Source organism: Heterodontus francisci, chromosome 20 (genome assembly GCF_036365525.1).
Source record: "Heterodontus francisci isolate sHetFra1 chromosome 20, sHetFra1.hap1, whole genome shotgun sequence".
NCBI classification, from domain to species: Eukaryota; Metazoa; Chordata; class Chondrichthyes; order Heterodontiformes; family Heterodontidae; genus Heterodontus; species Heterodontus francisci.
Genome location: NC_090390.1, coordinates 53,782,991 through 53,990,718, shown reverse-complemented (window position 1 = coordinate 53,990,718; position 207,728 = coordinate 53,782,991). Strand labels below are relative to the sequence as shown.

Here is a 207,728-nt window from a genome sequence, read left to right as displayed (position 1 = left end):
GAAGCACTTTTGAACTTCAAATTAAGTTGATTGCTGTGAACTGACCACTGAGCTAAAGCTAAAGCTGATAGGGTCAGCAGTTTTCTCACATTTTAGGCCATATATGAGCAACCAAGGCAAACCTGTCAGGCAAATCTATCGGTCACTATTATTCTGTGATTCTGTGATCTCCTTCACTTGCTATCCTGTCATAATAGAGAAGCTGAGCTGGGAACTCAGTGTGTGACGGATGATCAATGCAAACTCACTTTATCCCATTACACAGCTGGTGCTCCAGCAAATGGTGCCATCATATCATTCTCCAGCTGCATTTGTTTAATGACTGAATGTTATCCGTAAGGATAGTTATGACCCTGACTGTGGGATTCCATAAGATTGAATCTCAGACGTTAAATTATCTTTGTTTAGATGATATTCAAATTCAGAACAATCCTTTGAGTCATATGGCCTCCTTTTTGTGTTAAGAGGTAATCTTAATTACAAGTGTGACCCAAATCAAACCAATTAATAGCTTTTGTTCTTATTCTGCCACTTACCTCGATGGCATTGATTTAAAAGAGGCTGGGTACTAGTATTCACCATGTCCTTTTGGTGTAAACTATATGAATATAATTTCTGTACAGTCCCTGAGTTCACTACCATGGTAATCAGACTGTACTTTGAACAGATTAGATCCTATTTGAGTCATATCACTTCAATTCACCATGTAAATAGGTGATCTATAAACTTGCTGAATTTACACATGCAATTCAGACTTTCACTACCTTACAATCTTCTCCTCCAACTCGAGTTTTGAGTGTTTGTGGCCCAACAAAATTCTTTGCCTAAGAAAGAACATTATTACTTCAGAGTCAGGCCCCAGTCAGTAGTCTTGACACAAAACAAATGCTGTTTTACTCAAACAGTGAATCTGCAAATGCCTATTGGAATGTAGAATTATGTATAATATGGCTGCTTACATTTCACAATCTCACTGCCAATCCACTCCAGGCATTGGAAATCCCTGTTACTCCTGTATTCAGAGGACGTGAAACAAGCATGGAAGCCTAATGAATGTGTTGGTCTATCTTGTAAGTTTCCAAGTTCAGCCAAGCTACTCAGAATAATCATTAAGCAGAGGAGAACTGCTTTTCTGGAGGAAAGTAAGGGGAGAAAACTAAAGGGCGGAATCTTCCCAGTCTTGTGGAAGCGGGTTTGAACCAGGAGCAAACTTGGAGATTATGGCATCGGATCGGCAGCTCCATCCTTTCCCTCCTCCAGGTGACCAGCGGCAGGGACTACCCGCCCAACAGCAGCCGGTAGCCAATTAAGCTAATTAAGTGCTTAATGGGGTGGGGGGGGGGGGAAACAGTGAAGACTCCGCCAGGATCTTCGCAGCATCGGAGTGGATCCCCACTGAGTGCGGAGCTCAGCAGCTCCATGGAGGTGGCCTCCTAGCGGCAGCCAGGGGGCCTTCGGAGCTGGAGGTTCCATACCCCAATGACGGGGCCTGGAGGATGGAAGGCTGCCTAAGTCATCGAAATGAATCCTTCAGAGGGATTTCCCCTCCACTCCAATGGCCCTACTGGTTTCGGGCCTCTTCGTTTTCGGAAGCGCCTTCATTTTGAGGCGGCCTCGCAGTCCTATAACAGCCCAGCAGTGCCAACCTCTCCCAGTGGGGCTGCCAGTCATACAAAGCTGCGGGCCCCCGACTGGGTCTGCAGCTTCAGAAACCTGCCCACTGTCCTAATTTGACGGTGGACGCGGAAGTGGCCAATTAGTCCGTTGCCTCCCGGAAGATTGCGTCAAAGGGTGCACTGCCGACCCATACGGTGTCGGGACGTGAAAATGGTTCCAACACATGAAAATAACCTATCAGAAGAAGATTCTGCCCTAATAAAGCAGCTGAGAAATTCCTGGGAACAAATCATCTGCTCACTGTCTGGTTGAGAAATAATCTGATATATGTAGGGCCTAAAGTGAAGGACAACAATAACTTAATAACTTATTATTACAGAGGGTATATTTAAAATGCAGTTCACACTGCATGAAATTAGCATATATTTGCATGTTTAGTGGTACCTCTGAAACATATTTCTAAAATATTTATGATGCATATTTTCTCCCCTGCAAGAGTGACACAACTTTGATACTTCGACCCACTGTACTGTGATGTAGATGCTGAGATGAAAGTACCAGTTACACATCAAATACATGTGCATTGAAGATAGCAAATGTTCTTGTGTCAGAAACAAAGGCTTTGATAATTTCTTTATGCTTACAGAAAACATAACTTCTGAATTCCCATGAACTGGCTGTTTCAATGTAACCAGGAAGGGACTGGTTGTTTAAGGACTAGCACATAATCTACATGTTCAAAATCTTTTGTATATGCTTACTTCCTGTATATGGCACACTTACATAGGAAGGGTGCGGTAACAATGTTGGGGCTGTACTACAGGCCTCCCAACAGCGAGCGTGAGATAGAGGTACAAATATGTAAACAGATTATGGAAAGCTGTAGGAGCAACAGGGTGGTGGTGATAGGAGATTTTAATTTTCCCAACATTGACTGGGATTCACTTAATGTTAGAGGTCTAGATGGAGCAGAATTTGTAAGGAGCATCCAGGAGGGTTTTCTAGAGCAGTATGTAAATAGTCCAACTCTGGAAGGGGCCATACTGGACCTGGTGTTGGGAAATGAGCCAGGCCAGGTGGTTGACATTTCAGTAGGGGACTACTTTGGGAATAGTGATCACAATTCCGTAAGTTTTAGAATACTCATGGACAAAGACGAGAGTGGTCCTAAAGGAAGAGTGCTAAATTGGGGGAAGGCCAACTATACCAAAATTCGGCAGGAGCTGGGAAATGTAGATTGGGAGCAGCTGTTTGAAGGTAAATCCACATTTGATATGTGGGAGGCTTTTAAAGAGAGGTTGATTAGCGTGCAGGAGAGACATGTTCCTGTGAAAATGAAGGGTAGAAATGGCAAGATCAGGGAACCATGGATGACAGGTGAAATTGTGAGACTGGCTAAGAGGAAAAAGGAAGCATACATAAGGTCTAGGCGGCTGAAGAAAGACGAAGCTTTGAAAGAATATCGGGATTGTAGGCACAATCTGAAACGAGGAATTAAGAGGGCTAAAAGGGGTCATGAAATATCTTTAGCAAACAGGGTTAAGGAAAATCCCAAAGCCTTTTATTCATATATAAGGAGCAAGAGGGTAACTAGAGAAAGGATTGGCCCACTCAAGGTCAAAGGAGGAAAGTTATGCGTGGAGTCAGAGAAAATGGGTGAGATTCTAAATGAGTGCTTTGCATCGGTATTCACCGAGGAGAGGGACATGACGGATGTTGAGGTTAGGGACAGATGTTTGATTACTCTAGGTCAAGTCGGCATAAGGAGGGAGGAAGTGTTGGGTATTCTAAAAGGCATTAAGGTGGACAGGTCCCCAGGTCCGGATGGAATCTATCCCAGGTTACTGTGGGAAGCGAGAGAGGAATTAGTTGGGGCCTTAACAGATATCTTTGCAACATCCTTAAACACGGGTGAGGTCGCGGAGGAATGGAGAATTGTTAATGTTGTCCCCTTGTTTAAGAAGGGTAGCAGGGATAATCCAGGTAATTATAGACCGGTGAGCCTGACGTCAGTGGTAGGGAAGCTGCTGGAGAAGATACTGAGGGATAGGATCTATTCCCATCTGGAAGAAAATGGGCTTATCAGTGATAGGCAACATGGTTTTGTGCAGGGAAGGTCATGTCTTACCAACTTAATAGAATTCTTTGAGGAAGTGACAAAGTTGATTGATGAGGGAAGGGCTGTAGATGTCATATACATGGACTTCAGTAAGGCGTTTGATAAGGTTCCCCATGGTAGGCTGATGGAGAAAGTGAAGGCGCATGGGGTCCAAGGTGTACTAGCTGGATGGATAAAGAACTGGCTGGGCAACAGGAGACAGAGAGTAGTAGTGGAAGGGAGTTTCTCAAAATGGAGACGTGTGACCAGTGGTGTTACACAGGGATCCGTGCTGGGACCACTGTTGTTTGTGATATACATAAATGATTTGGAGGAAAGTATAGGTGGTCTGATTAGCAAGTTTGCAGACGACACTAAGATTGGTGGAGTAGCAGATACTGAAGGGGACTGTCAGAGAATACAGCAGAATATAGATAGACTGGAGAGTTGGGCAGAGAAATGGCAGATGGAGTTCAATCAGGGCAAATGCGAGGTGATGCATTTTGGAAGATCCAATTCAAGAGTGAACTATACAGTCAATGGAAAAGTCCTGGGGAAAATTGATGTCCAGAGAGATTTGGGTGTTCAGGACCATTGTTCCCTGAAGGTGGCAACGCAGGTCAATAGAGTGGTCAAGAAGGCATACGGCATGCTTTCCTTCATCGGACGGGGTATTGAGTACAAGAGTTGGCAGGTCATGTTACAGTTGTATAGGACTTTGGTTCGGCCATATTTGGAATACTGCGTGCAGTTCTGGTCGCCGCATTACCAAAAGGATGTGGATGCTTTGGAGAGGGTGCAGAGGAGATTCACCAGGATGTTGCCTGGTATGGAGGGCGCTAGCTATGAAGAGAGGTTGAGTAGATTAGGATTATTTTCATTAGAAAGACGGAGGTTGAGGGGGGACCTGATTGAGGTGTACAAAATCATGAGAGGTATAGACAGAGTGGATAGCAAGAAGCTTTTTCCCAGAATGGGGGATTCAATTACAAGGGGACACGAGTTCAAAGTGAAAGGGGAAAAGTTTAGGGGGCATATGCGTGGAAATTTCTTTACGCAGAGGGTGGTGGGTGCATGGAACGCATTGCCAGCGGAGGTGGTAGACGCGGGCACGATAGCGTCTTTTAAGATGTATCTAGACAGATACATGAATGGGCAGGAAGTAAAGAGATACAGACCCTTAGAAAATAGGCGACAAGTTTAGATAGAGGATTTGGATCGGCGTAGGCTTGGAGGGCCGAAGGGCCTGTTCCTGTGCTGTAATTTTCTTTGTTCTTTGTTCTTTGTACATCCTACAACACCTTCCTGCCACATCTATTTCCATCATTTCTTTCTATTATGCTATTTCTGTCATGCTTCTTCCATCTCCAATGCCTACCAGTCAAGTCTAAACAACTTACCTGTGATTTTAAACCTCCCAGATCCTGATTTACACTTCCATAATGTTCTAGTGTCACTGATGTGCATCCCTGGCCTAATCCCCTCACTTATAATTGCTCCTGTGGTCTGCAATGCCCAACTTCCAGCCCTAGCCAAATCCATTCCACCCTCTGTGGCCCAAAGAGGATGGAGAAAGGTAAGAAAGAAAAGAGAACAGAGATGCAGAAGAGGATGAAGAGAAAATTCAGTGCCCCATGACAATGCTGCCATATTCCTGCACCTATTTCTATTCTTTCAGACATTTGGACCTCTTTCACACTGATCCCAAATCTTGGGATCCAACTCCCAGTGTGACCAGAACTTTTGATGCTTCCCACCAATGTTCTCAAACCCTTGTATTTTCTACTAATGCTCCCACATCTTTCAACTTGGATGAAGGGACTGATTGTACTGTAACCATAAAAATGTAGGAAAGCAAGTTGTGAGCAGGATACAGAGTCTACATAGGGATAAAGATAGGTTAAGTGAGTGGGCAGAAATTTGGCAGATAGGGTATGATGTGGGAAAATGTGAGGTTATCCACTTTGGCGGGAAGAATAGAAAAGCAAAATATTATTTAAATGAACAGTACAAAATGCTGCGGTACAGAAGGATCTGGGTGTCTTGTACATGAATCATAAAACATTAGCATGCAGGTATAGAAGATAATTAGGAAGGCAATTGGAATGTTGGCCTTTATTGCAAGGGGGATGGAGTATAAAAATAGGGAAGTCGTGCTACAACTGTACAGGGCATTGCTGACACCACATCTAGAGTACTGTGTACAGTATTGGTTTCCTTACTTAAGGAGGGATATACCTACATTGGAGGCAGTTCAGAGAAGCTTCACTAGACTCATTCCTGGGATGAAGGGGTTCTCCTATGAGGAAAGGTTGAACAGGTTGGGCCTATACTCATTAGAGTTTAGAAGAATGAGAGGTGAACCTATTAAAACATAAGATTCTGAGGGGTCTTGACAGGGTAGATACTGAAAGGATGCATCCCCTTGTGGGGGAATCTAGAACTGGGGGCATAGATTAAAAATAAGGGCCCTCCCATTTAAGACAGAGATGAAGAGGAATTTCTTCTCTCAGAGGGTCATTAATTTTTGGTATTCTCTTCCCAGAGAGCAGTGGAGGCTGGGTCATTGAATATATTCAAAGCTGTGTTAGACAGATTTTTGATATACAGGGAAGCAGAGTGATATACTTGGATTTCAAAAGGCCTTTGATAAAATCCTCCAGAGGAGGTTGGTTAGCAAAATTAAAGCACATGGGATAGGAGGTAATATACTGGCATTGATTAAGGATTGGTTAACAGGCAGAAAACAGAGAGTAGGAATAAACGGGTCATTCTCACATTGGCAGGCTGTGACTGGTGGGGTACCACAGGAATCAGTGCTTGGGCCTTCGCTGTTCACAATATATATCAATGATTTGGATGTGGGGACCAAATGTAGTATTTCCAAGTTCGCGGATGACGCAAAACTAAGTGGGAATGTGTGTTATGATGAGATGCAAAGTAGCTTCAAGGGGATTCGGAAAGACTTGGTGAGTGGGCAAGAATGTGGCAGATGGAATATAATGTGGAAAAATGTGAGGTTATCCACTTTGGTAGGAGGAATAGATGTGCAAAGTATTTCTTAAATGGTAAGAGATTAAAAAGTGTAGATGTACAAAGGGACCTGGGTGTCCTTGTCAAGAAGTCACTGAAAGCTAACATGCAGGTGTAGCAAGCAATTAAGAAGGCTAATGGTATGTTAGTCTTTATTGCAAGAGGATTTGAGTACAGGAGTAGTGAAGTCTTGCTTCAATTGTATAGAACCTTGGTTAGACCACACCTGGAGTATTGTGTGCAGTTTTGGTCCCCTTACCTTAGGAAGGATATTATTGCCATAGAGGGAGTGCAACAAAGGTTCACAATACTTGTTCCCGGGATGGCGGGACTGTCCTATGAAGAGAGATTGGGGAAACTGGGCCTGTATTCTCTAGCGTTTCGAAGAATGAGAGGTGATCTCATTGAAAGCTACAAAGTACTTAAAGGGATAGACAGGGTAGAGGCATCCAAGATGTTTCCCCTGGTTGGGGAGTCTAGAACCAGGGGACACAATTTCAAAATAAGGGGGAAGCCACTTAGGACAGAGATGATGAGAAATTTCTTTACTTAGAGGATTGTGAATCTTTGGAATTCTCTACCAACAGCGCTGTGGAAGCTCAGTCATTGAGTATGTTTAAAGCAGAGATTGACAGATTTCTAAATACAAATGATATAAGGGGATATGAGGTTAGTATGGGAAAAAGGCATTGAAGTGGAAGATCAGCCATGATCATATTGAATGGTGGGGCAGGCTCGATAGGCTGAATGGCCTCCTCCTGCTCTTATTTCTTATGATTCTTATCAGCTACACTTTTCAATCAAGTCAGTGGGAATCCGCTGGTTGGAATCATACCGAGCACAAAAGAAGATGGCTGTGGTTGTTGGAGGTCAATCATCTCAGTCCCAAGACATCACTGCAGGAGTTCCTCAGGGTAGTGTCCGAGGCCCAACCATTTTCAGCTGCATCCTCAATGACCTGCCCTCCATCGTAAGGTCAGAAGTGGGGATGTTCACTGATGATTACACAGTGTTCAGTTCCATTCGCACCTCCTCAGATAATGAAATCCCAGCAGAAAATGCTGGAAATACTGAGCAGGTCAGGCAGCATCTTAACATCAAATTTGAACCGTGGTCAGGGATAGGAGGGTGTGACTGTGAGTGAGGCAGGTATGGGGATCCAGAATTTAGCTTTGGAGGAGCCTCAGCCAGTGATCTTATCCAATAGGTACGAGGTTCTTGCTCCAAGTGTGGACGAGGGCACAGACTGCAGGGAGGATGAGCAAACTGACCACTGCACCGTGGTTCAGAGTGCCATTCAAGTGAGGGTTGAAAAGAGAAATGCAGTAGTAATAGGGGATAGCATAGTTAGGGGAATAGATGCTGTTCTCTGCAGAAAAGACAGAGTTCCGAAGGCTGTGTTGCCTAACTGGTGCCAAGGTTAAGGACATCTCTTCTGGGCTGGAGACATGGTAGGAATATGGGATTAGTGTAGGATTAGTATAAATGGGTGGTTGATGGTCGGCACAGACTCGGTGGGCCGAAGGGCCTGTTTCAGTGCTGTATCTCTAACTAACTAGCTAAAAAAAATTGTGGAACGTGCGACCTTGAAGCATAATGAATATAGGATTGTTAATTATGTGAAAAAAGGCTCTCTTCTGTTTTTGGTTATAAAAGAAATTTAACTCCTTCCCCAACTCCAATCACATATCGTAGAAAGGGCCTGCCTGCTGATGTTATGATGCATGACACGAAAGAAACATTGATTTGCATTTATGTGGCACCTTTCACAACCTCAGGACCTTCTGAAGTGCTTTACAGCCAATTAAATAGTTTGAACTGTAGTCACTGCTGTAATGTAGGAACTATGGCAGCCAATTTGCACACAAGCTACCATAAATTTGCTTGCTACTGATCAGATTATCTGTTTTAGTGATGATATTTGGGGGTTAAATATTGGCTAGGACATTGGGGATGATTTTCCAACTCTTCTACAAAATAGCACCATGGGAGATTTGACACCCACCTGAGACATGTGTGATCCAGTCTGCAGTAAGTGCTTGCGGCTCGTGGAACTTCGGCTCAGATTTATTGAGCTGGAACCCAAACTGCAGACACTGCGATACATCAGGGAGGGGGAAAGTTACCTGGACACTTTGTACTAGGAGGTGGTCACAACCCTTAGGATAGGGTCTTCTGATTTGGTCAGTGGTCAGGGACAGGAGAGTGTGGCTGCAGTTGAGGTAGGTAAGGGGACCCAGAGGTCAGGAGTGCAGGAGCCTCAGCCTTTGCGATTGTCCAATAGGTTTGAGGTTCTTTCAACTTGTTTGGATGAGAGTGGGGGCTGCAGGGTGGATGAGCAAACTGAGCATGGCATCATCGTACAAGAAGCCATTCAAGTGGGGGGAGCAAAAAAGAATTTACTGGTAGTAGAGGACAGTATAGCTCAGGGGATTGACACTGTTCTCTGCAGCAAACAGTGAGAGTCCAGACGGCTGTGTTGCCTGCCAGGGTTCGGGGACATCTGCTCAGGGCTGGAGAGGAACTTACAGTGGGAGGGGGAGGATCCAGTCATCGTGGTCCCTGTTGGTATCAATGACATGGGCAGGACAAGGAAAGACATTCTGCATAGAAAGTTTGAGGAACTAGGCGCCAAATTAAGAAGCAGAACCTCAAAGGTAAAAATCTATGAATTATTACCTGAGCCATGTGCTAATTAACATAGGGTAAATAAGATTAGAGAAAGGAATGCATGGCTCAAAGACTGGTGTGGTAGAAGTGGGTTCTGGTTCGTGGGGCACTGGGACCAGTACTGGGGAAAGTGGGGGCTGTACTGTTGGGATGGTCTACACCTGAACCATGCTGGGGCCAGTGTTCTATCGAGCTGCATAACTAGGGAAGTAGACAGGGTTTTAAACTAAATAGTTTAATAGTTAGGGGGCAAGGGATCAAATTTGGGAAGATATGGTAAATCAAAGAGTAGAAACAAGGCAAGAGAGAAAGGTATTAATATGGGAAATAATAAACAGACTGTGACAGGAAGGAACAGTGTGTACAAATCTAAGAGTAAATCAACAGATAAGGCTGGAGGTTACAAAAATAATAAACAAAACTAAAGGCTCTTTAGCTGAATGCATGTAGCATTCAAAGCAAAACGGATAAACAGTGCAAATAGAAATAAATAAGTACGATCTGATAGCCATTACAGAGACATGGCTGCAGGATGACATACATTGGGACCACAATATTGAAGGGTACATGACATTTAGGAAGTTAGGAAGCTATGAAAAGGTGGAGGGCTTGTATGGTTGTATGGTTGCTAAATTTGCTGATGCCACAAAGATAGGGAGGACAGTAACTTGTGAAGAGGACATAAGGAGACTGCAAAGCGATATAGGTAGGTTAAGTGAGTTGGCAAAAATTTGGCAGATGGGTATAATGTGGAAAAATGTGAAATTGTCCATTTTGGCAGCAAGAATAAAAAAGCAGATTATCTAAATGGCGAGAGATTGCAGAGCTCTGAGATGCAGAGGGATCTGGGTGTCCTCATGCAGGATCATAAGCGCTTAGTGTGCAGGTACAGCAAGTAATTAGGAAAGCTAACAGATTGTCATCATTTATTGCAACGGGAACAGAGTACAAGAGTAGGGAGGTTATGCTTCAGTTACACAAAGCATTGCTGAAACTAAATCTGGAGTACTGTGTACAGTATTGGTCTCCTTATTTAAGGATGTATATGCATTGGAAGCAGTTCAGAGAAGGTTTACTAGACTAATAACTGGAATGGATGAGTTGTCTTACGAGGAAAGGTTGGACAGGCTAGGCTTGTATCTGCTGGAGTTTAGATGCATAAGAGGCGACTTGATTGAAACATACAAGAACCTGAGGGTTTTTGACAGGGTGGATGTGAAAAGGATATTTCCTCTTGTGGGAGAACCTAGAACTAGGGGTCACTATTTAAAAATAAGGGGTTGTCCATTTAAGACAGATGAGGAGAAATTTTTCTCACAGAGGGTCGTGAGTCTTTGGAACTCTTTTCTTCAAAAGGTAGTGGAAGCAGAGTCTTTGAATGTTTTTAAGGCAGAGGTAGATAGGTTATCGGGAATGTGGAGTAACCAGTTCCGCCTGATCTTATTTGAATGGCGGAGCAGGCTCGAAGGGCCGAGTGACCTACTTCTGCTCCTAATTTGTATGTTTGTATGAGACAGCAGAAGGAGCCTCAGTCTAAGACCTCTTCTTAACGTCTCACCCAGAATCGCTGTGGGGTATCAGCCTAGATTTTGTGCTCAGGTTTCTGGACTGGGACTTGAACACAACCTTTTGATTCAGGCAAAAACACTACCGACTGCACCACAGATGAAGAGGAGCATAAATCAGAGAGAAAATGCTCTGATAAAAGGTCATCGACATGAAACATTAACTCAATTTCTCTCTCTCTACAGATGCTACCAAACCTGGTTCATTTCCAGCATTTTCTGTTTTTATATCAAACTGTTGTGCAGTTCCCTCCTTTTTGATCAGTGCTAAACTATCACCAGCAGGTGATATGGCTGATCCTAATCTGTATTCAATGTATTTATTAAAATTGACACATGGAAAGCTGGTCATTTTCCAAGTTGTTGACGTTGTAGTCAACTCGTGAATATATTCATAGTTGCACTTTACTCAGACTTAAGGTGAAAGCAGCAGTTCCTTCAGCCTATTCGTTCTAATATTGGCAATTGAGAAATAAATCTTGCCAATTATTCCAGTTGGAGAAACACCAACTAGACTCAAGGCTACAGAAATTCACAAATGCACCTGTGCTATCAGAGTTTTATTGATCTAGAAAAATATAATTGAATGAAGTCTTGTAGCTTTGAAGACGGGCAAAGACATTAGATGTGAGCAGAGTACCATCTGATTACATCTCGTCAGGTCCATAAAAGGTTAAGAACAGCCAGAAAGTAGCTAATTTTAAAAAAGCACAAAGACATAATTTAATTCTCTACGTCTCTTAAATTGAAATAAAACAGCAAGTTATTCAGATTCCTGAAAAAAAAAATCAAAAGAAAATTGCTTGCTGTAAATCCAATAAAGTTTCTCACTTGGTGAGATGGAGTTAGTTCACTTTGCTGGGTATCATTAGTTGCATTGGGCATGAATAGGATAGTTACTGCAGTTGCAATCCTATTGAACGTGATATATAACCAGTGATATAGCCAGTCTCACCGTGTAAACTCAAGTAAGTTGATGAATAATTGTGGTGATAAGGATAGCAAGAGAGGTCCAAACCCTACCTCCTTCCTCCCAGTTTGAGAGAGGGGAATGGGAAATGTACACATGTTGGAGAATACAATAGCAGCAAAATAAGGAAGGGAAAAAAAATTAAGCTTTTTGCTTCACTTTTTATTGAAAGTTGAGAACAGCCTATGTAAAACAACAGGAAGTGATACAGTTTTGCTGAAGACAGTCTCTTCATAGGAATCAGCTTTATTGATTCAGAACACATCTTGGATCTTTAAAGACTTCTTTGTGTCTACTTAACAACTGCATTACACATATTCTGAAATACAATAGTGTTCTCCAGTTCATTTCAGCAATTGTAGCCTATGTTTTCACCGCATGTAAGCAGTCTTTCATAGAGTATGCACCCAGATTTGCTAGCATAAGTTTCCTTAATATCAAGTTGAAATGTCCAGACTAGCCACATATAACTGTAGCGTTTACTGTGTAAGCTTTTGAAGTAAGGCAAACAGGTTACGCAGTGCTGCGTTATTGCTGCTACTCATGGTTGGAAAAACTACATTTAGCCACTGGCTTTTGTGGCTCAACTCTGAGTCATCCCATACTCGATAGCATTCCATGAGTTGCAAGGCCTTCAACATTAAACAATGCATTGTGCTACCATCAGTTTCCCAAGCACATGCAGGTAGTACTGTATAGGCATAAATATTGCTTGGCCTACATTTGGAAAAAAAAGTTTAAAATATTCAATACTTTCACAGACTTCCTTGCTTTTTTCCTTCGAATTCCTGATATTCCAGAAATTGTAATACCTAAACAATGAAAGTCACACTTAAAAGAGCAACCTTTCCTTACACTGCCTCATTCCCAGCTCACTTACAATAATCATTCCTCTCAAGTTCTACCTGAAACCAGCAGCACTGGTTTTTATCTGTTGAACACCCTGTGTAACTAATTCCCGTTTAAGCTTATTGCAAAGAATGAGATTGTAGATAATTTGTTACACGCAAGTAGAAGAAAATAATCCTTGCAGTAGAAAACATGTTTGTCCTTACTGAACAATTTTAATATAAATTTTAAAAAAAGTTGTTTCTTTTTTTAAATGTTCATATTACAAGTCCATTTGTGGACACCCTGAGACTACAGTAGACACACACACTGATAATTGGAAATCTGGTGATGTCTAAAGCCAGAGATGCCAATTCTCCTGATTTTGGTAGGATTCCTGGATAGTTTCCTTTACAACTAGATTTTCAATCTGTATAAGTTTCTGTATGGTTTACCTGAAGTTAATGAACTTCCTCTGCATTTGTGGTTCGAAGACAGTATTCTTATATTTTGAACCACAATTAATAAGTTAATACGTGATTTCCCATCTCTCCCTGTCTGTCATACATGTCACCATCTCCCATGTCAAGCTGCTAAGAGCCCAGCAATAGGCCTTTTAAAGATACCAGTGGGAATATATCCTCAGAATTTTACAGCATGGAAGGAGGCCACTCCACTCATTGCATCTTTGGTTACTCACTGAAAGAGCTATTCACTGAGTCACACTGCAAACAAATGTGAACATAACACAGGGAAACCCATGTTTTGCTCCTTTTTCACTCACTGAAAATGGATATATATTAATGACATAGACCTTGGTGTACAGGGCACAACTTCAAAGTTTGCAGATGATACAAAACTTGGAAGCATTGTGAACTGTGAAGAGGATAGTGTAGAACTCCAAAAGGACATAGACAAATTGGTGCAATGGGCAGGCAAGTGGCAGATGAAATTCAATGCAGAGAAATGTGAACTGATTCATTTTTGGTAGGAAGAACATGGAGAGACATTATAGAATAAAGGGTACAATTCTAGAGGGGGTGCAGGAACAGAGGGACCTGGGTGTATATGTGCATAAGTCACTGAAGGTGGCAGGACAGGTTGAGTGTAGTTAATAAAGCATACAGTATCCTGGGCTTCATAAATAGGGGCATAGAGTACAAGAGCAAGGAAGTTATGTTGAACTTGTATAAGACATTAGTTTGGCCTCAGTTGGAGTATTGCATCCAGTTCTGGGTGCCGCACTTTAGGAAAGATGTGAGGGCATTGGAGAGAGCACAGAAAATATTCACAAGAATGGTTCCAAGGATGAGGAATTTCAGTTATGAAAATAGATTGGAGAAGTTTGGATTGTTTTCCTTGGAGAAGAGAAGGCCGAGAGGTGACTTGATAGAGGTATTCAAAATCATGAGGGGTCTGGACAGAGTAGATAGAGAGAAAGTGTTCCCACTCGTGAAAGGATCGAGAACGAGAGGGCACAGATTTAAAGTATTTGATAAGAGAAGCAAAAGTGACGTGAGGAAAAACTTTTTCACGCAGAGAGTGGTTAAGGTCTGGAATTAACCTGCCTCCACCACACACTCAGGCTGTGTAATTGAAGCATTCAAAAGAGAATTAGACAGTTATCTGAAAAGGAAGAATGTGCAGGTTTACAGGGAGAAGGCAGAGGAATGGAACTGAGTGAACTGCTCTTTCGGAGAGCCGGTATGGACACGATGGGCCAAATGGCCGCCTCCTACACTGTAACGATTCTGGGAATAAAGTATCTGCAGCAATGCAGTACAGAAATTAGCAGCACAAACATGCTGGAAAACACTGACAGCAGTCAAAACTAGAGCTGCACTAGCCAAGGTGGGACAATACCAAAGTTTAGTTGCAAGAAGAAAAGAAGCAAATTAAACATTAAGGCAGATTTTTAAAAAAGTATGTCAGTATAAGAAAACAAAAATCAAACAAAAAAGAATGCAAGTGCACAGCATGTGACAGATTGCTTTTGTGGCTCCAATCCATTGAGATCACAGTTCTGGGTTGGAAAGTTGGCATCTCTGTTAGGATTTGGAGGGGGGGCGGGGGGAGGTGAGTGAGGAAAGTGTCAATTACTGGATCAGAATTACAAACATCATTCGCACTGCATTGAAACAGCTTATATATATTAAAAAAACTACTGCGATCAAGCTTGTATAAAAACATGTGAAGAGGGGCCACTCTTGAGCATAGCTTTAAACTCAATGCCTTGGACAATTATATCAGGAGTACAATGAGTAGGTTAAAAACTAGTAATTATGTCCGATCCCCTTTGGGTTTGCCCCCACAGAACCATGACTGTCTGACTCTCATTTGGCAAATTCAACTTTCAGGTATAGACATGTTAAGATTTGAAGTTGTTTGACATAACGTGCTTTTGCAGCACTGTTAAAAACACTAAAGAAAATGCAACAAACTGCAGAATTTTATAGATCTCTTCTGCTCATGCATCCTAGAACTTGATAGTCTAGTTGTTTTCTATTTGTTCAATGTCTAGTTCACCATCCAGCTGAAATACATCCTGTCCAACTAGCCCCCTCCTCCATGAGTCTTTATCATTCGCGTCACTTTGACAGCTTTGCTTCACAATTCCAAACACTTTTGTTTTCTCCCTATTGGTTTCCCCTTTGCTGGTAGAGGGCTTTTCCGAGTCCCCATGATGCTGTGGTTCTGGACTACAGGTGGGTGTGGTGCCTGGCATGGGAGCTGAAACGTAAAGGTGGGGCATCCATGTCTTCGCTGTGGTTGAGTTCGGTGAGATGGTCTGTTCCCATTGGCAGCAGTCATTCCCAGTGGTGCCCACAGAGCTGGGGCTGTGAAAATTCCTGAGATTCTGCAAAGAGAAATCACAAAACAACAGATGAAAAGCAATTCTTTCAAAATTCAAAGAGGCTGTAGTAAACTCCCAGCTTTACCAAAAGGCACATCGTGACATTTTTCTCCATTCCCAACACAATTTGTTAGCATTAAACAGAAATCATACCAGTTAGTAAAATAACACAAAAGAGAATCCCTCCCTGAAAGCAGAATTGCCAGGCACCTGTAAAATTCTGGAGATAAAGCCTTGGTGATGAAGAAAGGTAAAACTGGATTTACACAAACAAAACTTTTTTCCTTCATGCCACATTGTGGCCAGAGTGCAAAATGGAATGATATATGTGGGGACTGAATTCAACATTTTGAATTACCATAAAATGTAAATTGAACCAGTTACCCATATTAGCCCACAGTATAAAATGTACTGCACTGCAATCTAAAATGTACACCAATAGGGAATTGCTTCAGTTTAAAGTATTTATTTTCTCCACATAACAACATCGACATTAAAGTTGTGATTTACCAGAGGACTTGTGCCTACCTCTTACCCCATCATACCAGCCAGGTGATTTCTCCAGTTATAATATCAGAACTTACTTTACAATGGAAAGTGCCCTTTAGTGTTAAAAATATAACTGGGCTAATATATTGATTAATAAGTATTACGACACCATTAAAACAAATCTAAGTAAATAAGATGCTTGGATAATTATAATAAACATTATGTCCAATGTTGTTCATTTATATTTTTCATATAGAATAATAGAATCATAGAATGGTTATGGCACAGAAGGAGACCATTCAGCCCATCATGTCCATGCTAGCCATCTGCAAGAGCAATTTAGTCATAGTCATAGAGTTATACAGCACAGAAACAGGCCCTTGGGCCCATCGTGTCTGTGCCAGCCATCAAGCACCAATCTATTCTAATCCATTTTCCAGCCTTGTATGCTATGGCGTTTCAAGTGCTCATCTAAATACTTAAATGTTGTGAGGGTTCCTGCCTCTACCACCCCTTCAAGTAGTGTTCCAGATTCCAACCACCCTCTGGGTGAAATTGTTTTTCCTCAAATCCCCTCTAAACCTCCTGCCCCTTACCTTAAATCTATGCCCCCGGTTACTGATCCCTCTACTAAGAGCAAAAGTTTCTTCCTATCTTTCCTATTAATGCCCCTCATAATTTTGTATACCTCAATCATGTCCCCCCTCAGCCTTCTCTGCTCTAAGGAAAACAACCCTAGCCTATCCAGTCTCTCTTCATAGCTGAAATTCTGCAGCCTAGGCAACATCTTGGTAAATCTCCTCTTCAACCTCTCCAATGCAATCACATCCTTCCTATAGTGCAGTGACCACAACTGTACACAGTACTCCAGCTGTGGCCTAACTAGCATTTTATACAGCTCCATCATAACCTCCCTGCTCTTATATTCAATGCCTTGGCTAATAAAGGAAATATCCCATATGCCTTCCTAACCACCTTATCTACCTGTGCTGCTGCATATGGACAAGTACGCCAAGGTCCCTCTGACCCTACTTCCTCGGGTCCTATCACCCACTGTATATTCCCTTGCCTTGTTAATCCTTCCAAACTGTATCACCTCACACTTCTCAGGATTAAATTCCATTTGTCACTGCTCCACCTATCTTACCAGCCCATCTATATTGTCCTGTAATCAAAGGCTTTCCTCCTCACTATTTACGACACCACCAATTTTCGTGACATCTGCGAACTTATTGATCATACCTCCTATATTCACGTCTAAATCATGAATGTACACTACAAACAGCAAGGGTTCCAGCACCGATCCCTGTGGTGCACCACTGGTCACAGGCTTCCACTTGCAAAAACAACCCTCGACCATCACCCTCTGCCTCCTGCCACTAAGCCAATTTTGGATCCAATTTACCAAATTGCCCTGGATCCCATAGCTCTTACCTTCTTAACCAATCTCCCATTATCAAAAGCCTTACTGAAGTCCATGTAGACTACATCAACTGCTTTACCCTCATCTACACATCTGGTCACTTCCTCGAAAAATTCAATCAAGTTTGTTAGACATGATCTCCCCCTGATATAGCCATGCTGACTATCCCGGATTAATTCCTGCCTCTCCAAGTGGAGATTAATCCTGTCCCTCAGAATTTTTTCCAATAGTTTCCCTACCACTGATGTTAGACTCACTGGCCTGTAATTACCTGGTTTATCCCTGCTACCCTTATTGAATAATTTAGCGAGTCCCACTGCCCCACGCCCTTTCCCCATGGCCCTGCAAATTGTTTCTCTTCGGGTGCTTGTCCCTTTTGAATGCCACGAATAAATCTCCCTCCCTCACACTCTCAGGCAGTCCATTCCAGATGCTAACCACTCGCTGCATAAAAAAGCTTTTCCTGTCGTCATTGATTCTTTTGCCATTCACCTTAAATCACTGTCCTTTGGTTCTCAACACTTCCGTCAATGAGAACAATTTCTCCCTATTTACACAGTCTCGACCCCTCATGATTTTGAACACCCCTATCAAATCTCCTCTCAGCTTTCTCTTTAAGGAGGAGAACAACCCCAGCTTCTCGAGTCTATCCATGTAACTGAAGTCCCTCATCCCTGGAACCATTCTTGTAAAGCTTTTCTGCAACCTCTCTAAAGCCTTCACATCCTTCCAAAACTGCAATGCCCAGAATTAGAAACAATGGATGGAATCTTATGCACCTAGGAAATGAACGTGAGTCGGGAGCCTCAGAAAGACAGCAGTCTCACCGCCAGGGGTGGGTGCTGCTGCAGGAGGGGACTGCGAGGGCACCTCCATCTTGAAGAGGTTAGAGTTCAATTAAATAAATGATGGCGACAGCTGAAAGGCCACCCCTGTGAGGGGGAACCCCTCTAAAGGATGGCTGGCAGCTGCAGTTGTGGCTTGCTGGTCCATGCTGCTCTGGTAGGGGAACGGTACAAATAGGAGGCCAGCAGCTGGCAAATCACCCTCCAGGCACCCACCGGGCTTGGCCCTCAGTGGGGTGCCCGAACGCCATCAGCAACTCCAATCAGCCCACAAACGGGCAGTTAGTTATGCAGATTGGCTACCAGCCACTGTTGGGCGGATAGTCTCTACAGGTGATGTCTCACCTCTGGGAAAGTCGCCCGGAGGCAGGAACACGTGGCCTGCTGACCCGACACTTGTGTCTCTGAAATTCCTTCCAATCTTGGCTTCAAACCTGCCCCCGCCCCGGGACCAGTTGAGGCTGAACCAGTGTTTCATAAAAGTTCACCGTAACGTCTTTGCTTTTGTACTCTATGCCTCTGTTTATAAAACCCAGGACCCTGTATGCCTTGTTAACCACTTTCTCAACCTGCCCTGCCAGCTTCAACGATTTGTGCGCATATACCCCAAGGTATATTCCTGCACCCCCTTTAGAATTGTACTCTCCAGTTTATATTGTCTGTCTTCATTCTTCCTACCAAAACAGATCACTTTGCACTTCTTTCCATTAAATTTCATGTGTCCTTTCCACCAGCCTGACATAGAGAAAATTCTATAATCTATTGTTAAGGAGGTAATAGCATTATAGCAGGGCACTTAGAAAATCTTAATGCAATCAAGCAGAGTCAACATGGTTTTGTGAAAGGGAAATCATCTTTGACTAATTTATTAGAGTTCTTTGAGGAAGTAACAAGCAATGTGAACAAAGGGGAATTGTAGATGTGGTGTACTTGGATTTCCAAAAAGCATCTGATAAGGTGCCACATCAAAGGTTACTGCACAAAATAAGAGCAAATGGTGTAGTGGTGACACATTAGATTGGATAAAAGATTGGTTAGCTAACAGAGAATAGGGATAAATTGGTCATTTTCAGATTGGCAAGCTGTAACTAGTGAAGTGCCACAGGGATCAGTGCTGGGGCCTCAACTATTTACAATCTATATAAATGACTTGGATGAAGGTACCGAATATATGGTTGCTAAATTTGCTGATGACACAAAGATAGGTAGGATAGTAAGTTGCGAGAATAATATAAGGAGCCTGCAAAAGGATTTAGATAGGTTAAGTTGAGTCGGCAAAAAATTGGCAAATGGAGTATAATGTGGGAAATTGTGAACTTGTCCACTTTAGTGGGAAAAATAGAAAAGCAGTATATTATATAAATGGAGAGAGATTGCAGAACTCTGAAGTACAGAGGAATCTGGGTGACCTGGTACATGAATCACAAAACGTTAATATGCAAGTAATTAGGAAGGCAAATGGAATGTTGTCATTTATTGCAAGGAGACTAGAATATAAAAGTAAGGAAGTTTTGCTACAATTGTACAGGGCGTTGATGAGACCACATCAGGAGTACTGTTACAGTTTTGGTCTCCTTACTTAAGAAAGGATATAATTGCATTCGAAGCGGTTCAGAGAAGGTTCACTCGACTGATTCCTGGGATGACGGGGTTATCTTATAAGGAAAGGTTGTTACCGTAACAGGGTTTCATTTTTAAACACACCGTGTTTTTAGCTCCCCCTTGGTGAATGCTTGTTCACGGCTTTTCAATTATAAAGCAAAGAAACCAGCACAAACAGATTTTTTTCTTGGGTTTAAAGAAGAAAAGTTGAAATTTATTAAACTTGAACTTAAACTCTAATTCGGTTGATGCCTACGGATACACGACGTGCCCAGGCTAGCATGCATATGCAATACACACATGCAAATAGAGACAGTAAAGAGCAGAAGAAAACTAAAGTGGAAAAGTTTGAATCAATATCTAAAGAGTTTTTGTTACGGTTCGTTGCGTTCACTGTAGAGTCCTTGATTATAGGTAGATCTTGCTTTTCGTTGGGCCCCAGTATTCTTCTTAAACCTTGTTCACTGTAGGAGACTTTTCTCTCTTGGGGTTCATGTGTCTTCAGTGGATTCAGAGGCTTGTGAGAAAGAGATGGGAGCAGACAGGAGAGATCTTCTCAGTCCAGGAGCAAACAGTCTTTCTCAGTTCAAATTCTCTGTGGCTAGTTCAAAAGGTCCTGGAACAGCCAGTTAGTCATGTGACCATGACCCCTCCCAGTCCTGGACCCGATGGATTGCATCATCCCAGCAGGCCCTGGAATGCGCTTCCACACCCCCTCACATCCATTGTGTGTTGAATGTGTCAAGGAATGGTCCTTTGTCTACACAAGCACCGTCTGTTAATAAGCAAATGTTTTTTTCCAGCCATGGCTGATCTGTTCAACAAGTCATTTTCTCACTCCAGCCAGTTCAAAATTAATTTTATATGACAAAACCAATGTGACTCATTCTTGTCAGGTGGGGGCCTGCATGACAGCCTGTATCCATTGGTGTTTAGAAAAATGAGTGGTGATATTATTGAAACATATAAGATCTTGAGGGTATGTTTCCCCTTACGGGAGAGACTAGAACCAGGCAACATGGTTTAAAAATAAGTGATCTCCCATTTAAGACGGAGATGAGGAGCAATATTTTCTTTCAGGGGGTCTTTAGGCTGTGGAATTCTCTTCCCCAGAGAGCAGTGGAGGCTGGTTCATTGGATATTGTTAAGGCTGAGTTAGATAGATTCCTGATTGACAAGGGAGTCAAAGGGTATAGGGGGTAGAGTTGAGGCCATAATCAGATCAGCCATGATCTTATCAAATGGCGGAGCAGGCTTGAGGGGCCAAATGGCCTACTCATGCTCCCAATTTTTATGTTCTTATGTATGTCTTCTTGAAGGCCATCACTGTCCTCCTTACAGTTCACAATGCTTCCAAGTTTTGTGTCATCTGCAAATTTTGAAATTGTGCCCTGCACACCCAAGTCTAGGTCATTAATATAGATCAAGAAAAGCAGTGGTCCTAGTACTGACCCTTGGGGAACCCCACTGAATATCTTCCTCCATTCCGAAGAACAACCACTCACCTCTACTGTTTCCTGTCACTCAGCCAACCTTGTATCGATGCTGCCACTGTCCCTTTTATTCCATGGGATTCAACTTTGCTGGCAAGCCTATTATGTGGCACTTTATCAAATGCCTTTTCTTTCAAATTTAAGACTATCTTTGGAAGATTGGTTGGATGAAATATTTGCTTCAGCTGTGGTGAATTAACATTAGTCATTAACCCAAAATTCTACTCATTCCACTATTTTGGGAACTGCCAAAATACAGACCAGGCTCCTCCAAAGGCCTTGTGACCTTATCATAGATTAAATCTCATTTGAACTACCTCCAAAAAAAACCAAATCAGATCCCTAATCCTTTAAATGCAAAGACCCAAACAGACACAACATCCTCTTACTTCATTCTTAGTGTATGTGGCTAGGTTGTATGTGGCTGGATTGAATCACTGAGCATGACATTAGCACAAGACCCATGTGGCATCTATTTATTGGCACAGATATTTTTCCAAGATTACAATGATTAACAATAAACATAATAATTCTTGCAGATACAACAGAAAATTTTGATTTTAAAAACTAGTAATTGTATGTTATACTCCAAAATTAAAAAAGTTCTTACAGAACACAATGAGGAAGATTAAGATTCAGGTTGGTAACTTGACCTTTCTAGTTTCATGCTTCTGCCAAGGAGTCTCTCCCGCTGAGCTGAGAATGGAAATTTGGGCACACACTGCCCTTGGTTTTCTAGTCATTTAAATTAATGGTTGGAAAATCATGTACCATGCACAACTGAATTTCAGGGATGTGCTCACAGCAAGTGAGGGAGCACAAAATCAAAAAATGTCCATTCTATAGGCCCAGCAACATGGAACTTGCCATTAAATTTGTATCTGCGAGGATGATGGTCATGTCAGCTCTGTCTAGATTAGGCAAATTCTTGGTGTGAGATGTTTAATCAAGAGCAGTATACTCCAGGCACTACTTTGCACCAAAAACAAAACATGGTTAAAGATGTCCTGGTCTTGTTCTCACTAATGCAGACCTCTGTGGCACTAATTTTTTTTTTTACAGTTACCATTAGAGTGACCAAATTACAACTGCAGTGAAAAACACACATTGGTCTCTAGCTGGGCTGAATGGGTTTCACTAACACAGAGAAATTGTACTGTCACGCCTCAGACCCCTTGCTGAATGCAGAATTCCAGTTGGAAAACCTGGATCTGGGCAAGATTCCTATTGTCATTCAGCAAGTGCATCATCCTCAAGGTTACGTCTATTCTCCTGACTCAATGGTGCAATCTTATCCATTTTCCCTTCCTCTCCCTTACCCTTTAATGATAGAGAGTAAAAGAACAGTATGGAGAAACAGTTTTTAACCTCACCAGAACAGGTGAAAACTCTTTATTAAAACTAGTTCGAATCTAGTGTTATGGATGTTGGTGTTCCCATTCGATAGTATTTTCCTGCTGTCTCTGAATCTCCATCAAAGGAAAAGGAAAAGAAATAAAAGCTGAATACTGACAATAGGAAATCCTACAGACAAATGAGACTTGAAGCCAGGAGGGTAAGATAAAGGGATGAGAAAAAGAGAAAGAGCAAAATATAAAAGAGGATGTAGAGAGAGGATGGATGTTTTAATACAATTTTTTTTTTTTAAACTGCACTGAAAAATACAGGGTCAGCTTTCTCTCACAGCAGTGCAAATGAGGGCCATATTTTTATTGTTTGTTCACAGCATTGTGAAGTTTGGAAGGGTAGAGTTCCACCTACTGTATCTGTGTTTACATAGATACATAATTTGATGAAATACACGTTCCTTGCAAAAGTACTCATTCTGAGAGCTGGTACAGTTCGTTCTTGGCAAAGGTAAGCCTAGTGACATTAATCTTATTTCAAAATCAAAACAGGTGAAACATTAATATTGCTGAGGAATTGGGACTGGATTGGTTGGCCTTCCCTCCTAGCTGAAGGGACCTTACTTTGTATAGCAAGCAGAACAATGGAGCCGTAACGTACAGAATAACAAAATACACTGTTACTGTACACCCTCACTTATTATTCTTACCAGACTTCTTCTAAAACTGAGTAGCCCTCAGTTCAGCACTTAAATGAATCCCAAGCAAGAAGGCTGTAGCGTTAATGTCTAAAACCTGCCTTTTAGAATATGTTGCCTTTAAGAGTGATGTCCCTTTAAGAGCTTACTATGCCAATGAGCCAAGTACTGGGATGCAGTCATGTGACTCAGAGCCAGAGTCACTCTGCAACTGTAACACCCAGAGTAAGATTCTGTAAATAGTTAGCTCTGTACTGTGTATGATATTTTAGCTGTAAATAAACCTGTTTGAGCACTTCAACCAACTGCACTCCATGCATCTCATTTATGTTGCATCGGACAACATAAAAGCTCATTATATGGTGGCAGCTGTGGTGAGAAAAAAAAGTCTAAGTTGAAGACCATGGGTAAAACAGCCTTAAAAATGACTCTTCCTACAGCCACTTAGAGAAAAAGTAAAAAAAATACTGGCTCAAATAGTAAAAAAAAACTTCAAGCTGTAGAAGACAGAGCTGAGAACCTCAGGCTGTAAGTTAATTGGGCGAGTCATTGTGCCAATGGGTAAGAGATGCGGGTTTAAAAAATAGCTTTGAAGTCCTTCAAAAGATTTTTTTTTCAAAAGCTCCCTTTAGAGAAATAAAAATGGGAAGACCTGACTCCCTTCCCTAGCTGTTCGAGGTTGGTGCCATGGCAGGAGGCGTCCATTAGGAAAAAAACACAAAAAAACCCCGATTACAGCAAAGCCTTCATCCGCGCAGCCAAAGTTTTAAAAAAAACTACTCAAGCATAAATAAGAGCTTCCATTCATGAAGCCACAGTAAAATAAAACCATTAATACCAATTAAGTGTGAAGAACATAAACAAAACAAAACAAAACATTGAACTGCCTATTGAACAGCTGTGTAAACAGAACAGGCTTAAGTGATGGAAGCAAGATAAACACACAGCACTAGCAAACACCTGCTACTATTAATCAAAGCAGCTAGTCTAAATAACAGAGAGTCTCAAAGGGGAAACACGGCAGAGTCATAGAACAAGTCTTAAAGCAAGTTTTAAAGCAAAAGAACAGCAGAAATATGGATACCAAATTTACCAGCATAAACTTGGATATCCTATCAGCATTCCAACTCTTCAAGTAAGGAATGCAGTTATTCTTCACAGACCAAATAAATGTAGAACCAGAAAAACTGGCTGTAAAAATACTAATATCAGTTGGAAATGAGGAATTACACAGAATCAACACCTCTGGACTATCTGACGAGGACCAGAAAGATCCCGCAAATATATGGAAAGTGCTAGAAGGTCAGCTCCGATTACAAGTGAATTTTAGAATTCACCGCCTGGAATTGATGTTCTACAGGCAACAGCCACAGGAATCAATAGACCAGTTCGTCAATAGATGCTGTAGTAAGGGCAACAAATGTGAATTCTCAGAAACTGAGCCATCAGACCGAATAATGGAGCTAGTGATTGTATCAACACCCACTGAAGCGTTTCAGAAACACCTCTTGGGGAAAAGAAAGGTCACAGCATTGATGCACTGCTGGAAGATGGCAGGAAATAAAAAGCCACTGTAGCTGGACAACAGCACCTGCAAACGCTTGGTGCAGCCAACAGTATCAGCACCATAGTCAGGTCAAAAAGAGCAAACAAGCTCTGTGGTTAGTGTGGTCTGTCCTACTCACAGTAAAATTTCCCAGCAATTCATGGCCTATAAAAGGCGTGCAATGCAAAAGAACACTGGGGCCGCCTATGCAAGAAATCAGGCTCCAAAGACACTGCCAGAAGCCGCAGCAGGATACAGACGCAACAACAGGGCAACAACAGCAAGGAGAGTGCCAAAGACCTGCGTAAATGATAGCCAACACACCAAGTCCACAGTGAAACAGATTTCAGAGAAGACTCAATGAGGAGTAATTCTGAGCCAGAAGATGAACAGACGTTCCACATTGTGAACCTGATACACCATGTTGATGGAGTCAAACAACTGGAAGCTTTCGCCACTGTTAACATCACGTGCCCAAAGAAAGCTGGCAAACATACTCTCAGGGGCAAGATCGACACCGGCACTTGTGCAAATATCCTACCAGTCCGAATACTCAAAGATATGTACCAGAGTCATTGGAAATCAATGATACAACTGACAATTGCCAAGTTATCTGCATACAATGGGTCACCCATCCCTTGCATTGGCACACTAACAATGCAATGCAGATATGACAAGTTGGCATGGAAACCACAAATATTCTACCTAGCAGACACGAGCGGACCAGCAGTGGCAGGATTACCAGCATGTAAGGACCTCAACATCATAACTATCCACAAAAGCATTGCCAAGGGGAAATCTCCAAGGATGGGAACCCGCTCGCAGGCTCTGGCCAGCATCAAATGGTACAGTCTAGAAATCCAGCAACAACACAACTTCCGCTCTCTAGAGAACTGCCTGCACCACAATGAGCCAGAACGGACAGGTGCCTCCATGAGACCAAGTATTCCTCCCCCAACAAGTCCTCGACCTTGACCCCCAGGCCTTCAGACGTGGAGAATGAGGAGAGGCAAAGGACATGCAATGTCCTGAGGAAGCAGAGGATGAATGAGTTGAAGCACTGTCTGTTGGCTCTTCGAGATGAGGTGCCGGAACTCTCCAAGAATGACAAGGCCTCAAAAGTGATCAGAAAAGGGGCGGCACAGTGGCTAGCACCATAGCCTCACAGCTCCAACAACCCGGGTTCAATTCTGGGTACTGCCTGTGTGGAGTTTGCAAGTTCTCCCTGTGTCTGTGTGGGTTTCCTCCGGGTGCTCCGGTTTCCTCCCACATGCCAAAGACTTGCTGGTTGATTGGTTAATTGGCCATTATAAATTGCCCCTAGTATAGATAGGTGGTAGGGAAATATGGGGACAGGTGGGGATGTGGTAGGAATATGGAATTAATGTAGGATTAGTATAATATGGGTGGTTGATAGTCGGCACAGACTCGGTGGGCCGAAGGGCCTGTTTCAGTGCTGTATCTCTAAACTAAACTAAACTAAAAAGCAACAGAGTATGTTAGCAAGCTAAAGGCAGAGCAACAGAAACTGAAACTGAATGGAGAGAGGGAGAAACTTCAGAAAGAGCAGCAACAGATGAGAGACAAACTTCCCGAGCAAGAATTGACAAAACACCAAAATGATATATGGACTTTTCACAATATCTATGTACCTGTGTAAATAATTTTGGTATTATCCAATTTTGTGTTTTATTTTTAGCTTACGAGACTTATCTTTGGAAAGAAGGGGGAATGTTGTATGATTGCCTTTAAGAGTGATGTCTCCTTAAGATCTTAGTATGCTAATAAGCCAAGTACCAGGTCACAGTCATGTGACTCAGAGTCAGAGTCACTCTGCAACTGTAACACCCAGAGTAAGATTCTGTAAATAGTTAGCTCTGTACTGTGTACGATAGTTTAGATGTAAATAAACCTGTTTGAGATCTTCAACCAACTGGATCCACACATCTCATTTATGTTACATCAGACATCTCATTTATGTAGCACCAGACAACATAAAATAATTCATTACAGTTGGCTCCAGGCTCAACAAGGTAATTTTCAATTTCCCAAAGCACGTTATTAAATTCTGGGTTAGAAATTGGTTTGCCCCTATTTCTGGGTGAGGGGTTTGCGACTTGTGCCTTCCCCGCATCCATTCAGATTGAGGTAGGTAATACACAAATTTAGTGTACCCATTTCATTGGAATGATTGCAACATTAGCCCAAGTGTCTCCAGTGCTGACTTCTCTGTCCTCCATGTGCCTACAGCCTCTGTGCTCTGCAGGGAGCCCTGGTAGTGTTGTTTGCAGATCATGTGGTAAAGCCAGCCTATTCTGCCTAAAGGCAGGCTGCACCTTAAAAGGAAAGCTGCACTCAACAATATTGTTGCAATGTAAATTATTGCAAAGTGAACACCTGGGCAGACAGAGGGTTCCATTGACGGATGCGACATATGTAGTGTAGCTAGGCAGAAGACACCATATTTCCACGGGGGCCAAGAGACCCTCAAAGAGTGGGGGAAGGTGGCCAGGAAGGTCAACTCCTGAAGTGTGAACTTAAGGACCTGGCAGCAGTGCCACAGGAGGTCTAATGACCCCCAAGTGGGTGTCAAGGTCAATGAATGCATCTTCACATAGCATGTCCCACCACAATAGCCTCTCACACCGCACCATCCCAATCAATCACTCACCCAGCAGCACTCCCTGGAACTCAGGACTCTCAACTAACATCCAGATACTCCACTTCACCCTCACCCACCTACCAATGCTGACACCTCTTACAGCCTCCACATACCTCCAGCTATTCTTCTACAGCAGGCACATCACCCAAACATAGTGCTACACAGCTACTGACATTCTGCCCTTTCTCTTGCAGGACAAGGTGGCACACAATAGAAAGCAGAGCAGAGCCAGTGTGGGACAAGGATGCCTGTATCTCATGAGCCCTACAGAGACAGCTTTCAGCATCATGGGACCGACTGCAATGCAGCCTGTGGTATTACTGAGAACATTGAGGATGACGGCATGTTCCTGTCTCATGCTCCTTCTCAATCCCAGCACACCCTCATGCTGCTGTCTGACATGACCAGCAAGCTACTGATGGGGTGACCATGAAGCTCTGACTTCCCATCCTACCCCTCTGTCCTCACACCAACCTTCCCCTTCTGAGTTCCTGCTTTCAGGCACCTGAGAACTGCCACCTGACTGGGGACAGGAGCCCCAGGAGGAGGAAAGAGAATAACACAGCTTTCTTGAAGAGGCTCCATCACTTAATCTGACACTCGCAGCCACCAGCTCAGATACTGGCACTGCATGTACCTTGGAGGTTAGTATAGAGTTGGGATCAGCATACAGTAAGTCACTGGGCACAAGTGGGCTGCAGCCACAACAGGGTAAAGAATAGTTTGTTTGCCAACTCACCTGAAGGAGAAGTGGCAGATAAGTTCTGCTGTCGGGTACTCAGATGAGGACATTGATGGGGTGCCATACAGGAGAATACTGATGGGTATGCACACCAAGATGCTAGGTGCATTGGCTGGTCTGACAGACAGCGGCCTGTCACGATCAAGGAGCATAGAGTAGTCCAGTTTCAGCTTGACAGAGAGCATGGTGCAGAGCTTGCCCTCTCCGCAGTCCCTGCTCCATCATGCTGCAGACCCAGAGGCACTGCAACTGCAGCCCCCATTGCAGCCTTTATGCGGACAAATCACCTACTCATCTGACCCCTGCCCTGAGGATGCAGCAGCACTCTGTCAAAACCACAAACTCAACCAAACACCTCCAAAAACGCCCAAAGAGTACTTCCAGGCACTTTGTAAGAGAAAAAGTTCCAAAAAAATGACCTTACCTGCAAGTTGGTTGCCTGTCATTTTAAATAATGCTAGTGCAGGCCCATCTTGCTGCTTTATGCTCACTGTTTGCAGAGTGAACAGCAAAGAGGCTGCCTGCATATTCATTGTCCAAATTTGGGATCCTGGTATCACATCAGCCAGTTGGACTGTGTAACGTCAGGATAGCATCCATTCAAGGTCTTCCAGCGCGTACACCGGGGTGGGTGGGTGGGGGGGGGGGCACCATTGTGCGCCATTCTTGCCCAGTAACATCACATAGGAAGTGGCCAGCTGGGCATTGTGCCCCCAGGAAGCAGAGGTAGGCCTCCGTAGTGCTGCTCAAGGCGGCGCTACAGCAACGAATTTCTAGTCTTCAGCCTTTAAATGGGCGCATACTCAATCTAGAAAATAATTATTAGTAACAGGGTGTTGCTCTCTTTATTTATGCATTGCTCCACAACAGTGGTTTCAGACTTTTGTATGAGGAACCACCTGCAAATATTGATACTCTACTTGTTCTAACTTTGAACAATGTCAGATGACTGAAAGAAAATGGTGCTATCATCACAAAAAGGTCATATGCAGCGACAGAACATACTAGTAAGTCAACAAATGGGAGAAATCCAACAAATGTCAGGACCCGATTTGAAAATGTACACTCAGGAAAAAATGAGTAACTCTCCTTTTAACTTGGTCACTGTCAGGTTTTATTAAATACACAGAGTGGGAATGAAGTTCAAATATTATCACAGCAGATGGATAGCCTCCAGGGATCTGTGGAGGAGTACTTAAAATCTGAATTTTAAACACCACACAAACTCTAAATATACAGAATGAAAACAGGAAACGTGGAGAATGCACAGCAGGTCAGGAGCATCTGAAAGCAAAATGTTTTGGGCAAGATCCTTTGCCACAACAGTGCCTCAGAATTCTCTGTTTTAATTGCAGCATTCATGTATTTTCCTTCGGTCTATAAACATATTTATTAAAATTCAAAGTACTCATCCATTGCGTACCCTGTCCCCTTTTGAGGAATATTCGACGGAATGGTTTAAAAAAAAGTCCTTTATGAGCATCCCCCAAGTTTCTCAGGTAAAAATGAAACAGCCGCTTGTGTTTCATACTTTTTAATTCATCGACTGTTCCACGCTCACTTTGAAGCTTGATGTTTGAAAATAATGCATATGACACTGCAATATCATGTCCAGAGGCCCTCAGCTTCAGTGCCAGAAAGGGTCAAGCAAAAATATAATTTTATTGTACAACTATACCACCTCTCCAACAAGCAATCTAAGAGGACTGCCTGTGGGGAAGAAAGAATATTTATGCAATAAAATTTTTATTTCATTTCAGCTTTTGGCCATTTTGAAATGGTGTCTTGACATGGCATCAAGCACTCTCAAACCACTTGTGAGCATTAGTAATTTTTCCATGTTCAAACTAATGGCTGTAAGGATCTTAAAGCAGAGGAGACTTGCTTGTAGGTTAAAAAGTAAAATATCAAACACAAGTTTTAAATTCTTTTCAAATCTGAAGAACTGGTGAATACGGAGGTGAGATTCTCAAAAATAGCTTTTATATGGGATTTCTTTCCTCTCCTTTTCTCTCTTGGAGGCAGTGTAAGGTTCCATCATAGAAACATCAATAGCCTTTAGTATCTTGCCCAAGTAGACATACTTTATTTTACAAATCTGACGATCAACAAGGTATTCCACCATTGAGGGCACTAGAGTCAACCACAGCCCATAGACAGACCAGAGATATTTGGGCCCATTCTGGTTTACTCCCACCCTAACTTCAGTGAGAGTTCACCTAAAGGGCTAAAGCCAGGATCTCCCTCTGCTGACAACCGTTCCCATGCCTCCCATCCCCACCCCAACCCTCTGACAAGTCCCCTACAAAATCTGGCACTCTTCAACTGGACTTTGCTGCCTCTTTCATAGGCAGGCACTCTACACGCAGCCTACTGGTATGGACAGCCACTATTGGGAGCCAATTGTCCCCATACATCAAAATCCACCAGGGTCAGCAGTGGAGGTTCCCAGCAGGCACAGTTACACCAAGATGTGTCCTAATGCAAATGTGCACAACATGAGTCACTAAATAATCTTAGGAATGACACAGATCAATAGAGATGCAGTGGCAGACATTCAAGGGGATATTTCAGAATACTCAGGATAAGTATATTCCTTCTATAAAGAAAAATTCTAAGGGGAGACCCACCATCCTTGGTTAACTAAAGAAGTGAAAGAAAGTATAAAACTTAGGGAAAAGGCATATAATTGCGCAAAGATGGGTGGCAGTTCAGATGATTGGTCAGAATATAAAGAACCGCAGAGAATGACTAAATGGTTAATCAGGAGAAAGAAATTAGAGTTTGAGAGGAAGCTAGCATGAAATGTTAAAACGGATAGCAAGAGTTTCTACAGGTATTTAAAAAGGAAAAGAGTAAGTAAAGAGAGTGTTGGTCCTCTAGAGAGTGTGAATGGAGAATTAGTAGTAGATAATAAGGAAACGACGGTTGAAATGAACAAATATTTTGCTTCTGTCTTTACTGTAGAGGATACAAAAAACATTTGGGTAATAGCTGTAAATCAGGAGATGAAAGGGAGAGAGGAATTTGCTGAAATTACAATCACCAGGGAGGCAGTACTGAGCAAACTGATGGAGCTGCAGGCTGACAAGTCCTGGGTCCTGATAGGCTTCATGCTAGCGCCTTAAAAGAGGTGGCTATTGCGATAATAGATAAGTTGGTGTTAATTTTTCAAAATTCAGTAGATTCTGGAAAGGTTCCATCTGACTGGAAAATAGCAAATAGAACCCCTCGATTCAAGGAGCTGGGAGAGTGGGGAGGCAGCAAACAGGTAACTATAGGCCAGTTAGCTTGATGACTATTGTAGGGAAGGTGTTAGAATCGATCATTAAGAAGGCTATAGCAGGGCACTTAGAAAAACTCGAGGTAATAGGGAATAGTCAGCATGGTTTTGTGAAAGGGAAATCATGTTTAACCAATTTATTGGAGTTTTTTGAGGAATAACATGTGCCGTGGATAAAGGGGAGCCTGTTGACATACTGTCCTTGGATTTCCAGAAGGCATTTGACAAGGTGCCACATAAAAGGTTACTGCGCAAAGTAGGAGTTCATGGTATAGCGTGTAACATATTAGCATGGATAGAAGATTGGCTGGCTGACAGAAAACAGAGTATATGCATAAATGGGTCATTTTCTGAATGGCAGTGGCGTCCTGCAGGGGTCAGTGCTGGGGCCTTGACTTTTTACAATTTATATCAAAGACTTAGATGAGGGGAGCGATGGCATGATAGCTAAACTTGCAGATGGCACAAAGATTGGTAGGAAAGGATGTTGCGAAGAGGACATAAGGAGCTTGCAGAACAATATAGATAAGTTGAGTGAGTAGGCAAAAATTTGGCAGATGGAGTATAATGTGGGAAAATATGAAGTTGTTCACTTTGGCAGGAAGAATAAAAAAGCAGAGTATTACTTAAACAGAGAACGACTACAGAACTCCAAGGTGCAGAGGGATCTAGGTGTTCTAGTGCATGAGACACAACAAGTTAGTATACAGGTGCAACAAGTCATAAAGAAGGATAATGGAATGCTATGCTTTATTACGAGAAGAATTGAAAATAAAAGTAAGGATGTTATGCTTCAGTTATACACTGCATTAGTGAGACCGCATCTCGAATATTGTGTGCAGTTTTGGTCTCCTTATTTAAGGAAGGATGTAAATGCGTTGGAGGCAGTTCAGAGGAGGTTTACTAGATTGATACCTGGAATGAGCAGGTTGTCTTATGAGGAAAGGATGGACAGACTGGACTTGTTTTCACTGGAGTTTAGAGGAGTGAGGGGAGACTTGATTGAAGTATACAAGATCCTGAATAGTCTTGACAAGGTGGATGTGGAAAGGATGTTTCCTCTTGTGGGGGAGTCCAGAACTAGGGGGCACAGTTTTAAAATTAGGGGTTGCCCTTTTAGGACAGAAATGAGGAGAAATCTTTTCTCTCAGGGGTTGTGCGACTTTGGAACACTCTGCCTCAGCAGGTGGTGGAGGCAGGGTCATTGAATAATTTTAAGGCGGTGGTAGATAGATTCTTGTTAGGCAAGGGAATCAAAGATTATTGGGAGTAGATTGGAGTGTGGAATTTGAGACACAAACAGATCAGCCATGCTCTTATTGAATGGTAGAGCAGGCTAGAGGGGCCGAATGGCCTACTTCTGCTCCTAATTCGTATCTTCGTATGTTCGTAAATCTGTGTGAATGTTCCCTCCCCCACCTTGCTAGTCCAGGAACACTAAGGCGAATTGTAGGATCCCAAATGCTCTCCTGGCCCATCAGCTAATTCAACACAGGATGCAAATCAAGTCTGAGATGTTCAATAACACACTTCATAGTCCAATTTACTTACTAAACCGCAATTTGACTTGATTTTAAACGTACATTTGAAATATTCAAGACAATTCCTCACCATTAATAACACCACAGTAGGAGACAAAAGTTCTGGGAATGACTCACAGAACAGCTGGCTCTTTGACCTCAGCCATACATTCAAATACTGTACACACTGCTCTCACTAGGGCTCGAAAACAGACTAAAACTGTCTAGCTCTTCATCTGTCTAGCACTAGCATTTTAAAAGAAGAGATTTATCCCAAGTTAATTGTAATAGTGGTATATGATGAGACCTCCTACTGAAACCTCACCCCTCCCCCACACCCAGACAGAGCACAATTTTAAACTGTACAGTAGAACACCACAGTTCAACTTATTGTTTGCTAGCTCACCAAGTTCTGATTTGCTTGGCTCAACTGTTTGTAATCACGCAATAATCTAGACTGATTTAGAACCCTTCCATTGCAAAACACCACAAATATGTCAGAGTAGCATGAATTTATTAACGCAATTAAGATTATTCGACCTATAGCCAACAACAATCTCGCCGTTTATTTTCGACTAGAATGAGGTATTACTAAGCTGATCAAGATGTGGATTACAGTCTGGTTCTGCTTGCTGGAAGGACAAATATTGGAAATTGGGCAGTTGATTTCTACTGGTGTGCAATTAGTTCCATTCTTCACTCTTTATTCTCCCAAAGGAAATGGCCTGTCAATATAATTGTCATCGCTATAGGATTCACTCTACATTTAGTCTGCTACAGCTCCTTTCACTTTACTGCCAACATGCTGAACATAAACAAACAGACTGTTTGTGCTGACAAACAGAAAAAGGAATTTAATACTTTGCTCTTTTCAAAGCTGCAAGATTTAGGAGGACTGTTGATATTTTAATGTCATTGGTTTTTGCCGATAATCACAGTTACACAGTTCTTGGACTGAGGGTGAAGCCTGACCATAAAAAAAGACATTCTTGCAATCAATTTGGAAAGAGTATAGGCCGGAATTTTACGCCCCCATAGGAGCAGTCTGGAGGCAAGGGGGGGTGTAACATTGAGTGGGAGGTGGAGGTTGGGGGGAGGGGCGCCGTTCCTGTTGTCTTCCCACCCCTGCTGCAATGTTACAAGCAGCGGTGGTGAGAAGTGGCCCGCCCGTCCCAGGCCAATTAAGGTCTTTAAGTGGCCAATTAACTGGCACTTAAGGGCTTCCTCCCACCGCCACTGGGATATTACCCAGGATGGGTGGCTCAGGACCTCAGGAGGCCACCCAGTAAAACCAGGCAGCCTCCCTGTGGGCTTGAGGATGGGGGTCTCCTGATCAGGCCCCCCCACGGCACAAGCTGCATGTATTGCAGCATAACCTCCGCCCCCTCCACCCCCAAAGTGAATAAATGGTCAGTTTTCAAGACTCACTGACATTCCTCTTTAAGAAGGTAGAGTTAAAAATTTCAAGGTCTTTCAAGGTCCCTGTTATGAACCAGAAACAAGTTGGGAAATCCATTTGTGTCTCTGTTTCCAGGGACTTGGAAGATAAACGCACACATTGAAATATCCTGTGTGACATCAGTAAGAGGTAGCAATAAACTTAATTAGTTTGAGGTTGTTGATGCAGACAGATCAGCTCAAAATATTGCTTTAAGGTACCATAAAAAAGGCAATTATAGATAATAAAACAATCAATGGAATTACAGGAACAAGAGGTCAAGTAAACACAATTATAAACATTTTGACCAGATAAATGCTCAACTTCAAGAACAGGGGATAGATGCTAAGAGGTCATATGACACCTTAGCAACAGTATAACCATGAGAGTTTTGAAGCAAAGATTAGAAGTGAATTCTTCAAACAATACTTCTCACCCTATGCCTTACTTGGAAATTTAAGGTAAAAGTTTACTTTAAATCTTGATGGATATTCGAAGATATTTTGCTGTAACATTAGCAAGGTTAAATTTTTGGATTCTATGTTAGAAATAAGATTACGTGTTGCATCTCTTCGTAATATTTGATATTGTGATATACTTATCCACTTAGCAGTATATTGCATGTTAAATTCTTAATGTATAAACGTTAATAAATCGTCTCATGCAGTATTCTGTATACAACTACCTCTCTGTGTCTCCAAGTGGATAGATACATATTGTAGAGAGTTTCCCAGACCTTATAATATCTGAGATATTTATGACTTAGCCATAATTATTAAAAATAGGCTATCCGAAAGATGGTAATATTATCTATTAGTTTTCTTTCTTTGAGGGAAAGCTAGTTCAATTCTTTGAAGCCAAATAAGTGTCTATAAGAATGTGTCTTGTTTGAACTTAAAAGGAGATTCATAGAGATGTACTCCTGATTTGGTTTAGTCCCGATAAAGGGGTTAAAGTCATAACTCACTTCAAGACAAGGTTGTGCAGCAGATGAAATTAGTTTCATATTAGTTTTGGTTTCAGCTTCAAAAATATGTAGCCACAGGTACAAGAAGATGCAACTGAGGTTGATGAAAATTAAAATCGGGAGAGGTGTACAACAGGTGCTTTAATGTTGCCATCACCAATCACATCATTTGTTGCTCTGATTTTTTTGGTATGATACATACCAGGTAATAAGGTTTCTTTATAAGTTCCACAAGATTATAAGTGCTCAGATCTTGGATCAGTTACACATGGCAAGTATGGTGCAATTTAACCAACCCTCAACCTCATGCTTCCCTACTGAATTTTCACAGAATTTCAAATAAAAGTCACTGAGACTAAGGTTTTGATGAAGGGTATACACCAGAAATGCTAACCTGTACTTTATTTTACTATTTTGCTGTGTATTTCCAGAATTTTTTATTTTAATTCAAATTTTCCACATTTGCAAGTTTATTTACTTTCAGAACTGCATCAAAAATCCCATCCTCAACCCCGTCACTGTAAACTGCCCTATGTCTCCAACCTCCTTTACATCTCCAATGTGCTTAAAAATGTTGTCACCTCCCAATTCATGCCATCTTTCTCACAACTCCCTCTTTGAATCCCTCAAATCAGGTTTCCACACATTCAATAGAACAGAAATTCATGAATGACATTCTGCGTGACTATGACCGAGGGCAACATTTCCGCCCCATGTTGTCAAGGACATCGCAGCAGCCTTTGATAGTTGACTACACTATCTTCCTCCAGCACACCTTCTGCAGCTTGGTGTAACTGCCCTCATTTGGTGCCACTCTTATCTTCCCAGTTATAGACAAAGCATCTTGAGCAATGGCTTCTCTACTTACTCCTCTACTATCAGCTCCAGAGTCCCCAAGGGCCTATCCTTGGCCCTCTCCTCTTCAGTGGCATGCTACCCCTTGGTGACATCATCCATAATCACCTTCTATATGTATGAAGATGGTGACAACCAGCTCTAGCTTTCCACTACCTTTCTTAATCCCTCCACTATCATTGCACTATCAGATTGCTTGTCTGACATCCAGCTTTGGATGAACCACAATTTCCTCGAGCTAAGCATTTCGAAAACTGAAGCTATTATCTTTAACTTTTGCTACCAACTCTATCAACCTCCACAGCCACCGTCAGACTGGTCTAGATCATTCATAACCTCACCATCCAATTTGACCCCAATCTGAACTTCTAATCCCACGTCCTCTCCATCACAAAGACTTGTTACTTCCACCATTGTCTGCCTTTATCTCTGCTTTAGCCCATTTGCCGTTAAAACCTTTATCCGTACATTTGTTGCCTCCAGATTTGATTACTTCAGTACTCTCCTGGACAGCCGCTCATCCTCCAAAAATTTAAGTTCATCCAAAGCTCTGCTGTCCATATCCTATCACACGCCAAGTTTTGCTCACCCATCAACGCTTGATGATCTACATTGGACCCTATCTCCCGCTGCCTCATAATTTAAAATTTCAAGCATGGCCTTGCCCCTTCTAATTAACTTCAAGTATTAACGTTGCCTATAAAATCCATAGGAATAGTACAGTCAACACTCTAACAAGGCTAACGTTCAAAGAATTCTATTTATTTTTCATACAACATCTGCAATAATTACAAAAGCAAAATATTGCAGATGCTGAAAATCTGGCATAAAAACAGAAAATGCTGGAATTACTCAGCAGGTCTGGCAGTATCTGTTTAGTTTAGTTTAGAAATACAGCACTGAAACAGGCCCTTCGGCCCACCGAGTCTGTGCCGACCATCAACCACCCATTTATACTAATCCTACACTAATTCCATATTCCTACCACATCCCCACCTGTCCCTATATTTCCCTACCACCGACCTATACTAGGGGCAATTTATAATGGCCAATTTACCTATCAACCTGCAAGTCTTTTGGCTTGTGGGAGGAAACCAGAGCATCTGTGGAGAGAGAAACCTGAAACATTAAGCTGAATTTTATGAGCGTGCCGTAAATTGCGGCGGCGTGCTCAGATCTTGGCGGTCTGCCCGTGCGGATCCGTCGCTGCTGAGCTTCCGCGATATTACGTGCGGGGGCTCAGTTAAATGGAGGGGCAGAACAGCCACCCCCGATAACATAGAGGGGGCGGCCGCTCCGCCCCCAGCGATCGTGCAGGCACCGGGGCCATTTTTAAAGGATTTTAAGCCCTTCACTAGCATTTGCATTTTTAAAGGGAACAAACGTCCAAACTTAAAGTTACACATGTAATAACATTTTCACTCCCCTCACACACCCCCAAGGAAGAATTGATTCATTAATTTCCCATTCCCCCCCAAAAAAACTTCTATGCAGATTCCGACCTCCCTCCCCATCCCCAACCTTATTAACTTAAAACCTGAGCCCCTTCCCACCACCCCCCTCCCCCACTAATCAAAACACTGTTCCCCGCTCTCACCACCCCCACCGCCCTGCGAATTTCACTGCTCCCCCCACTCCCCACCGATATCACGCCTTGGATGTCCATGTAGACATTCGAAAGCACGGGAGTTCCGATCAGCAGCCGGAATATCAGCGCGGGACGGCTGTCAGGACCTGGTAGGTTTATTTGCATGTTTTTAAATTAATTTTAATATTAACATGAAGGCCCTGCCGCTCGTAAAATGCGGCAGCGCCTTCTTGGTGTCAGGGGACGAGGCGGGCCTCTCCCGGAAGAATTTTCTGGGGCCCCCCGCCACAACCCCCGATGTCAGAGGGCTGGTAAAATTCAGCCCATTAACTCAGTTTCTCTCTCAGTGACATCATCCGAAAATATAGCATTAGTTTCACATGTATGCTGGACACTCAGCTCCACCGCTCCACCAGCTCTCTAAACTCGTCAACTGTTGTTAACTTTTCAGATTGCTTGGCTGACATCCAGTACTGGATGAGCAGAAACCTCCTCCAATTAAATACTGGGAAGATTGAAGCCATTGTCTTCAGTCCCTGCTCTAAACTCCATTCCCCAGCTAACGACTCCATCCCTCTCCCTGGCAACACTCTGAGATTAAGCCAGTCTGTTCGCAACCTTAGTGTCACATTTGACTCAGAGATGAGCTTCTGACCTCATATTTGCAACATCACCAGGACCACCTATTTCCACCTCACTCATGCCTTCATTACCTCTAGGCTTGACTATTCCAATGTACTCCTGGCTGGTGTCCCACATACTACTCTCCGTAAACTTGAGGTCATCCAAAATTCTGCTGCCCATGTCTTAACTTGACCAAGTCCCTTTCACCCATCACCCCTGTGCTCACTGAGCTACATTGGCTCCCAGTCAAGCAACATCTTGATTTTAAAATGCTCCTCCTTGTTTTCAAATCTCTCCATGGCCTTCCTATCTCTGTAATCTCCTCCAACCCCACAATCCTCCAAGACATCATCTGCACTCTTCTTATTCTGGCCTCTTGAGCATCCCTGATTTTAATCACTCCACCATTGGTGGCTGCGTCTTCAATTGCCTCGACCCCAAGCTCTGGAATTCCCTCCCTACACCTCTTCGCCTTGCTTTCCTCCTTTAAAACTGTCCTTAAAACCTACCTCTTTGACCAAGCGTTTGGTCATCTGAGCTAACATCTCTTGTGGCTCAGTGTCATATTTTGTTTTATAATGTTCCTATGAAGCACATTGGGATGTTTTATTATGTTAATGGCACTATAGAAATATAAGCTGGTCTTGTAATTTTTATTACATTATAATTACTAGGAGCTCACAGCTTAATGTCAATTTGCTCAGGATTTTGCCCATTTCAAATAACTAAATGTAGAATCAGCCAGACAGTGAGCTGAACATCTCCAACCACACAAATTTCTCTATATTGTCAGTAACATAGCTATAATTAGCAGTAAAAATCAAGCAGATAGGCAGAGAGCCAAAGAATATTGGCCAACTCATATTCTAGCAGGGAAATCAATGAAATGTACACCAGGTGAGTGCTATACAAAAAGATGGCAATCCACTCACCAGATTACAGCCCAGGTGGTGGAGACAAAAATTTACCCCAAGAAGTTATAGAATAGAATCATAGAATGGTTACAGCACAGGAGGAGGCCATTCGGCCCATTGTGTCCATGCTGGCTCTCTGCAAGAGCAATGCACCTAGTCCCACTCCCCAGCCTTTTCCCCATAACCCTGCAAATTGTCTCTCTTCAGATAATTATCCATTTCTCTTTTGAAGTCCTCGATTGAATCTGCCTCCACCACACACTCAGGCAGAGCATTCCAGATCCTAAACACTCGGTGTGTAAAATAGCTTTTCCTCATGTCATCATTGCTTCTTTTGCCAATCACCTTAAATCAGTGTCCTCTGGTTCTGGAACCTTCCACCAATGAGAACAATTTCTCCCCATCTACTTTGTTCAGGCCCTCATGGTTTTGAATACCTCTATCAAATCTCCATTAATCTTCTCTTCTCCAAGCATCACAGCCCCAGCTTCAACCTATCTACATAACTGAAGTTCCTCATCCCTGGAACCATTGTTGTGAATCTTTTCTGTACCCTCTCTAATGCTTTCACATCCTTCCTAAAGTGTGGTGCCCAGAATTGGACACAATACTCCAGTCGAGGCCAAACCAATGTTTTATCATAATTTTTTGTACTCTATGCCCTTATTTATAAAGCCCAGGATCCCATATGCTTTATTAACTGCTTTCTGAACCTGCCCTGCCACCTTCAATAATTTGTGCACGTATATCCCAAGGTCCCTCTGCTCCTGCATCCCCTTTAGAATTGTATTCTTGAATTTATATTGCCTCTCCTCATTCTTCCTACCAATATGAATCCCTTCACACTTTTCTGCATTAAATTTCATCTGCCCATTCCAGCCTATGTCCTCTTGAAGTTTATCACTATCCTCCTCACAGTTCACAATATTTCCAAGTTTTGCATCATCTGCAAATTTTGAAATTGTGCCCTGTACACCAATGTGCAGATCATTTATATATGTTGCTAAATTAGAGGACATTTAATTTTTTGAAGCGTTAAAATGAAGTTAAGGTGCATAAAAGGATATTCTTTGGCCTCCTTGTCTCGAGAGACAATGGGCAAGCGCCTAGAGGTGGTCAGTGGTTTGTGGAGCAGCGCTTGGAGCGGCTATAAAGGCCAATTCTAGAGTGACAGACTCTTCCACAGGTGCTGCAGATAAAATTGGTTGTCGGGGCTGTTACACAGTTGGCTCTCTCTTTGCACTTCTGTCTTTTTCCTGCCAACTGCGAAGTCTCTTCAACTCGCCATTCTTTAGCCCCGCCTTTATGGCTGTCCGCCAGCTCTGGCAATCACTGGCAACTGACTCCCACGACTTATGAGGCGCACTTGTAGACGTCTTTAAAGTGGAGACATGGACACCCGGGGGTCTGATACCAGTGACGAGCTCGCTGTACAATGCGTCCTTGGGGATCCTACCATCTTCCATGCGGCTCACATGCCCAAGCCATCTCGAGCGCCGCTGGCTCAGTAGGGTGTATATGCTGGGGATGTTGGCCGCCTCGAGGATTTTTGCGTTGGAGATACGGTCCTGCTACCTGATGCCAAGGATTCTCCGGAGGCAGCGAATGAGTTGAGACGTCGCTCTTGGCTGACATACGTTGTCCAGGCCTCGCTGCCGTAGAGCAAGATACTGAGGACACAGGCTTGAAACACTCGGACTTTTGTGTTCCGCGTCAGTGCGCCATTTTCCCAAACTCTCTTGGTGAGTCTGGACATAGCAGCGGATGCCTTTCCCATTGGCTTGTTGATTTCTGCATCGAGAAACAGGTTACTGGTGATAGTTGAGCCTACCTAGGCTCAACTCTTGAACCACTTCTAGAGCGTGGTCGCCGATATTGATGGATGGACCATTTCGGACGTCCTGTCCCATGATGTTCGTTTTCTTGAGGCTGATGGTTAGGCCAAATTCATTGCAGGCAGCCGCAAACCTGTTGATGAGCCTCTGCAGACACTCTTCAGTGTGAGATGTTAATGCAGCATCGTCAGCAAAGAGGAGTTCTCTGATGAGGACTTTCCGTACTTTGGTCTTCGCTCTTAGACGGGAAAGGTTGAACAACCTGCCATCTGATCTTGTGTGGAGGGAAATTCCTTCTTCTGACGGCTTGAATGCATGTGAGAGCAGCAGGGAGAAGAAGATCCCAAACAGCTCTGTTGGCAACATAGTAAAATACAACCTGCTGTATGTCAGCAACAAATCTGTTTCTCTCATGTTCCTTTTGGGCTGTAACTTAAATTCTGATGATCTTGATCCTCAATTTATAAAAAGAATCATGCTTTGCTTTCTGATAGACTTTTAAGTTGTCCATGATCAAGTATTAACATCAATGTGCCTGTCAAGCATAAAGGAAAGCAGAGCATTTTTGACATACTATTTAACAGTGAAAAATGTCACCTCAGAGAGAGGTTTATGATAAAGTATATCAAGAGCAATATTTTCAGATAAATCAGGTCAGCATAGCAAAAAGGCACAGGATCAAGATTTGAAGAGCAAGCTTTTTTAAAGAATGTTTTCACTCAAGGGACGTGGACTGCCGCTAGTAAGGCCAGCATTTATTGCCCAAGTTAAGGACAGCTACCAGTAAGTTTATTTCTTTACATAGGCGACCAACAGCCGGAACAGGTTCCCAAGGAGGGTGTTTGAGGTCAGCACACTGGACTCATTTAAGATAGAGCTAGTTGCTGTAATGGAAAGCTGGTGCTACTGGTACCCTGGATAAAGGAGACCAAACACTTTCTTCTGAAGCATTCTTGTGACTCCATTACAATCAAAAGCATTCAGACTTAGGAGAAGGGAGATATTTTACAGAGATATACTTTTTCTAATCATACTGAAATTTTTTTATTCATTCATGGGATGTGGGCATCACTGGCTAGGCCAGCATTTTTGCCCATCCTTAATTGTCCTCAAGAAAGTGGTAGTGATCTGCCTTCTTGAACTACTGTAGTCCTTGAGGTGTGGGTACACCCACAGTGCTGTTAGGAAGGGAGTTCCAGGATTTTAACCCAACAAAAGTAAAGGAATGATGATATATTTCCAAGTTAGGATGGTCTGTGGCTTGGAGGGGAACTTGGTCATGTTCCCATGCGTCTGGTGCCCTAGGTGATAGAGGTCGCGGCCTTGGAAGGTGCTTTCGAAGGAGCCTTGATGAGATGCTGCAGGGCATCTTGTAGATGGTACACACTGCTGCCATTGAGAGTCAGTGGTGAAGGGAGTGAATGTTGAAGGTAATGGACGGGGTGCCTCTCAAGCGGGCCTGGATGGTGTCAAGCTTCTTGAGTGTTGTTGGAGCTGCACCCATCCAGGCAAGTGGAAAGTATTCCATCACACTCCTGACTTGTACCTTGAAGATGGTGGACAAGTATTGGAGAGACAGGAGGTGAGTTATTCGCCACATAATTCCTAACCTCTGTAGCCACAGCATTTATGTGTCCAGTTCAGTTTCTGATCAAAGGTAACCCCCGGAATGTTGATACCGAGAGATTCAGCGATCGTAATGCCATTGAATGTCAAGGGGAGATGGTTAGATTCTTTCTTGTTGGAGATGGTCATTGCCTGGCACGTGTTTGACGTAAATGTTACTTGCCACTTATCAGCCCAAGCCTGGATATTGTCCAGGTCTTGTTGCATATGGACACAGGTTGCTTCAGTATCTGAGGAGTTGCGAATGATGCTGAACATTGTGCAATCATCAGCAAACATCCACACTTCTGACCTTATGATTGAAGGAAGGTCATTGATAAAGCAGCTGAAGATGGTTGGGCCTAGGACACTACCCTGAGGAACTCCTGCAGTGATGTCCTGGGACTGAGATGATTGACCAACAACCACAACCATCTTCCTTTGTGCTAGGTGCAACCAACCAGTGGAGACTCTGACGACCACGACCGCCCCCGCCCCCCCCCCCACCGTACTGAAAAACCTACCTGCTCCCCCCTCCCCACCAGTGTTCTGCCTCAGATCTCTGGATGGGGATTTGAAGGCGCGGGAGTGCCATCCACTGTCACCAATATCCCTCCAAAACGGACAGCGGGAGCGAGTAGGTAATTTATGCATTCATTTAAATTATTTTACATATTAAATTTGACTTCCATCACTGAGCAGCGGGGGGGCCACCAGGGGGCCTCACCTGCAATATCGGGCCGGGCCTTTCCAGCGTCAAGGTCCGTGACAGGCCTCTGCCGGAGGCATTTTCTGCCCCCACACCTCAACCCCCGACATTAGGAGGGGGGGTGGGGGCGGGGGGGGGGGGGGGGGCGCGGTGGGGTGGGTGGGTCTGTAAAATTTAGCCCATAGAGTTTTAGTGCAGGATCTGTGAAGGGATTGTCTTTGGCAGCATCTCTACTATGTATTTTGACTTGGATGATATTGTGTTTTGTTGGCATACGACGAACATATATTGATTGGGGATAACAGGAGAAAAGTATTATTGTCTATCGACCGAATATCAGAACTTGCAGCTTTAATCTAACCTGCATAACAGCTGCTTTTTACAAATAAAAAAAAAATTAATACTAGAAATCAAACAAAAATAGAAAAAGCTGGAACTCAAAGAAAGGTACACATCCAAAATATTAGCCACCCTTCTCTTTACAGATGCTGACTGACCAGCATATTTATTTTCAAATTTTTCTGTTCCTGTTTCAAATTTCCAGCATCTGCATTTTTAAATACATTTGTTACTGCTTTAAACAATCCTAGCAAATAAAGGTTATTATTTTAGTAACACATCTAATCAAGCCATCAACTTTCATAATGTGCTGTCACCTGTCCACATTACAAGCTCTAGATGATAGGTTACTGAACATTGTAGTTGCTATTAACACAGCACAACAGAACAGAAAACACCAGGAACTAATTCATCATCTGTTGTACAAGTAAATGATTAAAGTAACTGATATGTATAGTGCAAAGACTCCAATATCCAGCCCTTTGTACCCTCAGGAGAAGGAGAAGGAAGAGGCATCCTGAAAAAACCTCTCATGGCTAATTTATATCATATAACTAAAAGATGCTCTAAGATACAACAATCACAAACCAGTGTATGCTACAACTTCACTTATTCACTTCACCATTCTCACTTTACAGAACTACGTGTATAAACCATCACAATTCATGCAACATGTTCAGACTGTGAACAATAACTGGGCTAATCTAGGCTGAGTTTAAACTATCCATAGATAGTTGGCAATCTTTTTTCAGGAAGGTTGTTTTAGAAGCCTTGTGGCTATTCCATGAAAAATGGTCAAACCACCCGAGTAAAACCAGGGAATAGATATATTTGGATCAAAACATTTTTAAAAATTCAAAATAAAACCACGGAGCAAACAATTAAAGAAAAGATTAGTGTTACTGAAAACTTGTTTTATACTTTTGTCTCTTGGCCTACTCCAGAGTATGAATCCCACCACAGGAAGTTAGGTAAAAGGAGTTTTCGCTTTCAGAACAGCTCTAAATTTCAGCCCATGCATTTGAATGGACTGCCCAGAGCACACCACTCTGCACTGTGTTTTACCACACTGGCTCTCCAATCCTAATTAGGAAAGTTTATCAAGTGAGCAACAGCCAGGACATTCCGGACACTAATAATACTAAACAAATCCTCAGCCGGTTACTTAGTTACAGATACATTGGCCGGAATTTTACGCCATCCCAGCGAGCCAGATGTCGTCTGGGGAGTAGCGTAAAATTGCGCAGGAGGCCTTCCCAACCCATTCCCACCTCTGCCCCACTTTACATGGGCCAAGGGAGGTGGCTGGGGGGGTGAGAAATGGGCCGCCCGTCCCAGGCCAAGCAAGACTCTTAAGTAGCCACCTAACGGCCACTTAAGGGTCTTCGCCCACCTCCACAGGGATTTTACCCATGGCAAGCGGGCGTCCGGGAGACATGAAAGGCCACCCAGTGAAACCTGGCAGTCTCTCAGCACACCGGCTTGGTGGGGGGGGGGGGACAAACGAGCACAGGGTGCCCGATTGAGGTCCGCCCCCACTTCCCCAACCACCCCCAGGACCAGAGACGCCCCCCCCACCTTCCCCCCCAAACGACCATCCTTGCCTCGCCGGGGCGTGACCAATTACCCCGGTGAGGCAACCCTAACTTACCTGCACTCCTGGTTCCATGTCCTCGGCTGGGCTGCAGTCCCAGCAGTGGCTACCGCTCCCAGTGGCGTTGCTGCAACTAAGAACTGCCGACCCGATGATTGGCCGGCAGCTCAATGAGGCGGGACTTCCTCCCTCTAGCGGGTGGAAGTCCCACCTCGGGAACAATTAAAGCCCAGGGACCTGTAAAATGCGGGAAGGATCCTCGGGCTGGACGGAAGCAGGTTCGCCACCGACTATTACGTCGGTTGCCAGCTCCCATCCACCCAACGTAAAATCCAGCCCATTAACTGAATAGAACCACCAATCTTTATTAATTAGTTAGCAATAACTGATATAAAAATGTCAGCTCCAAACCAGAGAGAAAAGTAAATTTCCTCTGCTGTGTTTATTTTGCAATCACGTTTGCTACATGGCTTAATATTTTCTGATATAAGTGCAGAAAATGTATCTCTCTATGATGGCAGCACAGCACATAGAGCCTTGCTTTCTTAAATATTTACCAAATAACAGTCATGACAGAGTCGAGGGAGCTTTACTGTACATCTGGCTGTGCTGCACCTGACTGGGGAATGATTCATTGGTAGTCAAAAGTGGGAAAATGTTCCCTTCCTCAGCAATGAGATCCTTCAGCTTGAGCATAAAATATACAAAAAATAAATGAAAGCATAGCGAGACCAGAGCTAGAGATTACAGAAAGCAATTCAAGCATAGGAATATTGACTGAATGCCAGGCAGAATCGACAGAAATCCCAATAAAATACACTGTCACTGCAGTGCTCTAGCCATAATCCCAAAGGACCATAGGCATCTCTCCCCATTAGAGAGACAGTTGGTGATGTATAGCTTGAGGATCACCACTTCTCAAGCGTGGGGCACGGCAAGGAGGCAGGCCTCCATGAACTACCAAAGCCGGTACGGGGATTGAACCCGCACTGTTCACATCTTTCTGCATCATACACTAGCCATCTAGCCAACTGAACTAACCAACCAGTGAGCACCTAATTAAAGTATGAGCTCAACCCATATTTTACTAGCCATATTTTCACATTTAATAACCCAAGTACATTCCTATTCAACCATACCCAGATGCAGCTTGGTTCCCTGCTGGACCTTCTGATAGCTACAATGTATGAATTGTCATGCAGACCCCCAGCTGCCAAGACTGAGGCATATTAATTTTGTCATATGAACATTGATTTTAAACTCTAAAATAAAAGCAAAATACTGCAGATGCTGGAAATCTGAAATAAAAACAAGAAATGCTGGAAATACTCAGCAGGTCCGGCAGCATCTATGGAGAGAGAAGCTTGCTTCTCCCTCCACAGATGCCGCCAGACCTGCTGAGTATTTCCAGCATTTTCTTGTTTTTATTATTATTGATTTTAAACTGTTGGCTGAGTGAAGAAAAGACTTGTTAAAAAAAAAATCACCAGACACTTGGCTGGAAAAACATTTGCATACTAACAGACAGTGCTTGTGGAGACAAAGGAGCATTTCCTGACACATTCAACCCACAATGGGCTTTCATCACCAGACATTGAAGGTGAGGAAGCTCACATTCCAGGATGACTGCTAAGATAGCCGAATCCACAAACAGACGTGGTCAAACCAGCTAGTCACATGACTAATCTGCTGGGAAACCTGGGGTTTTGTTGAATTGTGCCACAGAGGAAAGGCAGAAGGCTGTTTGATAAGGAACCTGTAACAAGGAAGCCTCTCTCTCTGTCTGGCTTTCCCCCAAGCCACCGGACCCATAGAACCTCAAGAGAGAAAAGACTCAGACATCGAAACAAGTTGAAGCGTGACCTGGGCCCCAAAGAACAGCAAAACTGACCAACAACCAAATAATCCACATTGAACTTAAAGGACTGTAACTACCAGAGATTGCCTCAAACTTTTCCCCATTATTCCTTCTACTTTTTCTGTCTCTATCTGAGTGCGTGTTTATCGCGTTTGCATGCTGGCATTGCGCATCGCATATTCGTAGTCTATAACCGGATTAGAGTTTAAATTTAATAAACTTCTATCTTTCTTGTTTAAAATCTAAGAAAACCTGTCAGAATTGATTTCTTTGCCTTACAATTGGAAAGTAGTGAACAAGGATTTACTAAAGGGAGCTAAAACAGTTTAAAAAAAATTAAACCCTGTTACAGTTAAACCAGGCAAAGGCGGAGAGGAAACCCCCAGACCCCTCTCACCTGATCATAACAGAATCTTCAGGAATCAGTCAGGTAATCTGTCTAGGTAATTGATAACATCACATGATGAGAATGGTTGCTCACATGAGTAAGTGACTATTGAAAAAGCAAGCTTACTTATTTGGAATAATCCAATAACAATTTAAACTCATCTCAGGTGACATAATTAATTGTCTGTTTTTATAAGCAAGAAATCAGAAATGTATCTGATAAATGATCTCCAAGGGATTCTGGGAAAAGCCTTGAGCACCTATTCCCACCAGCAGGAGACCACTACTGAGACCTAACACAAACATAGCTCAGTTACAATGCTTTTGAATTTGCTTCTTAAAGTAAATTAGAAACTTGTGTTGATTTTTATCTTGGGATTTGAGCCTCAGAGGAGAGGCTGTGTTCGAACACTTCTGCAGTTTAGTTAAATTCCCACCCAGTGTGTTTCTTTTGGCCAAAACCTTGCCTTTTTCAGGAATATTCATCAAGCCTAACTGCACGAGCTTATAACGCTTTCAGCACTTTTGTTCTATGATCTGCAAAGAAACATATTTAACAGCAGATGAATACATGCTGTCAAAGGCATTGGATTCTCTATGTAACTTATTGAATAACATAGGGAGTAGGTGAGACAGGGTGTCATGCAGGCCCCCACCAGCCACACATTATTTTGCCACAGCACATTAAAACTTAAAATTGCTGCTGGGGAAAAAAAAAGAGGGCCTATCACAAGGAATTGCCAGGCCCCTCGCCCGAAAGACCTTTTTTGCACACTAGCAGACAGTGTTGGAACAAAGGACCCAGTCCCTGCTTCTCCATTACACAGGGGACCTGGTCCGGCCAGTTTAGTCACATGACTAACTGGCTGTTTGAATTTGAACTTGCCACAAAGTGTTTGAAACTCTTTGCTCCTGGACTGAAAAGACCTCTCTCCAGTCTGCTCCCATCTCTTTCTCACAGAACTGAAGACCCATTGAAGACACATGAACCCCAAGAGAGTCTCCTACAGTGAACAAGGTTTAAGAAGAATACTGGACCCCAACAAAAATACTACTTACAATCAAGGACTATAGCCAGCTCGAAGCACTGTAAAAACCCCTCTTCAGCGATTGCCTCAAACATATCACTTTATTTTTCTTCTGCTCTTTTCTGTCCCTAGTTGCATGTGCCTATCGTGTATGCATGCTAGCGTGGGACGCAGCATGCATCCGTAGATGTTTACCATATTATAGAGTTTTAAGTTTAAGGTTTAATAAATTTCACTTTTCTTCTTTAAACCCAAGAAAACCTGGTGTGCTAATTTCTTTGCCTTATAATTGGAAAGTGGTGAACAAGGATTCACCAAAGGGGTAGCTCAAAAACACTGTGCTAAAAAATATAAACCTTGTTACAATAAGACGAGGTGAAGACTAAAAGGGACCCCTGGACACCTTTCTCACCTGGTCATAACACAGGGATATACACCATCAGCACACCCACTCTGCCAGTTTTTAGACTTCACATCCAGGCAAGGCAACTCAGAGAGGCACGCTCTGTCAAATCATTAAAATGCTGCTTTCACACCCCACCCACCCCCTCATCTTTGTACATTATTAGAAAGCTCCATCTCTAGGTTTTTTGTTTTGTCAATTTCCTCCTTGTCCTATACTCAGGAACTATTCACCTTCTGGGACCTTGCTCGAACAGCCATTGTGCACGTGTGAGCATTTGGCAGAGAGTGTCAACAGATTCAAACAAAGGGGAGGTACTTCTTGTCACATTTGGTGTACACCTAGGCATTATTTCCAGAGGTCACTCGATAGTGACCAGGAGCAAGACGACTAGTTGATTTTTGTTCTCCTTAACTGGTAGCATAAAAGGTGCCCCCAGCTGCATGCCAGTGAAGATCAACTAATTTAGCATAGATCAAAAATGGAAGCTCGCAACTTCCTGGCTTGTATGCAACTCACTGCATAAAGTCACTCAACCATCAGAGGGAGCTAATTTTTTATGCTAAAGAAGAGAAGAGGACTGGCATGTATATAGTGCTTTTCATGATCACTGGACGGCTCAAAGCACTTTACAAAGCCAAAGAAGTACTTTTGAAGTGTAGTCACCGTTGTAATGTAGGAAATGCGGCAGCCAATTTGTGCAGAGCAAACTCCCACAAATAGCAATGTGATAATGACCAGATAATCTGTTATTTTTGTGATGTTGATTGAGGGATAAATATTGACCAGGACACCAGGGATAATTTATTTATTTTTATTTATAGATACAGCACTGAAACAGGCCCTTCAGCCCACCGAGTCTGTGCCGACCAACAACCACCCATTTATACTAACCCTACAGTAATCCCATATTCCCTACCACCTACCTACACTAGGGGCAATTTACAATAGCCAATTTACCCATCACCTGCAAGTCTTTGGCTGTGGGAGGAAACCGGAGCACCCGGCGGAAACCCACACAGTCACAGGGAGAACTTGCAAACTCCGCACAGGCAGTACCCAGAACTGAACCCGGGTCCCTGGAGCTGTGAGGCTGCGGTGCTAACCACTGCGCCACTGTGCCGCCCATACTGCACCACTGTGCCGCCCCTGCTCTCATTCAAAATAGTGCCATGGGATCTTTTACATTCACCCAACAGGCAGATGGGGCCTCAGTTTAACGTCTCATCTGATGGCACCTCCGACAGTGCAACACTCCCTCAGTACTGCACTGGATTGTCAGCCTTGATTTTTGTGCTTAAGTCCTGGAGTAGGACTTTTTCCACAAGCCATTATTGGGGCTCTCAGCTAGGTGAAAAACAGACATTGGAACATTTACCAATTCCAAAAACAATGCTCTCAAAGAAGCAACATGAACCATTAACAAACTGCACAGAGGGTAGAAAACAAATTAATAAAAAAGGAAGAAATGTGCTTCTTATCCAAACCAGCTGACTGGTCTTTTCTTTGCAGTAATCTACATGCACAGCAATAAAAAAGCACTTGGCTTTCTTGACGCTTAGCAAAATATGAACACATTAAAAGAAATATAAGAACTGCATTTTCCAGTAACTCTTCTCAGTTTCATGACTAATTTCAGAAATCAGGCTCTGCCAACTGATGAATAAGTAGACAGAATATTTTATCATGAAGCTATCAGACAATCAAGCTCTGGAAATGAATTGTGCACACAATCATGTTTACTCAGATTTCTCCAAGAGAAGCCAGCTTCTTGTAAAAGGAAGTCTTTCCTGAATCCAGTTTGTTCATTAATTTGTCTGCCTCAGGAGGAGGGGGCAGTAGGACTGCTCACAATTGGCTACTTTGTCTTCCCAGTTTATAGCAAGTACCCTGATCCTGTTAAAACAGATCACAATCTAAAGGGAGTTATTACAGCAACAGCACGTGCAAGAAAGGAGAGGCCAGAAAGGCCAGGGCCCCTAATGTGGAACCATTCTGTTAAACAGCCTCATGTGAACTTCACCAATTGACACTTCATTGTAAGCTGCATGGAATATGTTTGAATAAGATGATTGATGTCCTGACCCCCTGAAATTCTGAATGCGTGCAGGAAGTAATGTTGAATGTACTTCTGTCAATTGTCTGATTTTCCCTAATAGTTTACACGTTTAGCACCGAAGAGTACAGAACAGACCTGCAGACCCAACCTCATCTATTTTGCGCATCCTAATCAACGTTGCCACTAATTTTTTTCCGGAGCGCGTGGGTGATTTATTTAAGTGTGCGGCCCCTTTAAATTTTTTTGCACATGCAGTAACTTAAAGGGGTCGACTTGTCTGCGGCCTGCGCGGGGACTTTGGTTTGCTGTAGAGCTGCGCAGCTTAGAGAGAACACTGATCCTGACTATGTGATGAATTACAGGACAGTTTATGTTGCATGACGAGGTTCCAAGTCTACTGCTCATGTGACCATTAGCATATCATCGCTAGTGAGAGGGATTACTCTCACTGTCTCAACCATTAACCCTTTCAGACCCTTATACTACAATTTAGAGGTACCTTGGGTCATTTACACCAAACAGAGTCCTGACACTGGACCTGCATTTCCTCAGGCTGTCCCTGTGCCACCAGAAATGTAACGAAAACTTCTGATAAAGTTACCGCAGCTCAGCAGCAGAAAGCCCAAGGAAACTCATGTTTATTATTGAAATAAAGTCAATGGGATTAGAAATGATAAGAACTGAGTCATACTATGAGCTATACAGTATGAGTTATAATTATGAAAAAAATCTTTATTATATTGTTGTTTTTGTGAGATACACTTCTGTGGTGCTCTGTGGGACTTTTTTTTTCTATGTTAAAAAATATTTAAAAATGCATGTTGTTTTTGATCATGCTACAGAGTGGTATTCTAAACAGCTGAATACAGGGAAAAATCCTGTGGGATGCTTTACCATGGAGAAACAGGTATCGATCTGCTTCCCTGACCAATCGCCAAATGTTGACTTCATAATCTTAACTGGGCTGCCCATAAATAGTCAAACCAAGGATATGGTGAACAGCTGATAAGAATACACCAGACTGCATATGAATTATTCTGTTTCCCCAATTTAAAAATATATTTTTTTCTTGCTTCCTTTAAAAATCCTGTCCCCCACACCAGGCAGTCGATGTTCTAACCAGCCATCCCACTTCTGATAAAGGGTCATTCTTAAAACACTAACCTTTCATTTCCCCTTTTCTTTCCCCCTAAGGATTCATGATGTTTATTTTCCTCACCAGTCCATGATAGCTGGGAGAATGTGTGCAGGGGACCTGGTCCCAGGCCTCTGTCATGGTTTGGAGTCTTAAAACCAGAATATGTTGCAAACACTCAGCATTATAAAGAGAAAAGACAGGTTAACGTTTAAGGTAAAGAAATCAGAGGTCCTTTAAAGGGCCTTCACCCAACACATTCATCTTATCCTTTTTTCCCTCCAGATGTTGATGGGCCCATACTATATATTTCCAGTATTTACTTTGTTTTAGTTCAGATAACCAGCATTTACATCTTCATTTCCTTTACTCCATGTCTGCTGCTAGGTGTTATTCTGTGGTACCTCACTGTCTAGCTCTTCACCACACCCCTTTCCTTTGTGGGTTGTGAATCTTTGCAATGTGGATCAATATACATTGAGTATATTCAAGGCTGAGATAGACAGATTTTTGATCTCTCAGGGAATCAAGGGATATGGAGAGTGGGTGGGAAAGTGGAGTTGTGCCAGACCAGCCATGATTGTACTGAATGGCGGAGCAAGCTCAAGGGGCCGAAGTTCTAATCTTGCTCCTATTTCTTATCTTATCAATGTCCAGCCTCAACACATTACCAGACAGCACAGCCACAATCAAGAACATTACACTTGGAGAGATCACTGTTACATCTCACCAAGCTGCCGTAAAACATGTCAAGCCACCTTAGCACTACATGACTAGACTGAAATTTTCAGTATAGGCTGACAGATGGCCAGGATAGGGCACTGAATCTTTAGTTCTATTCATGATATTATTATAATGATCTCATTTTAATTACTATTTTATGATCAAGAGTGACTGGTAGTTAATGTAGAATTTTTTTGTGCAGAGTCTTCTTGCAATTTAGTGTCACTGCTTGGAAAATCTGCCCATAAATCTTAAGACTTCTGTTTGTAGGCCTCATTTGTAATTAGTGTTTTATTACTCTGTGTTTTAATTTGTTTTCTAATTTATTTTAGCAGCAATATAAATTGCAATAAAGAAATCTGTCTCTAAATTAAGAGCTTAAAGATTTATGCTTCTGTCATATTGGGATCCAAAAGCAATAGCATGATTGACCTGGGGTTAGTCATGGTGTTCTGAGTTAAAGACAGACAGTCTCATCTTGCTAGTCAGCAGAGTGAACAGTTTACAACTACCTAAGCTATCAATGCACTTGAGTCTGACATTTTGGTTTTCCCACTCCATAGAGTCAAAGAGAGATACAGCACTGAAACAGGCACTTCGGCCCACCGAGTCTGTGCCGACCATCAACCACCCATTTATACTAACCCTACATTAATTCCATATCCCCTACCACATCCCCACTTTCCCTCAATTCTCCTACCACCGACCTACACTAGGGGCAATTTACAATGGCCAATTTACCTATCAAACTGCAAATCTTTGGCTGTGGGAGGAAACCGGAGCACCCAGCGGAAACTCATGCGGTCACAGGGAGAACTTGCAAACTCCACACAGGCAATACCCAGAATTGAAAACTCCAGCTTACTCCCATCTCCTAAACTCTCCATTTCTCTGACACAGGCCTTTGTGTATCCCCCACTTTTGTCCACCACTGAAGGCCAGCCAGATAGGCTCCATACTCGGCAATTCTGTGCCTGGGCTCTTGCACCTCTCTCTCTCACCTCCTTACAACCCACCTCTTTAACTTAACATTTGGCCACCCCTTCAAATATCCCCTTCTTTATATTGGCGTCCATTTGTTTCTGATTATGCTTTTGTAAAGCACCTCAGGATGTTTTTCCAATTTTGAAGAGACTATATAAATGCAACTTGTTATTGTTGTCTTCTAAATGCAGACTCCTCCACTTTTAGAGGAGAATGAGTCACAATTGAGACAGTGGTATAGTGGTAATGTCACTTGACTAGTAATCCAGTTGCTGAGGCTAATCCCCTGGGGACATGGTTCAAATCCACCACAGCAACTGGCAGAATTTAATTCAATTAATTAATAAAAAATATGGAATTGAAAGCTAGGCCAATTAACTGCCAATTAAGGACCTCCTCCCGCCGTTGGTATTTTACCCGCAGCGGGTGGGCGGCAAAGGCCCAAGAGCACCGCCAGGTAAAACCTGCCTGTGCCCCATGGAGGGCCGCCCCCGAAGCCCCAACCGTCCCCAACGCACAACACTCCCCTGCCCCCTCCTCCCCCGCTGGCCCTGCTGGGACTAAGAACAGTCAGCCCGCATCTCTTTTAGGTGGGACATCCTGCCTCAAGGAGGTGGAAGTCACGCCCAAAGACAATTAAGGGTCTGGGAAGCGAAAAATCCCAGCATAGCTCCCCAGGCCCAATGGAGACGAACTCGCCACTGACTTTTCAGCCGGTGGGCAGGACCTCCTGCCCAACATTAAATTCCGGCCCCAGTCTCAGTACTGGTGCCATGAAACTATCATTGATTATTATAAAGACCCATCTGGTTCACTAATGTCCTTTTGGAAAGGAAATCTGCTGTCCTTAACTGGTCTGGCCTACATGTGACTCAAGACTCACAAAAATGTGGTTGACTTTTAACTGTCCTTTGGAATGGCCTAGCAAGCTACTCAGTTGTCAAGGGCACTTAGGGATGGGCAACAAATGCCTTGCCGGTGACACCCACGTTCCATAAAATAGAAGCACACCAAATGTGCAGCACAGCAGGTGGCCATTCGGCCCAACCTGTTCATGCCAGCTGATAAAGAGCTATCCATAGCGATGAGGGTTTCAGGCAGTGAGTTCCAGGCCTCCACCACTGAGTGAAAATATTTCTCAACTCCCCATTAATCCTTCTGCCAATTACTTAAAATCTATGTCCTCTGGTCCTTCATCTCCACTCTATGCCCCTCTCCCTTCCCCCCACCACCCCCTGCATCCAGTTCGGTCCTACTGAGGCCAATTATAGCATCCAACTGCTGCTCCCAAAAGAAATCAGCTAATTCAGCTCAGACTAGGGACTGAACAAGTGCATCTGACCAACAATATGGAATGTCAGGTTCTTCATTTGGGACCAGAATTCTTATAAGATTCTAACCTTTAAAACATTCCATTTTATATCTTGTAAAATAAAGATGTGGGTATGTGTCATAGTGCATGGAACACCCAATCTCCCTCAGATTTTCCTTCTGCCTGCAATTTAGAGGTTTTGCAATCAACACTTTTGTCGTCACCTGATTTAACTTGACTTCCCTTCTATTCATTTCAACCCTGGTGGTGTCCTTCACTATAAGCTTTCATGCTACATGTTTGTTTTCTCATTGAAAAAGGCCCTCCAAGGCAGGTTACAGCCTCTCACTCACCTTTCCCTTGATGTATCTCTTGACAAATATATGAATAGGATGGGAATAGAGGGATATGGGCCCCAGAAGTGCAGAAGGTGTTAGTTTTGACAGGCATCAAGATTGGCGCAGGCTTGGAGGGCCGAATGGCCTGTTCCTGTGCTGTACTGTTCTTTGTTCGTTGTATCACACTCACTGTTTTAATAACAGTGTATTAATTCTTTCTATTCTGTACTTCAGCACCAGTACACACAGTTTCTGTTCAGTGAACAGTCTGTTCACTACAACATTTTATTCACTTACAAAACAAATAAAGTTGTCCTGTTGTCCAATTTTACATTGTAATTGAAAGCCAAATGTAGTATAATCCATTTCTATAATTGTTGCCTTGTGGTAAATTGTAGAAATGCTACACCAGCTGATTCATACAGAAGGTAAATATAGCCTGTATATAATTTGACTGGGTCATATACAATCTGGGCAAAAGAAAAATTAGCCACATAATAGGAACAGCCAACTAGAAGTTTCATTCATCCCAGTAATGTAGATAGAAGCAGATGTGATTTTCAGTTTCTACATAATATAATTTTCAGGTGTTTATGTAAGTGCTACTTTGAATTAAAATTCATGACCAGAAGAGCTTACGGTATCCACAACACCAATGACAGTATCCAACGTCATAAATGACACTAAGTTCATCATAATCTCTGTAAAATACTTAATCAGTATAATCTTCAGATAAGTGTCCATTTAAAGTACTGCACCATTTAAAATAGCACTCAATTGAAGCAATCATGAACAATACAGTCAGCTCTCTCTCCACGTAGTACAACTGCTCTGAAGGGACAGTTCCCTTTCTGAAAGCACCATTATTGAAAGGTTCTTGGCAAACCTTTTGTTGTTGGGGAGGCAGAACAGGCTGCAGAGCCAAATATCAGGAGATGTCACATACAAGTGGTAGGATAAAGTGCTTCAATACTTTTTATACAGTTGCACAGAGTGCATGTGCTTACATACTGGAAGAGGTTTACCAATCACATGTTGCTAAACTGCTGCTGCTTTAAATTACATCAATTTGGGGAAGGAGTGCATTTGGAAAGGGAAAAACTATGAATACTTCCCACCACCTCCCATATAAATAAATAGGTGAACCACTGCCCCGCAGGAAAAAAATACAGTGAATTCATAAAATTAGAAACCAGTCCTAGCAACAATGAAATGGCTGGACCTGTAACTTTGCTGCATATAATGTTTGGGTTCAGGTAGTTACTTTTCATTTTATTGCAGTGCTCAGTTTCCTGGCAGTTCCTCCCTCAGGCCAGCACATATAACAAGAAGCTGCTGTTGAAATGGAATTCATGAAGCTGCCCAAAAACATCAGTAGAAGAGGCATACTGTATCAGTAAGAGGATTATCAAATTTTACAGACCGTACAGATGGACTCTGTGTATATTAGTTGATATTTTACAAATCCTTTCAATTTGCCTATTTTTCCCTACCACGAAGCTGAGTTTATTATAAGTCCCAAATTCCCAAATGCAAATATTGTATAAACCAGGCATTGTTTGTCTACCTGATAGCCCACAAAGTCCATGCTTCCAATGTACAGTGTATCACTACAGTTCCAATCTGGCATTCACCAGCTAGAAATTGCTATTCATACTGACCTTGAGGCAATTCTACATTACGACATATAAATAGCTTAAAATACTGTCTGCTGCCATATGAATGCCATTCAGTTTGCCCCAGGAATGCCAGAATAGTTTTGTTCGAGTGTCCCCAGCCAATATCATAACTCCATTATGAATCTTGGAACCTGGCCAGAGCAAGACCACTGATATCAGAATCGTACACACAACAAAATCTCAGCATTCACACAGATTATTGTTGAATTCTGCAGGATTATTTGGGGACCAGAATTGTAATTTTATAAAGTATGGTTCAGTTTGTCAGTAATGAATCTGACAAGTCTCTCAGAGATGTACATTTTCATTTGGTGCTATTAAAAAAACCCACAGGGATAATCTTCATAAGAACATAAGAAATAGGAGCAGGAGTAGGCCATTCGGCCCATCAAGCCTGCCCCCACTATTCAATAAGGGCATGGCTGATCTGCCCCAGACCTCAACTCCTCTTTCGTGCCAGCTCCTCATAGCCCTCAACTCCCCGATTTTTCAAAAATCTATCCACCGCCTCTTTAAATACTTTCAGTGATCTAGCCACCTCAACTATCTGCGGTAGAAAATTCCAGACATTCACTACCCTCAGAGAAGAAATTCCTTTGCATCTCAGTTTTAAATGAGTGTCCCCTTATTCTGTAACTATGTCCCCTAGTTCGAGAACCTCCCACTAGTGGAAACTACCCGGTCAAGCCCCCTCAGAATCTTGTACTTTTCAATAAGATCACCCCTCATTCTTCTAAACTCTAATATATAAAGGCCTAACCTGTTTAGTCGTTCTTGATAAGACAACCCCTTCATCCCAGAAATCAGCCTAGTGAATCTCTTTTGAACTGCCTCCAATGCCAGTATATCCTTTCTTAAATATAGAAACTAAAACTGTATACAGTACTCCAGGTGTGGCCTCACCAACACCCTGTACAGTTGCAACAGGACTTCCCTATTTTTAAACTCCAATCCCCTAGCAATAAAGGCCAAAATTCCATTTGCCTTCTTAATTACTTGCTGCACCTGCATGCGAACTTCTTGTGTTTCATGCACAAGAACACCCAGATCCCTCTCAGCTGCACTTTTTTTAAGAGTCTCTCTCCTTTTAAATAATAGTCTGCCTTTTGATTCTTCCGACCAAAGTGCATGACCTCACACTTTCCTACATTAAACTCCATCTGCCAAGTTTTTGCCCACTCACTCAACCTATCGATATCCCCTTGCAGACTCCTTATGTCCTCATCACAACATGCCCTCCCACCTATTTTTGTAGCGTCAGCAAATTTGGAAATATTACACTCTGCCCCCTCCTCCAAGTCATTAATATAGATAGTAAATAATTGAGGCCCTTGGACTGATGCTTGTAGCACTCCACTAGTTACGTCTTTCCAACCTGAAAAAGACCCATTAATCCCGACTCTGTCTTCTGTGTGTTAACCAATCCTCAATCCATGCTAATACATTCCCCCCAATACCATGAGCTCCTATCTTGTGCAATAATCTTTATGTGGCACCTTATCGAATGCCTTCTGGAAATCCAAATACTCTACATCTACTGGTTCCCCTTTATCAATTCTGCTTGTTATATCCTCAAAGAACTCTAGCAAATTTGTCAAACATGATGACAAATTCACAAAACCATGTTGACTGTTTGATTGCATTAAGCTTTTCTAAATGTCCTGCTATTTCTTCCTTAATAATGGACTCTAGCATTTTCCCAACAACTGATGTTAAGCTGACTGGCCTATTGTTTCCTGCTTTTTGCCACCCTCCCTTCTTGAACAGGGGCATCACATTAGTGGTTTTCCAATCGCTGGGACCCTCCCAGAACCAAGTGAGTTCTGGAATATTTCGACCAATGCCTTCACTATCTCTGCAGCCACTTCCTTTAAAACCCTTGGATGTAGGCCATCAGGTCCTGGCGACTTGTCTGCCTTGAGTCCCATTAGTTTTTCAAATCCTTTGTCCCTCGTGATAGAGACTGTTACAAGCTCTTTCCTCCCATTAGCTCATTGCTTATCTACCTCCTCCTTAAATACATTTGGTGACCTAGCCTCCACAACTCTGAGGTAGAGAATTCCAGAGATTCACCACTCAGAAGAAATTCCTTTGCATCTCAGTTTTAAATGTGTGCCCCCTTACTCTGTAACTATGTCCCCTAGTTCGAGATTCCCCCACTAGTGGAAACATATTCTCAACATCTACCCTGTCAAACCCCTTTAAAATCTTATATGTTTCAATAAGATCACCTCTCATTCTTCTAAACTCCAATGAATAAAGGCCTAACCTGTTTAGCCGTTCTTGATAAGACAACCCCCTCATCCCAAAAATCAGCCTAGTGAACCTTTTCTGAACTGCCTCCAATGCTAGGATATCCTTTCTTAAATACAGGGACCAAATCTGAACGCAGTACTCCAAGTGTGGCTTCACCAACACCCTATACAGCTGTAACAAGACTTCCCTATTTTTAAACTCTAACCCCCTTGCAATAAAGGCCAAAATTCCATTTGCCTTCCTAATTACTTGCTGCACCTGCATGCTAACTTTTTGTGTTTCATGTACAAGAACACCCAGATCCCTCTGTACATAGTCTTTCTCCATCTAAATAATAATTTGCCTTTTTATTCTTCCTACCAAAGTGGATTACCTCACACTTTCCCACATTGAACTCCATCTGCCATTTTGCCCACTCACTTAACCTATCTGTACCCCTTTACAGATTCTTTATGTTCTCATCACAACATGCCTTCCGCCTATTTTTGTATTGTCAGCAAATTTGGATACACTACACTCTGTCCCTTCCTCTAAGTCATTAATATAGATAGTAAATAGTTGAGGCCCTAGGACTGATCCTTGTAGCACCCCACTAGTTACGGCTTTCCAACCTGAAAAATACCCACTGATCCCGACTCTCTGCCTTCTGTGTGTTAGCCAATCCTCAATCCACGCCAACACATTACCCCCAATACCATGAGCTCCTATTTTGTGCAATAAGCTTTTATGTGGCACTTTATCAAACGCCTTCTGGAAATCCAAATACATTACATCTACCGGTTCCCCTTTATCCACTCTGCTTGTTATATCCTCAAAGAACTCTAGCAAATTTGTCAAACATGATTTCCCTTTCATAAAACCATGTTGACTCTGATTGCATTATGTTTTCCCCCGTTATCAATGCTCCAGTCGCATCCTCCAAGGATCCCATGCTCACTTTAGCTACTCTCTTTTTATATACCCGTAGAAGGTCTTGCTGTTTGTTTTTATATTTCTTGCCAATTTACTTTCATAATCAATTTTCTCCCTCTTTATTAGCTTTTTAGTCATCTGCTTCTGGTTCCTAAAAAATTCCCAATCCTCTGGCCTACCACTAGTTTTCGCCACTTTGTATGCCTTAGTTTTTGATTGGATTCTCTCCTTGACCGCCTTTGTTAATCACAGCTGGTTCATCCTTCTCATTGAGTCCTTCTTTTTGAATGGGATAAATTTTTGCTGAGCGTTATGAAATGTCTCCTTAAATGTCTGCCACTGCTCATCCACTGACCTTCTGCTTAGTCTATTTTCCCAGCCCGCTTTAGACAACTCTTTCTTCATACCTCTGTAATTGCCCTTGTTTAAGTTGAGGACACTGATTTGAGACCCGTGTTTTTCGCCCTCAAACTGAATTTGAAATTCCACCATGTTGTGATCGTTACCCCCTAGAGGATCCTTAACTACGATATCTCTTATTAATCCTACCTCATTACACATTACTATATCTAAAATAGCCTGTTCCTGGGTAGGTTCTGCAACGTATTGCTCCAAGTAACAATCCCTGATGCACTCTACAAATTCGTCTTCCATGTTACCTCTGCCAATCTGATTTGTCCAGTCAATATGCAGATTAAAATCACCTATGACAATTGTAGCGCCCTTCTTACCTGCTGCCATTATTTCCCGATTTATACTTTGTCCTACAGTGAGGCAACTTTTCAGGGGCCTATAGAGCACTCTCACCCATGACTTCTTCTTTTGCTATTCCTTATTTCCACCCTGATTGATACCACATCACGATCTATTGCACCTATATCACTACTCACCACACTGATACCTTCCTTTATTAACAAAGCTACCCCACCTCCTTTTACTTTTTGCCTATTTTTCCAGAACATCGAATACCCTTGAATATCGAGTTCCCAGTCTTGGTCACCCTGCAACTACATCTCTGTAATAGCTATCAAGTCATATTCACTTATTTCTATTTGTGTCGTCAACTCATCTATCATGTTACAAATGCTACGTGTATTCAGATAAAAAGCCTTAAGCTTTGACTTTTTACCATTATTATTCATTCTGGTTCTAATTTCTGCTGCATTCTTCTGCTTATATTTTCGCCCCTTCTGGTCACACTTTGATTACCGTTCGCCTCTTCACTACCCTGCACCTCTTTTTTGTTTTTTTGATTTTTTAAACTTCCCTTCACTTGAACCCTCCCCCCACTAATTAGTTTAAAGTCCTACCTATGACCCTCGTTATACAATTCACCAGGACACTGGTCCCAGCATGGTTCAAATGACGCCCGTCCCAACAGAACAGCTCTCTCCTTCCCCAGTACTTGTGCCAGTGCCCCATGAATCAGAACCCATTTCTCCCACACCAATCTTTGAGCCACGCATTCACCTATCTAATCTTACTGATCCTACGCCAATTTACACGTGGCTCAGGTAGTAATCCAGAGATTATTACCTTTGAGGTTCTGCTTTTTAATTTAGCCCCGAGCTGCTCATAATCTCTCAGCAGAACCTCTTTCCTAGTCCTACCTATGTCATTGGTACCTACGTGGACCACGACAACTGGATCCTTCCCCTCCCACTCCAAAGTCCTCTCCAGCCCAGAAGAGATGTCCTTAGCCTTGGCACCAGGTATGCAGTCTTCGGGACTCCATGTCTTTGCTGCAGAGAACAGTATCTATTCACCTAACTATGCCATCCCCTATTACTACTACATTTCTCTTTTCTCCCCCCACGTAGAATTGTCCAGGGCAATTAGTTTGGAATGCATCAAAGTAGACACTGCATGGGTGCACTTGGGCTTAATATTGATTTCAGGCATGCAGAGAGGAGACGGTCTGCCTACTTCCTGGACCTTAAAGGCACCAGCTCCTATAAAGAGGCAGGCACTTTTAAAGCATCTTGGCAGAGCAAGATGGATTGTAGTTTTTGCATGGTGCAATACTTTGCATTTATATAGCACCCAAACATCGGAAATGTACTCAGTTGCTTCACAGAGATGTAATCAGACAAGAATGGATGCCAATCTAAAGGAGGAAATATCAGGAGGGGAGACCAAAAGCTTAGTTAAACAGGTGGCTTTTAGAGAGGGTTTTAAAAGGAGAATCACAGAATTGTTACAATGCAGGAGGAGGCCATTCGGCCCATCGTGTCTGCATCGGCTTTCTGAAAGAGCAATTCACTCATTTCCATTCCCCGCCTTCTCCCTGTAACCCCGCACATTCTTCCTTTTCATATAACTGTCTAATTCCCTTTTGAATGCTTCAATTGATCCTGCCTCCACCACGTTCTCAGGCAGCACATTCCAGACCTTAACCACTCGCTGCGTGAAAAAATTTTTCCTCATGTCACTTTTGCCAAATACTTGAAATCTGTTCCATCTCGTTCTCGATCCTTTCATGAGTGGGAAACAGTTTCTCTCCATCTCCTCTGTCCAGACCCCTCATGATTTTGAATACCTCCATCAAATCACCTCTCAGCCTTCTCTTCTCCAAGGAAAATAGTCCGAACTTCTCCAATCTATCTACATAACTGAAATTCCTCATCCCTGGGAAAATTCTCGTGAATCTTTTCTGTACTCTGCAATGTCCTCACATCTTTCCTAAAGTGCGGCGCCCAGAACTGGACGCAATACTCCAGCTGAGGCTGAACTAGTGTCTTATACAAGTTCAACATAACTTCCTTGCTCTTGTACTCTATGCCCCTGTTAATAAAGCCCAGGATACTGTATGCTTTATTACCCGCTCTCTTCACCTGTCCTGCCACCTTCAATGACTTTTCCCCTATACATCTAGGTCCCTCTGCTCCTGCACCCCCTTTAGAATTGCACTATTTCTTTTATATTGTTTCTCCATGTTCTTCCTACCAAAATGAATCACTTCACATTTCTCTGCATTGAACTTAGTCTGCCACCTGTCTGCCCATTCCACCAACTCCCCAGAGGCAATGGGGTTTAGGAAGATAATTCCAGAGCATGGGGCCTAGGATCAGCTAACAAAAAGTGGAGCGAAGCGATGTGGTGATGCTCAAGATATGGAGGAAATGAGAATTCTGAGGGGCTTGTAGAACTAGAGGAGGTTACAGGAATAGGAAGGTAAGGGTAAAAAGAGATTTAAGTTTGAGGATGATCATTTTTGGCTGGGTCTGAGGGACCAATGTAGGTCAATATGGACAGGGTGATGGGTGAGTGGGATCTGGTGAAGGATATGATAAGGGCAACAGAGTTTTGGATCAGGCAAAGTTTATGGAGTGTGGCAGATGACAGACCATCAGGAGAATATTGTTATAGTTATACATCAAGTACAAAAGCATAGGTGAGGTTTTTAGCACCAGATGGGCTAAAGTAGGGATGCAGCATGATCTTAGAGGTGAACGTAGGTGGTTTTTGTGACAGATAAGATATGGGGGTCAGAAGCCTAAAAACATGATTGCACACAACGCAGGCCAGAAGCTGTACATTTCATGTCATCATGTTTATTTAAAAAGGAGTCATCCCTTGTGAATGAGTTTGTAATACTGCGCTGTGAATAGGCTGGCAGCAGCATCCCAAGCAGTAATCTGAGGAATCCTGCAGTCTATCTTAGAATGAGCTGGTAGGAGGGCAGCATTGTGATGCCAAGCAATAAGTTGAAGAACAGGGAAAATGAATGTGGGCATCAGGAATGATGGTGCAGGAATAGGAGCAGGGCGCTGGTTTGACTGAGACACTTTATTGTAGACGGCATGAGGCGCGTGTACAATCCAGGTGCATGGGATTCCTATTCTGCGGTGGCAAAACAATTGTTAGCAGCTTAGGAAGGCCCAGGCTAATGATTTCAGTGGCTCTCAAAGGGAGCATGTTGTTCTTTTCCCTCATCTGTCTCCAAGATATAACCAAAAAAAGGGGAGAGGAAGAGGGTTACGCAGTACTGAACACAGTTTCCAATGTAAAATACTAATGGCATTTTGCAACAGGTCCTGGAGCAGCAAACCAATTTTTATTTATTTTAACTTAAAAGTGTAAATAATTTAAATGTAGAACTCCTTTGGCAATGTCAAATCGATTCTTTATGTTTGGTAGTGCACATTCATGAGCTACTGCTCAGGAGCTGTCACATTTTTAGCAGAACACTTTCCCCAACATGTACCCAGTGTTACTACAGGGAATCTGAATGCAAAGTCCTCCGACACTCATTTGCATTTAAACTTGTATTGCTGCACAAGTCAGGCGCCAATAATACAAGCTGTAGTAGAGGTATGGGTGCAATCGTATTCAAGGCAAAATTGAAGCAAAGGATTAGCACCTATTTTCCCTCTATATTGCACCCAATTTTCAGCCACTATGAGAGCCTTAAAAAGGTACACGACATGTAAAGTGTTGTCATCATTAAATCTTTAGAATCCAAATATTGCACTCAAAATATCTCTTAATTGAAATGGCAGTGCCTTAAAATTCATTAACATAATGTGAATAGCAGGAAAAAAAACTACAAAGCTCTGACCCATTCTCAAACAACCATTTTGAATGTACATTTTCAGGTGAGACATACGCTCTGCAACAATACACCACACCTATTAAAAGGGCAATTTTTCTTTATCAAAGAGGAAACTGAATGCAGGCAGTCTTGTGAAAATTGTTTCCATTGTTAACAAGTTCTTTTCAGGTAAACTGTAGCCTTCAGTTTGGGGATGGGAGGCAGAGGTGCGTGTTCTTTTGAAGTGGAGTTGAAATCTAGTTGGTGAGTTTCTGCATTTGGCTCATAGCAACTTGAACTGACTCAAAAGGAAAAATTCCCAAGTTGGCAGACATTCAGTCTCCCACAGATCTAAATATTGCAAAGTGCCTTTTGCCGATTAGGATTCATTTTGAACAAGAATTCAGAGCATATATGCTTGGTGATCAAATGATATCAACATGTTCCATCTATTTACCAATGTAATAAAATGGCTTATGTAACAAATTAAACATGACAATGGCCCTTTAAACATGTGACCATCGTAGGAATAACAAAAATCTTAAGAAAAGTGCTATGATTAAACAGTCTGACTCATACAGATATAGAACATAGATCTGTCAGAATCCACTGGGGTGGTGCAAAATCAAACCATTATCCTGTTTATATTTTTCCCAAATCATATCTCCAGAATTTGCAAGGAAGAAAAGAAAAAAATCTATGTAAAATATAGTTCATTACACAACATATAACACAATAATTGTAAGAACCAGGAATTTATTCATGAAAATAAAGGCCTTGAGGGATTTTTTAAAATAAAAAATTATCAAAGTATATTCATTCACCCTATGCAAATCATGTCAAACTAGAAACGTCCATGTAAAACAATACATATTCAAAAGGGCTTGGCTGCTGATTGCATACCCACTTCATAGTCGTGCTGCTGTGAACTCTGCCAGTTGCTACAGGACAGTTTTCAGAGGTTGGTTGCAGTTTTTGAATCAAGGGAGTAAAAAAAAATGAGATTTAACAAAACCCCTCTACTAATTATCCTTGCATGTGATGGGAAGGGCCACTAATACAGGGTTAGTATCATTGTGAAATATTACTGTGGCTTTCTATATCCATACAGATATTGTGTGAAACTATGTGACAATAAAGAGCTCCGTACACAGACTCTGTGGACTCTGTTGAAAGGGATTGTGGAGAAAATTTGTGGTGTACAAATCATTGCTTTCGAATCCAAAACAACTGGTCTATACTAAACAAAGGAGAAATGAAGCTATGGTGGCTATATTCTAGGTAACCGATTCAAAGATCAAAAGTATTGCAAAAGCTGAAGGAGGAAACAGTGGTTAGTAGTAGACAATGATGGAGGCTGGAAATCACATTTCAGACAATCTTGGGAACTCAAAACAGCTCAACCCTTTTATTGAGATGACAGCTGTGTACGTATAGTTTTGAATAAAACCCTAAAACCCCTCAGACTTGCTCTAGATTTCAGCTTGTATCGATTCTTTTATTTTACCATCAGTCTAATCCATTATCTGTACAGCACTCAGCAAGTAATAAGGGCACATGACAGCAACACAGATACACATCACAGAATGGAACACAAAAATCATTTGAAGAAAACCCATTATACACCTAACAAAAGTGACCTTCAAATAGCACTTCACAGCAACCACAATGTGATGTGACACTAAGTGCTCTTTAGAAACACAATGGGCTGGGGAAGGGGTTAAGCGTTCATGAAATCCTATGCCGAAAGTGGTTTCAGTCGGGTACGTGGTTATGCATGCCAGAATTATCACTTGTGGACCAGAGCAAAGCAAAGGGAGTTCATTGGATTAACCAGAACTGATTAAAACAGGAACCCTGTTAATACCCCCAGGGTTGGTCAGTTCCATGTTCATTGTAATGACGTCTGTGACTAATGACATTTTGCTGCAATTACCTATTTGTAGTTACAAATTCCAGTGACTCTCAGGAAGCCAGAAACTTTTAAAATTACATTTTTTACAGCTACAAGCAGATGTCCATCTGGCAACCAGAACCCCTGAAAGAATCTGGATTAGAGATGTTCCACACAGAAAAACTTGGCAAAAATCAGAACTTTGCATTTAACTCCTGTTAACTTCAACCATGGGTTCAGTCATAAAATAACAAAAACCTTTGCACTCAGTGTTCTGTAGGGTTGGAAATCAGAACTTCCAGTGCCTTAATCATTGCAACTTTTCTCATCCTGACCCTAAGAGCACTTAAAGCTTCTCAAATGTGTATGGCTAAAATATCAAACAATTTTTATTTCCTAAAAAATCTTGGAATTTATCATGGAATGGAGAAATTTAACATTTAACAAATAAATTTATATTTAACAAATATAAAATTAGCCAGAGAGGTTGTTCAGGTGTAAATATGACCTGGTACGCTGCTAAAAATCCAGTTACACCTCATTCAACAAGGCATAACTTTTTCATGGGTTTTTCAGGCGGAAAAAGTGAAATTCACATCAATTCAGTGATTTCCAATTGATTTCCATCTGCAAGGACTTCAACAGAGCACCCTGTGGAGGAATGGGAAAATCAGTGATAGCAACCTCTGATTTTCTGCATTTAATTGCGCATATGCGAATGCCAGCAGTTGCTGTCACTTCCACAGAGTAATGACAGCAAATGCTGACAATTTCAGCATCATTCCAACTGCAAAATCCAGGCCATTGGATTCATATTCTTCACAGCCAGCCAGTTCTAGACCAAATAGATTTTTCTCTTTGAGTCATGGCCAGTGCTCCACAAATGCTTTATGGCTGACTACAGCAATGGAAGAATTTTAGTAAAATACAAGGCAAGCCAAAAGCCAGCATCTTTAGTAAGACTGGGAGAAATTGAAGAAACTTACATTGGCTTAAGAGACAGTTCAAGGCTCATACAACGACACCTCTGATGCCGGAAATCTTATTCTAGTTTCACTTGAAAGGTTTTAAGATGTCACTGCATTGATACTATTCCTATACAATACAATCAGCAAAGCATGTTGGTTCTCTACTTTAATATGATACACAAACTTAACCCTATCCCTTATGCTGTGTGCTTGCTAAAGGTGGTATAGCATATTGGCTTTCCAAAGTAGTACGACAGGGCAGGGCTGCTGTGTTTCCCATTCTGAAAGTTCCTGATCATATTTGGGCTATTGTCAGTGATAATGATCAAAAGCAAGGTAGTTCTGCACATGGAGAATAAAAAGCAGCTCAGTCAGCTTAAGCTACTCTCATGCATCTCCTTGCTGTTAATTGCACAGCGGCATTAGCAGAGACTAATAGCAGGCTGTCTGCCCACAAATGAACAGTGAATGATGTGCGACAGGAGAGGGGGAGGGAAAGAAAATGAAGATGTTCAGATTGAGAGGGATTGGAATATAATGTGAAAATATTTACAAACCCCTAGCAGCATCAATTTAGAGACACCACGAGTTAACCTGCACATGTGTCATCTGAATGAACTCACCAACTATAGGACTAAAGAACAAAGATACTCTCTTCACATCCTTGGTTGCAGCCCAATCATCCGTATACTGAGTCATTTCAGGTCTCAGTCAAGTATCTATGTTGAGATGCCTTATGAATGCAAAGAATTCCATGTCAGAGAGAAAAAAAAGCACGTAAACCTCAGCAAGTGCACTTTATACTAGAAGAACACAGAGGAACACATGTTTCACCACTGGAAAAGCTTCCTGGAGACACATTAGCATGAAAATGTTGCCAAAAAAATGAGGACTGTGAGGTCTCAACAGCTCATTTTCTACCGTAATGCCTCTCTCCCCTCCCCCGTGCTGATTCCAATCCAAATAAGTAAAAAGGGATTATAACAAGGGATTCAAACTGATTGTTGTTGTTCTAGCTGAGTCCCAAAGGACCAGAGGCATCTCCCTCCATTAGAGAGAGACATTGGTAATGTAAAGCTCGAGGGGCACCACTCCTCAAGCATGGGACAAGGTGAGGAGGCAGGACTCAATGAACTATCACAGCCAGCACGGGGATTGTGGCCCACGCTGTTGAAATCTTTCTGCATCACACTCTAGCTGTCCAGCCAACTGAGCTAACCGACCCTCGCCTATTCAAACTGATTAGTTCCTATAAAGCACTCAAAGTAACTAGCACTGCACAGGAAGGTTGCAATGAGAAACAATCGAACTGTAAATAATTTAGTAGATTAGTAGCTCTCACTCTTATGGCCATAGGTCAGAATCATTACACAGCAATAAATCGACCAACAACCCCAGCCCAGCTTGTGGAGTTTATGGAACTGCTGCTTTGCAAAATAAAACACCACAAGTGGAGGGAGAGATGAGGATAGATGATGCCTGCAGCAAGGTCTTAAACCTAGCTTTACTAGCAATCACGCTGGTGATCTATATTATTGTATGAGATGTTTGCAGAATGAGATCTTTATTCCACTCCTATCTGCAGCGATGTTTAATGTCAGTCACTGAAGCTTTTAAAAGTTTGTTGCTTCAAATATCTGTCACAAGTACTGAATTTTATAAAATTCTATTGTGCAATCCACTTTGTCATTAAGAATGGTAGTACAATATTATAATACAGTGTGAGGCATGAAACAGTAATGTTTTTAGTTATGCTAAAATTCCCAGATGGGTTCCAGTTTGCATTAGATTACAGTATTGAATAATTGCATGTTAGCCATATACACAACATTTAGTGTGTTGTCATTGTGCTTCTGCTGCCCTCTGCAAATAGCATTGTCACCCATATTAATCGTTTTATCTAAGCACTGGAGTTAAAGAGACACATACATATTGCTCAGCCAACCCCTTTCAATATGTATTTCTAAGTTTCTATGATCATCATAACAAGCTGACAAGTATTCAGAAATTGCAGAAAGGTCAGCAGACAATTGATTACACGACAATGCTGCCTATTTCTGTTTTCTGTGATAAGATAGCAATATGTTTCCTAAGGGGTTCCACAGGAATCTCCAAGTGCCTTACACCAAAGATATTGATTAAAAGCTGTATTTAGTGTGTGCCTGCAAATCCATTGTGTAACTAACCTTGACTCAATAAAACACATCTGTTGTGAACAAGTCACACACAAAGAGCGAGCTAATTGACTGGTAAGATCTGCACGTAACCATTATGTTTGCTCTATATACAGATAAGGGAACAGCACAAGTATATTTTACTGTAAAACACACCACGATTGCAGAACAATTTTACTCATTTAATTCCACCTTTATTAAATTAATTTAAGAAATATTTCTGTCCAGTGAGAGTTTAGACATCATAAAACCTCTTTGCTATTTCCAAGTGTACTTTGTAATTGTGAAGCATTTGTGATTGTAGTGATCACATTTAAGCTGCAGTGAACGTATACTGGATAGCTTCTCCAGTGGCATAATAAGGAAAGGCACCACTTGGCATAGAACTGAACCATACAAACCCAGAGGGCATGGAGTTTGATCCTTTGCCAAGTGTGGCAGTTGGAGCCCTACAAGCAGCCTTAGTGACCCTGAGCTAGGGGGAAAAACAAACCTGTGTAAAATACCCTCCGACCCCTACACCTTCCCCACTAGCCCCCAACAAACCAGTAGTCAAGTAACCTCCTCACTGGCTATGCCAACAATAAAGAAAGGGTGAGGCACTGATGGTTGGCCAGCAGCTACTGGACCATATTCTAGCAGTATTCAACAAGGAAAGGGGAAAATTGGAGAATGCAAAGTGTGCTAGAAAGCAAAGAGGTCAATATTAAAATCATTTCATGAGTAACAAATAATAACATTTTCTAAACAGCCCTTAATAGTCTAACAATTTAGCAACCCATTCTCCTACCTGACAAAACCCTTCCAACTGCAGCAGTAGCAAATAGGCAGTAAATACCACCAAGTACAGTGAAGGTGTCTTGGATATTAAAAGGACTTTTCAATTCACTTTGCTGTTGCAGACTTTCCAATTTCAAGAATGTTTTATGAAGTTGAAGATTAAAGTCAAGCCCTAAAGACATAAGATGCAATCAAACTGGCTGCAGCTCAGGGGCAGTTCTAGTTCCCCTGAAGCTTCATTTACTCAGTCTGGTGTAAAATATACCAGATGGTAAGTAATAGATGTTCAGACATATTAAAAATGCAAACGATTATTCAGAAATGACAGAGAATTGGAAGGTCTGCTATTACAATAGAGCAAATCTAATTTACAAAATGCTGCTTAGAAACAAAATATGTGGGCAGCAGTCAAAGATGCAAATGTCGCTCCAAGGAGAAACTGCAAATGGAAAAAGCAACTGGAAATATGTAGAATCCCTTCCCCATCACTTTGCAGAACTTTCTACATTACTGACCACCTTTCTTTAGTGACATTTCAACAAAATACACTAAAATAAGACTGACTTTTTTTTTTAAAAAGTGTAATTGGTTTTGACAAGCACTGCTTGCTGTATCTGAGATCAGTTATGGACTTACTGAGCAAATTGATCACTGGCTCAATCCCTCCACTTCCTGCTTAAATCATTACCAGAGCAAAAAGGGTGTTGAGATCTTTGACTTTGGATGATTGGTTGTGTTTTTGTCACCAGACTTTTTGACGGTTTCAAGTTGATGTCAGAAACTCAAGCTAATCCAGAAACTCAAAAGTTCAGCTTCCAGCCAGCTGTATTTCACTGAAGTGACAAAGCGGAGTCAAAGATTTAGGATATTGTAAAAAGAAAGGAGTAAGATTGATACTGAAGAAAGGTAAACAATTCTAATTCTGGGTGAACACAAGGCAGAGAACATAATTTAGAATGCACAGGAAATGGGTTCAGCTATTTGTACAGTGTTTGAGGTAAAAATGAAATTTTTACTGAAGACATTATACAGTTTCTAGACAGCATGGAACGTCAGCTCAAAAATGAAGCAAGGGAATTTTGGCAGCTTATTTAACATTGTTAGATCAGTCTTTTTTTTTAAAATCAGGTCTATTCCTGCCCTACTCAAGGGCTTGAACAAAAATGCTGATCCCCACATGTTGTTCTTTCTGCAATCAGCTTTTTATTTTCCTGTTAAAATGTAATTGCGCACAAGAGTGAATAATATTTCCTTGGAAACGCAATGTAATCTTGTGAAAGTGTCAAGTAATTTCCCACCACAGTGAAAGTGTGCCTCTGTTTTGCAGACTGTAAAATTTGACGAATAAATCACACCCAATGCTCCGGATTTCACAGTCAGCAGCAAAGCAATGGCACCTGCCACTGACTTTGAAGAAAGCTTCGCACAAACATCCAGCAATATTTGTGGCGTGGATTTCCCCTATCCCAATGATAGTTTGAATCAGTTTCCAAGTTAAAGGAATCACCAAGCGTCCAGCAACAGTGATGTCGCCGAGCAAGATAAGTAACAAATCACACTGAAGTATTCTCATGGACAGCAAACCAGGAAGTAAAAATCAATGAAGTCCTTCACTTTTAATTTAAATTTTACAGATAGTAAAATAAATGATTGAGACATGCTGGTGAGATTAAGGCAGAAGTTATATCATAAACAAACTCTATATAAAAATTTAAATATGTAGATTTTGTTTTAATCAATAATGGAGAAACTGGTCATTCCACAAATAAAAATTAATCATTCGGGGCCAGTAATATTGTTGCACAATAATCATGAACTTAGTAGACCATTAAAAACCCAGTTACATCTCATTTAACAAAGCGTAACTTTTTCAAGGGTTTTTATAGCAAAACTAAATGCATAAAAGTGGAACTTCTCATCAGTTCAATCATTTCTACTTGATTGCAGTCTGGGGGAGCCTTCTACAGTGCACCAGATGGAGAAGCATAGAATCACTGACAGCAACTTCTGGATTTCCGAGTTTACTTGCCCATGTGCGGGCGCAGAAATTGCTGTCCGTTTCAGAGGAGTAATGATGGTGGATGTTGACAGTTTTGCTGTCATTATTCATGCAAACTCTAGGCCAATGAGTTTAAACTTGTGTAAACATAGGGCAGTGGAATACACATCAATGTAATTTCTAATCTATTATTACTCCAGTTCATTTTATGTGCATTTAGAGGGAAGGGGAGTTGAAAATGAATGTCAGCCTAAGCCTACAGTCTGCCACACAGTGACACCTCATACCTGAGTCATCTTGGCAAGGTCAAGCGATGGCCTTTGATCTTCTTCCGGTCTGCGACGTTTCATCCCAACCTTCTGATCATTGTGGACACACGGCTGTGATCTGCATCGGAGTAGCTGGCTGGTCTGCCGCACAGACTCTGGGGTTGCAGCAGACGCACCCATTGTGGACGGCGTGCTGAGCTCCAGCACTGATATCTGCTCATGAGATACAGAAAGGGGTCGTAGCAAATCGACCACGGACGCAACTCCTGAGTTGGAATCAGGACGCAGATCATCTTTGAACCTTCCAAAAGAGGGCGAGGTCCAAAAGCCCTTCCCCTGGGAGCACACAGGCCTGTTGCTGGTAGCCAAGGGTTCAAACGAGAAAGAAAAAACATTGGATCTTGAAGGCAGACTAAAACTTGAACTCCTCTGCATTGTTGACACCCCATTTGAACAATGTTGCACACTGCTCCCACTGTGACAGCGTCTTTTATCTACTGGAGTCCACACCTTTGAACCACTAGGTTTCCACGGCGACCGACAGCTTGATAGTTCATCTGAAAAAGACAACGACCTACACTGACGCTTGCTGGGAGGTGCTGAAGGAAAGCCATTTCGATCACTGAGGCTGAGATCTTTGATTAAACTGGTCACAGCAGATGCTGGATTTGAATCACTTGGCCAGGCTGTATTCTCTTGACACCCATCTGAACCGGCCAAACAAGTCCAAGGTGGATCCAGATTATTGGTGTTTTGCTCAAGGTCAATTTGACACTTCCTGCTGATGTCTCTCCACCGATCCCCCTCTTTTTATTTCAAACAAACAAACAAAAAGGTTGTTTTATTAGTCTGTACCCTGATGCCAAAGCATGGATTAGTTCTTAAGGAAAGAAACATTTTAAAATAAATGAAATATCTTAATTTAAATCTATCTTTTAAGCATAATTATTGACTTCAGTCCTTCAAAAAAAACTTTTTTTTAATTAAATAGGAACAGCAGCAGGCCATTTAGCCCCTCCAGCCTGTTCCTCCATTCAGTGAGATCATGGCTGATCTGCCACCTAACCCCATTTACCAGCCTTTTCCCCATATCATTCTCAGTTTTAAATTTAACAATTGATCTCAAATAAATAGCTATTTCTGGAAGAGCGTTTCAATCTTCTACCACCCTGTGTCTGTAGAAGCATTTCTTAATTTCACTCCTGGAAGTCTAACTATTAGACTATGCCCTCTAGTATTAGACTCCCCAACTAGCCGAAATAGGGTAAATAGTGAGTAACTATCTGTTCCCCATAATATCATGAACACGTCGACCAAATCACGCCTTAACCTTCTAAATTTCAGGGAATACAACCCTAGTTTATGTAATGTCTCCTCGTAATTTAACCCTTAGAGTCCAAGTATCGCCCTTCAAGGGCGATATATCCATCCTAAGGTGTGGTGACCAGAGCTGCTCACAACACTCCAGTTGTGGTCTAATCAGAGCTTTGGAGAGCTGAAGCATGACTTTTACCCCCTTCTATTCTAGTCCTCTAGATATAAAGGCCAACATTCCATTAGCCTTTTTGATTATTTTCTGTACCTGTTCATGACATTTTAATTATCTACGTACCTGGACCCTCAAGTCTCTTTGGACCTCCACGGTTTCTAACTTTTCACCATTTAGAAAGTACCCTGTTCTATCCTTTTAAGGTCCATAGTGGATGATCTCACATTTATGTACGTTGAAATCCATTTGCCACAGTTTTAGCCCATTCACTTAATCTATCAATAACTTTTTATAATGTTACAATGTTACACTTATATGTACACTGCTTACAATGAAGCCCATATAAATAAGATCCATACACATTCCCCTGTCCACTACTTTAGTCACCTTTTCAAAAAATTCAATCAATCAGATTCGTCAGGCATGACCGACCCTTTACAAATCCATTTAAATGATTTGGAAATGGGTTAAGATAGCACTCTGCATATTACGTTCCTCCATCAAATTGTGGGTCAAGTATGGGACACATACAATATTAGTTCACTATTCTGACCATCAGCAACATGGTGATAAATGAGGCCAGTTGGGTTGAGGTAAAGCTACCCCAAGCTTTTCCAATCACTTCATCAAAAAATAAATAACCTCAGCCTGCCCATGCTGAAATTGAGTACCAGGACTATTCCTTGATTGAAAACAATTGCTAAGTACGTAATTTTCCTCCTCTAGAAACAGAATCTCAGTGTTAGCAGTTCCCCTACCAATAACACTGCATCAACAAGCATATTGTTCTTAGAAGTATGAGGTTATGTCAATGATTTGGGACAGCATGTCTACAAAGATGTATTTATTCAAAGGGAAAGTACATTCTACAGACATGCCCCACAATCCTAACCCTGATAAAAAGCCAGCTATATACTTATCAACATCTCTCAGTAACCACTTATTGGTCTATTGTAATTTTTAAGCTATGGTTAAACAGGGTCTAAACGTGTGGTGAATTTCTCCTGCCATGAAAGTGCTGGATGTCTAGATGTTCACATTCACATTGCCTTGATTCTAACCAGTTGCTTTAAAGCAGAGGAAAAAGAAGCAACTGAGAGATGCTGTTAACTCTACATGTGTCTCTTTATTGATTTTATGATTATAGGTTAATTCAGTAAAACGCAGCTTTTTTTGGCACTAGGTGATAAACTGAATTTACCACAAATTTAAACAGCCCTGTCCTGCCAAAATGGTTGCTTACCAACTTTTATGACAAGTAATTCTGTGAAGTAAAACATTCCATGCCAAACCCTGCAAATCTCTACACATACTGCATATATCAAACTTTACGATTCAACTCTCGGAAATTTACTTTAAAAGTACCAAAGTATTCTGAACAATACGGTCAGTTTGGATTAGTGGTAGGACTCTCAGTTCCAAGTGGCTTCAAACTGCACCGTAGATTTGAGCATATAATTTAGACTAACATGTCAGTGAAGTACAGCTGGCGTCCTGCATTGTTGAAGGTGCCATCTTTCAGAAGGGATATTAAACCAATGCCTCATTTGTTTGTTCAGTTGGACATAAATGATCCTATGGCTGTCGTCAAAGAAGGGCAGGCCATTCTAATGGAGTCCTCAAGCAAAATCACTAAAAAGTATTAACCTTGCTGTGGGCATTTGCCTACATTACAACAGTGACCACATTTCCATAGGCTGTGGAGCACTTTAGGCTATCCGGAGGATGTGAAAGATGCAACATAAATGTGTCATTTTTCTCCTTTATTTCTTTCAATAATAAAACACAAGGAATGAAGATTGTACCCAGATGATCACTAGTGGTAGTGGTCTGTATTATGAAGAAAGAATGGAGAAATGTGGGCTTTTCAACCTTGAAAGGAGGCATTGGTGAGGTGATCTTACAGGTATACAAGTTAGTAAACAGCATGGAAAAAGCAAGTGCAGAACTTTATTTATTGTATCATATATCATTCATGATATTGTGCCAAAAAATTAATTCCTATTCAAATGAATGAGAAGCAGAGTCTTGTAGGCAATTCTGTTATCCACACGTGACCTGCTATATTACTGTGGTAACAAAAGCCGTGACAGTTGTTCATGAAATCATAAGATAACCACTGATGAGGAAGACCATTGAGCCCATCTTTGTTTATTCCTGCAAATTCATCCCAGCTAACATGAAAGGGAATCCAAAAGTCTTCTATAGGCATATAAATAGTAAAAGGGTAGTAAGAGGAGGGGTGGGGCTGATTAGGATCCATAAAGGAGACTTACGTATAGAGGCAGAGGGCATGACGAAGTACTAATTGAGTACTCTGCATCTGTCCTAATCAAGGAAGATGCTGTCAAAATCATAGTGATCGAGGAGGCAGTTGAGATGCTGGATGACCTAAAAATTTATAAAGAGGAGGTACGATAAAGGCTGGCTGTACTTAAAGTCGATAAGTCACCGTCTGGATGGGATGCATCCAAAAATGCTGAGGGAAAGGTAGAAATTGTGGAGATACTGGCCATAATCATCCACTCCTCCTTAGATACAGGGATAGTGCCAGAGGACTGGAGAATTGCCAATGTTATACCCTTGTCCAAAAAAGAATAAGGATAAACCTAGCAACTGCAGTCAGTTTAACCTCAGTAGTGGAAAAGCTTTAGAACCAATAATCCAGGACAAAATTAACACACAGTCACTAGGGCAAGGGTGGATTAATTAAAGGAAAGCCAGCATGGATTTGTTAAAGGCAAATCATGTTTAAATAACTTTTGATGAGGTAACAGAGAGAGTTGATGAGAGTAATGCAGTTGATATGGTGTACATGGACTTCCAAAAGGCGTTTGATAAAGTGCCATATAATAGGTTTGCCAGCAAAGTTAAAGCCCATGGAATAAAAGGGACAGGGAAGATGGTGAAATTTGAATTCAATTAAGAAATCTGGAATTAAAAAGCTAGTCTAATGGTGACCATGAAACCATTGTCGATTGTTGTAAAAACCCATCTGGTTCACTAATGTCCTTTAGGGAAGGAAATCTGGTCTGGTCTACATGTGACTCCAAACCCACAGCAATGTGGTTGACTCTTAAAATGCATTCTGAAATAGCCAAGCAAGCCACTCAATTCAAGGGCAATTAAGGATTGGCAATAAATGCTGGCCTAGCCAGCGACGCCCACATCCCATAAACAAATTTTAAAAATGGATACAAAAGGTGGCTGAGTGACCGGAAACAGAGAGAAGTGTTGAACGGTTGTTTTTCCGACTGGAGGAAGGTATTCCAGGGTTCCCTAGGGGTTGATACTAGGACCACTGCTTTTCATGATATATATTTATGACTTAGACTTGGGTGTACAGACACAATTTCAAAATTTGCAGATGACACAAAACTTAGAAGTATTGTGAACTGTGAGAGGAAGGGATAGACTTCAAAAGGACGTAGACAGGCTGGTGGAATGGGTGGACGTATAGTAGATGAAATTTAACACAGAAAAGCGTGAAGTGACACATTTTAGTAGAAAGAATGAGGAGAGACAATATAAAATAAAGGATACAATTCTAAAGGGGGCGCAGGAACAGAGACCTGGGGCCATATGTGCACAAATCATTGAAGGTGGCAGGGCAGGTTGAGAAAGTGGTTACAAAGGCATACCGGATCCTGGGCTTTATAAATAGAGGCATAGAGTACTAAAGCAAGGAAGTTATGACGAACATTTACAACACACTGGTTTGGCTTCAAGTGGAGCATTGTGTCCAATTCTGGGCACCGCACTTTAGGAAGAATGTGAAGGCTTTAGAGAGGGTGCAGAAAAGATTTACAAGAATTGTTCCAGGGATGAGGGACTTCAGTTACGTGGATTGATTGGAGAAGCTTCTTAGAGAAGAGAAGCTTGAGAGGAGATTTGACAGAGGTGTTCAAAATTATGAGTGGTCTGGACAGAGTAGATAGAGGGAACTGTTCCAGTTGGTGGAAAGATAAAGAACCAGATCAAGAGGACACAGATTTAAAATGATTAGCAAAAGAATCATGAGGAAAAACCTTTTTATACAGCAAGTGGTTAGGATCTGGAATGCACTGCTTGAAAGGGTGGTGGAGGCAGGTTCAATTGTGGCTTTCAAAAGGGAATTGGACAAGCACCTGAAGGGAAAACATTTGCAGGGTTACGGGGAAAGGGCTGGGAAGTGGGACAACATGATTTGCTTTTGCAGAGAGCTGGCACAGGCTCAACAGGCTGAATGACCTCCTTCTGTGCGGTAACTATGATTCTATCCACCAAGATTCTGGAATCGGTCAATAACAGCTTCCAACCGATTTTTAACTGACTCCAGGGTTTTAATTTGAGAGTAGGATGGGGGAACAACAATGACAATAACAACAACTTGCTTTTATATTGCCATGAGTTCAAATTAATAAAAAGGTAAGGTTAGAGAAGATAGCAGGAAGTTCTTCTTCATGCATAAGCTCTTATTTTTAAGATAACCCATCCAGCAAGAATGGAGTTGGTTCAGATCTGACACCCAATTTACACCCTACCCAATTTTATGCTCCACTGAAATCAGACAAGGTGAAAATTAGGCGTCAACCTGAACACACCCTATTCTTGCCAGGCAGGTTAGGTTAAAATCTGGGCTATAGAGGGATCCATACATGGGATGAATTCCCCGATAAAATACTGGGGACAAGAACCTCAGAATCATCAAAGATTTAGTTGGTTGCTGAAATTGACAGATTTCACAATCTGTTTGGATGGAAGAACTAAGATGGGCTAAATGGTCTTCCTCATCTGTAATTATCTTACGATTTCATGAACAACTCTCACTGTTCTTGTTACCATGGTAAATGTAGCAAGTTAGCCAGTGTCAACAACACTACTATCATTGACAAGGCTCTGCTTCTTGTTATTTGAATAGGAATTAAATTGTAAAACACAGTACGGTGAATGATTGATATATGACACAAAAATTATTGCTTTCAGTGGGTAGGCAGTTCATCACAAGCTATTGTAAGCCAAAGGCAAATTACCAGTTCACAAGTGAGTATATTGATTCATTATTTTGTTAACACTCTAGCTTTATGGATTTAAAACATTAGTACTAATAAATGTTTAATTTAAATATGAATCGTTATGAAGCTCCAAGGGGCTTTTTATCTGCCCTTCATCAGGTACTAATTCAAAAATCTTCCAAATAGTGATTAAATATCCAGCTCAGAAAGCTCTCTCTCCGTCCCTAATGCAATTCAATTTAGCAGCCAAGCACAAAGCTTTTTTGAATTTTCAGCATATCTACATAATTCAAATCAGTAAATGGCTTGAAACAAGTAGATTCTTCCTAAAATTGTACACAATGTATAAAAAATATGAATCAAAAAGTGCAATGTTAAGAAGGAAGGAGCCAAGGATACTGCAAAACAGCATTTGCCATTTGATCCAGAACAGTATTAAAAGGGTGATTAATATGTCAACACAGTCCATTCATGCCATAACATGTCCAAGCCTGTAACTCCATCATCATGTGGCAAACTGACAGTTCTAGTTAAGTCACAGGAGAGGGTACTAAGTAAAAGCCAAGAGAAATTCTTCTGAGAAAATTCAGTCCTAGAACCACCCTGGGTTACTCTTATATACTGGCCACAGAATGGAATGGAAGTGATCTAGGAACAGATTACTTGCCTGCCAATTAAACCAGGGAATAATTCATGAGAAATTACTGAAGTGACAAGGAGAAATGTGAATTATGCAACGGGGGCATAATGAGAAGACCATCCTGCCAATCACCCACAACACGGTTTCAAAGAGAAAGTTGAAGAAATAATTTAGAAAGCAGGCCATCTACTGAGAGTGAAGTTCACATACACACAAGTAATTCCTGAAATAAAAGGGACTTTTTTTTTAAAACGAAAGAGTAGCATACTTTTTAAATACAAAATATATTCATTTTGCAAGTGTTTCTCTTTTTTGGCTATTTTTAATTTAAGGGTTTAGTTTTAAAAAGCAAGAAGCAGGGTGCTGTATTTTAGTTCATTTTATTGCATTAATGTAAATCTTCACATGTGTTACTAAGTAGTGCCAAGTAATAGCTTTGCAATACATCATTTAAAGAAGATTTTGTCCTGTTCCCACGGTTTTCTTCAATTCAGAATTTTATTAAAGCAGCATGGTCAGATGATCTCACACAGTGGAGGAACACCATCAAAATTCTTAAAACAAAACTTTGAAGAAAACAGGTCACTAAAATAACATTGGCCATTGAATAGATTTTGCTTTACTTGTTTAAAACAAATCCTAGTTATACGTCTTATTTCATTCCTGTAGGAAGGATTTCTTTGATTAAAAGGGTCACAATAGTTGCACCATATGAAGTGTGATAACTAGTAGCAGTACCTCATGTGCTACAGGACAACTGCACCTGCATTAATGACACAAGAATATGGTCCAAAACATCCATTCCATTAGAGTCAGTTTGCAATATGAATGTTGAGCAAATAGGTTTTTGCCACCATGGGAATTAATTAAACTTTAAATAATTTTCTTTATTTTACCTCAAGAATACACTCCAGTTCTCAAGGTTTTGATTCCCATCTGGGATATAAGGCTTGATTTTATGGGCCCCCTGGAGGTGAGGTTGGAGGCGGGGGGAGGGGGAGTGGCCCATAGAATCGCAACGGGTGGCAGGGGCAGAGGGCCCGTCATCACTCAGAGGCCAAGCGATTTTGCCAGGGGCAGGATAGGCCAGTGATAGCCTTCCCAACCAGAGTTCAACTGGACTATTAACAGCCTTGTAAAATGAGATGCCTATCTCACCCCTGGCAAAACTTCCACCTCCACGGCACCTTCCCCCCCCCCCCCCCCCCACCCCTAGACTTCATGGACACCCGTCACCCACCCAGGCCTTCTTTTATGGGATATGGGTGTCACTGGCAAGGCCAGCATTTGTTGTCCATCCCTAATTGCCCTCGACAGCTGAGTAGCTTGCTTGGCCATTTCAAAGGGCAGTTAAGTGTCAACCATACTGCTAGGATCTGGAGTCACATGTCGGCCAGACCAGGTAAGGATGGCATATTTCCTTTCCTACAGGACATTAGTGAACCAGATGGGCTTTTACAACAATCGATGATAGTATTAGTGCCATTAGACTTTCAATTCCAGATTATTAACTGAAATTAAATTTCACCAGCTGCCATGGTGGGGCTTGAACCCAAGGCCCCATTAGCCTCAGCCTCTAGATTACTAGTTGTGACATTACCACTGTGCCTCTTCCACCTAACACAGGCTCTGAGGACAATTGTAGGACTCCTATCATATTCTGGCGATATCAATTAACTGAACACAGACTGGGGAATGAGACCTGGTCTCTGTGACTTAGCTATTCACTGGCTCAATGTATGGAGCTAATGGGGGAGCAAGGGGACAGGTTCTCACAGTAACGACCTATTTAACTCTATTGTCACAGCTGTAATTGGATAAATTCTATTCTTGTAATTGTTACAGCATACATTCTAGTAAATGTTATTCAGCTTCACCAACAATTGTGGACAATGAATCTAAGTCTCTCACTGATTGAGATACCTAGACGTTGATATTACAACTGCAGCACATGGGATAAGAAAAACCTGCAGTTCTCAGAACATGGACCTGTTGCAAATGAATTCAGTCAAAATATGAGAAGTTGTCAAATTTGTTGCTTTAGAAAAATAGCCAAATAGATAAACAATGACCATGAACATTTAGGAAAAACTTCTAAAGATTGCTTAAAGTTACAATCTGCTCCTGCAGCCCTATCGAGTTGCAAAGTAAAGGTTGTTGAGTAAAGCCATATATTGCAGAGATCATAGCAAATGCAGGCTAGAAAGGAACACTGCCAACACGAGCAAATGAATGTGTTCATTTACCACTCGTGTTAAATATTTATCCACTGATATCAGCTGTAATAATTTCTAGGCTCCAGTCTTTGGCATCTCATTCATAGGAAATGGGAGTCAAATCAACAAAAAAGCTGAGTGATTTGCCTGTGTAAGCCTGGCAAAGAGACAAAGAAGAAACTCATTGAAATCCACCAGTTTTGTAGGATTTTGAAAATTCAAATGGGATGGTGTGACTTTGACTTCATTTACATATCACTAAAACTGTGGAAAATCTTCAAGAAAATTTGAAGAGGCCAAAAACAAGGCCAGCAGCCGGACTCTTCTGACCTCTGACTCCAGCACTTGTGTAACTGAAGTGATTTTAAAGCATCTTCCCTTTGGGGTGACTCCTGATATACGAGTAAGAAAATGTTCTTTTTCAAACCTGCATATGCATGCAGTACATCACCACTTCCAGTGCTTTAAAAGAAAACCAGGATAGTTTTTCTGACTTATAATGATTAACCACATCCCAACAAGGCATGTCTCATAAGAAACATCTTGTTTGCAGTTGAGGCACAAGCAGGGAGGTTTTGGGCATCTACTGGCCGCAGCGCGACAGACTGCATTAGTCAGGAGATATAAATTTATCTCATTTTCTTGGGTCCTCAGCTAGGGCTACCAACCATGTCGCACTGCAGTATCCACCCCCAAACCCTCCCCAGCCAGCCAAATTTAAAGCAATAATCCTGACCCCAGAAAATTGCTCTGGCTTGGTTGGGGATGCAGCCATGATGTAGGCAGAAGACATGTCCCATCAAAGTTGCTCCACCGTAGGATCCAAGAGGAATATCTGCCCTTTGGCTTTTTTTTTTGCCAATGCCAGCACCATCTTTATTTCTTCCTCGTTAATGAAACCATTCATCAGCATAAACTGGGGGTGCGATCAGCAATGGGAAGAAAATGCTAATTCTCAGTGCAACTTTCCAGTTCTGCCCTGCAGAATAAAACACTGTTGATTGGTGGGACTCATTTGTTCCTCCTATTGCTAAAGTGGGCCACGAATGCCTGAATGGATAAACACAATGCCTGATGGGGTACTCAGGCAAGCAGGCCAGGAAGGTTCACTCCTGTTGTGTTGAGTTAGCTTATTTCAGCTGTGGCAGTGAAAATCATGCTACCATTAGCTTCAGTGTCCCCAGGATCGTGAGGGAGTGAGGAATAAAGCCAAGATTCTGGACAGTGTGCATGCGGACATCAGACAAGAATAGGATTGGGTTCAGCTGGGGTAGCGTTCACTGCCAAATAGGCTGCTGACATCTGTGGTAAGTTCACACATGAATCAGCCACTTGAGAGTGTTACGGTTGGGGAGGTTCTGCTGCCTATGGAACTGTAGCCCCTGGAAGGGAAAGTGCTTTAAGGAGAGGGGGGAGAAAAGAAAATTGACAAAACCATAAAATTGACAGGTGAAATCAGAAAAAAAAAGTAAATTGAAACAAAAGGTCAGCTCACCAAGAACTGACCAAAAATCAACCAGAAATTATGATTCAAATGTGAGAAAAAGAATATTTCAGAATAATATTTAACAGGCAGCACAGAAATTGCACAAGCAGAATTCCACATGCAGAGACTTTCAGCCGTGGCTCAGTTGGTAGCACTCTTGCCTCTGCATCACAAAGATCTAGGTTCAAGTCTCGCTCCAGGGCTTGAACGCAAAAATCAAGGCTGACACTCCAGTGCAGTAATGAGGGAGTGCTGCACTGTCGGAGGTGCTGTCTTTTGGATGAGAGGTTAAATCAAGGCCCGATCTGCCTGCTCAAGTGGATGCAAAAGATCCCATGGTACTATTTTGAAAAGGAGCAGAGGAGTTATCACTGGTGTCCGAGCCAATATTTGTCCCTCAATCAACATTACAAAAAACAGAGATATCTGGTCATGATCACATTGCTGCTTGTGGGAGCTTGCTGTGCGCATATTGACTGCCACATTTCCTACATTACGGTAGTGGCTAGACTTCAAAAGTATTTTTCGTTGCCTGCAAAGCACTTTGAGACGTTCATTGCTTGTGAAAAGTGCTATATAAATGCAAGTCTTTCTCTTAAGGTATAGCGATCGCTCAAGGAATCAAGGGATATGGACAGCGGCTGGGAAAGGGGAGTCGAAGCCAAAGATCAGCCATGATCGTATTGACTAGCGGAACAGGCTCAACAGCCAGATGGTCTACTCCTGCTCCTATTTCTTATATAGAAGAATGGAAAAACATATGTAAAAATCCATGGTGGAAGAAGTGCGCTGGCAAATGATAAACGTTTTTTAGAAGCAGGAAAATAACAAACAGGTTGGAACATTCCAGGAAAGGGTTACAGAGGAGCAGAAGCAAAGCAAAAGATTCAGAAGGGAAAGTAATATTTCACTCTGCTGTGCTGAGGACAAAGGCAATCCTCCAAAATGCTTTTCAGATTTTCCTTGCCCATTCTGTACTTCAAGAACGGGTAAAACAGTTTCAGTGCTGCTGCTGAATTCAGAGGGAAATAGAACAAAAAGGAATAAAATAAAAACAAAGACTGAAAGCTAAAAATACTGGAGCACTATTTCGTTTCACGATCTGTGAAATGTCTTCAGTGTTACTCGACGGAAAATAACCAGCTGGTTTGTGGAACTGACAAATGGTGCAGCAGTGAAATATTTGTTGGCTTTGTACAGCAGAGGATATCAGCTGCACTATTTACTTTTCTTTGAATATTTGCATCATAGATGTTATTTTGCTTAGAGTCAATATATTCTGTGCTATTTAGAAAATCTGTGGTTAGATGCGAAATGATCCAACTGCAAACCAGTGGCCTTCATACTGAAGAACCTGGGATTGAGATTCCTTCTGATGATAATTTTACATCTGATTTTTTCAGGTTTGCCTCTCTGGACACTAGAGTCAATGAATGGAATGAGGAATAGGAAAATAAAGAGCGGGAAAAAGTGAACAAAAAAAAAAAATCACATTTCATTACGTTTTAGGAAAGAAAAGCCTGGCATCCTTTTTAATTTTTACTCCAGCCCATCGATAAGAGCGTGAATAAATTGCATAATTTTGGCAGAAATATCTGAAAGTATTAATAACAATGTCACCAAATATTGTGTCATTACTGCATATTGCAAAATTCACATAGTTCACAAAATTCATATATTAGCATAGTGAAGCATTTCAAGCTTTCATCTATTGTTTCCAGTCTCTTTTTGCAATATTTGGCAATAAAATCAAAAATGATTATTCATAAGCACTGAACAATGTTAAAGACTGGAGAGTGGGACTACTTTTGTAACCTGAGTAGGGTCAAGATGTGTTACATTGTCTAATGCATTTACTACGAAGTAAAAGGCACCAAGTTGGCTAAATATTGCCAGTGAAGAGCTGCATATATAATTATATATATATTTTGGTCAGCCAGGTATCTTGCAGTTAGAGAAACACGTTACCAAGTATAAGAGTCTCCAAACCAAAGCACTGAGAAATCCACAAAGGTGGAGCTCCTGTTTGCCCAGTGTAGACTGCAGTCCCCACTCATCCAAATTAATAGAATCTAGCTTAACTACAGCCATAGCTGTTAGGTGTGTGCAGGGGTACAGCTCGACTTACTCACAGCTTACTAGAGTTGAACAGGGGAAAACTTCCTGCTGATTATCCTGTTAGGATCACCCTACCTATTAGTGTGTTGGTATGCAGGGTCATCTGGACTCAGGTGGGATGAATTGCAGCTCCAGTGACAGGTCTACCCCTTTAATTTGGCTTGTTAGTTGTCAACAGTGCTCTGGAATACTCCAGATATCAGAGCTAACTTCCTTCGGCAGGCATGATTCTCCACTTACTGAAAGTCACTAGTTAATCATTAAACAACTGGCAATATACTTGCCCTGCAGAGGATGCAACAAAGGTTCATTAGATTGATTCCTGGCTGTCCTATGAGGACAGTAGACTAGGCCTATAGTCTCTGGAGTTTAGAAGACAAGAAATGATCTCATTGAAATGAATAAAATTCTTCAAGGACTTGACAGGGTAGATGCTGAGAGGCTATTTCCCCACTGGAGAGTTCACAACTATGGGTCATAGTCTCAATCTAAAGGGTCAGCCATTTAGGACTGAGATGAGAGGATTGTGAATCTTAGGAATTCTTTACCCCAGAGGGTTGTGGATGCTCAGTCAATGAGCGCATTCAAAATATTTGGGCACTAAGGGAATCAAGGTTTATGGGGATAGGGCAGGCCATGATGTTAGTAAATGGTGGCACAGGCTTATGGGCCCATAGGCCCTACTCCTAATCTTATTTCTTATGTTCTTAAGCTACAGTCTGTTCTGGGGGAATAGAAGGTGGCCCAAGCTTCTTACAAGTGGCACGATGACCAACACAACTCACCTTAAAAAATTTATTGCTACATTCCTCAAGATCACAGTATGGCTACCTACCCTACAAACTGAATGATGAATAGCAAGGTTTGAGCAGCAGCTGCTTGCCTTTCTGCCACCCAGTACAGTCAAGACAACGTTTTCCATTAACTGTCAATCTAAACCTCCAACTATCCTCATCAGCTAGACAACAGATAGCTGCATTCAGAGTGAGGGAAGGATCTAAGCAGGACAACATGTGTTGTCCTAGTCAGCTTGATAATCTAGATGTTCAAAGTCTCTTTCTGTGTACCAAGTTTATTCATCACGTGACAAAGAAATATGGCTGCCATATGGCTTGTTTCCCTTCCATGGTACTAAGAAACTGGTCAGCATAGACCAAAACCCTCGCTCTCCTTGCACATCTATCCCCTTCTTGCCATGATTCCTCCTCATAGCTTGCTCCTGAATCTTAAGCAGAAGCCAAAGAAAGCCCTTCTGCCATATGCCTATGAGTTGGCAGACATAAATAGAACTATTTGGAAATGAGACTTGTACATAACAAGCTTAAATGTGCAGTGTGACTTTGTGATTTGCAACACTGTGCACCTCAAATACAGAAGGGAGATTTAATAGTTGTTGCCACTGATCTCCAAAATTATTACTATTCGCTCCTTTTACCTAGAACAGTTTTTAGTGTGGAAGCATACATTCGGATTCAGACAGAGTTCTTGGAGTGGAGAAAGACATCATGGCACACCTATGCATAGTTTTGTGCCTGGACTTTAGTAATCTCAGCTATCATAAGGACCTTAAAAGGGCAGGCTGAGAAAAGGCCAAAGGGCTTACTGAAGCTGCGATTTTAATAAAAAGGTAGTTTTCTCATGGAGGTCAAAGGAGCGGTGAAGATACTAAATGATGTGCCTTATTTTTCACAGAAGTGTATAATTATGGAAATGAAAATATTCAAGAGAAGGTTAGACAGGAAAACTTTAAAAAAAGGATGCCATCAAAAAAAACACAGGTGAAACTCAAAAGTGGAAGAAGCGTCAGGGTGTGAGAGCATAATGAGAGGAGTGGGAATGGAGATAGCAGATACTCTGGCACATTTCCATATGTGAGGATGTTGGAAGGATTGTGGTCAGAGAACTGCAGGGCTGCTAGCAGCACTTTCGCTGAAAAAGGGAAAAATTGGGTAACTCTAAAGCAGCCAGCCTAACATCAGCAGTGGGTAAGTTTCCAGAGGCCACAATGATATGTGATGAAATTAATATTCACTTAGAAAGATATGGGTTAATTAAGGTAAGCAGGACAAACTTATAAAAGGCAATGTGTGTCTAGCAAATCTAATAAAGTTCTTTGAAGAAATAATGTGAAGTGGATTGACAATGGAAATGCAGATGTTGGCATATGGATTTTTGTTAGCAAAATTAAGGTGAATTAAGGTGAAAATTATAGAGAATGTGTCAGCATAGACAGAAAGTTGGCAAGAGCACAGAAAACAAAGAGCAGTTGTTAATGGGTGCTTTTTAGACTTGGGTGATATGGACAGTGGTATTTGTTAAGTTTCAGTTTTAAGAGCATTGTGCTTTTTTTAAAAAAGCTATATTGGGCACTACATCAGGGTTCAGGTGAAGGAATATTTAGAAATCTAAAGAGAAAAGTCAAGGCAATAGAACAGTGTAACAATTTGGGTAAAGACAGAAGAGTGAGACAGGAACAATTTGGGTAAAGACAGAAGAGTGCGACAGGAAGGGACAGAGAGTTTAGAGGTAATAGTGCATCGGTGAATAAGGTCCATGCAAATAACTGCAGTAAAAAAAAATTAAAGGCTCATTATCTGAATACATGAAATATTCACAATATGGATGAAAGAGCAGCACAAATACAGATTTAGATCTAATCGCCATTACAGAGACATGGTTACAAGGTGACCAAGATTGGGAAATAAACATTCCAGGTACACAACATTTTGAAAAGACTGAATAGAAAAGGAGGAGGAGCAGACCCTGATAGCAAAGGATGACAGAAGGACAGTAGTGTGAAAGGATCTTGGCTCAGAAGATCAGGAAGTAAAATCAATATGGGTGGAGATTCAGCACAACATGGGTCAGAAAACACTGGTGGGAGGTGGGAGTAGTTTATAGGCTCCCTGACAGTAGTTATACTGTTAGGTATACTGTTAGATATACTATATACTGTTAGAGCATTAAGCAAGAAATAATTGGAGCTTGTAACTAAGGCAATGTAATAATGGTGGGGGACTTCAATCTTCATACACACTGGACAAATCAATTGGCTAAGCAAGGCTGAAAGATAAGTTTGTCAAATGCTTTTGTGACAATTTTATGGACTAATATGTTGTGGAACCAACTAGAAACACAAAATTATTTTAGATCTAGTATTGTGCGATGAGGTGGAGTTAATTAGTAATCTCATAGTAAAAGATGGGAAAAAATGATCACAATACAATTGAATTCCATATTAAGCTTGAGAACGACATACTCCAGTCCCAAACAAGAATCTTAAACAAAGCCAATTACATAGGTATGAGGGGAGAGCTGGCTGAGGCCGATTAATAGACTAAAGGGTATGACAGTAAATAAACAGTAGGAAACATTTAAAGAAACAATTCAAAATATTCAACAAAAATTAATTCTATTAAAAACGAAAACTCAGAAAGAAAGATCCTTCCATCACTTACTAGGGAAGTTAAGGATAGTATTAGATTAAAAGAGGTTTATAATATTGCAAAGGATTGGGAGTGTTTTAAAAACCAGCAAAAGGCGACCAAAAGGTTGACAAAAAGGGAAATAAAATATGAGTAAACTAGCCAGGAATATAAAAAACAGATTTGTAAGAGCTTTTGCAAGAATATAAAAAGGATATTAACTAAAGTAAATTTTGGTCCCTATATGAAGATTAAAGTCTCCCACTATTATTACATTTCCTTAGTTACAAGCTCTAATTATTTCTTGCTTAATGATCTGTCAGTATAACTACTGTTAGGGGCCTATAAACTACAGGAGAAATTATTATCGGGAATGAGGAAATGGCAGAAATGTTGAACAAATATTTGGTGTCTGTCTTCACAATAGAAGACGCAAATTACATACCAGAAATAGAAGGTAATTAAGGGGCGAGTAAGAGTGAGGAACCTAAGGTAATTAATATCAGCAGAGAAAATGTATTGGAGAAACTTAGAGACTAAAGGACAAATCCCCAGGACCTGAAGGCCTACATCGTAGGGTTCTAAAAGAGATAGCTGCAGAAATAGTAATGCACTGTTTATGATTTTCCAAAATTGTCTAGATTCTAGAACAGTCCCAGCAGATTGGAAGTTAGCAAATGTAAACATATCTATTCAGGAAAGGAGCGAGAGAGAAAACAGGGAACTACCGGCCAGTTAGCCTGACATCAGTTGTTGGGAAAATGCTGATATCTATTAAGGAAATCTTAATAATGCACTTAGAAAATCATAGTATGATCAGACAACCTCAACATGGTTTTACGAAAGGGAAATCATGTTGACAAATTTATTAGAGTTTTTTTGAGGATGTAACTAGTAGGGTAGATAAAGGGGAATCAGTTAATGTAGTATACTTAGATTTCCAAAAGGCATTCGATAAAGGTGCCACACAAAAGTAATATGCAAGATAAGGGCTCGTGGAGTTAGGGGTAATATATTAGCATGGATAGAAGATTGACTAGCGGACAGAATGTGAAGAGCAGGGATAAACGGGTGTTTTCAACTTGGCAGGCTGTAACTAGTGGAGTGCCGCAAGGATTGGTGCTGGGGCCTCAGTTATTTACAATCTGTATTAATGACTTAGACAAAGTAATGCATCTAAGTTTGCTGATGATGCAAAGCTTGATGGGAATGTAAGCTGTGAGGACACAAAGAGACTGCAAAGAGATATAGACAGGCCAAGTGAATGAGCAACAAGGTGGCAGATGGAGTATAATGTGGGAAAGTGTGAGGTTATTCACTATTCACTAGTAAGAATAGAAAAGCAGAATAGTTTTTAAAAAGACATGAAACTTCTAAATGTTGATGTTCAAATGTACTTGGGTGTACTCATACAGGGAACACAGAAAGGTAACACTAAAATAAAAGCAAAATACTGCAGATGCTGGAAATCACAGAAGGTTAACATGTAGGCACAGCAAGCAATTAGGAGGGCAAATGGCATGTTGGTCTTTATTGCAAGAGGATTGGAGTACCAGAATAAGAAAGTCTCGCTACAATTGTACATAGCTTTTGTAAGACCACACATGGAGTATTGTACCCAGTTTTAGTCTCATATCTAAGGAATGGATACACTTGCATTGGAGGCAAGGTTCACTAGATTGATTCCTGGGATGAGAGGGTTGTCCTATGATGAGAGGCTGAGTAAATTGGGCCTATACTCTCTGGCATTTAGAAGAATGAGAGTTGATCTCATTGAAACAAACAAGATTCTGAAGAGGCTGGATAGGGTGGACACTGAGGTTGTTTCTCCTGGCTAGGGAATCTAGAACATGGGGGCAAAGTCTCAAGATAAAGGGACGATTATTTAGGATTGAGGTGAGGAGAAATTTCTTCACTCAAAGGCTTTTGAATCTTTTGAATAGTCTACCCCAGAGGTTTGTAGATGTTCCATCGTTGAGTATATTTAATGCTGAAATAGACAGATTTTTGGTCTCTCAAGGAATCAAGGAATATGAGGAAAGTGGAGTTGAGGCAGATCAGCCATGATTGTATTGAAAAATGAAGCAGGCTCGAGGGGTCATATGATCTACTCCTGCTCCTATTTTTTATGTTATGTTCTTGCAACACAAGACCTGTTTAACCATGAAAAGGACTGCAGGTGACAATTTAGTAAGTTGGGTTAATAGATCCCATATGAAATTTAAAAGGAATGCTGCATTTCCAATGGGGAATGGTACTCACATGGAATTGCACAACCTGTGCTTTAGCACCATGTACCTCCTGTGAGTGTCACTCCACAGGGGGAGCCCAATGCCCAAAAGGCCTTTAATGAAGAGAGATGTGGAACAGGGCAGGACAATGAGACTAAGTTATTGCACCTGTACTGGCTGTCAGAAAGAGCTATCTGCTTAAAGCCTCCGCCTGGTCATAATATTCAAAGATCCCATGTCAGAGACAAACTTAATTCCTCCTTCCCCCACCCAAAATGCAATTTTAACAAAAATGTTAAAATCACAGCTGCTGCTCTATTGGAGCTCCTTGACGTTAACAATATTTATTATTTGGTTATTCCTTTGCGTTTCCAAATTTTGCAGTTATTGCCACAGGAACCATAGCCATGGGCAGGCTCTCTGACTCACCATTTTTTATGTTGGGTTCTTGCTCCGCTATCATTACACTAGAATCACTCCACCTTCTCCCATTTTTATTTATACAATACTAAATAGAAAAGGCTAGGATTCCAGAAGACATTACCACGTGAACCTAATAAAAACACGTCATTCCTGGGAATCCATGTTGTATCATTGCAACAGTACAATGGTATCTGCTGTATGGGAGCACACAGCCCATTTTAAAAGTTGAATATTATTGATGTGATTTATGACTTTAACCCCTTACAGGAACTAAACCAAATCAGGAGTACATCCCTATGAATCTCCTTTAATCAAGTTCAAACCAGACAAATTCTCAGACACTTATTTGGGTCCAAAGAATTGTACTAGCTTTCCCTCAAAGAAAGAAAACCAACAGAGAATATTACCATCTTTCAGATAGCCATAAATATTAAAAATAGGCTATGTCATAAATATCCCAGATATTATAAGGGTCTGGGAAACTCTTTTCAATACTTATCTCTCCATTTAAAGAGACACAGAGAGGGGGTTCTTGTAGTTGTATACAGAATACTACGAGATGATTTATTAACTTTTATAGATTTATTAAAGAATTGAACATGTAATAAACTTAACTAGATAAGTATATCACAGTATCAAATATTACTGAGAGATGTAATACACATTCTTATTTCTAACATAGAATCCAAAAGTTTAATCTTCCTAATGTTACAGCAAAATTATCCTAGAATATCCAACAAAATTTTAAAGTAAACTTTTACCTTAAATCCCCCAAGCCATGCATGGGATGAGAAGTGTTGTTTGAAAATACAACACCTCTAAACTTTGCTTTCAAAACCTCTCATTTTTATACTATTTCTAAGGTGTCATCTGACTTCCAGAATTTATGTGACCTTCCTGTGTTCCTTTTAAAATCCATATTTGATAGCATCATGAACTAATTCTCCACTTAATGTTTTATTGGAAACCCCTAGTTTTTGAAGTTATAAGCCTTTATCTGGTCAAAATGCTTATAATTGTGTTTACTTGACCTCTTATTCCTGTAAATCCATTTTCTATAATTGCAATTTTTATGATACCTTAAAACAACCTCCGGAGCCGATTTGTCTACATCAACAACCCCATAAACTAATTACGTTTATTGCTACCTCTTACTGAGGTCACACAGGATATTTCAATGTGTGGTTTATCTTCCAATTCCCTGGCAACAGAAATTATTCTAACAGGGACCTTGAAATACTTAACTCTACCTTCTCTAAGGGGAATTTCAGTGATGTCTGAAAACTGACCATTTATTCAATCTTTACTTCTAAAAAGCATAATACACTAACTATTTCCAAATTCTACTTAATTAAGCCTATTATACCTATATTCCATCACATTATCAGGATTGTCTGTGTGTATAAAGTGGTTGACTACAGCCTCAAATATTGGGAAAAATGCAGCCCTGGCACAATCCTTAACATGAAGTTCTAATTTTCATGTAAAGGAATTTCTTTTTAAAAAGAACAAGGTTATACTGTTGAAACAATCTAAGCAAGTTGTAAAGATTACAACCAAAAGTAAACTTGCATTTCTGATAATACTGCTTCAGCCCATCCAGTCCCATCACTATGGAAACAGTCTACCTCTTTTAAATTCAACCAATTACAAGCGTTTATCAATTAATAGAGGTTATAAATGCCCCCTTCTTAAAAACTAACAGAAAATTTAAAGGAAACTTCACTCAAGGGGACCATTGTTAGGTCAAACCAATTTCTGAAGTTTTTATGCTAACCATGATTGACAGAGGAAACAGGTGTCAGTTGTCACCATCACGGCACTGCTTCCTCACTCTCAAGGGGTACACTGGCAGATGTTTGTCATTTTCTCTTCCCAGCAGGAATGGTGTAACATGAGGTGGTAGAATAACTTACAAATAGAGAAGAATGCCAACCAATTACTATTTGGGTTGATGGAAAAGAACCTACCAAACAAGGAGGTGCACAAAATTCTTGGCAACCTTTGCTGATGTCCTGATGACGTATAATGCTCAAACGGAGAAAAATCAGCAAAATTCTCACACTGCTAATCCATGCCACAATTTTTTTTTTCAATGGCTTCTTCTCAATATCATGCATCATACTGAAGCCAAGAGGGCAGGTACATGACCTCTGCCAATTATCTCTGCCCCAAAGACATGTCTGGGATTGGGCAGCCTCTACTATTGGTCTGTATAGTACCAGTTCACTGTATAGAGAGTTGGAATATAGTACGGTGTTATGCTACATCCCACCCAAGTTATTTCTCCCCACAAAAAATATTACATTGATTGTTAAATTACATATACTTTTATGTCTCGTCTAAACTTCATTCAGCAAAAGCAAGGTTCAGCTTTCAATGTATCTTTAATCAATGATTTATCTAACTTTTTCAAAAATTTGCTCTGTATTTTCAATCAGCCAAATCATTACTTTTCAGATTAAAATGCTAAATCAACCAAATTCTGATTAGTTAAGACTCAAAATATTGCTCAAAATCCATGTAGCGTTAAAACCTTGCCAGAAACACCAGGTGTAATATTTTAAAATGCTGAAGAAAGCTTTTGCAATTGAAACACTGACCTGTTTTCAGATGTACTCAGATGAAAGGTCACAGACCTGAAAATGTTAACTGTTTTTCTCTCCACAGATGCTGTCTGACCTGCTGAGTATTTCCAGCACTTTTTGTTTTTGTTGTATATGATAGGTTAATAGTTTAGGAATGGTCAGTAGTTTACACATTTACAGCTCATTGGCTTAGTTGTGTGTATCTGGCATTACCTATCATGTACCTGAAGCAATCCCATGATTCAAACTATATAGGGTGGCAATTCCTCTTCCCAGTCAATTAAAGGGATGAGGTAGTTACACCCTTTGTTCTTTTCAACATAGCGGTTTTATATTTGGGTACTGTAGTTCATGCAGTTTCAGGAAAGCAATTGCAATGTGTCTCTTTCCCATTTTTAGACCTGGGTATGGAGCTAGTCTCTGTAGAAATGCTAAGCTCTGATTTTATATGGGACTCTGCAGAAAACAAACTTACATGGCCAACTCCCTGCATTTACATTACTAAAATCAGCTCGCTTATCCTACTGACAGAATTTTAAGCCCATATTTTAATTGGTCTACAATGCCATCGGGATATGGGAGGAAGGTTTGTTTGCACCATGGATTGGTCTCCCTTTGCAACCTACACTCACATAAAGACAAATTCAGTGATCCTGTGCTCCCAATGTGGAACTACATTTGAAGGAAACACAAGTCAGAGGCAGGGCTGCAATACTATAGCACTAATTCAGATCCACATTCCCTCCAAGCACAGCTCAATTCTGGGAGCACACGATTAGCAAATTTGCTCCATAGTTCAATAACACCTTATGATGCTTTCCACATTATCACAGTGGTTTCCAAAACTGTGGTCCATTTAAAGTTTTGTGTCTCTCAATGTATGTGCAATATTGTACTTACTCCATAGGATCATTATCTTTGAAGCTATGTTTCATTTGCTGCAAAAAGGACTCTAATAATTTCCTTTCAGAACTAGAACTCTTCGTGTCCAGAAACTCTGACCAACAACCATGAAAACTAACCAAACTCCAGAGAAAACAACATTAAGTCTGTGGAATTAGCCTCCCTAAATTAATTTTATTATAGGAAGCTTACCCACCTTAGGATTGTATCTTAGAAGATAACTATTGGCACACAATGACCATTTGGTCAAATGTTTTTAATATCAAATAATTTCTACACTTACCCATGATTGCACATGAGAGGAGAGTAGGTCCTTTACTCATCTTCTTTGGATGGTGCTGAAAATAATCAAAAATGTTGTTAAGACAGAATTTATAATAACTTGCAGTTTAAAGAGTATTTAATATAGAAAATGCACTTACAGGAAGCTAACTAAAAAAATACATTAAAAAAACATTACTACAAATAGGTCATGAAAAACAACCAATCACAACTCAGGAGGAAAGACAGGTAATTGACAAAATTACTGATGTAACTTGACATTTTACAGCAAGTAAAATTACCCAATCACAACAAAAGAATTGTGTCATATGACCACATGATATTATGACACCACTAACTGACTGACTTTGAATATCACCAACGTAAGAACTTTTAAAATAAACATTTTTTTTTTTACATGGAGTGCGAAGCAACAAAAATGAAATCCCTCAAAATATATAAATCTTTTTGACTTGGTACATCTGTATAGTTCTGTTTAGAATTTATTTTTGCAATAATAGATGTTAAAATGTCACTTTTTAGCACTTTATTTTTCAAAAATATACTTTATTCATAAAACTTCTAAAATTACATTACATAACAGTCTGAATTTGATATTCAATAAAGTGCAATACAGATAGTTTCATTCAATACATTACATGAGGTGCCTCACTACACGTGCCAACACAGGTTATATTCTCTGGTGCATACAGCCCGAGGGGTTTAACACTGTATAGCGAGGTGCCAGAAACTATGGTGGGAGGGCCTTACATAGTGACCTTTCCCCTGGGAGAATCTCCTTTTTTCCCCAAAAATATACTTTATTGCTTAGATCCTATAAACTGAACCATCTGCACCCAAACCAGCATATTCCCAAGAAGCTGACCATTACTCCACTGAATGTCATCGGTCTATTGGAATTAACATATATTTGTGCTACATTAACAAATTCTCTTTGAAATGGCAAATATTACAACACAGACCAGAAGTTTACCAATTAAAGCAACTAATATCTTCCTTTACAAACAAGCAGCACTATGAAGCATAATAATCAGCATGTGCTATTATATATGCATGCAAGAAGAATATCAGTAATGCGTCAATTATCCAGCATAAGTCTAGCTTCCAACTGAACTCAAGGACTGAACTTTTAGGCCCCAATGGGGTGGGTACAGGGGCAGGCAGGCAGGTACGGAATTTCCTGCTGCTGGCCAGCACGTCAGTCCCCTGTCCTCACCCCGCCCCAGGGCCATTTTCCGCAAGCTGAGGGTAGCCGACTCAACTAATTACAGGCTTATTGAGGCCGACGATTGTTGGAGGCCAACTGAGATTTTCCAATCAGCCTCCAGGTCCCCAGAGGCAACAGAGAACGGTGTAGCTGACTGGAGGCGGCCTCCTGGTGACAGACCCGGGAGCCAGCACTCCAGGCAAGCTCAGAGGCCCTCCCTGCCTACCAGGCTTCAGCTACAGCTGCAGGCCAACCTGTGGAAGTGGGGGGGGGGGGGGGGGTTCCCCCTCCACAATGGTGGCACAGCTGCTTGATCTATTTTTTATTTTACATTTTTTTTTAAATGTTGGAGAGAGGGTGCCTCCATCTTGGGGTGCCTTCTCCCTCACTTACCTTGAATGGCCAGCTTCTTCTTTAACGCTGGAGGGCCTCCTATTGGCTCTCCAGCTTCAAGAGCACGCTTGCCATCCTTAATTGAATTCTGACCATTAATTGGCCAGTTCAGAAAAAAAACACAGGTGAGTGACTGTTCCCCACACAGTGTGGGCTTCTGACCCCCATTTGAACCTGACGGCAGGGTCCGGAAGCCTGCAGGGTAAATCCTGCCCCGGTTCCATTAAATAACAAGCAAATTTCTTGTTACTGTAAAGAGAATTTAACTTCTTTCTGTTCTGTGGTGCTGGAACCTACACTGACCCTTAGGCAGTTTTTGCATCTCCATGGTCTCGAGTTTAGTTCAAACAATTGCAGCTGCAGGAATTCCTGTGCTGTTTTAAACTCCCTGCTTGTACTGCCTTAGGAGTTAAAACCAACACTTCTTTGCTCTGAAGATCAGCAATCAGTAAACTGGAACAGGTAATCCAAGTCAGACCAGACTCCTACGTCTTTCTCCATAGCCTTCATTTTCCACTATAAGCAGCTCCCCACCCTCTCCCCATTAACTGACCACGAGCTTTTATTTAAAATCAAAATTCTGAATTTTAACAGTCTGCCTCATACAAGTATAGAACATCGAGTACCTCTTCAATTTAATCAACTGATACTGTAAAGAAATAAGACCACCAGTTCCATTCCATTTCAGCAAGTGCTGTATTGCAGTCAAAAATCTGTTTGGTCGTGAACCAGTAAACACTGGTTTCACGTCCAAACAGAGCCCAAAACAAACACTGAGCGTAACAAAGGCAAATCTCTCACAAACTTGAGCTCAATAGTCACTGGGAGTGCAAAAGGGGAAACTCTCCTATTAGAGATCTCCCATAAACTTATCACATGCTGCATCAACCCAAGTTTATCAAGTGATAACTGTCTATTTGAACTCCTAGGGCAGGATTTTGCCTTCGGGCTCGGGAAACCGACATCAGAAACATTTTCGGGTCCCAACCCCGCAACGTCTATGGACGTGAAAGAGACTCCAGGATGGTATGTTGCCTCCCTGGTGCCAGGGTCAAGGATGTCTCTGAACTGACAGGGGCATTCTGAAGGGGGAGGGTGAACATCCAGAGGTTGTGGTACACATCGGTACCAACGACATAGGCAGGAAGAGTGACGAGGTCCTGCAGGGGGAGTTTAGGGAGTTAGGTAGAAAATTAAAAGACAGAACCTCTAGGGTTGTAATCTCGGGATTACTCCCTGTGCCACGTGCCAGTGAGGCTAGAAATAGGAAGATAGTGCAGCTAAACACGTGGCTGAACAGCTGGTGTAGGAGGGAGGGTTTCAGATATTTGGATCATTGGGATCTCTTCAGAAACAGGTGGGACCTGTACAAGAAGGACGGGTTGCATCTAAACTGGAGGGGCACAAATATCCTGGCTGCAAGGTTTGCTAGTGTCACTCGGGAGGGTTTAAACTAGTGTGGCGGGGGGTGGGAACCAGGGCAGTAGGACAGCAGGTGAAATAACTGAGTGGGAACCAGTAAATAAGGCCAGTAAGACTAAGAGGAAGAGCAGGCAGGGAGATGTTGCTGAGCACAGCGGGACTGGTGGTCTGAAGTGCATTTGTTTCAATGCAAGAAGTATAACAGGTAAGGCAGATGAACTTAGAGCTTGGATTAGTACTTGGAACTATGATGTTGTTGCTATTACAGAGACTTGGTTGAGGGAAGGACTGGATTGGCAGCTAAATGTTCTGGGATTTAGAAGCTTCAGGCGGGATAGAGGGGGATGTAAAAGGGGTGGGGGAGTTGCATTACTTGTGAAGGAGAATATCACAGCTGTACTGCGGGAGGACACCTCGGAGGGGTCATGCAACGAGGCAATATGGGTGGAGCTCAGGAATTGGAAGGGTGCAGTCACGATGTTGGGGGTTTACTACAGGCCTCCCAACAGTCAGCGGGAGGTAGAGGAGCAGATATGTAGACAGATTTTGGAAAGATGTAAAGGTACCAAGGTTGTAGTGGTGAGTGATTTTAACTTCCCCTATATTGACTGGGACTCACTTAGTGCTAGGGGCTTGGATGGGGCAGAATTTGTAAGGAGCATCCAGGAGAGCTTCTTGAAACAATATGTAGATAGTCCAACTAGAGAAGGGGCCGTACTGGACCTGGTATTGGGGAATGAGCCCGGCCAGGTGGTCGAAGACTCAGTAGGGGAGCATTTCGGGAACAGTGACTATAATTCCCTAAGTTTTAAGGTACTTGTGGATAAGGATAAGAGTAGTCCTCGGGTGAAGGTGCTAAATTGGGGGGAAGGCTAATTATAACAATATTAGGCAGGAACTGGAGAATTTAGATTGGGGGCGGCTGTTTGAGGGTAAATCAACATCTGACATGTGGGAGTTTTTCAAACGTCAGTTGATTGGAATCCAGGACCGGTATGTTCCTGTGAGGAAGAAGGATAAGTTTGGCAAGTTTCGGGAACCTTGGATAACGAGGGATATCGTGAGCCTAGTCAAAAAGAAAAAGGAAGCATTTGTAAGGGCTGGAAGGCTGGGAACAGACCAAGCCCTTGAGGAATATAAAGAAAGTTGGAAGGAACTTAAGCAAGGAGTTAGGAGGGCTAAAAGGCGTCATGAAGAGTCATTGGCAAACAGGATTAAGGAGAATCCCAAGGCTTTTTATACGTATATAAAGAGCAAGAGGGTAACCAGGGAAAGGGTTGGCCCTCTCAAGGACAGAGGAGGGAATCTATGTGTGGAGCCAGAGGAAATGGGCGAGGTATTAAATGAATACTTTGCATCAGTATTCACCAAAGAGAAGGACTTGGTGGATGATGAGTCTAGGGAAGGGAGTGTAGATAGTCTGGGTCATGTCGTTATCAAAAAGGCGGAGGTGTTAGGCGTCTTGCAAAGCATTAAGGTAGGTAAGTACCGAGGGCCTGATGGGATCTACCCCAGAATACTGAGGGAGGCAAGGGAGGAAATTGCTGGGGCCTTGACAGAAATCTTTGTATCCTCATTGGCTACAGGTGAGGTCCCAGAGGACTGGAGAATAGCCAATGTTGTTCCTTTGTTTAAGAGGGGTGGCAAGGATAATCCAGGATTTTATAGGCCAGTGAGCCTTACGTCAGTGGTAGGGAAATTATTAGAGAGGATTCTTCGGGACATGATTTACTCCCATTTGGAAACAAATGAACTTATTAGCGAGAGGCAGCATGGTTTTGTGAAGGGGAGGTCGTGTCTCACTACCTTGATCGAGTTTTTTGAGGAAGTGACGAAGATGATTGATGAAGGAAGGGCAGTGGATGTTATCTATATGGACTTCAGTAAAGCCTTTGACAAGGTCCCTCATGGCAGACTGGTACAAAAGGTGAAGTCACACGGGATCAGAGGTGAGCTGGCAAGATGGATACAGAACTGGCTTGGTCATAGAAGACAGAGGGTGCTTTTCTGAATGGAGGGCTGTGACTAATGGTGTTCCGCAGGGATCAGTGCTGGAACCTTTGCTGTTTGTATTATATATAAATGATTTGGAGGAAAATGTAGCTGGTCTGATTAGTAAGTTTGCGGACGACACAAAGGTTGGTGGAGTTGCGGTTAGTGATGAGGATTGTCAGAGAATACAGCAGGATATAAATCGGTTGGAGACTCGGGCGGAGAAATGGCAGATGGAGTTTAATCTGGACAAAAGTGAGGTAATGCATTTTGGAAGATCTAATACAGGTGGGAAGTATACAGTAAATGGCAGAACCCTTAGGAGTATTGACAGTCAGAGAGATCTGGGCGTACAAGTTCACAGGTCACAAAGTGGCAATGCAGGTGGATAAGGTAGTCAAGAAAGCATACGGCATGCTTGCCTTCATCGGTCGGGGCATAGAGTATAAAAACTGGCAAGTCATGTTGCAGCTGTACAGAACCTTAGTTCGGCCACACTTAGAATATTGCGTGCAATTCTGGTCGCCACACTACCAGAAGGATGTGGAGGCTTTGGAGAGGGTACAGAAGAGGTTTACCAGGATGTTGCCTGGTCTGGAGGGCATTAGCTATGAGGAGAGGTTGGATAAACTCGGATTGTTTTCACTGGAACGACGGAGGTGGAGGGGCGACATGATAGAGGTTTACAAAGTTATAAGCGGCATGGACAGAGTGGATAGTCAGAAGCTTTTTCCCAGGGTGGAAGAGTCAGTTACTAGGGGACATAGGTTTAAGGTGAGAGGGGCAAAGTTTAGAGGGGATGTGCGAGGCAAGTTCTTTACACAGAGGGTGGTGAGTGCCTGGAACTTGCTGCTGGGGGAGATGGTGGAAGTAGGTACGATAGCGACATTTAAGAGGCATCTTGACAAATACCTGAATAGGATGGGAATATAGAGATACGGACCCCAGAAGTGCAGAAGGTTTTATTTTAGACAGGCATCAAGATCGGCGCAGGCTTGGAGGGCCGAATGGCTTGGTCCCGTGCTGTACTGTTCTTTGTTCTTTGTCGGATCCATTTCCGGGTCCTGACCCCACACCGGGGATGAAGTCACAGGCCGCAATTTTCCCCAATGTCTGCTGCTAATTCGATGGATGGCAGGTTTTGCGGCCAATTAGCGGCGGCGGGTGTGGGATGGAGGCAGGACTTGCAAAGTGTAGGCCCAATTTTAAAGGCATCACTGCAGACACTTTGATTCAGCATGCAAGCTGCAGCTCACCAGGAGGACAGGCAAAGGTCAGGCACCCGGGGCAGGGCTGCCCCACCAATGCAATCCCTGAGATTCTGTTGGAGGCTGTGAGAGAGAGGTGAGAGGTCCTGCTTCCAGAGGTTGACAGGAGAAGGCCACCCAGTCAAAGAAAGCAGGCCTGGCTGGAGGTGGCAGCAACAGTGAGCAACTGAAGTGTTGTGCGGAGGAACTGGGTGCAGTGTCACAAAGTTTAATGACCTTCTCATTCTGGCAAGGTGAGTGTAACGCGAGCCCCAGATGACAAACCCCAGGTCTGATGCCACCAGCAGAAACAACAGCTGAGCAGCCGGAGTGTGGATGGTGCTCCTGAACGTGGGAGATGTGTGTGCCCAGAGCAAAATCGCCAACGGTCAGAACAGAGGTGTCAAAACCGGCACAGGCCCGTAGCACTAATTTTCACACCCACCCACCTCTGCACTCACCCCCATCAGGGCCTAAAAATCCTTCCCCTGTTAAACAAGGGACACAATTCCATGTTGTTGCACCTTCTGGGAGGGAGATCCACAGGAAAGCCAGTGTCTGAAGCTTATTTCCTCATATATTCTGTATAGGTTTTTCAAATTGATACAGGATGATGGGGGTGCAGCCACTTTTTCAATGAAGTGAAACTCAGAATGCCATATCCCATCCAAACTTCTATAAATATCATGTCTGCTACTCTGGCTGAGTAGTGATATTAAAAGAAAACTATTTCTAGATGATGACACTTGCAAGCCTAGAAATTACTGTTGCCAAATATTAGCAGGCAAATGGTTAACATTTGTGTTAAAATCCATTGTTTGCAACTTTAATGGAAGAGTTAATTTATTTAAATTAAACAAATTAACGCCTTGATTAAGTACTGGACAAAGGAATGAGCTAAGCTTTTGTTGGTTGATATCACCAAATGTAATTTCTGGGGATGTGTACCTTTAGTAAAATTACTAATCCATTCAGCTTGCTTTGTCAACCAGATCTAAATTCTGTTTCAGAACATGGGGGGAAATCTTACTCTTCAATGTCCAGGCATAGGAGTTTGGCAAAGCAGAAGTGCTTATTGCAAACTAGGACAAAAGTGGCTGATAATTGAATGAATGGAAAATTATGAGGAACTTGTGCCCAAATGTGTGATAAATATTTCCACCTTTCCAAGCTCCCATGCCAAGGCATTGAAGAAGAAAATCTCCCCTTGTTGTCACCATCCAATAGATTCTCCATGATGTGCATGAATGCAGCAGAAATACTGCATCTGTCTGAGTAAGGAATGGCCAACCCCATCAAATCTTCTGGAGCTACTGACCTGAATTACTTATTCATCCTGAGCTACAATCATTCAATCCACCAATCTCTGTGAGCTCACAGATTTGGGGGTGGAATATCTGGGACTGCTGCAACTATTTAAAGGGCTACTATAACCTTTTGAAGAGAAGGGACTTTTGTCAGGCAAAAAGGAATTTCAGGAGTTCTAGGACCATCTGAGCAGCGAACAGATCAGTTAACATTTCAGGTGTAGACCCTCTGTAGGGTCCACAGTCAAAAGATGAACTTATCTATCTGTTCACTCTACAGATGCTGCCTGATCTGCTGAGTTTTCCCAGCATTTTCCGTTTTTGTTTCATATTTCCAGCACCAGCCATTTTTTGCACCCAAGAATATTCAGAACAACAAATACAGCAGTTCAGATGCTCATGGAAGAGAGGGGAAAAGGAGGGTTTGATACTGCAGGGCACCCTCTCACAAGGGAGTGGTGCAGAATGGCTGGAGCATATAAATGTTTTACCCAGAAGGAGTTGAGACAAATTGGAAGCAAAAGGCAGCACAGTGAATTCTTCTACTGTATTTTCCTGTCAGGTGCCTGTTGTACAGTAAACCAATCCTCTGCATTATAGGCACATAACATTAAAGATACAATAGGAGAACTTCCAATACAATCAAAACCAGACAACATGGCAGATGCAGTCAAAACCAAACAACAGACATAGAAGATCCAAAGATCCAGCAGAATTCAGAAGCAGGGGTGCAAGACCACATCTTGAAAGGCAAAGTCCAACGGAAAAGCAAGTTAAAAGTTAAACGCTACAGATATATTGTACCTCGTACTTTGTATTAAGCTGTGTAAGCAGTAATTTTTTTCTGATGCTTTAACAAGCACAAAGCTGCTCTTTAGCACCAAATGTAATGTAAATAATGTTCCTTCCTGGACGCTTAGTACTGAACATCACAAAGGGTTATCAGAAGCGACAACCTACTGAATCGATACAAATGGATGGAGGGCTTGTTAGTCGATCAGTTAATAATAAAATTGCTTTTCAGCATGCAAAACCAGAAGCAACATTTCCATTTAGCGAGATTCACACCGTGATAGTTCAGCGTCAAACTTTACTTCATGATCTTGATTATCAATCTCTCTTCAATTCAATTTGGTAGATTAAAAAGAAAATGTTACAATCAATTATTCCACTTCTAAGATAATGCCATCACCTAGGAATAGAATTCAATTGAAGCCCTGATCTTCATGAAGAAAACAAAAATCTATAGCTCAGTTTTTCTTTTTGAAATATTGGACAGATAAAAAATAATGAACTTTTCACATTCTACACAGGGAATAACTATGTTGTGCCATTATGAATAGGCCTGGCATTGTAAACTTCTATAACATCTTCAGTGCTTTCATACATTATATTCCAGATATATTTTTACCATTGGCTAAAGTTCGGTCCAGCAGTGATTTATTATCTGTAATTGATTTTTATGATACCTTGTACCATCCTCTTGAGTGAGTCTGTCTATATCACTAACACTACCAAATAATTAAGTTTATAGTTATCAGTACTGACCTCACATAGGATATCCCAGTGTGTTTCATCTTCTAATTCTATTGTAGCAGAGACCTTGGAATGGATTTATTTAAACTTAAAAAATGTTTCTGGTTCACATTCTATTGTAACAGGGATGTTTATAGATGTTTTAACTCTGCTGTTAAAAGGGGAGTTCAGTGAGTCTTGAAAACTGACCATTTATTCAATCTTTAATTCTAAATGGTATAATGTATTAATTATATCTAAATTCTACCTAATTAAGCCTATTATACCTATGTTTCATCACAGGATGACATTATAAAGTTGGCCAAATGTCATAGCCTTTTGCACTAAGAGTATCACATGTGTTGCAGCAAATCAATTATTTAAACACACTCATCCTGATTCAAACTGGTGTTTCCAACAAGCATAGTGCCATTTTCTTTCTCTCTTTTTAAGCTTCATCACTATCCTACGACTAGTGGGAAATGCCATTTGCAGTTGTTAAGTGAAGTATACCCTCATACCTCTCAATCTAAATTGAACAACACTAATATTGGAATTAATGAAAACAATCTGGTTTGGCTTGTTTTGTCTTTGAGACTTATTCTTAGAAAGCCTATAAAGAAAGTGGAACTTGGAAGCATTTACACTCAGAATTATGCTTTGCATCACCCTTATGGGATAATAATTAACTCTGTTTATCTATGTAGATCTAACATAAGTACAACACAGCCTAGAATGTACCCTAGAATGCATACAGGACCAAGTAGGTTAACCGCACAGACTCTCCATTTGGAGAACGGGTAAACGCTTCCATATTGTGGGAAAATAGATTCGTTGGCCAACTCACATAAATATTAGTGGCAAAAACTGTCAACATTAAATATTTGCTGTAGATGGAACTTAAACTCTGAACAACATTTTTGCCATTGATATAAACTTATCTGTTAGTTTCAATGGAATATTCCCAGAAAGCTCACACCAAACGCCTTTGTGAGACTTTCCTTAAACATTGGTCGTGTTCCCTCATGTACTGCCAGCTGCAAATATGTGAAATTTAATTTGAACTAACTTCTCTGAACTTATTATTTCAGCAGCTGCCCCGAGTACCAGCCGTGATTATTACATGGCTGCTGTTCTGATTTTTTTTTTATTCATTCACGGGATGTGGGCGTCGCTGGCCAGGTCAGCATTTATTGCCCATCCCTAATTGCCCTTAAGAAGGTGGTGGTGAGCTGCCTTCTTGAACCGCTGCAGTCCATTTGGGGTAGGTATACCCACAGTGCTGTTAGGAAGGGAGTTCCAGGATTTTGACCCAGTGACAGTGAAGGAACGGCGATATAGTTCCAAGTCAGGATGGTGTGTGACTTGGAGGGGAACTTGCAGGTGGTGGTGTTCCCATGCATTTGCTGCCCTTGTTCTTCTAGTTGGTAGAGGTCACGGGTTTGGAAGGTGCTGTCTAAGGAGCCTTGGTGCGTTGCTGCAGTGCATCTTGTAGATGGTACAGATTGCTGCCACTGTGCGTCGTTGGTGGAGGGAGTGAATGTTTGTAGATGGGGTGCCAATCAAGCGGGCTGCTTTGTCCTGGATGGTGTCGAGTTTCTTGAGTGTTGTTGGAGCTGCACCCATCCAGGCAAGTGGAGAGTATTCCATCATACTCCTGACTTGTGCCTTGTAGATGGTGGATAGGCTTTGGGGAGTCAGGAGGTGAGTTACTCAGGAATAATGCAATGCTCTAGGTATCAGTGCAGAATCAGGTAAAAACAGCCATTCCAATGAAATCAAACTAAATTGGCCAGAGAAAGCCAGGTTGAAATTAAATTTACATATTAGTAGTGGCACCAATTAAGAAAAGGCTCACAATACAACTTTTGAGGCTTTCTGAAGAATTCACTTAAGATTGCAAAACTGCACAATATAACCTACCCATAGAAGTTATCTTCTGAAAATATTTACATTAGAAGCTCAAAGTAAATGTTTAAAAATGATCCACACATTAGACTTCATTAAAAACTTACCAGTTCTGCGTTGAAGCTGTTGCATATACCATAATCCAAGCCCTTGTTTTCCAGACCTTTGGTTAAAAGAGTCACCATGGTAACATAGTCATCTCTCTGGGTCCATTACACTGTGGGCAGTAGTTAGTGATCATCATTTTAGGCCACATCTTCCATTTCAAGTCAGCATGAAAGCTAGCTGTGAATATACTACTGCAATGCTCTTCATAACTGTCCAATACCGCAAAGGAGAGAAAAACACAGAGAGGTACAGGTGAGTTGTTTTGTTCAATAAATCACAAACTTGAAGAATTAAACATCTACTGAATATTTATTTCCTCCCCTTGGTGTGCCATGCATCAAGTCCAGGCAAGATTTGTCAAGTGATTTGCATCCAGATTTCTGGCAACTCTGCTCGCTAACCATTTGCAACTTAATAAAATAAGAACTCATAGTAATCTCCCCGTGAAACTTCATTTTCTGTTTGGAGAGGTGACTGGCTTCCATTGTGTCCCCCTAATGTTGTGACTCAGGTCAGGGAATCAACATGTGGGGAATCACATGTATGAACCCAGATCCTAAACTCAGTGCCACATCATTGTACATTTTTAATACGTTGTGTCTTTGAATGCTTGCATAGAATAAACTGAGGGCCAGTTGTTAAACAGAATTGATGGGAAATATGAACATTAAAAAACTGCCACAAATTTCTATATTTGATTTCATAGAAAAGTTCCTTAGTATCTGGATGAAAGAGCAAAAATCCCAAAGGTATTCCATTGAAAAACAGATTGTACATTGCATCCAATTTCTCTCCAAATAAACTAGCACTGCAGTGGTTAGTTTTACTTGCACCCTACTAGTTTACTTCACGTAACAGTGATTTAATATTTTTAAATAGATAAATACCTGTGGTTTCTTGGGCAAGCAGACTTAATACTTTGCACACACAAGATACTTAGCAATCTAAGCGCACACATTTTTCCTACAATGAAACAAGTTAGTTGTACTTCATTTGAATCCTGTAGATGATCCTGTAGAAGAGAGGTTGGATAGGCTTGGGTTGTTTTCGCTGGAGCAGAGAAGACTGAGGGGTGACCTGATCGAGGTGTACAAGATTATGAGGGGCATGGACAGGGTGGATAGGGAGCAACTGTTCCCCTTAGTTGAAGGGTCAGTTACGAGGGGACACACATTTAAGGTGAGGGGCGGGAGGTTTAAGGGGGATTTGAGGAAGAACATTTTTACCCAGAGGGTGGTGATGGTCTGGAATACCCTGCCTGGGAGGGTGGTAGCCTCACATCCTTTAAAAAATACCTGGATGAGCACTTGGCACGTCATAACATTCAAGGCTATGGGCCAAACGCTGGCAAATGGGATTAGGTAGACAGGTCAGGTGTCTTTAATGCATCGGTGCCGACTCGATGGGCTGAAGGGCCTCTTCGGCACTGTATTATTGTGTGATTCTGTGGTCAGCTAAAATGCTGTCCTCCATTGTTAAGTGAGGGCAATGAGTTCAGTTGAATGATGAAGCTGAAGTACTGCAAATCATCTTCTTAAACCCCTCTCCCCTGTCTCCTCCACCCTCACCTCCAACAATAAGTGCAAGGAGCTCACGGACATCTTTGTCACTAAGATCGAGACCATCTGATCAGCTACCTCTGCTGCATTCCTCCTATCCACTAGCTCACTGGGTCAAACTTCCTCTAAACCTCCTCCCAACCCTAGCTCTGAACTCGCATCTTTCTCTAGTTTCTCCTCTATCTCACCTAGTGCCCTCTCAGAGCTCATCTTGTCCATGAGTCCCACCTTCTGCTCCCTCAATCCCATTGAACTGCTGATAACCCAACTTCCCCTCCTGGTCCTCATGTTAGCCAATACAATTAACTTTCTTCAGCTGTTGTCCTTTTCCCCTTTAAATTTGTCATCACCCCTCTCAAAAAAATAACAAACAATCCTTGACCCGACCATTCTTGCAAACTAAAGCCCCATCTCCAACCTCCCTTTCCTATCCAAAGTCCTTGAATGTGCTTTTATCTCCCAAATCCGTGCCCATCTTTCCCAAAATTGCATGTCTGAATCCCTCCAATCAGGTTTTTGCCACTGCCACAGTGCCGAAACAGTTCTCATCGAAGTCACAAATGACATCCTATGTGACTGTGACAAAAGAAAACTTTCCTTCCTTGTCCTTCTCAACCTGTCTGTAGCCTTTGACAATTGACCACCCCATCCTCCTCCAATGCCTTTCCACTGTCACCCAGCTGGGTGGGACTGCTCTCACCTGGTTCCATCGTTTTCTAGCTAAATGTATCACTTGCAATGGCTTCTATTCCTGCTTCCACATCCTTACCTCTGGTGGCCCCCAAGGACCTATCCTTTGGCCCATCCTATTTCTCATCTGCATGCTGCTCCTGAGTGACATCATCTGAAAGCACAGCATTAGTTTTCTCATGTACGCTGCTGATACTCAGCTCTACCTCAACGCCACCTTTCAACTCCTCCACTCTTGCTAAATCAGACTGCTTATCCAGCATCCAGTACTGGATGATCAGAAAATTTCTTTCAACTAAATATTGGGAAGCCTGAAGCCATTGTTTTCCGTCCCTGCTCCAAACTTCATTCCCTAACTACTGACACCATCTCTCTCCCTGGCAACTGTCTGAGACTAAACCAGTCATTTGCAACTTTGGTGTCATATTTTACTCCAAGGTGGGCTTCCAACCTCAGATTCATGCCATCACTAAGACCACCTATTTCCACTTCCATAACATCGACTTCACCCCTGCCTCAGCTCATCTGCTGCTGAAACCCTCATTCATTTCTTTGTTACCTCTATACTTGGCTACTCTCAAGCACTCCTGACTGGTCTCCCACATTCTACCCTCGGTAAATTTGAGGTCATCCAAAACTCTGCTGGTGTCTTAACTCGACAAAATCCCGTTCCCCTATCACCCCTGATTTGCTGACCTATATTGGCTCCCAGTCAAGCAACATCTTGATTTTAAAATTCTCATCCTGGTTTACAAAGCCCTCACCACTCCCCTCCATATCTCTAATCTCCTCCAACCCCACAACCCTCCAAGATATCCACTCTCATCTACTTCTGGCCTCTTGAGCATCCCCAATTTTAATCACTCCTCTATTAGTGGCCACGCTTTCAGTTGCTGAGGCCCTAAGCTCTGGAATACCCTCCCTGTACCTCTCCGCTTCTCTAACTTGTTTTTCTCCTTGAAGACACTCCTTAAAATCTACCTCTTTGACCAAGTTTTTGGTCATCTGACCTAATATCTCCTTATGTGGCTCAATGTCATATTTTGTTTTATAATGCTCCTGTGAAGTGCCTTGGGATGTTTTAGTACATTAAAGATGCTATATAAATATAAGTTGTTGATATAGCTGCTGTGGGATGTCACTGTGAAACAGAGCCCACAAAGTAAAGAGTTGTCTGCTCAGACTGTGATTGAGCCCCGCTAATAGACCTCACACTACTGTCTGGTTAAGCATATAACAAACTTGCCAAGACAGTATGCAGCAAAACCCACAACTGCCTAATAAAGATGCTTTGCTGTCTCTGGATTTTAACAATCAAAAGAAAGACTTTTTAAATTCCTAATATTGAGGATGTTGCTTATTCCAACAATGCTTACACCACATGTAGATACCAGATCACTATTTATCCTTTCAGTAAATGCACAGCATTTGAACTGAAATTCTAAATTATACAGATGATGCATGTTGTATTTTTCATTTTCAGTTATAACTTTGGAAAAAAGGTGGATTTTTCTGGCAGGATATGTTGCCTTTGTCAAATTTAAATTAATTTACATAGCAGGATTACCTTCTACATAAACAGTGCCTTTTTGCGTAGGTTTTGAAGAAAACTTGGACTTCATTAACTTAAATAATTCACCTATCATTGAACTGATGAGCTTTGTTTGAAAATAGAGGTACACACATGACGCTTGTTAACCAAATGCTAACAGAATAATAGAAAAGCTCAAAAACTGGAAGTTTAAAAATTCCTTTTGCCATCATAGCAAAGCACCCAGCTTTCCGCTGGAGGTTGAATCACAGTCTGTTTGTATATTAATGCATATTTGAAAAGTTTCCAGGGAAAGCATGCTTCTTGAAGCTCTACTGGGACTTTGAGCTGTGCTAAAATAAGGTTTGATTTTTCACTTATGAAATACCAGGATTCTTCTCTGCAATATTCACATTGGTTGGATTCATGATATGCTCAACAGATGCCAGAACTGAAGAATCTGTACACAAAGTGCAAAGTGGAGACGAAACAGAAGATTTTGACTTGAGAGTGAGACTCTAGAAGCACTCATTCCTTTTGTGCACTGTTCTTCATGCTAGAAGCCGCCAATGATTTAGGACAGGACTAAGACGACAGCAGCTATTGATGTTACTGATGCACTGATGGATGTAACTGTGGTAATATGTCAGACAAATGACAAAGATCAACAGAAAGAAAAACACTGCAAGAAGTGCAGGAAACGACACCATGAACACCCATGAATTATGCAAGCCAGATGGATGAGGCATTCTGCCACCAGTGCAGAACCAAAGCACCTAATAAAAAGACCTATCTGTTAATGTGCCGCAACAAGTGGAGAGAGACCACTTGCAGCTAATGAACAGTTGATCCACTGGGGAGGATCACATCCACAAAGCAGTCTAGAGACCTGCCTGCATTAGTGGCAGGGTGACAGCTCACATTTCTACAGAATGTCATTCTGTTTCTACTTGAATGGAGATGTTGGGGATCACCTTGCACCATACACTCAAGCACTCTGCTACCAAATTGGCCATTTTGGCTGAGTGGGAAACAGAGATTCAGTTCAGGAGTTTAGAACCCAATATTCCTGGTGGCGGTGACTACATAGTTGACCCAACAACCCCTGACGGGAATACATTTCCTTTACCAACCTAAATATGGATAGACCTCAATAAATACTCCCATTCAGCCATATACATACCTTTTCCCCTTTTGTGCCCTCCCAAATATGGTTCACAAGGTTTCTGTAGTAAGCCAGATCCAGCTAAAATTCCACCCTAAGTTGAGGAGAGTTGGGTGCCAACATGGAGTAAGTCCCTATGCAGGGACGAAGAACTTGCCAAATTCAGGGCACAAGGATTAATCAAATGTTTGCTGCTCATGGTGTTTTTGTTTTACATATTCTCCCACAGACCAAAAATTTATCGTTTGATTTCATTCTAGTGATTAGAATTTTTTTGAAAAGGAGCTGGTGGCATCTGTAATATGTTTATCAGCATTTCAGTATTTGGCAGTTATTAGTTAGTTATCATCACCAGTAGTCTACCCTGTCTGGTGATTGCAATCAAAGTTTGTACAGTTACTGAAAATAAGTGGTTGAACCAGTTATTCAGGTGTGCAAGTAGGAATTCAGAATTTACTCAATTCTATCATAGCTAGGCTGACTTTGATGAAGAGCAATAAAAGATGGTGAAAGTAAGAAAAGAAGGAATAAGAGTCGTAGACCGTCTGGCCCCTCGAACCTGCTCCGCCATTCAATGCGATCATGGCTGACCCTTGGCTTCAACTCCACTTTCCCATCCGCTCCCCATACCCCTTAATTCCAAGAGACCAAAAATCTGTCTATCCCATCCTTAACTATATTCAACGATGAAGCATCCACAAACCTCTGGGGTAGAGAATTCCAAAGATTCACAATTCCTTTGAGTGAAGAATTTTCTCCTCATCTCAGTCCTAAATGATCAGCTCCTTTTCCTGAGCCTGTGCCCTGGTATTCTAGATTCTCCAGCCAGGAGAAACAACATCTCAGTGTCCACCCTGTCGAGCATCTTCAGAATCCTGTATGTTTCAATGAGATCACTTTCCATTCTTCTTAAGTCCAGCAAATATCGACTCAATTTACTCAGCCTCTCACTATAGGACAACCCTCTCATCCCAGTATCTATTCTAGGTGAACCTTCGCTCTACCACCTCCAATGCAAGTATATCATTCTTTAAATATGGAGACCAAAACTGAGCACAGTACTCCAGCTGTTGTCTCACCAAAGCCCTATACAATTGTAGCAAGAGTTCTTTATTCTTGCACTCCAATCCCCTTACAATGAAGGCCAACATGCTATTTTCCTTCCTAATTGTTTGCTTTACCTGCATGTTAACTTTGCGTTTCTTGTACGAGTACACCAAAGTCCCTCTGAATATCAATATTTACAAGTTTCATGCTTTTAAAAAGATATTCTGCTTTTCTATTCTTACCGGTGAATAGCGAATAACCTTACATTTCCCCACATTATACTCCATCTGCCACCTTGTTGCCCATTCATTTAACCTGTCTTTATCTTTTCGCAGCCTCTTTATGTTCTCCTCACAATAAATAAAGAAATAGTTCCTCCTTATCTACTGAGACAGCTTTACTGAGTGAAATAATGAATTTGGCCATGTGGTTGTGACTGGTTAAATTAATATTCATATATGTACTGCTTAGGAAATTGTCTCTTAGATGTCCTTCACCCTGCCTCCAGATAGAGGTATACGTTAGCCCAAAGGGGCGATTCATCGATAATAGAACCATAGAAAAATTACGGCACAGAAGGCCATTCAGCCCATCGTGTCCGTGCCAGCTGAAAAAACTTGCCACCCAATCTAATCCCACTTTCCAGCACCTCGTCCATAGCATTGCCAGTTAGAGCACTTCAGGTGCATGTCCAGATACCTTTTAAAAGAATTGAGGCTTTCTGCCTCCACCACCGTTCCTGGCAGTGAGTTCCAGACACCTCTGAGTGAAAACATTTTTCCTCATGTCCTCTCTAATCCGTCTACCAATCACCTTAAATCTGTGTGTCCTGGTAATTGGCCTCTCCGCTAGGGGAAACAGGTCCTTCCTGTTCCTGTAATGTCCGCAGGTTTCTCTGCTCTATTCCGAAGAAAGATGTAACATACAGGTTTGTACAGATTAAAGAGGTTAGGGTAAAGGATACCAAAGAACATCTCTGCCATAACGATAAAGACAGTGGCCAGGCTGTCTCTTCTCAACTTTGGATCTTGCCATGGGCTCACTGGAAGTAGAATCATTGCATTACAGTAAAGAAGGAGGCAAAGTGGTCCACGTTGCCTATGCTAATGCTAGCTCCACTATAGTTTGTTTACTCTGTTCTTTCTCCATAATCCTTTAATATTTTTCCACAGGTATTTATCTAATTCCTTGTTGAATGCTGTAATATTTATGGCTTCAATAGCCATTTATGATAATGCCTTCGCACATGAACAATTTCTTTCCCTTAATGTCTTTAATGGCTGATATAAAAGGCCTTGATTTTAATCCCCTCCCCACTCATGGTCAGGTGAGAGCTGGGGGTTAAAGTACAAGGACTTGGCAACCCGACCTCACTCCCATCCCTTTAAAAGGATATAATTCAGGGCAGGGAGGAGTTTCCTGCAAAAGGTATGTGGGGGCCTAATCATATCAACGTTGTTGCAACTGAAACTTAACAAAAAGTGGGGAGGCTCATGCTCTGGGGTTCCCAGTAGCTGATCGGAGGAGGGAGCTGCGGCTCCCCAAGATAAGTGGCTCTTTCAGCACTCCTCGTGAGCAAGGAGAAGCAGCAGTGCTCGCCCAGTGCACCTCAGGAAAGCCTTCAGCATCCTGTAGGCAGTCCTCCTGATTGCCGACAACCCCATCCCAATTGTTAAACCCCCCCCCCCCTCCCTCATCTCCCAATTGTTGATCTCCACCCTTCTGAATTGCCAGCCTTCCCCCAACCCCAAGGATCCCCAGCTGCAGCCTGCTGCCACTAGTGATCTCTCCCAGCTGCCAGCCAGGCTTTCCATTTGGCCGGCTATAGGGAGAAAAGCAGAGCTACAATATGTTAATAAGTTCTGTCATTAAGATTGGCATGGCCTCCACATTCCTGGCTTCGCAGAATTCTTAGCAATTTTCAGCTTCCCCTAAATTCTCCCCCCTCCCCATTAATATTGGGACCCAAGTATATGCCTCCTGTTACCAATTTCACCAGTAGAAATCATTTTCACTAGTTACCCTCTCAAAACTTCAAACATCTGTAATGGATGTCCCTTAACATCTTCTGCTCTAGTGAATACAGTTTCAGTCTGTCAAATCTCAATAACATCTCATCCCCGATACCATCTTAGTAAACCTACATTGTACCTTTTCTAGAGCTTCAACATTGTGTGTGCAATGGGGTATCTAAAACTGCATGCATTACTCCAACTATCTCTCTCTCTCTGCAGATTCACCAGCCAACTTTTTTCTCTGGTCTACCTCTCCAGTGTTTAAAGATCAGTGTATCTGGATCCTCTAGATACAAACATATGAATTAGGAGCAGGCGTAGGCCACTCAGACCCTCAAGCCTGCTCTTTTCCTCCATACTATTGAAAATGTTACTGTTTAGATTATAATTCCATTCTCTGTTCCTTCTCCAAAAATGTAGCACTTTCCATTCATCTAAATCGAATTGCATTTGCCACATATTTGCCTACTCCTCTAACTTGTCTATGTCCTCAATCTTTCATGCATCCTAATTTAGTTTGCAAATTGTGATACACCTGCTTCCAAATTGTGTATACACAGAACAAGAGTATTGCAACATAGATCCCTGGGGAAGACCATTAGCTAGATCTTGTCAATTCAAGAATCATCCATTTATCTCTACTTTCTCTCTTTCAGCTTTCCCTATATCCATGCCACCCTGCTACTTTCTAAAACCTTAGACCTTAATCTTTGCAACGAGTCTCATGTTTTCTCTTATAGTTTAAAAGTAGCCTTTGCAGGCAGATCTGAAATGGTCTCCACAACAGGATAAGCTTTGTACAACTTTCTGGTGATGCCTTTTGGCTTCTGTAATGTTTATGGATAAGCTTCATAATGGTGGGATTAAGCTCAACTGTAAAAATTATTTTCTCTTATACCAAGATACAAGTGTTGTAGTTTCTGTGACAAACAGAATTGCCACAAGTCCAGATGAAGGCTGGACCCTTAAATCATAAACCACTCTCCAGATACTGAAGAGTTCCCAAAGTTTGAGCTCCTATTACTACGTTACTGCAGGCTAATGAAATATTTTCACCGATGGCAGTAGTCTACACTGGCAGGTGAAAAAAAAATGGTCATTCATCTGCACTAAAAGCACCTAAGACACAGTGAGTTAGCACAGTACTGTTTGACTTCAGTGATCTGGGTTAAAGTACAGCCTAGACTGAATGAATGGAAGTCTCCTCTATCTGGACGAGTCCTATGTAAAATCAGTTTAGGCAATTTCAACTAAACTTCCAGGAAGCATACATGGCCAACACAAACTGGCATTAACTGGCAATCTCAATCAAGAAAGCCCATAAAACGTCTGGTGCGGTATATGGAAAATGTCACACTGATCCAAAGAGGGCTGCTCTTCAGAGCTTGAGGCTGAGGCACATTGTGAGAGTAGAAAACAGTCACAGAGACCTGGCCTGGTAGTGCTTAATTCTGGCACTGGCTGCAGTCCCAGTATTAGCAACCCTCATCTGGATGACTATAAAAACTAAAAATTTTTTGGAACACAGCTTAGACTATCCAGTATCTCAGCTGGAGGAGGCCACAATGGGAGAAGGAATAAATAATTGCTGCTAAAATATTATGAAAATGATGTACTTGACCACTGTTTGCTTTTGTTTTAGGTTATAAAGTACTTTGCTGACTTTGATTTCAAACAAAAGCTAGAAACCAGTTGAGAATTTACTGTATATCTTTAAGTTAATTTGTTTGTACAGATTGTATGAGACTATTTTGTTTCTGCTTATTAATGTGTCGCTCTTCAAATTTATGAGCAGTATCAATATCCAGCTTCTGATGTGAACCAGAGATTAAGGGCAAAATACTGTCAAGTTATTTTTGTGGCCTAGATTCATGCTGTAGTCAGCCCCGTGTTGGGTGTTGTGACCTCAGAATTTTTCCACTCTGTGTTGTGAAGAACAGCATTTACATTTCAGGACTCTAACAGTCATCTAAAATCTGTTTTCATTTATTTTCTCCTTCAAACCATAACATAATAATGTTTAAAAAATGGTGATCAAATGCTATCAATAGCCCAAAAACTTTATCAATTATCTTTTCCTTACATGATATTTTTTGAGGGCAATAGGGATATAGAGAGTTTGTGGGATTTTTAATAAAAAAATGGAATTCCACCATCAGTTTCCCTTTAAGAAAAATCCCATGTTTGAAATGAATACTTAACTTGGCACAAAGGAGGTCAGGGAGTTTCAATCTAATTTGTTTTATTTTTTTTTTTAAAAAAACAATGTTGGTTAAAACAGTAAATGTTGATTTGCATCATCAGGATCACTGGTTTTGAGTTACCAAGATGGATAGTAGCAAGGAAATTAGCTATATGCACAGACAAAATAAAATTATAGTTACTAGCTTGTGGGTGATGTGGCATTAATTGCATATCCCTACTTGCACTGAGAAGGTGCTGGTGGGTCTTCTCTTCGAATTCCTGCAGTCCTTGTGATGATATTGCTAATGTGGGAACACTAGGTAAAAATAAATTCCAGGATTTTTTAACAGGTGAGCGTGATGGTATATGTCCAAGTCCAGACAGTATGTGAATTGGAGGGGAAAATCCTTTTATTTATAAATCAAGAGATGCTGGTATATCAGAGCACCAGTGTACTGCAAAAGAAGATTGAACTGATCTGTACAAGAATAAAATGGGCCACAACCATACTGCTCAAGTCTAGTGGCAATTTATTACAAAAGTGTTTGTAATGAGTGGTCCTGCCGGAATGCAGACTGAACTTCGGTAAGCAAGTTATTGGTGAATAAGTGTCACTTGATAGCACTGTCGATGACACCTTCCATTACTTTTCTGATGATTGAGAGTAGACTGAAGGGGCAGCAATTGGTTGGTTTGGAGAGTCACTCCAACCACTGTGCAGGGGAGTGGGACTGGGCGAGTTGCTCTTGCAGAGAGCTGGCGCAGACACGATGGGCCAAATGGCCTCCTTCTGCACAGTAGCCATTCTATGGTTCAGTGATATAATCACTGTGACTGTTTGTCAACCTCCTCACAACATGTCCCTAAAAATAAAACTGAGTATTCCGGTCATGAAAAAAAATTCCATAAATCGATCCATAAGCTTATCTATTCCATCAGCAATCAGTTGAACATCTGTTCCCCATCCCTACTTGGCCCTCATCAATAGCTGCAAACCTGCTGATACCCTACTTAATAGCAGAAAGAACCAGATCTGCCAACCCGTCTCTGTAGTTTGAGATCCCACGTTTGAGGCTAGAATAGAGCAATGTATGGACTGGAATCCAAAGGCGCTTGCGCAAAAACCCTACCTGTAGCCCAGCTAAACTTTCTAGACTTTTAAATCTTAGCCCCATCCTGTTTTTGCAGGTGGCCCCTACAGTGTTCTGGCTTTGGGTTTGCCCTTTCCCAGTAATCCCCCTCACTACTCCCCTAGTATTCCAACTAGCTCTATTCCCTCGCTCTGCTTGTGGAGCCATGGGGAAGGAGAGACATAGAGGGCTAGGTTTTCCTTCTGTGGGGGGGAAGGAAACAGAGCTCGGGACTGTTTCTGGGTACCAAACCCGCCTCCGGGGGAGGTGGGTGCTGGGGACAACAACCAATCACTCATTGGGATTTTGAGGATTTTGACCAGGGCAGCCCTTAATTGGCAATGGAGACAGATTCTCTGTCCAATTAAGGGTGGTGAGCAGGCTCTCAAAGCTGGAAGGCCAATCACAGGCCTTCAAAGGAGCAGCAGCCTGCAATAGATGGTAAGCAACTCAGAGGGCACTTCAACATGCAGGTGCCCTTTCACCAACTTTTTTAAAAACTTCAATTAAAAAAAAAACAGATACAGTAGCCAGGTCACTGCTGTGGGGGAAAATCCCTCGATAGGGCAGCCTGTGCTGCACCCACAACCAGGGAGGGAGTCTAGGTCTATCTGAAGCAAGGCCCACTAGCCTGCTGCCACTCAGCCTCCTTTAATTGGCTTTAAAAAGATTTAACGAGTTTAATCGCCTACCCACCATATGGGGGCAGGTAGCTCTGCCAGCTCCAAATCCGCCTCAGCAAAAATGTCCAGTGCCAGGAACACGGTGGGGGAAACCAGCATACGCCGATATTTATGGGCCCCGTCTGCCTCTGATTCCGTCCCCGGTAGTGCTCAAAAATCCTGCACACAGAATTAAGCAAAGAGAAAAAATGAGAAAAGAGCAAAACCAGCAGAAACAACGCATAAGAAAGTTTCTGAGGAATAGAGAGTGTGGGAAAGGAGGGAGACAAGAGTGCGAGACAGCAAGAGTAACAAAGGAACAAAAAGAGGTAAAGACACAGAAAAAAAAAGAGTGCACGACAGGTAATCAGTTACACAGAGAGAAGCATTTTTCTTTACTTTTATCCATTGATCTATTGTGGCACGTTCACTGAAATTGTGAAATCCTTGATTACTTACAGTAAGTATGTATTTTTTTTTTAAATTGTGAAAACTAAAATCGCATTTTCATCACTAGTCTCTATAGAATTATCCGAGAGGATACTTCTGAGGGACTGGGGGATCTCATAGCTGTCAAGAAGATGGGAAAATAACTTCACATGCTCATAAGTAGAGATATTTACCACAGTCCTCTATTTACTGTGCAATATTCTAATTATATTGCATATTTGAAACACTAGCTGATATTCCATAGCCTTGCTAATGGATAGTTTGTTTTCCGGAGCACAGTAGTGAAGTTTAGCTGCCAAGATTGATCAGTGTTTAACCTAGCCTGGTCAGGAATTCCCTGTGGGAAAGCAGTCTACATAGACACATTTATAATGAGGTTCATTGTTCAAAGAAATTGCTGTAGGCTAGTAGCTGCTTCTAAATTCCCAGCTCCTGGCTTTAGGGACAGTCCAAGTTATCACAGTGAGCCTGCAGGAAATGACTGGCTTTTTCACTTTTTGTAATACTTTCAAATGTGACTGACACATAGTAGACACAAGACTATATACGTACAGGTCAGATCTCCCATGGCGTTGATCATGGGCAGTCACATCACATGCTGTTTTCCAACCATAAGGATATCAACAAAGTGCGATACAGCTAAACTTACAGGAAGTGGGACACACACAAAGTACTCAATATATTATAGAAAAGATAAACAGAGAAAAATAGCACTTAAAAATAAATATTTGCTTTTTTAACATCACAAGCACATTATGTTCATAAACCTCATTGGGATCTTATCCATATGCTAGAATATGTATTATTTTTAATTCCTTTTATTTTCTCCTCTCTTCTTCTGAAGATGGTGACTCGTGTGGGATAAGGCAGTTAGTGCTGACAGCCCACCCCAGTAGCTCACCCAAATGGCCATGTTTCTTGTGTGAGCCTAGACAGTAAAGCTTAGATCTTCCAATTGGAGTTATTTTAACATTAGCGTTAACCTGTTTAAATTGAATGCGTTAAACCGACTGGAAAACTGGGCTCGAGTGTCAGCAGGATTTTCAACCATATTCCAACTGGAGCTACTGGTTATCAGGAGTGGAAAAACCCCAACAGAGATGCTGAGGCCAACTGTAGCATCCCTGCCATCACTCGTGTTGAGACCAGCTAATGTGGCGTAGACCAGGACTGAACTTTTTATCTCAATACTACAGTACACATTGGGAGCCCCAAAGTCGCCATTTTTAGAAGTGTTTTATTTTCTCCCACTCTTTGTTTTTTCTTGTGCCTGTACCATTCCCCAACCAAGGAGTAGAAAACCTATTCACAGGAATTCGCTGTTTAGAAGAGTACATGAACAGCACAGCATGATTGAGCAGTAATTTTCCCTCTGTGCATAATCATCTTGCCAGCAACAGCACCACTATTTGCTGCATGCAATGACTGACAGCATAAACTCCTGTTAGAAAAATCACAGGTCAAACTCACATCACTCAGCAAGACAATGTGTTACACTGTGATAAGTTGCTCAACATACAGGAGAATAAACTCGAAAACGTATGGAACTAATTTGAACCCCCAAAACATATCCCTATTCTCCCACGAGGATCTGAAGGTAGACAACATGAAGCCGGAATTGAAAGTGAACATGGGTAATAAAGACGGAAATGATAAAAGAAGTGATTCCAAAAGGTATGGTGCTCCACTGTGACCTTCAACTAAACAGATCTACTCTTGGGGGCCTCCTGCATTAATTTCAATATTAAAAGGTATGAGCCTAGGACTTTCACAGACTCGTTTCAAGAGACCAAATTATGACATGATAAGACTTCTGCCCTCTTCTTAGCTTTGCTGTTGACCCCACACCAAATCCAGGGGATGGGGTCATTATAAATACTCAGGGTGGGCCTGTAGCTGTATCAGTGTAACAGAGGCTCCTGCCTCACTGAGGAGTCAGAGATTGCAGTAGCACCCTGCCACTCTTAAAGATGATGCAGGAGGTTCGGAAAGGGCCAAAGAAAAATAGCTTTACAAATGTCACAAATCCTCTCAGGGAGCAACAGGCAGCCTCCGAGATCAACTAACTGTTTATCTATTCTTGGGGCCTCTCCAAGCTTCAGAAAGGGAACTATGCTTGCTCTCAGTGGGTGCTCACTGGGCCTAGCAGTGGTGAGCTAGGTGGAATTCCCAGGGAAGTCTAGGAAAGTTCCCCAGATATACTCCCAAAGTTGTCCTTGGACATGACGGGAGGCCATTTCAGAAGGACTGCTCGCCCACCCTAGAAATGGTACTGGGGAAGTTGCGAAGGGCTAAATCTGGCAAATGTGGGTCCCGCCTCAAATTGTGACCCCCCACCCCGTGCTGCTGTATCACCCCCTGCAATGGAATTTCCTCCCCTACAAAATGGCAGACCTCACAAAATGTCCCTTGCTGCCATTTTCAATGCTATCCCCACCCACTCCCTGTCTGAGAAGGCCAAGCAAGGAACCTGCTACTCGGTCGCCAAAAATGTTGTTTCTTGTTCTGGCCACTTCAAAGCATCTATGATGTGATTGGCAACAAGCTCCATTTTTCCACCTATCGCTTTGAGCTTCTACACTGCACCTACCTCAAGGGCACAGACCAGTTGATATTTCACGGCGTGAGAAACCATGTGTTCATACCTAAACACTATCACTCTGTAACACATTGCATTATAGAACCAGCGAACTTTTTGGTTAACATGTATCACAGCTTTCAAATATTTTAGATGCCAACAGCTGATAATTATACTAATACTTTATATCCATAATTTATAAGAATGATATATACCCCGAGGAGTCACAGCTGTAATCTTATATCTGGGATTCAATAAGGTGGCACTTGCAAGCTATTTCAGTAATATGAGTTAGGATGCGCCAAAACCTCTAAAGAAATGTAATCAATCCCAGATGTCCAATATTGTAAGGAAAGGTCTCACACCTGCAACATTAATTGATCTTTTTACTGTTGCAGACTGACCTGAAGTGTAATTCCAGTATTTCTGTTCAAGTGTTTGCAGTTTAGTTTTCTTGCTGTTTAGCCATTATTCTCTAAGCACTTAATATTGTGCTAGAATTTTTCTGGAATCAATCTATAAATGAACTGCAGCAGTTTATAAGTAGAACAAACTATCGTGACTGCTTTATTTCAGTAATTCAGGAGGCTACAAGCAATGGGTCATGTACAGTGCTGCGCAATCTTGCCCAACAGCTTGATCATTTGACTAACATGCTTGAAGCAGCTTGTATCATAAAAGCACAGTCCCAGGAAAGCTCTGAAACTCCATTTTAGTCCTGCTATGCTGGCTTCTGCTTAGGTTTTACTGCCTCTATCTCTATACCACCACAAAGTTTTACAATATGGTTTTAATAATTTTAGTTCTCAAAAAAACTAACCTAATATAAAAAAAGAGGTACTGAACTCAATGACATCATACCAGTGATGTCAATGCACTCTCCACCATGTATAAAGAGGACAATGACTCTTGTGAGATAATTTGTAATGGCTGGCACTGACCCTATAGATAAAATTCTAATCCACGTTAAAAATCTCTACAAATGGCATTATCAGTCCCTATAAAAAGTTGCCCATTTACTTTGAAGTGATTGTTTTAAAGCAATTCATCCTGAATGTTTTTCATGAAGAAAACAGCTTTATATGGGAATACAGACCTATTATTATTGTTTCCCATAAATTCTTAGTTTTTGTAGCTGGCAAACTAAAAGTGACAATACAAAATGTTCCATTGTACCATTTGCCTCAATGCCTTGCTAATCGTTTTCACCCAGAGGCCACATGGGTCTGAAATAAATTTCTAACTGGCAGATTGCTCAGATCTGATGACTGGTAAGTCATGTTATTGTAGCGTAAAAACACGGATCCCATGAAATAGCAAATCTCAAGTTACACCAGTAATCAACCATGGATCCTCATAATAAATATAGCTGTCAGCCCTGTTCCATCTCTTTGATCGGAAATAGAGACTATACTTCACACCAACTTCACTACAGAAAAACTGTAGCTTGCAAATACATTTTCCATCAATACATAGTTTCAAACATTGAATGATTTTTGTAGCCAAGGCCCATGCAACACTTACTGATTTATAAAATGTACTCCACGTACATTTTCTGGTAAATCAACTACGTATCATTTAATACTAAAGGCATCTCTAATCAATAATCCTTCTTTGCAAACATTAATAACACAAAGTATGCAGCAAGTTGTCTTCTATGTAACTGCCAAAACACAAACCCAGAATTAAAAACAAACCTTCGCAGCTCTACAGTCGTTTTAATCTATTGATCTGATGGCCATTATGAATGATTCACAATTTGCTCTCCAAGTTTATGATGACGGCATCTAAACTCCTGGATTAAATTACTGCCTTTCAATCACTTCCAAGTATCTATGTCATTACAAGATATGTTTTACACTTGTGCAGGTTATATAGATGGCCAACGAGCTTTGATCTGGGGTCAGGGGAAAGATCCTAGAAAGTCCCAAAAAAATTAAACAGTGCATTCAAACTTAGTGAATAGAGAAGGTTTTTTTAAAAAAAAACTCAAGGGACTGTCAGAAAAAAATGCTAACAGGCACGGCAGGATGTGGTGATGATAACTTCTCAGTTTTGAAGTGATATATATAAAGGCTAATTCAATCCATGTACAATTGAATTATTCAGTCCTATTAGTGTTTCAACAAATGTTTTAAATTTGCTATTAATATCCTGAAAAAATCCTAAATTAAAAAACAATGTTTGCAGGGACTGCCATGAACTCACCCTTTGTCACTGTCAGGTAATCAATTCCAAAGTGACAGTAAGTGTAACATGACCATAACATGTTTTAATCCCACATGAATTTTTTATTCCAGAAAAAGTCAAGCTTTTGCAATGAAAACCTGCAGTTTTCAAATAAATCACTTTTAAAGCAATTGCTACTGTAATGTTCATGAAAACTCTCAAATGGAAACTATTACCATTAAAAAGTGTTTGCAGATGAACAATGTAAATCAAAGCCAAACATATCATAACTTCGCATATGTGTAATGCTTATGAGACAAAAAAGTGTGCAGAGCTCCTCTTCCTAACATCCTCCATCTTGAAGAAAGGTTTGCCAACGATTTTACTGGGAGACGGTGTCTATTTAAATGAGACAAAAACAGAAAATGCTGGAAATACTCAACAGGTCAGGCAGCATCTGAGGAGAGAGAAACAGAGTTAACATTTCAGGTCTGTGACCTTTCAGGAGTTCTGATGAAAGATCACACAGACCTGAAACGTTAACTTAGGTTTTCTCTCCACAGATGCTACCCTGACCTGCTGAGTAGTTCCAGCATTTTCTGTTTTTGTTTCAGATTTCCAGCATCTGCAGTATTTTGCTTTTGTATTATTATCTATTTATATGAAACCTTACTATCCAATTGCATGGAATGGTCAACACTTGAAAAATAAATTCCGCAACAACTGGGAATAGTAGTCTTGGTTGATGCTTCTGCACTTACACTGCAGCTCACCTTCGAAAATTGGCAAGTGTATCTGGAAAGCCAGAAGCAGTGCTGTAGAAATTACCCTTTTTATCCTCTCGCCCCCTTCTTTCTGATACAGATCCACAGATAGGGATTGTTGTTTATCAATTAGGAGTGGGCGTTCCTACCAATTTTCCTTTTCCTATTCCAGGGAAACTGCATGCAACTTTCATGCCCCTACTGCTTCCTAACTGGAATCAACTACCTCAGCACGGACCAGGAATCGATCCTGGTACCTTCCTGCTTTATAGCCATCAGGATGAGGAAATTATATTGTTTATATTGCAAAGCAATTTGTCCAGTATTGGGTCAACATGTAAACACTGTATATATGAATGCAGCATTTAAAGATATTACAACATATGCATTCAAAAATCACAATTCATGATTTTTTTTTTGATTTGCTGCTTTTTTCAATGACTGAGATGGTAATTAATAGGTCACCAAAAGAAATGGCCTAAATGGTGCTTGTCAAGTGCTTTAGCCACTTTGATCAAAAACATGGTGCCTGTGCAGCAGGCGTGATCTTGTCCTTTGAAACAGCAGAGACATGAGCGGTATGGGCTAGTGCCAATTTTGTGGTACTACATCCGATTAAACTGGTCATCAGTTTATTTACTTTACCATTTTATCAATTACTTCACACTATCATCGGTGATGGTAAAGTAAATAAGGTGTGAAAAATATGACTAAATTCCCATCAGCAACCAAAATAACACACACCAGTCCCAATCCCAACATATGCCCATTGTATCACCTGGAGGGAACTCAGGAATTAAATTAAAATGGCTGTCTTTTACTTTTATGGTATTGATGACCAAGGAAACATGACATTTTTTTCTTGTTTTAAAGTTACTAATTTGTAAACATTTGCATCTTTCAAGACAGTTTTCAGCTGATACTCTGATTGCTTTGTGCCTGGGCTATTCACTTTTCTGTCCATTAACACTGCACTAACACCTTGTCTTTCAACACACCATTAACATACTGTTTCCCTTTGCTCCATGACCTCTGGTCAGTTATTCTCTGTGACCCTGTCCTAGCAACACCTTTACTTTTGTTATCTCTTGCCTCACCCCCACTTTATTTGCTTAAAACCTATTACATTTCTAACCTTTGCCAGTTCTGATGAAGGGTCACTGAGCTGAAATGTTAACTCTGCTTCTCTCTCCACAGATGCTGCCAGACCTGCTGAGTATTTCCAGCACTTCTTGTTTTTATTTCAGTTGAAACATCACAGTTCGACAGCAAATGAGGGAGCTTCAAGACTACACTTCAATATTAGGGAATTCCCTCAAAATTGTAAGAGTTATGCAAATGTGCATTGCATCTTGTAGAAAACAAGTGATATGTAGTTGATCAGTTGACAATTTCCACAAGATAGAATCTATTCAGACAATGCTCAAGTCTGTTTAATTGTGTCACACAAGTCCATATCATTGTTCTAACCATGCCTAAACTAAACTGGCACAATTGCACCATTAGCGAAAAGAAAGTACACTCAGCTATTGGTTCTATTGCTACAATAGCAGTACTTCACACTAAATTAAAACCATTCCTTGTTGAAAAATAATCCAGGCTGATACTTCAGCACAGTGCAGAGGGAAATCTGTACTGTCGGAGGTGCCATCTTTAGATGAGATGCTAAACCTCTCCTTTCTCAGGTAGACGTAAATGATCCGATGGCACAATTCGAAGAGGAATAGTTGAGTTCTCGTAGTGTCCTGATCAATATTTATGCATTAAACAACATTTCACTGGTGTTCATAGGACTTCCCTGTGTGCAAATTGGCTATGTTACAATTGTGTCTAAACTTCAAAAACATTTCATTATCTGTGAAGCAGTTTTGACATCCTAAGGTCATGAAAGGCACTATACAAATGCAAGTTCTTTCTTTCTTAAATGTTTCCTGAAGCACCTTGGAACTTATTACTGCATTAAAGGTGCTATATAAATGAAAGTGTTGTTGTTAAAAATTGACCGAGTCTTAATGCTATAAGAAAAAGTAATGCATCAGCTTACTCGGTTGGTGGCACTCTTGCTCCAGAGTCAGAGATTGTGGGTTCAACCCCCACTCAAAAATGTGAGCGTATAAATGAGGTTGATACTTTAATGTAGTGCTGAGGGAATGCTGCAAGGTTGGTGATGCTAGGAGATGTTAAATGACATGTTTTCAACCAAAAGCAGTGAGTTTACCTAGTCTCCTGGTCAACATTCCTCCCGCAACCAAAAACACCAAAATTGTTTCCCCACAAAACAATAGTGATTACACTTCAAATGTAATCCATTCTCTATAAAACATTTCAGCTTGAGCTCAGAATTTCCAAGCTCAAGGGGCAGCTGCAGTCACTGTGAAGCATCAGGGAGCAGGAGAGTTTCCTGAATTATACGTTCCAGGAGGTGATCACCCCATAGGCAGTGAGTTCAGGATAACAGATGGGTGGCCGTCCGGAAGAGGCAGGAAGTGCGGAATCTTCAGGGTGTGTGCCACTCTCAAACTGGTACTCAGCTTTGGAGATTGCTGGGAGTAATGACACATCTTGAAGGACTGCAGTTCAGACCATAGCAGCAATGGGCAAGAGACTGCACAGGAGAGAACAGCAAAGAGTAGAAATGCAGTTGTTATAGTAGATTTCATAGTTAGATGGGCAGAAAGGCGTTTCTGTAACCGTCATCATGAGTCCCGCATGGTGTGTTGCCTCCTAGTGCCAGGGTAAAGGACATCACTAAGAGGGTGCAGAATATTCTGCAGGTGGAAGGAAGTGAGCTAGAAGCTGTGGTACACATCGGTATCAACAAGAAAAAGAGAGCAGATACTGAGGTCCGATGGTCAGATTTTCAGTAGCTAGGGAGGAAGTTAAAAAGTAGGACATCAAAGGTAGTAATTCCAGTGCTGGGCGCTAGTGAGAGTAGAAATAGGAAGATAGTGAGGATCAATGCATGGCTTGAGGCATGGTGCAAGAGGGAGGGCTTCAATTTCTTGGGACCAATTCTGGGGCAGGAGGCACCTATTCAAAAGGGATAGGTCGCACTTCAACAGGACTAGGACCAATGTCCTCATGGTGAGTGTTGCTAATGTGGTTGGCGAGGGTTTAAAATAAATTGGCAGGGAGGTGGGGTAGCAGCATAAAGAAGTAGAAAACAAGAATAAGGTGCACAAAGTGAGAGTGTTGGATAGTGCTAGAGAAGGAAGTAGTACCATATTAGATAGGAGCAGACTAAGAAGGACTACGAGGAATACAAGGACAGGTTTACAATGCATGTATGTAAATGCACAAAGTGTGGTGAATAAGGTTAGAGAGCTACAAGCACAAATAGCCATGTGGGAATATGACGCAGTGGCAATAATGAAAACGTGGCTTAAAAATGGTGAGGACTGGCCGCTTAATATTCAAGTGTTCAGAAAGGATAGGGAAGGAAAAAAGGGTGGGGTGGCAGTACTGATTAGGGAAGACACTGTGGTGTTGGAAAGAGCAGATGTCCTTGGTGGTGGGGGGTGGCAAGGACAGAATCAACTTGGCTAGAGTTGAGAAGCAAAAAAGGGATGATCGCATTTCTGGGGGTATTCAATGAGCCTCCAAATAATGAGGGAGAAATAGAGGAGCAAATCTTCAGGGAAAATCACAGAGATGTGCAAGAACTATAGTGTGCTGATATTGGGGGACTTTAATTACCTAAATATCAATTGGGATAGTATTAGAGTAGAGGAGGCAGAGGAATTTCTGAAATGTGTTCAGGAGAACTTCCTTGATCAGTATATTCTCGATCAACTAGGAAGGAGGCAGTGCTGGATCTGGTGCTCAAGAATGATGTGGACCATGTGGACCAAGTGTCTGTGGGAACATTTGGGCAAGAGTGATCATTGTATCATAAGGTTTAGATTAGTAATGGAGAAGAGCATGGAACAATCTAAAGTAGAACTTGGAAGGGAGCTAACTTCAATGTGATGAGAAGGGATCTAGTCAGGGTAAAATGGAACCAAAGACTGGTAGGAAAAACTGTAACGGAACAATGGGTGATCTTTAAGGAGGGGATGCTTCAGGTACAGGCTAGGTATATCCCTACAAGGAAGAAAGATAAGGGAACCAAAGCCAGGGCTGCTTGGATGACAAGGGAGATAGAGAATGTGATGAAACAAAAAGAAAGTGTGTATGATGCATGTCAGGTGAATGCTTCAAGTGAGAACCAGGTCAGATGCAATAAATTGAGAGGGGAAGTGAACAGGAAAATAAGACTGGCAAGGAGAGAATATGAGAATAGAATGGCAGTCAACATAAAAGGGAACCCAAAAATCTTCTACTGGCATGTAAATGGTAAGCGGGTAGCAAGATGTGGGGTGTTGCATATTCGGGACAAGGAGGGCGATATATCCTTAGAGACACAAGGTAGCACTAGAATACTTAAATGAGTACTTTGTATCGGTGTTTACTAAGGAAGAGGATGCTGATAAATTTTCAGTAGAAGCGAAGATGGGAGAGGTAATGGATGGGCTAACAATTGAGAAGCAGGATGTACTGGAAAGACTGGATACGCTTAGAGTGGATAAGTCACCTGGTCTGAATGGCTTGCATCCAAGGTTGCTAAAGGAAGTGGGGGTGGAGATCGCGGACTTACTATAATTTTCCAATCTTCCCTAGATACGGGGGAGGTGCTAGAGGATTGGGGAGCGATTCAAGAAAAGGTGTAAGGACAGTCCAAGTAACTAATGGCCAGTCAGTTTAACATCAGTGGTGGGTAAGGTTTTAGAAACAATAGTCAGGGACAAAATCAACAGATGCTTGGAAAGCTTTGAGCTAATTACATATGAGCATACAAAATCAGAGCAGAAGTAGGCCATTCGGCCCCTCCAGTCTGCTCTGCCATTCAATAAGATCATACCTGATCTGTTTGTGTCTCACATTTCACACTCCCATCTAGCTAGATTTTCTTTCATTCCCTTGCCTAACAAGAATCTATCTACCTCCGCCTTAAAATTATTCAATGACCCTGCCTCCACCACTTGCTGAAGCAGAGTGTTCCCAAGTCGCACAACCCTGAGAGAAAAAATTTCTCATCACGTTCCTAAAAGGGCGACCCCTAATTTTAAAACAATGCCCCCTTGTTCAGAATTCCCCCACAAGAGGAAACATCCTTTCCACATCCACCCTGTCAAGACCGTTCAGAAACTTATACACCTCAATCAAATTTCCCCTCACTCTTCTAAACTCCAATGAAAACAAGCCCAGTCTGTCCAACCTTTCCTCATAAGATAACCCATTCATTCCAGGTATCAATCTAGTGAACCGCCTCCAACACATTTACATCCTTCCTTAAATAAGGAGACCAAAACTGCACACAGTATTCGAGATGCGGTCTCACCAATGCCCTGTATAACTGAAGCATAACACCCTTACTTTTATTTTCAATTCCTCTCGTAATAAAGGATAGCTTTCCATTAGCCTTCTTTATTACTTGTTGTACCCATATACTAACTTTTTGTGATTCATGCACTAGAACACCTAGATCCCTCTGCACCTTGGAGTTCTGCAGTCGTTCTCCGTTTAAGTAATACTCCGCTTTTTTATTCTTCCTGCCAACTTCACATTTTCCCACATTATACTCCATCTGCCAGATTTCTGTCCACTCACTCAACCTATCTATATCAGTCTGCAAGCTTCTTCTGTCCTCTTCACAACATACTTTGCTACCTACCTTTGTGTCATCTGCAAATTTAGCTACCATGCCATCGCTCCTCTCATCTAAGGCATTGATATAATTGTAAAAAGTTGAGGCCCCAGCACAGACCCCTGTGGGACTCCACTCATCACGTCCTGCCAATCAAAAAACAACTTATTTATGTATATTCTGTTTTTTGCCAGCCAGCTAATCTTCTATCCATGCTAATATGTTACCCCCTACACCATGAGCTCCTACTTTGCAGAATAACCTTTTAAGTGGCACCTTGTCAAATGCCTTCTGGAAATCCAAGTACAGTACGTCCACAGGCTTGCCAATTCACCACAGCGCATGTTACTCCTTCAAAGAACTCCAATAAATTGGTTAAACATGATTTCCCTTTCACAAAACCATGCTGATTATTCCTGATTACCTTGAGTTTTTCTAAGTCCCCAACTATAGCCTCCGTAATGATCGATTCCAACACCTTCTCCGTGACAGACGTCAAGCTAACTGGCCTATAGTTATCTGTTTTCTGTCTCCCCACTTCTTGAATAGAGGGGTTATATTTGCTATTTTCCAGTCTGATGGAACCTTTCCAGAATCTAGCGAATTTTGAAAAATTAACACCAACAGATCTACTACCTCATTTGCCACCTCTTCTAAGACCCCAGGATGAAGTCCATCAGGACCCGGGGACTTGTCAGCCCGGTGCTCCATCAGATTGGTCAGTACTGCTTCCCTGGTGATTGTAATTTCACCAAGTTCCTCTCTTCCTTTCACCTCCTGATTTACAGCTATTACTGAAATGGTTTTTGTATCCTCTATAGTGAAGACTGAAGCAAAATATTTGTTCATTTCATTCGCCATTTCCTTATTATCTACTATTAACTCTCCATTCTCACTCTCTAGAGGACCAACACTCACTTTATTTACTCTTTTCCCTTTTAAATAAGTGTAGAAACTCTTGCTATCCGTTTTTACACTCCTAGCTAGCTTCCTTTCATACTCTTTCTTTCTCCTGATTAAACTTTTAGTCATTCTCTGCCATTTTTTATATTCTGTCCAGAATTAAGGATAGCCAGCGCAGATTGCGTTTCATGGATCTGACTGAATTTTTTTGATGAAGTAACGGAGAAGGTTGGTGAAGGGAATGCAATTGATGTTTTCTATTTAGCTTTTAAGAAAGTGTTTGACAAAGTCCCACATAAAAAGCTGGTTAACAGAATTGAGGCTCATGAAATACAAGGATCTGTGTCCAATGGATAAAAAATTGGCTTAAAACAGCAAGTCATGGTAAATGGTTGGTAGACAGTGGTGTTCCCCAAGGTTCAGTGCAAGGACCACTGTTTTTTATATATATATGAATGACTTAGATATTGGAATAGAGAGTAAACAGAGTAACATTTCAAAATTTGCCAATGATACCAAACTTGGAGAAGTGGAAAAGTGAGGATGGTCCAATCAACTGCAACTGAAGATAGATAGGCTAGCAGAACGGGCAGAGAAGTGGAATTTAATGTAGAAGTGTGAGGTGATGCATTTTGGCAGAAGGATGGTGAAAGATCATATAGACTTAATGGCACAGTTCTAAAGAGTGTGCAGGGACAGAGGGACCTGGGGGTACATGTGCATTGATCTTTGAAGGTGGCAGGACATATTGAGGAGTATGGTTAGCAAAGCAAATGGGATATGGGTTTCATAAATAGAGGTATTGAGTACAAAAGCAGGGAAGTTATGCTGAACCTTTATAAAGCCCTGGTTAGGCCACAACTACAGTATTGCATCCAGTTTTGGCCACCACACTTTAGGAAAGATGTGAAGGTCTTTGAGAGGGTGCAGAGGAGATTTACCAGAATGGTTCCAGGGATGAGGGATTTTAGCTACAAGGTTAGGTTGGCGAAGCTGGGGTTGTTCTCCTTGGAGCAAAGGGGAGATCTGATAGAGGTGCACAAGGTTATCACAGGTTTGGATCAGGTAGACAAAGAAAAACTGTTTCCATTTGCTGATGGTACAAGGACTAGGGGACACATATTTAAGGTTTTGGGCAAGAGAAGCAGGGGATGTGAGGAAGAACTTTTTTTTTACACTAAGTGGTAATGACCTGGAACACTCTGTCTATGAGGGTGGTGGAGGCAGAGACAATGATTTTGAAAGGAAATTGGATGGACACTTCAAGGAAATAAACTTGTATGGTTACGGGATAGAGTGGAGGAATGGGACTGACTGGATTGCTCTATGGAGAGCTGGCATGGGCTCAATGGGCTGAATGGCCTCCTTCTATGCTGTAAATGACTCTATAACACTTAGAACATCATGAAGACATGAAATGTGCAATACAAATACAAGTCAGTTCTATCTAAATGGGAATATTGTTAGAGAATTAAGTACTTACATGTAAAGGATTCATCCTTGGATAATGCGTTTCAAGATCTGATGGTTTAATTATATATCCCTCAGCCCTCTTCCATAAACGTTCATAAAGATAGACTTTTTAAACAGTACTTTCAGTGTGGATCCTCTCTGGGAAGGTAGATACTCAGTGTATCTGCTAACTCAAAAGAATTTAAAGCATTCAAACATAGAATCACAGAATGGTTACAGCACAGAAAGAGGCCATTTGGCCTGTCGTGTCCATGCAGACTCTCTGCAAAAGCAACTCACCTAGTCCCACTCCCCCGCCTTTTCCCCATAGCCCTGCAATTTTTTTCTCTTCAGATAATTATCAAGTCCTCTTCTGAAGGCCTCAATGGAACCTGCCTCCAACACACTCTCAGACAGTGCATTCCAGATCCTAACTACTTGCTGAGTAAAAATGTTTTTCCTCAGCTCACTGTTGCTTCTTTTGCCACTCACCTTAAATCAGTGCCCTCTGGTTCTAGATTCTTCAGCCAATGGGAATAGTTTCTCCCTATCTGCTCTGTCCAGACCCCTCATGATTTTGAACACCTCTATCAAATCTCCTTTTAAGCTCTTCTCCAAGGAGAACAGACGCAGCTTCTCCAACCTATCCACGTAACTGACATTCCTCACTCCTGCAAACATTCTCATGAATATTTTTCGCACCCTCTCTAATGCCTTCACCTCCTTCCGAAAGAGTGGTACCTAGGACTAGACACAAAACTCTAGTTGAAGCCGAACCAGAGTGTTATACAGGTTTATCATAACTTCCTTGTTTTTGTACTCTACCCTGTATTTATAAAGCCCAGAATCTCGTATGCTTTATTAACCACTTTCTCAACCGACTGCCACCTTCAAATGATTTGTGCACATATACCCCAAGGTTCCTCTGCTTCTGCACCACTTTAGAATTGTATTCTTTAATTTATATTACCTCTCCTCATTCTTCCAGACAAAGTGAATCATTTCACAATTTTCTGCATTTCAGCCTTTTTTTTTTTTTTCGGGGGATGTGGGCATCACTGGCTAGGCCAGCATTTATTGCCAATCCCTAATTGCCCTTGTAAAGGTGGTGGTGAGCTGCCTTCTTGAACTACTGCAGTCCATGTGCTGTTAGGAAGGGAGTTCCAGGATCTTGACCCAGCAACAGCGAAGGAACAGCGATATAGTTCCAAGTCAGGATGGTGTGTAGCTTAGAAGGGAACTTGCAGGTGGTGGTGTTCCCATGCATCTGCTGCCCTAATCCTTTTAGATGGTAGAGGTGGCGGGTTTGTAAAAAGCCTTGGTAAGTTGCAGCAGTGCATCTTGTAGAAGGTACACACTGCTGCCACTGTGCATCTGTGGTGGAGGGAGTGAATGTTGTAGGTGATAGATGGGGTGCCAATCAAGCATGCTGCTTGGTGTCGAGCTTCTTGAGTGTTGTTGGAGCTGCACCCATCCAGGCAAGTGGAGAGTATTCCATCATACTCCTGACTTGTGCCTTGTAGATGGTGGACAGGTTTTGGGGAGACAGGAGTTGAGGTACTTGCCACAAAATTCCCAGCCTCTGACCTGCTTTTGTAGCCACAGCATTTCTGTCACTGGTCCAGTTCAATTTCTGGTCAATGGTGACCCACAGGATGTTGATAGTGGAGGATTCAGCGAAGGTAATGCCATTGAATGTCAAAAGGAGATGGTTAGATTCTCTCTTGTTTGAGATACTCATTGCTTGGCACGTCTGTGACGCGAATGTTACTTGACCTTATGATGGATGGTAGATCATTGATAAAGCAGCTGAAGATGATTGGGCCTAGGACACTACCCTAAGGAACTCCTGCAGCAATGTCCTGCGACATTGATAATTGGCCTCCAACAACCACAACCATCTTCCTTTGTGCTAGGTATGACTCCAACCAGCGGAGAGTTTTCCCCGATTCCCGCTGTTTCCAGTTTTGCCAGGGCTCCTTGATACCATACCCGGTCAAATGCTACCTTGATGTCAAGGGCAGTCACTCTCACCTCACCTCTGGAGTTCAGCTCTTTTGTCCATGTTTGGACCAAGGCTGTAATGAGGTCAGGAGCTGAGTGGACCTGGCGGAACCCAAACGGAGCGTCAGTGAGCAGGTTATTGCTGAATAAGTGCTGCTTGATAGCACTGTTGACAACCCCTTCCATCACTTTGCTGATGATTAGGAGTAGACTGATAGGACAGTAATTGGCTGCATTGGATTTGTCCTGCTTTTTGTGCACAGGACATACCTGAGCAATTTTTCACATTGCCAGGAGATGCCAGTGTTGTAGCTGTACAGGAAAAGCTTTGCTAGGGGCACAAGTCTCCAGAACTATTGCTGGAATGTTGTCAGGGCCCATAACCTTTGCAGTATCCAGTGCCTTCAGCCGTTTCTTGATGTGATGTGGAGTGAATTGGATTGGCTGAAGACTGGCATCTGTGATGATGGGAACCTCAAGAGTATGCTGAGATGGATCATCCACTTTTCACTTCTGACTGAAGATGGATGCAAATGCTTCATCCTTGTCTTTTGCACTGATGTGCTCCGCTCCCCCATCGTAGAGGATGGGGATATTTGTGGAGCCTCCTCCTGACAGTTGTTTAATTGTCCACCACCATTCATGACTGGATGTGGCAGGACAGCAGAGTTTAGATCTGATCTGTTGGTTGTGGGATCACTTAGCCCTGTCTATTGCTATGTCCTCTTGAAGTTTATCACTATCTTTCTCACAGTTCACTATACTTCCAAATTTTGTGTCATTTACAAATTTTGAAATTGTGCCCTGTGCACCCAAGTCTAGATCATTCATGTATATCAGGAAAAGCAGGGGTCCTAACACCGACCCCTGCAGAACTTCACTATATAATCTTCCTCCAGTCCGAAAAACAATCGTTCTCTGCTTCCTGTCAGTCAGCCAATTTCATATCCATGCTGCTACTGTTCCATTTATTCCACAAGCTCTAACTTTGCTGTCAAGACTGTATGTAGCACTATATCAAACGCCTTTTGGAAGTCCATGTACACCACATCAAATGCATTACCCTCATCAACCCTCTCTGTTACCTCATCAAAAAACACGTTAGTTAAACACGATTTGCCTTTAACAAATCTGTGCTGGCTTTCCTTAACTAATTCACTTTTGTCCAAGTGACTATTTATTTTGTCCCGAATTATTGTTTCCAAAAGCTTTCCCACCACCGAGGTTAAATTGACTGGCCTGTAGTTGCTAGGCTTGTCTTTACACCCTTTTTTGAACAAGGGTGTAACATTTGCAGCTCTCCAGTCCTCTGGCACCACATCTGTATCTAAGAAGGATTGGAAGATTATGGCCAGTGCCTCCGCAATTACCACCTTCACTTCGTTCAGTATCCTTGGATGCATCTCATCTGGTTCTGGTGACTTATCAACTTTAAGTACAGCCAACCTTTCTAATACCTCCTTTTTTATCAATTTTTAGCCCATCCATTGTCTCAACTACATCCTCTTTCACCATGACTTGTGCAGCATCTTCTTCCTTGTAAAGACAGATGCAAAGTACTCATTTAGTACCTCAGCCATGCCCTCTATCTCCATACGTAAATCCCCTTTTAGGTCCCTAATCAGCCCCACTCCTTTTACCACCTTTTTACTGTTTATATGCCTACAGAAGATTTTTAGATTCCCCTTTATGTTAGCTGCGAGTCTCTTCTCATACTCTCTCTTTGCTTCTCTTATCTGTTCTTTCACTTACCCTCTGAATCTTCTATATTCAACCTGGTTCTCAATTGTGTTATCCAGTTGACATCTGTCATATGCACCCTTTTCCCACTTCATCTTACTCTCTACCATCATCTTACTCACTATTATCATCATCCAGGGATCTCTGGATCTGTTTGCCCTACCTTTCCCCCTTATGGGAATGTACCTGAGCTATCTCCTCTTTAAAAGCAGCCCATTGTACAGTTGCAGTCTTGCCTTCCAATCTTTGATTCCAATTTACTTGGGCCAGATCCATTCTCACTCCACTGAAATTGGTCATCCCCCAATTAATTATCTTTGCTCTGGATTGCTCCTTATCCTTTTCCATTTCCATAGCTAACCTAAACCTTATGATGTTATGGTCACTGTCCCTTAAATATTCCCCTACTGTCACTTGATTCACTTGGCCCACCTTGTTCCCAGAACCAGATTCAGCAATCCCTCCTTCCTCATTGGACAGGAAACACACTGATGTAGAAAATTCTCCTCAACACTCTAGAAACTCTTGCCCCTCTCTACCCTTTACACTATTATATCCCAGTCTATATCAGGATAATTAAAGTCCCCCATTATAACTACTCTATAATTCTTGCACCTCTCTGTAATTGCCTTGCAAATTTGTTCTTCTATATACTTCCCATTAGTTGGTGGCCTATATTTAATCTTTTTACATTTTTCTGCAAAACCTAACAGGAAACAAGTGCAAAACTAATATAATAAGCCATGGTATAATGTTTTCCTTGGAAAACGTCAAACATTCAAAATAATGAGAATCTGGTGGGAAAAATAGAACTTTAACAAATGCACTGTAAGCAGTGAGTGACAACAAAACAGAACAAGTACAACTCGTGTATTAGAAACGACATCATGTATTACAATGTCTCAACTCTATATACATACACTGCTGCCAGCTGCCTGCACAAAGGCATCCAAATTTACTTACTGTACAGAGTTCTCTATGTGACACCAATCTCAAACCTCAAAATACCTTACACATTCCATCCTCCCAACTAGAAACAGTTGCGTATTGTGGCACTAGCCTGTACAGGAGGAATATACTACAGTATCTGATCTTGGCAGCAAGTCATGCCTTCATTTGTCAACACAGTTAAAAGGAGCATAATCTGCACTTTGTCTCATGGCACCAAGAAGCCCCAGTCAACTCTTGAAAAAATCCAAGAGGCATTTCAGATCAGCAAATATGGCAAAGTCTGCATTTTATATGCTTGCAAAAGGTACTCATGCAAAGCACAAATGCATGAAAAATGTTTATAATTACTTCAACTGCCATCTTATTCTTTCTATGGAGCAAAGTAATGTTGATCTATGCACCCAGACAGGGGATGTTACTGTTTCAAACTGGAGATGGCAGCTGAGCAGAGGAATGACCTGTTTACCAGAAACTACTCTTGCTTTCAGAGTGTAAGAAAAATGTCTTTTAAAACTCACCACGACTGCAAACCTCGTTTTCCCCAAAATAAAACTTTAAGGAGTTTCCCTTTAATACAATCGTGGTTGTGCAGAAGTGACAGCGAGAAACAAACACTGGAAGGAAAAGCCCTCGGGATTACTGGCGTTTCCCAAAGCACTGGCGTAATGCTGGGAACGCGACTTTCCTTCAAGGGCAGACCGGTGCACTGAGACCTCACCATGTGCAACCCAGCAGTATCCTGGCAAAGTGCACTAAATGGACTGCAAAGGAATCAAGCAGCCTCCAAAGCAGACACGCCAAGAAAAGCTGAGGCTCCCACTAAAAATGTCACCAATACCTCGTCCCAACAGATAAAGAATTTCCTCCTTCCCCAAACCCACAGCAAAATTTCTTAACAACAAAAATCAAAGCAAAACTATTGAACAATAGGTTCCGATATTACAAAATGTAAATGAGGCTTTACATTCTTTGCTCGTTCTCGGATATATTTATTTAAATATTACTTTTGACACGGGCTGGATATGAAACTATTGTATAGTCACATTAAAATTAATACCCACAGGATCATCCATCCTTTCAGGATGGAGAGGATGCGACGTGCTGGATCTGTATATATATTAAAATATAGATAATAAATATATTTTACTCGAACGTTATTTCTTCAGATCAGGATGTCAGCTCCTTTGGGTGTGTTTTTATTTTCTTTTTCCCTCTCACAATTCCCGATGGTGGTGCGAGGCTGAGGACATGTTCACCCCAGTGAAAAAGGTTTCAGCTGTTGTTCACGCTGCTCCTCGGCTGTCTCAGCGCTGTCACAAACTCTGTATCAGAGCCTGACGCTACACATTGTAACAATATCCGCACACAGCCGCTCCACGCTGCACCACGACAGGGAGGCACAGGCACTGCTAACCCTCCCCAACCCACTCCCTGTACCAGTCTCAACCGCTCTAACATCAGATACCTGGGATTCCCCTTACTACACTCACCTGCTTCCTAACCCCACAGTCTTCCCTCGAATCCGACCAATCCTTCACCGTTCCCCTTCCCTCAGAACCCCCCTCTCTTCCTAATGTGAAGCCGTCCACTCACCTACTACTACTAATCAGCTGAAATGCAAAGGGGAAGTAGGTTTGTCACTTCCTGGACACTGTTGTTAGGAGTCTGTATATCCTTTAAGAGAGGAAAAAGAAGTTGTGCGGCCAGCTATGTGCAAAGTACGTACGAAAAAACAACGTGTAAAATGTCAGCTTTATTTTTTAAAAAGATGCATTTGACAATTGGAACAGCCTCTCCCCCCCCCCCCCCCCCAAGGCTTTGACTCAGACGGATTGTTTGCTGCTGTCGCGATTATCGTGCTAGATGGCGCACTGACCTCAGTGAGAGCTCTCAACTCTACAATAAAGAGGATTTTGAAAGGGGTATTTAGCTGCCTGACGAGCCGGGGCAGCCAAATGAAACCGCGACGTGTTTACATGCAATGGGCATTACTTTTTACATAATAGTATATCCATGGGCGCATGTGAAGCCCAGTCCCAACATGTATTCTTCTGCTCAGAAATAATACAATAGAATAAAGCCTCAAGTTTAAAAATCTATAAATAGGGGCAGTGTAGAGAAATAGCTTATGAAGCTTGTATGTATTTCCCGATGGCGGGGGTAATTCGCCACAGACCAGAATCCCCCCACCCCCACCAGTTTTGATTTCTGCCCTCAGCTGGGCAACACTAGGAGTGCCATAACAGTGATATCAATCTGCATCTATATAGGGTCTTTAGTGATAAAAAAAAATCATCTCCATGGGAGCTCATAAAATTGAAAATAATGTACACTTAATAGTAGTAGAACATCTAGGAGAGATGGCCAAGGGCATTCAAACCCTAGGTTTCGAGGAAACCTTTAAAGGCAGGGAGGTAGCAAGGTGGAGAGATTTGGGAGAAGATCATGCTGTGTAGCACGACAGCTGAAGACTCTGCCACTTCTGAAGGAGTGGTGAAAAAGACCAGATTTGTAGGGATCTGGCTTTGTAGAGAAGCTAGCACATACTTTGAGACAGGGAGAAGTAGAACCAAGAGAAGACAGTCTCTGAAGGTGGACAAAGGAAGAGAGGCAATGGAGGAGGATGGAATGGGGGAAAGTGTTGAATGCGAAGAATTGGAGGGTGTTATTGATAACTGTTACAAATTCAGCTCTTCCGTAGATCCTTTCAGAGCAGCAGTTCTGATCTGTTATATATGGGAGGAACTTGTAAAGAAAGACAGACATCAAGATGGCCAGATCACGTGTTTAATGATGCCATCATGTACTGGGCATGTTCATAACATAGGAATACATTATATTATCAGACTTACTTAATTCAATCAGTAGAACTTATCTTTTGTGTAGTAACATAAAATAAAGAAAATACCACACTTCCCCACATCAGTGGATTGCCATTCTGAGATGCAGTTCCACAGGCAGCAGAAGCCCTTTTGTACTTTGCCCAACTAATCAATCTTCATGTGTGAACCTAAACAATGTCAGCAAGCTATCCAACTGAGGGCAGGATTGCAGCTGCACTTAAGCCTCTCTCCACCCAACACCTATATATAAAGGTTCTGATGAAGGGTCGCTGACCTGAAACGTTAACTCTGCTTCTCTCTCCACAGATGCTGCCAGACCTGCTGAGTATTTCCAGCATTTCTTGTTTTTATTACCCATATATAAAGACTTTGTAAGAGGGTGATTTGATAGCAATTAGGTATAGGGATCCCAACTAACTTCCCGCCCCTGCCCTTTACTCCAGGTCTACTGAGATCATTATTGGTGCTCCTATGGCCCTCTACCAAGTTGATATCAGTAACTCAGCACAGGCAAGGGATCACATATGAGACCTTCCAGGTTTGTGCAGTTCAGTACCACACTGGCAGTGCATTTACCAAGTGAACCATTGAGAAAATAATTTATTTGCATTGGATTAGATAGCACAATCTCATTTGTTACTTCAAGCAGCAACTTGCACAGAAAAATCACCATTTTGAGGAGTGATTGAGGTCAGAAGAATCACAAGTAGTTTTCAGCACAATGGCTTCATGTGATCTATGTTTTCATAATCTGATGTCACATTCTGAAACCATTAATATCATTCACACATCTATGGGGGTGGGGGGTGGGGGGCGGGGTCAGGTCTGTTGGTTAGCTCAGTTGGCTAGATGACTAGCGTGTGATGCAGATGGACACCAACAGTGTGGGTTTAAACCCACTGTGGTAGTTCATGGAGGTCTGCCTCCTCATTTTGTCCCACACTGACAGAGTGGTGTCCCTCAAGCTATGCATTACCAAATGTCTCTCTCCAATGGGGAGCGATACCTATGTTCCTTTAGGACTATAGCTAGAACAACATTAACAATGAGCAAAGGCTTGCCTAATTGTTTTTCGGAGCAACAATGTCCACTTATCCCACTGATGATTTGTATTGATCATATGCTTATCAGGGGATCAAGTGTACCTTTGTTAGTCTAGATCAATATGAGTTCATATCTGATGTGTGCAGCTGATATTTTTCATTGCTCATTCAAGCAATATAGAAGAATTGATCTAATCTAATACTGATTTAGGGTGCGGTAAGTACATAGATCAATACATGCATTTTATTTTATGGAAAGTTTATAATAATCTTATATATTACACTGAACATAGGAGAATTTGAAAATGTAATCTAAGTATATATTCTAAATATTCGATTTCCTTCCCTTAGTGAGCATATTAACTTACATGATTAAGTATAGACCTATTCCTAGCTGTTTGCTTCTCAAAATGCTCTGAAATTGGTTTTCATCAGCAAGTACATCAACGGCTTATTAAATTTCCTAATTTGTAGTGTTTGGTTTTAGTTTCTTTGTTGTAGGAGATTCTTGTTAAACAGGCTCTAATACAACTCCTCCCATTACTGTTTTCTTCTTCTGAAATTTTTTTTGTAATTTTAGCAATTTCATGTTCACATTAATTTAAACATTTGGTGAAATAGAGATGTGTAATTCATTGACTGTAGCCATTAACGTTATCAAGGGAAATACGTGTAAACTTATAGTTACTTCTAATCTTCCTCTTTTACCATGATTCACTCTTTAAAACAGGTAGCTACAAATAGGGGGCTATCTTTTGTTGTACACTTCAGTTAACATTATGAAATTTTACTCCAATGTGACTAGAAGCTGCGGACAGCACTCCCTATTTATACAATCATCAGAGTGGAACTTCATGATGCTACAAGAGGAAGACTTCCACAGAAATTATTTGTTCCTGTTAGCATCCAGCTAGACATTTTAAAGCAGAGAGCATGATAACAAGGGAAGCTAAGAAACATTAATAAGTGTACATCCACCTCCCTTCATAACATTTAGGTTTAAGTGACAAGTCTATAGAATACACATCATTCATCAGGATCAGTGTTAGCTTTTTGAAGCTCATAAACTTCGTGAACTATTTTACAATCCCAACTGTCTGTAAAATATGTCCAAACTAAAAATCTTTCAATAAATACTGATTAAAAGAAAATATCTCTATTTACACAAAGGTGGGGTTAGGGCCGTGGACCCCGTGCAATTGCACAAGGTGCTGAGCAGTCACGGGAGCAGATACATTTGAGGATTTCAGATATTCCTGTTCTCAGAGGACGGAATCTTATTAGCCACAGGGAAGCGGCTTGGGTTGGGGGAGGGGGGGGGGGCGCGGGGGGGAACAGCAGGGAACTTTAGAAAATCTCACATCGGGGCAGCTGCACCGATGTGTTCCTGCCTCCAAACGATCTTGCCAAAGGTGGGGTGATGGGGTGAGATCAGTATCAGCTACCCGCCCAGCAGCGGTAGGTCAGGGGCAGTTTAATGCCCACGTAGCTGGCAAATTGATGACACCGCCAAGATCTTACCAGCAGTGGACAGGCCCCACTTTGGGGCCAAAGCGGCAGGTGACTAGAGGCAGCCTCCTGGCAGCAGGCCAGGAGCCCAGTGAGGCCTCCTTTTCTTCAGCCCCTTCCCACACTCCACCCTCCTTACAGCCCCGGAGCCAGGATGTTAGAGGGGCACAGATGCAGCTGCAGGCTATTCTGTGGAGGGATTTCCCCTCCACAATGATGGTCTGACAACTGTGGCTACGATTTACTTTAGTCTTTTATTGAAGTCTGAGGGCATCTCTATCTTGAGGTACCCTCGCAGTCCCCCACCTGCAGTAGCGGAGCCCATCTCTGCAAGTGGAGCCGCCAACTGGCAAGAGTTCAGTGCTTCCATTGGCCTTCTTGCCTGTACAGCCCACCCGCTATCCTTAATTGGACGGGGTCAGGAAGACTGCCTGTTAATTGACTGCCTCCAATAAGTTCCTGCAGGTAGGCAGACCTCATAAACCATTGAGGACAGGAGCCTGAAATGGTCCCATCCCTTGCTTAAAAACTAAGGCAGTAAGATTGCACCCAGAAAGTGCAGCAGCTTCAAACCTTCTCTTTGGGATGTGCTCCAACTGCACACCCTTTGGTGATGCAATCATTTTTTAACCGAAACCGCAATGTTGCTGAGGAAGAGGGAAACTAGCCTTTCTCAAATTACTTCTGAACAAAATAAGAACACTTTGGTCTTGCGTACTTGTACAGGATGGATTTGTTACGCACACACTGAAACACATTACTATCCGATAAGCCAGACCCCAACAGCATAATTATTACTATCTGATAATTCCAGATCTGCCTTAAAACACATTTTCCTCCTATAATTCATATCAATGCAACTGAAACCAAGTCATTGAGCCACACTAGGCCGCTTTCTATTGTACATTTTGGGGTCTAAAGAAGATGTATATCTATTGCAAACATTTTTCTTTGCCTGTGGTGCTTGTGTTTGGTGGTGCGAGTGAATTTAACAATATTTACCCCCAAGAGAGTGATTACAGGCTTGATAGGGAACAGTACGTTGGTTCATTCAAGTAGCAGTTTGGATTATAGGCCTTCAGCCCACTAGTGTAATGTTTGAGTAACACTGCAGTATTATGGAGGCAAGAATCAATTGACGCTTTTTATATGCAACTATTAAATCTACATGCAACTATTATATGCAACTATTAAATCACCTCATTCCATGACAATATGAAAGGCACAATTCAGCATAGCGGTGCCTCATCAGACCCCTTTCCAATCCTGAGTGGCATGAAACAGGGCTGTGTTCTCGCACCTACACTGTTTGAGATCTTCTTCTCCCTGCTGCTCTCACATGTGTTCAAGTCTTCAGAAAAAGGAATTTTCCTCCACACAAGATCAGGTGGCAGGTTGTTCAACCTTGCCCGTTTAAAAGCGAAGACCAAAGTATGGAAAGTCCTCATCAGGGCACTCCTCTTTGCTGATGATGCTGCATTAACATCTCACACTGAAGAGTGTCTGCAGAGACTCATCGACAGGTTTGCGGCTGCCTGCAATGAATTTGGCCTAACCATAAGCCTCAAGAAAATGAACATCATGGGACAGGTCGTCAGAAATGCCCCATTCATCAATATCGGCGACCATACTCTGGAAGTGGTTCAAGAGTTCACCTACCAAGGCTCAACTATCACCAGTAACCTGTCTTTCGATGCAGAACTAAACAAGCGCATGGGAAAGACTTCCTCTGCTATGTCCAGACTGGCCAAGAGAGTGTGGGAAAATGGCACACTGACACAGAACACAAAAGTCCAAGTGTATCAAGCCTGTGTCCTCAGTACTTTGCTCTACGACAGCGAGGCCTGGACAACGTACGTCAGCCAAGAGCGCCGTCTCAATTCATTCCATCTTCGCTGCCTCCAGAGAATCCTTGGCATCAGGTGGCAGGACCGTATCTCCAACACAGAAGTCCTTGAGGCGGCCAACATCCCCAGCATATACACCCTACTAAGCCAGCGGCGCCTGAGATGGCTTGGCCATGTGAGCCGCATGGAAGATGGCAGGATCCCCAAGGACACATTGTACAGCGAGCTCATCACTGGTACCAGGCCCACCGGCCGTCCATGTCTCTGCTTTAAGGACGTCTGCAAACGCGACATGAAGTCCTGTGACATTGGTCACAAGTCGTGGGAGTCAGTTGCCAGCGATCACCAGAGCTGGCGGGCAACCATAAAGGCGGGGCTAAAGCATGGCGAGTCGAAGAGACTTAGCAGTTGGCAGGAAAAAAGACAGAAGCGCAAGGGGAGAACCAACTGTGTAACAGCCCCGACAACCAATTTTATCTGCCGCACCTGTGGAAGAGTCTGTCACTCTAGAGTTGGCCTTTATAGCCACTCCAGGCGCTGTTTCACAAACCACTGACCACATCCAGGCGCTTACCCATTGTCTCTCGAGACAAGGAGTCCAAAGAATTAAATATGGAAGCTAGCTATAATTCCACTGCATCTTTGTGATAACTGAGAATAATAATGTATAATGCTTCGACTGGTTGTGGTGTCCTTGGCCAACAGGATGAACACAGACTAGTAAAACGTAGAGGTTTCAAACCAAACCTTTGCATCACTCTCCTACAAGGCAAGCGCCACACCTGCTTTTGTATAATGCAATTCACAATTTTTTTGTGAAGAGAACTAAGAGGTTGTGGGTTTGGAAGGTGCTGTCGAAGGAGGCGTGGTGAGTTGCTGCAGTGCATCTTGTAAAAGGTACACACTGCTGCAACTGTGCATCTGTGGTGGAGGGAGTGAATGTTTAAGATGGTAGTTGGGATGCCGATCAAGCAGACTGCTTTGTCCTGCATGGTGTCGAGCTTCCCGAGTGTCATTGGAGCCACACTTAGCCAGGCAAGTGGAGAGTATTCCATCACACTCCTGATTTGTGCCTTGTAGATGGTGGACAGACTTTGGGGAGTCAGGAGGTGAGTTACTCGCTGCAGAATTCCCAGCCTCTAGCCTGTTCTTGTAGCCACAGTATTTATGTGGCCGGGCCAGTTCAGTTTCTGGTCAACGGTAACCCCAGGATGTTGATAGTGGGAGATTCAGCGACAGTAATGCCATTGTACGTCAAGGGGAGATGGTTAGATTCTCTGTTATTGGAGGTCGTCATTACCTGGCACTTAATTAGCGCGAATGTTACTTGCCACTCATCAGCCCAAGTCTTAATGTTGTCCAGATCTTGCTGCATAGGGACACGGGCGGCTTCAGTATCTGAGGAGTTGCGAATGGTACTGAACATTGTACAATCATCAGCGAACGTCCCCATTTCTGACCTAATGATGGAGGGAAGGTCATTGATGAAGCAGCTGAAGACGGTTGGGCCTAGGACACTACCCTAAGGAACTCCTGCAGCAATGTCCTGCGACATTGATAATTGGCCTCCAACAACCACAACCATCTTCCTTTGTGCTCGGTATGACTCCAACCAGTGGAGTGTTTTCCCATTGACTCCAGTTTTGCAAGGGCTCCTTGATGCCACACTTGGTCAAGTGCTGCCTTGATGTCAAGGGCAGTCACTCTCACCGCTCCTTTTGAGTTCAGCTCTTTTGTCCATGTTTGGACCAAGGCTGTGATAAGGTCAGTAGCCAGGTGGCCCTTGCAGAACACAAACTGAGCATCGGTGAGCAGGTTATTACTGTGTAAGTGGCACTTGATAGCACTGTTGACGACACCTTCCATCACTTTGCTGATGATCGAGAGTAGACTGATGAGGCGGTAATTGGTCGGGCTGGATTTGTCTTGCTTTTTGTGGATAGGACATACCTGGGTAATTTTCAACATTGTAGGGTAGATGCCAGTGTTGGAACTGTACTGGAACAGCTTGGCTAGGGCGTGGCTAGTTCTGCAGCAGAGGTCTTCAGTATTACAGCCGGGCTGTTGTCAGGACCCATAGCCTTTGCAGTATCCAGTGCCTTCAGCCGGTTCTTGATATCACGTGGAGTGAATTGGATTGGCTGAAGGCTGGCATCTGAGATGCTGGGGACCTCAGAAGTATGCCGAGATGGACCATCCACTTTGCACTTCTGGTTTAAGATGGTTGCGAGTACTTCAGCCTTTTCTTTTGCACTGATATGCTGGACCTCTCCATCCTTGAGGATGGGGATATTTGTGGAGCCTTCTCCTCCGGTTAGTTGTTTAATTGTCCACTACTATTCATGACTGGATGTGGCAGGACTGCAGCGGTTTGATCTCATCTGTTGGTTGTGAAATTGCTTAGCTCTATCTGTTGCATGCTGCTTCTGCTGTTTGGCACGCAAGTAGTCCTGTGTTGTATATTCACCGGTTGACACCTCATTTTTAGGTTTGCCTTGTGCTACTCCTGGAATGCCATCCTGCACTCTTCATTGAGTGTCAATTTCTAGTTTTAAGTTCATGTTTCAGCCACTATGGTTTGTTGAGTATCTTTTTTTACTGCCAAATCTTTGTGGAGTTCTTGCAAAGTAACTTGTCTGCACTAGGTTCAAGGAAATCTTTTATTTTTATAACCTTTTACTTTCTTTAAACATAGTTTGGGCTGTAATCTGATTTCATACTGAGAACTGTCATTTTTAAAAGATTTTCATTAGTTCTATACAGCATAGGTAAAGGCCCTAGTAATTGGTACCAGGAGCTCATGAAACATCAGTGGATTCCTTACTCTATTCTGTCTTGGTTTTCTGAGTTTCTGCTGCTCCTCAGTAGTGCTTATTAGCATGACACATCAATTCAACCATTAATCTACTTGATAAATTTTAGAACTAAATTTTTGTTCCTGTTTTAGTAAAACATTTCAGCGTTTGTTGATTATCTACAATTCCTTGACACTGGGAATTTATATTCAGGCCTGCAATACAGCGATTATGTAATTAGTCAAAGTATCATCAAACAGTGTTTGAAACCTGAGCACAACGTCCATTCCTAATTTCTGACCTGCATTTCAAAGGCTGCTCCCAGCTGGAATAATTGTTTGTCAAAATCAATTGACAGATCAATTGACAAATCAATTTACAGTATCCGATGTTATTTTCCTCACCATTATTTTTTCAATTCAACCTTTTATATTTGTGTTTGCAACAGCTACTCACGTAGGAAAATTCAATTTTCATTTCTGATTTTGGTTTTAAATGCAATTTAAAAATAAACGATCGTTTTGAAAATAATATCTGAAGAATGCTATTAGTGTCTAAAAATTACATCTCATTTATTGATTTGAGCAAATGATATTTTCTTATTACAAAAGCAGCTTTTAAACCAGGTTGCGAAAAGATGAAGCATTTGCAATCATTTTCAGACAGAAGTTAGAGTAGATAAACCTTCTTGGCTTCCTCCTGAAGTCCCTGTCATCACTGATGCCTGTCTCTAGCCAATTCAATTTAGTTTAGTTTAGTTTAGAGATACAGCACTGAAACAGGCCCTTCGGCCCACTGAGTCTGTGCCGACCATCAACCACCCATTTATACTAATCCTACACTAATCTCATATTCCTACCACATCCCCACCTGTCCCTATATTTCCCTACCACCTACCTATACTCACTCCATGCGATACCAATGAACAGCTGAGTGTGGACACAGCAAAGGTTACGGGCTCTTACGACATCCTGGATGTAATGCTGAAGATATGTGCTCCAGAACTAGTCGGCACCTATTTAAGCTTTTACAGTGCAGCTATAACACTGGCATCTACCTGACAATGTGGAGAATTGCTCAGGTATGTTCTGTAAACGAAAAGTAGGGTAAATCCAACTTGGCCAAATACTGCCCTTTCAGCATAATTCCAAGTATCAGCCAAGTGATGGAAGGAGTCATCAACAGTGTTATCAAGTGGGCACCAACTCATTAATAACCTGCTCACCAATGCCAGTACCACTAGTCTGTAAACCTCATTACAACCTTACCCAAACACAGACACAAGGTCTAAATTCCAGGGATTGGGTTACAGTGACTGCCTTTGACATCAAAGTACCATTCAACCGAGTGTCCCACCATTGAGCCTTATTCAATTTGAAGTCAATGAAGATCTGGGGGGAAACTCTCCAGTGGCTGAAGTCATACCTGGCACAAAGAAAGATGGTTGTGGTTTTTGAAGGCTGATCATCTCAGCCCCAGAACATCATTGCAGTAGCTCCTTAGAGGAGAGTCCTAAGCCCACCTTTCTTGAGCTGCTTTATCAATGACCTTGCTTCCATCATAAAGTTGGAAGTGCAGCTTTTGCTGATGATTGCACAATGTTCAGCTCCATCCATTCATAATTCCACAAATACTGAAGCAGTCCATGCCTGCATGCAGCAAGTCCTGGACAGCATCCAGACTTTGGATGATAGGTGGCAAGCAACATCACAACATACAAGTACCAGGGAATGCCCATTTCCAACAAGAGAGTCTAACCACCTCCCCATGGCATTCAATGGCATTAACATCACCAAATCCCTCACTATCAACATCCTGGTGTCACCATTGACAAGAAACTCGACTGGACCAGCCACATAAATGTCGTAGCTATTACAGCAGGTCAGAGGCTGGGTACACTGCAACAAGTGGATCATCTGCAAACTCCACAAAGTCTCTCCAACATCTACAAGGCACTAGTAAGGCATGTGATGGAATACTCTCCACTTGCTTGGATGGGTGCAGCTGCAACAACACTCCAAAAGTTCAACATCATCCAGGACAAAGCAGTCTGTTGTTTGGTACCTTACCCACTAACTAATACATGCACCACCTATGAACTATGGTTGCAGTGTGTCCTACCTATTAGATGCACTGCAGTAATTCACCAAGCATCACCCAAACCCACAAACTGTACCACCTGGAAGGGCAAGCTACATAGGGACACCCACCACCTCCAATTTCACATACTATCCTAACTTGGATATATATTGCTGTTCTTTCATTGTCACTGGGTAAAATCCTGGAATTCTCTATCTTGGAATTGTGTAAACACCTTCACCACATGCATGGCTGCAGTTAAAAAAAGCCCACTACCATTTTCTCAAGGGCAATTAGAGATAGTCAATAAATGCTGACCTTGCCAGCAATGCCCACATCCTGAGAATGAAAAGAAAGTGTAGAGATCATCTGCAGTCTCGGCAGCAATTTAACAATGCTTAACAGACTCTTAACAACATGTAAATCCAACTCATAGTTCTCTTCTGTGATATAGTACAATGAAGTATTAAGGAGGTAAATCCATACATTAAATGATATATTCTAGCCTCAAAAATTATAAACATTTTTTTACAAACACCTTAGCTAATATTGGGAAATGCAAATATAAATAGTTCCTCTACAGTTTCTGTGGGTGTCAATTCCTTAGTTGATTTTCATCCTTCACCAGAAATATATTTAATTTCAGCCCTTTCTTACATTTATCTGTGCTTGCAAAGGGTTTTATTGTGCTCCTTGTTCTACAATTCCCTTTCTTGCCATTTCAAAATTTTGCATTCATGTCCTTTATCTTCACATACATGGATGTTGTTCTTTCTTGTTTTCATCCGGATTGATTTAACCCTTATTGAATGTTATCAAACATACCATGGAGCAAAATATATGCATTTGTGTATGAGAGGGGGTAATGTTTTATATCATTCTAACTTTTCCAAACCAAAATCTAACTGACTTATTATGCTTCTAATAATTTGAAGAGAAAATAGATAATTTCATTGATATGTATTCCAAAGATATTGAAGAGTGATCCAATATATTCCCACACTACACAATGATAAAATATATCACAGAGAATCCTTGTTCTGTTTTTTCTGTTGATGGATGTTTTAGCTGATTAGAGTTCATCTATAGAGGGTGAAGCTCAACTTGTTCTGCTGTTTGGTGGCAAAAACTGGAAAACCTAGGCGAGTAGAATGGTCATCAAGCACAAGAGGAGCTAGATGACTTTTTCTCAATGTTGTTTCCCGGAGGAACTACTGCAACACTTCACAGACAATTAATGGTACATCAAAAGATATGGAGCAAATTGTGACAATTCAAATAACTTCTGCATGACCATGAGGTGGCAAACCCTGCTCTTGACCTTTTGCCCCCCACCTGCCCCCACCCCCCCCTCCTCAGCCAAGTCTGGATGGTGTCTTGGATTACACCAATAGAAAAAATGTGTTTTCACTTATGACTATTAAACTGTAGTGCAATAAAAATATGGAATGCAGGGTACCACTAGTTAGAATGGAATCTGGGAAAGTCTAATGCTTTCTGCAACTATCTATGAAAGTATCTCTAACAAGCTAATAGCTTTTAATCAAAAAACTCTTTTCAAGTTCCTTAAGGTCTTCCGGAAGTTCATGTTTTCCTTTTGTAGTCTCTTCCTTCGCTTCACTAATCTTTTGCCATTAGGAGTAAATAAAACATTTCAAAGGTACCCATATTATCTTTAATTTCCTGTCTGCAATCCATTTTTGAATCAACCTCCCTATACTGAGATTTGAAGTTTACTTTAAAGTTGTTTCAGCTGCTGTTTCAACATAAATCCTTCTGAAAATAAATTGGTTTACAAATCTGAAGTTTGTTTTCAAAATTCTGTTCTGCAATGTGGGCGGCACAGTGGCGCAGTGGTTAGCACCGCAGCCTCACAGCTCCAGGGACCTGGGTTCGATTCCGGGTACTGCCTGTGTGGAGTTTGCAAGTTCTCCCTGTGTCTGCGTGGGTTTTCTCCGGGTGCTCCGGTTTCCTCCCACAAGCCAAAAGACTTGCAGATTGATAGGTAAATGGCCATTATAAATTGTCACTAGTATAGGTAGGTGGTAGGGAAATATAGGGACAGGTGGGGATGTTTGGTAGGAATATGGGATTAGTGTAGGATTAGTATAAATGGGTGGTTGATGTTCGGCACAGACTCGGTGGGCCGAAGGGCCTGTTTCAGTGCTGTATCTCTAATCTAATCTAATCTAATTAATTAGCAATCTATTGGTGTCAATGCAACATCAAGTTTTGTTTTTCTCTCTAGATCAACTGTCAGTTAAATATCTGCCTTTGTGTTCTTGTGCCCCAGTAGTTTGATGCCATGTTTTTCACTGGTGTTAGCTTTCAATGTAGCAAATCTCCATTTCAGCATTTGTGCCCATGTTGGATAAATGTCATATAATGCACAGGTTTCTGACCCCTACAAAAGATCAACTACAACTGATGCCACAATTGTTTTAAATCAGTCACTATTTGGCTTGAAAGCCCTCAGTGAATATAATGAATCAAAATTACAATTGCAAACTTTATCAAATCTGCTACATTAGTAATTGAATCAAGAATAATAAGAATTGTATACTTGGTGCTATATACACCACTAGGGCTATCAGTTCCCTTCAAACTGTTAAAATACTCTGAGGCTAAATTGGATAGCTTCCAAAATGGACATGGGGATCGCAATGCATGATTAACCCGTGCCCATTGAATGTGTTATGATCAGGTGAGGAAGGGTTGAATGGTTCCCTTCTTTCCCCTCTCCTTGTTTGACTGCAACAGGTTGACTTCCTTTTTGAAAAGGATATACTTGCCAATTCAATGAATGTTTAACTGGTCATGAACTATGATCATAAAAAGAACCAATCAGACAGGTTTTCTTGAGTTTAACAAAGAAAGAGGTTAGTTTTATTATACTTAAATCGTATCTAAGTAAAATAATAAAATACGATCCGACTTTCACAAGCACACAAATAGATTACAAAGTTTGCGGGGGGGGGGGGTGGGGGGCGGGAGGATAGATTGATCAAATTAAAGTCCAGAGAAATAAATGAGATATATAGTCTGTGGAGCTTGGTGACTTGGCTGGCTTCAGGCTGAATTCAGTGGTTGTGCAACTTTCCCTCGGTGGTCCTGATGCTTCCGATTTGAAGATGTGGACTGCTGATTTGGCTGTTCTCTTGAAGACAGTTGTGTGGCGTTGATTTCCTTCAAGGAGTCTCTGTCTGCAGCAGGGGCATCCCTGGGTAGTCAAGGCCAGCAAACAGAGTTCGAAGCTTGCAAGGTTGGAGAGAGAGAGGGAGCAAGGAGGGGCCCCACTTGGGTCGTCTCTCATCAGAGTCTAGCTTCTTGTCTCTTTACTGCAGAAAAAATCAGAAGCTTGTGCTCACGAAGGCTGGACCTGTCACATGACTGTCACCCAGTGATTCAAACATGGTTGTTACTAGTGTATTCCCCCTTGTAACTTAATTACTACATGTCTAGGAATCCCCTTCTCATAGCTAGGGTCCCATTGTTCAAGTGATTAGGTTTAGTGGTTTGTCTCTACAGTTGAATACCTCAGGTGATTACCTTGCTGCTGGGGACAGGATATGTGGTTCACTCAGATTCCCCAGGTCATTGTCCTTGATGGGTCTTTGCCGACATGGTGTCTCCATCTCAATGGATTGGAATCTGAAAGGTACAGTGATGCAAATTGGAGTAGCCATCTTTAGCTGAAAGCATCGAGTCACCTTTCGTCTCTGTTTTATTTAAATTCAATTCACCTTTCCAGCTGGTGGATTAAAAATCATCATTTGACATTAAGCACATTTTCGTGGCAAATGCAACGCAAGCAATATGCCATCTTTATGCTGTCTGCTCATCTGAATGATCTCTGCTTCCAGCCAGCGCTAACCTCGCTGTTCGTTGGCTGGGTGTATCATCCGGGGGCCAATATCGTGTGTGGCTAGCACTGCTTAAAGCTAGTCTGCACTATTTAAAGCCAGTCTGCACCTCTTAGAGGAAAGGTGCATTGTGGCTGGAGCAGCTACTGGGAATCATATGTGAAGAGAATCTGACCTGGGAAAGAGTGAGGAATGGCACTACATAGGAGAGGGTGGGATCCAAGGTTTTTGGACACTGTACGGGAGGTCTTGGTACCAGACATCCAGCCTCACTTGACAGCTGAGGAGGCAGCATTGGAATTAACGGGGACCCAGGACAGCTACTCCATATCTGATGGTGAGACTGGAGTCTCCACACAAGAGAGTGAGGAATGTCTTCTATCGACATCCAGTTCATTTCTGGAGATCCACATCACACATGGTTGGCATGATGAGATCTGCACAGCCTAACTATCACATGCTTGTGTTCTCTCATGCAGGTTGGCATCTGCAGGGACTCCAGCAGAAGGGGGAGATCATTCAACCTCTGAGGAGGAACAACAGTCAGATGAAGCACCGTCCCATGACTGTCCTGCACCTTCCCTCAGCGCAGATATTTTCACCTCGGTGGGTTTCCACTCGGCTGTAGAATCAGGGTCACAAGATGGTGAGAGCACCACACACACCCGAGCAGCTGGCTGAGGCCTCTGACAGTCAGAGGACTGTGGGTGGCCAGGCCCTAGGCTCAGTGTTGATCTCGGGGAGATGCCAGAGACTATGCGCAGCCATGAGTGGATGATGGAGGGGTCCATCCATGCCATGACTGCTGCCATGTCCCAGGCATATGAGCGTATGGCTTCATCCATCAAGAGGTTGGTGAACCTCATAGAGAGCCAGATCTCACAGATGCATGCAGACCTGCACACCATCGCCTTGGCCATGAGCTCAACGCAGCAGTCGCAAGGCATGAGAAGGTCAAGGCCCCTGGAGTCTTCTCCTGCTCCTTGTCCTTCTCTGGTCAGCAGGGAGGTTCAAGTGAACCTAGAAAGGGAGGAGGAGAGGTGACCTCCACAGCTGGGGGCTCCCCTCAGGGCGTTCCGGGTGTGGACAGTGGCTCCTCAGCATCTCCACCAGTGAGCCAAGCTCCAGTTGCCAAAATGCCTGAGGAGAGTCCTGCTGCTGTGCAGGAAACCCTCAGGCAGCCGGGACCCTCCAGGCCTCAGGCAGCAGAGGACAGCCGCTGATGTCATCACAGGTCAAGGGGCTGCAGGAATAGCCATTTATACTAATCCTTCGTTAATCCCATATTCCCTGCCACATCCCCACAATTCTCCTACCATCTACCTACACTATAGGAAATTTACAATGGCCAATTTACCTATCAACCTGCAAGTCTTTGGCTGTGGGAGGAAACCGGAGCACCCGGCAGAAACCCACACGGTCACAGGGAGAACTTGCAAACTCCGCACAGGCAGTACCCAGAACTGAACCCGTGTCACTGGAGCTGTGATGCTAACCACTGCGCCACTGTGCCACCTGTGCCAGAGACTATACCGGCCTCGAATCGACTACCTCCAAATGTCCAAGCGGCATTGTCAGCGAAGACAACGGCTCTCCAGGGATGCCATCACTGACTTATGCGCCATGTTGCAGGCCGAGTTGCAACCTATGGGATTCGGTGTCAACCTATGCTCGTGGCCTTGAAGGTCACTGCAGCACTTAATGTTTATGCATCTGGATCATTTCAAGGACTAATGTTCTTTAGGGAAGGAAATCTGCTGTCCTTATCTGGCCTACATGTGACTCCAGACCCACAGCAATGTAGTTGACTCTTACATGCCCTCTGAAATGGCCTAGCAAGCCCCTCAGTTGTACCTAACCTCTAGGAAGTCAATAAAAAGGAATGAAACCGGACGGACCACCCAGCATAGACCTAGGCACCGGAAACGACAATGGCAAACCCAGCCCTGTCGACCCTGCAAAGTCCTCCTTACTAACATCTGGGGGCTTGTGCCAAAGTTGGGAGAGCTGTCCCACAGACTAGTCAAGCAACAGCTGACAAAGTCATGCTCACGGAATCATACCTGACAGACAATGTCCCAGACACTGCAATCACCATCCCGACACAGCAGAGGTGGAGGTACAGTGGTATACAGTAGGGAGGGTGTTGCCCTCGGAGTCCTCAACATTGACTCTGGACCCCATGAAGTCTCATGGCATCAGGTCAAACACAGGCAAGGTAACCTCCCATTGAGTACCACCTACTGCACTCTGTCAGCTGATGAGTCAGTACTCCTCCAGATTGAACCCCACTTGGAGGAAGCACTGAGGGTGGCAAGGGCGCAGAATGTACTCTGGGTGGGGGACTTCAAAGTCCATCACCAAGAGTGGCTCAGTTGCACCACTACTGGCCGAGTACTAAAGGACATAGCTGCTAGTCTGGGTCTGCGGCAGGTGGCGAGGGAACCAACAAGAGGGAGAAACATATTTGACTTTGTCCTCACCAATCTGCCTGCTGCAGATGTATCTGTCCGTGACAGTATTGGTAGGATTGACCGCCACACAGTCCTTGTGGAGAGAAAGTCCCGCCTTCACATTGAGGATACTGTCAATCGTGTTGTGTGGCACTACCACTGGGCTAAATGGGATAGATTTCGAACAGATCTAGCAATGCAAAACTGGACATCCATGAGGCGCTGTGGGCCATCAGCAGCAGCAGAATTGTACTCAACCACAATCTGTAACCTCATGGCCTGGCATATCCCTCACTCTACCATTACCATCAAGCCAGGAGACCAACCTTGGTTCAATAAAGAGTGCAGGAGGGCATGCCAGGAGCAGCACCAGGCATACCTCAAAATGAGGTGTCAGCCTGGTGAAGCTACAACACAGGACTACATGCGTGCCAAACTGCGTAAGCAGCATGCAATAGACAGAGCTAAGCGATCCCGTAACCAACGGATCAGATCTAAGCCCTGCAGTCCTGCCACATCCAGCCGTGAATGGTGGTGGACAATCAAACAACTAACTGGAGGAGGTGGCTCCACAAATATCCCCATCCTCAATGATGGGGGAGCCCAGCAAATCAGTGCGAAAGATAAGACTAAAGCATTTGCAACAATGTTCAGCCAGAAGTGCCGAGATGATGATCCATCTCGGCCTCCTCCTGAAGTCCCCAGCATCACAGATGCCAGACTTCAGCCAATTCGATTCACTCCAGGTGATATCAAGAAATGACTGAAGGCACTGGATACTGTAAAGGCTATGGGCCCTGACAATATTCCAGTAATAATACCGAAGACTTATGTTCCAGAACTTGCCGCGCCCCTAGCCAAGCTGTTCCAGTACAACTACAACACTAGCATCTACCCGGCAATGTGGAAAGTTGCCCAAGTATGTCCTGCATACAAAAAGCAGGACAAGTCCAACCCGGCCAATTACCGCCCATCAGTCTACTCTCAATCATCAGTAAAGTGATGGAAGGTGTCATCAACAGTGCCATCAAGCGGCACTTGCTTAGCAATATCCTGCTCAGTGACGCGCCGTTTGGGTTCCGCCAGGGCCACTCAGCTCCTGACCTCATTACAGCCTTGGTTCAAACATGGACAAAAGAGCTGAACTCGAGAGGTGAGGTGAGAGTGACTGTCCTTGACATCAAGGCAGCATTTGACCGAGTATGGCATCAAGGAGCTCTAGTAAAACTGAAGTCACTGGGAATCAGGGGGAAAACTCTCTGCTGGTTGGAGTCATACCTAGCTCAAAGGAAGATGGTTGTGGTTGCTGGATGTCAATCATCTGAGCTCCAGGACATCACTGCAGGAGTTTCTCAGGATAGTGTCCTAGGCCCAACCATCTTCAGCTGCTTCATCAATGACCTTCCTTCAATCATAAGGTCAGACGTGGGGATGTTCGCTGATGATTGCACAATGTTCAGCACCATTCGCGACTCCTCAGATACTAAAGCAGTGCATCTAGAAATGCAGCAAGACCTGGACAATATCCAGGCTTGGGCTGATAAGTGGCAAGTAACATTCGCACCACACAAGTGCCAGGCAATGACAATCTCCAACAAGAGAGAATCTAACCATCTCCCCTTGATATTCAATGGCATTACCATCGTTGAAACCTCCACAATCAACATCCTAGGGGCTACCATTGACCAGAGACTGAACTGCAGTAGCCATATAAATACCATGGCTACAAGAGCAGGTCAGAGGCTGTGGCGAGTAACTCATCTCTTGACTCCGCAGAGCCTGTCCACCATCTACAAGGCACAAGTCAGGAGTGTGATGGAATACTCTCCAATTGCCTGGATGGGTGCAGCTCCAACAACACTCAAGAAGCTCGACACCATCCAGGACAAAGCAGCCTGCTTGATTGGCACCACATTTCTCAAACATTCACTCCCTCCACCACCGACGCACAGTGGCAGCAGTGTGTACCATCTACAAGATGAACTGCAGCAACGCACCAAGGCTCCTTAGACAGCACCGTCCAAACCTGCGACCTCTACCAACTAAAAGGACAAGGGCAGCAAATGCATGGGAACACCATCACCTGCAAGTTTCCCTTCCAAGTCACACACCATCCTGACTTGGAACTATATCGTTGTTCCTTCACTGTCGCTGGGTCAAAATCCTGGAACTCCCTTCCTAACAGCACTGTTGGTGTACCTACCCCACATGGACTGCAGCGGTTCAAGAAGGCAGCTCACCACCACCTTCTCAGGGCAATTAGGGATGAGCAATAAATGCTGGCCGAGCCAGAGACGGCCACATCCCATGAATGAATTTAAAAATTTATTTCCCGATTTATACTTTGTCCTACAGTGAGGTAACTCTTCGACAGCCTATAGACGACTCCCACCCGTGACTTCTTCCTGTTGCTATTCCATATTTCCACCCAAACCGATTCCACATCACGATCTATTGCACCTATATCACTACTCACCACCGCATTGATATCTTCCTTTCTTAACAAAGCTACCCCACCTCCTTTTACTTTTTGCCTATTTTTCCGGAACGTTGAATACCCTTGATTATTGAGTTCCCAGTCTTGGTCATCCTGCAACCACTTCTAGTAGCTATCAAGTCATATTCATTTATTTCTAGTTGTGCTGTCAACTGCTGGGTGCATTCAGATAAAGCGCCTTAAGCTTTGACTTTTTACCATTATTACTCATTCTGGTTCTAATTTCTGCTGCACTCTTCTGCTTATATTTTCTGCCCTTTCCTGTTACACTTTGATTACTGTTCGCCTCTTCACTACCCTGCACCTCTGCTCTCTCGTTTCTTTTCGATTTTTTAAACTTCCCTTTAATTGAACCTTCCCCCCCACTAATTAGTTTACAGTCCTATCTACAACCCTAGTTATACGATTCGCCAGGACACTGGTCCCAGCATGGTTCAAATGAAGCCCGTCCCAACGGAACAGCTCTCTCTTTCCCAGTACAGGTGTCAGTGCCCCATGAATCGGAACCCATTTCTCCCACACCAGTCTTTGAGCCATGCATTTACCTCTCTACTCTTATTTACCCTATGCTAATTTTCATGTGACTCAGGTAGTAATCTGGAGATTATTACCTTTGAGGTTCTACTTTTTAATTTAGCCCTGAGCTGCTCGTAGTCCCTCAGCAGAACCTCTTTCCTAGTCCTACCTATGTCATTGGTACCTACATGGACCACGACAACTGGATCCTTCCCCTCCCACTCCAAGGTCCTCTCCAGCCCAGAAGAGATGTCCTTAACCTTGGCACCAGTTAGGCAACACAGCCTTCGGAACTCTGTCTTTTCTGCAGAGAACAGTATCTATTCCCCTAACTATGCTATCCCCTATTACTACTGCATTTCTCGTTTCAACCCCCACTTGAATGGCACTCTGAACCACGGTGCAGTGGTCAGTTCACTCATCCTCCCTGCAGTCTGTGCCTTTGTCCACACCAGGAGCAAGAACCTCGTACCTATTGGATAAGGACACTGGCTGAGGCTCCTCCAAAGCGAAATTCTGGATCCCCATACCTGCCTCACTTGCATGCACACCCTCCTATTCCTGACCATGGTCCAAATTTGATGTAATTAATCTAAGGGGTGTGACTGTCTCCTGAAACACAGTGTCCAGATAACTCTCCCCCTCCCTGATGTGTCGCAGTATGTGCAGCTCGGACTCCAGCTCATCAGCTCTGAGCTGAAGGTCCTCGAGCAGCCAACACTTGCTGCAGATGTGGCCATCATGGATCGCACCGGTGTCCACCAGCTCGCACATACTACAGCTGCCACACTTCGCCTGCCCAGCCATCTCTATTCTATTTAATTAATTAATTTGGATGTTAAATATTTTTTAAGTGAATTTCTAAACTGCACTCTTCAGCTGTAATAACGTCTCTTGATTTAAACCACTTGGCCAATCAAAAGAAACACAGAAGAGATACCCACCAATCACCTACCCGTTTTCCTCTGATGTCACACGTCGGCTCTGACAGGTAGAAACAGATAGAAGGGACTCTTTGCCGCCGGTTTGTATCTCCCGCCGCCACTGCCCTTCTCACGCAGATGTGCTCTCCGTGTGCTCATGCTGTATTCCGGGGCAGTGCCTAGTTGTGCACCCATATCTGTGAGGAATTGTGCAGATGTCTTAAAGTCAGCAAAATGGCCTTTAGCCCCTGCCACACCCTGTAGTCTTTGGCAACTTTAAACAATTGTAGAAGGCACCAAACCCTTGCAAAATCAATGCAAGAGCCAGATGAAATCAACCAGCAACTAAGCTATAAGTAGTTGGTGATACCTTTGAATAGCACTGAAGGAGGTTTCTTCCTGCTGCTGAACGTGTGTTCAGTTGTGCGAGATTAAAAGAGGGCGTGAGTTGGAGTGTTGAGCTCCAAAATGGCTCTGCTGGCATCAAACCAACATTACACACTGATTGACGTCATGATCTGCCTGCTCTTAATACTTCCAGCGGACATTCACTCTGCACCACTAATGCCCTCACCAACAGCGTACCCAGTACAATTTGCCCCACAAGTGTGCATGCATGCCGCAAAAGGCATTGCGGAGCTCTAAGGACAACGGTAGCACCCAAATGACATGTGCCCAATTTCTCAACTTTTAATTCTAACTTTACACTCCAGCAAGCTGATTTTCTGCCTACCTTGTGCTTTAAAAGCTCAACATACGAACATACAAATTAGGAGCAGGACTAGGCCACTCGGCCCCTCGAGCCTGCTACGCCATTCAACAAGATCATGGCTGATCTGATTGTAACCTCAAATCCACATTCCCACCTAACCCCGATAACTTTTCACCCTCTTGCTTAGCAAGAATCTATCTACTACTTTCTTAAAAATATTCAAAGACTCTCCTTCTACCAACTTTTGAGGAAGCGAATTCCAAAGACTCAAGACCCTCGAAGAGAAAACATTTCTCCTCATCTGTCTTAAATGGGCGACCCCTTATTTTTAAACCGTGACCCCTAGTTCTAGATTCTCCCACAAGAGGAAACATCCTTTCCACATCCACCCTGTCAAGACCCCTCAGGATCTTATATGTTTCAATCAAGTCATTGCTTACCCTTCTAAACTCCAGCAGATACAAGCCTAGCCTTTCCAAACTTTCCTCATAAGACAACTGGCCCATTCCAGGTATTAGTCTAGTAAACCTTCTCTGAACTGTTTCCAACGCATTTATATCCTCCTTTAAATAAGGAGACCAATACTGTACACAGTACTCCAGATGTGGTCTCTCCAATGCCCTGTATAACTGAAACATAACCTTCCTACTTTTGTATTCAATTCCCCTCGCGATAAACAATAACATTCTATTAGCTTTCCTAATTATTTACTGCACCTGTACACTAACCTTTTGCAATTCATGCACTCGGACACCCAGATCCCTCTGTATCTCAGAGCTCTGCAATCTCTCACCATTTAAATAATATGCTTCTTTTGTATTCTTCTTGCCAAAATGGACAATTACACATTTCCCACATGATACTCCATTTGCCAGATGTTTGCCCACTCACTTAACCTATCTATATATCTTTATAGCCCCCTAATGCCCTCTTCACAACTTCCTTTCATACCTTTTTTTGCGTCATCAGCAAATTTAGAAACCATACCTTCTGTCCTTTCATTCCAGTCATTTATATAAATTGTAAAACGTTACATGCGAACATACGGACATACAAATTAGGAGCAGGAGTAGGCCACTCGGCCCTTCAAGCCTGATCCGCCATTCAATAAATTCATGGCTGAACTGATTACTCCACATTTCCACCTACCTCCGATAACCTTCCACCCCCTTGCTTATCAAGAATCTATCTACCACTGCATTAAAAATATTCAAAGACTCTGCTTCCAGCGCCTTTTGAGGAAGAGAATTCCAAAGACTCACGACCCTCTGAGAGAAAAATTTTTTCCTCATCTCTGTCTTAAATGGGCAACCCCTTATTTTTAAACAGTGACCCCAAGTTCTATATTCTCCCACAAGGGAAAACATCCTTTCCACATCCACCCTGTCAAGACCCCTCATGATCTTTTTTTTTTAGAATTAGAATATTACAGCGCAGTACAGGCCCTTCGGCTCTCGATGTTGCGCCGACCTGTGAAACCATCTGACCTACACTATTCCATTTTCATCCATATGTCTATCCAATGACCACTTAAATGCCCTTAAAGTTGGCGAGTCTACTACTGTTGCAGGCAGGGCGTTCCACGCCCCTACTACTCTCTGAGTAAAGAAACTACCTCTGACATCTGTCCTATATCTATCACCCCTCAACTTAAAACTATGTCCCCTCGTGTTTGCCATCACCATCCGAGGAAAAAGACTCTCACTATCCACCCTATATAACCCTCTGATTATCTTATATGTCTCGATTAAGTCACCTTCTCTCCAACGAAAACAACCTCAAGTCCCTCAGCCTTTCCTCGTAAGACCTTCCCTCCATACCAGGCAACATCCTAGTAAATCTCCTCTGCACCCTTTCCATAGCTTCCACATCCTTCCTATAATGCGGTGACCAGAACTGCACGCAATACTCCAGGTGCGGTCTCACCAGAGTTTTGTACAGCTGCAGCATGACATCGTGGCTCCGAAACCCGATCCCCCTACTAATAAAAGCTAACACACCATATGCCTTCTTAACAGCCCTATTAACCTGGGTAGCAACCTTCAGGGATTTATGCACCTGGACACCAAGATCTCTCTGTTCATCTACATTACCAAGAATCTTCCCATTAGCCCAGTACTCTGCATTCCTGTTACTCCTTCCAAAGTGAATCACCTCGCACTTTTCCGCATTAAACTCCTTTTGCCATCTCTCAGCCCAGCTCTGCAGCCTATCTATGTCCCTCTGTACCCTACAACATCCTTCGGCACTATCCACAACTCCACCGACCTTAGTGTCATCCGCAAATTTACTAACCCACCCTTCTACACCCTCTTCCAGGTCATTTATAAAAATGACAAACAGCAGTGGCCCCAAAACAGATCCTTGCGGTACACCACTAGTAACTAAACTCCAGGATGAACATTTGCCATCAACCACCACCCTCTGTCTTCTTTCAGCTAGCCAATTTCTGATCCAAAGCTCTAAATCACCTTCAACCCCATGCTTCCGTATTTTCTGCAATAGCCTACCATGGGGAACCTTATCAAACGCCTTACTAAAATCCATATACACCACATCCACTGCTTTCCCCTCATCCACCTGTTTGGTCACCTTCTCGAAAAACTCAATAAGGTTTGTGAGGCACGACCTACCCGTCACAAAACCGTGCTGACTATCGCTAATGAACTTAGTCTTTTCAAGATGATTATAAATCCTGTCTCTTATAACCTTTTCCAACATTTTACCCACAACCGAAGTAAGGCTCACAGGTCTATAATTACCAGGGCTGTCTCTACTCCCCTTCTTGAACAAGGGGACAACATTTGCTATCCTCCAGTCTTCCGGCACTATTCCTGTCGACAATGACGACATAAAGATCAAGGACAAAGGCTCTGCAATCTCCTCCCTAGCTTCCCAGAGAATCCTATATATTTCAATCAAGTCGCCTCTTACTCTTCTAAATTCCAGCGGATACAAGCCTAGCCTGTCCAATCATTCCTCGTAAGACAGCCCACCCATTCCAGGTATCAGTCTAGTAAACTTTCTCTGTGCTACCTCCAACACATTTACATCCTTCCTTAAATAAGGAGACCAGTACTGTACAAAGTACTCCGGATGTGGTCTCACCAATGCCCTCTATAGCTGAAGCATACCCTCCCTACTTTTGTATTCAATTCCCCTCGCGATAAACAATAACATTCTATTAGCTTTCCTAATTACTTGTTGTACCTGCATACTAACCTTTGCGATTCATGCACTAGGACACCCAGATCCCTCTGCATCTCAGAGCTCTCCAATCTCTCACCATTTAGATAATATGCTTCTTTTTTATTCTTCCTGCCAAAGTGGACAATTTCACACTTTCCTACATTATACTCCATTTGCCAGGTCTTTGTCCATTCACTAACCTATCTATATTCCTTTGTAACCCCCTTATGTCCTCTTCACAAGTTACTTTCCTACATATCTTTGTGTCATCAGCAAATTTAGCAACCATACCTTCAGCCCATTCATCTAAGTCATTTATACAAATTGTAAAGCGTTGAGGCCCCAGCACAGATCCCTGTGGCACACCACTCATTACATCTTGCCAACCAGAAAATGACCCGTTTATGCCTACTCTCTGTTTCCTGTTAGCTAGCCAATCTTCTATCCTTGCCAATATGTTACCCCCTACACCATGAGCTTTTATTTTCTGCAATAACTTTTGATGTGGCACCTTATCAAATGCCTTCTGGAAATCCAAGTATAATACATCCACTGGTTCCCCTTTATCCACAGCACATGGAACTCCCTCAAAGAACTCTAATAAATTGGTTAAACATGATTTCCCTTTGACTCTGCCTGATTACCTTGAATTTTTCTAACTGCCCTGCTATACTGTCTTTAATAATAGCTTCTAACATTTTCCCTGAGACAGATGTTAAGCTAACTGGCCTGTAGTTTCCTGCTTTCTGTCTCCCTCCCTTTTTGAATAAAGGAGTTACATTTGCTATTTTCCGATCTAACAAAACCTTCCCCAAATCTAGGGAATTTTGGAAAATTAAAACTAACGCATCAACTATCTCACGAGCCACCTCTTTTAACACCCTAGGATGAAGTCCATCAGGACCCAGGGACTTGTCAGCCCGTAGGTCCAACAATTTGTTCAGTATCACTTCCCCGGTGATTGTAATTTTCTTGATTTCCTCCCTCCCTTCTATTTCCTTACTTAGAGCTAATACTGGGATGTTACTTGTATCCTCAATAGTGAAGACTGATGCAAAATACCTGTTCAAGTCATCTGCCATCTCCTTATTATCCATTATTAATTCCCCAGACTCACTTTATTTAGGACCAACGCTCACTTTGTTAACTCTTTTCTTTTATAAATATCTGTAGAAACTCTTACGATCTGTCTTTATATTTCTAGCTAGCTTTCTCTCGTACTCTAATTTTACCTTCCTTATCAATCTTTTAGTTATTGTTTGCTGTTTTTTATATTCTGTCCAATCTTCTGACCTGCCTCCCATCTTGGCACAATTATAGGCTTTTTCTTTAAGTTTGATACTATCTTTCACTTAAAGCTTGTTGTTTTTGTATCTTCACATTCTTCCCTTGGAGAACAATGTCAAGTAGTGGAAGGATTCACAGGCTGATTAACAGTCTCTGGCAGGGCTGCAATGTAAATGCTCCTTCCATGGCCGTAACCATCTTTATACCAGTCAATAAGGTGGTTAATCCTATACAGTGGTGTATTTTATAGGCTCCCATAACCCATCCATATGCCCTGGACCAAGTATCTCATTGGGTGTAAACCCAGAATTCAGAGCTGGAGATCCTGTCTCCACTTGCCAAGACTGCCCGGAGTCGGCTTGCACACACTGCACCTGCTGACGCAGAGGCAGGAATGTTTCCACAAAGGTTATAAATGCCAACCCTTTATGCAATTGCATTGAATGGCACACTGCACCCATACATCTGACATCTGTCACACCTTTTTCTTGATAATTTTCTCCACTAATTTCCCTCCTCTGTTGAAGGCATTGATTCCTTGCAGCAACCTCGTGGACCTCACTAAAGTGGCCATTATTTATTTGTGACCCTTGACAGTAAACATTGAGGATGGTAACAGATTTCAGAATGACATAGACAGATTGGTGAAATGGACAAATACATGGCTGGTGCAATTTAACCATGAGAAGTGTGAAGTGATGCATTTTGGTAGGAATAATGAGGAGAGACAATATAACTAAACAGTACAATTTTATAGGGGGTACAGGAACAGAGAGACCCGGGGAAGTGCATACACAAATCTTTGAAACTAACAGAAAAAGTTGAGAAGGCTGTTAAAAAAATAACATATAGGATCCTTAGTATTATAAACACAGACATGGAATATAAAAGCAAGGAAGTTATGCTGAATCTTTATAAATCACTAGTTAGGCCCCAGCTAGACTATTGTGTTCAATTCTGGGCACCATACCTTAGGAAGGATGTCAAAGCCTTAGAGAGTGTGCAGAGGAGATTTACTAGAATGGTACCAGGCATGTAGGACCTCAGTTATGTCGAGAGATCAGAAAAACTCGGGTGTTCTCCTTAGAGTAGAGAAGGTTAAGGGGAAATTTAACAAAGTTGTTCAAAGATGACCTGAAAGACCAAGAAGCAGCAGGCTTGGGAGGAATCGCAACAAGAGAGGGAGCTATAAATCCAGCCCGAGGCTCAAGGCCCACACTTACCTGGGAGACTGGGGAGGCAGAGGACCTGGGAGAAATTGCAACTGGAGAGGGAACAATAAATCCAGCCTGAGGCTCCAAGTCTACACTTACCTGGGAGACCAGAAAGGCAGGCTGTGGCTGTGGCTGGAGGTCAGCATGTGCTGGGTTTGAAGAAAGAGTGAAAGCCATAAGCTGATTAGTTTGTGAGTAACGGACTTATAGAGAGTGTCTGTAAATAGCTGGAAAATTAGGAAAAAAAAGTAGTTCTTTTTTTAATCCTCAAATAGCTACTTTATAAGTGGTAAGGTCAGTACTATAAGGTTTTAGTTGTTGTAATTTATTAATAATTACTAATTAGAACGTCCTTCTTGGACAGAGTGTGTAGCTGTGAGTTTGGTGTGTAAGGGAGTTCAGTGACAAGGGGAAGGAGGTGTTCCTTTATTTCTTTTCTTTCTTTGCTTTTTCAGCCTCCAGTATTTGGTTGTTACTTTGGTACAGGGGAAGAAGATGATTGGCGAGTACTTGGTAAGTTATTCTGCTTATTACACTTATGACACTGATAATAATTAGTTTGTAAATTTAAGGTATGGCAGGACAGCTCAGCCGAGTGGAATGTGCCTCCTGTGGTATGTGGGAAGTTGTGGATACATCATGTACACTTGACAAGCACATTTGCAGGAAGTGTCACCAGCTGCAGAAGCTTGAGCTCTGGGTTTTGGAACTCAACTGGTGGCTGCAGTCACTGTGGTGCATCCGCGAGGCAGAGAACTATGTGGATAGCACATTTAGGGAGGTGGTCACACTGCAGATTAAGAGTGTGCAGGCAGAGAGGACAAGGGTGACCACCAGGCAAGTCCAAGTGAGCCAGGTAGGTAGAAGAGGGATGAGGTCCTGAAAACAGAGTTTAAGGAGTTAGGAAAGAAATTAAAATTTGAGGACCTCAAAAGCAGTAATCTCAGTGCCACATGCTAGTGAGCATAGGAATAGGAGGATTAAGTAATTTAACACGTGGCTGGAGAATTGGTGCAGGAGGGAGAGCATCAGATTTCTGAGGCATTGGGATCTGTTCTGGGGTAGGTGGGACCTGTACAAGATGGACAGGCTGCACCTTAGCAGGACCGGGACTAACATCCTCGCAGGGAGATTTACTAGTGCTGTTGGGGAGAGTTTAAACTAAATTGTCAGGGGCTTGGGAACCTAAGAGGGAGCTCGGATTGGAGGGAAGCAAAACTGGTAACAGGAAGTAGAAAAGTAGCAAGCACAATTGGAAGGCAGAAACATAGAAACATAAAAAATAGGAGCAGGAGTAGGCCATTCGGCCCTTTGGGCCTGCCCCGCCATTCAAAAAAGATCATGGCTGATAGTCTAATTCAGTACCCTGTTCCCGCTTTCTCTCCATATCCCTTGATCCTTTTGGTATTAAGAAATATATTTATCTCCTTCTTGAATATATTTAATAACTTGGCCTCCACTGCCTTCTGCGGTAGAGAATTCCACAGGTTCACCATCCTCTGAGTGAAGAAATTTCTCCTCATCTCGGTTCTAAATGGCATACCCCGTATCCTGACACTATGTCCCCTGGTCTGGACTCCCCAGCCATCAGGAACATCCTCCCTGCATCTAGCCTGTCTAATCCTATTAGAATGTTATAGTTTTTTATGAGATCCCCTCTCATCCTTCCAGACTCTAGTGAATATAGGCCTAGTCCACCCAATCTCTCCTCATATGTCAATCCTGCCACCCCAGCCTAGTAAATCTTCTTTGCACTCCCTCCATGGCAAGAACATCCTTCCTCAGACAAGGAGACCAAAACTACACACAATACTCCAGACTGGGTGAATTTCGCGCTCGGCATGACGTTGAGCTCTTCGTCCGTCGCCTCCGCCTCCGGGCTCACGTCTTTGACCAGGAGTCCTCCCCCCGACCAGCAGACCCATTCACCCACCTCCAGCATTCTCCCTCTACCTGGACCCCTCCCCCTGGCCTCTGACCTGCTCTTGATCTCTTCATTGAAAACTGTCGGCGAGACATTGGTCATCTCAATTTCTCTGCCCCCCTCACTCACTATAACCTGTCCCCCTCTGAACTTGAGGCACTCCGTTCTCTCAGGTCTAACCCCGACATGGTCATCAAACCTGCAGACAATGGTGGTGCTGTTGTCGTATGGCGTACCGACATCTACCTTGCAGAAGCTCAACGCCAACTCACGGACACTTCTTCCTACCTCCCTCTGGACCATGACCCCACCACCGAACATCAAGCCACCATCCAAAGGACTGTCACTGACCTCATCTCCTCTGGAGATCTTCCCTCTACAGCTTCCAACCTCATAGTCCCGCAACCCCGGACAGCCCGCTTCTACCTCCTTCCCAAAATCCACAAACGGGACTGTCCCGGCAGACCCATTGTGTCAGCCTGCTCCTGCCCCACTGAACTTATTTCTTCCTATCTAGACTCTATCTTTTCTCCGCTGGTCCAGTCTCTTCCCACCTACATCAGTGACTCTTCTGACGCCCTACATCATTTTGACAATTTCCAGTTTCCTGGTCCCAACCGCCTCCTCTTCACTATGGACGTCCAATCGCTCTACACCTCCATCCCCCACCAGGATGGTTTGAGGGCTCTCCGCGTCTTCCTGGAACCGAGACCCAACCAGTCCCCATCTACCACCACCCTCCTCCGCCTGGCTGAACTTGTTCTCACAACTTCTCCTTCAACTCCACACACTTCCTTCAAGTAAAAGGTGTCGCTATGGGTACCCGCATGGGTCCTAGTTATGCCTGTCTTTTTGTGGGATATGTCGAGCATTCTTTGTTCCAGTCCTACTCAGGCCCCCTCCCCCAACTCTTTTTCCGGTACATTGATGACTGTATCGGTGCCGTTTCCTGCTCCCGCCCCGAACTGGCAAACTTTATCAACTTTGCTTCCAATTTCCACCCTTCTCTCACCTTTACATGGTGCATCTCTGACACTTCCCTTCCCTTCCTCGACTTCTCTGTCTCCATCTCTGGGGATAGGTTGTCTACCAATATCCATTATAAGCCCACCGACTCCCACAGCTACCTCGACTACACTTCTTCACACCCTACCTCCTGTAAGGACTCCATTCCATTCTCCCAGTTTCTCCATCTCCGACGCATCTGCTCTGATGATGCTACCTTCCATGACGGTGCTTCTGATATGACCTCCTTTTTCCTCAACCGAGGATTTCCCCCCACTGTGGTTAACAGGGCCCTCAACCGTGTCCAGCCCATCCCCCGCACCTCTGCCCTCACCCCTTCCCCTCCCTCCCAGAACCGTGGCAGGGTTCCCCTTGTCCTCACTTTCCACCCCATCAGCCTCCATATCCAAAGGATCATCCTCCGCCATTTCCGCCACCTCCAGCGTGATGCCACTACCAGTCGCATCTTCCCCTCCCTTCCCTTCCCCTGTCAGCATCCCGAAGGGATCGTTCCCTCCGCAACACCCTGGTCCACTCCTCCATTCCCCCCATCACTTCGTCCCCGTCCCATGGCACCTTCCCCTGCAATCGCAGGAGGTGTAATACCTGCCCATTTACCTCCTCTCTCCTCACTATCCCAGGCCCCAAACACTCCTTTCAGGTGAAGCAGCGATTTACTTGTACTTCTTTCAATGTAGTATACTATATTCGCTGCTCACAGTGTGGTTTAGTTTAGTTTAGAGATACAGCACTGAAACAGGCCCTTCGGCCCACCGAGTCTGCGCCGACCATCAACCACCCATCTATACTAATCCTACACTAATTCCACATTCCCACCACATCCCCACCTGTCCTCATATTTCTCCCTACCACCTACCTATACTAGGGGCAATTTCTAATGGCCAATTTACCTATCAACCTGCAAGTCTTTGGCATGTGGGAGGAAACCGGAGCACCCGGAGGAAACCCACGCAGACAGTACCCGGAATTGAACCCGGGTCGCTGGAGCTGTGAGGCTGCGGTGCTAACCACTGCGCCACTGTGCCGCCCACAGTGTAGAAATGTGTAGAAAGAATTAGTCAACAATCTTGTTGGGCGGGGTCCCTTGGGGAAGAGCGACCATAACACGATAGAATTCTTCATTAAGACAGAGAGTGAGTGTGTTGATTTGGAGACTAGGGTCCTGAATCTAAATACAGGAAACTATGAAGGTATGAGGAAAGAGAAGCAGAGTTAACGTTTCGGGTCAGTGACCCTTCTTCGGAAGGGTCCCAGTTCCGAAGAAGGGTCACTGACCCGAAACGTTAACTCTGCTTCTCTTTCCACAGATGCTGCCAGACCTGCTGAGTGATTCCAGCATTTCTTGTTTTTGTTTCAGATTTCCAGCATCCGCAGTATTTTGCTTTTATGAAAGTATGAGGATATTGGGAATGTTAGTGGTCTCCTCTACATTGGGGAGACCAAGCGCAGACTGGGTGACCGCTTTGCGGAACATCTCCGCTCAGTCCGCAAGCAGGACCCTGAGTTTCCGGTTGCTTGCCATTTCAACACTCCCCCCCTGCTCTCATGCTCACATCTCTGTCCTGGGATTGCTGCAGTGTTCCAGTGAACATCAACGCAAGCTCGAGGAACAGCATCTCATCTACCGATTAGGCACACTACAGCCTGCCGGACTGAACATTGAGTTCAATAATTTCAGAGCATGACAGCCCCCCATTTTACTTTCATTTTTAGTTATTTTTTCTTCTTTTTTTTTACATTTTTTACAATCTTTTTTTTGCATTTAATTCATTTCATCTTAGTTTATTCAGTTAGCTTACCCACTGTTTTTTTTCAGCTTTGCACTTGCTGCTGTTCAATATTCAGTGCATTAACACCTAATCTGTACGAATGCTTTGTCTTTCAACACACCATTAACATATTGTTTGCCTTTGCTCCGTGACCTTTTGGTCAGCTATGTGGCCTGGTCCAATCTGCACCTCCTTTGTTATCTCTTGCCCCACCCCCACCTCACTTGCTTATAACCTGTGACTTTTCTAATATTTGCCAGTTCCAAAGAAGGGTCACTGATCCGAAACGTTAACTCTGCTTCTCTTTTCACAGATGCTGCCAGACCTGCTGAGTGGTTCCAGCATTTCTTGTTTTTATTTCACAATACTCCAGATGTGGTCTCACCAAGACCCTGTATAATTGCAGTAAGACATCCTTGCTCTTGTACTCAAATCCTCTTGCAATGAAGGCCAGCATCCCATTCGCCTTCCTAACTGCTCGCTGCACCTGAATGCTTGCTTTCAGCGACTGGTGTACAAGGACATCCAGGTCTCGTTGCACCTCACCTTTTCCCAATCTATCACCATTCAGATGATAATCTGCCTTTCTGTTTTTACAACCAAAGTGGATAACCTCACATTTATCCACGTTATACTGCATTAGCTGTGCATTTGCCCACTCACCCAACTTGACCAAATCACATTTGTCACCCTCCAATCGGTAGGAACTGCTCAAGAGTCCATAGAATTTTGGAAGATGACCACCAATGCATCCACTATTTCCAAAGAACAAAAGAACAAAGAACAGTACAGCACAGGAACAGGCCATTCGGCCCTCCAAGCCTGCGCCGATCTTGATGCCTGCTGAAACTAACAACTTCTGCACTTCCTGGGCCCATATCCCTCTATTCCCTTCCTATTCATATATTTGTCAAGATGTCTCTTAAACGTCGCTATCATATCTGCTTCCACCACCTCTCCCGGCAGCAAGTTCCAGGCACTCACCACCCTCTGTGTAAAAAACTTGCCTCGCACATCCCCTCTAAACTTTGCCCCTCGCACCTTAAACCTATGTCCCCTAGTAACTGACTCTTCCACCCTGGGAAAAAGCTTCCGACTATCCACTCTGTCCATGCCACTCATAACTTTGTAAACCTCTATCATGTCGCCCCTCCACCTCCGTCGTTCCAGTGAAAACAATCCGAGTTTTTCCAACCTCTCCTCTAGCTAATGCCCTCCAGACCAGGCAACATCCTGGTAAACCTCCTCTGTACCCTCTCCAAAGTCACCACGTCCTTCTGGTAGTGTGGCGACCAGAATTGCATGCAATATTCTAAGTGTGGCCTAACTAAGGTTCTGTACAGCTGCAACATGACTTGCCAATTTTTATACTCTATGCCCCGACCAATGAAGGCAAGCATACCGTATGCCTTCTTGACTACCTTATCCACCTGCGTTGCCACTTTCAGTGACCTGTGGACCTGTACGCCCAGATCTCTCTGCCTGTCAATACTCCTAAGGGTTCTGCCATTTACTGTATACCTCCCACCTGCATTAGACCTTCCAAAATGCATTACCTCACATTTGTCCGGATTAAACTCCATCTGCCATTTCTCCGCCCAAGTCTCCAACCGATCTATATCCTGTTATATCCTCTGACAATCCTCATCATTATCCGCAACACCAACAACCTTTGTGTCATCCGCAAACTTAATTATCAGACCTGCTACATTTTCCTCCAAATCATTTATATATACTGCAAACAGCAAAGGTCCCAGCACTGATCCCTGCGGAACACCACTAGTCACATCCCTCCATTCAGAAAAACACCCATCCACTGTTACCCTCTGTCTTCTGTGACTGAGCCAGTTCTGTATCCATCTTGCCAGCTCACCTCTGATCCCGTGTGACTTCACCGTTTGCACCAGTCTGCCATGCGGGACCTTGTCAAAGGCTTTACTAAAGTCCATATAGCCAATATCCACTGCCCTTCCCTCATCAATCATCTTCGTCACTTCCTCAAAAAACTCAGTCAAATTCATAAGACACAACCTCCCCTTCACAAAACCATGCTGTCTCTCGCTAATAAGTTCGTTTGTTTCCAAATGGGAGTAAATCCTGTCCCGAAGAATCCTCTCTAATAGTTTCCCTGCCACTGACGTAAGGCTCACCGGCCTATAATTTCCTGGATTATCCTTACCACCCTTCTTAAACAAAGGAACAACATTGGCTATTCTCCAGTCCTCTGGGACCTCACCTGTAGCCAATGAGGAAGCAAAGATTTCTGTCAAGGCCCCAGCAATTTCCTCCCTTGCCTCCCTCAGTATTCTAGGGTAGATCCCATCAGGCCCTGGGGTCTTATCTACCTTGATGCTTTGCAAGGCACCCAACACCTCCTCCTTTTTGATAATGAGATGACTGAGACTATCTGCACTCCCTTCCCTAGGCTCATCATCCACCAAGTCCTTCTCCTTGGTGAATACTGATGCAAAGTACTCATTTAGCACCTCACCCATTTCCTCTGGCTCCACGCATAGATTCCCATCTCTGCCCTTGAGTGGGCCAACCCTTTCCCTGGTTACCCTCTTGCTCTTTATATACGTATAAAAAGCCTTGGGATTTTCCTTAATCCTGTTTGCCAATGACTTTTCATGACCCCTTTTAGCCCTCCTAACTCCTTGCTTAAGTTCCTTCCTACTGTCTCTATATTCCTCAAGTGTTCCTAGCCTTCCAGCCCTTACAAATGCTTCCTTTTTCTTTTTGACGAGGCTCACAATATCCCGTGTTATCCAAGGTTCCCGAAACTTGCCTAACTGATCCTTCTTCCTCACAGGAACATGCTGGTCCTGGATTCTAATCAACTGACATTTGAAGGACTCCCACATGTCAGATGTTGATTTACCCTCAAACAGCCTCCCCCAATCTAAATTCATCAGTTCCTGCCGAATATTGTTATAATTAGCCTTCCCCCCAATTTAGCACCTTCACCCGAGGACTACTCTTATCCTTATCCACAAGTACCTTAAAACTTATGGAATTATGGTCACTGCTCCCGAAATGCTCCCCCACTGAAACTTCGACCACCTGGCCGGGCTCATTCCCCAATACCAGGTCCAGAATGGCCCCATCCCTAGTTGGACTATCTACATACTGTTTCAAGAAGCCCTCCTGGATGCTCCTCACAAATTCTGCCCCATCCAAGCCCCTAGCACTAAGTGAGTCCCAGTCAATATTGAGGAAGTTAAAATCACTCACCACTACAACCTTGTTACCTTTACATCTTTCCAAAATCTGTCTACATATCTGCTCCTCTACCTCCCGCTGGCTGTTGGGAAGCCTGTAGTAAACCCCCAACATCGTGACTGCACCCTTCCTATTCCTGAGCTCCACCCATATTGCCTCGCTGCATGACCTCTCTGAGGTGTCCTCCCGCAGTACAGCTGTGATATTCAGGGCCACTTCCTTTAGTACTCTGGAATGTAGATTATCAGGCCCTGGGGATTTGTCAGCCTTTCACCCCATTAGTTTCCCTAGCACTAATTTTTTACCAAAACTGATTTCATTCCGTTCCTCCCTCTCATTAGACTCTTGGTTCCCTAACATTTCTGGGAGGTTATTTATGTCCTCATTTGTGAAGACAGAACCAAAGTATGTGTTTAATTGTTCTGCCACTTCTTTGTTCCCCATTATAATTTCCCCCATTTCTGACTGTAAGGGACCTACATTTGTCTTCACAAATTTCTAGAAAGTTTTTCCAGTCAGTTTTTATGTTTCCTGCAAGTTTACTCTCATACTCTATTTTCCCCCGCTTAATCAACCTTTGTCCTCCTTTGCTGAATTCTAAACTGCTTCCAATCTCAGACTTGCTGCTTTTTCCGACAATTTTATATGCCTCCTCTTTGGATCTAATACTATCGCTAATTTCGTTTGTAAGCCACTGTTGAGCCACCTTTCTGGTTTCATTTTTGCGCCAGACAGGAAAGAATAATTATTGTAATTCATGCACACATTCTTTAAATATCCATTGTCTATCCACCGTCAACCCTTTTAGTGAAGTTCCCCAATTTACCATAGCCAACTCGTGCCTCATACCTTCATAGTTTCCTTTATTTAGATTCAGGACCCTAGTTTCAGATTCAGCTACTTCACTCTCCATCTTAATGAAGAATTCTATCATGTTATGGTCGCTGCTCCGCAAGGGACCCTGCACAACAAGATTGTTAATTTAATCCTTTCTCATTGCACAATACGCAGTCTAGGATAGCCTGTTCTCTAGTTGGTTCCTCAACATATTGGTCTATAAAACCGTCACGTACTCACTTCAGGAAATCCTCCTCCACAGTATTATTGCTAATTTGGTTTGACCAATCTATATGTAGATTAAACTCACCCATGATTACAGCTGTACCCTTATTGCATGCATCTCTAATTTCCTATTTGATGCCATCCCTTACATCTCCACTACTGTTTGGGGGCCTATAGACAACTTCCACCAATGTTTTCTGCCCCTTGGTGTTTCTTAGCTCCACCCATACAGATTCCACATCATGATTTTCCGAGCCAATATCCTTCCTCACTATTGCATTTATTTCCTCTTTTACTAACAATGCTATCCCACCTCCTTTCCCTTTTTGCCTGTCCTTCCTAAATACTGAATACTCCTGGATGTTCAGTTCCCATCCTTGGTCACCCTGCAGCCATGTCTCCGTAATCGCAACTGTATCATAACCGTTTATATCTATTTGTGCTGTTAATTCATCTACCTTGTTCCGAATGTTCCATGCATTAAGACACAATGCCTTTCGACTTGTCTTTTTAACATTGTTAGTCATCTTAGCTTTATTTTGCACTATGGCCCCATTTGTTTCTCGCCCTTGTTTTCTCTGCCTTCCACTTTTGCTTCTTACCTTTCTGTCTTTCATTTCTATCCTTGTTTTCCCCCTCCTCTGTCTCCCTGCTCATATTCCCATCCCCCTGCCATTCTCGTTTAAACCCTCCCCAACAGCACTAGCAAACACCCGCCCGACGAAATTGGTCCCAGTCCTGCCCAGATGCAACCCGTCCAGCTTGTTCTGGTCTCATCTTCCCCAGAACCAGTCCCAATGTTCCAGGAATCTGAATCCCTCCCCCCACACCATTTCTCCAGCCACGTTTTCATCTGATATATCCTGCTATTTCTGCTCTCATTAGCACATGGCACTGGTAGTAATCCTGAGATTACTACCTTTGAGGTCCTACTTTTTAATTTACGTCCTAACTCCCTATATTCAGCTTGTAGGACCTCATCCCTTTTTTTTTTCCCTATGTTGTTGGTACCGATATGTACCACGACAACTGGCTGCTCGCCCTCCCCCCTCAGAATGCCCTGCAGCCGCTCAGACACATCCTTGACCCTAGCACCAGGGAGGCAACATACAATCCTGGAGTCTCTTTTGCGGCTGCAGAAACGCCTGTCTGTTCCCCTTACGATTGAATCCCCTATAACCACAGCCCTGCCACTCTTCTTCCTACCCTCCTGTGCAACAGAGCCACCCATGGTGCCATGAACTTGGCTGTTGCTGCTTTCCCCTGAGCCATCTCCCCCAACAATATCCAAAGCAGTATATCTGCTAGAGAGTGGGATGGCCGCAGGGCACTCCTGCACTACTTGCCTTCCTGTACTCTGCCTGGTGGTCACCCATTCTCTTTCTGCCTTTGCAGCATTTGCCTGCGGTGTGACAACCTTGCTAAATGTGCTATCCACGATGATCTCAGCATCGTGGATGCTCCGCAGTGAATCTATCCGCAGCTCCAGCTCCATAATGCAGGTAGCCAGTAGCTGCAGATGGATACACTTCCTGCACACATGGTCGTCAGGGACATTGGAAACGTCCCTTATTTCACACCTAGCACAGGAGGAGCATATCACAGATGCGAGATCTCCTGCCATGACTTACCTTTAGATTACTTAGTTACTAATTACGCTGGGGCTCTTGTTCTACTCCAAACACTACCCACTACAATCTAAAGTCCTTACCTTTACTTTTGAAGGTAATGGACTGCAGTAGTATAAATAGTAGAAATGTCACCTGAACCTACTTACCAATCAGCTGTTTCCCTGCACCAGCATCACTTTTTAAATCCTGACGCCACTTGGAATTCCGCTGCCTGAAGGTCCCGAAGGTATGCCTCTCCTCAGCTCCTCTCAGACAAGACGAAGACAAACATCAAATAGGATTAGAATGAGGAATAATGTTAAAAGACAAAGTTAAGGGCACTCTTCTGAATGCACACAGCATTCGAAATAAGGTAAATGATCTGAAGGCACAAATAGAGGTAAATGGGCTTGATTTAATTGCCATTACGGAGAGGCGGTTATGGGGTGACCAGGACTGGGAACTGAATATTCTGGGATATTCGTCATTTGGGAGGTATAGGCAGAGGGGAAAAGGAGATAGGGTAGTGCTGCTAATAAGGGACAAGATGAGTACATTAGTGAGAGAGGATCGTACATCGAAGGAGCAAAATGTAGAATCCGTTTGGGTGGAGCTAAGGAACAGCAAGGTGCAGCCAGCATTGGTGGGAGGTGTTTATAGTCACCAAACTGCAGTGGTAATGTTGGGCATGGTATAAATCAGGAAATTAAAGCTGCATGTAGCATGGGCAATACAGTAATAATGGGCAAATTCAATTTACATATAGATTGGGTAAGTCTAATTAGCACTAATACTGTGGAGGAACAATTCCTCGCGTGTGGATGCATTTCTGGAGCAGTATGCTGAAGAACCAACTAGGGATTGGGCAATGTTAGATTTAGTATTATGCAATGGGAAAGGGTTAATTAATAACCTTGCTGTAAAGGAGCCATTAGGAAATTGTGACCACAATATGATAAAATTCTACATTAAGTTTGAAAGAGATATCGTTCATTCTGAAATTAGGGTCTTAAATCTGAACAAAAGAAACTATGAAGATATGTGCGGCAAGTTGGCTATGGTGGATTGGGAAAATACATTAAAAGATTTGACGGTAGACAGGCTGTGGCTAGTATTTAAAGAAGTATTACACAGTTTACAACAAATGTACATTCCTAAAAGACACAAAAACCCAAAAGGAAAGGTGAATCAACCGTGGCTAACAAAAGAAGTTAAAGATTGCATTAGGTCAAAGGAAGTGGCTTATAAAGTCGCCAGAAAAAGTGATAAGCCCGAGGATTGGGAACAATTTAGAGTCCAACGAAGGAGGACCAAGAAACTGATAAAGAAAGGGAAAAGAGGTTGTGAATGCAAGTTAGCTAGAAACATAAAGGCAAGCTATAAAAGCTTCTTTAAGTATGTGAAAAGGATACAATTAGCAAGGACAAATGTGGATCCATTGCAAGCGGAGACAGGAGAGTTTGTGGTGGAGAATGAGGAAATGGCGGAGGGACGAAACAAATACTTTGTGTCTGTCTTCACAGAGGAAGACACAGAAAATCTCCCAGAAATACTCGGGAACCAAGGGACTTGTAAAAATGAAGAACTGAAAGTAATTAGTATCAATAAAGAGGTAGTACTTGAAAAATTAATTGGAGTGAAAGTTGATAAATCCCCTAGACCAGATGAGCTACATCCCAGAGTATTAAAGGAGGTGGCTATAGAAATAATGGATGCAGTGATGGTTATCTTTCAAAATGCTATCGATTCTGGAAGGGTTCCTGCAGACCGGAAAGTAGCAAATGTAACCCTACTATTTAAGAAGGCAGTGAGAGAGAAAACAGAGAACTACAGATCTGTTAGTTTGACGTCAGTAGTAGGGAAAATGTTAGAATCTATTATAAAGGATGAGATAACTGAACACTTGGAAAATAATGATATGATTAGGCAGAGTAAACATGGATTTGTCTAACAAACTTGTTGGAGTTTTTTGAAGATGTTACTTGTAGTGTAGATAAAGGAAAACCAGTGGATGTGATGTATTTGGATTTTCAGAAGGCTTTTGATAAGGTCCCACACAAGAGGTTAGTAAACAAAATTAGAGCACTTGGGATTGGGGGTAATATACTACAATGGATTGAGAATTGGTTAACAGAGAGAAGCAGGCTGTTACTTGTGGGCTACTGCAAAGATCAGTGCTTGGACCACAGCTGTTCACAATCTATATAAATGGTTTGGATGTGAGGACCAATTGTAATATTTCCAAATTTGCTGATGACACAAAACTAGGAGGGAATGTAAGTTGTGAGAAGGATGCAAGGAGGCTTCAAGGGTATTTGGACAAGTTCATGGGCATGAACATGGCAGATGGAATATAATGTGAACAAGTGTGAAGTGATCAACTTTGGTAGAAAAACAGAAAGACAGAGAATTTCTTAAATGGTGAGAGGTTGGGAAGTGTTGATGTCCAAAGAGACCTGGGTGTCCTTGTTCATGAGTCACTAACAGCTAGTATGCAGGTGCAGCAAACAATTAAGAAGGCAAATGGTATGATGGCCTTCATTGCAAGTGGATTTGAATACAGGAGTAAAGATGTATTGCTGCAATTGTACAAAACCTTGGTGAGACCGCACCTGCCATTTTGTGTACAGTTTTGGTTTCCTTATCTAAAGAAGGATATACTTGCCATAGAGGGAGTGCATCGGAGGTTCACCAGACTAATCCCTGGGATGGCATGATTGTCTTCTGAGGACAGATTGAGGAAACAGGGCTTGTATTCTCTAGAGCTTCGAAGAATGAGAGGTGATCTCATTGAAACTTACGAAATTCTTACAGGGCGTGACAGGGTAGATGTGAATAGGATGTTTCCTCTGGCTGGTGAGTCTAGAACCTGGGAACACAGTCTCAGAATAAGGGTCAGGCCATTTAAGACTGAGATGAGGAGGACTTTCTTTACTCAGAGGGTGGTGAATCTGTGGAATTCTCTACCCCAGAGGACTGTGGAAACTCAATCATTGAGCATGATCAACAGAAATCGAAAGATTTCTGGATACTGGCATCAAGGGATATGAGGATAGTAGGGGAAAATGGCGCAGCGGTAGATGATCAGCCATGATCTATTTGAATGGCAGGGCAGGCTCGATGAGCCAAATGGCCTACTCCTGCTCCTGTTTTCTATGATCCTATAAAGTCATGAAAGGTTTTGATAGAGTAATTAAGGAGAAATTGTTACCAGTGGCAGAAGAGTTGGTAACCAGAGGACACATGTTTAAGGTAATTAGCAAAAGAACCAGCAGCAAGATGAGGAGAGGTTTGTTTTAATGCAGTGAGTTGTTATGATCTGGAACACACTAATAAGGTGGTGACAGCAGATTCAATAATAACATTCAAAAGGGAATTTGATGAATACTTGAAGGGAAAGAAATTGAAGGGCTATAGGGAAAGCACAGGGGAATAGGACTAATTCGATAGCCCTTTCACAGAGCCAGCATAGACATAATGAGCTGAATGGCCTCCTTTTATGCTGTATCATTCTATGATTCTATGACAAGGTATTTGGAGCCTATTCAAGCAGGGGAATGGTGGCAGGCATCACTGCTAAGCCCAGTACTGCCTCACCCAAAATCTACCTGTGAACATGTGGGATAGAGTGGCAGATAGTAATCACCAGCTGAAATTCCAGTTGACTATCCCTTCCCTAACCCTGGGATTTTATGGCCCCTATTGCCAGTCGAGCTGAGAGTTACTAACAGAGCACTGGACAGCACTGCGACCTTTCTGGTCTATATAATTGAACTCATTATTGTTGAAGCTTGCTGAGCTTTGGGGGAAATATTATTACAGCTTTTATCTAAAATGTAACTCCTACATTCAGACAAATATGTTTTCCAAGTGACATCCAGAAAACATAAATTTGCCTCGTTCAACTAACAATGTTACCTTGCTGCGCGTTAAGATATGCTGGGCAGATTTTCCTTTTCAGTATCTCATTATAAGAGCTTGGTAAAGCAAAAGGGCTTATCACAAATTCAGGCACAAGCTGCTCACAATGCTCAGCCCATTAAAATTAGTTAACATGCTTCAATTATGTGTGGCCAGGTGTTGTTGTTCCTATTTGTGATTAATGTTGCATTACATATAACTATGCGTAATTGCATATGAAGAGTTTGTAATTTATGAACTCCATGTTATAGCCAATTAATGATTGTCCTGTATCTAATAACTTATGCCATGTATATGGAAAGGTTATATCCTCTACCTTCAAGCAAGGTCACAAACATAGGACAATATGAGTTGTACTTAACCATGCATAAAGGGATCTGATTAATATGATTGTATTAGGAATCAATGTTTTTTGGAAGAAAGAAATATCATGCAACTGTACATTTTTAGTTCAAACTGCACCAGCATGACATATCTCGGTATGTAATAGGTCAGAGTGCAGTGTATCTACATTAAAATTGGCATCAGCATCCAATTATGTCAAAATCAATGTTAGCTAATAAATATATACTATATAACTGCACTACATTCCGAATTCTACAACATCTGACATGACTGCTATGATTCAGGTGCTCTCCAGCTACCAGATACTTTTTCTCAAGCCCGCTACAAAGGACCATTTCAACAGGCAAGCCCATACTATGAACTGAAATGTTATGTTATTTGTGAGGTCATCTAGAATGTGTGCCATGAATGCACATGGATGGTTACTGTCAATTTATTCCCTGGAAATAATAACATCGTAAGCTCCTGAATGACAATCAAATAACACTCTGACTGTATATCTCAGGCTACAAACTATGAATCAGGTATATTAAGAAGTAAAATGAAATGAAAGCAAGGGCAAACACAGCAGGTTTCACCAGATTACCATAAAACATTTGATTTCTCAACTGTACTTTAAATCCAGTTCAATATAACGTCTGAAAGCTTTAAACAATTCTCAAAAGCTGCAACGCACGTGTGAAGAAAAGCCTATATGTGAAAGTAGATATTTATGGAGTGTTTCTGTTGCTCATTTAACTGCCTGAAGTGTTGTCACTCTACAAAACTGAAATTGCATCTGCTCTTTAATTTGAAGTTCGACTGAGACAAAGGAAGATCAAATATAGCTGTCAATCACAAATGTATTTCAATGCCACATAGTCTGCCTGACAGCCGGTATTCTTGATACAACTAATGTTCATAGCTTTGAAACAACGTGGCTATCATACAAATAGTGCTACTTATCCTGCCCCCATTCCCCGCCCCCACAGTGTGTCAGGAGTTCCAAACAACACGCTGTGTCCCTTTCTGATGGCCAGGTGTTTAAAATGAACAGTTTTTAACATGTGGCTGACCTTTGGGGATGAGATTGGACTTCAGCAGTAAAGCAAAATTGAAGTCAATGGAAAAGAAAATGAGGCAGGGTGTAATGTGGGCTGTGGATCTGCTGTCGCCCATTTTGCACTGCTGCTGAAGCCCAATTTCATCCCCTTTGTCTCTAGATTAAGCAGTTCACCCAGTCAGAGGAGGCTCCTCCACCTTTGAACTAGCAGTAAACATACAACTTAGAGATGTGCTTTCCCTTTAACACAGAAATCAAATTTGCAGAGAATTTCCTTAAAATGCAGTTTGAGAGAAGCTATTTTAAAATGGCCTTAGAGCTGATGGACTGTAGATACTTCATAAGGTAATATTTAAATAGGGAGTCTCATAACATGATCGATCACATGAATCATTATTTTGTCACTGAAATCCTGTCATGGGCTTATGAACTGCAGGTCTTCTTTGCTGTGCTTCCATATATTTCCAGAAGAAATCATTTTCCTTTCATCCATTACTATCTCCCTTTACAGATAGACAGGCAATATTAAAGTCAAATTGCCTCTGATACTGACCAACCTTATTACAGATTTCAGGAATTCTTGTGAATTTGATGACTGAATACCACGCCCTCATAGAATTTGTAAATAAGAAACTGTTACCCTGATTTAAAATTGAAAATACAATTTTCTTAATAATCAAAATGAAAAGCTTTCATTTAAAAATACATACACAGTTACAAATCACTAAATCAAAACTATCACAGAAAGGTCTTTTAATTGAGAATAAGGAAGCTATTGTGTATTATTTAGGTCTTAGGCTCATACTTACTGACTACAGTCTGAAAAATATGTTGCCTGTAATATGACTATGTCTAGAATTGGATTGCATTCCTGCTCTGAACTCAGCTAGTTAAACTAATCAATCTGGCAGGTTCTGGTGCTATTTATAGAATCATAAAAGTCATAACGGCACAGAAGGAGGCTGTTTGGTCCATCAAATCCCAGCTCTCTGTAGAGAAATCCAGTCAGTCCCATGGCCCTGCTCTATCCCCCTAGCCCTGCAAGTTTATTTCCCTCAAGTGCCTATCCAATTTCCTTTTGAAATCATTGATCGTCTCCACTTCTACCTCATAGGCAAAGGGTTCCAGGTCTTTGCCACTCACTGCATAAAAAGGTTGTTCCTCACATTCCCCCTGCATCTCTTGCCCAAAACCTTAAAACCTGTGTCCCCTAGTCTTATATCATCAACTAATGGGGACAGCTTTTCCTTGTCTGCCTTATCTAAACCTGTCATAATCTTGTACACCTCTATCAACTCTCCCCTCAACCTCCTTTGCTCCAAGGAGAACAACCCCAGCTTCTCCAACCTAACTTTGTAGCTAAATTCCCACATTCCTGGAACCATTTTGGTAAATCTCCTCTGTATCCTTTCAAGGAACTTCACATCCTTCCTAAAGTGTGGTGACCAGAACTGGATGCAATACTCTAGTTGTGACCTAACCACAGCTTTATAAAGGTTCAGCATAACTTCCTGCTTTTGTACTCAATAGTGCTGTTAATGAAGCCCAAGATCCCATATGTTTTGCGAACCATTGAAACAACAGTGCGTGGCTCTATACATAACAAGATATTGGATGGCACCCATGTTAGTCACACTACTCAGCATCTAGTTTTGATATTGGTGCTGTGGAAAGGGTAAAATGGAGCCAGGTATTTCCCCACGAGGTGAAGAAATATCAAATGAACAGTCATCACAGTTACTGGTTTAGAGCAGAACTAAAAGATGCCTGGGAGCAAGCCATTCTCTTGAACACAGTTAACCTGGAAAGACTATAATCAAAAGGAGAGAAAAAAATAACAAAATCTGTGGGCATTAGAATTAAATGTTAGGTTGCACAAATTCATTTAAAGAAACACAGTATACATGGAACTGAACTAGTTAGACTAACTGGACAGCTCTCAAGAAAACAAATAAGAGCAAAGTAAGGCTGTGAAAAATACATTACTCATACAGCTAATTTGGTCCATCCTCTCACTACACTCTGCAATGCATGATGTACTTTTGCAGTAAACAGAGCGTGGATGCCAGAAGGAATATTAACTTAATGGGATTTTCACAGTGTCCTGCATTTGCCAAAGCATTCACTGAGAGTTTATGAATTCTTATCATTCAGAAACATCTGTATTTGTCTGTAACCCGGCTCCAAACAACATTACTCATTTCTGTGTAAAAATATTTATGATAAATACATATTCCTCATTTCCAAAGAGCACATTGGTTCCTGAAAATATTAGGAATATGTTAAACACTCCTCAAACAAAAAGTCATGATTTTGTTTTCACAAAAATGTAACTTCCAGTGGTTCGCCAGTTCTGTTTTTATTTGGAAATTTCCGGAATAGCAAAGCATGAAATACAATTTCAGATAAATTCAATTTAGCAATTACAGTTTTGATTCCCAAATGTATAAGGCACTAATTGCCTCCTTTTTTGCTGATCAAATGCTTGAAGCATTTAATGATGACAAAAGAATGTAATGGGTGGCAGAACAACAATATCTATAACTAGATTTCATTATTAGAAACTTATGAGGTTCAACAAAATAGTCCTTATCAGAAAGAGTCATTGCTTGTAAAATTCGACCATTTTGTTTGTGCTGAATCAATGGGCCACATGTTTCCGATTTCAATGATTAAGGTTGAGCAAATGATTGTTAACAGCATACAAACGATGGGGTTTCAAGCAATGACACAATCTAAGAGAGAACATTTCAAAGGCAAGCGAAGTGCTGTGACTCTTTACTATCCACATTGCAGATTGATATAAAGAACTTGCAACAGTAATGGTTGCGCAGAAATTAATCTGTGTCTCCAAATAGAAAGAAATTTCCAGCTGAAATCAGAACAGTGTCTAATAACTAGCTAAAATAGGTTTGTCATTGTCATTTAACATTGCATTTTATCAAAACTTCCAAAATGTACTTCACAACCTATTAATTATTTCCGAAATGTATAACCAAATTACAAGACCCCACAAACAGCAAAAAATGTATGCTCAATCCATTTCATTTTGGTGTTTTTTTGTTCATGGATGAATGTGGATTTGAATACTGGGAGAACTTCTTCAAAATGTGCCACAGCACCTTTTATGTTCAGCTGAACTGTTGGGTTGGAGGGAGGGCCTCAGTTTAACATTTTATTAAAAGCACAACACCTCCAACAATACAGCAACTCTCTCAGTACAACGTTCAAGTGTCAACCTAGATTACATGCTAATATCCTGCATTGGGGCTTGAACCCACAACCTTCTGACTCAGACACGAGAAGGATAACAGCTGAGCCAGGCTGATATCTGACTGAAGAACTAATAATTTTTGTGGTACCACTTAATCAAGAGCTTGTGGAGGAATGATGAGCCAGCCAGATCTCTGTAATTTTATAGAATAGCCTTTGAGTAGAGCATGCTTATCAATTTGATTCAGTTGGTAGTGTTATAATTTGGAAAGCCAGCTGGTGAAATCTGGAGCTAATCTTTACTCAGTCTTACGTTTATTTACAGAGCGAAACATTACAAGCATACACCTCCTAACTCAACCATACCACAGTTTCAATAAGTGTCTCTTTATCTGTGCTCAAGTGAAACCCAATTAATGCCCACCACCTGCATACAATTAAACACAATTAATATACAATTAGCAGAGTCCCTTCTTTCTTTTTAGATAAAAATTAGAGTTAATACACACAACCAAGATTTCAAAACAAATTAAATCAAATAAACTTCCATGTTCTGTAAAAAGCATTGCATCATGAAACGCCCCTCCTCTAGGACCCCTAACAATTTCTTTGAATAATCATTTTCTTTTTGCAAAGTAATCATACAGTTGATAACTTGCATCCACCAATTTAAATTTTAGAGATTTCCTTTGTCTCCAACATTTGCTTTAAGCCAGCAAGGTCAAATTGCAACCCTTTCTCACTCACATCCTTCATTCATATCCCACAATGAATGATTATCTACATAACATTCAATGGGTATAGTACTTCAGTATGTCCATTGCACATAATCTCACTAAAAATATTTGAAAAAGAGAATCCCATATCGACTGCTTCCACAACAGCCAGTATTTCAGCGGCTAAAGTACTTTTAAAAACCCTTTCTGTTTTCTTAGCATGCCAAGCTAAAGGACATCTCCCATTTTCACCCGCAAGAAATATTATGAAACCTCGAATGCCCATCGGGAAGATTAGCATGCAAAGCATCACTACAAATGACTAGTTTCATGCCCTTTGTGTTACCTAAGGATGGGAAATTAAGTACCCATTTCTCCAGTTTTAATTTTTTCATGTTTTATTTGCCCTTAAAACATGGAGTCATAGAATCATTTACGGCACAGAAGGAGGCCACGGCCCATCGAGTCCATGCCGGCTCTTCACAGAGCTATGCTATCAGTCCCACTCCCTGGCTCGATCCCTGTAGCCCCTCAAGTCTATTTCAATCCAACTTCCTCTTGAAGTCATTGATTGTCTCCACTTCCACCACCCTTGCAGACAGCGAGTTCCAGGTCATTACCAACTGCTGCACAAAAAAGTGCTTCCTCATTTTCCCCCTGCATCTTTTTCCCAAAACTTTCCATCTGTGTCCCCTAGTCCTTGTACCATTTGTTAATGAGAACAATTTTTCCCTTTCTAACTTATCTAAGCCTGTCATAACCTTATACATTCTATTAAATCTTCCCTCAATCTCCTTTGTTCTAAGGAGAATAAACGCAGCTTTTCCAACCTAACCTTGTAACTAAAATCCTCCATCCCTGGAACCATTCTGGTAAATCTCCTCTGCACCCTCTCAAGGACCCTCACACCCTTCCTGAAATGTGACCAGAACTGGATGCAATACTCAAGGCAGAGCCTAACCAGTGCTTTATAAAGGATGAGCATAACCTCCCTGCATTTGTACTCAATGCCTCTATTTGTGAAGCGCAAGCTCCCATATGCTTTACTAACCACTCTCTCAATACGTCCTTCCACCTTCAAGGATCTATGCACATGCACCCCTAGGGCACTCTGTTCCTGTACACTCTTTAGAACTGTGTCATTGAGTATATATTGGCTCTCCCTAATCCTTCTGCCAAAATGCATCACCTCACACTTGTCAGTATTAAATTCCATCTGCCACCTGTCTGCCCATTCTGCTAGCTTATCTATGTCCTGCTGCAGGCGGTTCATATCATCCTCATTGACGTTGCACCTCCAAGTTTGGTGTCGTCAGCAAATTTTGAAATTCTACTTTGTATTCCAAGATCCACGTCATTTATATATAGACAAAAAAGCAGTGGTCCCAGCACTGACCCTTGGGGCGCACCACTGTCTACCATCCTTCAGTCTGAAAAGCAACTGTTTAATACGACTGGCTGTTTTCTGTCCTTAAGCCAATTTTTTTATCCAATTGGACTCTGACCCTCCTATTCCATGAGCCTCAATGTTGTTAACCAGCCTTTTATGTGATACCTTACCAAATGCTTTCCTAAAATCCATATAATGGATGTGGAAGATGTGGGCAGGGTTCTTAATGAGTTTTTTGTCTCTGTCTTCACAAAGGAGAGGGATGATGTAGACATTGTAGTTAATGAGGAGGAGTGTGAAATATTAGATATGATAAGCATAATGAGAGAGGAAGTACTAGAGGGTCTGACATCCTTGAAAGTGGATAAATCGCTAAGGCCGGATGGATTGCATCCCAGGTTGATAAAGGAAGCCAGGGAGGAAATAGCAGATGCGCTGAGGATCATCTTCAAATCCTCACAAGATACAGGAGAGATACCAAACGATTGGAGGTCTGCGAATATTGTACCATTGTTTAAAAAGGGTGCGAGGCATAGGCCAAATAATTATAGGCCAGTCAATATGACCTCGGTGGTGGGTAAATTGTTAGAATCTATTCTGAGGGACAGGATAAACTGCCACTTAGAAAGGCACAGATTAATCAGGGATAGTCAGCATGGATTTGTTAAGGGAAGGTCATGTCTTACTAATTTGATTGAGTTTTTTGAGGAAGTAACAAGAAGTATTGATGAGGGTAATGCAGTGGATGCGGTTTACATGTACTTTAATAAAGCATTTGACAAGGTCTCACATGGCAGACTGGTCAGTAAAATTAAAGCCCAAGGGTTACAGGGGAATGTGGCAGGTTGGATCCAGAATTGCCTCAGGGCCAGGAAACAAAGGGTAGTAGTCGACGGATGTTTTTGTGAATGGAAAACAGTTTCTAGTGGCGTTCCACAGGGCCCCTTGCTGTTTGTGGTACATATTAATGATTCGGATTTAAACGTGGGAGGCATGTTTGGGAAATTTGCTGATGACACAAAAATTGGCCATGTAGTTGATATTGAAGAGGATAGCTGTAGACTCCAGAAATATATCAATGGTTTGGTTGAGTGGGCGGAAAAATGTCAAATGGAATTCAATCCAGAGAAGTTTGAGGTAATGCATTTGGGGAGGGCAAATAAAGCGAGGGAATACACAATAAACGGGAGGATATTGAGAGGGGTAGAAGAAGTGGCAGACTGGTCAGTAAAATTAAAGCCTTGGAGTGCATGTCCACAGGTCCCTGAACGTGGCAGGACAGGGAGCTAGAGTGGTGAAGAAGGGACATGGGATGCTTTCCTTTATTGGCTGAGGTATAGAATTCAAAACCAGGGATGTAATGCTGGAACTGTATAACACGCTGGTTAGGCCAGAGTTGCAGTATTGCTGACAGTTCTGGTCACCACATTACAGAAAGGACATAATTGCTCTGGAAAGAGTACAGAGGAGATTTATAAGAATGTTGCCAGGGCTCAAAAGTTTCAGCTATGAGGAAAGATTGGATGGGCTAGGATTGTTTTCCTTAGAACAGAGGAGGCTGAGGGGTGACTTAATAGAGGTGTACAAAATTATGAGGGGCCTAGATAGAGTAGACAGGATGGACCTGTTTCCCCTGGCGGAGAGGTCAATTACCAGGTGGCACTGATTTAAGGTGATTGGTAGAAGGATTAGAGGGGACATGAGGAAAATCTTTTTCATCCAGAGGACGGTGGGTGTCTGGAATTCACTGCCAGGAATCGCGGTGGAGGCAGAAACCCTCAATTCTTTTAAAAGGTACCTGGACATGCACCTGAGGTGTTGTAACCAGCAAGGCTATGGACCTGGTGCTGGAAGGTGGGATTAGATCGGGCAGCTAGTTTTTTCGGGTGGCAAGGACACGACGGGCTGAATGACCTCCTTCTGTGCTGTAATTTTTCTATGGCTCTATGGTTCTATAAATAACACCCACCACATTCCCTTCATCAATCTTCTCTTACTTCATCAAAAAATTCAATCAGATTAGTCAAGCTTGATCTACCTTTTACAAATCCATGCTGGCTATCCTTAACTAATTTGAACCTCTCTAAGTGTCTGTTGATAATTTCCCTGATTATTGTTTCTAAAATCTTACACACCACTGATGTTAAACTAACTGGCCTGTAGTTGCTAGGACTGTCCTTTCTTGAATAAGGGTGCCACATTTGCCCTTTCCAATCCTCTGGCACCTTCCCCATATCCAGGGAAGATTTAAAGATTATGGCGAGCCCTTCCGCTGTCTCCATCCCCACTTCCTTTAGCAACCTGGGATGCAGGCCATCTGGACCAGGTGGCTTATCTACCCTAAGCATAGCCAGCCTTTTTAGTACCTCCCTCCTCTCAATTTTTATCCTATCCATTGCCTCTATTCTCTCTGCTTCTACTGATATTTTATCAGCCCCCATTTCCTTAGTGAACACTGATACAAAGTACTCATTAAGTACATTAGCCTTGCCCGGCACCTCTAAGCATATATTACCCTCTCTGTCCCGAATAGGCCCTATTCCTCTTCTTACTGTTGTTACAACCGTGGCGGGAGCAATGCACTGTCAATTCAGTCCCATCACTCCACAGGTCACAGCATATTATTAAAGTTTGCCCCTAACCGGAAACAACCAAATTAAACACTTTTTAACCCACAGAATAAAATACACTAAACCAGGTATCTTTAAACAACAACAAATTAACTATTTATTAATAAACTAAATCTTAAACACTATTAAGATAAATTTATGTCTAAAGACCTTATAACTTCTTATTTAACCTAACTCCCATGCGCGCACACATACATTCAAAACTATCGATTAACTGGTTTAAAAAATGGTGTTGCTTAGGAATAAAATAAGTAGCTGGGTTTTAAGTCCTGGTGGGTTATGTTCCCAGTTGATGAGGTGTTCCAGAGTAGAATAATCAGACGCCACTAGAAGTCTCCAGGCAAATTCGACAAAACAGTCTTTGATAGATAAGCATTCAAAGTATTTCAGCTGCAGCAGGCGTCACACAGTTCTTTCAAAAAGGAGCATGGCAGCAGGTCTATTTGGATTTTCAAACTGGCAGCCCTTCGGCAGAAACTTCACTATAACAATGAAAATGTTCTTTTCAGGGCCTTTTTTTCCTTGGGCACATACAGTTTGAGCTTAATGTAGATTTTTCTGTTGAGAGAGAGATCCTGAGTATTTCCAGCACTTTCTGTTATATTTCAGAGAACCTTCCTTCAGAGCATGCTTTGCTGGTCTCTGGATCAAACTGGTTATGGCCAGTCTTTACTCACACAGTTAAATGTTACAATACAACAGCTGGCCTTCTCTCCTGCTGTTGCCTAGGAAACAGGATTGCTGCTGCACACACTGTTCTCAGAGAGACTGAGAGCAACACTCAGTCTTAAAGGTACACTGTTTTTAAACAGAGAAGTAAAAAATAGTTCGGTGACACTTTTCACTTACAATTTACATGCCAGTAGAAGATCTTGGGGGGGATGGGAATCTGAGCAGGGAGACAGAGGACGGGGAAACAAGGATAGAAATGAAAGACAGAAAGATAGGAAGCAAAAATGGAAGGCAGAGAAAACAAGGGCGAGAAACGAATGGGGCCATAGTGCAAAATAAAGCTAAGATGACTAACAATGTTAAAAAGACAAGTCTAAAGGCATTGTGTCTTAATGCACAGAGCATTCGCAATAAGGTAGATGAATTAACAGCGCAAATAGATATAAACAGTTACAATATAGTTGCGATTACGGAAACATGGCTGCAGGGTGACCAAGGATCGGAACTGAACATCCAGGGCTATTCAATTCAATGAGGACAGGCACAAAGGGAAAGAAGGTGGGGTAGCGTTGTTAGTAAAGGAGGAAATCAATGCGATAGTGAGGAAGGATATTGGTTCGGAAAATCATGATGTAGAATCTGTATGGGTGGAGCTAAGAAACACCAAGGGGCAGAAAACGATGGTGGGGGTTGTCGAGAGGCCCCCAAACAGTAGTGGAGATGTAAGGGAGGGTATTAAACAGGAAATTAGAGACGCATGCAAGAAGGGTACAACTGTAATCATGGGTGAGTTTAATTTACATATAGATTGGTCAAACAAATTAGCAATAATACTGTGGAGGAGGATTTCCTGGAATGTGTACGTGACGGTTTTATAGACCAATACGTAGAGGAACCAACCAGAAAACAGGCTATCCTAGACTGGGTATTGTGCAATGAGAAAGGATTAATTAACAATCTTGTTTTGCGGGGTCCCTTGCGGAGCAGTGACCATAACATGATAGGATTCTTCATTAAGGTGGAGAGTGAAGTAGTTCAAAGAACAAAGAACAAAGAACAAAGAATGGTACAGCACAGGAACAGGCCATTCGGCCCTCTAAGTCTGCACCGATCTTGATGCCTGCCGAAACTAACACCTTCTGCACTTCCGGGGCCCATATCCCTCTATTTCCTTCCTATTCATATATTTGTCAAGATTTCCCTTAAAAGTCGCTATCGTATCTGCTTCCACCACCTCCCCTGGCAGCAAGTTCCAGGCACTCACCACCCTCTGTGTAAAAAACTTGCCTCACACATCCCCTCTAAACTTTGCCCCTCGCACCTTAAACCTATGCCCCCTAGTAACTGACTCTTCCACCCTGAGAAAAAGCTTCTGAGTACCCACTCTGTCCATGCCACTCATAACTTTGTAAACCTCTATCATGTCGCACCTCCACCTCCGTAGTTCCAGTGAAAACAATCCGAGTTTTTCCAACCTCTCCTCATAGCTAATGCCCTCCAGACCAGGCAACATCCTGGTAAACCTCCTCTGTACCCTCTCCAAAGCCTCCACGTCCTTCTGGTAGTGTGGCGACCAGAATTGCACGCAATATTCTAAGTGTGGCCTAACTAAGGTTCTGTACAGCTGCAACATGACTTGCCAATTTTTATACTCTATGCCCCAACCGATGAAGGCAAGCATGCCGTATGCCTTCTCGACTACCTTATCCACCTGCATTGCCACTTTCAGTGACCTGTGGACCTGCACGCCCAGATCTCTCTGCCTCTCAATACTCCTAAGGGTTCTGCCATTTACTGTATACTTCCCACCTGCATTAGACCTTCCAAAATGCATTACCTCACATTTGTCCGGATTAAACTCCATCTGCCATTTCTCCGCCCAAGTCTCCAACTGATCTATATCCTGCTGTATCCTCTGACAATCCTCATCATTATCCGCAACTCCACCAACATTTGTGTCGTCCGCAAACTTAATTATCAGACCTGCTACATTTTCCTCCAAATCATTTATATATACTACAAACAGCAAAGGTCCCAGCACTGATCCCTACGGAACACCACTAGTCACATCCCTCCATTCAGAAAAACACCCATCCACTGTTACCCTCTGTCTTCTGTGACTGAGCCAGTTCTGTATCCAACTTGCCAGCTCACCTCTGATCCCATGTGACTTCACCTTTTGCACCAGTCTGCCAAAGGCTTTACTAAAGTCCATGTAGACAACATCCACCGCCCTTCCCTCATCAATCATCTTCGTCACTTCCTCAAAAAACTCAATCAAATTAGTAAGACACGGCCTCCCCTTCACAAAACCATGCTGTCTCTCGCTAATAAGTTTGTTTGTTTCCAAATGGGAGTAAATCCTGTCCCGAAGAATCCTCTCTAATAATTTCCCTACCACTGACGCAAGGCTCACCGGCCTATAATTTCCTGGATTATCCTTACCACCCTTCTTAAACAAAGGAACAACATTGGCTATTCTCCAGTCCTCTGGGACCTCACCTGTAGCCAATGAGGAAGCAAAGATTTCTGTCAAGGCCCCAGCAATTTCTTCCCTTGCCTCCCTCAGTATTCTAGGGTAGATCCCATCAGGCCCTGGGGTCTTATCTACCTTAATGCTTTGCAAGACACCCAACACCACCTCCTTTTTGATAATGAGATGACTGAGACTATCTGCACTCCCTTCCCTCGGCTCATCATCCACCAAGTTCTTCTCCTTGGTGAATACTGATGCAAAGTACTCATTTAGCACCTCACCCATTTCCTCTGGCTCCACGCATAGATTCCCATCTCTGTCCTTGAGTGGGCCAACCCTTCCCCTGGTTACCCTCTTGCTCTTTATATATGTATAAAAAGCCTTGGGATTTTCCTTAATCCTGTTTGCCAATGACTTTTCATGATCCTCTTTTAGCCCTCCTAACTCCTTGCTTAAGTTCCTTCCTACTGTCTTTATATTCCTCAAGTGCTTCATCTGTTCAATCCGAAAACTAGGATCTTGAATCTAAATAAAGGAAACTACGAAGGTATGAGGCGCGAGTTGGCAATGGTAGATTGGGGAACTTTACTAAAAGGGTTGACGGTGGATAGACAATGGGTAATATTTTAAGAATGTGTGCATTAATTACAACGATTATTCATACCTGTCTGGCACAAAAATAAAACCGGAAAGGTGGCTCAACCGTGGCTTACAAAAGAAATTAGGGATAGTTTTAGATCCAAAGAGGAGGCACATAAAATTGTCAGAAAAAGCAGCAAGTCTGAGATTGCGAGCAGTTTCGAATTCAGCAAAGGAGGACAAAGAGGTTGATTAAGCGGGGGGAAATAGAGTCATAGTCATAGAGAGATACAGCACTGAAACAGGCCCTTCGGCCCACCGAGTCTGTGCAAACCAACAATCACCCATTTATACTAATCCTACATTAACCCCATATTCCCGACCACATCCCCATCATTCTCCTACCACCTACCTACACTAGGGGCAATTTACAATGGCCAATTTACCTATCAACCTGCAAGTCTTTGGCTGTGGGAGGAAACCGGAGCACCCGACGGAAACACACGCGGTCACAGGAAGAACTTGCAAACTCCGCACAGGCAGTACCCAGAACTGAACCCAGGTCGCTGGAGCTGTGAGGCTGCGGTGCTAACCACTGCGTAACCACAGAGTATGAGAGTAAACTTGGGGGGAACATAAAAATTGACTGTAAAAGCTTCTATAAATATGTGAAGAGAAAAAGATTAGTGAAGACAAATGTAGGTCCCTTTTTTACCCAGAGGGTGGTGACGGTCTGGAATGTCCTGCCTGGGAGGGTGGTAGAGGCAGGTTGCCTCACATCCTTTAAAAGGTACCTGGATGAGCACTTGGCACATCATAACATTCAAGGCTATGGGCCAAGTGCTGGCAAATGAGATTGGGTATACAGATCAGGTGTCTTTAATGCATTGGTGCAGACTCGATGGGCCGAAGGGCCTCTTCTGCACTGTATTATTCTGTGATTCTGTGATTCTGTGAAATCCCCAGGGCCTGATAATCTACATTCCAGAGTACTAAAGGAAGTGGCCCTGGAAATAGTGGATGCATTGGTGGTCATCTCCCAAAATTCTATAGACTCTGGAGCAGTTCCTACAGATTGGAGGGTGGCAAATGTAACCACACTATTTAAAAAAGGAGGGAGAATAAAAACAGGGAATTACAGACCAGCTAACCTTACAGCAGTAGTGGGGAAAATGCTAGAGTTTATTATAATGGATGCGATAGCAGAACAAGTGGAAAGCATAAACAGGAGTGGACAATGTCAGCATGGGTTTATGAAAGGTAAATCTTGCTTAACAAATCATGGAGTTTCTTGAGGATGTAACTAGTAGAATAGATAAGAGAGAACCAGTAGCTGTGGTGTATTTAGATTTTCAGAAGGCTTTTGATAAGGTCCCACATAAGAGGTTAGTGTGCAAAATTAAAGCACATGGGATTGGGGGTAATATACTGGCAAGGATTGAGAATTGGTTGACAGACAGGAAACAAAGATAAGGAATAAACGGGTCTTTTTTCGGGTAGCAGGCAGTGACTAGTGGGGTACTGCAGGGATCAGTGCTTGGGCCCCAGCTATTCACAATATATATTAATGACTTGGGTGGGGGAGCTAAATGTAACATTTCCAAGTTTGCAGACGACACAAAGCTGGGGGGAATGTGAGCTGTGAGGAGGATGCAAAGAGGCTCCAATGTGGTTTAGTCAAGTTGGGTGAGTGGGCAAATGCATGGCAGATGCAGTAAAACGTGGATAAATGTGAGGTTATCCACTTTGGTTGTAAAAACAGAAAGGCAGATTATTATCTGAATAGTGATAGATTGGGAAAGGGGGAGGTGCAATGAGACCTGGATGTCCTTGTACACCAGTCGCTGAAAGCAAGCATTCAGGTGCAGCAAGCAGTTAGGAAGGTGAATGGGATGTTGGCCTTCATTGCAAGAGGATTTGAGTACAGGAGCAAGGATGTCTTACTGCAGTTGTACAGGGCCTTGGTGAGACCACATCTGGAGTATTGTGTGCAGTTTTGGTCTCCTTATCTGAGGAAGGATGTTCTTGCCATGGAGGGAGTGCAAAGAAGATTTACTAGGCTGATTCCTGGGATGGCAGGATTGACGTATGAGGAGAGATTGGGTTGACTAGGCCTATATTCACTAGAGTTTAGAAGAATGAGAGGGGATCTCATAGAAAACTATAAAATTCTAACACGACTACACAGGCTAGATGCAGGGAGGATGTTCCCGATGGCTGGGGAGTCCAGAACCAGGGGTCACTGTCTCAGGATATGGGGTATGCCATTTAGAACTGAGATGAGGAGAAATTTCTTCACTTAAAGGGTGGTGAACCTGTGGAATTCTCTACTGCAGAAGGCAGTGGAGGCCAAGTCATTAAATATATTCAAGAAGGAGATAGATATATTTCTTAATGCCAAAGGGATCAAGCGATATGGGGAGAAAGCGGGAACAGGGTACTGAATTAGACGATCAGCCATGATTTCTTGTGAATGGCGGAGCAGGCCCAAAGGGCCGAATGGCCTACTATGGTTTTATTTTCTCTGTTTCTATGTTGACTGCCATTCTATTTTCATATCCTCTCTTTGCCAGTCTTATTTTCTTCTTCACTTCCCCTCTCAACTTTCTGTATATGGCCTGCTTCTCACTTGATGAGTTCATCTGACATGCATCATACACCCTTTTTTTGTTTCTTTATCATCTCTAGCTCCTTTGTCAAGCAAGGAGCCCTATTCTTGGTTCCCCGACCTTTAAACCTTGTTGTAATGTTCCCAGCCTGTACCTGAAGCATCTCTTCCTTAAAGATAACCCATTTATTCTGATACAGCTCTTCCGGCCAGTCTTTGGTTCCATTCTAATATAAAAGCAAAATACTGCAGATGCTGGAAATTTGAAATAAAAACAAGAATAATAACAAGAAATGCTGGAAATACTCAGCAGGTCTGGCGGCATCTGTGGAAAGAGAAGCAGAGTTAACGTTTCGGGTCAGTGACACTTCATCAGAACTGCAGTTCTATAAAAAATATAAAATTATCACACATACAGTACCGTACTAGACTGGAGTCCTGACAGTGATCATTTTATATTTTTTATATAAATACTGTATATTTTATAATAATTAATCACTCAGGACCTTCCTGGTCTCTGCATCTCAGCTGCTCACTGGATAAACTTGCAGCAAGTGTTTCAACCTGTACAGCAGGAGTCGAGGTAATGTATAATGATATTTTCTGAGCCTTCGGGCAATTGCTCTGTTTATTTTAAGCAATACAGATACTGGTATAGTCTGGCACAACCTGTCTGGGCACAATTCCATGGGTTTCTGTTTAACTCGTGACCAAACATCACTGACTTTGTGGCTCCAATCTTTATCTTTTTAAACAACCTTTCAAGCCCAATTATAGTTTTTGTTGCTTATCTGCACAAACTGAAAAAGTGAAAAATGGATTCAGAATCGGAAGGTAGGTAAAGTGAACATTCCGGTGGTTGGGTTGGGCTCTGGTCCAATGTGGTTCTTTCGGGTTCGGGTCGGGGTTTTTTTCCTGACCTAAACAGCCCTTTACCTGAGATCCACATTCAATGCCATTCACCGCCACATGCACACTCTCGATTTCTCTCTTCAGCAGCACTGACTCTATCTTAAAGTTGCCCTGGTTCACAGTTTCGTTTCATCCTTCATCTCATTCGATGCATTAGCAAAAAACTTTTTTCTTCCTTTCAGGTGTGAAGGGTTGCAAGCTCCAACAACTCATGGGTGCCAATGCCCCTCCAGAACTTTCTTCCCCTTCACTTCCCTCTAACTCTATCCCTTCTTCTAACCTCACCCCTTATGGTGCATTCACGATACCCTTCGGCCTTCCCCTCTCTGACTCTGAATGATCTGTCCTTAGCAAAGTCCTCGGCTTCATCCCCTTATGCTCCCACCTCAATGAATTTCAAAATCGGCACGACGTTGAGCACTTCTGTCACCATTGCCTCCACGCCCCTTCTTTGGTTAGGAGTCCTCCCCCCACACAGCAGATCCTTTTACCCATCTTCAGCATTCTCCCTCAAACTGGGCCCCTCATTCTGACCTCTTACCCGCTCTTGAACTTTTCATTGAGAACTGCTGGCGTGACACGACCATCTCAATTTCTCTGCTCCCCTCACTCACTCTAACCTGTGTCTGTCTGAACTTACTGCACTCTGTTCTCTCAGGTCCAACCCTAACATCGTCATCAAATCTGCTGCCAAGATTGGTGCTCTTGTTGTCTGGTGAACCAATGTCTATTCAGCAGAGGCCAACTCTCCGATACTTCCTCCTACTTCCCCCTGGAGCATGACCGCACCACCAAATATCAATCCACTGTCTCCAGGGTTCTCACTGATCTCATGTCCACTGGAGATCTTCCCTCCGCAGCTTCCAACCTCATAGTCCCACAACCCTGAATGGCCTGCTTCTACCTCCTTCCCTAGATCTGCAAACAAGTCTGCCCTGGTAGACCTATTGAAGCCTATTTCTGCCCCACTAAACTGATCTCTTCGCATTGCAACTCTATTTTATCTCCCCTTGTCCAGTCTGTTCCCATTTATATCCATGACTCTTCCGATGCCCTCCACCACTTCAACAGTTTCAGTTTCCTGACCCTAACCATCTCCTCTCCATCATGTACCTTTATTTTCTCTACATCTCCAGCCACCATCAGGAAGATCTGAGAGCTCTCCGCTTCTTTCTAGAATGGAGGCTCAACCAGTTCCCATCCACCACCACCCTCCTCCACCTGGCTGAACTTGTTCTCACCACGAACCACTTCTCGTTTAACATCACTCACTTCCTCCAAATAAAAGTTGTTGCTATGGGTACCCACATGGGTCCTTGCTATCCCTGCCTTTATGTGGGATATGTGGAACATTCCTTGTTCCAGTCCTACTCAGGCCCCCTCCCTCTTTCTGGAACATCGATGACTGTATTGGTGCTGCTTCCTGCTCTCGTCCCTGAACTGGCAAATTTCATCGACGTTGCTTCCAATTTCCACCCTTCTCTTACCTTCACATGGACAATCTCTGACTTGTTCCTTCCCTTCCCTTCCTGGACTTCTGTGTCTCCATTTCTGTGGATGGGCTATTCATTATAAGCTCACTAACTCCCACAGCTACCTTGACTACACATCCTCAAGTCCTACTTCCTGTAAAGACTCCATTGCATTTTCCTAGTTTCTCCATCTCCATTGAATATGTTCGAACAATGCAACCTTCCATACCAGGGTATCCGAAATGCCTTTTTCCTCAACCAAGGATTCCCCCCACCATGATTAATAGAGCCCTTGACCATGTCCATGTCATTTCCTGCACTTCTGCTCTCACCCCTTCCCCTCCCTCCCACAGCTATGATAGAGTCCCCTTGTCCTCACCTTCCACCGCTTCGGCCATACCTATTCAACAGATAAACCTCTGCTATTTCCACCACCTCCAGCATGCTGCTGCCACCAAACACATCTTTCCCTCCCCCCTCTTTCAGTATTCTCAAGCAACGGTTCCCTCCGCGACACCTTGGTCCACTCCTCGATCACCCCCAACACCCCCTGCCCATTTCAGGGCACCTTTCCACGCAATCCCTATCCTTTTACCTCCTTGTTTCTCACCATCCAAGGACCCAAACTCTCCTTCCAGGTGAAACAACGATTTATTTCACTGTAGTATACTGTATTTGTTGCTCACAATGCGGTCTGCTCTACGTTGGGGAGACCAAACGCAGATTGGGTGATTGCTTCATGAAACACCTCCATTCAGTCCGTTAGTCTGGCACTGAGCCTCCAGTCGCCTGTCATTTTCATTCTCCACCTTGCTCTCATGTTGCCCTCTCTGCCCTCGGCCTACTGCAATGTTTCAATGAAGGTCAATGCAAGCTCGAAGAAAAGCACTTTACAGCCTTCCGGACTCAACACGGAGTTCAACAATTTCAGATCATAACATCTGCCTCCATTTTATTTCCTTTTCTTTGCATGTTTTGGTCTTACTTTTGTTTTTCTCTTGTTTTTGCTTTCGGACAGCAGCTGTTCATCATTCTGCCAATCACACCTGCTCTAGACACATCTTTTGTTTCTTTACTTCTCCCATATACCACTCCCTTTGGCCCTGCACCACTAACTCTTTTGTCATTTAATCTCTTCTGCCTTCGACCCTATCACAATTCCACCCTCCCCCATTTCACCTGTTTAAAACATTTCTAACTTATCCCATTTCTGAAACTGTTTCTTTCTCTACAGATGCAGCCTGGCCTGCTGAGTATTACCAGCTTTTTCTGTTTTTATTTCAGATTTCCAACATCCACAGTGTTTGCTTTTGTATTACTGGTCATTACAAGCGTTGTGAAAACTCTCAATAGTGACAAACAAGCATCAACTGATGTGAGAATTACAATCTTCTAACAACTTATCTAGTCTTCTTTACTACAATTTAGTTTGAATATGTTGATCAAGCTAAAAAGGTGATTTTTTTTTATAACTGGAGAAGTTGTTATCCCCTAGAAGTAGCTGAAAATCTTATGGTTAGTATCTCTCTCTTAACCCAAACTTTCATTCCCTCTCTTTATTTCATTTTCTGTATCTGATTTGACATTGAATTCAATATACTAACTTTTTTTATTTGTTCGTGGGATGTGGGTATCGCCGGCTACGTCTGCCCTTTAGAATGTGGTGAGCTGCCTTCTTGAACTGCTGCAGTCCTTGGTGTGTAGGTACACCAACAGTTCTGTTACGAAGGGAGTTCCAGGATTTTGACCCAGCAGCAGTGAAGGAACGGCGATGTGGTTCCAAGTCAGGATGGTGTGAGGCTTGGAGGGGAACTTGCAGTTGGTGGTGTTCCCATGCATCTGGTGCCATTGTCCTTCTAGCTGGTAGAGATCGTGGATTTGGAAGGTGCTGTCAAAGGAGCCTTGCTGAGTTGCTGCAGTGCATGTAGATGGTACACACTGCTGCCACTGTGCGTCGGTGGTGAAGGAAGTGAATGTTGAATGTGGTGGATGGGGTGCCGATCAATCGAGCTGCTTTGTGCTGTATGGTATCAAACTTTTTGAGTGTTGCTGGAACTGCATACATCCAGGCAAGTGGAGAGTATTCCATCACATTCCTGACTTGTGCCTTGTAGATGGTGGACAGGCATTGGGAAGACAGGAGGTGAGTTACTCGCCACAGAATTCCTAGCTTCTGACACAGCTTGATTTGGACTCTGCATGCTTCATTAATGATTCATCAATTTGATTGGTTACAGAGATATATAGTTGTTCAGTTAAGTCCCTGATGACCTGTAGAGGGCACCATGCTTTATCGCTAGTTAACTGACAGGAATTTCCAGTAACAAAGCCCATAGAAAATCTATGTGCAATTGCAAGTGTAACGAACAATTCCACTGACTGCAAAATCCAGCCTGTTAACAGTTACGAACATACGAACATATGAATTAGGAGCAGGAGTAGGCCACTTAGCCTTTCGAGCCTGCTATGCCATTCAATAAGTTCATGGCTGAACTGATTACTCCACATTTACACCTACCCTCTATAACCTTCCACCCCTTGCTTATCAAGAATCTATCTGCCTCTGCCTTAAAATATTCAGACTCTGCTTCCATCACCTTTTGAGGAAGAGAATTCCAAAGACTCACGACCCTCTGAGAGAAAAAATTTCTCCTCATCTCTGTCTTAAATGGGCGACCTCTTATTTTTAAACTGTGACCCCTAGTTCTAGATTCTCCCACAAGGGGAAACATCCTTTCCACATCCACCCTGTCAAGACCCCTCAGGATCTTATATGTTTCAATCAGGTCACCTCTTACTCTTCTAAATTCCAGCGGATACAAGCCTAGCCTGTCCAGTCTTTCCTCATAAGACAGCCCACCCATTCCAGGTATTAGTATAGTAAACCTTCTCTGTATTGCTTCCAACACATTTACATTCTTCCTTAAATAAGGAGGCCAGTACTATACACAGTACTCCAGATGTGGTCTCACCAATGCCCTGTATAGCGGAGGCATCACCTCCCTACTTTTGTATTCAATTCCCCTCGCGATAAACGATAACATTCTATTAGCTTTCCTAATTACATGCTGTACCTGCATACTAACCTTTTGCGATTCATGCACTCGGACACCCAAATCCCTCTGCATCTCCGAGCTCTGCAATCTCTCACCATTTAGATAATATGCTTCTTTTTTATTCTTCCTGCCAAAGTGGACAATTTCCCACTTTCCCACATTATACTCCATTTACCAGGTCTTTGCCCACTCAGTATCTATATCCCTTCGTAACCTCCTTGTGTCCTCTTCACAAGTAACTTTCCTACCTATCTTTGTGTCATCAGCAAATTTAGCAACCATAGAAACATAGAAAATAGGAGCAGGAGTAGGCCATGCGGCCCTTCGAACCTGCTCCGCCATTCATTATGATCATGGCCGATCATCCAACTCAGTAACCTGTTCCCACTTTCGCCCCATACCCTTTGATCCCTTTAGACCCAAGAGCTATATCTAACTCCTTCTTGGAAACATACAACGTTTTGGCCTCAACTGCTTTCTGTGGTAGCGAATTTCTCCTCATCTCAGTCCTGAAAGGTTTACCCCGTATCCTTAGACTATGAATAGAAACATAGAACCATACCTTCTGTTCCTTCATCTAAGTTATTTATATAAATAAATATAATATTTCTCTTGGTTTCTGTCAATCTTCTGTTGGTGATTAGGAAATCTCCCACAGAAATGTTGTCGTCTGCAATGGAAGCTTTTTTATGTTGTCTGATGCAACATAAATGAGTTGCGTGCAGTTCAGGTTGTTTGACAATTTCAAAACAGGTTTGTTAAACAGCTAATATATACAATACAGAGCCAACTATTACAGGACTTGCCTCATGGTGTTACAGTAGCAGAGTAAAAATGGCATGTAGTCACATGACTACATCCTGCTACTTGGTTCATTAGCATATAAGATCATAAGATCTTAAAGGTACAGTACTATTAAAGGCAATCACACAACATCTTCCCCACTCCTCCTCTTTAAAAGGCTAACATTACAAGCGTCCTCTTCTGGTGGGTAACCTCATCCGCTGAAAGCTAGTACCATGAAATATTGGGTGTACACTCGATTTTCTAATCATTAAAATGAAGGGTTGAAAAATTAATATTCCATTATGAGCATATTTTCATGCAGTCATCCCTTAAAAAACAAGCAATGCAGGAAAAAATTTACAATGCTGAGGAATAGTGAAGCTAAGCCTGAGCATCATCCTGGCATTTTGCATTGCCTGGACAGTATCTCAGGGTGAATTTCTTGCCTTAGATTTTTATGTTCAGCTAAAATTTGTCAGCAATGCCTGAATCTTCAATGATAGTGCAGACTTAATACATTTTCTCTATTAGAGAAACCATGAACAGTGGTGGAAAGTTTAATTAAAATGTACTGGCAATTCAAGACTTATTGATTTGATTGCTTGCTCAACTGCTAATTGTGACAAAGAGACACCATTTACTTTGAGATTATGGATTACTGAGTGAGTTATAACTAAGACTTTTGGAGCAGCTCCCAGTCAGTAAAAGAAATTCTATCAAAGTAGTATTTTTAAAGCAATTGGGTTGAAAGCTGAGGCAAATGCCAAACTGGCTGGTTACAAGGAATACAGACTATTATGGCAATCCTGGTAAAAAGAGTGATATTTACTACAATTAAGAAATGCACCATTCACCATTAATTGGCATCGAGGGAAGTGTGGGAAAAAGCAGTCTTTTGAAAGGCGTCTACACAATTCTAAGTTTTGCTTCCTACATCCTTGACTGGAATGAATTCATGGTCAATAAGATGGGGTTTAAATTTACTATTTGGCAACTTAATAAAAAGTATTAATTAAATGTTTTCCTTCAAGGAATAGAATATCTGCTGCCTAATGCGGAATACACACTCTCCCCTCATGCCCACATGCCCTGTTTGCCTAATTCCATAAAGAACATAACGAAAAATAATTAATTCCCAGATTCCAAATAGAGTTGTTTTCAATAAAGTTGGGTATATTTTTCAATGAAAACATTGCAATTCCCATGTTAATTAGATTCCAAAATACTGCAAACTGTACCAAGTAAAGTGTCAAAGATCTAAATTTCCTCTAGAAATTAAATCTTATGCCTTCAATAATTGTATCGCCTTCAGGCTATGATGTACTTATACATTTTTCTTCCAGTACAAGGGGAGAAATGTTGGGTGTGCCTACATCTTAAGTTACAAACCTGTGACTCTTTGCATTTCTAGTGACATAAACTTTTATTTAGAGTGTTTATGAGCTGTTGGCATTTTAGTGCAGTGTCAGCCTTTTTGAATCTGTGTTAGTTTTTCCTAGTTTTCTGGCTTGGCGTGTATGAACCTGGACCTAGTGGGTTTAATACCCCAAATTTAACCTCCTATCACAATATAATCCTTGTGTTCTGAGTGTTGCACATTCACATCCTAAAAGGTAAAACTTAGTGTCCATCGCCAAGTGTGACTCAGTAGCACCAATAGTGACTGAGCTGGCCAAGTCCTGAGGGACATATCTGCCAGACTGGGTCTGCGGAAGGTGGTAAGGGAACCAACAAGAGGGAAAAACCTACTTGACCTCGCTCTCACCAATCTACCTGTCGCAGATGCATCTGTCCATGACAGCATTGGTAGGAGTGACCACTGCACAGTCCTTGTGGAAATCTTCATATTAAGGACATGCTTCCTCATGTTGAGTGGCACTAGCACCGTGCTAAATGGGATAGATTCAGAACAGATCTGGCAGCCCAAAACTGGGCATCCATGAGGCGCTATGGGCCATCAGCAGCAGCAGAATTGCATTTTACCATAATCTGTAACCTCCTGGCCCGGAATATCGCTCACTCTACCATTAGCATTAAGCCAGGGGACCAACCCTGGTTCAATAAGGATTGTAGGAGAGCATGCCAGGAGCAGCACCAGGCACATCTTAAAATGAGGTGCCAACATGGTGAACCTACAAGGATTATTTGCATGCTAAGCATTAGAAGTAGCAGGCTATAGACAGAGCTAAGCAATCCCACAACCAACGAATCAGATCAAAGCTCTGCAGTTGCCACATCCAGTGGTGAATGGTGGTGGACAATTAAACAATTATCATCCCCATCCTCAATGATGTGGAGCCTAGCATGTCAGTGCAAAAGATAAGACTGAAGTGTCTGAAACCATCTTCAGCTGCTACATCAATGACATTCCTTCCATCATAAAGTCAGACGTGGGGATGTTCGCTGATGACTGTACAATGTTCAGTTCCATTCACGACTCTTCAGATATTGAAGCAGTCCACGCCCGCATGCAGAAAGGCCTGGACAATATTCAGGCTTTTACTGATTAGTGGCAAATAACATTTGCTCCACAAGGTGCCAGGCAATGACCATTGCCAACAAGAGAGAACCTAACCATCTCCCCTAGACATTCAATTGCTGAATCCCCCACCATCAACATCCTGGGGGTAGGGGGAGGGAGGGTTACCATTGACCAGAAACTTAACTGAACCAACCACATACTTACTGTGGCCACAAGGGCAAATCAGAACTTGGAAATTCTGCGAGGAGTAACTCACCTTCTGTCTCCCCAGTGCCTGTCCCCCATCTACAAGGCACAAGTCAGGAGTGTGATGGAATACTCTCCACTTGCCTGGATGTGTGCAGCTGCAATAACACTCAACAAGCTCGACACCATCCAGGACAAAGCAACCTGCTTAATTGGCATCGTATCCACCATATTCAACATTCGCTCCCTTCACCACGGCGCACAGCATCTACAAGATGCACTGCAGAACTTATCAAAGCTTGTTCGACAGCACCTTCTAAACCCGCAACCTCTACCACCTAGAAGGACAAAGGCAGCAGGCGCACGGGAACACTACCACCTGCAAGTTCCCCTCCACAACATCATCCTATTGCCATTCCTTCACTGTCACTGGGTCAAATTCCTGGAACTCCCCTCCCTAACAGCACTGCGGGTGTACCTACACCACAAGGACTGCAGCGGTTCAAGAAGGCAGCTCACCACCACCATCTCACAGGCAATTAGGGATTGGTGATAAAATACTGGCCTTGTCAACAATGCCCACATCCCATGAACAAATTAAAAAATGTGTCAACAGCAGGACACTGAGCAGGAGGTAAAGGAATTTGGGGACTTGGAGAGTGAAGTCTTAGTCAAAGGAACGTTTTTGAGAATAGAAAGACATAGCGAGGCAAAAAGATTCTGAAAGAAAGGTTCAGAGGGCAGAGGTGTAATGGTTAAAAGATCAGGTCATAGTAAAACAGGGAGAGCAACCTACAAGGAATAATCCAGAGGAAGAGGAATAGAAGATATGGGCTGGAATGCATAGCTGGAGAAGATACACAAAAAGGAGGATAGAGAGATACAGCACTGAAACAGGCCCTTCACCCCACCAAGTCTGTGCCAACCAACAACCACCCATTTATACTAATCCTACATTAACCCCATATTCCCTACCACATCCCCACCATTCTCCTACCACCTACCTACACTAGGGGCAACTTACAATGGCCAATTTACTTATCAACTTGCAAGTCTTTGGCTGTGGGAGGATTCCAGAGCACCCAGCAGAAACCCATGCGGTCACAGGGAGAACTTGCAAATTCCGCACAGGAAGTACCCAGAACTGAACCTGGGTCACTGGAGCTGTGAGGTTGCAGTGCTAACCACTGCACCACCCTATAGTGAGTCTTTGGAAGGGTTTGAAAACAAAGATTTTGAATCCAAAGTCTCTGGGCCATAGGGAGGCAGGTTGAGTGCAGACAGTGGTGTTATGAGTATATGCGTTTCTGTGGGGACGAAGGGGGACAGGACAAAGAAAAATAACACTATTGAAATAATATGTAGAGACAGGAATAGTTAATCAGAAAAATGGGATGGAATTTAGGTTACTTGGCAACAGCTGGAATAAGGTACACTCAGCGAGTCAGTTGTCAGCTTGCTGTCAGAAAGCAGAGCTGCTCACTACAAAGCCAGCAGTACCAAGTGAAAGAATTCCCTTGTACCTCAACCATCACCCCAGGGCTACTCATTTCCATAAATTGCCTTGTTTACAGCACCATACAGAAATAATTGAAAACACACTGCTTCACAAATCACAACTTCTAAATTGTCATTGTTACTACAGTGGAAAATGAGGATAAAGAACAGGCACCAAAAATAACATAGTATTGTGAACAAGTTACTGAGTCATTTTGGTACAACATAAGGGTGGCACAATATGTTTAGAAAACAGAAAGGTCAAACATTTTTGAAAATAATAGAACCAGGAAGCTGCAATTAGTGGTGAAGTCGCCCAAACATCAAGGCTATTCAACATCAAT

The 207,728-nt window shown here is 42.4% G+C and overlaps 1 protein-coding gene across 10 annotated transcripts; it reads right to left on the bottom strand.

Annotated features, from left to right (window-relative positions):
- Positions 1-12,094: 12,094 nt before the first annotated feature.
- fam53b (family with sequence similarity 53 member B) lies at positions 12,095-139,630 on the bottom strand. 10 transcript variants are annotated; one of them, XM_068052785.1, is made up of 7 exons: positions 139,080-139,416; positions 133,355-133,510; positions 119,356-119,501; positions 107,338-107,547; positions 96,241-96,295; positions 73,463-74,250; positions 12,095-15,638 (listed from the first exon to the last, which is right to left on the bottom strand). In XM_068052785.1, exons 4-7 carry the CDS (start codon positions 107,413-107,415, stop codon positions 15,273-15,275), a joined length of 1,287 nt encoding a protein of 428 aa, XP_067908886.1. In that variant the 5' UTR covers positions 107,416-107,547; positions 119,356-119,501; positions 133,355-133,510; positions 139,080-139,416; the 3' UTR covers positions 12,095-15,272. The 10 variants fall into 10 exon arrangements, with proteins under 10 accessions (XP_067908886.1, XP_067908888.1, XP_067908890.1 ...); XM_068052787.1 differs by having other exon boundaries at positions 139,166-139,416; XM_068052789.1 differs by lacking the exons at positions 133,355-133,510; positions 139,080-139,416 and adding an exon at positions 139,612-139,630.
- Positions 139,631-207,728: the final 68,098 nt, after the last annotated feature.

Coding starts and splice junctions, on each gene's coding strand:
- fam53b (XM_068052789.1), bottom strand. CDS start 107,415: ATGGTGACTCTTTTAACCAAAGGTCTGGAAAACAAGGGCTTGGATTAT. Junction 96,296..107,337: donor ACAGCTTCAACGCAGAACTG/GTAAGTTTTTAA, acceptor GATTATTTTCAG/CACCATCCAAAGAAGATGAG. Junction 74,251..96,240: donor CCTCTCATGTGCAATCATGG/GTAAGTGTAGAA, acceptor TGAAATAAAAAG/AGGGGGATCGGTGGAGAGAC.